Source organism: Pangasianodon hypophthalmus, chromosome 8 (genome assembly GCF_027358585.1).
Source record: "Pangasianodon hypophthalmus isolate fPanHyp1 chromosome 8, fPanHyp1.pri, whole genome shotgun sequence".
NCBI lineage: Eukaryota > Metazoa > Chordata > Actinopteri > Siluriformes > Pangasiidae > Pangasianodon > Pangasianodon hypophthalmus.
In genome coordinates this window covers 19,560,055-19,782,710 of record NC_069717.1, presented here as the reverse complement: position 1 = coordinate 19,782,710, position 222,656 = coordinate 19,560,055, and the positions used below count along the sequence as shown (strand labels likewise).

The 222,656-nt window shown below is 37.8% G+C and overlaps 8 protein-coding genes across 13 annotated transcripts; 4 read left to right on the top strand and 4 right to left on the bottom strand.

The window, feature by feature from the left end:
• Positions 1-4,971: 4,971 nt before the first annotated feature.
• Positions 4,972-33,161, bottom strand: LOC113533656 (guanine nucleotide-binding protein G(s) subunit alpha). 2 transcript variants are annotated; one of them, XM_053236144.1, is made up of 13 exons: positions 31,639-33,161; positions 18,130-18,202; positions 16,324-16,378; positions 15,204-15,323; positions 13,902-13,941; positions 12,811-12,910; positions 12,341-12,395; positions 11,428-11,501; positions 9,790-9,848; positions 9,145-9,265; positions 8,836-8,966; positions 6,908-6,975; positions 4,972-6,768 (listed from the first exon to the last, which is right to left on the bottom strand). In XM_053236144.1, the coding sequence occupies exons 1-13, from the start codon at positions 31,775-31,777 to the stop codon at positions 6,622-6,624; spliced, it is 1,182 nt and encodes a 393-aa protein (XP_053092119.1). In that variant the 5' UTR covers positions 31,778-33,161; the 3' UTR covers positions 4,972-6,621. The 2 variants fall into 2 exon arrangements, with proteins under 2 accessions (XP_053092119.1, XP_026781734.1); XM_026925933.3 differs by lacking the exon at positions 13,902-13,941 and having other exon boundaries at positions 12,811-12,908; positions 31,639-33,155.
• Positions 33,162-50,049: 16,888 nt separating this feature from the next.
• On the top strand, positions 50,050-105,692 carry si:dkey-11f4.7 (piezo-type mechanosensitive ion channel component 2). Its single transcript, XM_053236081.1, has 51 exons — positions 50,050-50,359; positions 51,154-51,249; positions 57,024-57,125; positions 58,758-58,803; positions 59,082-59,235; positions 60,693-60,900; positions 61,618-61,831; positions 61,947-62,112; positions 67,138-67,401; positions 68,410-68,509; positions 68,830-69,017; positions 70,630-70,778; positions 70,985-71,152; positions 71,346-71,387; positions 73,376-73,408; positions 73,502-73,605; positions 73,783-73,946; positions 75,374-75,550; positions 75,732-75,878; positions 76,299-76,499; positions 76,604-76,808; positions 77,241-77,342; positions 77,498-77,663; positions 78,635-78,878; positions 79,366-79,462; positions 80,160-80,319; positions 80,542-80,631; positions 81,204-81,304; positions 85,595-85,707; positions 85,794-85,911; positions 86,128-86,199; positions 86,470-86,636; positions 86,815-87,008; positions 87,989-88,186; positions 88,296-88,559; positions 88,812-89,075; positions 89,419-89,677; positions 89,984-90,172; positions 91,179-91,383; positions 93,355-93,487; positions 96,860-97,007; positions 97,100-97,314; positions 98,240-98,398; positions 100,109-100,256; positions 100,456-100,644; positions 100,734-100,826; positions 101,655-101,824; positions 102,164-102,280; positions 102,705-102,784; positions 104,042-104,261; positions 105,090-105,692. The coding sequence occupies exons 1-51, from the start codon at positions 50,296-50,298 to the stop codon at positions 105,343-105,345; spliced, it is 7,923 nt and encodes a 2,640-aa protein (XP_053092056.1). The 5' UTR covers positions 50,050-50,295; the 3' UTR covers positions 105,346-105,692.
• Positions 105,693-105,828: 136 nt separating this feature from the next.
• On the bottom strand, positions 105,829-133,625 carry bpifcl (BPI fold containing family C, like). Of its 4 annotated transcripts, XM_026925230.3 has the most exons (18): positions 133,523-133,625; positions 128,357-132,144; positions 128,129-128,244; positions 122,086-122,213; positions 119,283-119,394; positions 118,168-118,296; positions 116,376-116,528; positions 115,473-115,536; positions 115,328-115,385; positions 112,389-112,480; positions 111,857-112,033; positions 110,481-110,540; positions 110,144-110,311; positions 109,691-109,758; positions 109,534-109,576; positions 109,375-109,438; positions 109,206-109,282; positions 105,829-106,402 (listed from the first exon to the last, which is right to left on the bottom strand). In XM_026925230.3, the coding sequence occupies exons 4-18, from the start codon at positions 122,183-122,185 to the stop codon at positions 106,337-106,339; spliced, it is 1,431 nt and encodes a 476-aa protein (XP_026781031.2). In that variant the 5' UTR covers positions 122,186-122,213; positions 128,129-128,244; positions 128,357-132,144; positions 133,523-133,625; the 3' UTR covers positions 105,829-106,336. The 4 variants fall into 4 exon arrangements, with proteins under 4 accessions (XP_026781031.2, XP_026781030.2, XP_026781033.2 ...); XM_026925229.3 differs by lacking the exons at positions 128,129-128,244; positions 128,357-132,144; positions 133,523-133,625 and adding an exon at positions 126,287-126,951; XM_026925232.3 differs by lacking the exons at positions 128,129-128,244; positions 128,357-132,144; positions 133,523-133,625 and adding an exon at positions 122,377-122,469.
• LOC113533240 (vesicular inhibitory amino acid transporter) lies at positions 132,218-137,456 on the bottom strand. The gene is made up of 2 exons (XM_026925226.3): positions 136,790-137,456; positions 132,218-134,236 (listed from the first exon to the last, which is right to left on the bottom strand). Exons 1-2 carry the CDS (start codon positions 137,153-137,155, stop codon positions 133,049-133,051), a joined length of 1,554 nt encoding a protein of 517 aa, XP_026781027.1. The 5' UTR covers positions 137,156-137,456; the 3' UTR covers positions 132,218-133,048.
• Positions 137,457-145,523: 8,067 nt separating this feature from the next.
• Positions 145,524-153,980, top strand: actr5 (actin related protein 5). The gene is made up of 9 exons (XM_034306332.2): positions 145,524-145,983; positions 147,075-147,313; positions 148,886-149,055; positions 149,284-149,501; positions 149,614-149,751; positions 150,699-150,800; positions 150,981-151,120; positions 152,204-152,336; positions 153,258-153,980. The coding sequence occupies exons 1-9, from the start codon at positions 145,600-145,602 to the stop codon at positions 153,570-153,572; spliced, it is 1,839 nt and encodes a 612-aa protein (XP_034162223.2). The 5' UTR covers positions 145,524-145,599; the 3' UTR covers positions 153,573-153,980.
• An 8,073-nt stretch (positions 153,981-162,053) lies between these two features.
• ndufa4l2a (NDUFA4 mitochondrial complex associated like 2a) lies at positions 162,054-164,157 on the top strand. The gene is made up of 4 exons (XM_026925607.3): positions 162,054-162,243; positions 162,572-162,657; positions 162,953-163,013; positions 163,266-164,157. The coding sequence occupies exons 1-4, from the start codon at positions 162,202-162,204 to the stop codon at positions 163,320-163,322; spliced, it is 246 nt and encodes an 81-aa protein (XP_026781408.1). The 5' UTR covers positions 162,054-162,201; the 3' UTR covers positions 163,323-164,157.
• Positions 164,158-177,951: 13,794 nt separating this feature from the next.
• On the bottom strand, positions 177,952-189,209 carry stac3 (SH3 and cysteine rich domain 3). Of its 2 annotated transcripts, none has more exons than XM_026925147.3 (13): positions 188,962-189,209; positions 187,437-187,503; positions 186,734-186,812; positions 185,952-186,108; positions 184,568-184,665; positions 184,385-184,445; positions 183,503-183,600; positions 182,859-182,925; positions 181,532-181,578; positions 181,351-181,442; positions 181,128-181,179; positions 180,886-181,023; positions 177,952-179,306 (listed from the first exon to the last, which is right to left on the bottom strand). In XM_026925147.3, the coding sequence occupies exons 2-13, from the start codon at positions 187,451-187,453 to the stop codon at positions 179,208-179,210; spliced, it is 1,005 nt and encodes a 334-aa protein (XP_026780948.1). In that variant the 5' UTR covers positions 187,454-187,503; positions 188,962-189,209; the 3' UTR covers positions 177,952-179,207. The 2 variants fall into 2 exon arrangements, with proteins under 2 accessions (XP_026780948.1, XP_026780947.1); XM_026925146.3 differs by lacking the exon at positions 188,962-189,209 and adding an exon at positions 187,938-188,156.
• A 3,632-nt stretch (positions 189,210-192,841) lies between these two features.
• kif5aa (kinesin family member 5A, a) lies at positions 192,842-220,103 on the top strand. The gene is made up of 29 exons (XM_026925816.3): positions 192,842-193,339; positions 194,292-194,379; positions 195,501-195,574; positions 196,453-196,557; positions 197,011-197,059; positions 197,172-197,227; positions 197,312-197,399; positions 201,638-201,762; positions 204,666-204,770; positions 204,919-205,067; positions 205,332-205,480; positions 206,315-206,532; positions 206,776-206,844; positions 207,004-207,210; positions 208,144-208,290; positions 208,467-208,655; positions 208,768-208,885; positions 209,223-209,272; positions 211,551-211,657; positions 212,098-212,199; positions 212,629-212,689; positions 214,843-214,914; positions 215,071-215,175; positions 215,328-215,544; positions 216,003-216,144; positions 216,232-216,296; positions 216,402-216,429; positions 217,887-217,975; positions 218,592-220,103. The coding sequence occupies exons 1-28, from the start codon at positions 193,211-193,213 to the stop codon at positions 217,960-217,962; spliced, it is 3,090 nt and encodes a 1,029-aa protein (XP_026781617.2). The 5' UTR covers positions 192,842-193,210; the 3' UTR covers positions 217,963-217,975; positions 218,592-220,103.
• The last annotated feature ends 2,553 nt before the right edge of the window (positions 220,104-222,656 follow it).

Here is a 222,656-nt window from a genome sequence, read left to right as displayed (position 1 = left end):
AGTCTAACAGGCAAGAGAATTTTCATTTGCATTCTGATATAAACCCCATTCTAAAATAACTGTTTTACATATAACTATTTTTGCTGAGTTTGTACTAGATCTACTTTTGCTTAGCTAGACTGATGTGATGTGATGCTTTTATTCTGTCCCTTTTGAAACTATCGTTACTCTTGTTAAAGATGAGAAAAGACGCCATGGAAAGATTTTACTGTTGAATATTGGCTTGAAAAATATGAATAAATCTAAATTGGGAAATTGTTCAGATGGATAAAATGTGGGTGAGATCTCTCTTGCAGTTGACAGTTTCCATGAGGAATATCCTGCTCAATATTTCCCTCAAACATATATATATATATATATATATATATATATCTCATATTATGATTATATATATATAAAATATTATGACATATATATATATTATGACTACATTATATATATATATATATATATATATATATATATATATATATATATATATATATATATATATATATACACACACACACACACACACACACAGTATATCAAATTGTATATGTATATTGTCAATGTATATCGCTTCTCACATTTCCTGTTTGAACTTTTCATTCTGCTCTGAATCATGCCAGCTGTGCTGTTTGCATGTTGTAGAAAGTCACTAAAATACGCAGTATTTTAGCTTCAGCTGGTACAAAACTGTCAGGCAGTAATTAGCTAGATCTTGCATAAAAGGGAAAAGTTTTCTGAGTAAATGCTTACAGAGAATTCCTAACAGACACAACTGTTGTGTCTATGCCTTGTGACAGCTGGTAAATAAACAGAACACACAAAATTTCAGAAGGCACAGTTAGCTTTTTAGTACAATCATATCTTCCTCATACGACCTTTTTCCCCCCATAGACTCTACCTGTTTTACTTTCATTGGTCTTAGTGTTCAACATAGTCATCTTATGCAACCTGGGTGATCTTTCCATCTTTATTGTGCTCAGCTCAGTGAATATCCAAGAGTGCCACAGCTTGTGTCTGAGACTGATACTCAAAGTGGTATTATATTTATACAACTCTTTTCAGCGATGCTATTTAGCAATCTTATTTTGGTAATGTTTTTATTAGGATATACTTTCACTGTATAATTATGTCCATCTTTGGACACATTTAGAGCCAAATGTGTGCAGCTGCATTATATTAATTTGTGCTCATTAGTTTCTATTACTTGTCAGGTATATAAAGCTATAGTGACATGAACAAGGAAAACGTGTTTTAAAACTGATTAATCTGTACAAACTTAAAACTTGCATAAAATTTCAATTTTCCCAGAAATATTATCAGCCTGACATCAAGTGGATAAATGTCAAATGTGTACTTTACACCAAAATATTTATAACCCAAAACACCACTAGTGAGTTAGGTATAAAGCTGTGAATGATCAGCACCCAAAAGAACCTGATTTCTACAGTGAAGTAGAGTTAAGTGTAAAAGTTTGAAACCCCATGCACTGAAAATGTAGTTCTATTTTCCTTTTTATTTACCAAGCAGAATTACTTCCTCATTTAATGTTGCCTTTCTGTTAAAACCTAGTTAGAACTTGGCTGAAATATTACAGCAGATGATAAAGCACTTCTGTATTAACAAGCACTTCTGTATTAACATCTGTATTAACAAGTTCAAAAGGTTGCAAGCTTACTGCCATGCTCTAGTAAATTCTTCTGAAATGCGACTCTTTCAGGTGCCAAATGGCATAAAACAGTTACTATGTTTAAGTCTTTTTTTCCACGATGAACAATCAAGTCGTTTGTTCAATCAGGAAAACAGCTATCACGTGTCAAACGGAAAAACTGCAGGAGACCTGGAAAGGCCTTAGAAACGAGGGACATAAAATTCCACATTTACATCACATGCTGAAATCTAATTTTGTTTTACTATTAAAATTTTAACAAAAATTGTTGACACTTTTTGCTACTTGTGATAAAGGAGCATTTGAAAGCAAATGAGCATTAAATCTTGATGGTTTCATGATTTAAGGGGACGCAAACTTTTTTGGTGACATCCAAATGGTGGATGTCACCCTGCCAGGATGTTTTGTTTTCCATATAACTTGGGAAACTTAAGATCATGTAACAGGAGAGTTAAAAAGTAAACAGTGGATAAATTAGGGCAGTTGATAGTAGGCCAATGATCCCAAGGAATCCTAAACTTCAGTGAAGATAGGATCTTAGTGTGTACAAAAAAGAGGACAATGGGCTGTAGACTCTCCACTGCATAGGAAGAACGGTCCTAGATTTCCTTGCAATGTGTTGCTCATGAAAGACATACTGAAACTGGTACAATGGTGAGTTTCAATGGTATTTTGTTCTTTTGCAAATAGGTATCACAGAAATATGCCATTTTTTCTATAGAACCTCCATTTCATTCAGTGCATGTGTCCAGATTCCTCAGATTCAGTTCTAATTTATGTCACACTTTTTAACAGGATTTCATCTGACTCACTCTCATACATATACTACTGAATTAACAGTGATGATAACTGTGAGAAAATGTTTCCTTCGAAGAACAGCACTACATTAAGGTTCAGCCCATAGGACGCTTGATGAGTTTTTAAAGGGCAGTTGATATATAGTCACCAGCCACTTTATTAGGAACACCTACACTCCTCATTCATGCAATTATACAATCAGCCAATCATGTGGCAGCAGTGCAACGCATAAAATCATACAGGTCAAGAGCTTCAGTTAATGTTCAAATCAGATTTCAGGTGGGAAAATGTGATCTCATGTTGTTGCCAGATGGGATGGTTTGAGTATTTTGGAAACTGATGATCTCCTGTGAGTCTCTAGACATTACAAGGAATGGTGGAGAAGAAAAAAACAACAAAAACAAAACATCCAGAAACGTCTTGTTGATGAGAGAAGTCAAAGAACAGCCAGACTGGTTCCGGCTGACAAACTCAAACACCGTTTACAACTGTGGTGAGCAGAAAAGCAACGCAAAAGACGTCAAACCTTGAGATGGATGGGCTACAACAGCAGAAGACCATGGGTGCGTCTCAATCAGCTCCCTAGTTCACTAGTCAGGGCATTGATTAGGGTGTCGGCCATTTTAAGGGCTGTCTCATATGCAAAATCCTTCCAGCCCACTGGAATGTCGGCTCCCTAAAAAAAATCCCACAATGCACCACAAAAACTAGGGAGCATCAATGCTCACTATGTTCCCTTACTGGAAATGACATCATATCTCCTGAAGCCTCTCGGCTCGAAAAAAAATAGGCGGATGAACTCTCAGCCAACTTTGTCTAAAAATATAAGTAGCTTGTTATCTTTGTTGTAGCTCTCAAATGATTACTGTTAGCGATTTTTAACTTTATTTGATGTTCTATATGTGGGTTGACATTCTATATATGAGTCTAACAACTTAATGATTTAAATTAAGTTTAATGAATAATAATAAAAAAAAAAAAAATCCACTAGCTAGCCTATGATCCTGCTTGAAGTACCTTGATAGAAACGTGTGTGATTAAGCTAACTTAAGCCTGTTGATAAATGCCAGCGGTGACGTATGTAGTCATGTCGCCGGAAATTGAGTCATCAGCGTCCCAATTTGTAGTGAGTCAGGGTCTTTACCAGTGCCAGAACTCATGTACACGATATACTGATTCACGACCTAGGGAGCTAAATGAGACGCACACCATATCAGGTTCCACTCCTGGCAGCGGGCACAGGGTCACTGAAACTGGACAGTTTAAGACTGGAAAAGCATCGTCTGGTCTTTTTCCAATCTTCAGCTGTCCAGTTTTGGTGAGCTTGTGCCCCACTGTAATCTCAGATTCCTCTTTTTCTCTGACAGCAGCAGAACCCAATGTGGTATTCTACAGTACCTGAAGCGCTTGGTTTGTATCTGCATGATTTTCTGCCATGTGCTGCTGGCATATGATTGGCTGATTTGATAACTGTATGAATGCATGTGTTCCTAATAAAGTGGCTGGATGGTGTACAGTTTGGTATTTAAATGGCCTCTCCCAAGCCAGTGTTTTGGACCTTTTTTTGTTTGTTAGAGCACCAGATAAGTGATAGAGAAAAAGCTTCAAGACAAACTTTCCAACTTTCCCACAGGCAAACATCACCAGTAAATCTGTCAATAAAAACACACCATGACTTTAACCAAATGTTTACATTCAGCCACTTTATACCTTCAGACATCTCTTAATTTTAGAGCTACTCTAGTACAGGTTATACCCTGTGATAAAATACTCTTCCTGAAAGTGTGTAAAATAGGAGTCTTATGTTTAGTTCACAAGATGACACACCTGAAGACGTTGCTTACTGCCACTTTTCCAAGACTGATCATTAAACTTAAACCTCCTTGATGATACTCCAGAATATTTGCAGGAGACATATTTGTGTAAGGCTTGAAATTAGGAAACCTTTTGACTTTCCAGACTAGTTTTAAGGTATACGGACCATTTTAAACAGGAAACAAGTAGGTAATACTCAGAAAACAGAAAGAGAGAGAGAGAGAGATTTCCCCTTTTGGCTTGATAGGCATGTTTCAACCTTTTTTTTTTTTTTCCCCATAACACATCTTCATAAGCTCACTGAACCCTTATGAGTGAGTAGCCTACAATGCACAATACTGGATTTGTAATATGCATGTTCTAAATGCATGCATGATGCTCAAAATTAAGAATACTTTCAAAACATCCAGCTGCAAAAATATGTTGTGTTTTGCAGGACGCAGTTACAACCTGTTGAGTTTGTCACCATCTAGTGGCTATACTTGGGTAAAACCTAAAAAGCCACACTTCTGTTATGATTTGATACCAGGTCAGATTTTTCTTTCCTTAATGAGGTTACCTCCCTCTTTAGGCTTTAGACTTTTGCTCAATAATAATGATAATAATAATAATAATAATAATAATAATAATAATAAAGTGAATCCTCATTTTATGTCATGATATCCTTGAGACACAGCCAAGAATGACTCAAAACAGAACTATTTTAGGCTTCTTCTTTAGTTAGGAAAAATGGAATAATGTAGAAACAAGCCAGGTTTTGCATTTGGATAGCCACCTCCCTCCCCCACCACCTTTAACCTTAAAGCTAAAACTGAAATAAAACAGTAAGGTCATTTTCCAGCCCCCTGGCAACAGGACTGCAATTGCAGTAATGCACATAACTTTAAGTGCACACAATTGGTGATGTCAAATTTCCTTGATTCAATTAAAACCAAGAAGCTGTTTGTTTTTACATCCATACTTGTTCTAATTATTATTTCTCTCTTCAGAAAGCAAGGGGAGGGGGGAGGGGCATGTGGATGTAAAGCAATCTGGAATAACACAACATGGGGGAAGCAGAGGCATGAGGGAAAGAGAGAGAGAAAGAGCAACAAAGAGGCTCAACTGATCGGTTGGAAGGGTGGCTAAGAGGCTAAGCAATACAGCGCAGACATACCTTACGCCTTTAGCTCTTTTTTTTTTTCTTTTTACACGCAGTGTTGTGATCAAGGCACAGGAACTTCTACAAGTCTTTTTTTTTCAGTAAAGTACAAAATAATACATTTTGCAGTCTGTACAAGAGTAATAGTCCAGCAATAAAATAGAGGGTTGGAAGGGAAGAGAGAGCAGGAGAACAGGAAAAGGAGGACTGGGAAGATGGCAAGAGTGACCAATAGGAAATACGGTAGAAGGGAGCAGTATTCCATTGGCAAAAGTCATCTTTACCTGGTGTGTATGTGTGTGTGTGTGTGTGTTTTTCCCCCCCAAAAGCAAGAGTGCTCTCAATCAAATTATTTGCATTAAATTAGTAGATCAAAGAAGGGAGTGGGGATGCGGAGTGGAGAGTTGCGATCGTTCAAGTTTATCGTTCCAAAAGCAGCTAGCAAGTCACGCGACACGGCTGTGTCTCAAGTGTCCGTCTTGTTCACTGCAGCCTGTCCTGCTCTTCTAGCATTTGGTGAGAAATCATCCTTCTCTCCATAAGAGAGGTCAAGGGATGGCAAATAAAGCTGATCCAGCCAACTGAAAACTCAAAAACAGTCAAGCACAGTCCTGTGATTCAGGTCCAGCAGTGGGGCCATCACAAATCGGCTCAAGACTGTCAGGTACTGCCGGGGTCAGCGGGGTGTGTGTGTGTGTGTGTGTGTGTGTGCACGCGCATGTCTTGTGTGTGTGTGTGTTGTGGCACACACTCTGATGTGTGGGTGAGCGGACACAAGAAGCAAAACTAGAGACTGTAAGCTATGTGTTTGTAGGAGTACAATTTTGTCAGGTAGAGCAATTTTAGATACGTCTGTGTGTCATCTACTTATGCAAATGATCATATGACTTGACTTTTAAATAAACTTTTAATTACGTCTCAGTCAGTGTGTGTGTGTGTGTGTGTGTGTGTGTGTGTGTGTGTGTGTGTGTGTGTGTGCGTGCAGTTAACTGCCTTGAAATGGGGCTGCTGCTTCAAATGGATACTGCATGATATTTGGTCCTCAACAGCATGATAAAAGTGTGTGTGTGTCTGTGTGTGTCTGTGTGTGTGGTGTAAGGGGCCCATAGCCCACAGCTCTTAGACGATCCATCACTCTCAAACTCCGCCAAAACACAAGATTTTCAAAAGTCCGTCTCTTTTTAAAAGTCTGCCTCCAGAGCTCATCCGATCACAAGAGCTCGTACTGGCGGAGATGCATTCTCTGGATGATGTCTCGGCAGTCATTGAAGACGCGGCGAATGTTCTCCGTGTCCACTGCGCACGTAAAGTGTGGGTAACAGTAGTGGCGGCCGTCGCCGCTTGCTGTGCTGATCCTCTGAGGAGATACATGAAAAGGAAAAAAGAAGGGCAGAAGATATGAATGTATGTTTTAATCATAAGAAACTCAAACCGCTACAGAGCTACGGATGGATACAAGTGGTAATGCATGGCAGAGCATTGTTATTTCCACTCACCAGGAATTCGTCCCGGATGAAATATTTCGCCCTCGTGACTCGCGGATCCTCTCCTGGCTCGGGGCTTGCTGAAAAAGTAATTTCAAATGTAAATGTAAATGGCTGAAGATCAATAGAAAACATTAATAAAATAGGTTTATGGATAAAAAGCAACTAATCAAACGGCCTATATTTGCAAGATGGGCCGATTAGGCTATGCTAACATTTTACTTAACGGGAAAGCATTCAATTGTAATTTTTTTTTTAAATTCAGTACTATTATTATTATTATTATTATTATATTTTTTTAAAGAATACTTTCCAAACATTATCAATAAAATAAATACTACAATGAAATATCCATTTGGTCAAACATTAGTTTACTAATTGTTTTATTGTAAAACAAATAGTTTGTACAGAAACAACTGATCTTGACGTTACAGTAATAATACTGATTTTGAAAATTTAAAGCACAGATGGTGAGTTTCTCCATTTCATGCTGTAATTTTACTCATGAAGCATGAATCTTAGAGCTCTTCTCGGTGCAACAGCAAAGCTCGGCACACAAACCCAACTCTATCCGTATCCCGTCCAAGTGCATGTGTCGCTTTCCCATCGCAGAACTATACCCAGTAAAGTAGGAGGAGTTTCGCTAGAGGATGATGAACCTGATATGAACTAGTAGTAAAATACTATTCTGAAATGAAAGCAGGCATCACATGATCTTACTATTGATGTTACATGATGTTACTACTATGATCTAATTTAATGTATTGGCTCTGCCACGTTTCTCATAGTCTGAACTAAGCACAAACACAGCAATTTTTTTTTTGGCAGTGTGCGTGCACAATCACCCGCATGACAAATCTTTAATGTTTAGTGATCATGAAAAGAAGTTTGAGTGCAAGCCCTGCTAGACGATGCACGGTATACGTTAACATTCATCGCTGTTTAAAACAGCCTAAATAGTTCCGATGCTGGCCTCTTAAATGCACCAGAACAAAAGACTTTTGAAAAGGGTGAGAAACTCTGGCAGACACTACACTAGCCTACTACTAAAACATTTTTTGTGCCGGGAGAGAAGCAGTTCCAGCCAGAGACATAAATCACGACTGTTCTGTGATGACTGTGTTTGATCAATCGATGGCCTGCACTATTTTTAGCTCCACCCATATGCAGAAGTGCCAACACTGCTAACAAGAAAATCCTATCAGACTGAGAGCAAAAGCAGAATTTTACCACAATGACTGTAAGCGCATATCAGCGAATGCATTAGCTCGATACATAAATGATGAAAAATACAGTGGAGAAAGAGATATTTAACTGAAATACAGAAATGTTCGGATTTATAAGCAAGGAGCTGTGTGTTCAAGCTTGCTATGAAATGAATGTAGAGCATGTCCGGCCTGCAATTCAGTCCATGTCCATAATGTTGCACATAAAGTGTCTACAACTGTAGTGAATGATATTTACTGCTAATCAACAGTATCTCTGCATATTGAAGGGAAATATCAAATGAATTAAATGGGAACACAAAATACTCAAGATATTAAAATATATTAATACTTATGATAGTCTACATACTATTCAACTTCAACACAGTATCTTTTCCTATTTTTTTTTTTTTTTAAAGATTGCATGAAGTGTCTATCGATATAGACATGTAAATGTAATGTACGGGGCAAAAATATTTTCAACCGAAAATAAAGCTAAGGTTTACGAGAGTAGCCAGTCATGCATTGAGCCGATAATCTGCATTGTTGAATAAAAGACAAGTGAAAAATAGATATATATACACACGATATACACAATCTACAAAAATACCTTGCCTAAGTACAATCTTAGATTTCCGCTTGACAGTGCTGGACTCCTGAGGATATACTGTATATTATACTCTGGAACTATGATGCATCATGTGTGATGTATGAGACAGTGTGAATGGTTCTCACCATCATCTGGTGTGGTGTAGCGAGCAAACTCGGGAAAATATTCTTCGATTTTTGACTTTCCTGCCAAGACCTTTTCAGCTAAGAGGTCCTGCTTATTCAGGAAGAGAATTACAGAGATCGTCCGCAACCATCTGAGGGAAAAAAAAAAAAAAAAAAAGGAGACAGGAAGAAAATTTGTTAGAATTTTAGTTGTTAATCTTTTTAAATACATTTGGAAACACAATCTATTCAGTATTTGCAGTGTTTCTATTGTACAACAATTAATTTATATGCTTATTTAAACATTTTATGTTTCCTGAACAGGCTCACCTGTTGTTCCAGATGTTTTTGAAGAGATTAAGTGCTTCTTGGAGGCGGTTGGTTTGATTGTCTTCTCGGATGACCATGTTATAGCTACTGCTGGCCACTACAAAGATGATGGCAGTTACATCTGAGAAAAAAGGAAGACAGAAATCGCAAACGTTACGACTTAATCCACAAAGCTTGAGGCGCTTATGGCGCAATCGGGAATCTCAGACGGATTTAAGTGATTAGTGACGGACGTTAATTTCCAAGAACGATGTTTTAATGCCAGTAAAATGTGCTGTCACTAGTTTAAGAGACTAGTTTAACACCGAAGTTAATCAGTACAGTCTCAATACTTATTGCATTTGTGTCCCTATCTGACAAATTGTTGTCTGAATTTGAAATAGGGCAACAAAGCCCAATTCTAATGGAGCAACAGTAAAAATACAATAAATAGAATAAACACTGTATATTAGCAGATCTGAATAGATATGAAATTTACACATGCTTTTTTGGTAAAGTAGAGAATAAAAAAATGCAACATCTTTACTTAGCAATAATAATTAAGGGAAAAAAGACAACTGGTTAATTCTCAGAAGAGGGGTTGTGTGATAAATTATGTAGATTTCCTCATGTTGTCCGTTACAGAAGAACGTGTGACATATTTACCATTGAAACACTGGATCCACTTCCGACGCTCGTCTCTCTGCCCACCCACATCAAACATGCTGAGAGAAGAAACAAGCATTTTATACACGACATTATACGCAGAATCATTCTTTACTTTATCTCATTAAACACGGTAAAGTGTTCGCATCTTTCTTTACCTTATAGAACTGAGCATGAATTGTCTACAATACAGTATGTATACACTGAATAGCTGGCCAATCAGCAGTGCTTCAAACTCACGGCCGTTTAGCTATCTGTGGAAACTAAATTATTTAGTAGTGGGCAGCCATTTTAATATATACACTAAACAGGAAGGACCCAAGCCTGGATCTTTAGCGCCTCGGGTCAGTCAGAAGAAAGGCATTAGGCGAGCATTAAGCAATGAAATAAATAGTAATAACGAGTAAGTAAAAAGTAATAAGTAATTAAAACTGACATGATCATTAAGTACATCACCAAGCAAAGGAACAGAGGTGAATTAAAAAAGTAAAGGTCACTCTTGTGTATACATGTTTTTAAAAACATATAGCATGGTAACACTGATGTGATTGATCACTTGAGACTAAACACTGATCAAAACAGGTCTTTTAGCTCCAAATCCCAAAACTTAAGATGAAACCTGACTATTAAAGATTTTACAACTTTTCTGGAGTTCCAAGAAATGTATAGATTTAGACGGAGCGATACAACACAAGGATCCATGTGCTCCTTCAGATTTATTTAAATATTTACACGTAACATCACAGGGCATTTAATCTGAGTTAAATCAACTGTTCTTTTTGAGACAAGGCCCTGGGATCAGAGAACCACAGGAAGCTGCAGCACAGATTTTTTTTTTCTACCATAATCCAAATATTCAAATATTAGGCATGTTAAAGGTATACAACATACAATAATATGTTGCCTATTTACTGGAAACAAAGAGCTTTTTAATATCTGAACTCTCCACCCACAGAACACATTTTTATTAAAATTATTCTTACATTTATTATTTATAACGTTATATATTTATGTTATAACATTATTTTTAGTCATTACTGTTATTTGTTTTTATACGCGGGTGGTTTGGATTAAACCCATTTAATTCAAATGATCAGTAAAACAGGCTAAATGAGTATTAATTCATATAAATAACTAAAAGAATATATTAAATAACTAAGAACTCAATAATAAGTATTCCCGCCTCATGCCCAGTGCTTCTGAGATAGGCTCCGGATCCACTGAGGCCCTGACAAGGATAAAGCAGTTACCAAAACTGAGTGAGTAAACTCTATAATAAATATAACAGCTTTTATAATGATCCAAAATTTAAATATAGACCCCTAACTATGCTACATGGACTCCACTTTGAGAACCTTGTTAAAAAAGACACCAGAGTTTTACACGTTGTAAGCGTTCTGTCTCATGATAGCCAATGGAACTATAGGCTACACTGCCCCCTAGTGGTCATTCATACACATTACTCTATGCTAGCACTTCACATCACACACTTACTGTACATCTGCAGTGTCCCAGTATCAGTGAATATCCCTTTCACACACTGCTTTGGCTCAAGAAAGCCAGCGCGATGTGCATGACGACTGCTCAGAATACACGAGATTAAAAGAGGTGTTTGCGGAACACTTGGAGACCACTTACTGGAAGTTTACTTTGTCCACCTGGAATCTTGTCTCAAAAATACCGGAGGTCAGCACTCTGCATCTGAGCAGGTCCTGAAAGAGAGGAGCACAAAATGAAGACAGCATTTTGGACTTTTTTTGTTGTTGTTGTGGCTCTGTATAGCTATGGCAATGCTGAATGGGATATGGGTAGCAGTCTTGTGTAGCAGTACCAGAACACTGAACATGGCACGATGTTTTTTTTGGTATCAATACTACCTGCTTCTGAACTGGCTGTGTGCCTAATACAGCGTATACAGACACGATTGAGCATCATGAGACCTGATATTTAGTGGAACATTACTGAGGTGAAAGCACACTGCGGCAACAAAACATGGATCATGTTCGGTAAACACCAGGATAATTATCATTATATTAAACTAGCTATGCGATTATATTTTAAATATTAATCTCAGTCCCGGGCTTTGACCTTTACACACAGAAATATTCAGTGATGGGCAAGTGCTAACTTTTAACTACAGTACAGTATTATATTATAGTACAGTATTGCTAAAATTAGGCAAATGTAGTGGTTGTCATTCTGGTATGTTAGAAAACCTGCTAGATGTATAAGTATTTAAGCGAAGCCTTAATTCTGTCAGCAAACCCACAACTATACATCTGTGAGGTTTGCAACAGGGAACATATATTATATTCTTAACTAAACAAAATCCAACTAAAAACTAAATCCTTATTTAAAAACTAAAGCCATTTATAATTTTAATGTATATAACATGCATGATTTGAATTGCTATTTGTTGTTATTGTACATCAAGTTACTTTCAATGAGTACAAAATATCAAGTTTCCTTTTTTTTTTTTATTTTGACTGTTTCATGGTCTTGGCACAGAGGTTATCATTTTGGTCTCGGGAAAAACAACTGAGACACTCACCTGGTCAGAAGGTGTGTAGTCACTCTGCTGCACAATGTCTATTTTGTCTAAAAAGCTGGAGAAAAAAAAAAAGAGGGACAAAAAAGGAATTAGCATGATCCAAAATTCAAAACCTAGATCCTGGAAAATGACATTACAAATGAGATCTAAAAACCTACATCACCACACAGTTAATTACAGCCATCAGATCTGATCATTATACTGATCAAATACATGTTTCTTTCTTTTTTTTTCCCTTGTGAACTTTCAGGTACTCCAGTTGGACAGCGCTCATCTCCAGACATCTTATTTTGACCCAGGAAAAACATCTCGCTGGTTTAGTAGGCATGATGGTGAGATGCCCACAAACTTTTGGCCATATAGTGTATTTTAGTTTGCTTCTCTATCGCTCCATATTCGGCACGCTATGATGTTATACTGAATGTAAAGGTTAACACAATTACAGTGTGCATCACTCTCTAGATACTCACTACTGAGCACAGTCGATCAGCTGATACTCATTGGAACGCTCGTAACAGGCCTTCACTCCATCATCTTGCCATAGTTTTTTTGCATTCTCATAAAACTCCTAAAAAGAGAGGACAGAAATTAGTCATCTGAAAAACAACATAAAAACATACTTCAAAGCAATAAAAATAAATAAATGGATAAGGTTAGGTTTAGTCATTTTATCAGTGTCCAGGACTGTGCATTTATTATTAATTATAAGCAGTTTATTTAGGGTAAATAGTAAAGTAGAATAAAGACAGAAAAACAAACATAATCTCTGTTAGATTAATATACAGGAAAAAAAAAACACAACCCGCACAACCATATTTGCTTGGCTGGACTAAAGCTCTCTCTCTCAGATGAAACTCGCCTGGACCCCTGATCACGTGTCTGCGAGACACAGGACTCTGTCTCATGTGAGGGCCATCACATGCCCTTTTACACTGATCCCAGCTTGCTTTGCCCTCTTGACACAGGCCACAGTTTGGTCCCAAACTAAAGCTTCCATCTTGGCAATTCAAATATTTTTATTATAAAATTTTTTTGGAATGGTTCAAGTTTATTTCTGTTTAAGACAACTCGTTTCAGGTATTGGGAATGTCTTAATTTTTCTCAGAAATAACGGACTTAACGCATTACAAGACATGCAGGAAAAAATATCCAAGACTCTGGATGTGTGCTAGTGGTCTTATTGTTCATATTCATTCATCCATTTTATTCTCGCTGTGAAATTGCACAATCTGGACAGCACACTGCAATTCATCAAGTGTGTGTTTTTTTTTTTTTTTTTTTTTTTTTTTTTTAAAATGGTATGTGTAATACTGGAAAACAACAAGAAACAACCCAGAAAATGACCGTGTGATCCAGAGCTTTGACCATTTCATTTTTTCACATTAAGATCAGAATAGTTTGAGGTCTTATTTCACGCCTAAATAATATTTTCACGTTTAAAGTCTCAGAGACAGAAGCTGTACATCTTAAAAAAAAAAAAAAAAAGGTACCTGATGCATTTCAAGATTCTAATTTGTAAATGAAACAAGAAAATGTATTCTATCACAAGCACTACTTAACTTGTGTTCATACTGTGAAGGTCTTCCATTCAGACCAAACGCCTGGTAAATACAATACAATAAGTTAAAAGAGAGACGTCATTGCTTGTGCCATTTTCGTAATGATAGAAATACATATAATAACAGTCGCATCTGCTTTATTTCTTTATTGCACTAGCTTGCTAAGGAAGCAATGGAATCATGGCAGTGAGCTTTTGGGACTTTCCTGCTAAGCATCTGACCCTGAGGACTACGGAAGCTTGGAGGTCTTCAAGGTCTATGAAGACCCCTGAGGCTGTTAATGAGCAGGGGGAAGAAAAAAATTAAAAAAACAAAAAAGACAGCAACTGTTCATTAACCTCCTCCAGTTAAATCCCTTAACGACTCACTTTGCACATACAGAAAATCCCCATGGAGCTGACTAATATTGCATTGCTAGACCCCTAGTTGATAAATTCATTCTCCAAATGTCCCATGTGAAGAACTCTAGAGAGCCCTCTGGATTCAGTATGATCTCACTGTGACTGGCTGCATCTTAAGTTTGATATTCTACCCAGAACACAGCAGCAATAACATCTATTAACCCTAGCAGGATGGGATATGGCAGCAACGAGTGACAAAACGCATGTATTAAAAAAAAAATAGCACTGTGGTTTTTATCGCTTTAATTTTTTTCAAGTAGGACTGTGGATAGTATGTAAAAATAGCAGCTATTTTATCAGAGGTTTATTGTCTTTAAAAGGCTAATAAAAGGAGCAAGTGGACCAACAGTCTATTTGAATTAAAGCAGAGGAGATTGTGTATTAAGACAGTAAATCCTAGTCATGTTCCTATAGATATCGGATTTGCCTAAAGACAAAAGTTTTGCTTAAATAAATGAGAAAATTAAGGCACATGCAAGAGATCATCACACAGCCTAATAAGGTTGGGCAAGTAAATCTCTAACACATTTACTACCATCCATAATTATTAATACACAATACTTAGCTGAAACATAATGCATTCCAACACATTCCACAAAACATTCTGCATTTTATTACTAACTTGGGACCAATGACGACACCCTAAAGGATACTTCATTTCTCAAGTAATGCCCTCGATTAGCATTTTAAAAATACACTGACTTGTTTTCTTCCTGTACTCACTTCTCTCTGACAGGGTTTTAGCTTGCTAATATTCTAAGAACTATATTATTAGCATGAGGAGATGTAAAAGAAAGCACCTCTTTAACTCTGTAGCTCTGGATAAGTCAAACACTGTAAATGTAAATACTCCTCCATCTCTTGTGAATTCTTTGTTTTGCTCGGTTACAGCCTTATACTTACAGATGTGAACTCAAAGTTCTTCTGATTGGGTAAGTTGGTGATGTATTCAATTCGCCGTTGGTTTTCTGGACAGGCGACCTGGACGGGTGGAGCAAGAGTACTCATAGCAGCAACTATGGTCTGAAAATGAGAAAGAAGATTAACATGGTTAACAATGTCAGCACTACAACTCTTTCTCACTTGCACATCAATTAAGCATAGAAACTCCATACAGAGATCTTTTTTATAGAAAAGATTACCTAGTGTGTGTGTGTATATATATATATATATATATATATATATATATATATATATATATATATATATATATATATATATATATATATACACACACACACACACACTAGGTTTATCTATCTATCTATCATATATATATATATATATATATATATATATATATATATATATATATATATATATATATATATATATATATATATATATATATATGATAGGTAGATAGATAGATAAATAAATACATACAGTGGGGTCCAAAAGTCTGAGAGCACTAGTGAAAATGCTTCTGTTTGGTGTTCTTTTTCAATTTAACAGAGTTAAAGGTTTTCATTACAAATAATATTATTAGCAACAACTTGTGTGAAAAGTAGAATCGTGGAAATATTTACATGTATTTCAGACTTAGTATTTGGTTTGTCCCCTTTTTGCTTTAATGACAGCATGCACTCGAGCTGACACAGACTCCACAACTGACGATCCATATTAGATTAAATCCATCGGCATATCGTCGGAACACGTGCTTCAATGGAAGGGATAAGACTCACGGAAAATCGGACCTTTCGCACAAATTGGTTAACATGAACATCACAAATTTGCTTACATTTAAATAGGAACCTGGACATTGTGCAACATCTTGAAAACTGACTAGTCAAGATACTGCTTTTTTTTGTTGTTGTTGTTTTAGAATTTTCAACAAAACAGATTTTCAGTGTGGTCTCAGACTTTTGGACCCCACTGTATATATATACTGATCATTCTGGTGATAAAAAATAGTGGAAGTGTTCATACTGGTTTAACAGCATTACAAAAACATCATTTACACCACAAGCAATCACTTTCATTATTAACCAAATAAACAAATGCTTGGTTTAAGCTTACAGACCTCTATGGCTTCTTTTATGTTGTTCTTAATGTCTTGAATCTTCTGCTTCTTCTCTCTGCAATTAAAGAAATAAAGGTGTGTTAGAGAGACTTTTTGTTTACATTAGTCAGACTTAGGGCATGAGAGTGGACCAAGATGGTAACCTGGAGCTGCTGATACTTCTGAACCTGGGACTGCAGTTCAAATGCAAATGTAAGATTTCATTACTGTACAAGATTCAAAGCAAAAAAAAAAAAAAAAAAAAATTGGATAGGAGCTCTTGAAAACTTTGCCCTTTAGGTGTATGCACTGTCGATTCTACTAAAATATGCATATGTTACAAGTACAAAAACTACAAACATTATAACTCTTTCCACTGGACCATTAAATGGTTAAGTGACAGTTTCATCACTACCCTTGTGCCTATTTTGACATGAAATGAGCAAGACTAAACAAACTAGGTAGATTTTACAGGTGTGAATTTTTGCACTCATAGTGAACCAATCTGATTTGCAATTGAGTGGTTTATTTAATCTTTATTTAATCAGGGTGGTTGCATAAAGATAAGAACCTTTTTAATGAGTGAGACCTGGCCAAGGTAGTGTGCTAGGTACCACAATAGACACAGGAAAACACTATTGGTTAAATTGTTGTTCTGCTCCCATTAGGGGTCGCCACGGTGGAACACTGGTCTGCATGTTTGATTTGTTACAGTTTTTACGCCGAATGCCCTTCCTGGCGTAACCCTCAATTTTATCCAGGCTTGGGGCCGGCACTGGTAGTGCACTGTTGTGTGCTACCCCAGTGGCTGGGGTCGGTTCCCTGGCCAAGAATCAAACCCGGGCCATGGCGGCGAGAGCGCCGAGGCCTAACCAGTAGTCCTCCTGGGACCCCACTGAAATTGATTACAGTTAATTAAATTAATTACAAAAATTTTAAACATTTCTGTAAGTTATTCCATGCTGTAAGCAGAGAGCATTTCATAAGGAGTGTGATGAGCATGATGTCTGGCATCTGGTATGAATCTACAAGTCCAGTTATTTAAAAAAAAACTTAATCTTAAAAAGAAAAAATTTAATTAATTAAAACAAAAAAAAGGTTTTTATTAAAATAAAAAAAGGTTTTAACAATGTGTTATATATTTTAGGAAAAGTGAGTACTATTTCTAAAATAGCTCAAGTTTTTGCGTATTTCATTTATTGCGTTTAATTATTTTTTCAGTGCAAAGAAAAAACAAAAGCTCACTGGCTAATACAAAACCCAGTCTTCTATAGGTCTACCCTGAAAGGTGCGACAATGAGGTTAAATGCATCAAATTTTTAGAAAACAAGCAATTTGTTATTATTATTATAAATGATTGGATTCGACTAATCTCTTCATTATAATGTTTAATATAAAAGGAATAATGTTCTTTATATATCTGAAAATTATTGAATAATTTCCAGCCATGTAGATTATCCTGATTAGTTATGAACCTTACATTTATCAATTATTCACTCTGCTCACATTTAAGATGCACCCATGCAAAATGACAAGGTACTTTTTTTTTTTTGGCTAAATAATTTGGGACAGGTCCAAGACGAGCCGTTCAAAAACTCTGTTATAAACATCGGCACTCTCTTGGCTTAAGCCAGACAATGTTAAACATCCTTATATTCCTCGCAAACGATCCTTAATTACACAAAGTAGTTTAATTTTATTAAAATGATGTCATCTCTAACTAAAATAAAAGCTACAAGTGCATAGGTATTACATAATGCAAAGTTAAATGAATTATAATGAACAGACCTAACCACCAACAAAACATACTGTTACATGAATACTTACTCAGCGTTGAAGCCATTAACATGCAAAATCCGCATCTGCTTGACAATAGTGCTCTTCCCAGACTCTCCTGCACCTATAGAGAGAGAGAGAGAGAGAGAGAGAGAGAGAGAGGGGTTGTTCTCTTGTTCATAAATCAAAGACAGCTTATAATACAATGTTTATGATTTAGGAAAAATAGGAACTTTGACATTTATAGAAATTTAGAACCAACATAATCAGCTTTTTTTTTTTTTTTTTGCTTTATGCATTCTTATATAGATTTCACAGAACCATTTCTAACAGAAGAACATTCTTTCTTTGTAAAACTATCACTCAATACTCAATGTCAGTACTGTTGGGGCTTGGCATTAAGAAACTAAGACTATTCTATTTAGCTAAAAGCTTATTTCTGAAACACACACTTCTGTTCAAATAGCAGAAGTAAACATTATTCATTTAGCAACCACACACTCCTCTAGCGTATGTGGGGACGTGTCGCTGTCTAGCAGTCTCTGGAGAAAAGCTAGTATCAGGCAATGCACCAGATAAAGCCTAATGGTTCATTCCGGTAGAGGGTGTAACTCGTAATTCCCAACCAGGAGGAAGAAAAAAAAAAGAAGAAAAAAAAAAAAAAAAAATGCTCCTCATCTAGGAACTCCTACTCTGGAACTCGGTATGGTCTCCTCAACTCCAAGTTCAGCAAGTGACATCAATTCAACATGGCTGCTCACAGCATCAGCAGTAACCAAAGTAGCCCTTATTACCTTTAAATGAGTTATGCTGTACATACAAGTATTTGCTTTAGATCAATCAATATAGACATATTTGCTGTTAAATCTATAACACAGACTGCTGTACTGAGGAGGAAAATACACGCCACTCATCACAGTTAGCTGGCTAACTTGTTGCTAACAAAGGATTGTACATGGATTTGTCTATTGTTAAACCCCCCTGCCCCCCCCACGCCACACACACACTTTGAAAATGACATCATTGTCAGGTCCGAGGTCCGAGTTCCAACTTCCGAGGCAAGTCAAATGCAGCATTAGGTACAGCTTATATTTAAGACCCAGTATTAGGAGCTCTTGCGTTCAGGAGTGTTTCCTGGAATGCTGGGTCGCAGTGCAGAGAAGAGACATCCCCACAGGCACATGTGACCTGGCTAATGATGCCAATTTTCTTCGACCATTTGGCAGAAAAGAAATACTCATGGAGGAAGCCACCAGGGTGTTCTTAGGTCCAGCGAATGCAGAAGTGGAATTTAGGTCTTACAGGTCATCTCAGGGCCACAAGCCTGACTCTCCGGCCTAGTTGCTGAATGTGGGAAGCAGTATGTGAGGAAAGGCATGTAGTACAGAGTGGGCCAGTGCATTCTGCCTCACCGGGCCACTGCTGTACAGCCCAAACAGAGAAGTTATCCTTAACGTACAGAGAGAAAGCAGACTCCTGCCTGAGTAACACGTATTGGCAGAATCCAGGTAACACCGCAGGCTCAGCAGTGGACAGCATGTGTTGTGGTGAGGGGAAAACCACTCAACCCCGTTACTGCTACTAAGCCACAGGTCTGCTAGTTGGCTAGATTGCAGTGTAAGTAAATCCAGATAACTGAACAGCCTCAGCAATAAACAACATGTGGTATGATGAGGGAAAAAAGGAAAGAAAAAAACAACAACACGCAACCACACTAGCAGCATTTAACCAGGCCCGCTAGCAGGCTAGGCGACGTGGTAAGTGCTGCTACTGAACAACAGCTACAACACAGGAAGTTGGTAGATATAACTGAAATTCTCACCGGATCAAAGATAAGCCATGGTCGTGAAAAATTAAATGCTTAATTGTATCGTTATTTTTGCATAATTTAGCATCTTTTTTATGCTTTCTTTATAACAATTATTTAAACAACAATAATACTCATTTCTGCAACATGTCCCACATCATTAATGTAACACATTTTAACAATAAAATCTGCTGAAAGTGCCACTATCCAATCTAAAGATTAAGAAAAATAGTTATTCAATGTTCTCATCACCACCACATCATTTTTAAACTATACTGTCGATTAGGGGTGAGCGATGTGACAAAAATATCACATCACAGCTCTAAGACATTACTACGATACATGATATTTATCAAGATATATGTAGACTTGCTATGAAACTTCTGGCAAAACCCTAGCATTGTGTTTAAAAAAAAAAAAAAAAAAAAAACTTTGTGAAGAACAAAAACACATTTAACACGGAAAAGCAGGAAAAATCAACTTTATAAAAACTTTTAATATTTAAAAATTAAGTACAAAACCTTACCATCAGTTTGCAAATATTTTAAAAATAAATACACAAAACATATGACGGATCTCTCAGAAAATCATATCACTGATATCTCAGGAAAGTGTATTATGACATAATTTATCACATTATCAATATTATATCATGTTGCCCAGCTCTATGGTCAGAAAAGTTCTTCCCCCCCCCCCCCCACCCACCCTTTAGAGAGAACGTGTTTTGGTAATGAGAATTTACATACAGACTGAGATGTGTAATATAATTTCCCCCCTCGTTATTTCCTTGCTATTTACATTTTCTATTTAGAGTTTGCTATTTTTAGTTTCATCACTGGTAGACAGCTAGTGGAAAAACCACAAGCTTGTGCAAGGGCTAGGTTGTCTAAACATCTAAACATTCATCTATCTTAGCGCACTCGTTTACGACAATGAGCAATTTTCACTACTGACCGAGACTTCATTTCATGTCGTGCAAACTTTTCAATGAAAACAAAATTGTCTCACAAATGCTTTATTTATATATATATATATATATAAAAAAAAAACAAAAAACAAAAAAAACAAAACAGTACATATATTAAAAGAACAGCTATGTTTTCTCTATTAACTGCAAGAAAACAGGTTCTTTCGGATACTGATTGCTGTGGAAATGGTGCTGATATCACCACATCACTGCCTCGTGAATTTATTCAGTATTATTACTGTGTATTATTGTGTGTAAGTGAATATAAAATGAGCCCAGTTCATTCATGTCTCAGATCTCACTCGACTTCCAGTGAAGAAACACAGCAACCACGTTTTTAAAGACTTTTCCAGAGCGCCTGTCGATATATGATTACTGGAGGTGTTCGGGGTGTCGCTATACAGCGTCCTATCATACCGCAGGCTTGTGAGACCGTGTGCAATATACTGTCATCCTATCACACCCAATAACTATTGCTGATTGATCATAATATCGCTCGTGGCTTTGGAGGGGTGTAGTATTATTTGGAGGAGGGGAGGCTCCAAGCGGTGTGTGAGAGCATGGTATTGCTGCAGTGACACTGACTCGGGGGGGGCGTGGCCACGCAGGATACGCAACGCAGCATGCGTCAAACATGCAAAGTCATTACAGCCAAAAAATACATAAAAACACCAACAAAAACAAAAACCTCTGACTGTAGTCACTAACATTAGCATTTATTTAGTTTATTATTTTTTTTATTACTTATAACGATGTCAGGAATGCTTGTAAAAACTGAAAACAAATGTAAACCTAACAACTTATTAGCTGTAACTAAGCTCCTTATAAATCTGAAATACAACCATATAAACTACACGTGCATGTGCTCGGTGTTGAACAGCAGCCGAGATACCTGCTGAATTCTTGTATAGTCAAGTAGCCGTGATGTTTCATTTTTTAATTTAAGCCCCCCGTTCATGTTCTGCGAGCCAAAACATTCCAGGCGTAGAAGACTGGCACAGCTTTATCTATTTGGCGAGTACGGACAAGGGACGCTGTCATGCATCAGAGAAAGACAGACTAAGATTTGTATAGGATATAAAAATAGGCTAAACCGCATATTAGGAGACACAACATGATTTATTTCTTTGACGATCTTAAAGCTACAGCATGACGTTTTCCGACAGCCATTTAAACCTGATGTCCATCGCAGTAGACTGACTATTCCCGAATCCCAATACTATCGTCAATCATTTCGAGGGTCTTGATTCGCTAGGTCTGTGTATTGAACAATACGTTCAACAGACTACATGATAAAGCAGACTATTCATCAGGAAATACTGATTATGGTCACGTGAGCGCTAATAAACATGTAAACGTTATCCTCCCACATTCGTTCCTCCAAAGCGACTTGTAACTGAGCTGAACAGCTGAGGGTTAACTGTCTTACTCAAGGACGCGACAAGCAACAGCTTGGCAATACCGGGACTCAAACTCACAACCTTCTGCTGCCAGTGATATATGGGAACATTCAGAATGCAGAATTAGCTTCAGACTGTTTATAACAGAGACACTACACTCGAGTGAGTTCAGGCATTACGGAAAGTCAAAAAAATAAAATATCACTCTCCTATCACACAAAAAAAAAACTCAATAAAATAATTACTGTTTTACTGCAGTTTTTCATCCATCAGTGTTTTCACTCTTGCGCGACAACCACGCGATAATGATTCATGCTATAATCCAGATATGTTTAGAATTTCACCTGAGGTTGGAAGTTGACGTTTCAGTTTGCAATAACAGAAACGCAGCACTGCCTCTGGCGCTTTTGGGCTACAATTTGAAAAGAAGGAAAAAAAAAAAAAAAAAAACTTTCGAAAAACACGATCAGATGTAATGCTTGTTTATTTGATAAACTGATTTGATTGGAGTAATCTGTTCAGTCTCATGACCAGGAATTGCATGCGACATTGTTTCAATTTAATCAATGAAACACTGATTTAACACATAACAGCGTATTATGCTTCTGAGGCTTCTACTTTTCAGTCGAGTTAATTAGGTGAGCAAACAACGAACACAAGGGGACTGAGCAAGCACATGAGAGCTTTCACTTGCCCAGTGCGCAGGCTAATGAATTTATGATCACTGAATTAATTAGTAAAATATTACTCAGTATTTCAAAATTGATTTCTTGGCCTGACATGGGAAAAAGAAAAAGGAAAAAAAAAAAAAAAAAGGCAGCACACTTTATACTACAGTTTGAACCCATGGAGTGTCACTTAACTCATAGCACTCTTATTACATACTAAACAGTCTAGTTTATAAGTTTATAATACTTTAATCTAGAGAGAAAATTAAGCACAAGAGTCATGCGATATTAAAATACAAAAAAAAAAAAAAAAAAAACCACAAGGTCGCTCTACAAGGCAATATACATGCCATGTTAAACGCTAAAGGTATTCTATTAAGCATGAAGTGCACGAACAGGTTTTACATCGCTGTTACACCCTGGGTAGGACCGGACGCGGCTGCAGCATGCGATGAAAGATTTTTACTGGATTTCTGACAGCATAAGAAATATCAGTTTCAGATAAAGATTTGTCCCAAGACAACATTGCGGCTAAATAAATAAAAATGAATCTGAAGTTTATGATAATGTACCTTTTTTTCGGCACAATATTAATATACGGATGCATTTGGATGCTAAATTTATTTACTTGGCTCCCTAGTTTTTGCAACTTAGCTTTAAGAAAAAGAAAAAATGTTAAACTGGTCCTCTGCTCTCAGGAAACAGCATTAAAAACAAATCATGTGGGCCACAAACATCCAACCAGTGAGAAGAGGAATTCGTCTCTAGTTATCAGCTAATCATGTTGCCTCTAGAGCACGAGCATTCAGGTGTTCTTGCATGTGCATGTGCAACAGTGAAGGGAGTGTCTTTTTTTTTTTTGTTTTGTTTTGTTTTTTAAGAATTTAAAACAATTAGATTCACCTAACTTCTGTCAAAATCACCGATTATCTGTGTTGACATGTCAGACTTGGACACAGAGGCTGTTGTGTCACAGGGCCACGTAACACACTCGAGCATTTTGATTTCACCTTTTAGTTTTAATCCGCGCTACAAGTAATACCTGACATCAAGTCAGGCCCAGTCCCAAATGGCTTCCATTAACATTGTTTGCTCCCTACATAGGGTGCAACACTCTACCTAGTGCACTCCATGCACAGCAGGACAGCATTTGAGATGATACAAAGCTCTATGCATTTCTGTTAACATTTAACCTTTCCACCCTAACGTCTTATATCTCCTGCTCTGAGATATAAGTTATACTGATAGTCCAGGGTTTTTTTTTTTGTTTGTTTATTTTTTTCCAGACTGAACCATGCAGTTTGATGGAAAGGTACTATTAGCTAACTCTAGCAGTAACTCTAGGTAAAACTAGGAATAGGCATTTTAGGCAAAAATCACTATTAAATTGCTCCTGCTCCCCATTCAACCCCCTGGAATGAGCAGTTTAAATGTAGCCGTTTGAAGCGGTAATTAAAATATACGTACATCAGTTTATTGTTGCTAAGATGGTGACACTCGGCCATCCTATAACCGAGCTGCGCTTGAGTGATTAGTAAGGAGAGGCTCAGACACACACGTCTCTCTCTTCTCAGGAGCTTAAAAATCTCTAGTTAAAGTGATATGTTTGCAGTTCTGTGTCCATCAGTGGTTTTTACTCCTGCATGAGAGATGCAATTACTATTTAGAGCCTCATTTTTATATTGAGAACAACAGACAGGATTAGCAATAACCAACAAAAACCCACTGGGGAAGTGAGTTTTTTTTACTTTCATGCAGGCGGCCAGATATGAAGCTGGTAGGACCGAATGAATAAATAAATAACCCCAGCCACCATACTGGGCACTTGCACGACACGTTTGCAGCATTCCTTCATCCTTAGTAACTGCTATATCAAGGTTAGCATCACTATAATTATTCATCTGTTTATATTTCTGGAACCAGACCCAACTAAACCTGTTTTTGTATGTATTATATTATCAAGGGATGGTCAGGAATAAATCTCACTGATAAAAATCTCACATCCAGACGGCAATAAAATGACCACAGGAGAAGCGAATTTCGATTGTATTTTCTACGAACCCGGATGTTCGCGTCACGCGGTCACATGGTCACGCTCCATTCACAAAATGGCGTCCATGCAGTTGAAGAGGCACTGGAGTAGAGAAGACACGCTGGCTCTTCTTTCATTTTGGGTCGAACCAGAGATCCGTCACATTTGAAAATACAATAAAACGATAATTACAAAGTATATGAGAAGCAGCCATTTTCCGTTTTGCGACTCCGGAAGCGTTTAATATCTGTGGAAGGGTCAGTGATGAGCATGCTACGAGACTGAATTTTTCCAACGCGAGAAGACATCTGCACAGAAAATCAGGGACGCGGGAGCAGGATTATCAGACGACTGCCGAGTTTGGAGAAAAACAGTAGGAAATTCGGTCTGCAATTTTCTCAGAGGAAGCCTGAGAAAAACATTGATATGGACGGAAATAAAATCACCCCAGAACCCCATGTAAAATGAATCCCATCCAGATAGGGCTGTACTTCATTAAAAATATTGTGAGTACAAAATTAATAACTTTTTTTGCAAGAGGGATTGGTAAGAATTCCTTTGGGGGTCAGGGGGAGTGAAATTTAAAAAAGAAATAACAAACACACCTCTAGCCTGTATGATTTCGGGAGCACCACCTCTGTGGTCAGTGGACTAGGTTTACCTTCCTAAGTACAAGCTGAGGAAATTCTCATCAGTAGTGGTGGAACGATACACAAAAATCAAACTCGATACGATTTCAATATGGTGATGGCTCACGCTAATGCAGTTCCAATACAGCGAAAATAAGCGTCGCCTCAACAAACAAGTGCTATAGGTTTCAATTTTCAATTGATTAAAACGTTCAGAATGACACAAGTAGAATAACTGAAATGCGTTCAGACTCACAGAATTAAACAAAAGCTGTATATTACGTAAAGTTTGAATGTAACATGACTTTGAATCCTGCGTTCTCCATTGCAGAGTATGAAACACTCACTGCAGTAATTTCTTTAACCTGGATTGAATGAGGAGGAAAGGCTTTCTGAACGCAGCTGAGAGTTGTGTATACGCGCACCATACAGGCATATACCTGTTGTATTAGCGCCGGTATATTGTACACATATTTACACTTTAACATTTCGGTCCACCACTCACTAGCCGTCAACTTTGTAGATTGGGAAACCAGACCTAAAAGACTTGGGGAACCAAAAATGACATTCTCAGGAGAGGGATTTTTTAAAATAAATAAATAAGTAATTAAATAAAAAAATAACTACTGCAGCATCTCTTGTTTTGAGGTAAACAAAGTTACATCCTGCTTTGTTACGCAGTCTGATGTATTGCTGATGTACCGAATCGAGAGCCTCGTATTAGGCAAAACCAAACATTATTCTGTTACGACCCTAATGATCAGTCATATATCCAGGTGTTGTAACCCTTGGAACCCTGTATGTTTAATACACTTTAACAAAGCTGGAACACTGATTTAATGCAGAAATGCACAAACAGGAGAGTGGTCCTGTTTTGGAGTTTACATTTTGATGAATACAATTGATGAATTTTGAATACCTTTAATTAGAGCTACAAAGTCAGTTTTGTCCCAGTTTGGCGCTTACCTTTCAACCACTGAGACAAACCTCTGTATTCGATTTGGCAAGAAACGTCTCAGTTTGTACAGGCATTGTTTTTCCGCAGCACCAGATCTACACATTTCGCACGACTCTGAGCTAAAATACTGCACGTCAACATGTTAGCAACATGTGAGACATATGCCATGATGTGCTGTCGAGGAGTTTGATGTTGAAATGTATACTGTACATAAACACACTTGCTGACCACTTTATTAAGAACACCTGTTCATTCATGCAATTATCCAATCAGCCAGTCATGACACAGAAGTACAACGCATTAAATCATGCAGATATAGTTCAAGAACTTCAGTTATTGCTCACATCAAGCATCAGAACAACAACCCTGGCATGGTTGTTGGTGCCAGGCACGTTGGTTTGAGTATTTCAGAAACTGCTGCTCTCTTGGCATTTTCACGCCCAACAGTCTCTAGAGTATACACAGAAGGGTGTAAAAAAAAACAAAAGAACATCCAGAGAGCAGCAGTTCTGCAGGCTGTAATGTCTTGTTGATGACAGAGGTCAGAGGAGTATGGCCAGACTAGCTCGAGGTGAAAAGGAAGCCTGACGGTGACAGTAAGTCAAATAATCACTCTTTACAACCGTGGTGAGCAGGAATGCATATCAGAATGCGCAAAACTTAAAGGCATGAGGCGGATGGGCTCCAACAGCAGAAGACCACATCAGGTTCCAAATCTGTCAGCCAAGAACAGAAATCTGAGGCTCTACCTTTGATGTTTTTTGTTTTTCACACCATTCTGTGTAAATTCTAGAGACTGTCATGAATAGAAACGCCAGATCAGCAGTTTCTGAAATACTCAAACCAACCCGCCTCATACCAACAACCATGCAACGGTCAAAGTCACTGAGGTCACATTTCCCCCATTCTGATGTTTGATGTGAACATGAACTTAAGCTCTTGATCTGTATCTGCACGATTCTGAGCTGCTTATTAGACAACTGCATGAATGTACAGATGAACCTGTGTTCCTAATAAATTGGCAGGAGAGTATATACATAAAATACATAACCATAAATAGAGATTTTCAGTTTATGTGACCATAGAGATTCCTTCTAAAGGTTTCATGCCGTTTTAAGCAACAGCAAACGTCAGTGGAATGATACAAGAGACGTGGAAGTCAGTAGCAGTCCATTATACAGATACAGCAGTCTCAGATATTAAAGAGAATGTGCACGCATCATCTGACCAATCAGAATTGATTATTCCACAAGCAATGTAAAAAATAAAAAATAAATAAAAGCAAAAAAAATAAATAAATTATATTAACATTATATTAAACAATTTTGACTGGAAAAAACGTTTTAACTAGTGAAAATCGTGAAAAATATAAATTCATGAACTGAAAATATATGATCTCATAATGTGACCATGATTCCAAACAAAAGTAATGTTCCTTTGCTAGTGTATCTCACAAACACATTACAAGTCGACATCAGACACCATGAACTTATTCAAGTGACAAGGTGCCAAAATATTTCACTGAGCAACCAAAAAAAAATTTAAAAAAAAAAAAAAAACCCACACACGCCTGCCTATCTGATACTATCTATAGCACAGCAAAAATTCTGCCTCGTATATGTTCTGTGTTAAAGACTCCACCCTGACACGCATTAACGTGCATTATGATACGCTGAACACACTTCTTGTGCTAATTTGTTGGTTGGTGGTTGGTGTTTTGGTTAATCCAGTGAGAAGTTAGCGGTTGTGACACTGCTAGCGCAATTACACTGGCATTTAAGAGGAGAAAAAAAATGTCAACATTCTCAAACACAAGTGAAAACGCTCACTGTTAGCTCCTAAAAACAAAAGAGCACGGGATTCACTTCTCATTCATGACTGTCCAGCGGCATTCAGCATCACATTAAAAGAGAAACCCAGAGCAGAAGTAGTGAAAGGCAGAACAATGCTGGACTCAAAGTCCCAGAATGCAATGCAGCTGTAAACCTAACTGCACTCAGTGCTCAGAGGGTATTGCTGGCAACCAACTTGGCTAGTTAGTGATCTTTTAGATGGCAGGCACGATGGCATTGATGGTGGTATGGAACGTGAAAGTTGGTTTGCGCAGAGTGTAAGGATGAGGACACGAGAGAGCTGGACAGACTAAAGCGCTGCTGCACTGCTCACTTTAAGTGAATATGCACCATGGACTGAATCTGCACCAAGGACTGAATCTGCATTCGGCTAAAACTTGTATTTGGTATTTTCGAACTTACAACAAGAAAAAAAAAAACAAAAACAAAGAAAAATGTCACCTCAGCTTGGAAATCCTACTCAGACAGTTGGGAAGGTGTCCTCAGCCCCGAGTCCAGCATGAGACACCACATGAAAATGCTCATGCTGTAAAGTCCCACCTCTCTAATAGCAGCATTTCCTTTAGATTAATCACCGTAACAATTATAAAACCTATCACACAGGTTGCCATTTTGAGAAGGTCACTACTTCACTAACGTTAAATTGAACTCGTGGAAGCTGACGATGACGTAATTCTGAGTTTCAACTTTCTGGGTTCAACATAATTCCTACTGCAGTTGAACGGCATTGTGGGTAGGAAACCTATAACCAACATGTACATGAACGACTTTTAGACCTAGAAATTCAACTCAGAATTTCGCTATAATATAAATCTTGGACACGACTGAATGCATCACATGAAGTACGACTGATGTATGACTTGTTCGGGATGGATTTTTCCTTTAAGATGCCGAGATCTCAGTATCGCTGAGAAGCTGGATAAGATTTGTCCGATTTGGCTAAGATTCAAGCTTTTTAAATGGCGTTTGTATTGCAGTGGAGAAAAACTACGCGAGTATAAAGCGCTAATAGAAATTGTGAATGTCTGTATGGTGCTGTAAGATTATTGTAAACACGTATGACTACTGTATATGATCAAATAAAGGGAACGATATACGTTTAGAGCATAAGAGACTACACCAGTTAACACAGGAGCACGCTACAACTAGCACGTTCACCTCATTGGCGGGGTTCTAACTTTCCTGCTACCACATTGCTTTCTAAACAAAATACATTAACGAAAAACAAAGATACCAACCAGACATTTTAGCTAATAGGGCAAGACCTGCTGTCGCTGCGCTTTGTTAAGGGAAACGGAGTGCTTGCTGATTTCTCTGTCAAATACTCGAGCTGTCAATATGCCCAAAGCAGCTCGTCCATGTCTTCTGTAAATCAAGTAAGTTCTCAACAGGAAAGCAGCTTTCTATGGTTGACCCTCCCATGATCATGTTACGTTGCCCGGCAGCCAGTGACACAAAAGAGGTCTGACAAAGAGGGGTGTGAAAATAGAAATGAGCGTCATTAGCTGCTCTCTAATTTTCTTATAATGTTTAAGCATGCCGATGCCTGTACTCGCCACAATCTGGTGTTTAGAGCATGAGTCTCCTTAAAAGATTATTATTAATCAGGTACTGAAAAAAAAATATATATACATTCTTAACCTTATCTGACTCCAGACTACATAATCGGACGGGAGTAGAGGCATGTCTTCTTCCACTAAGCTTCATTACTAGATCATTTTCAGCACAAATGCAAAAGTTTCATTTGACCGTCCATCTTGGTCAGAGTTACAGTAGATCCGGAGCATATCCCTCCGCTTAAAAACGACATGATCATTTGAAAAGTGTTTTTGTGCCTTGCATTTACATTAAATGAAATGTGTACATCTTGAAATATGTGCTGTAGTACAAGTTGAGCACTGTTACTGATGTAGCACCAAAAATTTGTAATAAAGCACTGAATCACAAACATCTACAGCAGGGGTTCTCAAACTTCCTGTAGCCTTTAAATCAAATCCATCCTTCAGTACAGATTTATTGTTATGACTGTAATCAAACTATTTGAATGTGCACGGTAATGATTTGGCTATATATATTGGTACGATAGAGCTTTTATTTCTGAAATCTTCCACTCACAGGATGCGACTGTATTAAAAAGCCCGAACGTTTGTTTGGGTTAGTGAGGTTTTGGATAAAACCCAGTCGAACGATATGAAATCAAAAAGTTGAATCTTTTTTCTGGGACAACATTTTAAGTGGATCTAGAGTTATGATCCAACCCTATTCATGAGTACTGAATGAACCAAATGGCATTAGTGATATTAAGCACCATATGAGGCATTAGAAACTGACATGTTTAAAAATCTAGAGTATAGAAACACTAACACTAAACTGTGCAATAGTACAAGAGTACCAAATGATATATAATTTAAAAAAAAAAAAAAAAAAAGGGAGGGGGGGGGGAGTATCAATAATAACAAATACATCTGTGAACTACAAGTAAACAACTAGGCGCTGGTCATCACAATTCAGTCTGCCAATCAAGAGACACCGGAAATGACGTTTTATTTAAAAGAAAAAAAAAAGAAAAAGGATAAAACGGACCACTTTCTTCGACGCAAGTGATACTTTAGCTAAACACTGGATATAGCTCTGATACTATGCCAACTGTCCAAAGAAGTTTTTATTATCCATAAATAACTCGCAATCTCTGTCAAAAAAAAGACAGTGAAGACAGCGAGAGAGGCTGTGGAGAGAAAAAGAAAAAAGAAAAAAAAAAAGGGACATCTGAGTTAAATAAATAATGGAGGCCTGAAACTGGTTTGGTTGATTTGGAGTCGGGCCTAAATGGCGTGGATGGAGAGTTCTAGTAGAGAGACTGAGCGACTGGGGCCTGTGGATCCAGCGCTACATGCATCTTACCAGTTTAACCAGAACACACCCACATGCCGATGCATGTCGCACGTTTCCGCTCGGGCTGGCCACTAACGCTATTCAAATGTCACCACTACGATCACACACACACACACACACACACACACTCTGCTGTGACACAACGAAGGTGTGACAGCGGCATTCCTCCTCCAAAAGTCACTTTCAAGTGCTAATTTCGCTAGCAACCAACTCAGTCTCATGCTACAACTTGTGAAAAGATGGGAAGAAAACATGGGCGAATTTGGCTCTGCAGCGCAAAGCAGCCGCTCGAGGCCTTCAAACAAAACAAACAAACAAGCAAGCAAACAAGCATTTCCCGTTCCTGAAACTCACCTAAAAGCAGCAGTCTGTGCGTGGCCCTGTAGATCTGTTTGTCTTTCTGAAGCTGTTTCTCGATTTTCTTGTTTGCTTCCCGTTGCGCCTTCTCTTCGTTCCTCTGATCCTCGGTCTTGCTGTTGCCCAAGCAGCCCATCTTTCCCGCGAAAGCAAGAGGAGGTGCAGGGGAAATGTGACGGCGGAGAAAAAAAAAAAAAACTCAACACACGAACAAGCTTATTCTAGAGGTGCTCGATCCACGAAACGACTCGAAGTGCCGAGGACATGGAGGCTACACATCTTTCATACAAGCGCTCGCAATGTAACCTATAGCCCACCTCAGTGACCATCTCAGCCATGACATTGATGTATGACTAACGAGTTCATTATGCGTGTTTTCATAGCTCTGGGTGAAAGGGTAAGAGGAGTCGGGTTTTCAGAACAGCGATCAAAATGGTCGCTTCAAATTCCCTCGCTTTCCAAGCTTAATGCTTACGTCCTAGACGGCTACAAAAAAAAAAAAGAAAGCTTAATATCCATCCATTGATCACTTCAGGCCTCCACCCTCAACTTTCCAGCGAAGAGCTGAAGAAAAGGCGAGTTCATGTCACGAAACGGATTTAGCCGACGCACTGGCTGAAAAAAACAGCTCGCTTCGATTTGCTGGAACTCTCAGAAACACACACACACGGGTCTCGTTTGATCTGAACCATTTCAGCATAACAAGGCCCTCGTTTCCTACTTGTAGCCCTGATCCGCGCAGAGGCAGCCGTGTAGCCTAGCTAGCTGGCTAGCAAGACCAGCGAAAATTATTTCAGCTACAACTATGGGGCTTTCTTTCGTGGTGTTCGCTTCCCAGGCAGAAACCGAAAATGTCAAAACAGCTCCCGTGTTTTGTAGCACACGTACATCCGTGTTTTCGCGTTTGTCTAGCGAAATAAACTCAATTTTTCTTCATTTCGCCCGTTTCTGCTGCGATGGCTGCTGCCACCCCCCCTTCTCTCTCTCTCTCTCTCTCTCTCTCTCTCTCCAATCCAAGGGGCCTTCGTTAGTTTAGCTTCTCCTGAGATTCAGCGTACGTCCGTCCTTTCGCTTCGAGGCTCCCCTCAACCGAACAAAAACAAACCCAAAACAGTAGCGGGTACAATCCCAACTCGCTAAAACGACCAAATGAGAGAAATCGATGGGCTTTTCCACATATCTCGCGGCTGCTGAAGCTCGGCGCTGACAGCCTCAGCTTCGGGTTCAGCGTTCCGAGAGCTGCACCTTCTCGCGCACGTGCAGAAGGCCGGTGAGACTGAGCCCCGCGCGCGCTCACATTCCTCCACGTTGGTTGCGCGAGTCCCTCGGCGAACTGCTGGATGCGTGAACGCGACCCATAAACGGCTTTATTTATTTATTTTTTTTAACGTTAAATTCTTCCCCCTCCTGTCTCTATCCGAGAGCAGGGCAAAGCAATCTTAGCCAGCACTGAAGAGGTTGGGGTGGGGCAAATAGGCTCTCACGGAACCCTGGGAACGGAGCAGATCACATGACCCTCCGGAACGTCAGCGTCGCCGAAATCGCGCGGAAGGAGACGAAGAAGAAGCACGAGCGCCCTCTGTGGCCATGAGGGAGCACAACGAGCGCGGCTTCCTGCGCACGCTCCCCGGATGCTCCCGTTTCAAATCCAAGTCGTAATTATAAAAACTGCATTTATGGTACACCACTCTAGAGATAAAGCAGCTAGGGGGCGGGGCGAGCGGTCTCTCTACCTTCACACTAGCACCAGTCAAGCCGCTGGTTTCTCTTCAGGGCGTCTAGCGACCTCTAATGTCGCTTAAGAGCGTGCAGTGTCCAGTGTTTCTTAAGATGCGTTCACACACCGCGATTGTAGCACTGCAAGTCGCCAGTCGCTGTACTATGCAGTTGCCAGTAGGCGTGCCTACTACTGGTTGCCATAGTAACATTTATCAGTGGGTGGCGCAGCTAGCATTCCACTTTTGACAAGTCAGTTTTCTTGCCGCTAAAATTAAAACATTCTGGAGAGAGAGTGTTCGTACCTACATAAAATTCACCAATTCACCAAAATTTGAAAATGCATGCGCCAGTTAGCTTAGCTCAAGCGCCAATTAGCTTAGCTCAAGCCCCGATTAGCTTAGCTCAAGCGCCAGATAGCTTAGCTACTATCTTCACTCCCATTGGTAGTCGCTGCATCAAGTTGCTCCAGATTTGCATAAAGTTAAACTTTTCTCAACTTTGTTGCGTCGCCAGACACGCCCACATCTAGTAAGCGACGGTCGCTGTCGCTCATATCACTGGAAGTCGCCAGCTCTCATTGAAAATGAACGGTCTCCGGTCGCTTTGTCGCTACAAGTCGCTGTATGTGTGAACATACCCTTAGTTACTATGTGAAACAGAAGTAGCCAAAATGTATAGCCTACATACCCGCTATACCATTTATACGCAACATTTTTTGTTTACAATGTATTTCAGTCTGATTTACATGTTGCTAGGCCTAGCACTAACTTTATTGTCAGATTAGCAAAACAAGCTAACGGTACTAGCTACACCGGCACTTGAACAGAGGCATAACCAGGCTTTGCTACTTCCTTCCAAGCTTTATTTTTCGTCATGTCTCTATACACATTTAATAAGAGGTCATATATGACAGGATAAGATGAAACCACAGTTATACAGTTATATTCTTCCATTTTTATGCATCAAATAGTAAACGAGAACTAATTGCAGATAGGAACTAAAGTTGTGAGTGGGGAATTGAAGAAACAATGGACCACAATGGTGTGAGGAATAATTCAAGCCAGTCGTGGATTCATCTCTGTACTACATTATGAGTTGCTTTATCCTAGTCAGGGTCACTGTGGTTTAAATCACTATTTTGTTTACATTTTGGAAAACAGAAATAACTAAGTTCTTTAGAAAATAATAGTGATGGCAAGACAAAGCTTCATGAAGAGTGGAAGCTTTGCAGGCGTCTATGTTGCATAATGCTTTGTTTCTCTTCACATGTATACTAGAGGCCTCTAGTGGTCAAAAAATAAACACATAGGCCTGTGTAACATAAACTGTCTATTTAAAATCTGGACCAGTAATAGACAAAAAGATATAAACAGCTCATGTAAGCCATCTCAAATACAGGAATTCTTTAAAATATATTATGTCTTTTTTTTTTTTAAATCATAGTTTAATCATGGATTTAAATTATATACATGGGCAGAGATCTTTCTGTATGCTTATAGTGCTTATAATGCTATTTCCACCTAAGTTGCGTTGCTTTTATAGGCCATTGATGTAATCTTGTCTGTAACATACAAATTTACAAAAGATAGTTTGCTTAATTAGACAGTGATAATATTTCTTTAAATAGGCAGTGGATGGGGCTTTGAGAATGAATATGCTTGTGCATGGTCAGAGTATAGAATACTCGAAACCACCCACCAAAACTGGAACCATTAAAAAAACAATCAATTAAATGATGCTTCAAGTCGATGATGTCATTCGAGGAAAACAGTGACACACAGTGCTCTCCCTTCTCGAAATACACTTCGAAGCTCTGGTACCCAGTATAACATCACTGGGAAATCTTAGGCAACAAAAGAATTTGTTTATATATCTTTTATTTATCATTTATTCTCCCATGTCTTATCCCAACTTGGGGGGAGGGGTGGATTCATATGCCACTTTTAGGTTGTTGGAAACACATATTTACAAAAATTCTGAACAATGATTTGTTTTGAAGAAAGCATGAATCTGAGTGAACAATTTTGTACAAAACAAATGTTACCATTTGTGTATGGTTACTAATGGTTATGTTACTGTATGTTCTTCGGTAAAATTTTGTCTGTATTCATTCTGTAACATAAACAAACACAACTACAGATATTTCCAGTATTTTCTATGTTATGCCTCCAAAAAGCTGTCTCTAGATTTTTCCATTCCATTTTTCCATGTATGAAAATGTAAGCTAATGTTGCTTTTTGTTACAAACTGGCAAACAGTTTTTGTTACAAACTGGCTAACAGTGTGTTATTGTAAAAGGAAATATGGATTATAAAGGACATCTGCTAGCCAAATGTGGTTATACCAACTTTTTTTGTTTTGTTTTGTTCTTGAGCATGAACTATCTAACAGTTAGCTAGTAGCTGTGCCTGTGTTTAAACCACAGTATGACAGAATGTTTCAGCACCCCTCCACAGTGGAATATTTTGTAGGAGATATAATTAACCCTTACTCGCAGTACACTGGCGGAATGGAAGTCGACTTATCAGACATTTTCAATCAGTATAAACAAATGAATTATTTTGTCACCGCAAATCTGTTATACGATTAGTCAGGACATTGTTGGGTTTCTGTGCATAGACTATTGTGACTCTGTTTGGCGGTAGTCCCCGAACCCACTGGTGGACACCGGGGGTAAAGGGAGCCGTCTGAAGAAGGAGGCCTTTTGACCTTGGTTAGCTTGTGGGACTCTAGAAGCAGCTGACGGATACCGGGGGGCCAAGTGGAGTGCACAAACGGCAGTTGCGGAAGCAAAAATTTGGGTCTGGGAGGAGTTCGGCAATCCATGGAAAATGACTTTCATTTGGCCTTAAAGAGATTCTGGCAAACCGTCAGGCGACTCAGGAGGATGAAGCAGTGCCTTGCCCATGCTGTTTACAGTGGGAATGGAAAACTGTTGACTTCAATTGGGGAGGTAGTTGGACGGTGGAAAGAGTACTTCAAGGACCTCCTGAATCCCACTGACACATCTTCCATTGAGGAAGTAGAGCTGGAAGACTTGCAGGAGGACTTTTCCATCACTAGGGCTGAGGTCACTGAGGCAGTTAAACAACTCCTTAGTGGCAGGGCTCCTGGGTTGGATGAGATTCGCCCTGAGTTCCTGAAGGCTCTTGACATTGTTGGGATGTCCTGGATGACATGCCTTTTCAACATTGCGTGGAGGTCGGGGACAGTACCTCTGGATTGGCAGACTGGGGTGGTGGTCCCTATCTTTAAGAAGGGGGACCGGGGAGTGTTATCCAACTTTAGGGGGATCACGCTCCTCAGCCTCCCTGGGAAAGGCTACAGTAGAGTATTGGAGAGGAGGATCCAGACATTAGTCGAACCTCGGATTGATGAGGAGCAATGCGGATTCCATCCTGGCTGTGGAACAATGGACCAGCTCTTTACCCTAAAAAGGATCATGGAGTGTCCCTCATGGGATCCTGTGGATGGTGCTTTGGGAGTATGGGATGCCGGACCTGTTATTATGGGCCATAAAGTCCCTGTATAACCAGAGCAAGAGTCTGGTCCGTATTACCAATATGAGGTCAGACTTGTTACCGGTGTGCGTTGGGCTCCTCCAGGGCTGCACTTTGTCACCAATTCTGTTCAAGATTTTCATGGACAGAATTTCTAGACACAGTCAAGGGGTGGAGGGGGCCCAGTTTGGGGACCTCAGGATCTTTGTTATTTGCAGATGATGTGGTCCTGTTGGCTTCACTGAGCAGTTACCTCCAGTGTGCTCTGGGGCGGTTTGTAGCTCAGTGTGTAGCGGCCAGGTCAGAGCCCTCCAAAAATAAGGCCATGGTTCTCAGCCAGAAAAGAGTGGGTTGTTCCCTTCAGGTCGGAAATGAGATCCTGCCCCAAGCAGAGGAGTATCTCGTGGTCTCGTTCATGAGTGAGGGTAGTGGAGCAGGAGATTTACAGACAGTGCAGCGTCAGCAGTTATGTGGTCGTCGTAGTGGTCCGTTGTGGTGAAGAGAGAGTTGATCCGAAAGGCGAAACTATCAGTTTACCAGTCAATCTACATCCCAACCCTCACCTATGGTCACAAGCTTTGGGTAGTGACCAAAAGAATGAGGTTGTGCGCACAAATGGCAGAAATGAGCTTCTTTCGCAGGGTGGCTGGTCTCAGCTTTAGAGATAGGGTGAGGAGCTCAGACATATGGGGGAGCTCGAAGTAGAGAAGCTGCTCCTCTGCAGCAAAAGGAGCCAGTTGAGGTGGTTCGGGAATACGGCTAGGATGCCTCCTGGCCGCCTCCCTGGGGAAGTGTTTTGCACAGGTCCAATGGGGAGAAGACCCTGGGGCAGACCAAGGACAATGTGGATAGATTATATCTTTCATCTGGCCTGGGATCGTCTGGGTATCCCTGTGGAGGAACTGGAGGAGGTGGCTAGGGAGGGGGAGGTCTGGGCATCTCTGCTTAGACTGCTGCCCCCACGACCCGGACCTGGATAAGCGGAAGAAAATGAATGGGTGGATGGAGGCTAGGTAAAAAGAAATACTTATGAAACACAGCAAACTCTTAAAGCCCTGAGTGTCTACTTTCATATGATCCATTAAACACTACTGTGGAGCATGACATCACAAATAAATTCAATGCTGTACACAGGTACCCCCAAAACAGGTGGAATTTTTTTTTGGAATCTTTTAAAAAGATTTATTTATTAAATTATTTATTTATTTGTTTGTTTGTTTGTTTTAATTTTTCATAGTTAATAGAATGTTAAAAGGATGTCTGTTCTTTTCAATTATACCACCAAGCTGTTCAATTCTTATTCTGATTGGTCAGAAGTATAGCTCTGATAGTAGTTCCAGCTAATGTTAATATAACATTATAATAACATTATGTTAATATGTTAGTCTAATATGTTAGTGTCTCATCATAACAGATCATTCACAGGGACTTGTTTGGACTTTTTTGTCTTAAAGAAAGAGAAAAAGAGGCTGGTGAGGGAATAACTCTTTATAGCTGCTACAACATAAGCGATAACAGGAACTGACTTGTCTCATGGATGTTCCAGAACAGTAAATGTAACTGTAAATAGTTAAATAGTACAATGTGTTGTTCATTAGAAAATTAACAATTGTAATCTCCAATCGCTGTGGCATAAGTGAATAAAACACTGTCATGCAGTTATTGTAAAATAATCCACTTTGGTGGTAATGTATCTCATCACAAAGGTGAAGATTCTTTTCCTATAACAGCACACCCCATCATGTGTTATACAGTACATTGTGATGGTGGAAATAAAAGCCAGAGTAGTTTAGGAATTCTTGTTATCTTCTTCACTCTAAAACCACTAATTATCAGCATCTTGTGGCCATACAAATGACTTTGTGTAAAGCTGGACTAAGACTGTACGATTATGGCACAAGCTAAACATGATTTTCCTGTCGTCAGCATTCTTTTTTCTTCATTGTGACTAAATTGCAGGTGAATCAGATGGTAAATTGCATGTGAATTACACAGTAGCTAAGTTTCTATTGATTTTACATATATAATGCAAGTCTATGTCATCTGCTCCTAAATAGTCATTTTGTGATAAATGTGTCTTAAGTAAGGGTGTCACTTCCGGCAGTTGCCTGTGAGTTAGCCATAATGTAGGCCAGGAGTGTCCAATCTTATCCACAAAGAGCCAGTGTTTAATCAGTTGATCTTGGCTTTCAGTAGATGCTGGTGTCTAAAAAACATGCACCCACACCGGCCGTTTCCGGATAAGATTAGACAACCCTGATGTAGGCTATATACACTGTATGGTCAAAGTTTGTGGACACCTGACTATAACACCCATATGTGCTTTTTGAACATCCCAGCTTTAGTTCCCTCTTTTGCTGTTTTAATAACCTGCACTCTTGTGGGAAGGCTTTCCATTAGATTTTGGAACATGGCTGTGGGGATTTCCCCATTCAGCCACAGTGTTCTAGTTCATCCCAAAAGTGTTCAGTGGGGTTCAGGTCAGGGTGCAGGTGTTACACCCCAGTCAAGGGTTGGGGCTGATAACAGAAAGGTGAGACGTGACATGAGTGAAAATGAGAACAATGGCACAAATTATCTTTTTATCTGATATTCTGTAGAACAAATATTTAGTCACCAGTATTGCTTCAGGCCAGCCCAGGCCAAAATAACAAACACCCAAAACTAACTGTGCAAAAGGAAGCTGTCTTACCTGAACAAAAAAAGATGATAAACAAATGACATTTGACTTCCCTTTTCTGTCTGACTAACCGAAAACACAGACGAAATGCCCACACCCAACAACAATGGCAGCCAAACTCTATACCTGGTGACTTGGGTAACATACAGGCAAATATTTACAAGAACAGCAATATGTATACAAAAGGAGATATATACAATCTGTAATCAAAACCAGAGGACATGGGCAAATCTCAAAATGTACAAACAACCTTAGGGTCATATACCAGAATCAATCAGTCACAATTAACTAGTAGCACAAAAACTGTTGATGCCTTAAGTAGCCATAGAGAGATGACAGAGAGTAACAAGCCACAGGGAGAACATGGTGGTCTGGAGCACAGGGTTAGACCAGGAATGAACTGCAACTGGATAAACCTGAAATGGACTGAAAAGCATCTACATAATACACACAAACACAAGGAACACAGATGGGGCCATAACAGCAGGGCATTTCAGTTCTTCTACTCCAATCTTGGCAGACTACGTCGCTTTGTGCACACCGGCATTATCATGCTGGAAAATGAAAATGTTTGGGTTAGGCTCCTTAGCAGGGATCTTAGGAGGTATAAAAGACTGCATAATTGCATTGCTTTGCATAGCTGACTTTAATATTAAACATCCTGCTAGTTACATGACTATGGATCAACCGAAAGCTTTAAAAATGTAACTAAAGGCTATTTTATTTTCATGAATTTTGAGTACACAAATGTTAACTATCTTATAGATACCAGAATTAATTGCAGCTTCCAGCATTCCTTCATTATATGTTGTGTAAAACTGACTTTTTTTTATATGCTGTGAGATCTGGTATGCCACCACCCTCATTTGCTTTCCTATTTAATTAAGTCACAAATGAATATATACCACCAGGGGCATTGCTAGGCTCTGAAGGCTTCAGGGGTTTAGCCCAGACCTCATCTATAGGGACTCTCTACCCCAGCAGAGATTTTTAAAAATTATTTTAGCAACTAAATGCACCACTGCTCTAAACAGATTTAAAACGGTGCATTTAGTTGTTGAAAAAAAAAATCTCCTGTGGGAAATGCCCCTGAAGTCCCTCACAGGTGAGGTCAAGGCTAAATGCGGGATAAGTTCAGATGAATCATTTGTGATGAATAATTCTGACAGTTGGAATTGTTTTTTCGGAGACTGCTCATTCCAATGACTTTTATGTTTGCATATCGATTGGTGCTAGAAAGCAATGACTGCCTCATTTTCTCAGTATTTAGAAGAGTTAAATAGGTGTTTAGACAAGCTATTGCCACTATCTCACACTGTTTAAATAACCAAAAAAGTCCTGTTTTACTGTGTTTACACTTTTTGAATTGGCTGAAATTTCATACTAATTTTCTTAATTTTCACAACTTTCTCCTTGGCATCGCTGTTGGATGTAAAAAAAATTAAAAAAATTCTACAGGGGTGCAAAATCACTATCCTGGGAACCCGGAACAAGATTAGTGTCTGTTTGTTTTTGGGCTGGAGGAAAAGTAGAATCAGTTGGCTGCTGATATAGTGATCACCAGTATTTTTTTTTTTATCTTGTCCAGCAACCCAAGAAAGGAAAAAAATTGACCTATTTTTTAAATGGTGTTTGTTTAAATGCTTTTTGGTGGTGTGATGCACCTAACGTTGGATGATATACTTCAACCCACAACAACAAATGAACTTTTCCGTTAACTAATATGGGAATGGGTGGAGTTAAAATGTACTAAATGTAGCCACTAGAGGGTCTCAGAGACAGTCTGGCTTCACTTGTAAACCACTGTTCTAAGGTCCACCCATATATTCAGTATAGTCAATGGTTTATACTCAATGTCAGCTATAATGGGTGCAATTCACCCTGCTGGAAGTGTGTTAATCAGCCCTGCAGAACCTGTTTTCAAAGTCCAAACTTTTTGTTTAAGTGTACAGACTCCTCAGGTGTGTGTATCACCATGCAACCTCCCCAGATTTTAGTTGATTAACGTTGGCCCTGTCATCTACCTGGTGACTTATCTGTTTGTCATCTCTTTGGTAACTTATAGTACAATCTTTGCAAAAAAGGGTTTTTCTGTTAATGGTTTGAGTTTTCTGAAGGTGTTCTACTTTTTCTGAAAGGAAAACTTTCTTGTCATGTTTCAGAAAGAACCCAAACCTCACCCCAACCTCTAACAGTTTGTAGCATGTCATAGAAGCTGGGATGTTAGTTTGAAATAGTGAGAACATTATAGGAGACAATCATACAGACGGGTAACAGATTAGATGTAAAACCAAAATAAGGTGCCCTATTAAGGTGTTGTGCCACAACAAGCTGCCAGACCAGCTTGAGTGTACCTTGGCATAGATTCTACAAGTCTCTGGAAGTGTACCGAATGGATGGATGGTGATAGAGAGCACTGTCTTATACATGGCTCCAAACTCACCCATAGGTGTACAATTTGGTTGAGATCAGGTAACTGTGAAGACCAAATCATATGATTTATACAATTTTATACTCATCAAACCATTCAGTGAACCTTTGTGCCCTGTGGGTTTTGTCATCCTGGAAGAGACCACTCCCATGAACAGAGAAATGTTTAATCATAGGATAAAGGTGATCAGTCGGAATGACTTTGTACGGATTTGCAGCAACCCTTTCCTCTAAAATGATGAGTGGACCCAAACCATGAAAAACAGAGGCACCGTTTTTTTAAATGTGGCATCACAAGCAAGTTTCCTAAGAAGAACACAGCAAGTTTCAAAAATGCATATTTTCAGAGCTGTATTTACAGAGTTAGCATAATCCATGGTGTTTATCAAAGTCTTTGTATACTAGCAAATGTGGATAGGTGTGCTGTGGCTGTTGATACAACGATGAATTCCCTTGTTTGGTAGAGAGATACTATATATATGAAGCCATGATAGTCCCACATGCCTATTTCAACCCACGACATAATCATACCATGTTAGTGGACTCTGGTGGTGCCATTATACTGAATATCGGCATGGCTGTGATTCAGCTGAAGGCACAAGCCTGCAGGGTGAGTGCCATAGATATTCACAGACATACTGATATTCAGTATTCCCACATGATTTTTATGACGTTTATCCAACAGTTCTATAAACAAGACATTCGGACACAATATGGCCAAATTGAAATAGATCCCGAAGAGGCCACAATCACTTTATAGCATGGCGGCTAGCTGACCAGCTAGCTCACACTGATTTGTTCACTCCTGTTAAAAGTGCTTTGTGTAAAATTGGCATCCCTTCTTCCTTTTCATCTTCATCTGATGAGCTTCCAGATTTTAAGTCAAAAGTTATATTTCCAAATTAACACAAACAAGCAGACTCACAACGAAACGTCCCAGTGCGGTTATAGGAAATATAAGCACTCTTGGACCACTGCTCAACCAATCAAATTGGTGGACCGGAACTAACTGTTGTATAAAGAGAAATCAAAACCCTTATAATATACTAATAACATACTTCTGTTACTTTTATAATTCATTTCATGCAGTAGCAGCATAACTCAGGATTTAAACAACAGAATATAAAACATAAAATCCATTAATACATCAAAGAGCAGCATGCTTGAAAAATGAAGATCAGTATAGATGCCATAAAAGATGCCATTTATGGCCATTAACTTTTCTTGGCAATGGGAATGTTGTTTGTTGCATAAGATCCTTTCACAAGTCATTTTTATTACTACTATTGTGTTGCAGGGAAGCTCTGTGGCCAGCAGATGGTGACTCAGTCCAGTCTTCCATCCAGCTCTGCATTCCAGTACTGTTTTAACATGTGCAGGGGTGGTTTTAGTGTTTGAACAGGCACGCAAGCCACACACAAGATGAAAAGATGGAAAGTCTGGAAAGTATCAATTCACCATCAGTACAATCTCTTCTCATTTGAGCTGCATTTATGCATGACAATTCCTAAAAAACACAGTTAAACAGTAAATTTATGTAAGCTCTCTCAGTGGGTGTGAACATGTTTGTAGCATATGAACAACAGACTAATCTTACCAAAATGGTGGAACAATCCCATAATGAGGAGCAATTCCTAATCCTTATTGGTGCCCCAAAGACTTTTGGGGTGGCTTCTGAATGTTTGTTAGTTCTGGCGCTCCTAGCTGTCTGAAATGGAAGCGCTAGTGCTACTTGATACAGTTTAACTTTGACCTGCAAAATTAATTATGCCTTCTTAAGTAGAAGTATACAAAATAGATAGATATATTAAATGAATAGATTTGTTTCACCTTTATGTGATTACTGTAGGTTATGTGAAAGCAGGTGACTTCAAGGAAGCAAGATCTGACAAGATTTGCAAGATTTGACAAATGAAGAACTATGCAGTAATGTTGGCTTATAGATTTTTTTAAAGCAAATTAGGGCATAATATGCTGAATATTCAGGTTGGACTATTAATCAATTCTTGATTGTATCTAAATAGAAAATGAATACAAAATATGTTGCAATGTTTGATCTACTTTAATGGGAAATAATCCAATAAATTCTTGAATCTTGAATCAAATGATATCTGTTTTTTATTATGTTTAAACAAGCAAGTGAACTTGAGGCAGAGAACAGAAGTGATGGAGGGAGTAGCTTTCCCAGTGACCAGAATGGAAACAGGTGTGTGTGATAGCCAGCCAATGTTTAAAATAATTTGTCACATCCATCAGAGACACGTCTCCTTCCAGCAGAGGGCCCCTCAACCGAATTCCCTTTCCTTGGTTATTACACACTTCCTGTTCATCAGCTATATTTCACCGGCTACTTTTTGTCCTGTTCACAAGCATATGGTTCATTATGTTCATTGTGAAGTCTTGCCAATTGTTATCTCTTGTTTGACCCTTGCTTTGCTGTTTTTGACTACTCTTGGACTACTCTCAAAGGAATTACCCTTTTGATCTTGGAAATTGTGCTTGGGGTTATACATTACAGAGAACTGCGATACAGCAGCAAAACATTCGAATGCATGTCAGAGGTCCATTTCAAATGGTGATAATGGTGTCATCATCATCTGCAAATAACAGAGATGTTACTGCTAGTGCAACTATACTGAACATCTTTATCTTTATATCTTGTACATTAAAAACACTAAAGAGTCGAAACAGTATGCACTCTTGACAAAATCCCGCACTCACCTTAAACGATTTTAACTTAATCTTAAGAATGCAGACATAACTCTCACATATATAGACTAGATTGCATGCAGTAGGGACCCAGATACCCCATACTCTTGTAGCACCTCCCATGACAAATGTCAAAGCCAATTATAGGCCTTCTCTAAAGCCACAAAATGCAATATACTCCCATTAGCCCTGGGCAGAACCTGCAGTGTTCCTTCTGAGACTTAGAATCAACTATCAGACAGAGTCTTCTCTCCAGAATCCTGGCATAGACTTTTCCTGGGAGGCTGGGGAGTGCGATTCCCCAATAATGGGAACACATCCTCCTCTGGTCCCCCCTGCCCCCCTTTAAAAAAATAAGTAAATAGAGACTACCACCTCAGTTTACTGGTCCAAAGACATGACCCCTTAATCTGTATATAACATTGAATAGACATGTTAACCACACAATCCCAAACTTGTCTGGTGCCTTCAACATCTCCTGCTGAAACTCATCCACCCCTGCAACCTTACCATTCTGAAGGTTTCTAACTACCATAGTAACCTCAGCCACAAAGAGGGACTCCAAAACATCAGACATTTCTGGCACTACCTCCTGAAGGCAGGGCATGTATACTGGGTTAAGGAGTTCCTCAAAGTACTCCTTCTGTCACTCAACAATATCCCCAGTAGAGGTTAACACTACCCTGCACTTGCTTGGTAGGGCTTGTACATAGTCTTATCTCACCCTCTTAAGCCGCCACCTGGTTTGCCAGAACAACTTTGAAGCCATCCAAAAGTTATTTTTCATGGTGTCTCCAAACTCATTCCGTGCCCGAGCTTTTGCTTCTGCAACTGTTTTCGGTGTACACCTCCTGTCTCTCCTATACCTCTCAGTTGTATCAGGAGTGTGAGCATTAGTCAGAAGGCCTACTTCTTCGTCTTGATGGCTTCCTTCACCCCTGGTGTTCACCAGTATGTCCTAAGGTTACTGTCATGACAAGCACCATCAATAGACCTCAACCTCATTCAGTAAATGTTTCTCCCAGTTACTCCTCTCCAAGTATTGCCATCATTCCCAGTATGATCTTTGAAGTCCCACAGGAGCAATATGGAAGAGTAAGAAGTACCCTCTTAAACACCTACTTTACCTACTCCATCTTATGCAAAAAGGCTAAATACTCTGAACTGCTATTTGGTGTATATGCACAAACAGCCAGAGTTCTCCTTCCTGAGACTCAAGATCTCATGGAGGCAACCCTCTTGTCCACTGGGAAAAACTCCAACTGCGAGGCCTTCTGCCTGGGATTATTGAGTATCCCCACACCCTCCTGAGGCCTATTTCCTGTGGAAACTCTGAACTAGGAAAGAGACCACCACAGATCATAAGTTTGGTACCAGAGCCCTTACTGTCTGTTTATATTAGGCCAAATATAAATCTAGTCAATATATTTCCATCTCGCATACTAAACGGCTCTTTCCCTGCCAGTGAAGTAGCAGCCCACTTTCCCAAAGCCATTTTCTTTTCCAAGGGGTGGGTCCCAGTAACCGTAATCTGGGGAGGCACTTAGTCTTTTTTGTATCTTTAATAGGGATTATTAGAATTGCTCTTGGTCTGACCTCTCCGTTTGACAAAAGGACACAATTCCCTTCAACATGGCAAAATCTTGATTTACTTGATCTTGATCAGGCCAAATTGGGCCCACATACAGTGAATATATAAAGTGTACACACCCTTGTTAAAATTGCAGTTTGAAGGTCAGATCTTTTTCCACCTTTAATGTGATATAACAACCAACAAAACTGTAACACTTTCCCAAGTTTGGGTAGATAATGAGGAAGCTGGAGACAGGCTCGTAACAACTTAAAAGGCACTTTATTCTTTTTATCTTTACTTTCACTTTCCAGCAAAGTCACTTATACACACACATGCACACACATGGCTCGGTGCTGGTGGCTCTCTCTCTCTCTCTTGAGGCAATCGTCCCTCCCCTTTTGGGATGAGGACATTCACTAGTATAATTCCCCGCAGGTGTGCAATCCATTCACAAACTGGAGCTTGAGCACGCCCCCGCTTTCACATACCCCCACCGCCCAACTCAGGCTGGGGAGCTGTCTGGCCTGCCACTGACTCCCCCACTGCCGAGAGAGGAAATCTGCCACAGCTATCTGCACCCTCGTGCCAGATACCAATGGGTGATCCATGCATTGGCATCTTTTATTCATTGGCTCCACACGAGCAGGGCATTGTCCAAACAGAGGGTGAAGGCCCATCCCAGAAGATAGTACTGGAGGGTGTGGACCACCCACTTGATGGCCAGACACTCCTTCTCTATCATGCTGTACTTAGTCTCTTGCACAGAGAGCTTGCAGCTGATGTACAGCATGGGGCAGTCCTCCCCCTCCCCCATCTTGGACAACATGGCCTCCAAACCCCTGTCTGATGCATCTGTCTGTATAACAAAAGGGAGAGAGAAGTCAGGAGAATGTAAAATGGTCAGCCACAGAGTGCAGCTTTTACCTGAATAAAAGCCTGTTGGCATAGCTCCATCCACTGGACAGGACCTGGCTCTCCCTTTTTAGTAAGATCAGTCAGTGGGCTGGTGACATCCAAAAAAATTAGGTACAAACCTTCTATAATAGCCATCCAGCCCTAGGAACTGCCTCACCCCCTTTTTGGTCTTGGGTCTTGGACAATCCGCAATCACTGCTGTCTTATCAATCTGGGGATGCACCTGCCCATGATCCAAATAGAAGCCCAGATACTTCCAGCTGCCAAGTTGCACACTTCTTTGGGTTTGCTGTGAGTCCCGCCCATCTCAAAGCTCTCAGGACAGGCTTCAGATGTTGCAAATGATTAATATAAATGATTTTCATCAAGTACGCAGTGGCATATGCATTGTGCGGCTGGAGTATTCTGTCCAGGAGTTGTTGAAATGTAGCTGGGGCTCGAAACAACCCAAACAGAAGGGTGATGAACTGGTATAACCTAAACAGAATGGAAAAGGCTGTTTTTTTCATGAGATATTGGAGTCTTTTCTAAAGTCCACACGAAACCTGACCGAACCATCCATTTTGGGAAACAAAACTACTGTGTTGGACCAGTCACTGTGGGACTCCTCGATTACTCCCATATAGAGCATGGCCTTGAGCTTATCCCAAACCACCTGTTTTTTATGTTTCAGTAGACAATAGGGGTGGCTGCATACCACCACCCCTAGGGGTGTCCAAACAATAATTTGAATGGAAAACCCCATGGAGGCTTGTGGGACTTGTCAAATAACAGAGGCTCTAGCCACTTATCCCAATTCCACGTATCATCATGAATGAACTTACGAATCATGTTTCTAAGTATTTGATTAAACCGTTCGACCAGCCCATCTGTCTGCAGATGGTAAGCGCTGGTTTGAATCAATTTATTGATACAGCTTGCGTAGTGATCAGTTAGGATCTCTTTCAGAATCCCAACTTGGGAGATGACATGGAAGAGTGCCTCTGCAATGCTGTATGCATTGTAATGTTACAGAGGAGCACGGCCTCCGGGTATCGCGTTGCATCCACTAGAACTAGTAAGAAGTCCTCTAATGGCCTGACTAGGTCCATACCAATTCTTTCGAAGGGGACCTCGATTAATGGTAGGGGCGCAATGGCACTTTTGGGGTGGCCATAACATTTCCTGATGGCTTTTTGGGACCAACAGTTGGGTCGTTTCTTCCTGTGTTTGAGTGTCCTGTGTTTGAGTCTTGGGGAACTGGTTTCGGGGGAGTTGGCCCCTGTTTCCGGGGTGCAGGGTGGGGAGCAGAGGAGGAGGAGGGGAAGAACGAGAGCGAGAGGGAGAGAGAGAGAGAGAAGATAGGGGCTCACCTGCCCCTGGATAGGCTGCCAGGTAATCCTCCGCCAGCTGGACCACCTCATCAAGCGATGCCGGTCAGCGGCACTGGACCCACTCTGGTCTCCCTTCCGGTAGTCAGGCGACTTAACTGTTTCAGCACCACGAGGTCGATCACTTCTTCGGCATCACGACCCTTGGCCAGAAACCATTGGCGGCAGGTGTCCCTGAGCTTCTGGGAGAACGCGAACGGGCAGCCGAGCTCATGGAGGGTCAGCGAGCGGAAGCACTGATGGTGCCGTTCAGGGGTGCAGCCAACCCGTTGCAAAATCACCAGTTTCAGGTACTCCAGCATGTTGGGGACCAGGAGCTGTTGGGGTCTTCGGTCAGGAACGGCAATAAGCAGCCTGCCCCACACTTCTGTGGAGTGCTTGTATAGCTCCAAGAACGCTTTGGGGTCATCCAAAGTGGGCTGAGGTGGCGGCTGGATTACCCACCTGTTGGACCAGACTCTGGAGCACCTGCCGATCCACCACATGGGCATTGAGCAGGTCCTAGAAGTGCTGCTCCTAGTCTTGGCCCAGCTGAAGAAGGGCCTGATGCTGGGTCTGGTGGAGGCTGGCGAGGGACGGGGAAAATTTAATAGATCTGGAGCATTTTTGCAAGGAAGTGGAATAAAATTGCCAAATCAAGATGTGCTTAGATGGTAGACTCTTACTCAAAAAGACTGAGTGCTGTATTACAAGCAAAAGGTGCTTTAACAAATGATTAGTTAAGGGGTGTGCAGATTTGTGTAACAAGGTTATTGAAAGTTTTTTTTCATTTCCTTTTTTCCCCAAAAACCTTTCTATTTCTTTTTCACTTGAATTTTGTTGGTTGCCATAACACATTAAAGTTGAAAAAGATCTGACATGATTTATCTTGGTTAAATTTTTTTAACATAACAAAAAGCTGCAATTTTAACAGTGGTGTGAAGACTTTTTATATCCACTGTAAATAAAGTCAGTGCCTTTGGTAATCTGTTCCCTCAGAGTTACTCAGCGGGGCTAAGAGCATCATTAAAACAGTGTTGTATTCAGTCCAAACAAAGTACAGCCATCATTCTGGATGTTAAAATTAAGTGTGATTAATTTCAGTCTAACCTTGTCTATGATATTTATTGTCATACAAATTTAAACAGAAAGGAATCATGCACAATTTACAGTGCAGATCACTGAGCAGACAATACAATGCACAATGACGAGTTCTTATTTTTAATTGAAAAACTATAGCTAAATAAATTTTTTTTAAAAATATATATTTTTATTTAATTTATTGAACTGAATTGTTTGGCTTTATGATAAAGTTAATTTTTTATACATTAGAGAACTCCTTCATTCCCTTAAGAAGTGAAGTCTTAATAGTTTTAGTCTTGCTGGGCTGGTTAGTGCTTGACTACATACACAACCTCTACATATTGATTACTGAGGTGAGACACACTCTATTATCCTCAGTGCGTTATATTTTCACTAGAGCACTCAGCTGCACTATTACAGCTCTAGACGTCAGTAGATAATGGTCAAGCCTCCATGAATATTAGATACGCTTCCTCCTATAAAAGTTGATAGCATGATGGAAAACCTTACAAATAGTTTCTGAATTGTAACTACAGCACAAGCTTATTATTTTTTAGATAAAAATACATGTTGTGTATATGTTGTGCTGCAAAGGATAATGCTTTTTTTTTTTTTTAGGGATTTGCTGTACCAGCTAAAGGTTCTTTATAACTGTGCTCTTTAGAAATCAGTGAATGTGGACTCCTCAGCATAAACATGGCAGGGGACATTGTAGTCGGGATTCTCTATAATGTTGCATTACCACTAGTTTTACTAACAGGTAAGTGAAATTCAACTTTGTACTCTCCTAATTTTTATTTTTCTAAAATGTAAATTACAGAAAGAATTCATGTCAGCACCCATTATAGAGTCTATAAGTAATTCAAGTATATTTAATGAATGAAAAAAATTATGTAACATGCCTTCTGAGGTGCTTTATATGAATATTTACATTATAAAACATCATCTTTTAACCTGTTAAATCTGGAGTTAAATCTGCAGTTATATAGTCAATAGTTTCCTTTTTTTCTTCTTTTTAATTTAATTGCAATTATATAACAATTATATAGTCAAGTTAATACCTGACAGATTTAGACACTATAATTTAATGGTTCTGCCACCAATTAAACTTTTTTTTTCTGAAGATTTCCAAATTAAATATACATATTAAATAATTTGTTTTTAATATAGTATTTTTTGTCATTTATTTGTTAGTTAATTTATTTTCTTTGCATACATACACGCATATACCTATTTATATCCTTTAGATATTTTATAACTTGATAAGCTAATAATAAAGATCTACTCTAAAGGCCTTGGAATTTAATAATAACTTGGCCAAAAGAGTGGATATACTAGGTGTTTTTCCTCACCATATTAAATATTTTCATTCTTTTATTATTATTATTATTATTATTATTATTATTATTATTTTGCAGTTGAAGGGTTTAAGGACATTGTGGAAAGACAAATATAAGACCAATACTCATGTGCAAATGTTTTTTTCTTAAAATCAGTAAATGACAATACATTAATTGTACTGGGTTGTACAATCTGTATTGTGTATTTAAACAGCTATAGGTTTTCGATACAATGGACTTTCCGTGGTGTATCTGCTGTTTCTGTTGTCTGTACCTCTCCTACCAAGCCCCTCTCTGTCTTCCATGAAGGGTGAGTAAGCAAGCATTCTTTGGTAAAATCTGAAAATAAGTATGGAGCATGACTCAGCTGACCACATATACTGTAAATTATTTGTTGCGTCGAACACACAGTTGTTTAGACAGAATCTGTACATTTGTAATGATGAGTTACAGTACATGATAACTGCATAACTGATATAAATAGTCTTACCTTGAATTTCAGCAGAAAAATGAGATTTATACAATATATTTAGAATAAGCCAGTAAGAACTCTTGTCCATACTAAAATATCTCCTTTTGTCACATTTTTTTTTTGTTACTCTGGTTGTCTATATGTTTTTAGACTAGGTACGTATGTGTAAATGTTTTATATAACTGAACATTTCTATTGTTATTAAATACTTTACATTTAATGCCTTCGTTATGTAATGTGTTTGTGTTTGTGTGTGTGTTTGTGTGTGTGTGTATTTTATGATTATTGTAGTTTAAGCTTTGGTCTATTGTCAAGTACAACATAACTAAATGCAGTAAATGTAATGTATTTAATAAGAATAAAAATCTGTGGCAGCCACAGTTTTTTTCCCTGCACACTGTACACTGTGCTGTTGTTTCCACTTGGCCTGTGTAGAATTGGAGCAGTTTGAATTTCTTAAATTGTCACTGAACGTAAATGTGTAGATGAGCCTTCATTGGCAGTGATGTTTTATCACATTTGTCTTGAATAATGGTTCCCAAGAATTTTTAAACACAACCAGTATTAGAGTGACAGAGGTCTGAACATACTGACTTAAGTATCCCAGGGTAGACTGAGATCTAGACATCGAGCATGATTGTGTTAAAGGTTAAGTGATGTCTGCCAACAAGAAGCAGGCACATACTGTATGTGAGGAGTGGTAAAGGATGTGATACAAAGCCATGTTGATTTGAGTCAACTGCTTAGTTTTCTGAAAGGCAGCAGTAGTGGTCTTCAGGTCATGCAGAATGATTCTCTCAAAGCATTACATGAAAACAGAGGTAAGGGTGACAAGCCTGTAGTCATTCCTGAAGGAGATGGAAATGGATCTATTGTGGATCTGACATTTTTGATTGATTGATTTATTGTGGGTGTTTGGTAGTTCCATAGTGTTTTTGTTCCTCTATAATGGTGAGTGTGGAGACTAGGTTCTTCTGGTCCAAAGCTACTACTGTACTTGATCAGCCATCAGCTGTTGGACCAAATGGGCACAAGCATGAGGGGAAATACTCCTATTAATTCTATACATGTAAATTCATGGGCTGAACAAAAAACTTTAAACCTTTAATAGTAAAACCGTTCAGCCAGGAGAGATTAAACTGGCTACTATACACTCAGCTTAGATTAATGTAAAACAGCTTAGATTAATGTAAAACAGATTTGGTCTTCTGACCGAGTAGCATGAGATTTTTCTACAGCTTAATATTATTCTAGCCACAATTCAATAAAGCAAAGTGAAGGTGTTGAAAGATCTTTTACCATTTAAACCAATCGTTGTAATTTCACAGTTTTGTTGCAAACGGAGCACACATTTAAGGGGAATATACCAGCAAGTGTCAGCCATTATCTAAATGCTCAGAGTTGGGTGAAGAAGCAGCCTGATAATACCCAAGCTTGTATAAAATGTATAAAGTGTTCTTCATGGTAAGGTGAGGCTTAGATTATGGTTTTAGAGACACCATAAGCTTGGGAAGACTGATGAATTTTGCAACTAATTTTGAAGATAGAAAGTTTGATGTAAATATTAGAGGAGAACATTATTTTATCATAGATTACATAGATAAGTAGAATCATTCCTATCTGTAATGTGTTTCAAAAAAGATTGCATGATTTACTGCTTTCTTGCCTATGCAACCCCTCCTTACTCAGTTCCATAAAACAACTTCATTGAATCTCATTGTCAGTGCAAAAAAATGGCTAGTGGATTCTAGTGTAATTACAGTTGACACAGTCTTGCCTATTTGTTTATTATGAGATTTCCAAATACTGTAATTTTTTTTTTTTTTTTTTGTATTCACTGGTGTAATAGATAAGCAGTGTTCTCCACCGATCAATACATACCATTAAATTAAAGAAGTGCCCTTTGCTACTATGTACTTTGTAAAGAGGCATGTCCATTGTGGGCTCATAAATTTTTCATCACAGCATAATTACAGAGAGGAATTAAGAGTTGTGCTGTCAGCATTCTCCCTTTCCTTTTCTTCTTTGTGTGTCGTCTTTGAATGTTTTTCCTCATCAGTTCATAAGCCTCAATTGGCTATTACATTTCATTTACAGGTCATTTATTTGAATTTTCTTTTGATTATATTATATATTATGTATTTGTTTAATATTATTTAATATAATGCCTTAGAAACACCCTTTTCCTCATGGGAAGCAATGAAATGTTCTTTCCACTTTAGTCGCTTGTAAATATTTTCTCACTCGCAAGATGTATGTGCACATTATCTGTGAGGTGAATGCTGATTAAACAGCAATATATTTTAGCTGCACCGACTGGGTCTTCAGTAGATATGATAATGGATATGGCAGAAATGATATAAAGCTTTTAGTGAAAATCCAGTTATCGGAAACACATTTGCTGTTTCAGCTAATGTTGTGTATGAGTAGAGTTGGTTTTCTGCTTAACAAACAAAAACAAAACACTTGTCCCAGTAGCAACCACCTTCCCTTGTTAATGCGTGAGGAATAACACTCTTGTGTCTATTTTGTGTGAAAGCAATAAATTTCATTTCGTATAATACAAAATGCAATATAAAATAGAAATTTCTAGAAATTTCCATTTCTAATATTATTTAATATGACGGATATTAGGTTTATAATTTTTTTTTCTTTACATATGAGGTGGATTGGCATCTCTAAATTGCTCCTAGGTGTGCATTAGCGTGTGAATGTGTGTGTCGTGGCCTGCGATGGACTGGCAGTGTATGTCTCCTTCTCGTGGCCAGTGTTCCTGAGATAGACAGAATGGCGTACAGGAACTAAATTCCCATCTAGCTAAAGAAAAGAGAGCAACAAAGGCTACTGCAAAGCTAACATAGCTAGCTAGCTAGGAAGTTCAATGTTATTAGCTTGGACAAATGTTCTCTGAACCCTTGTAAGCCTACATGTATACATGTAAGTTTGCAGGTAACACAATTAGCTGTGTCTGCTATGAGCTGTTCATGCAACCTATAACATAATTTATATAATAATAATAATTAAATAATATTAATTAACATTTTTCTGAACATGCTTTTTTCAAGTTCGATGGTGCATATGCACACTAGGGAGGTAAAGGTGACACCTCAAAACATAGACAGGCAGAGACAAACTAGGATCCATAATCAGAGTCAAGGCATAGGCACAGATCAAAAACCAGGAAATGACAAGAAACAGGAACAAATGAAACTAGAAATGCAGGAAAACGTGTCTCATAACTTAAAGTCATGAAGCATGATTAGACCTTGCAATGAGACAAACACACAGATGGGCTTAAATAGACAAACTAATCAGAAAGTAACTGAAAACAGGTGACCACAATAATGACACACTAGGGCAATAAACCAGTGACAAGACAGGGGTAAAGACATGAATCAAAACAAAATGCACATGTAATCAAAACAAAACATGATTCGCTCTGGAAGCCATGCAATACGTGCCGAAAACCATAGCGTGCGTGTGCTGACGAGGGAATGACATGACAATTGACATGACATCAACCATGTCTAGTTAAGTTTTAGGTGCTCAGAGTCCCATAACTCAGTCAGAAAGTTGTATTAATCATGAAATTAAATGTTTCTACTTTTAAAAAATACTATAAAGAGCAGTAAGCAGTAATAAATTAAACAAAGTCAATATTTGGCATGATGATCCTTTGCTTTAAAAAATAGTAGTCTCAGGTACAGTGTGTGCAGTTTTATAAGGAAATGAGCTGTAAGTGTTACTGAGCATCTTGCAGAAGCAGAGACGGTTCTTCTGGAGACTTTGACTGTCACACTTGCTTCTTACTTTGCAGCAAAACCCAGCAGCCTTCATTATGTTTTTTATCTGAAAAGTGTCTCTTATGTAATATGCTGCTTTCTTTACTGCCATACAAACATTTTATTATAACATTTAATTTTGTGCTGGAAAACCAATGTTTGGAAATCTAAAATGTTTTTGTACTGAATCAATAATGTAGAAGTCATAAAATAAAAATCTATAACAAAGTTTGTACTAAAAAATTATAGGGTGTGTAAGACTTTTACACAGAACTGTATGTAACCATTATGTATTCTGTCAGATTTTACTTCATCCATACTTTATCACCCAGAGCTTCTTCAGACGTTTCTAGTGGAATGGTAGCTGTAGAATACTGGGTTGGATATACAGTAGTTAAGGAATGATTACCAGCACTATTAAGTTTAATGGAAACACGGTGCTTATTTCTTTAACTAAACCTTTAGAATGTCAGTGAATATTTCCATCTAACTTAATAGTGGTGGTAATCACTCCTTCACTACTGTATATTCAATTCGATTTCAATTCAGTTTTATTTATATAGTGCTTTTAACAATGGACATTGTCACAAAGCAGCTTAACAGAAATCCGGATATAAAATTGAAAATTTTCCCTAATGAGCAAGCCAGAGGCGACGGCGGCAAGGAAATCCTCTTCTGGGTGACAACAGATAGTGTGATTATAAATCAGTTCTCTATAACTGTATACTGTAGAGTCAAGTAGTGCTAATTGGGTTAAAAGGAACTTGTATGAACATGAGCATTATTACAGTTTTAACTAAGTCTCAAGATTCAAGACTGAGATTTGAGTGTAATCTGTTCTTAGCTATTGCAGTCTTCAGGCTATTCAAGGAAGAACATCCACAGCCATCTATAGGGTGTCTGTGTGGTCCCATCCACAGTAATCCTGTGGTGCTCTTTAGGCTGTCCATGCAAGACAATCCTCAGCAGCAGCAAGTGATTTTCAGGTGACAGAGGCTCCAAGCAGAAGTGGGGCATCAGGATGGATGTCAGAGGGCTGTGGAGGGCAGAAGAAATCAGGATCACTGATATCTCAGGAGAAACGTGTAGTTGAACAAGGTTGGGTTGGGAGGAGAGAACACAGATTATTAGGCGTGCTATTGTCCTGTAATGAGCAGGGACTACGGCAAGACTAGCTATGACAGCATAACTAAGAGGGAGAGCCAGAATATAACACATAAAAGGGTCAGTCACTCCACCATGAAAAGGAAAAAAAAAAACACTGCTAAATACTAATATTAAAATCAGTGCCTAATTCAACACACAGTATTAACATTAAATATGTCTAGTGTTCATTTTGGAAAAAATTGAACTGGGACATGAGCTGTAAACCATTAAATCCCATATTCTTAAAGAGTGTGTGTTCAGTTTTTGCCAAAATGCTGATTCAGCTGTAGCAGCTACTTTCTGCAGCTTGGATTAGTCGGATATGACAATAAAGGCTTGACCACATCCTTGTAAGCATAAAGTCTGTAATAGCGTAGCTGATTTATCTCTTCAGCTGTCGTTTTCCTAATCCATTAAGCTCTCTGTACAGAGACAGGGACTCATAAACTAATAAAAATGTGTAGTGGCTACTCACAGGGGATTTCATAGAACATGTTACTTGTATGAGATGAAATATCAGGTGAAGCATGCATTATGATTATTATTAATGCTCCCTGTTTTACTTTTTTATTCATTTCTATTTGGCCGACAGGTTTTTCGTTTATGGTGTATGTTATACACTCTGCTTCTGCAACTGGCTAATGTGTGTGTGTGTGTATGTGTGTATCTCTGTGGGTCCTACAGGAAAGACAGGCCAGTTTCTCCTGAGTGTTTGCTCCACAGCTGTAACATTTCTGGCTTTACAGTGTGGAATACAGATCACCTTCGCATACATTCCGAAAGAAAGTGAGATCCATCCTCTTGTGCTTTTTTCTTTCAGAGCAACAAATTACTTCTTCCCATGATGCAACCATATTAAGTAGAGAGACCTCACTAAAACTGTTGAAACTCTTTTTCAGAATCTGCTTTAGGCAGTAGAATATTTTCTGTCTTGTGGTTAAAAAGAGTCTTTTGGGGGAATTTTACACACTTTTACACATTATACACCAAAAATTCATTCATTCATCATAAGTAACTGCTTTATCCTGGTCAGGGTCGCAGTGGAGCCTATCCAAGGAACTCTGAGGCAGGCGTGAGGCAGGAATACACCCTGGATGGAATGCTAGTCCATCACAAAGCACCATGCACACGCACACATACAAACACCCCCCCCCACACACACACTCAGTATTAAATGTAGAAAATCAACCTACTGTCATTTTTTTAGGAGGTGGGAGGAAACTTGAGAACCCAGAGGAGAAATGGGTAGAACATGCACAGGAGCACCACATAGAGAGTAACCTGACCTCAGGATTGAACATGAAGCTTTGAAGCAGCATGGCCATCTACTGTGCCACTATGCTGCCCAACTCCAAAAATACTTTTTTAAAATGATTTACAATGTCTTCATCCTGGTTAGGGTTCCTGGTTTGGTCCAGAGCTCAGGTTAGTGTCTGTGGAGTTTTACATGTTCTCCCCAAGAACGATAGGTGGATTGACTACTCTAATTTGCCTCTAGGTGTGAATAAGTGTGTGAAAATGTGTGTGCATGATGGCCTGCGATGGACTGGCGTCACATCCAGGGTTTATTTCTGCCTCGTGCCCAGTGATCCAATCTCATGAGCAAAGAATTATTTTACGCTGTATGTTGTCTGTGACAGCAAAATCAGGCCAGAAATCATACTGTGCAAAGCCTGCTTAAATCACTATATACTACTTAATTATAAATAGTTTATCACCACACATTATAAACAAAGAACTAGCAAGGTATCCCCAACAAACTGTCCTTTATTCTACATCAAGCCACTTTTTGTGCTTGATAAAATAGGCCCACAATACTAGCAATAACAATGTAATTACTATGTTTACTGTTGTAGTCACTATTGTTGTTGCCTACTAATATAGAGAAGCCACGCAGCAGACATTTTGTTTTATACATAGGATTATTTTCGACACCAAGGTGCCCAAAGTAGTAAGATTATATACTTGTCAGCCGTTGTCCTTCATATTTTAAAAGGCGCGTCTCCGATATAATGTCCTACAGTGAATGTCTTAAATTAGTGTAATGGGTTGCGCCATGTCACATTTAAAACTCAAGCCATTAAATGGATCAATTTTACAACTAAGATGAATTATCAGGCAGTTCCCAGAGTCACAGCATAAATTATCAGCATAAAACAACAAATTGTCTTATATTCCTAAGAAACTCACCTACAATTTAAAATAAATGTAAATTTTTAAACAAAATTTCTGTACCTAACTAATACAAAATAACATTATGGTAAATTATTTAATAAATTGATGTTTTTACACCAGATTATTATTTCTGTTTTATATAGGATGTTGTCTTGGGTTACAAAAATGCCATGTCATTGACCTTAAATAGGATTATACAGAAAATTGTCAGAACTGTTTTAACACAGGTTTCAATTTTTGTAGTGAGTGGGCCATTGGACAATGTCCTCTTTCATCTTGGAATTGTGAGGTATGAAATGCCTCTAAAATGTATTTTTTCGACTCTCTACTTTTTTCAGAACGTTTGAATGATTTAAACAGTGAATAAAATGAAATGCATTGCATGCAAGAATTATGCAAATTATAGTCGTTTGTTCTAGTAGTGTATTATGCTTGTTGTCAGCGTTAGACAGTTTAGTCACAAACCCTCTCATGACAGCTGTAATCACTATGCACTCTTATAGGGCTTAATTTGCAAAGTACCTCTGAAAGTTATATTAATTGTCCTTATCCTATCTTTTTTTATAGATTCAATGATGTGGATGCTGGCAACATAATACGTCTCCTGATGCCAGATTTTAGTTTGTTCCTGTCATCATTATTCATCCGGAAGTTGTGTAACAAGCTACTGAGACCACCTACCAATCTCCAAGAGCAAAAAAGTCAACAATCTGAAACTGAGGTAGAGCCCAAGCCAATCCAACACACACACACACACACACACACACACACAAAGAAACTCATTAAGGCCAGACATATGCTAAATAAAATAAATGTTGCCCACTTATTATTTATTTCTCTTATATATCTCTTATATATATATATATATATATATATATATATATATATATATATATATATATATATATATATATAATCAAATTAGTATTGATTAGAATTGACAATGGCAAGGAAAATCTCCCTGAGACAACATGAGGAAGAAACCTTGAGAGTAATCAGACTCAAAAGGGAATCCATCTTCTTCTAGGTGATATTATAGTGAGATTATAAATTATTATAGTATATAGCTGTAAAAGAGTAGAGGTAAATAGTATTAACTGTGATGAAAGGATGTTCTGTTTGAGCATTAGGCCCGTTTTTCTTGCACAATATCGGCTCAAGCGAGGAGCAGTGTAAGTCCAGCGCCACTGTCTGACAGTTTCATGCAACCACAATGTGACACACTGACATTTTGTGCATTGTAAATACACTCAAAAAATATATGGAATGCTATTTGAGGCCAAAATTAAATACATGGTTATTACACTATTAATTAATAGCATCATCCCTTTAAAGTCCTTGAAAAGGTTTTTTTTATTAGTCTTTTGATTTTTTAATAGTCTCTGCCGTTTAACATTATTTCATATTAAATTTGACAGCAAAGTAAAAAAAACCCAAAAAAAAACCCCACTATTTCCATCTGGTCCATATTTTCTATCCCAGATTTTTTGGAGAGCTTAAAGACAAGTGTTTAAAGGTGGTGGGATGAGTAAATAATAAATAATAGCCTTCCAAGGATCAATTAAATCAATTAAAATTTCTTTTAGTACACTAGTATGTAGCAGCAAATGATGATTTTGTGAGATGTACAACACAAACAATCAGCAACACCTCACGAAAATTGCACAAAAACATCTTAAAGTCATAAAGGTATAAGTACAATGTGATTACAAATGTATTTTCTCAACTTAAATGCATAAGGAGACCTTGGAATTATGAGGTTCTATCTGAAGTTGGAAAGTTGATCTCAGCCAGTCTTACTGAAGGTCACAAATTTCTGGCTTAGTGTCTTAAAATAACAATCTTCTGGCATCACCTTCATAGTTCCAAGGTCCAAGGTTAAATCTAACCTTTATATTTATTCTGTTGGCAGTCTCCAAAAGCATGACTAACCTGATCATCCTATATTGGAATAGTTTGTACATCCTGATTAAAAACCATAAGTAGGCTTGGTTGAAAATAAATAGCAGCTTTGCTAAATGCTCTTTAAGTGCAATATTCTCACCATCTCTGATCATTGGTGTATTTACAAAATCCCGTACATCCCAAGACTTTTACTGTATGTACATCTATGAATGTACATCTATGAATATACTGTATGTTCATTTTTTGACTAAGACTTTTATATTGGTTCTTCAGGAAGCATCTGAAACATCTGAATCAGAGTATGAAGAGGAGAGTGAGGCATCATCTACAGAAAGTTCTGAGGAGATTAAAGCACCCCCAGCAGGGCCTCCTCAGTTTGTGCAGAAACTAATTGTCTTTGCAGCTGGTCTAAGACTACTGCTCTCCACTATGATGAACACTGCTGGAAAAGTGATAGTGACCATCCTGCTGGGGCTTGCAGGTAATACAGTACACACAAACATATTAGGGCTGTAACACAATTATACAATCTGTATCTGTATTTGTATTCAGATTTAAACACAGAATAGGTGTGGATTTTTTAAAAATTAAATATGACCACTACTACTATGGCAGTAAAAACACAGGAAAAAACCTCAGAGGTAGAAATGCCAGCACTGTCAGCATTACTGTCATTCTGTTTCTCGACCTCAGCTAAATCACTCGAGTTTACGATTGTGCACAGGACTGTTTTTTAATCCTGCTTAGGTATTATTTTTGTCTGTACCTGCCCATGATATTTAGATGGTAATATTTCCCAAAGTATTAACAAGCCAAGGATGCTAAAGGATGCTGAAAATGCATCCCACAGCAGCACACATTTAGGATGAATGAACATGGTCATTGTTAGTCCCGTAACTTCATATCTGACTGGTGTATCACCTCCAGTTTTATGTAGTAAATCTACAGTGAAACTGAAGTGTCCCTTAGGAAATTAGACTTCCCATTAGGAAGTTCATAATCTATACAGACGAACACATGGCATATAGTCGCATGCTGATACAGATACACATTGGCTCAAAGTTCAATAAACATTCAATACATTTCAATAAGTATAAATTCACTCTTTAAATTAAAATCAGCAGGTGAACACCAGAGTATCTGCCTGCTGTCCATTAACACATTCTGATGTATTGTTTTATTGTCTTTATTTTTACAGGTATAGCACTACCCTCCTTGACATCAGCATTATATTTCGGGTGCTTCCTGAGTCTTGTATGGTGTTGGATACTGGGCTACTCTATTGATCTGCTCCATTTCAGCACATTGTGTATAATGATGACTATATTTAGTGGTGGACACATCCTGGTCCTCTACCTCTATCAGCTACCTCTATTTCAGCAACTCATACCTCCTGAGGACATTTATGCAAGGTACTGTAGCATCAGTACAATATCACTGACTGTGAATGTAACTACCTTTAAGCGAATATGTATAATTCACTTATAAAGTACTCTTTCCTTCCTTCCTTCTGTCTTTGTTTCTTAGGCTGTTTGGCATGACTGCGTTCATCCACACAAACTCATCAGAGCCATATAGTCTAGGCCTGCATCCAGATATGAGCTGGCCTATGATAATAAACCCTCTGTTACTGCTAGTACTCTACTACACACTGGTGGCTCTTCTACAAAAATGGGCTCTCACAGCTACAGAGGTACTTTATTTTTAAAAAGCAGGAGGAAATAACAATCTAACAGGCAAGACAATTGACGGATAGCTGCAAACTCATTTCCAATGCAGGGCATGACGATATAAACATCACTTACTTATAGACAGACATATTCGATCAGTCGTACTGAACACTGACCACACGTTCTTCATACGTTCATCTTGTGCTGACGCTTGTTTGCCCTTTTGACCTCTGGGGAAGTAATATACCCCTGACATATATCAGAGTGAACAGTTCTATACAAGGTTGAATGTTCTGGCCTGCAAATCTATCCAATGCAATAATGAAATAATGGTAGTGCTGACAATTTGGAGCTTCAGTGCTGCATGGGTATAGCTGTTCATTCTTTTTTTGGGGGGGGCAGTCATGGCCTAATGGATAGAGCGTTGGACTTGCAGGTTGTGGGTTTGAGTCTCGGGTCTGGCAGGGATTGTAGGTGGGGGGAGTGAATTACCCTTGAGCAAGGCACCGAACCCCCAACTGCTCCCCGGGTGCCGCAGCAAAAAAAAAAAAAAAAAGGCTGCCCACTGCTCCGGGTGTGTGTTCATGGTGTGTGTGTGTGTGTGTGTTCACTACCGTGTGCGTGCACTTGGATGGGTTAAATGCAGAGCACAAATTCTGAGTATGGGTCACCATACTTGGCCACAAGTCACTTCACTTCACTTTTCTACAGTTCCTTTTTCCTACTGTCTATATTTCTGTCAGTTGCTTGAAGTGAATTGACCAAAATAAATGCTGGATGAACATTAACAAATTCCAAATCCTCAACATGTAGCTGGTTATTTTATTAGGATCAGTGTTGAGCTGCCATATACCAGTGGCCATTCTGTGTTGCAGATGACCCATTTCTCCCTTTTTAGTAGTATACAGTGCCTTGCAAAAGTATCAAACCCCTTAAAAGTCATCAGATTTGTCTGGATTACAAATGACCCTTACACACATTGTTCCAACCAGTATTTTTATTGCAGACCAATATGCTCTTAAAGTAATTTTTTAAAAGTCAAAAATTCATTATTTGTCAGCATTTGGTCTTTAAAAAAGATAAAAAACTGAAAAATGCTGCTTGCATAAATATTTAACCCTTTCAGACTAGTGCTTGGTAGAACCACTATTTGCTCCAATAACAGCTTTACGTCTGTTTGGGAAAGTACTAGCTTTGCACAATGAATAAGTGATTTTCACCCATTCTTCCTGGCAGATTTGCTCCAGGGTCTTCAGGTTGCTTGAATGTTGTTTGTTGACTGGAATTTTCAAACTGCTACAGATTCTTGATTGAATTAAGATCAGGACTTTGACATGGCCACTGTAGAATATTCATCTTTTTGTTTTTAACCATTCCTGCATTGCTTGGTCCTTGTGTTTGGGACCACTGTCCTGCTGAAAGGTGAAGTTTCTCCCAAGCTCTTTTTTTTTTTTTTTTTAAGCAGACTGAAGTAGATTCTCTTGTAATATCTCCCTGTATTTTGCTCCATTCGTTCACCCCTCAGTTTTAATAAGAAGCCCAGTTTCTGAGGATGAAAAGTGTTCCCCAGAGCATGATGTTGCCACCATCATATTTCACTGTAGGGATGGTGTTATTTGAGGTATGGTCTGTGTTAGGTTTGCACCACACACAGCACTTTGAAATTTGCCCACATACAGTATTTTGATCTTGGTCTCATCAAACGAAAAAAAAAAAAAAACCTCTAAACTGGGTCACAGTTGTGCTTTCAAATGGCTCTTCGTGAACAACAGTTTCCCAAACAGTCCTCAATTATACAGAGCTCTTGAAATGGTTGTCTGGTGCACCTTGACACCACTCTCAGCCACTGTATTCTGTTACTCCTTCAGAGTGACTGTTGGCCTCACTGTGGCTTCCCTCATCAGTCTCTGTCTTGAGTTTGTGCTGAGTTTTGAGAGAGGGCCTTGTCTAGTTAGTGCTTGGGTGATATGCTGCAGCTTCCACTTTCTTACTATTTATCCAACACTGCTTACTGGGATGTCCAACCTCTTAGATATTACTTTACACCATATTCTTAATTTCTATTACCTTATCTTTAACTTCATTAGAATGATCCTTAGTCTTCATTTTCACTTAACTTCACTTAACTTCAATGACAGTTCGTTTGAGGAGTTTTTTTTTTTTTTTCAGAAAATTTGAGCTGTTTTAATATTTCAAAGGTGAAGTGCAATTATAAGTCAGTTACATTTTTCATATGGAATTTATGGCATTTGGCAGACACCCTTATCCAGAGTGAATTACAATTATCTCATTTATACAAGTGAGCAGTTGAGGGTTAAGGGCCTTGCTCAAGGGCCCAGCAGTGGCAGCTTGGTGGTGCTGGGATTTGAACTCTTGACCTTCTGATCAGATAGCCAACATCTTAACAACTGTGCTACCACTTCCCTGTGGAACTTGGGGGTTGAATTTTTCTTTCTTTAAATTCCAATAATTAATTATGACATTGAAAAATCACTGAAAGAGAACATGAGTTTGCAATAAAAATATTGACAGGAAGACTTTGTATATTTTTAGTTTGTTATTCAGACAAATCTGATAAATCCCAGGGAGGTGGAATACTTTTGCCACTATATGTCAATGTTTTTGACAGAGAAATACATACTTGTGTTCCTTTTTTCTTGAATACTTATAAATCTGAAATTATTGATTATATCTTTAAGGATGTTGAAGGAGAGATGGAAAGTCCTTCAAAAGAATCAAACATTCTGCCTAGTTTCTCAAAAATAGCAGATGGTGACTACCTTTCAGCTGGAATGACAGAGGTAATGTAACACACACACACACACACACACACACACACACGCACACAGAGTTGGACAGTCTAAGTATACTGATAACTATGCAGTGATTTTCTCTGCAATTTTGAGTTATGTATCTCAGGTTGAGGAAAATTGTTGCTCAACTGAGGTAATGAAGCAGTTTTTATTGTGAAAAAGGTTTGATATTTTCATTATTGCTTTATATAAAAATAGTTTAATTTATATTGATATTTTATTTTCATGTACAGTTATCTGTCTATAGCTATTGATAGATAGATAGATAGATAGTGCTGAAACCTTCTGATCTTCTAATCTTTAATTTATTTTACAGGGTCGCAAAAATAAAAATTCTAGAAAAATTTTCAACATTGATAATTTTAATCAAAACAGGCTTAACAGTGTTATTGGTTTTTTCTACCAGCATATTATGATGTTAAACAACAGCTGGCAGAATAATAATCCTTCTGGGCTGGACCCCCTGCTGTCAGATGCTGACTACCTACAGTGTCTTTCCCTACCAATGTACATCCAACATGATTGCTCTTATGGTACAATTACTGAATAATTTCCCATGAAACGAATGTTTCATTTATGAAATATAATAATTTAATGTATAAAATCATAAACTTGGTGTGTGTTTTTATGCTCAGATACTGCAGATGAGCAAGAAGCGAGCTGTGATAATGAAGATGGACTAACTGAAGTGCTAACTGATGAACGGCCCTTTTCTTCTCCTAAAACGAGTGCCTTCACTCTGCTTGGTCAGACCATTATGAAACAGAGCTACGTTATTGCTCTTATCATTATGATGGTAACATTCCTTTCGTGTGTATATAGTATGTATTTTTGCATGTGTGCCTGTAAAGCAGTTTTTTTTTTTTTTTGATGGAGTATGCCACTTTTTAGAAAATTAGCTTAAAGGATAACAAAAAAACTTAATTTGCATATTAGTCATATTTTCATGTTCTTTTTACTTCTACCTGTATTTTTTCTTACTTGCTTTTTTCTTCATGTATTTAGTGTAATCTAATTTGAACCTCAGCACCACTGGGTAGTTAATTGTATGTAATTCATCATCCTGGCATTGTTTAAAAAAATGGACCTCAATTTACGAATCTTTTAGCAAAGTTATGTAAATGTTTGTGTGAGCCAAACCGAGCTAAAATTTTCCACCAGATTTACGTGTGTATGCTGATCATCAGTAAAATGCAAAGTGTCACAAAAGTCCATAAGAGTTTAAGTGCACAGACTGCTGGGAGCACGAAATTAACAATCAGGCTAAAGGCTGAAAAGCAGAAGTGGAAGTTCAGTAAATGCTCAAAATGAACAATGAGAGGAAACTGCAAAATTGAAATTCTGACTCACTTCTATGTCAGTAAATGTATTTAATAACAGGCAGTATTAATAATAATAAGTGAATACTAAATCTTCCGTCAGCTGAGGTATTTATATACAGCTTACGGCTATGCGCAGACTGACCGGCCCGACCTCAAGAACATGAGTAGGTTACGAACGTTTTTTTTTGGAATGTATATGATTTTCAGGAATACCAAATTTCTTGTTTAAATGCTCATATGAATGATTTACAAATAAATCCATTGGTATCCAGCTTGATAAATGGGCCCACTGGTTTCAATTGTGCTAAGCAGCATTAATGGTTGGACTTCAGGAATAAATCTAACTAATCTTTTCATTGTGTTTCTAAAGAATGTATGTGAATGAAGGGCTGACTGGTTCAAAACCAATGAGAATGGTCATGTAAATAATGAGTTCTTGTATAAATAATGGGTAGATTATATTAAACATAGTGTAACTCAATCTATAGTAGCATGCCTTTTCTTTAGTTAGTGTTTTTTTTAGTTATAAAAAGACATTGCAATAAGCTATTAGTTGTAATTCTTTACATAGTGGTGAATAATGAACTTTTTTTCATATCCCAGAACATATTGTCTCTGTTATAAGCATATAAGGATAGATTATAAAATATTGTGGCTCCCAAATAAGGCATCAAACCTAAGCCACAGAAGGGAGCACACTGAACTCCAACCACATTTGATTTATTAAATTGATTTATTCATTTTTTAAAAATTCGTTTTCGTTTTATTTTTTTTACTTTGCTTTTTCATTTTCAGTACATTACACATTCTATTATAACAGATTTGTGAAGAGTATGTGTTTACTTATAAACATAATGCCATCTATCTTCCTGTGTGTGTGTGTGTGTGTGTGTGTGTGTGTGTGTGTGCGCAGATATGGAGCATCACTTACAATTCCTGGCTTACATTTGCATTGTTGGTGTGGTCCTGTGTTATCTGGATGTCAAGGCGCCGACGGGAGTACACCATGATCAGCGCTCCGTTTCTTGCTGTTTATTGTACGCTGCTGTTGGTGGCTGGCTTTATTAGTGCTTTCCGTCTCCATCATAGTGAACTTTTCCCTGCTCTCCCCAAAGCTGTTCTGGTTGATTTTGATCTCTACACTTATCACACACCTTGCCTTCACCTGGGAGCAAAGGTAAATTACAGCCTAAATTACCACTGAAGAGTGGGATCAAAAATATTATAAATAACAGCATTATACTTATCTTTGTATTCGAATAAAAAGACATTAATATAAACATTTACAGTAAATGGAATTTAAAAAGCAAAACTTTAATTCACATTCACACAAATTCACCTGCACCGCATATTGTGTATGTAAAAATATTAAGACTTTTCAGGTGATTTCCAAATGTTATGATATATTTCTAGTTACTTTCTCATTATTTCAGGATATTATGCCATTATTTTGACTTCTTATCTTGTTATCTAAAGATATGTTATGTCAGTATTTTGACCTTTGAATTATTTCAAGATCTCACATTTTCGACTTAACTCATTATTTCAAGACGTTATCTCATTATTTCAACTTAACATCTTGTTATTTTAAGATATTCAGACAAACTAATGACAGGTTAAGTGGAAATAATGAAATAATAACAATGGATTAATGACAATATCTTAAAATAAGAAGTTATTAAGTCAAAATAATGAGATAATAACTCTAAATGCTGATATAATACCTTGAAATAACAAGTTATTAAGTAGAAATAACAACAGTGTTAACAGTTTTTTCAGGGTTTCTGTATCATCCCACTAATAAAACAGTCACTGAAATTATACTTAAAGGGTGCTATGCAGCATTTAGTCCATTTGAATCAAGCCCTGGTGTGTTTAGGCAGGTGAGAAAACAACAATCACACTCAGGTGAGGTCCATGACAACCAGTCTGAGAGTGTGATCTAGGCCTGGTTCAAGAGAAGAGGACTTGTCTTGTATTGTTGTGTATTGTGGGTTGCATTCTTTTAGACGCAAGCTGCTAAACTGAGCCTTGAAATGCAAAATGAGTCAGAGGACAGAGCTGTAGTGCTACAGAAATGCAGGGTGTTCTGAATATTTGGACTGAGAAAATAAATGCTGGACAAATTTCACGCATACTTTAGGTTTTAATCTAAATAACACTAGTTTCTTCCATTTTTTTAAAGATGATTTATGCATTTAGTTTCTGGATGTTGCTACGACAACAGTTAATTGAGAAACAAGAAGAGCAACAGCTGAAAGAAGAGAGTCTTCATGAGGTCAAAAGTACAAGTAAGAAATCTTTTTTTTCTCATAAATATCACTTGAACTTGGGTGCACTATAAAATCTGTTGCAACTAAATAATAAAATGGCATTCATTACATGAAATGCAACTTGTTATTCGTTCGTTTTGTTGTTATTCGGCAACTAAATAATAGAAATGTTTATTATTATAAAGGTATATTAATTAATGATGTATCTAAACTCATGGAATAAATGCAATACAAGTATGGACAAATGCATATCTTATCAATAAGTCATAATTCTGCACAAACCTTAGGTTTCAGGTGCTATATGTCTGAAACAGATGTGTGTTTGTGTCCAGGCATAGCTGATAAAACTGAATCATCCAGCATGGTGAATAGAATAGGAGCATTTCTTAAAGGGATTCTGGTGAAGTACTGGATTGTCTGCTGCTGCTCCATGTTTTTTGTCATCAGTTTCTCTGGGAAGGTGGTTGTCTACAAAATCCTTTACATCTGTTTGTTCCTCTTCTGTATGGTTCTCTATCAGGTGAGTCGTCCACCACATTTCTTAGCTGCAAACATTAACACATTAGAACTTTCGACTGGACAGCCCACTTTAGAGACATGCATATCAGGTTGGTGAAAAATTTATAAGGTGTATTCTAATTTAGGACCTACAGTATCTAGGAACAATCCAGATCAAACCTTTTTCACTGCTGACTGAGCTTTTCAGTGCTTTGCCCTGCTGGCCTGCAAGTGCAGCTAATTCGCGCAGGTATTTTACCATTCTAGTGTGCATTTCTGACCATTTCTCTCATTGTCATTGCTTATTAGTAACAAACCCTTGCCTGTCTTTAGTCTCTGACTCTACTGGATTGTTTGTATTGCTCTAATTAGCGGTTACTGACTCATGGCCTGGCTCATGGTGTGTTTGTGGACTTTAATATAGACAGTGTGGATATAGAATAAAGTACAAAGCAGTGTTGAGCCATGAACACTACCATCCATGCAACAACATTAAACTACATCAGACAATATAGTATAGTATAACAATATAGTACATATTCTAAAATCTGATTGGTCATAAGGTGTTGATTAATATGTTATAACAGCATAGCACTGGCATAGTGGGTAGCGTTGCCACCTTACAGCTCCAGGGTCCCTGATTCAATATTGAGCTCAGGTTACTGTCTGTGTGGATTTCCGCCTGTTCTCTGTGTGTTCGTATGGGTTACCTCCCACCTCCCAAAAACATGCCAGTAGATGGATTGGCTAAGATAAATTGCTCCTAGGCTTGAATGAGTGTGTGGAAGTGTGTGCATGCTTCCCTGTGATGGACTGGCAACCCAGCTGGGATGTATTCCTACCTCATACTCAGTGTACCCGGGATAGGCTTTAGATCCACCTTGATGTTGGACAGCGGTCACTGAACATGACTGATGAGACAGCATGGCTCCGACAGTAGTGACAGCACCAAGGCAACTCACAGGTGTACATTAATGCACTCGTGATATTTTACTCTTTTGTTAGCGACATCTAATTCACAGGGACTTGTATAGCAAGTACTCCACATAATCTAAGCTTAATAATACACAGATGAAAAGTGTTGTTATTTAACAGAGGAAAAAGAATAATTGTTGATATGGTGAAGTTTTCTGTAAGGAGACGTTTATTTAATATTTACAGATTAAAAAAAAATTTATATATCCATTGTAGGTGCTTTGTAACAGACAGAGGTAAAGCTGTTCCTTTCATTTATCCACCACAGGAAAAGATGGAGGATGTTGTGTTTTGTGGTTTCTTGCTAACAAGCTGCATTTTATCTTATTAACTTCAAGAAAAAGTGAAAGAATTACTGTTTATAGCTGCTATAACACAAGTGATAACAGGAATGAACTTGTTTCACCGACATTCTACAACATTAAATGTAATGATAAAGGGAGAAAAAGTATGTGTCATTCTTTAATAAATAAAAAATGTTGTGGATTAAGAGGAATAAAAACATCAGGATGTGCTGTTATAGGAAAATAATTAACTTCGGGAGGGTAACAGCGTCACAACACCACTTCATTAATAATTTTTCTGTGAGAGCTTGTGACTATGGCATGTCAGGGTACAGTAACACAACCAGCACTATAATGCTGTTTTCTCCTATTTAGGTCCGGTATGACATATGGAGGCATGTTCTGAAGTACTTCTGGGCTGTGGTGGTCGGTTATTCCATGCTGGTTTTGATTCTAATTTACATGTACCAGTTTAAGACTGTTTCAGGCCTGTTTCGTCAAATCATAGGCATGTCAGAAGAGGGGTAAGTGTTGCAAACACACTGTTAACCATAACCATGTAGTGTAAAATTAATATTTCTGTTTGTAAAAATTTGAAAATGGATGTAGGATGCATAGGAGGTGATTAGGATATAGTACCTCAAAGGTCTGTGATCCACTGGATCAGCATTATTAGCTTCTAATGCAGTTGATGATTAAAAAATATGTGCTCACATTATTTTTGTTTCAGACTGCGTGATCTGGGCCTGGAACAATATGACACAGTAGAGTTATTTGCACAGATTTTACTTCCTGCTGCCTTCCTACTGGCCTGCATCCTACAATTGCACTACTTTAACTGCGACTTTCTCACTCTCACCGACCTACAGAACGTACCTGTGTGTGATGGTACATCCAAGTGAGTTAAATACTTCTCTGACCCTCTCAGAGACTTAGGGTCTGATTTACTATGATCCCAAATAGTGTGATCTTATTTGCATGTGCTGTGGGACCTTATACTTGATGGCCTCAAATCTGTTTTCATATCATAGACTGTCACCAGAGATGTAGACAATTACCAAATATTTGATTCTGTACATATTTCAATCCAGAGAAGAAGAACTGAGAGAGACACTGAACACGATATCAGACATGTAAGTCCACAAATCATCATATTATGCCATTTATAGGCTTATAATTCTATGTTTAGTCTACAGTTTTCATTCTAATCTACAGAAGATTTTGTCAGTATATAGTGTTGGCCCTACCAGTCAAAGGTTTCTGAACATCTGGAGTTTCTTATGTTCTGTTACAGTTTAATCTTTATTATTACCACAGACCAAACAAAATATACAAAACAGCAATTAAATAAGGAAAAGTACATCTTTGTGTAACTTACCATTTGGTTGCTGTCAGTTCCTGATGGGACTCTAAATGAGTGCTTCATTAAAGGCAGGTGCACTTGAAAGGTAAACTCATAGACAGTGCAAGATGTTGGCCTTTTTCCAGTTACATTAGAGCTAGATTTGCTAAACATTTACTAATAAACATTTCTAAATTATTGTATCCCTATTCCAATTCTAACACACTGCAGAAACCAACATGGAGGATAAGGGCTGTGACACACATACAGACACACACACACACGTTAGGTACAGACGAGACTAAAAATAGGGTTGAGGAGAAGAACTAAGATACTGTGTGTGCACGACTGTTACCTGTCTTTCACTTTAGTTTGCTATGTTTTCATCACAGTGCCTAATTTTCTCAGTACATTGAGATAATGTTGCTAACCCTAGTGTGTGTGGTAGCAGTGTATGCTGTTAGGTATGTGTGTGTTAGCAGTGTGTTAGGAGTGTGTGTGTTGGCAGTGTATGCTACGTTAGGAGTGGGTGTGTGTTAGTAGCATGTGTGTTAGCAGCCTCATGTTAACTTAAAAGTACTTAAAACAAACAAAAAAAAAACCCTAAAATATAGGGTGTATTGGGTGTTCAAAACCATAAATCCTGCCATGAGGCATAACAAGCAGCAAAACCGCATGGGAAAATTACTCATTGTGGTGCAAGCTATATTCTCGTGACACACAGGACTCAGTGGCTTGGTTAGGATCCATGTGCAAGGGATTTAGTAAAGATACAATTCACAATCCAAGAGCATATACAATAAACAGGTCAAGATTATATACAAGTAGGACTTAAATTAAAAATCCAGAAGATAATCAGACAATGTGGGTAATAGAGCAGGGAAGAGTCACGGCACAGGACAGACAGCAAGGGTCAGACACGGAATAGCTATCAGAGGAATCAACAGCTCAGAAGTCACGCAAATCACTAAGTAATCAGTGAAGCTACACACCTAGCCTACTGTCCATGTGCTTTATATATGCTACAAACAGGAAGTTCCAATAAACACCAAAGACGAACACTAGAATTCAGGAGAGGTTGCCCTCTGGTGGCATGGCAGTGAATTGTTCCTGCTAGATGTGATGGTTCTACTTAAAAATTTATGAAATTCAGTTGATTCTCTCTGTAATTTTGTCAAACAAAGTGGAACGTGCAGACAGTCATGATAAAACACAAATATAATGTTAGGACTTAATCACAGAATATCAGCTGGGGATAGAGGTGTGTGCAGGACTGCGTGTTTAATCTGCTCCTGAAGTACTTCTTATATATATATATATATATATATATATATATATATATATATATATACATATATATATATATATATATATGGATATACATATATAGGATATATATATATATATATATATATACCTGATATAAAGACGGCAAAAATTACATTTTAAATGACTATTTTTATAAATACAAACATACGACTAGACATAGAAGTAAAGAAAACTTTTGAAAGAAGTCTTAAACAGAGTTTTTCAGTTAATATAAAATGGATTCTTTCAGAGGCAGGAAAGACATGTTAGTGTATTGTTGATAAGTGAAGAACAACGCTGTCATTATTCATAGTGAATAACCAATTATGCTGTATCTGTGTAACTTTTGGGCAAAAGTGTTACTCCCATTACACAATATGAGTGATATGTAATATATGTGGTACTCTGGTATTCTTATTTCTTTAGAAGTATTGTATTTGTTCAGAAAATAAAAATCTTTATTCATTTCAGGGTAAAAGAAAACATTGAAAAAATCCAAAACCGGTAAAATCTTTGTTGTTATTGTTTCATTTTATTAATGCTAAGCTGTAATATTTGTAATATCATATAATAAGCTGACTTACTGCTCTGTGGTAGGCTGGTAAAGGAGCAGCTGAGTGCAGAGGGGGATGATCTGTTGGGCAGCTTAGAACTGAATTCCTCATCAGTTAAGGACGAAGAAGAAGAGACAGAACAAAAAGGTATGAATATAGATGAACTGACATTAGTACCAGATCACAGGTGTTTTGCCAGCGACCCTTTTGTGACAAATTCTACATAATGCGCTTTGGTTTAACACTGTGAAAGATTAGTGGACTAACAGTCGGCGAAAGCAGTGAGATGCTCATTTAACTTTTATGTGTGTCTGTGTATTTTAGAATCAACATTAAACAAATGGTTTTTAGTGGTGGATCGGATAAGGGTGTTCACACTACATGCTCTGCTGTGGTTGACTAAGGGTCAAGAGTTTTGCTGGAGATTGCTAGAGCTCCATAGCCTCAAGCTTGTTGCTGCAGGCATCATCTGGGTTAGCCTAAAAGAAGTAAGTTATACTCACACACACACATCAAACTCTTAGCCACACCCAAACATGATGTTTTAAATAAGAATATACATATTTTACTGTAATGTAGGATGTAATGCATGCAAGCATGTAATATGTCAAAAATCTTGGCCTAAGGTCCTGTAGATATGATGGATTAAATTCCACAATTTTGCATTTGTTTCAAGTCAACCTTCTTACATCAAACTCTTAAGATGCCCTGAGATGCACTGGCATCCCATCTAGGGTGTTCTCATGCTCGTGCCACAGTGATCTTGAGCAGGATAAAGCCCTTAACAAAGAGAAAATAATAAGAACTGTGTATATTTTCATTAGGAATATGTAGTGATGCCTTATGGCCTACTTAATACCTTTTCCTCTTTTACCTAATAAATTATAAAGAGATATGATATATAAATAGGTCCTAGATTATGATAAATAATGATAGAAAAATAATTATGTGATAGTGTGATAATGTCCTAAATTTATTGGTCTTTTTCAAATAAAATAAATCCAACAAATAACAAATAAATAAATAAATAAAAAAGACAAATAAATCCAATTTGCTTCTCTGTGGGTTGTATTTCAAATCATTTTTTTCATATTAGTTTAGTTGTCTCTCTTAATTGGTCCTCGTCTTTTTTAGTTTATGTTTTTTGACTACCCTTTAATGCTATTAGCTCTGTTTAGTTCTGTCTGTTGTGTTGACTGTTTGCCTATCCCTCTGTCTTAGGATTCCTGCTTGTCCTTCAGTAAACTCTGGATCCTGCACCAGTTTAATAGCTTTGATTGTTACATATTGAACTGTATACACTCCTGGGCAAAACAAATGGACCCAAAATGGCAAAATATGAAGATTTTAATGGTCTTAACAACACATCATTGTTCAAGAAATCAGCAAGAATGAAACAAATAGATAAAGGAAGTTAGTATGGGATAGCTTTTCCCTTTGATTCTTTAAATGTTCAAGCCTTGTGGCCCTTAATGGGCTGCATCAGGTGTGGCAGATAACCAAATAATGACTAATCTTTTAAGAAAAAATAAAATTTGGAAACTTTTGTACACCCAGACATGTTTTAGTTTGAATTTTTACATCAAACATTTTAATCATTATCATGATTTTACTTTTGTGTACAAGAACACTATGTAAGTGAATTTCCCTGTTTCTAGATTTTCCCCAAACAGTTCACTGCAGCAAAAGTAAACGAGCAAATGGTGGCACAGGAGCTCTCAGGAGTGCATTTGTTTAATTCTTGCTAATTTTCTGACCAATGATTTGTTGTTAAGACCACTAAAAGCTTAATATTTGGGCTTTAACATTTTTGGGCTTTTTTTTTTTTTTTTTGACCAGGAGTGTACTTTAAAGCATTGCCAAAATTCTTCCCCCTATATCAAGCAATAAGTGTGTTTCTGTCTTTGTTATGTAGGTGTCTCTGATGAATTTTGTGTTCCTGGCATCATGGTCATTTGCTGTCCCATATGCGAGACTGCGGCCAATGGCCTCCACTGTGTCCTCTGTCTGGGCCTGCGTGATGGTTGTGTGTAAAATGATGTATCAGTTGAAATTCATCAAACCAACAGAGTTTTCTGTTAATTGCACTGCTGTGAGTTTCTTTAGTAGTTTTTGCTTTCTAACTAAATTGGCCTGCGCTGGGCTTACTTCAGTATATACCAGTTTAACAAATAATGAAGAATACTGCAAAAGAAAGAATTCTACCTTTTATTTCTGTGCATTTTACATGCCTTGATTTTGTATAATTAAATACAATGACTGTTTCTTTTAAGGATTTACTGATTTCTAATCAGAGCTGGTACAGTGGGAATGTGGCACAGCTTTTGCAGAAGTCTGTTTTGTATATTGAACCTGTGGATCCGTCTATGTGGGTTGGCAGTCTGAGAAAATGTGGGGATGCCATTCTGCCTTGCCTACAGGTATGCTGCTCAGTATTAACATACAGTATTTTAAAACACAAGAACAGTTTTTCAATGCGTAGTACATTAAAAAATAAAACTTTCAGATCATTGCAGCTCTAGTTTAGAGTCCATGGTACTAGTCAAACATAAAGCACCACTATGAAGCAAAACACAGCCACTTATTTTATAGCCATGAACAAATCATAAATGGTTAAGCATTAAAAGGTAACTGTTGCCACAGCTTAATGATGTTAGTTTCTTATCAGGTCCTTTATAAGCAGTGAAATTTACATAACTGGACCTTCACATATTTTACTTGAATACCCTTGCCTTATTGATTCATCATGTACTAGCTTGTACTACTTATTCAGAACACCAGCATATGAAATGTATGACTTTATATCACGCTATTCTTATACTGTGTGAATGTGTCTGCAGAATCATTTATTAATACTGGGCCTCCTTGTGTTTGACGTGACTGTCCATCGGCACCAGCTCTACCATCGTCTCCATTTAAACTTCAAACCTCCTCCCAAAGGCACTATTTTCAACAATGTAACATGGCAGCACCTGGATCATGGCATCCTGCCCTGCCTCAAATACTTCTGCAATTATTTCTTCTACAAGTTTGGCCTTGAGGTACAGCAAATGTTTATGCGACCCTACGGTACGTCTGAATACTTCTAGAAGCACTGATGTTGAGGCAGTGATTTTAATCTGTAACCCATGTGTTTCTGCGGCAGGTATCATTTGTAGTGGCAGTGAATGTGATTGGCCAGCGGATGGATTTCTTTGCCCTTCTGCACTGTTTTGCACTGATCACAGTTTTGGGACGTCGTCGCAGGAAGGCTATTGGTGAAGTCTGGCCTAGATACTGCTGCTTTACTGCCAGCCTAATGGTGTTCCAGTATTTGCTCTGTATCGGAGTGCCTCCTGCACTCTGTACTGGTACTTCACACAATATTTATTAAGAAGCCGCCTTTCTTTAATGCACACAATAGTGCAAGGTGTAAAATGACAGACTTTTAAAAAACATTTATTTTGTGAAATAGCACTAAAACTCATGGTATGATCAACTCAAAATCATGATTTGCTCTATGTACTGAAATTATTTGTTTATTGATATATATTGATTATATATTTTTGAAATTGTTATGCTTTTAGAAGTTACATTCTGTAGTTAATCAAACCATCAAAATGATAACTATTTTACATTTCCTCATCACAACATACAGCATTATCCTTAAGGAGACAGTAACTCAGTAATTATGTTGTAATAAAGAAAAAATTTACATCTAAATACAGTAAATGTATAATTCTGTAAAATTAGTTTTCTGCTATGTACAACATGCTGACAATAATATGTACATTGTGCTACAGATTATCCTTGGAGGAAAGGCTCTAAGGCTCTCAGTTCCAATCAGATCAAGTGGTTGTATTTGCCAGATTTTGCCATGCAGCCTAACCCCACTTTCATATTTTGTAAGTCTGGTCATACTCACAATATATTAGTTTTTAGAATATTAGGATATTTTTTAGCTTCATTATTATTATTATTATTATTATTATTATTATTATTATTATTCATAGCACATTCACACTGGTTTTCATTACTTTTCTTTCCATTCTCTTTGTAGATGACTTCTTGCTGTTGATGGTAGCGTCTCTGCAGTGGCAGGTGTTTGAAGAAGAGAATAAGGCTTCTGTGAGACTCGTGGCAGGGGAAAATGTGGAGATCAGTAGAAACCTAGACCCTCGCTCTCTTAACCAGTACACAACAGTTGGCAATTTTCTGCACTGCCGGTGTGTATAAGTGTGTCTGGCAAGGTGGATACTAGTGGAGATTCTAGTGGTGATACTCGTGATATTGCTCCTACACAGCTAATTCGAGAAATTCAAGTTTATTTTGTATCAAAGAAAATGACAGTAACTTTATTTTGTCATTCCTTTCCTTTTGCAGAGAACAATTTTTGATATTACTAACTGCTATGGTCCTGTGTTCCAGTAATATGTTTAAGATGCTCTTGTCAATTTTTCTTGATGACTCAGAAGTGCATTTTTACTCAAAGACCAGGGAAAGTGTATTTAGCAGCGAGCAGATATTTAAGTAGGAATGCATAGCCCTTGCCAATGTAGTTAAAATGATTTACTCACTGGCTACTTCAAATTCTGTATAAGCAAACGTTTTAACCAAACAAAAGTTAACCAAAATCATAGTAATTTCTTTTTTCCCCCTTTTTTTAATGTTTTTGCTCATAGTTACATTTAAAACTGCTTTTTACTGTTTAGAGCAATGAATTAGGTTAGATTGCAATGACTAGACTGCATAGGATCTGCTCTTGAGATCAATAGTTGAAAATGATGCAGGTCTTTGGGCCTCCAAAGGGTGTTATTATAAATTTCACTTGAACTCATTCATTACTATTGAGTAAAACACACACAAATCAAATCTGCATGAAACTCAAGGTGTATGCTAACACCTCTTTCAGAGCCCTCAAGAAGTACTTGTCATCCATTTTGTGTGTTGAGACTGAATGACCAGATCTAATAACTTCATCATATGTAAAATAATTAATGTCAGTGGTTTGGGCTAATTTTATTACACAGTCTGAAGCTTTTTTAACTATACAAATTTATAAGTGATAATCGTGCATGAGTTGGAAAATGGGCACTAAAGATTTGCTATATGTTTGGTTGAAGATCTGTTGTCACTACTCCTGGTCATACCAGTCTTTAACAAACCAAAATGTGTATTATTTTTATGTTGTTTTCAGGTCATATCTTGACATGGCAAAGGTCTTTGTATTCAGTTACTTCTTCTGGTTGGTTTTATGCTTGGTTTTCATCACTGGCACCACACGTATCAACATATTCTGCCTGGGCTATCTGGTGGCCTGCTTCTATTTCATGCTTTTTGGAGACACGGTGCTGCTGCAGCCTGTACGCTACATACTCAGACTGTGGGACTGCCTTATTGCCTACACCTGTGTGGTGATTTGCCTGAAGAACTTTATCTCTGTAAGTATGCATGCAAGTAATAAATAAATTCAACCATTAAAACGAGAAAAAGGGATGCGTTCTAACCACTGGGGAAACACAGGAAACCGTCTATTGAAAAGGTGTTGAAAATGCAATGAAAAGTAATTTCAGAGTATTTTCAAGTGTTATACAGTATACCAAATAACTTCATTTTGTGGTTGAATAAGTAATATAGTGCAGCAACACTGGACATTTATTTATTTATATTTATTTATATCATGTGCACGTAATTACATAAAGTAATTACAAACATAATTGAAAGTTGAAAGTCGGTAGATTTAGTTAGAGAAAATTCACCTACTTAAAGATAATTCAGTAGTATTTAATAATAATCTTTGTGTTTAATGACATTTGGTTGATGCCCTAGTATGCATATATTCTGTAGTCTTTGTTTCCTTTCCTTTTGTTGTCCACCCTGTTAATTCACTCTTATTTTGTGTGTGTGTGTGTGTGTGTGTGTGTCTAGCTGGGATCCTGTGCTTACCTGGACAGACTTTTAAAGAAAGCCTGTTGGCTCATTCAGGCATTCAGTATGTTCTGTACTATCAAAGGCTATGATGTGCGTAAGTAAATATTAACCTTGTCTTGGCCTGCAAGTGTTTAATAATAAATATGCAGATAATAATAAACACAAAGTTGTGTGTGTTTATATAGTATATATTTATATGTAGTGGATGTAGCAAAACTTAAGAGCATGGTACACAAGTTTATGTACTGTATATAATGTGGATAAATTAGTAAGGTGTTATCATTATATTTGTTCATAATTAAAAGGGTGCCTTAAGTTAGCATACCTTTAGTTATTTGGTTCTTTGCAAATTCTAAGGCCTCCGTTGCCCTTTCAGATCTCATTACATGTTCACGTAATGTTCAAGACTGTATGCATCAGCCTTGCAATTTTTGCAAAGGCGTTCTTTGTTTATGTAACGTAGCAGTCTGGACACAGCTGATTGAATGTATTTTTTTTTTTTATTATCCTTAAAACATTTTTAAGGCTTCTAAAGGCTTGTGCTTAAAATTGTGCTTAGAATTAAAAATATAAAACAATTCCATAAAATTCCAATTTCAAAGGTTCAAAGAAATCCATTTGCATAAGAAGTTGCATATGCATATTATGCATAGTTGCATAAGAAGATGTACATACGATGTGTGCATGTCTATATATATATATATATATATATATATATATATATATATATATATATATATATATATATATATTTTTTTTTTTTTTTTGTCTGTATGTGTTTGTGCATGTAGCTAAACCTAGTGATGACTGTGAGCTGCCAGTGGGAGAGGCCGGTATTGTGTGGGATGCAGTTTGTTTTACTGTGCTACTGGCTCAAAGGAGAATATTTCTCAGTTACTACTTCTTGTATGTTGTATCTGATCTTAAAGCCTCTAAGATCCTTGCCTCGAGGTAGGAAACTGACATTGCCTTCTGAACTTTTATAGAAACATATAAAGAGAATAATGTTTATTTTGTATATTTGACTTATAAAAAAGGCACAACATTTACAGTAGTTGAGTTAATATACTGATTGTATAATTGAAGTTAGATTGATTGCTGTATTTATCAAATATAATGGACTGTTCCAAAATAAAATAATCTGTTGTCTTCAAATGGTCTGTTGTGTTCAAGGGGTGCTGAACTATTTGAAGCCAAGGTAAAGAAACGTGTGGCAGCTAGACTGGAGTTGGAGAAGAAATCTGTGGAACTGCTGAAAAAACAGTATGTGTGTGTGTGTGTGTGTGTGTGTGTGTGTGTGTGTGTGTGCTGTTGTATTACTTCCTACCAAAGGCTAAAAAGTCCTGTGCAATTTCTTTACAACTAAGTTTTGTAGATGTTACACATACAACGGTTATTACATTCAGCATAAATAGGTTGCTTCAACCAACTACACTATATGGCCAAAAGTACATGGACTCCTAACCATGACCTCCATATGTGGGCCCAAACTTTTGCCACAAGGTTGGAGGCACATGATTGTCTATAATGTCCTTGTATGCTATAGCATTAAAATTTCCCTTCACTGGAACTAAGGGATCCAAACCTGTTCCAGCATGACAAAGCCCCTGTGCACAAAGCAAGGTCCATAAAGACATGGTTTGCCAAGGTTGGTTTGGTGGCCACTCAAGTGGCCACAGGGCCCTGACCTCAACCCCGCTGAACACCTTTGGGATGAATTGGAATGCCAACTGCTTGTCAGGCCTCCTGCGGGTTGGGGTTTCACTTACAAACCCATTTAACAGTTGTTCTACTGTGTGTGCTACAATTGTGTGTCTGGTCTTTTTTTCTTCTAGGATGGAGAAAATCAAGGTAAAACAAAAGAATCAACCAGAAGAGGCTGTCACAACACTGGACACAAAAGGGCCTGAACAAAAAACCAGTGCAGAGCAAAAAGGTAATCAGATTTATGTGTTTGTGCACCAACAAATAGAAATAGAGTACTTAATGGTTGAACATTTTCCTGTCTAGTAACTGATTCCTTGGAGTTTTTCATGTGATTGTTTCTTTGCTGGGTACAAATAGTCATCATGACTGTGGCCCACATAGGTTGCCTATAATAGGTCCCAGCTATGTCATGTTTATCCTCTTTCTCTTTCTTGTCTTGCTGAAGAGATGAGGGAGTGAATTCAAAGACACTAAGTTTATATAGACTTTTTTCTTTTTCTTTTTTTTTTTTACATCTTTCTCAACCTCTTGTATTGAGCCCTTTGTTCTGCTAGTCCCTGGTGGATTTGGATGACAAACATGATCACTGCCCATGATCACTGGGACTTTTAATGAATACTTACAGAATCTTGCTATAACTTCAGCATAATACTGATAGCAAAAAGGCAATACTGCTGACTACTCATTACTGTCCTCTGACTCTGCATTGTTGCCTGTAGTGAAGCAAAAAAGGAGACAGAGTGGCTGAGGCCTCTAAGAAAAAAGGTAAGTTCCATTGCTGTGGTATTGCAGCAGGAAGAGAAACAGGCAGAAGGCTTGGCTGTTCAGCACCTATTAGGAAAAAACAGAAGCTGAAGAGCTTGGTACAGCCACCCCATGTATAAACCCTGATATATTCTAATTTGCTGCTTCTAATCCCCTGGAGTGTGCTATGGGAGCATTTTGAAAATCAGAACATAATGCAGTAATGCAAATCAAATGTGCTGTAGGGTGGAATTAACGCTGTCTTAGCAAAACTGAAGCTGGATCCTCCACCTGACACAGCTAAACAAATGCCTAACCCATTTTGTGATACTTAGACCAATTGAGTTACTGGGCTATTCCTCAATGTACCAGTTTCATTAAAGAGTTTTTATGTGTTTAGGACACACATGCTACCTGCAGTAGCAAAAGCAAAAGCATTATGGTTTAGATCTATGCCACTGGTAGAGACAGTATTGGCCACTAGTGGTCGTTTAAACCGAGTAATATTTAAAACTTAAGAAAAGCACCCAACTAGTGCTTGGCCTATTTGGGACCTTTAAGTGAAAGCTCCTGCATGAAACGCCTTCTTTTTAAGAAGATTTCAAGCTTCATCAAAAATTCTATTAATTACTTAAAATATAAATTGATTTGATGTTTATAACACTTTCCTTGGTCACTACATAATTCCATATGTGTTTCATCATTTTTATTATAAAATAGTAAAACATTGTAAAATGAAGAAATGAGCAGGTGTCTCCAAACCTTTGACATAGCATGCTAGTGTGGTGTTTTGCATCAGCAATGAAGGGGCACAAAATTGCAGGTGATGTCGAGCTGGACAAGCAAGCTCTGGATGTGAGCAAATGCACACTTTCTGCTCTGAAGGTATCTGGGCTGATGCAACAGTTTCACAGCAGTCCTGTACCCAGGGATTCAGCAAATTCACAAGGAGGTTGTTCTGTTAATCTGTTTGAGAACAAACAAACTTGCTGCACAATATAGTTCACAGAAGGGCAGAGACAGACGTTATCACAATAGTGGCCAAAATAATAAAAAAAAAAAATAGCCAAATCTATTGTTTTCCACTACTCCAGCTGTATGGATAACACTGTTATGGAGGACATCCAACAGACTATGCAAACAGTGTTGCTGATAGCCCGATCTGGTCAAAGAGAACATGGTTTTGCCTGTTAATGTTATTAAGAAGCCCTGCATACACCCTAACCGACAGACTGGACCTGCTGTCCCAGATACAGCAGACGACACACCTTGAAATTAAAGGTCTGGACCCTGGGAGTGAGCCCATTATCCTGGTACAGCATCATTGCACTTATGAGTGCAAATGCCCATCTACATTGTGAGTGTATGAAAATAAGTGCAACGTTTTCTCACTATATATGAAACACTGAGCATGATCCCGTTATCTTACAACTTATCTAGCAGGTGGTCCCACTGTGGGATGTGGAATTGGTTCTCAGCAGTTTGTGCAACTTGCCATTTGAACCAATGGAAGATGAAAATATAAAATAGCTTTTGCTTAAGACTTTTTCTACTGGCCATCACTATAGCCAGGTGAGTCTGTGAGTTGCATGCATTATCTGTCACATGCAGTGTTTGCTTTGAGGACCCGAATTCATACATGTCATGTCATGCATGCCAGCCAAAGGCATTTGCTGCACAACATATTAATAAAACTTTCACCCTATCTACTCTTGCAGAGGTGCCCAAGCCAACCCTGTGTTCGGTGAGGGCTCTCCAGCATTATGTAGAAGTGATTGCCAGCTGGTAGCTCAGAGACCACCTGTTTGTGTGAGTAGGGGAGCATCATAAAGGGGCTCCACTGTCTAAAGACAGGTCAAACCATTGGATGAAGGAAGTGATTGCACAGGCATACTTGCACAGGTCACGGGGTGCCTTGTTCTATTAAATGCTATTCAAAGAGGAAGCAGAACTGGAGGATCACCAGTACACACTGGTTACTCTGGCTGACAGCAATGGCCAGAGAATGAACATGACATAGCAAGGACCTTTTATAGGCTACCTACAGTACACCATATGGTCAAATGTATGAGGAGACCCATATATGGGCCTTCCCCCAAACTGTTGCCTCAAAGTTTGAAGTGCACAGAGTTCTGACCTCAACCCCACTGAACACCTTTGTGTTGAATGAATTAGAATGCTGATTGTGCCCCACGCCTTCTCGTCTGATACTAGTACCTGACCTCTAAGAACTAATGTTCTCGTGGCTGAATTGACATATCCCTACAGCCACATTTCAAAATCTAGTGGAAAGCCATCCCAGAGGAGTGAAGGTTATTATAACAGCAAAGTGGGGACTAAATCTGGAATAGGATGCTCAACAGGCATATATGGGTGTAATGGTCAGGTGTCCACAAACATTTGGCCATATAGTGTATGTGAAAACTCCACTAGTATGAAAGGAACCTCCTCTGGCAATTCTCTGTTTAGTCGAAGAAACATGTTAACATGCATGTGCTTCCATTTTCTAGAGGAAAGTGATCAGACGGAATGGTGGAAACCATGGACCTCTCGTCCCTCTGGTGAGTAGACATTTTGGTTGTCTCAGAAACCTTTTGTCATATCAACTTTTTAGGTATTAATTAAATGAGACCCTACATGTTTTGCATACACCGTCCAATGAAAGGTTTTGCCATACCTACTCATAATTTCTACTATTTTAAAATAATTAATGATCCTGTATTACCACAATGAAATAGCACAAACTGAATCATGCAGTGACCAAGAAAAGTGTTAAACATATCAAATATATATTATATTTAATAATATTTTAAATTCTTAACTGTATCCCTGATGAAGCTATGCACATGCTTAACATCTAAGACAACTTCATTAAGGAACAACTCAGGACGCTGTTATCAAATAGAAGAACTTTAATTTTGAGTAGAAATCACTTGCTTTCAGTTAAAAAATACTTATAAATACTATAAATATTGAAAATTAAAGTTGAAACTTAAATATTCTATTTTCAGCGATTATATGAAATATTTAAGCAGCAGAAATGACATATGCAGAACAAGTTTGACTTACTGAACAAAACCAGCAGATAGAGGCAAAAGCTGTATTTGCAAGTATACAGTAAATATTGAAGTAGCTGAACAATTATATGATAAAAACTCTTTATATCTTTTTGTCTCTTGATAAAAGCATGCTCATTGTACTACACCTTGTCATACAGTTCACAGAGACATGACCAAAGCACACAAATGGTATGTGAAAGAGAACAGTTGATATATTTTTTAAATAGTGCTTTAACACAAGCTAGATTTTAAGCTGTGATGTAGGGAACCAGTCACAGAGGCAAACAAGCAGCTTAATCATGTTTTAATGACTACATTTGCAAACAACTATGTGACTGTACCAGCATGTTTTTGGGAGGGGAGAAGAACCAGGAGGAAACCCATGCAGACTTGGGGATCACATGCAAAACTCTGCACAGACAGTAACCCGAGTTCAGGATCGAATCGGGACCCTGGAGCTGTGAGGTGGCAATGCTACCTACGCCACTGTGCGGCGCTAATTTTGCTTATGCTGGATATATAAAGCATGTCACTGTTACAGCTATAAGTGGCAGGATAGACGTTCCTGATATGTGATCAAAATGTAAACTATGTTTTCAAGGCTCAGAGAATTCACATTCCCTCTAAATCTACATTTATATATAGTAGGTACTTCAAGGATATAATAAATGTGTATGCATGTGTGTGTGTGTGTGTGTGTGTGTGTTATTATGTAGTCTGGGACTCCTGTGGATATCGCCTCTTTGAAAGTGACAGTGAGGAAGAGGAGGGTGAAGTGGATACCAAGACAGAGGAAGAATCTGTGCCAAAGAAGAAATCTGCCCTTCAGGTTAGAAATATCAAGATGAAACAGAAGTAGAAACACCACAGAAAGTTGTGTTTTACCCAGAGATTTCCATCTCTTTGCCTTCACAGTTGGCTTATGAGGCCTGGGTAGCAGGGTCCACGGCTGCTCTCAAATCCCATAAGAGGGAGGAAATTCAATTAAAGAGAGAAGAGGAGAGAGTAAAGAAGGAGCTGTGCGAAGAACAGGGTACAGTCTCACAAACACCTACAATACAATTTTAACATACGATATTGTAAATCTTGTTCTCCTGGTCATGAGTTGTAACATGTTAATAGTTGTTAAAGTGTTCTAGGTTATATCATTGCATTATGCATTATTGTGTTTTACCTAACTGATACTAAGCGCCAGTAGCATGCAGCAACCTAAACTGAAATGCATTGTGTGCAAATTGCATATGTACAGGCACAGAAAGCTTTGAGTCAGGTGAGGATGAGTTGAAAGACTCCTGTCCTGAGGCAGAGGAGGGAGAGAAAGGTATCATTGGCTTCTGGTTATCAAGACTTTCTATGAAATTAAACTTTGTATTCATGCAAAGACATTGTCTTTATGTGTTTTATTTGTGCTGCATCATATTTCAATCACAATTTCTTGTCATTTAAAGAACATGAATGAGATTGAGAAATTTGGAATTAAAATATGTATGAAAGCAATAAAGAATTAATTGTTATTCTAATGTCTGGAAGCACATACCTGATTTTTTCAAAAATTGTGCCTATAAAATATTCTCTTATTTTCTTCTCACAGCTAAAATATATGAGCGGATTATTGACTGTCTGAAGTTTAGCTTGGTCTTCTTCCGGTCCCTTATTGATGATATGACAGCAGGTTTGAATTCATTCTGTAAGGACAATTTGGACATCTCAAAGGTGCTGCGCTTGGAAAGGGCACTGCTGAGCCAGCAACAGAACAAGGTATATGATTCGCACAGTTGTGACACAGTATGCCAATCTCAAATAAAAAACATTTGTGCTTTCAGTCGTTAATCTTTTGCTCGAAGGGGACATGGGCAGCTTTTTCACACCCTGTTAAATATTAATCTAATAGCACTATCCTCTCTCATTTTCTGTTTTTCCCTCTATCTATTTTTAGGGTAGAGATGTGTCCCATGAAAGTATTCATGAATTTTACCAGAACTGCCTCTCAAGACAGAGCACACAGACACTGTTGGATGAAGAGATAAATATACGTGGCAACTCACCACCACCACTGCCTATCACTCCTCGTGGCTATGCCCAACTAAGGAGTGCCAACTCCAAACTCTCCTGGAATAGCAGTCTATCCAGGTGACTATGTCCTGAAAAGACAACAATTAATTGCATTACCTACTTCGTACATGCCCATTAGGGATGTAACCAAAAATGAATACATTATTCAGATTGAACTAATATACAAATACAGATATGAATAGAATGTGTGTGCATAGGGACTGGCATCCTGCAGGACGAAACAAAAAAAGTAGCACAAGTGCAAGGTTTTTACTTGCATGTAGACGTTGAAAAGATTAAGTATGAAGCCCATGGGCAGGACTGCCTGGATTCAGCAAAACTCCCACCCCAACTACAACTCTAAAACCACACAAAAAGACTTACAATAAGCCCAAATAGTATGGACATTGGACAATGGAGAGGCGTACTTCTTCTTTTTCTCAGTCTTTGCATGGGAAACAAGTTAACAGTGGTGTGCACACATTTCAGATTTATTCTGATTCTTAAATGACTAAAAGATAGAAAATCTTTGAGGAAAATCATACATCATTAGTATTATTATTATATATTATAAACATCATTATAATGAAATGGCACTTAAAGGACCCCATTTTGACAAACAGCAGCACAATGATAAACTTTCTGATCTTTCTAGAATGTAACAAACCCCAAAACTAAAGTAAATTGGATAAATTATTATTAGATGGTTGATACCTACAAACTGCAGTTCCCAGATTTGGGAAAGACATCATTGTTTTGAAACATAGTTAGTTCGCTTACTCAGTCACATTATATGGAAGACAGAAAGCTGACCAGAAAGTTAAACAGGGCATCTCAAGACCCCACTCCTGGTCCAGACCATGGTCAGAAGAAATGAAAATACACATGACATTTTATGTTACATAGACTTTATTGAGGATAGAACAAATTGCACAGATTGTATGCATGGATAAATAAAATAGCAGTAATACATTAATTAACACTAATAGTTATAGCTCATAATATAGCTAGTAATGACTCATTTGTCAATCTTTTCTTATGGTGTTTTTTTTTTTTAGCTGTCAGACCGATGAGACCATGCTAATGTCACGCCAGCCAACTCTCAACGATGACATTGATGATGATGCCCCCTGTTTAGCATCACCCAAACCTGAGCAATTCCATTCTCAACTATCTACTGAACAGCGACGTCGGAAACTTTGCAAATCAGCCAACATAGACATGGTCTCATTCGAACAAGGGAGTCTTCTACTGGAGTAGGATTTACTATTGATGCTATCATAAATCTTTTGAGTTTGTATTTAATGCACTGTTTAATAGATTCTGTCTCTGATTAGTCATTATTTGTCATTTTTCTCTCTGAAGCCATGAAGAACCATCTGCTATAAGGAAAGAGGATAAAGAAGCAGAAGACAAAATGAATAGTGAATGGGAGAATGGAGAAGTGGATGAGAAGGGAAAATGGGGGGAAAAGCAAGAAGATGAGCAGTTTAAAAAGAAATATGAAATGCTTAAGTCAGCATCACTGGACTCAGTGGACATGGAGGTGAAGAGCGAGAGTATCTCAGAACCTCAAGTCCTTACTCAGGAGACCAGAGCCCTTACTGCCAGTGAACTGCTGCTTAACAAGTGAGATACACATTCTTGTACACACTATATATATATATATATATATATATATATATATATATATATATATATATATATACATATATATACCAAAAGTCAAGCTATTATTAGAGGTAAACTGAGTGTTATAGATGCCTACTCTGACATGTGCACATTCTATCACTGTAAAAATTAATTGTCTTCTCAAGTTCAAAAAAGTATCTGATTACAATAGCACTCCTTAGTCATTATTTGTCATTTTTCTCTCTGAAGCTGTGAAGAACCATCCGCTATAAGGGAAGAGGATAAAGAAGCAGAAGACAAAATGAATAGTGAATGGGAGGATGGAGAAGAGGATGAGAAAGGAAAATGGGGGGAAAAGCAAGAAGATGAGCAGTTTACAAAGAAATATGAAATGCTTAAGTCAGCATCACTGGACTCACTGGACATGGAGGTGAAGAGCGAGAGTATCTCAGAACCTCAACCACTTACTCAGGAGACCAGAGCCCTTACTGCCAGTGAACTGCTGCTTAACAAGTGAGATACACATTCTCTGTTATACACACACACACACACACACAATATATGATTATATATATGATATATATGATATATATGACGAAACTAATGAACTTCAACGGCCAATCACAGCTGGCAGATTCTGTAGGCTATGGTTATGCCTTCTCTCATGCAACAGACTAATATTAGTTTACCAGAATTCATATCAATTCCACCTAATAAAGGAAGACCTGTCAGAACAAAATGTTGGCACAAACATATTGTAACAATAGATATTTTGACATCTGGCAATCTATTGCTTAATTGTATTTTTACAGTGTATCAAAAAGCCATTCATGAAAACATACCCAAACCCTAAAAGTATGTTCCAGATCCCAGAAATTGATGAGTCGGATAAGTTCTACTACTCATTACCACGACTCCTGCAGCTCATCTTTGCCCTCTATAACACCATGGTCTCCCAGTCAGAGATGCTGTGCTACTTCGTCATCATTCTAAACCATATAGTGTCTGCCTCGCTGCTCACGCTCTTCCTCCCCATCCTCATATTCCTCTGGGCTATGCTCTCAGTTCCTCGGCCCACTAAGCGATTCTGGATGACTGCTATCATCTACACTGAGGTCAGTGCAAATATATGATGTTCCCAGTCACTGTGGTTTATAGGGAAGTGTGGAATGACTCTCAGTGCACGAAGTCTTCAACTTGCCTTTTAAAAAACTTCTGAATTTGCCATATATCATAAATCAGTGCAGTCACTTATGCTTGATGTAGCTTGATGTAGACAAAATGTGCGAAGTTTTCTTGTTTTCTGGAATTGTTCTAAAGAGTTTTCAGATTAGTTTGTATGAGCTGATCTAACATTCTCTATGGTTTGTTCTATAAACAGCATTAAACCTTCTGGATCTCTCTTCATTTCTTTCTCTCAGCTTACAGTGGTAGTGAAGTACTTCTTCCAGTTCGGCTTCTTTCCGTGGACTACCTCTGCATATCGTGGCATTAATGCTGAGCGGCCGTTTGCTCTGCCAAACATCATAGGAGTGGAAAAGAAAGACGGATATGTTCTGTTCGATCTTATTCAGCTACTTGCTCTTTTCTTCCATCGTTCTATCCTCAAGGTGGTGCAGGCATTATACATATTACTCACACACATATTAGTGTCTAGATTTGATTGCATGATACAGCTAAAAGAATTTTTTTTTAGCTAATCATTTAGATCATATTTATTAGCCATATTTATTAACCATTTCTAACTAGGAAGTGGAGTTTTCCATGGCAAACACAGACAAGTGGAGTGAAACATCCCAGTGCAGTTACAGGAAATATAAGTACTCTTGGAACGCTGCTCAACCAATCAGATTAGTGGACCAGAACTAACTGTTGTATAATGAGCAATACTTCACGTCAGGGGTGTGTCTGTGTGTGTGTGTTTAAGTAGTGTGTGTGATTGAGTCCAAGTGAGTGCAATCAGTAATCATGCAAACGTGAATGTGACCATGAGTGTGTAGGCTTGGGTGTTGTAGTCCATGGCAGCCATGTTTTTAGGTCGTGAAGCAGTCTGGGAACTGGAGTCTGATGCCAGTTCCAACGCAGACATGGCAAAAATGTCTTTAAGACAATGGAAAATATGTAATCTAGTGTGTTCAAACTTTTGACTGGTAGTGTAACTCGTGTGAATATTGGGCAATATTTTGGCACCTCTACCATGAGACTTCTATTTTCAAATAAATTGCACTCTCGTAATCCACGTTGTCTTTTTTTAATACAGATAATTCCAAAGCTCTTCCTTTTGACTCTTTTATGCAATCTATGCAGATGTACAATTTTCATATCTAGGTTTATACTCTAGAGGTAAAATAGTTATGTCTGTAGATAATTCTGTAATTAGATGCTGGTCACATTATTTTGGTCTTAGTAGATCTAACCTCTCCAGTGAACCACTATTTCTAGACCCTTATTCTTAATGCTCATGAAAAACAAGATATTTTGGTACAAAAAAGGTTAAGCATGAACTAAAGCATTTAGAGCTTTTCGGATTACGGTGCCGTGTCACGAATTAAAAAAAGCATGAATAAGTGATGTTAGAGCCCAAAAGACAAATGTTCTGCTTGTTTGTGGTTGCAGTGTCATGGCCTCTGGGACAACAAAGAGGTGGAGATGCCTGATTTCCTTAAGAAGCTGAAAAGGAAAGCAGAAAAAAACAGGCTAAATGGAGGGGCAAGAGGAGAAAAAGAACATACAAAAAGACGACTTGGTTTCTTTCCTCTTCAGACCTCCACTGCTAAGCTCTTTTGCAGACAAAAAAGAAAAGACAACTCTGAAAGCCATGGTGCGTGATTGTGTGTATAATATTAAACACATTATTGCATGTATGAGCATTGTGTTATTACTATTATTATTAATTATTATTATTATTAATTATATGTTTATATTAAAAATATCCTTGCGTTTAGTGATTCGGGTACTAATATGTTGGGTGGTGCTGTATTTTTGTTATTCCTGTAAAGAGGGTGTGTGCAGTGATGGTGTCCCTGGAGGAAATTAGTACAACACTGAGCATTTCCCAGTTATATTCAACATCAGATTCATGAGAAATCCAATGTAGAACTAGTGCAGACAAAAGTTGAACTCCAAGTTCCAGAATGCAATGCAGCTATACAAATTAGCTTTACTGAGTTGTCCTTGTGTTGATCAAGGACAGCAGCATTTGCATGGAAGCTTTGGGACCCTTTGTGTTTCAACAGAGTGTACAGAAGAGGAGGTGAGAAAGCTGGCCTGGCTAAAGGACTAAAGAGCTGCTGCATCTGTCTCTTTAGGTGGAGATGAATTCCCACTGGCACAACTGTCAGAGATCAGTTGAATGGCATTGTGGGTAATGCAGGAATCCATTAGCCAAAGTGATTAAAGTAGTTTAAACCAAAAATGTCAACTTAGAATTGAATCTTTTGCACAATTGAACATCACATATTGGTTATAAATATTGATATCCCGGGCAGAGCAGATTTTTCTTTTAAGGTTTTTGGCTAGTGATTGCATAGTGATCAGAAGATTGAAGGCCCGAGCTATATGGAGTATGCAGTTACGTACATGCCTGGATTGGATTTGGCATCAGTTACACTGGTTAAAATAATAAAGGATGCACCTAAGGTCAATTTCAGGTGTTGAAGCAAAGGGTCTGAATACTTGTGTCAGGCATGAGAGGTAGAAAAGATATGCTATATTGAAAGCAGACAGGGGAACAAATCCAAAACATGAAGCAGAGGCAGAGTCCAAAAACAGGCACCAAACTAGAATTGGTAAACCAGGCGACAACAAACAAAACATGAACCAGAAATCAGACACGAGAACAAAGCCTTGGCACGTCAGGTAACTATACACTGCGCAATACTTTGCATTGTGCGGGTGTTTGGAGTGTGTTTATATAGAGTGTGCATGATCTGAAGTCAGGTGAGCTGGACTGCGCCAGTGAGGTGGTGTGCTGGGGAGAGTAGTCCTGAGCAGCCATACTTGTAGGCTGCGATGCATCTTGGGAGTTGTAGTTTGTCGCCAGTGTTGACATGTCAACTTGTCTAAATGTAATATTTCAGGTGGGTTTTGCAGTTTGTTGCAAAAACTAATCTAACCCATTTAGGGTAAATCTGTAACCTAATAAAATAAGGACGTGAACTAGTTTAAACACTTTTCTGAATACATGGCAAATTAAAGGAAAAAACAGCATTGCATCTGCAAATGAATAGTTATTCACACTCCTGTGCTAAAACATTTCTATCCTGATGGGAATGGTCTATTCCGAGATGACAATACCCCATCTGCAGGACAGGATTGATTACTGAATGGTTTAATGAGGATGAAAATAATGTAAATCATACGCTATGGTCTTCAAAGTGACCAGATCTCAATGCAGTTGAACATGATTTTGGACTTACATGTTAGACACCATGCTGCACTATCCCCATCATACACCAAGTGAATGAATATCTTTTAGAACAATGGCGTTCATGCCTCCATTACAGTTGCAGAGACTTGTAATATATATGGCAAGAAACACTGAAGCTGTACTGGCAGCTCGAGTGGCTCAAAACCTTACCAAGACATGGTTTATACTGTTTTTACCCTTGATTTGTCACCCATCTGTATATAATGATTTCGCATCACTACTTAGCATTAGAAACACAAAAATCCAACCCTTGCACAAGCAAGTGTGATAAGTTTATCTAGGGGTTTGTCTAAATTGTGTGCTTATAATATCTGCTACATATTTCTTGAATTATACTAATGTTTGCTAGTATATTTTCAACAGATGTTAGGCATTTGAAGGAAAATCACCCAAAGAAGAAGAAACGCCACTCCAGAGTGCCTTTATCCAGGAAAGAGCAGATCAGGAAGCTAGTCAGAGAGAGAATGCTGGAAGCTAAGGCTGCTATCATAGAAGTGTGAGTAAAGTATAGCATAACTTGGTGTAAATACTTTAAATGGAAAGGGGAAAATTTCCCAGTTAACTCAAATGTAGTTCTGATGCATGTTTCTTTATCTCTACACTATCAATGAGGTTAATGGATGTATGTCTCACCCCAAATGTTTCTGGAAATAAATAATGTTCAGATCATATCATTAAAATGCATGATCTCATATTAAATAAAGGATTTCTTAGAAGGGATAGTCAGTCTTTACAAATCGTATTGTAGATATATTATTATCTACATTACTTACAGCTTTCTGGGTCAGTTGGTTCATGTGTTAATAGATATAGTAAGTCCTAGTGTGTTCTAAATGACATCCGCAAGGTTGTGTGACATTATTTAAGAACAAGGCTTTTGTATTTAAGATAGACTGCCATTAATTGTTAGCTACCATAACCCTTTAGCTGCTGTGCAAGATTAGAGAAGTTAATGATCATTTAAAATACACTATATGGCCAAAAGTATATGGACACCTGACCATCACACCCATATGTGGTTCTTCCCCAAACTGTTGCCAGAAATTTGGCAGCACATATTTGTATAGGATGTCTTTGTATGTTGTAGCATTACAACTCCCTTCACTGGAACTAAGAGGCCCAAACATGTTCCAGCATGACAATGCCCCTGTGCACAAAGTGAGATCCACGAAGACATGGTCTGCCATGGTTGGAGTGGAAGAATTCCAGTGTCCTGCACAGAGCCCTGACCTCAATCTCACTGAACACTTCTGGGATGAATTGGAACCTACTGCACCCCAGGCCTCCTCGCCCGATATCCGTGCCTGATCTCACTAATGCTCTTGTGGCTGAATGAGCAAATTCAATTCAATTCAATTCAATTTTATTTGTATAGCGCTTTTAACAATGGACATTGTCACAAAGCAGCTTGACAGAAATAAATGGATTCACAAAAATATATTGTAAATATTTAAATTTATCACTGTGAATTTATCCCTAATGAGCAAGCCAGTGGCGACGGTGGCAAGGAAAAACTCCCCGAGATGATATGAGGAAGAAACCTTGAGAGGAACCAGGCTCAAAAGGGAACCCATCCTCATCTGGGTGCAACGGATAGTGCAATTATAAATAAATCCCTTCTATTGTGTACTATATGGACAAATAGTGCAATTGTGCAACCAATAAATTCATCACAGTATTTGCAAGAGGTCCGGCTGGTTAAAATCTATCCACTGTCCACTGATGGAGTCCTGAGTACGAAGCTGCTCGTGGCAACTGCAGCCCCAAAGCCACTACAGCAATCGCAGTCCCAAGCCATTACAGTACAGCTCCCCATATGTGATCCCCAAGCCATCTCCACAGCCCCCAGGTGGCACCATCCCCAGCAATCCAAACAGTTCTTCAGGCAGTCCATATGGGGCCACCCCCAGCAGCAGCGAGCGAACTCAACCGATGAGAACTCCAAGTCTCAGAAGTAGCATGTGTAGCTCGACAGAGAGTGAGGGAGAGAGAGAGATGGAGAGAAAGGAAGAGATTGTTAGGTGAGCTTTTGTCCTCTAATGGTTAAGCACGATGTACTTTGCATGCAGAGTGCAAGCAGGGACTCCGGCAAGACTAGCTATGACAGCATAACTGAAAGGGAGAGCCAGAAGCTAACACAGACATGAGGGCACCCTGGGACATAAGGCAGCCAGCCACTCCACCGTCGACAAACCTGAGTGAACGTGTGAGAGTGTGTGTGCCTGTGAAACCCTCCAGACCTGCCCCTGTACCTAAGAAAACTATTCACAAAAGGCTTGACTAAACAAATATGTTTTCAGCCTAGACTTAAACACTGAGACTGTGTCTGAGCCCCGAACACTAAGTGGAAGGCTGTTCCATAACTGTGGGGCTTTGTAAGAGAAAGCTCTACCCCCAGCTGTAGCCCGCATTATTCGAGGTACCAACAAATAGCCTGCATCTTTTGATCTGAGTAGGCGTGACGGATCATAAAAGACCAAAAGTTCGCTCAGGTACTGTGGCGCGAGACCATTTAGTGCTTTATAGGTCAATAGTAGTATTTTATAATCAATACGAAATTTGATTGGGAGCCAATGCAGTGTGGATAAGATAGGGGTGATGTGGTCATATCTTCTGGTTCTAGTAAGGACTCTCGCTGCTGCATTCTGGACTAACTGGAGCTTGTTTATGCATCTACTGGAACATCCAGACAGTAAGGCATTACAATAATCCAACCTAGAGGTAACAAAAGCATGAACTAATTTTTCTGCATCGTGTAGTGACAATATATTTCTTATTTTAGCAATATTTCTGAGATGAAAGAAAGCAATCCTAGTGGTATTATCTACATGAGCTTCAAAAGAAAGACTAGAGTCGATAATCACACCAAGGTCTTTTACTGCTGCACATGATGAAACAGAAAGGCCATCCAGAGTTATTATGTAATCAGAAAGCTTACTTCTAGCTGCATGTGGTCCTAGTACAAGTACTTCTGTCTTGTCAGAATTAAGTAAGAGAAAGTTAATAAGCATCCAGTTTCTAATGTCTTTTACACATTCCTCAACTTTATTAAGCTGGTGTCTGTCATCTGGCTTTGCTGAAACATACAACTGTGTGTCATCAGCGTAACAGTGGAAGCTAATACCATGCTTACGAATAATTTTGCCCAGAGGTAGCATATATAAAGAAAAGAGCAGTGGGCCTAAAACAGAGCCTTGCGGAACACCAAACTTTACCTTAGCATGAGAAGAGAAGTCACCATTTACGTTTACAAACTGATAACGATCAGTCAAATAAGACCTGAGCCAGGAAAGGGCTGTTCCCTTAATGCCTACTACATTTTCTAGTCTATTGAGGAGAATAGCATGATCAATGGTATCAAAAGCTGCACTAAGGTCAAGCAGCACCAGCAAGGAGACACAACCCTGATCAGAGGCCAGTAGTAAGTCAAATCCCCACAGCCATGTTATAAAATCTAGTGGAAAGCTTCCCAGAAGAGTGGGGGTTATTATAACAGCAAAGGGGACTAAATCTGCAATGGGATGTTCAACAAGCACATATTGGTGTGATGGTCAGCTGTCCACATACTTTTGGCCATAGAGTGTATCTACTGTATATATGTAAGTTATGTATGAATAGTTTTGGTTTTAAAACCTTTGCCTTGCTGTACTAATATTCAAGAGACAACCCATTCCCAGTATGTTCTAATATTTTGTTTTGTTAATTATTTATTTCATCATAAACATTTTATCTGAGATGACTGGATCTCTGTGAAATATTATATTCAGGATTTCACTCATAGCTGTATTGCTTTTCTTTTACATAAAAGACCACACAGTTTACAATAGCCCTCAGTAGTCCAACAAGCTTTTTCTTTCTGTTCTTTTAGTGCGCTACATGTGTACTTACCCATCAGGCAGTTTTTCTATGACATCATCCATCCCGAGTACAGCCCTGTGTGCGATGTATATGCTCTGATGTTCTTGATCGATGTTGTAAACTTTATCATTATTATCTTCGGCTACTGGGCTTTTGGGGTAAGACTGTCTATTTTCGACATATCAATTTTCTTTTATATTTACATTTTATTTGATATAGTATGCACTCATTCTTGTGTTTATTTAAACAGAAACATACAGCAGCAGCTGACATCACTGAATCCTTGTCAGAAGACCAAGTACCTGAAGCCTTCCTTGTCATGCTTCTCATCCAGTTTGCCACTATGGTTGTTGACCGGGCTCTCTACCTGAGGAAAACCTTGCTAGGAAAGTGTGTGTTCCAGGTGGTTTTAGTTTTTGGAATACACTTCTGGATGTTCTTCATACTGCCTGGGGTCACTGAGAGGTAAACAATTGCTCAAAGCTTGGTCACGAATTTGTGCTAAACACTAAAATAGTTCTACACTGTGATCCTGACTGGCCTTCTGTAGCAGCTGTCTGAGGGAGAGTTTACAATTTTGTCTTAAACTTTAATTTATAATAACCCTCATGTGTATTTTTTCACAAGTGAATGTCACATAGGCTCTGTTTTGATTTTTAGTAATATTTTAATTCAAATAAAACACATAGGTTATATGTTGGGGACTAAAATCAGACAATTCTTCTTTTATTTTATATTTTTATACCAAGATTTACCAAGTCTTTTCATTTTTAATTTGTATTGTTATGAATTTTAAAACTTGTTTTTCATGAGCAATAGAGAAATTGCACCAAAACGTTTGTTAGAAAAATAGATTTTTAGTATTGATTCACTTAAACTTTAAAATGGCTTCTTTTGACCCAAGTAGGATATAAATGTTTAAATTTACAATTTTGTTTTAAACTTAAATTTTTACATTAACCCTCATTAAACAATGTATTTTTGAATGTCACATAGGCTCTGTTTTGATTTTTAGTAATATTTTAATTCAAATAAAACACATAGGTTATATGTTGGGGACTAAAATCAGACAATGCTTCTTTTATTTATTTATTTATTTATTTTTACCAAGTCTTTTCATATTTCATTTCTTATTGTTGTGAATTTTAGAACTTGTTTTTCATGACCAATAGAGAAATTGCACCAAAATGTCTGTTAGAAAAATACATTTTTATTATTGTTCCAATTAAACTTTAAAATGGCTTCTTTTGACCCAAGTAGGATATAATTGTTTAAATAAACTTGCATTCCTAAAAGTCCCTGTAGAAATGTCTTTAACTCGCAAGTGAGTGCTTGTGACTAGAGTAGTTGAGTGTGTTTATGTTACTAAATCAACTGTCTTTTGTCGCAGGAGGTTTAACAGAAACCATGTTGCACAGCTATGGTACTTTGTGAAGTGCATCTACTTTGGTTTGTCGGCATATCAGATCAAATGCGGCTACCCAAATCGAGTCCTGGGCAATTTCCTCACTAAGAACTACAATTACATCAACCTCTTTCTCTTCCAGGGGTCAGCGCTTTTCATTCTCGGTTACAGGCAATCACAGATTACTTGAATGTTTGTTGAAAAGTCGAAGCAGAGTTGTAGTCTGTTTTTTGCTCCGAAAACAAATAATTGATGTTCAAATTTCAAATATTTCTGACATGTTTGTAAAGTTCATAAAGTTATATTGCTTTACTTAACCTCAACAATTTTTAACAGAAGCATAACATTTCCCATTTTAGATGAAGTGGCAAAATATACACAGCTAATGGAATACATTTTCAAATGTGTTTGAATGTTAATGTAAAATATTAATTTACCCTGCCACAGAATATTCATATTGCATGAACCATAGGTGAAAATTGTTGGCTGATAATTTGCTAGTTTTTACATAAAAATGATCTATCTTCAACTCATCTACATGAACTTTTTGACAGACCACCAAACATGCTCTCTTACAAGAGGCATTTTCGCTCAATAACTGACTGATCCTTGTTATTAAAATGTACATGCACAAGAGCATTCATGTAGAATTATATAATAGGAAATCAAAAATATAGACATGAGTATACATACTACTGATAAGGTATGTGTTGTAGTGGTAAATAGATACAATTTCAGTCTCTCTTTCCATCTTATTGGCATTGTCTGAAATGTGATGAATTTCAAATACATGTCAAAAACATTTCATTTTCAAGTATTTTGAGATACTAAGTTGTAATTTTGAAAACCTTTTATTATTAATTTGACTAGTCAAACTAATGAATGACAAACTTTCCTGTGATTATGACATGGTAAAAAGCTTTCATATTTATTTCACTGTCAGATGCTTGAGCAGCCAGAGAAAACAGAGACAAATATGTAAGAAAAATAATGATTTGCCAGAATCACATAGGAAAGCGATAATTGTCGCTTGATGTAAAGGCAGCATCACAGATTTAGTTATAAATGGAACATTAACAACTTTTTATACAATGCAATAAGCATTCCAAACTGTTGCAAACTATCTCCATAGATATGCTAGTGTATACTGTTTATATAAACAGGTAATGAAATCACACAACATTTAAAGATGGAGTGCATCTTAGCAAACATACTAGGTGATAATATTAAAAGAAAAATATGCAGCAAAATATTGCAAGGTAGACATTTGTAAATTAGGTGGTCAAACGGGAGTCAGGCACTTCCAGCAACACAACGTTGTTCCAAGTCTTATTTATCCCGACTGGTAGCACACTGGCAAATAAACATTCTTCCAACTTTACCTGTGTAACTTCTCACTTTCCAACCATGCCATCCAATACAACTAATTTACCTGCCTCTTCTCTGCTTCCTTTATATATTGTCCTGGCTTTCCCATAGACATTGTCATTCTTCCAGGTTTTATAGCCATTTCAATTCTAACTGCTTAGCAAATGATTAGTTAGTATTTCTAGTGAAAGGATTGATTAGCCAAACCAGAAGTAATTACAAATTTTGCTATTTGCAAAAAAAAAACAAAAAAAAACAAACAAACATGGATTGCACGGTTATCATACTGTGAATTTTTTCAGCTCTATTTAAATCTCTTATAACCTCTATTTTTCACATGATTCATTGAGCAGTTAATCTCTAACTTACTAACTAATAGCTGGGACTGAGACATTTCAAAATGGACATACATGCATTCTCTTTTACCATTTCTAATTTATGGTTTTGTTTTTGTTTGTTCTTATCTGCCTCTTTTTCCCCTCACAGCTTCCGAATGGTTCCTTTTTTGACTGAACTGCGGGCTGTGATGGACTGGGTATGGACAGATACCACTCTCAGCTTGTCTAGCTGGATTTGTGTGGAGGACATTTATGCCAATATATTCATTCTCAAGTGCTGGAGGGAGTCTGAGAAGGTAGAACAAATTTTACACAAATGTATCCTTAATTCTGAAGAACACAAATGGCCATATAACTCCATTTATCAAGTGACGAATAGCTCATGTTAAATACCAGAATTGCAAGTAAACCATTACGCACCTTTATGATTAGAGAAGTCAGATAGACACTCTTTGTGTATTGTTGATTAATATTCCCATCTGTCTATCCCTGTAGAAATATCCTCACATTCCCGGACAGAAAAAAAGCAAAGTGGTGAAATATGGTATGGGTGGTGTGATCATTTTTTCCCTTATCTGCATTGTCTGGTTTCCCCTTCTCTTCATGTCACTGGTCAAATCAGTGGCTGGAGTAACCAATCAACCATTAGACGTTTCTATCCAACTTAGCATATCAGGATACGAGGTTGGTGATTTGACATTGTTCTTTTCAAAAGTGTATTACTGAAGCCTTTGCTCATTTCATTTTTGCCTGTGTGTTTCCTTGTGTTTCAGCCTTTGTTTACCATGAGTGCCCAAGAACAGAATCTAGTGCCTTTTTCTGAAGCTGCATACCAAAAAATGACAAATGTTTACGCTACTTACCCGGTAAACTCATTAACATTACATAACAGTCGTATGCGTATGGTAATTTTAGTAATTGGCCACTTTTTCTGTGAGCATGATATCAGACAGCAGAGTTGGCCTTCAATAAGGAAATGTACAAGAGGTCATTGGGTTCTTTCTTAAACAATACAGAGTTGTGGGCATAGAAAATGTAAATCTTAGATATCTTTATGTAAGCCATAAGCTTTCACATGGTGTCACTCATGGACTTACTGAGACATGATATTTCAGAAGGCCTCCAGATGCCATACAGCTGTGTTCAGTTGTGTTGTGTGTGCTACAATAACTAAAATGATTGATAACTGAAATAACTGAAATGTCCTACAACAAAATACTGTTAGGCTACTGCAAGGAGACTAAAAATAGATAACCTAATAGTTTCCAGTCTAATAATGCCCTAAGTAGGCCCATGGTCAGTACTTAACATCAATCTCAGTGCAGCCTTTATATATTGCATTTGCTTCTTAGCAGACTAGAAGGGATCCGTATTTTTAGGGAAAATGTATTAATTATTTGTAGGTTTTTACATAGTATCTTTAAGGATTTCCCCAGAAGGATAACCAAACAACCCTTAAAGGTTCTAAATTTTCTCAGCGTGTATGGACAACAAAAAGAGTGCTACAAGCAACTCCTGGCCTCAGTGTTGTCCAAAGGAAGTGATTATTATAATTTACACTTTACTATGATACCGTTTTAAAGCTTTGAATAAAGCAGCTGAGAAACACTAGTATATGTATGACAAATTCCTTATTTGATCACTCTGTTTCGCTCTTCTTCTTTTATCTCTTTACTCTTTCTGACCTCAACCAGTCTGCAATGCAGTTCATAGTAAACTACATGGCAGAGGACATAGTAACAGCAAAGGTTAAAAGTGACGCCAGCTTGCTGTGGAGCATCAGTCCAGCTAGCCAAGAAGCCATGATCCATGAACTCAGCAATTCTTCACACATTTACATTACCATGCGCTGGACCATACTGAGGTACACACACACACACACACACACACACATTTGTCTTACTATCTTTGTGAGGACCTTCCACTGACATAAATATTAAAGCAGCTAACAAGTGCTACAGTATACCTACAACTAAATCTAACCCTAACTGTAGCCTCAGTAAACAAAAGGAAATAAAAGCTGCAGTTTTTGTATTTTAAAAAGAAGGCATATTCCTTGTAGGGACTAGCCAATGTCAAAATCAGATATTCTTATCCTTATGTCCCTACTCCCTACCAAGATATAAATCCATGACCACACACACACACACACATACAAATCTCCCTCCCTGAATCTTCAACTTTTTGTGTGTGTTATGGGCAGAAATGCATCCCTTGTGATGAATGCAGAGACGATAGGTGAACACACTGTGAAGTACGAGGACAAAGAGCTGCAAAATAACCTTGTGCAAATGCTCAAAGGGACACGCACCAAACCAGTGTAAGTATTTACACACATAATTCTATACCTGTTTCTTTCTATTACTCTTTCCTTTATTCTTGTACCTTTCCTCACTTAGAAAATAATTATGAGTTATGTGCCATATAAACTATAGTCCAAGCTGAACTCGGATATTCCCCTCGCCTGATTGGGCAAGAAACAAATGACCGAGGGAGAAACTGTCATTTCTGCTGACTGCATTTTTCAATTCTCTCTTTCTCTCTTTGAGTTGAACAGTTAATATGGAAATGAAGGAATCTATATAAGCCACATGTCTGTGCAGATATGATAAGATATATCAAGATGCATATGTTCATAAAAACCGCTTGAGTAAAATCAGGACTTTTTGTGTTCTTCAGTATTTTCCAAAGTTTAACATCCAATTGTTAAGCAATTTTGTTATGCTTCTTGTGATTTATTTCAGGATCATTGAAAACCTGATGCCTAAATATATCAGAGGACCCTCAGGACCAGAAGCAAAAATGGCACATCGACTTATTGTTGGCAAGTATTGATGTTCTAATGAATAGTAGGCAATAGTAAGCATGTGCTGATATTATGTCTCCATATAACAGTAACTGTCTAACTTATACTGACTGCATGTTTAGCTCTAATTTGAACAATAATGAAACTATAGCAGCATCAAACACACACACACACACGCACACACATAGGATGTCCTCCGAATTATTAAAAAAATAGAAAGTCAGTCTAAAAGCTCTACAAAATATGTTAAACAGGGTATACTTGTTTTAATTTCACATCCACCTATGTCCATTGTATTCTTGCACAATAAATATCTCTGACTTTGGGAGGTCTTGCAGCTAAAATGTCTGATCAGGTCAGTCGTGCTGTCATGAAGACAGAGGAACTGCCTGTGAAGCTTTGAGATGAAGTCGTTAGGAGGTAAAAAAAAGATGGAGATGGTTATAAAAAAAATATGGCACAACCCAGACACTACCCAGATCAGGTCAAAGTGAGTGCTCGGGCAAGAAGGGCAATTCTCAGACAAGCTACAACACTGATGGGGTTCCAGAGCACTGGCTGAAATAGGAGACCATGTGTAGACCTCAACAATATCATCAGCTTGGACCCATCACAGGCAACATGGATGGAGCTAAAGATAAGCAAATTGTCAAGAGCACAGGACAAAAATTACAAAGGAATGGCTTGGAAAAAAAGAAGGGTGACTGAATCAAAGCCCAGACTGAAAATCTGTGGTACAACCTGAAAATTGCTGTCCACCAAAATTCTCCATTTGATTTGGCAGAGTTGGAGAAAATTCGCATTGAGGAATGAAAAAAAAAAGCTAAAATCAAAATGTAGAAAGCTCACAGAGACGCATCTGAGACAACTCAAACCTGTGATCACTGCAAAGTGACAATTCACACTGAGGCGGTGAATACTGATCAATTAAGCAGGTTTTATATTTTTTATTTTCAAAAAATTCTGAGGACATCTAAACACTTTATTTAATTTTATTTCTGTATAGAGTCACTCTACAGAAATACTAATCTGATATCATTAATTTTGATGTTTTGAGAAATAATCATGGGGGGGGTGAATACTTTCTGGAAGCACTGTAATTTCTAAAACACTCTCTTTAAGACAGTTGTTTACTCCCTCACTAGCTTCTTAGCTTAGATGCATGCAGTAGTGTTGATGGTAGTTTTAATTCAGCATGATGATAATATTATACTGTGTAACTTATTATTGGCAAATGAATGCAATAATGACTCACAGCTGTAATAAACTTCACAGAACATTCTGTTCGCCATGATGACCATCATTTGGTCTTCTTCCGTCCCCTGTCCATCAAACTGACACACGCCAATAATAGCACAGAGGGAAGTAGGGCTTACTGGTGGGTGGTGGAGGAGTGCAGTCCAGATCATCCAATAACCAGATGCCAGAATATTGAAATAGTGGTCTTCAATGATAAAGTCAGTCCATCCAGCCTGGGCTTCTTAGCCGGATATGGGTAAGAAGGCTGTTCACTTTCTCTTAGCATAATACCTATGTATATTACATGGTAGTAAATATGATTCATGATAAAAGAACTTTTGGCCTGCTCTTGCGTCTTCTTTTTTTTTAATCCCATTGATTTTTTATTGATTTGTTTTTTCATATATACATATATATATATATATATATATATATATATATATATATATATATATATATATATATATTTTTTTTTTTTTTTTTAATAAGTATATTTACCAGTGATGGTTCTGATCATTTCCAAGTCAAGGTGATTAAATGGTTAATGTAAAACAGTGAAGATTTCCAATACATACTTTGAAGAAAAATTAAATAAGAAATTACTTAGAATATATTATTATAGTTTGAATATTTTAATATGCATATTTATTTTAAAGATATTGAAAGTAATTTTGAGTAAATTTGTACACTCTCAGCATTCTTTTAACAAGCTTCATGAAGAAGCCACCTTGGTTGGTTTTGAAGCACTCGAGGATATTCCATGACTTTTTGAACACTTGTTAGCTGATTTTTCATTGATTTAGGCAGCATTTAAATTAATTCATTAAACTATTATGAAAAACATAAATTAAGAAAAGTAGATTAATGAATAAATGAACAGTGGGAGTATTAAAGATTGGATTTTGTAATCTCAGTGTACAAATTACAGTCTGTGCAGTAGGCATGTGTAGACTGAACCATGTGCACACAGTGAGTAGTGAAGTACATTTTGTAATATGTGTAATATGTGTAGATTGAACCACAGTGAGTAGTAAAGTACATTTTGTAATATGTGCAGTTGACATGTGTCTTGTGTGTTGTGCAGCATCGTGGGTCTGTACATGTCAGTGGTGCTGGTGATTGGTAAGTTTGTGCGAGAGTTCTTTAATGGAATATCTCGCTCCATCATGTTTGAGGAACTACCAAATGTGGACCGTGTGCTGAAACTGTGCACCGACATCTTCGTCGTCCGGGAGACTGGTGAGATGGAACTGGAGGAGCAACTGTTTGAGAAACTCATCTTCTTATATCGATCACCCGAAACCATGATCAAAATGACCAGGGAAAAGAAGACAGACTAACATTTCTTAGTTCACTTTTTAAAAGCTTACTGTGCATTTTTTTAAAATATCATACCACCATATTAATAGTGTTGTTCTTCTTCCCTAATTAAGTGCTGCCTATTTAAATACTTCCTAAACAGAGTTCTCAGACCTTATCTGCCCAATACTATGTATTATCAGTCTTTACGCTTTGAGCATGAAATTCTTTATACTTCTTCTTTCTACTTTCTACTGCATATATGACATATAATGGCCTGTATGAAAAAACATCCAGGGTACAGCAGGGCTTAAAGGTTTCTGGGGTGAAAACAATAGATAATAATATGTACTTTCGGTTTGCTGCAGAACCTCATGACTCCACAAATAGGACTTTGGGCAGATGTCTTAAAAACCTTTCAGCCACATTTTCCTTATGGAGGTCTTAAGCCCTGCCATACTCTCTATAGTGCATGTGTATTTCATAAATCCCACTATTTAATTTAAAATGCAGCAGAACAAAGGTGCCATAGATACATTCCTTTTAATGTTATTCATGCAATTCATTTCTGTGGAAAGTTGAGTTGCAAGCAAGTGACAATTAATTTGGATAACTATGCCACGCATTAAAATAGTCATAGGCAATAATCGAGGATCTCTGGTCCACCTTACAAAACATACCATATAAAATGAATAATGGAAAGAACAATGAACCAATTGGAAATTAAAAGAGCAATTTATGGCTAGCTTGTGATTGAACAGTCCACAGCATAAAAAAAAAAAAAACACTAAAGAATCAACAGGCTGATTTGACACGTAAGGATAATCAAAAAATAGTTTAGAATCAACGCATACAGCAAACTAGTTTGTAAATGATTACTTGACAGTGTATTTGTTTCAGAAATTATTAAAAAAAAAAAAACTGTTAAAGTGAAACCTGGCTGCCACATCAACGGCAAACTCAAGAAGGTTTCTCCTCACGATAGTGATACCGGGTAAGCCTTATTTATCATTATACGAATATGTCCAGAGGTCAAAGTTTGTCTGACTGCAGGAAGTCAAAGGGACTACTGATGTCTGTTGCAACAACCAAAAATCCCTGGGTAGAGAAAAAGGGAAGATGTATCATCGAAAAAAGAACAGTAAAACACAGTTTCATCCTGAATACAACTAATGTGCACAGGCACGTCACACACACCATACTGTACACGTGCAGTCGTATGCACACACATTCCTATTTAATGTCTCTCTTTAAGTCTCCAAAATGTATACAAATGTATCTACAGTCTTACAGACTTTGTTTGCTATATATTTATATATTTTAAATAAATGAAAATGTCCATTGGGGTGATGGACTGTTGTGCTTTTCACTGTAATCAGTAGATCAACAGGAGATCCTCAGTTTCAGTTTGTGCTGCGTACACATCTTGTCAACTGCGATATTCACGTTACTCACATTCATACTGAAAGGGTTTTTTTTTTTTGCACTGGTGGATTCATCTGTATATACAGTGACCCCTAAAAGTATTAAGCCACACTTATAAATGTATAAATTGCACTGCATTAGAAGACAACATGTCCAACCAAGTGGCTTTTGTGTTAAAGGAAGATCTCACAAGCACACTTTTCAAGCAAAACATTTCCCAAAAATAGATTAATCGTTCTGATTAAAAGTATAAAAATGTGATGATCACAGTTATAGTGTTTTAGTTTGCCATCCTTTTGTTTCACAGAACTTCTTGACAACATCTGGGTGTAGAATCAACCAGCTTCTGTAACAGCTGTGTTGGAAGTTTCCTCCAAGTTTCAACCAACAAAACTTTTAGTTCATTCGCACTAAAGCATCGACAATCTGCTCATTTCTTGTCTTTTGCATCCTATAGATGCTTTACAGGGTTTAAGTCACGGCTTTGGCATGGCCATTTTAATACTTTAATTTTCTTCCTAGCAAAAACAGGTGTGCTTTGGATCATTATAGTGCTGAAAACTCCACGCACAAGCATTCTACAGTCATATCCATCCAAGCTAGACTTGTATTCATCTGAAGATAATGCAGTTCTCCAGAAGCTGCTGTCTTTCTGTGCATTTCTTATTCCTGAGACTGATTCTACTCTCCCACTGTACCCATGCTCGCTGATCCTGTTTTGAATAGTTTGTGCTTTAGTTGTATCTGGTCATTTTCATTGATCTGTACTTCTACTTGCTGCTGTTTCTCATCTGGTTTTCTTGGGTTTACTCACAATTATCCTGCTCAGTCTGCTGCTGGTCTTTCTGGGTCTGCCTGTTCATTGTCTGTTTTCATTCCTATGTTCTTCATCTTTGAACTTTTTTTTTTTTAAACAAGTTTTGCTGATCTGGCAAATAGAGTGGCCTTCTTTCTGCAAACAGATGATGTTAGACCTTCTCTCAATACTTACTTTCCTTTTCTTAGACATTTTTGGTTACTTTTACCCAGTTGGTCTCAAGGTAATTTCTAGTGGAAGTATGTAGTGTAATTTATAGTGGATGTATACAGGTGCTGCTAGCAGAGTAACCACATGGTGTACTTCATCAAATAATATTAAGTGTCCAAATACTTTTTTGTGTAATTATAAAATAGGAGGACTTTTTGTGAACATTGTATCTATTATTTTTAGATTTTTAAACACAACAATCTATTGTTTGGAAAATGTTTTGCTTGAAAAGTGTGCTTGTGGTACCTTTCTTTAAAATAAATGCCACTTGGTCTGACAAGTTGTCACGATGTGCGACTTAAGTATCCGAATGCTTTTTGGGGCCACTGTATTTATAAAACAATGCAGAAAAGGTACCAATTTGTCAGGGCTGGTTCAACTATAACAACCAACATTCTAACAGAACATAACCGACACCACATTATATGATAGATTAAATTCACACTGCGTAGCGACTGTCTATTCGATCCACCACTGAACTGTGCAGATGACTGAACTTCACAGAGCAGGCATACAGAATGGTATGCAACTGGAATAATATGGTTAGGCGAAGACACATCAGTGTGAATTAGAAACACAATGAGGTGTAATACTATAAATACAATGTGACAATAGCACAATGACAGGTCACACTGTAAACTGAAAGCCAGAAGCCATTTTCTTTTTTTATTTATAGCTAAATTAATATAATAAAACAAGGCTTTCCAAAAGAAATATTAAAAAACCTTTCAGAAAGGGCCCTATGGACATGAAGAGGCAAAGGGGCAGGTGCTAATGCCCACAGGCCACACATTAACCATGTTCATTTTAACACTGCATCATTACTGACGGATAAATTACTGATAAATTAACTTTTGTCTTCAAAATCACAGTTTGTCTTTGCCTGTTAATTAACATAAAACTGGCAGTTTATTTAAATTAGATATATAATGCAGATCATGATTACTGGGATGGCTAAAGACCTGAAAGAAGCCAATAATGCCAAAAACACTCTGAAATGATTCCACAAGTAAAAGGCCAAAAACACTCTGAAATGATTCCACAAGTAAAAGGACAAGGTTAACCAAGATTAGTTCCATTTTTAGAGAAACATTCATTAGCCTTGTTACATTTTTAGAGAAAATGAACCAGACTGTTCTCAATTGAATTGAGCTCATCTGAGCATGGCCACTCACTTTTCTAAAAATTTCTACACAGTATGCATAAAATCAGCACATTAGTGTTTATATTGGTTTTCTAAAAGCACCTGGAATATAGAACTGCAAATGTTGAATGTAAGGGATTTTAGAGAGTGTGTGCAGGAGCTCTAGCATTAACTATATAAAGGCACTCACTGCTAGAATGTCTCCATTTATGCCTATTTTCAATATCAATAAACGTCTATTTCAACAGTGCTGTGTAATTTAACTGCACATATTACTGCACATGACTGAACACTATGGTACTTACGTTTTCAATGGTCATCACTGAATTAGTCAGGCTGAAACCCTTCACACGTGGCAGTGGAAGGCCTTCCTTCAACTGGGCTAAAAGATTATATTGTTGTTTCATTAAAATCAGATAAGTGAAAAGTTATAAAATATGAATTTAATCAAGGTCATGTGGATCTATTTCTTACCATTCAGCTTGGGAAGGACAAAGCTGTTCAATGCTAGCTTCACCATAGTCTGAAATGGTGTAGTCTGAAAAATGATCATAATTATGTCAGATAGATTGTACCGTAACTGTGTTATTATAAGCTTTAAATCAATTTGCTGATAAGTTCATGAGCACTTACGTCGAATTTGTCAATCTCTGTAGATCCAAGCACTATGATCAAACTTCAGCCATTCAAGAATTTTAAAGGTAGAGGGTAGACGTTATTCTTTTGTTCCTGTTTTGCACTTTCATTTAAATAAATTTTAGATTAATAAAACAGGTCCTTTTACACTTACTTGTTCAATTCCAAAACACCCTTCAGCAGCTGATCGTCAATGCGGACTTTAGCATTAAAAGAATATTGCTTGAAGAGGGGAAAGATGATTATGCAGAAAAGTATTACACAAGTGTTATACAGGCATCTGCACTCACTTCATAAATCTAAGACCTTATTTAATTGCTTATGGTGTGGGCATTTGTTCAAAGCTTTTGGTGTCTTCCATGCAACTAGTGTCTTCCTTTGATTGAAATTCATTTATAATTTCCATTATTCATAATTCACATTCACATTCTGCATTTCACTTTAAGTTACTGTCATCATAACCCAAGGTAAACATTAGATCACACAAAATTATGACAAGGATTGTTGTATGCATGGGGAAGCAAGAGGTTTAGGAACAATGCAGGACTGTATATTTAAAGGGATGGAAAGTGCATCAGAAATGTTTAAAAAAGAAGAACGCTCTCACCATATCCAGTCTGAAGAGGGGGACTAAATCAGTGTTTGTCTTGACAGCATAGAATTTGGCTGAAGCAGACAAGTTAACATTGATCACTGTTTGATTTAAGGAAATGAGAGGGGTATCACTGGCATACAGCACTACTTCCATCTCCATGTCTGGATACAGCTTGGGGAGCTGCAATTAAAAACCCAAGAAATGGCCATTAAGTGACATTACAGTAATCTGTACTTCATGTTAGTGTAAAGTTTAATTGATTTTAAATTATGAGTCACTGTTCACACAATGTTATCCAGTCATTCTGGATAGCATTAGATGATATTACGTATAGAATCCCAGTACAAACCTGAGGAATCAGGCTTCCAAACTGGCTTGTGTTCAGGTGGATGGGAGAGGACTTGGGGATCTTTAGAACAAGAAATCATATCAAATACTTGTTAGCATTGATGCGAAGAGAATTTAATAACTATAACTAAAACTATACACACATTTTATTATGTAGAATTCATATTGTAAATTTTAAAATATAGTATATATATACATAGTATATATATAATGTTATATAATGTTACTGTTATGCTGAATTCAAGTAGGAACAGGTATGGAGTTCCAACTCAATTCCACTCAGAATATTGCATATTATTTTTTATATATGCATTTTTTTAATTATCAGATGGCCTATATGATATTTTTTTAATAACACAATCTACAGATGCGCATTCCTTAGTCAATTGCCAATGCTTTATACTTTAAAATTGTTCTTTGTAACCTGCACCAGACACCATGTGTCCTAGATAACAGATAAGCAACTGCATTTCAGTTTTCAAATAAGATAAGCATGTCTACTTCTGAGAATATTGCTGCCCTTGAAGGCAATACTGACGACTGAGAGAAACAGGCCTGGTCAAGTAATATCTGTACCACACAGAGTAATACCCAAAGTGGCCATCCAGTGACACCAATTTCTTGTGTCTTTATATATTTATCCCATGTACCCTCGAGAGGCCCATGTGAGCAAATGGTGTAATGTAATGTAATGTAATGTAATGTAAAGAAGCCTGCACTAACATTTTATCTGATGCACAAACACTGTCCAGTCCAGGTAGGACTGCAACCTAGAAAACTAAAAGCTAAAAAAGATGATTGAAAACATCATTTATTTGCCCTAGAATAATGCCTGCCCATTTACCATTAATGGCAAATTTAAGCCTGTAATTGTTCCCAATAGAAACATGTGGATTGCTTCCCATTGGTAGCCCCATGGAAAAACATGTTCTCTCTTGAACTTTAGCTTGAGCTAATATAAGCTAAACCAATTATCTAATGATAAAAGAAAAAAAAAATGTTGAGCAATACTGAAAAACAACAACATTTTTTTCCCAATAATATGGACACATTTTAGAAAGGAGCTTCGGTTTCAGCAGAAGCAAAGTAACTTTGGGTGTGAGTCTCTATTTGTATAATCTCCATTTGCTCAGATTTGTTGGTTATATTAGATGTACAGTGGCTACACATACCTGTTAAAATTGCAGGTTTTAAAGGGGCATGTGACTGTACTCAGAATGAACCACATTCAAACTCATGTTCAAAAGTAATTATCACACACCTGTCATCAAAGAACTGATTCTGATTCACTGTTTTGTAATTTCCACGTTGAAGATAAATAGCAATTACCTTGTAGTAAGCTGAAGAAACAAATTATTTTTTAGATCATATCCTCACCATGTCATCTGTGATGGTGATGTTCAACACTCCAGAATTAAGATAGGCAAATGCTGCTGAGTTTACACAGAACTCAGACATACCCACTGACAGCATGTAGTCTGCTTTCCATGGCAGCTCAAAATGGTTGGGGGAAAATGGTGGCTCAGAAGGAGAGCTGAGACTGTAAAATTCGCCCTGTTATAAAGAAACAAACGACAAAAACATTATATGAATCACAAAATGGTCAGTGTAAAAGATAATGTGTCCAGCTTCTCAGCCTACAGTCTATAGATCGATAGGCAGCTTATAAAGAATGAAAGGGGATGTATATTTTGTATATATTCATTAACTAAGCCTTGATGCATAAATAGAAGGACATTTTTAAATTGCCTTTAAGCTGTATTCAACTCTAAGGCCCCCTTTCAGTTAATATTCCTGGACAAGCCGAAACATACAATCATAATCACACAGCCAGTTAGGAAACAATACTGAACCGAATCTGTTTTGTAAGCTAGTGACATCATGTTAGCAAATAAAATATTGGTCATACCTTTATATACAATTCAAATCCGTTGTCAAAAACAGCAGGCGAGTCAGTCAGAGAAACATTCAAATACACGTAAGGATCCATCTTTATGTTATCTGTTAAATAAAAGATAATAACAGGAGCTTTAAACAAAAATATTACTTCCATTCCATTCCACTGTCAGGCAGCAATAATTTTACAGGATGCTGCTGATAATTCAAAACACAATCAGTGTCAAAACTCTGCATATTTTATTTTATTTTAGGGCGATACAGCTAATCAGGATGGAGAATGCAACCTGCAAACCTGTGGTTTATTTATTATTGTTGTATTGTCATGTGTGTGGTGCACTGTAAAAAAAAATACTGTAGATTTTACAGTAATTTACTGGCAACCTGGGTTGCCAATAAAGAATTGTAAAATTTACAGTAAACGTCTTTAATACATATTTACATTAAAGCACTGTAAGTATACATAGTATAAAATAACATATAACCCAGTATGTTAATGCAGGATACAGCTGAGCTGAAGGGTCTTGCTCAAGGATCTAATCAAGGCAATTTGGTGGTGCTGGGATTTGAACACATGACCTTCTTATCTGCAACTCGAAGCCATAACCACTGAACTACCACAGCTAGCACAACTAGCTTGCACTGATTCATTGCAATCTTTTAGTGGCATCAATTCAGTGCTAGAAGTAGTTGCAAGGTAGTTGCAGTAGCATAGTGGCGTAGTTGTGGTGGCTCAGTGGTTAAGGCTTTGAGTCACAGTGAAGAAGGTCTTGTGTTCAAAACCCAGTACTGCCAAGCAGTTATGGTTGGGCAAGACCCATAACCTTCAACTCAGGTGTATCCTGCATCAGCCAAAAGAGCAAATGTGCTGGGTTATGTGTCATTTAATACAACATTAAGCTGTTACTGTAAACATATTTTATAATTGTTTACTGTAAATTTTATAGCACTTTACTGGCCACCAAAATTGCCAGTAAATTCCTGTAAAATTTACAGCAATTTATTACAGTATGTGCAAAATATCTTTTACTTGTCTATCTTGGTGAAACCTTAGTTGTTAAGGTTGTTGTTAAGAACATTGTTTGGAGCTGGCTAGAAAGACACTAACAGATCATTTTAATGACATATATGCTTGCATCATCCTTGGTGCATTTTGTGACTGAATTTCCTAAACTATATATTTTAGGGGTTTCATTCTAAAATATAATCATTAGAGAAAAATGTATGGGTAAGAGTTTAAACCTAAAAGCTAGTATGGCAGTCAGAATCTAATGAATTGCTTTCTATCACTTCAATCAAATTGAATGTAGCATTAAATGACCTACAATATTGTATATATTTCACCTAGATTAGGTGGGTTATGTTAAGCTATGGTTATGTTGAGCTTTGTGGGAAAATTTAAATATATACCACAAAGCTATTAAAAAAATAATTATTGATATAAAGTCAATAATATCAATTTGCATTATATTAAATAATTCAGTAAATTCGTTCAGTAGAATATTCAAGTGGTCATGAAAACAGCATACCACAATATATCTTATAACACATCTTATAAAAAATGCCCCTGGACCACAATACATCATAGACCAGGGCTTCCCAAACTAGGGGTCATGACCTCTTTACATGTTTATCTTGGTGTAACAGTTAAATGAATTCAGTGATAAAATGGACAAATTTCCATCCATCTACCTCTAAACAAACTAGCATCTCACAGATTGCTTTCATACTCTTCTAGACCATTATTGAGGAAAACTAATCATTTCTATTCTATTAAAGTTAGTGTTTGAATTTTAAAAACCTGTCATGTAGCCTTCAAACCTACCAATATGCCCGTCTTGTGTACTAGTCTTATGGATTTTCAAGATTAGTAAATACTTTTGAAAGTAAGTTCAGCTTTCAATTTGAGATGCAGCTCTTGACATGGCAGAAAGCACAATCATGAGGAAAGTATTAAATAGAAACAGAGCTTGTCAGTATGTCGGACATCAGTGTGCATGAAATCGCTAAACATTTTACAATTTGACTTGGAAACTAGATGGATGTTTTGGATGTTTTAATCCTCCAGATGTACATAGGCAGGAGAGTGTGTAAACAATGCTACTGCTTCTGCATGTACACGCAAAGCCATGCATCAAGTACAATCCTCTGCTTACTGTTTGGCTGTATTACACTACCCCGAACTGGATTATTTTCCTATATCGACAATACATCTGCTGCGTTTTATTCCTGGATATGATACATGACAGTAGAAGGAAATGCACCCTTTCAAACACACCTCCTGACTTTTTGTAAAGCTGTGTCAAGCAGTGTAAGCTCACTAGGAATATTGGAATATTTCTTTGGTTTTTTGTCATTTGCATTAACCGTATATTACTGACATAATAAAATGTTCAAATGTTTCATTAATTCTGAATTGTAAATCTGGAAAATTAAAAAAAAAAAAAAAAAACTTTTTCTGTAAGGGCTGAAATCAGTTTCTTTTTAGTTCACTTTAGGAATTAGTTTTCAGACTTTATGATTAATCCGAGCAGATGAACAGAAAACGTCCTCTGATTTTCTTTACTCCTGCCAGCTTATAAACTGTACCATACAGTCAAATGATAACTAACCCTGTTTCCAGAGTCTATCTTCCAAATGAATACAGTTACAGATTCAACAAACATGTATTTAATAACTACGGAGATAAACTGTCTGCTCGATTAGCCTAATTAAAACTATGATTAGTGTTAAAAGTGAATTCTGTAGGAAGACAGATACCTATAAAAAGAGGTGATGATTACTAGGTGATGATTACTGGTATATATACTGGACTGGGAAAAGAGAGCACTTTCAAGTACACTGTTTGGGAGCAGTGTGCGCTTGTACACCTTATTACATAAACATTACAAGGTAATATTATTATTAACTACACAGCTTTCAATGAATGTAAGCAATCAGACATAGAAATACCAGATGCAGCCAGATCTTTGTCGATATTTTCAATTCCTTCCTGAAATCCTGGACATATCTGGATGGAGAAAAGCATTATAACATCAGTGAGGCTTGGCTTCAGATACAAGGAATCATGACCTTAAACCAAATGTTTCCTACCTACCCTTTCTTGGATCATATTTTTAATGCGTCCACTGAACTTTTCTACAAATGGTTGGAAGAAGAAACTGGAAAATATTATAGGATGAGATTATTTATCCTATTATACTATTATATATGTATAGATAGGCTAAATAAAGGCTTAGATTAAGTAGATGAAGTAAATGCAATAAATGAATGTATAAATCTTGCATTATGCAGTGAGTACCATACACAAAAACAATTCCCTTAATTACTTGTATGGAAAACATACACTATGTAGCCAAAGGTTTGTGAATGCCTGACTGTCACACCCGTATGTGGTTCTTCCCCAAACTCTTGCCACAAAGGAACAATTTGGAAACACACAATTGTACATGATGTCTATGTATGCTGTAGCATCACAGTTTCCCGTCACTGGAACTAATGGGCCCAAACTTGTTCCAGCATGACAATACCCCTGTGCACAAAGCGAGCTCCATGAAGACATGGTTTGCCAAGGTTGGTGTGGAAGAACTCAAGTGGCCTGCACAGAGCCCTGACCTCAACCCCACTGAACACCTTTGGGATGAACTGGACCCCTGACTGCGCACCAGACCTTCTAGCATGACACCAATTCCTGACCTCGCAAATTTGAACTTGTGGCTGAATGGGCAAAGCTCCACAGCCACGCCTCAAAGTGTAGTGGAAAGCCTTCCCAGAAGAGTGGAGGCAAACAGCCAAGGGAACTAAATCTGGAATGGGATGTTCAACAAGCAGATATGGGTGTGATGGTCAGATGTCCACATACTTTTGGCCATAGAGTGTATAAGTATTCTAGAGAGAGTATCAGACATTTTAGTATTGTTGACATTTTATTGTGTACTTGACTATGTCCTGTACTTCCTATCAGGTATGAGACACTGAGTATAAATACATTTAGACTTACCTTGCACCACCATGGAAATGTACTTGAACACTTCCCACATCAGCAGAACACATGACACTTGAAATGGAAAGGTGCTCTTCAGTGCTCTGAAACTCCAGCAGTGTGTTGAAATTGATGGTGTATATAGCCAGATCGAACCAACCCGAATCATGACTGCATTAAAACACATATCAGTGTACTTTAGATGTACTACAGTATACTTTAAACTTCACACTGGCATTATAATACACAAATTTATGTACATAGTGCATTCAGGAAGTATTCAGTTTTTTTCCTCATTTTGTTAGATTACAGTCTCACTCTAAAATGTATGAAATTCATTTATTTTCTGATCAATATGCAAAAAAAAAATCCTCCAGAATAAAAAGTGTTAAGAGATTATTAGAAATATTACATTTACATAGATACTCAAGTCCTTAAACTGACTTTAATTTGGTGTAATATATACCACTGTAAATAACTAACTTTATTAATATAAATTACTTGAAGATTACTGAAAGACTGAGAAATTGACACCACTTTCAAGTACACTGTGTGTATTAAATTAAAATAATACACTTCCAATACCCAACAGTAGATGGTGCAATTTAGGTTTGTATGTTTTTTATCTTTCCTCAATTTTAGGCAACTTTTATCAAGTCAGCGCATTTCATTGTTATTGCCACCTCGCTTTCACCAGACCAACAGCAATTTTTATTTGATCTTGCATTTAAGATTGCCTTTTCAGCTTTGATAAGAAGCTGTGTGTGAGCTATCCTGGACCTTGATGGATCCAAAGGTTACAGATTTGTCAGGATAGATGGCTCATGTTCAAATTTGTTCCATATCTGTGGTGAAATGTTTGAAAACATAATGCCTCCTGGGCATGTTCTTTCCTTGAATTCTGTAGTTTTTGCCTACAGTTTGGGAATTGTTGACTGTGTGTGATAGGACTTCGATAAGAATAAAAGTGTCATTAAAATTCCAATGCAGAAATTTAAATTTAAATGCCCCCATCTGTGTTTTTATAGCAAATGCCAGTGAAGCACATGTTGTCTGCACTTTTTGTACATTTAAATATTTTCATTAATGTTTGTGGTCCAGCTGCACGATCATTAAATTTCACTTGATTTTTTGCGTTCCAACTCTGGGGCCCCCCACCGCTAGGCACCCAAATTCAACGAATTAAAAAAAAAGTGTACTAAATATAGAAATAATTCTAACTATAACAACATGTAATTAGCCTCAAGCTCTAACCAGAGGCTCTAAACTGTAGGTTTCTCTTATTTTATTAACATGTATGTCTGAGTTTTATTAAGTCACTTATTATATTGGGGACCACAATATTTGCACTATTTTATTTTATAATTTAGATGCGTAGTTATAGACATGTACATTCATGTTGTAATTAGACTTATTTTCACACTTGATTTATTCTAACTAGCCTTTATTCATGTGTTGGTGCAAAGTAGTTACACTGTTCCTACACTAGAGTAAAGGAAATTTAATACAAAGTGTTATCATTTAAAATGATAGTTTTGTCCAATGTCACTGGCTCAATTTAGCCGTCATAAGGTCATGTCATAAGGAAGAGGACATCTAACACATAAACCTCAAAGATTATACTGTCCACAGCCTTCTGACTGTCCACTACCATATTTTAAATAACTAGTTTAATTTTTAATTTTCTATATATTATGAACAAAAGGTATGTAGTGTAGTATAAAGTAACATGATAAAAATACAGGACCCCCCCCCCGCCAAAAAAAAAAAAAACACCACACACACACACTCACACACTCTCTCCACTTACATAATGCCAAACTGTGTGTTCCAGAGACCATTGATGGCGAGGGAGAGTCCGTTCACTTGCAGAGATACACCTGTTCCCTCTGAAAAGGCTACTGAGGGTTCTGGCAAATCACAGCGCACGACATGCATGCTGTGGAGTTAGAATAGCATAGCAAGAATAGCAAGTTAGAGTAGCAACACTTTAAGGCAGTAGTAATGAAGACAAATCTTTGTATATAACTTTTCCTTAGTTTGTTCAAACTAACATCAATTCAATTCAATTCAGTTTTATTTGTATAGTGCTTTTAACAGTGGCCATCATCACAAAGCAGCTTTACAGAAATAAATACATTCAAATTAAATTCAACCAAAATCAATTGTAAATATGTGAATTTATCGCTATCATCTGATCATATTTTGGTCACACTGAAAGACTTTAGGGGAAAATTCTGTTATAAAAAACAAAAACACCATATGACTGCATTTGTTGACACTGACGATTTAGAAAGTTCATTTTTTAACCCCGTAGCCTGCTTGTTCAGGCCGCTAGTGGTCTGACTACTGTGCAAAAAATAGCTTTCTATAAAGAAAATAGTGACATATCAACAAAAGCTGTGTGTCATCTTTCAAAGCAATAAATCGTCTATCCACCTATGAAATTTGAGCTTTCTCTGTCTATTTGTTGCAGAGCATTTAATAATTGAAGAGACATGTCGCCTCTGTACTTGTTTACAGACTGCTGGAACTGCCCATGTAACATGGCCATGTATCTGGGACATCACAAACCAAATACTTTTACCATCAAAAAAATCATGCTCCAACAATGCAACAATAAAATACAGCTGACGTGTAGAAACAACAGTTATATCGTAGTTTATTTGGCTTATTTATTAAAATTAAACATTTTTACACTAGGATCTATTTGGTACATGTCTGTCCATTCATTTATATGAGTAGTCTGAGTAGTAGATTGTTGTGTAGTGCTTGAATTTTGGGACAGTAAGGATGAGGAGGGTGAGGAATATCAACCCAAAGACAGTTTTAATCTACACAAATGCTTCAGAAATCATCTTCAGAAATCCAAATTGCTGTTTTGCTCTTGTAAATACAATATTCATCACTGGTTTAGGTACTTACTCATGCAGGACATAGTGAACCAAGCCCAAAAAAATATCGACACTCCCGCTGACATCTGGGAGAGTAATTTTACTCATTTCATTCTGAAGCCAGTCAGTCATCCAGTGAGATACTGCACACATAAAGAAAAAGTAAGTAACACAATATCGTACAGTCTAACACACACACACACACACACACACACACACACATTTACAATATCTGAACACAAGAGGGAGTTGTGGGGATTCTGGCTCTTCACGTTATCATAAGCAAGATGGCAGTGATGTCAAAAAACAATTCACAGCCCTGCAGCATTCACTGGACAATAAAAAAAGAGTGACTGCTGGAGGAACTGCTGTGTTTTTGCGTTCACAGAAACGTGGCTGGAAGCATCAGTACCCAACCAAGTCATAACGCCGGCAGGATTTACCATCTACTGTCAGGATAGAACTTCCAACTCTTGCAAACACAGAAGGAGCGAGGTACAGTGGGGTCCAAATATCTGCGACCACACTGAAAATCTGGGATTTTTTTTTTTTTTCATTTAAACTTGGAAATAAACAGAAGGTTTTAGAGTTTTGGAATATTTCAAACAAAGAAAGTAAATATTCAGTATCTTGAATATGTAATATTTAAGATTCTGCACTATGTCTAGGTCCCTATTTAAATGTGAGCAAATGTGTGATAGTGACCATGTTAACCACTTTGTACAAAAGGTGAGATTTTCCTCATGCCTAATCTCTTCTATTGAAGCATGTGTTCAGAAGACACTCCGATGGATTTGATCTAAAATGGATCATAAGGTTTTGCACAAACTTGTGAGGTCCATGCCAGCTTGAGTGCACACTGTCATTAAAGCAAAAAGGGTACATACTAACTACTAAGAAAATCTGAAATTCATATAAATATTTCAAAGACTCTTCTTTTCACTCAAGTTGTGGTCAATATTATAATTTGGTAATGAAAACTGTTTTATTAAGCTATAAAAGAAAGCAAAATAGACCCCACTTTAAAATGTTCTCCTTCTTTGCCATAGCATATTTTTGCCGAATGCAATTTAAGTTAATTCCAATTACTTGCTTTAAAACAAGATCTTGGCAGCCAGTGACTGTTCTTAAACCAGCCAAAAAAATGTCCCCAGCATACTTGCTTTTTATAGCAACAGCCTTGTTCCAAGACTAGCACCATATGGTGTAAAAAAAAAAAAAATTAAATAAATAAATAAATAAATAAATAAATAAATAAATAAGCAACCCCACTGGCACTGATTTTCCAAATGATGCAAAACTCTGAGAGGGCAGGGGCAAGTAGCACTGAGCATACCTTCTACATTTACCATTTATATTTAAATTTGTATAAAGGCAAATAAAACACTGTCGACACAGGTCAGATTTTCTTCATGACAACACTGTGTTTCACAGAGATAGCTATTTTGCAAAGTCCCAAGTGATTGGTATCTATATCAGTAATTCCAAGATGTGAAGCTGATTCTGGCATTGACGTGACAGTTTGGTACATTTGAAATGACATGAACAATGTAGAAGGACCAAAATTATGAATCTAATTAAAATGGGAGTCTTTTCTTCCCATATTCATTTTATTTAGATGTTCCTATCAGTGGCATTTAAAAATGTGCTCGACAAGATTTATTCATTAGTCATTTTGATACCTACTTCCTCCAAAGTTAATGATCTGAAACCAAGGCCAGTACAGATACACTGGAGGCATTCTATGGAAAGAGGAAATATAATTCCCTCAATTATTAATTGTTTGCCTTCTTACAGTGTGGGATACACACATGATTTTATTATTTATTTTTATTACACTCACAAATCTTTATTATTATCTTATTGTCTTGCTGCCATGTTTGTGTATGTACTGGAAGCTTCACTTACCAAGTCAAATTCCTTGTGTGCATGTGTGTGTGTGCACACTTGGCAATAAAGCTCTTTCTGATTCGAGTTCACCATCCAATTCACATGCAATTTCACAACAAGTCAAAAAAAAAACCTCATTAACAGCAAAATTGTGTCTAAATCATTCTAAAATCTTAGTGTAAAGCTGGGAAGGCTTTCCAATAGAGTTTGGAACGTGGCTGTAGGAATTTGCCCATTCAGCCACAAGAGCATTAGTGAGGTCAGGCACTGATGTTGGGCGAGGAGGCCTGGGGTGCAGTCGGCATTCCAGTTTGTCCCAAAGCTGTTCAGTGGGGTTGGAGTCAGGGCTCTGTACAGACCATTCGAGTTCTTCCAAACCAAACTTGCCAAACCATGTCTACATGGAGCTACACTGTCTACACTGTCATGCTGGAGCAAGTTTGGGACGATTAGTTCCACTGAAGGGAAATTGTAATGCTAGAGCATACAAAGACATCCTGTGAATTCAATCTATGAATGTGTTCCTATCACTAGTGAACTTTGGCCAGTCATGCAGTGTGAGCTGTAGTCAGTGGCATGCTTCCCCTTATCAGAGTGTAAGTCTGGCTTTAGTCTATAGTTTCACATTTTGCAGTTTTTTTTCTTCGTGCCCACCCGCTCAGACAGATATTTTGACTATATCCACCCATAATTGAAAAGAGCATGAGAACTTATGAAATATATTTGCTAATTAGCTATGTAGAATGTTTAAGCCTAAAGCTACACAATTTAAATACAGCTACAAGACAAAAACAACTTAAAATGCCATGAAAAAACATAAAAAATAATCCTCTTAATATGAAAGCTACAGAGAGTACAGATGCTAGATAAGGGGATATTCAAGGTCATTTTGTTTCTGTCTAGTTTCCAGCAAGCCACACTTGCTAATAGGTGAAATATCTTACCTTTTTGCAATCCCTTCTGTGACAGAACAGCTTGCAATGAAGAATAGTCTGCATGTGTCTGTGTTACAGCCATCAGGAGGAAAGTAGTAACCAACCACATCTTGGCCTTGACTACTGATTTGCTGGACCTGGTGCGTTAATAACAGAAAACAACAACAAAAAAATTGACATTTCCTACGAGGAAAGAAAACTGCCTTCTTCTCTAACACACAACCTACATAGGCATATAATTATAGAAACTTTTTTCCGGTTGTTAAGTTGCTATTACTTGAAAAACAGTTTGTTACCTACAAAACTGATCGAAGGTTGTTGCCTCCACAGGACTGTATGTTTTGTAAATGCTCAAAAACCTTGTCTCATAGTCATTTTAATACTTACTTCCTCTGTAGATAGTGATCTGAAACCAAAGCTAGCACCAAGACATTTGCTTAAAAAGTGCTTTTGCTGTAGGGTCCTAATACAGATATGTATTCATTTTTTTATTTAAAAACTCTGTGTAAAAAAAAAACTTTGTGTAATTGCAAGTGTTTCACTTTTTACTTTTTGTCACATAACACTGACTGATCTTTAATGTCTGTAAGAAATCTAATTATTAAGTTCAGGTTCCTCAGTTATGCTGTGTATGTGTATATGGGTATGTGTGCACAGCACACGGCTTTTATGTGGTCTGATATAGTAAAATAATTTTCTGGGGGTAAATTTGGTTTATAGAGTTAATAATCCCCCCTAATAAGCATGCAAGCAGATGGATATGGTAACAAGTCAGTACTCTCTAAGTGCTTGTGAGAAACAAACCATTAGAGGAAGCAAGCCCCAAAAGAGGAACAGATGCTCTTCTGGTTATCATATTATTATGATATGCTTATGAACAGGGTTTAAAGGGCATTAAGCATTTGGTGGAGTGGTAGGATGCGATGTCCCAGGGTGCCCCCTGCCTGTGTTACCTTCTGGCTCTCCTTTTTTAGTTAAGCTGTCATAGCTAGACCTGCCAGAGTCTCTGCTTGCACTCTGATCATGATATACCCTTTTAAACCACTGTATGATTAGAGCATACCTAATAATCTCTTCTCTCTCTTTATCTCTCTCTCTCTCTCTCAAGCTGTACATGTTCTCCTGCTGCCTGACATAATGCCAGTGGCAGATCCTGATACTACTTCTGCTGTTGCTCTTCTCACACTCCAGACCTGCCTGATTCATCCTATCACTTTACTTCTACTCTGTTCCTCCTGCTTCTTCATCTGTGCACACCTGGAATTCACCTTTTGCTGTAGATGGTCCCACATCAACACCGTAAAGAGTTGCACTCCCTAAACACCCTGTGCTTCAGTTGGTAATCCCAACTGGATATTGTAGATTTCTTCCTTCTAAAAACTGCTGCTGTGATCATAAAGACTGTTCTGTGCTCATTCCAGGACTTTTCTTCACAATATCTTCATACCCTCAGTGCACTTAGTACTGTTTATAACTCATAACCCAAATTTCTGAAAAGCTGCTTTGTGACAATGTGTATTGTTAAAATAAAATCAAATGAAAAATAAACTGAACTGAATTTAGATCGTAAAGGTGAAGGATCTGTGAGAAAGGCCAGTGACCAATGTTAAACAAGTAGATTTGTTATAATAATAATGTTTTAATGCCTAAGAAACTACCAAAATGACCTAGGAATATATCTACACACTCAAAAAGCATTCAAGGAACTATGACTATCCATATTGGAAACACCCATGTCCTACTGTTACCCCAATCCTACCTAAATGCCAGTTTACATGTTTTTGAGGGCACTTTAAAGGTTTTAGTGCATGATTTAATGTGTTGGACATATGAAGGATGTTAAAGATGAGATATGCATGATGCTTGAAGTTAAATACTGTATATTAATATTGGAGAAAGTTACTCAAAATCAAGATTTTAACGCCATTTACACCAATGATCCACTGTGGTAACCCCTAACTGGAGCAGCAAAAAGAGGAACAAACATCATCATCAATGGTTCCCACTGCCCTGTTTCTGGCTCATGCATTTCTTCAGAAATGTTTCTTAGATGTATAAATTTAAACAAATAAGGAAGTGAGAGTAGTCTCACTAGCACAAAAGTAGAAGGGAGACTTAAACCCTTGAACTTCTATTTCAGCCCACTTAATGGTCATAAAAGTACAGAGAGCTGTAATTAATTATAATATTATCACAAGGAAGTCTTGCACAAGGAAGAATCTTGTGGTCTTTATTCCCCAGTGGGCAGTCATGTCATGTCTAGTCATGAAGATGCTCCTGAAGAGAAGGTCAGTCACTTGGACAGCAATGGATTTACTCTTGGGGCTTATCTAGTTTGGTCATAGTCATTCATCCATTGTCTATGTCGTGCCACAAATATCAGTATGCAGTGTTTGCAGCAAGACTCTTCCTGAGCTGGAATCCTGAAATCGTGTTTGAGAGAGATCATAAACAATCTCTGGTATCACACATGAAACATACTACAGTATATGAATTCAAATTTTATAGACAGGAGTATTAAAAAATTAATGAAAATCAGCCAACTAATTTCAGAGTTACACAGCATAGATAGGATTTTGTTTAATTTTACATACGAAGGGCTGCTACTGTATCACCAGGAGATTGCAAGTTCGATGATGCCAATGCCATATGTGACCTGGAATCCAAGCGAGCATAGCTGGCTATGCTTTTTGGGTGTGATGGATGGCATTTATCTCTCCTGTGGCAATTAGGTCATTAGCCAAATGTAGATGTCTGTGAGCTCATGTAAGTATACAGTATAGGGCAGTTAGCACTATCCTCCAAGTGAGTTCAGTTGTAACATTGCACAAGCTGCAGTTCAAAAAGATGTAAAAGTTGGTTTTGTGTGTCTCAGAGGAAGCATGTGGTAGCTCTCACCTTCCCTAGTTCTAGCTGTTGTGTGATGCACTGTAAAAAAAAAATTACTCTAGATTTTACAGAAATTTACTGGTAACCTGGGATGCCAATGAAGTACTGTACAATTTACAGTAAACACCTGTAAAACATATTACAGTAAAGTACTGTCATATCATACATAGTATAAAATAACACATAACACAGTACATTTGCTCATCTGCTGCATGATGTATGATGCATGATACTGAGCTGAAGGGTCTTGCTCAAGGACCCAATCAAGGCAGGTTAGTGGTGATAGGGTTTGAACACACAACTTTCTTATCTGTGACTCAAAATAAGTTGCCAGTAAATTACTGTAAAATGTACAGCAAATTTTTATAGTGTGAGTGAATTATGGCAGGAAATTGGTACTATTACACTAGAGACATCTTTAACTCTCTTCTTTTTGGACCACATGTATACGAGCAGCTTTGCAGCTTATTGTGACTACAGTCAAGCTACAGGAAACCTGTTCTCCAAAGCTGACATTAATCTCATATCATATCTCATCTCTTCTCTACCTCGGCTATTGTACTTTTTTATACTGTGAGCAGATTTTCTGGTTAAACAGTACATCTGATGGCTTCGAATTACCCTTCCCTCTCAGCATTACTAGCACTATCACTCACTGCATTGTTTGCTACATTATTTTTACAGACTTGCATTATGTTCAGTAAGTAGGACTCACATCTTGTTTTTCCCAGAGGGTCAGGTTCTCCCTTCATGTTATTCTTTTATTTAGGTTAACCCTGCCTTGCCTGTCTGCCTGCAAAGACCATTTTGGATATGTAGCCAAGTACACCTTTCTCATACAATTAATGTCACAATTTGATTAATGTTGGATAATGTTGGATAGCTATACATGCCATAGCAAAACGAACATAAGATACAGTTTGTAAGCAGGTTGTAATCATGCACCTGAGCTGTCACACTGTCAAAACATTTTGAAAGTTTTAAAATGTTTCAGTGGCCTAATAAATAAAGACAAATAAAACAAGAGTCACTGAGTTCAGTTCATAACTCACTAATAGGCGATTACTTCTCCATCATTTCCATAACAAATAGGCAAATGTGAACTTTCCTGTCTATGTTACTGGGTGGACTGCTACATGTAACACATCCTTATCCTGAGGGTGACAACCAACCAAGCGGAAAGTTATGCCAAATGGCATGGTCATGACCTCCACACTTAAAGAAATGGATCAAACAGAACATTCACATTATATACCACTTTGTCCATTTTTTAATGATTACCTTTACGTTACTTTGAGATATGAAAAACAGAAAAACTCACCTCATATGAAATATCCCACAGCCATAGAGAAGGCATGCAAATAGATGTCAATAGCATTAATGCAGGGATGCATGGTGTATTGGCCAAAACAATTACATGCAGTCTTGCTGGTACTACATGTCTTTAAATAGGTTGTAATTCTGTTAACAAGAATGTAGAATAATATTTCACCAAACCATTTCAGGAATGAGGAAACAACAGTAACTTTGAATGGTTTGGGGAAGAAAACTGACAATGAGCCGAGCAAAGTGCACTGACTGACTCCTGAAAACAGCCAGTGCTGAATTCCCACTCCCTGGCAGAATTCCACTCTCCTCATGTAAACACACACACACACGCTGCTGTGTAATACTGTCTATATTTGTGATTTCTGCTGTTCTTTCACAGGTAATTTTTTCGATCGCTTTGATAACCCATGATTTTCAAAACATTGTTAGGAGAAATTATTCACTCATTATTTTAATCTCTTCAGAAAGTTTTTTCAACATTGATTAACCTATTTTTGCACTGCAAGAAGTAAGCCATTATCAATGTTATATTAATGGCCTTAATGCTTTACAAAAGATGTTTTCCGAGTATTTACACAGTTAGGAATAAGACAAAAGTTACATAAAGAATTATGGCAAAGAGATTAGATTTAACAAAGTATGAATGTGGGAAATGTAATTAGGGACTTTGTCAAAGGAGTTAGGATTTTTTTTCAGCATTGCTATCACTACTGTCAAATAAACACACCAATCTTTATTTCTATAATAAAAACTAATAGGCATTTGAAATATAGTATGATGACAGGTCTTTGTCTCTAACTCCTACATAAGGGATTTTCTAATATTTTTTCTAGGATTTTATCAGGATTCTCAATACTGCCAAAAGTAAACTCCCACCCTTATCTGTGCAGTATTTTTTCAGAGACATTTGACACTTATCCTAGTGACAGGTCCTGATCAAAAACCCACCACTCTGCCTCTAACTTTAAGGATTTTATCAGCAGTCTAGGCTTACACCCAAGCAGGCACATATATTACATACCATCAAAAGAAATTACCCCCCTGCGCATCCACAAAAATACATTATTCATATATACTGATCTGTATAACTATCATGTACTGGAGCAAATGCAGGTAAGGCACTTTAATGAAAAAACCCAAAATCCAAATCAGCAATCAAGATCAAAATCAGAAAGCAGGCAGGTCGATAGATCAGCAGACTAGGCTAGGCAAAAATCAGAAACAATAAAAAGGCTGAGTCAAAAAACAGGGAAAACAACAATAAACTAAGGCGTGATAACGTCAGGTGTATGAGGACAAAGCTGAGCATATCCTTCGCAACCTGAATGTGACTGAGAGTCTCTATATAAAGTGTCCTCTGTGTGTGTGTGTGTGTGTGTGTGTGTGTGTGTGTGTGTGTTTAATTGTGTGCTCAATCAGAAGCTGGGTGACTATGAACGAGAGAGCATGTGAGTGATCTGGTGTGTGTAGCCTGAAGCGGCCAGGCTACAGTGTTGTCTGCTGGGAGTTCTTGATTTGTCCTTGATTTGCTGTGATATGACAATAATGTCTATCATCTTACTCATTAGGAATGTGTGTTCTCACACAAAAATTGCATTATATGTGTAGCAGTGTAGACTTGCAAATGGAATTGTTGGCATATTAATGTGACATGAAGCAGGGAAACACCCTATACCAATTTGTAATGTAGTTTATTGTCAAGCTTTTTCCATTATCCTAGATTAACATATTATTTTAACTATTTTTTAAAATTGAATATTATGTATGTAGTTATCCCAGGTAGTACATTTTAGGCACACTAACTACTTATTACTAATTATCGGCAAGATCTTACCTCACTTTTAAGCTGCCTGTTTGGAACAGTACAATAAATGCCAGATAGAGGTTGAATGGCCCTTGTCTTTGCTACCAGCACATACTTATTTTTGCCATTCCAGCCTTATGTTACACCTAAGAGAGTGTCACAGAATGGCAAATGAATGAAACAATTTCCAAAAACAAGATCTTTAACATGGAGAATATTCATTTCTAAATAAATGTTATTTACAAAAAAATCACATACATTTATCAGAATCTACAGAAGATTCTTATGGTATGGTGGTATCCAGTGCAGTTGCTGCTTTACCAGGCCACTGGTAGGAGGCTGATGAGACAGAGGATTCTGAGAACATTGTTATTTTTGCTGCTGTAGTGGATGGCATTGGGGATCCTGGGGAGCCATCTGGGGTTGCTGATCTAGACACAGTCCCCAACACTGACTTCAGCGACTTCCCTTTACCTTAAAAAAAAAGAAACAGTAAATTCAAGTTTGTGATTGTTTATTATTGTTGTGTTGCTGTTATGTTGGCTTGGCCAACATAGTTTGCTTCATAATCTTTGTATTAGAGGCCAAGCACCGAAGGTGCACTGCTTGAGTGGAACGCCACAAAAACGCAATTGGCTTCCTCAGCTCCACAGATCACCTTAGTTTTTTATTCATTTGAATGTGAATCTGTTGACCAGGGTTCAATTCCCGTCTAGGGTCGTCAACCCTTAAGGCAAGAGCCAGTAAAATGGACCCAGCAGAGCAGAACTCCCCAGAGACCACTGTCCTCGATTGGCTTCACATTGCATTGACCAATCAAGAGGCCACAATGGGAAGACACGTGACAGCACTGGCCAAGCAAGGACTCTGGCATACCGGCAACTTCATAGACTTGTCCATCTCCAAATCCCCCTGATCAACCTTGAGCTGCTCTTAACAGTTACTGCCCTGGATGGAAGACCCCTGGTCAATGGTAGTGTCCACCACTTCACCACTCCTGTATGCCTGTCCATCAATAACCACCAAAAGAAGTTGCAGTTCCACCTTATTTATTCTCCTGAGTTTCCTATTGTCCTGGGCCTCCTGTGGCTAAGCTGCTATAACCCTCACATAGAGTGGTCCACTGGGTTATTGCTTGAGTAGGATCCCCACTCATGTCTCCGTAGCTTTTGAGCTACTGCAAGGAGCCACAGTGTATACAAAAATGGACCTCAGTAACTCCAACCACCTGGTCCACATCAAGGATGGAGATGAGTGGAAGACTGCATTCAACACCCCAGCAGGCCACTGTGAGTAGCTGGTCATGCTGTTCAGCCTGACAAATTCCCTGTCGGTCTTATAGGCACTCATCAATGACATCCTGTGTGACATGCTTGGATGACATCCTCATATTTTCCAACACCTCCTGAGGAACCACTTGTATGTATAGCCAGAGAAGTGTGAGTTCCATGCCACAGAGGTCTCCCTCTTGGGGTTTATTGTCTCTAAACACAGTCTCCAAATGGACCCCAAGAAGACTAAGGCAGTCAGAGGCTGCACTACTCCCTCTTCTGTGAAAGAAGTTCAGCACTTTCTGGGCTTTGCAAATTTAGTTTATCCACAGTTTCATCTCTGTAGTGGCTCCTCTCATAGCCCTGACTAATAAATCTTCCTCCAGGTTCATCTGGACCTCCAAAGCAGAGGAGGGCTTCTCCAAGCTCAAGAGGCGCTTCATTTCAGCTCCAGTCATTGTCATGCCTGACTCTGCCCTCCCCTTCACAGTGGAGGTGGACGCTTCAGAGGTGGGTGTTGGAGGGATGCTATCTCAGCGGTTGGTCTCACTGACACCATTCACTTTGTGGACTGAGCACAAGGATCTCGAATATATCTAGCAGGCCAAGAGATTAAACCCCCATCAGGCCAGGTGGGTTCTGTTCTTCAACAGATTCCAGTTTACCCTCTTCTACCATCCTGGTTACAAGAACCTCAAGCTGGACCCCTTTCCAGACTATTTCAACCACCAGAGCTAACCTGAGACCCCAAACCCATTGTCCCTAGTTCCATCACTGAAGCCCCAGTTCGCTGGGGAATTGAGATGTTCATCCAGGCAGCAAAAGCTAGCGCCAGGAGGTCCTCCCAATTGACTTTTTGTCCCTGCCTCTGTACACACCCAGGTACTGCAAAGGGGGCATGGTTCTCACCTCACTGGTCATCCAGGTGCTACGCTGACCCTAGACTTCATCAAGAGGTGCTTTTGGTGGCCCAGCATGGAAGCAGATACACAGAGTTTTGTGGCTGCTTGTACCACTATTCATCCCCAATAGACCATGGTCCCACATATCAATAGACTTCATAACAGGACTACACACCATTCAAAGTTATTCTGTCATTCTTGTGGTAATTGATAGATTATCCAAAGCATGCCATTTGATCCCTTTACCTAAACTCCCCTCTGCTCAAGTCACTGCTGAACTAATGTGTATGTATGTTTTCCAAGTCTATGGTCTCCCACAAGTCCCAGTGTCTGATCAGGGGCCACTGTTTACCTATCAGTTCTGGCAGGTGTTCTGGCAGCTGATCAGGGTGTCGGCCTACCTCTCCACTGGTTTCCATCCCAAGTTCAATGGCCAAAAAGAGAGGTTGAACCGGACCTGGAGACAACTCTTTGCTGCCAGGCATTTACTAACTCAAGCTCCTGGAGCACCTACCTCCTGTGGGCAAAGTACATGCACAAAACTCTATGCTGCTCTTCTACTGGGACGCCCCCTAGAGCCAGGAGGTCCTCCCAATTGACTTTTTGTCCCTGCCTCCATACGCACCCAGGTTCGGGTCAGAGTTTGGGTACCAGCCCTTGCTGTTCCTGGAGCAGGAGCCCGAGGTTGGAGTCCCTTCTCTGGGAGACATTGTGCCTTTGTGTTTTCTGTTTTTTTTTTTTCTCATTTGCCTGTTAACCTTTGTTATTGTTTTCACCTGCTCCTGATTTGTTGTTCAAATCTGTTTTATTGTTGGTCTGTCTTTGTATCTCTGTTTGCTTTTTTGGTGATTCTTTCTGAAGTAAAGATTTTTTTCTGTTTTATTCCCCCATCTCTGTCTCCAGGAGTTTCTCTGCAATTGAGTCCTGCCTAGCCTGTTGAGCAGTGGTTAAGTTGTTGGGTCATCACCACCACGGCCAGGGTTTTATCCTTGTCCAAGATCACCAACCCTTAAAACAAGAAATTTAATAGAAAGTTATAGCCCATGTGTACATAAAACTATTATGAGATAATAAACTTACTAGCACGAAATGTTCTACTTACCAAGTTGCTGTCAAACTTCACAGAAAATGAAATTCAAATGAAATGAAGATACACCAAGAGTGTGATTTCTTATGCTGATTAGATTGGCTAATATAATGATTGCTAGAGCTGTTACAGAGCTTCACTCGCATATATGCCACAAGATAACAATTGTAACTTTCTATAAATAAATTCACAGTACAGGTTGGCAGCAAACCTACTAGAAACTTGCTCTTGCTGTGTTAAGTTAAACCAAACCAAACCAAACTAAGCTAAACACAGCAAGTAGGGCTAAACTGATATTTTTAGAAAGCATTTGGATCTGTTTCTGCTGCGAGCTGCAATAGTATAATTTTTTTTTTATATGACTAAGCTGTGATTAAAGGTGGTGAGGATGTGTCACCAGTATCCCATGTGTCCTCAGCCTAAGTTAAGTCCATACATATTTTAGGCCTGCATGGATTGAAATACATGTTACACATGTATGTAATATAACAAACAGACAAGATGATAATAATAATAATAATAATAATAATAATAATAATAATAATAATAATCTGCTATGGATTGGTGTTCCAGCCACAGTGTATTCCTGCCTCGCTGACAGTGTTCCTGGAATAGGCTCCAGATCCAGAATGACCCTAAACAAGATAAAAAGATCTTACTGAAGATAAGCAAATAATAATAATAATAATTATTATTATTATTATTATTATTGTTATTATTATTATTATTGTCGTTGTTGTTGTTGTTAATAAGAAGAAGAAGGAGCTGCTTCATCATCATATAGGCCTATTTCAGAGAGAGAGACAGAGAGAGAGAGAGATCAATGTGTATTAGTTACACAAGGCCAAGTGATCACTGATTAAACAAATATTCAATTTATTGATTTCAGGGATATCTTCAGGGTGTACACTCTCTTTATTCTTGTACACATTCTGAATGCACAACAAGGCCATCCTAAGTTTGGGTTACATTAAACACACAACTCTGTCACTTTTCCACAGCCCAACCTGCACTGCAGTTTCAATCATGAACACACACACACTGAATATGAAACAATATAACTAAACATATAAAAATGGGGAGAAAAATAAAATATGATCTACTAGAAAAATTTACTGAGAGTTTCTGACACTAAATATTTGGTTAACTCTGCTCATTTGTTGCTTGGATTCCTCTCCGCTCTAAATAAAATCTCAGAGATCCATGTCATTTGTCATTCTCATTCTACTCATGTACATTTACTTCAGAAAAATCTGAACACATTTGATAAAAATAACCAGTAACTGGTGTTTTAAAAAGTCACTATCTATGGCCTGATGGTCTTTGATTTTTAATGCTGTATTCAGGTTCTCTAAACCTGAATATGGGTTTTACTAATTTCTATCATCACTAATACTACTTTCCTAATGCTCAATGTTGATTTTTATTTCCCCTGGAAATGATTGTACACAAGGCATTTATGCAGGATCTGCACTCATCACAACATTTCTTGGCTTAGTTATTTATTGCTAAGGAGTTATTAATGAAACAACAAGTAGACAATCAAACTATCACAACAATCTTTAACAAGAAATAAATATTTAGTTTAATTGTTTTGTACATAGACTGATTTTAATTAAACACATCCCTAACATGGTCATATCTGCAATCAAGGAGCATTGCATTAGCATTTGAGAAAATCTATAGTATCTTAATCTGGGGTGTTATACTTAAAGGCTTCAATGAGCCCTTCAGTGGAGTAAATAAACCCTGAGATGCTGCATATACTTCCTATTATACAGATGGAGATATCAAAAAAGACCTCGTGCCACAGAAGCTTGCGCCAGAGAAGCTTCAGGTGGAATAAGCAGGGCAACAGGAAGCACAGTCCAGCACCAGTGAGACTTCCAGTAAGGCCCATGAGCAGAGCAAAGTGCGGGACAAAGATCGCCATGAGAAGGGTGAAAACAACAAGCCCAATTCTCATTGCAAGACCCCAGGACTTAAGCCTCCCATCTGTGCCATAACAGTTTGGGAATGGGGTCCCATCTCCATCTTGAAAGAGGGACTTCTCTAAGATGTCTACAGCAGCGAAGAAGGGCAAGGGGTAGGAGAGCAATGCCTTAGCCACCAAAAAGATATTCACCCACATCCGTATGCCAGGCGGCAGGTTATCTGTGATCACCTCTTTTGTGTCGTCGGCCCATGTGAGGTAGGCTACAAGGGCAAACAGGCCCTTGAGGATGCATGCAGCGATGTGTGTCCACTCCAACATGCAATGGAACTCAGCAGGCTTCTGCATGTTGCCCTCAAGTGAGGGCAGAAAAATCTGTGATGTGTAGCTAAAAACAACAATGCCAATAGAAATGGGGAACTTCTTGACATCAATGTAGAACTTGACCTTGTCCCACGCCCAGTCCTGCACGTGTGACAGGCAGTAGGCAATCACCATCACATTTATGATGAAGTGTGCAATTGTACACAGCAGGCTTAACTTGGAAACAGCCTTCAGGTTGCGCAGGAAGGCGCACGGCATGAGCACTGCCGCGGCAATCACTGACCATGCCTTCTGTGACATGGGCAAGCCCGGAAAGCTGTTATACATCAGGTTGCCACTGACGACCATATAAAGGATGCATGTCATCACCAGCTCAATGATTTGCGCCACATTCACAAAATGGCCACCGAGCACAGGGAAGCGTGGCGCACAGCAAGCATTCGCGATGTCCACATATGAGTCACGCACGCGTACACGCTCTCCTTCCTCGTTCTCCTCGTAGAGGCACGCAATGAGGATCTTGCCTGTGTAGCAGCACACCACAGCGGAGAAGATGATGAGAAAGAGGCCCAGGTAGCCACCGTGCAGGACGGCATAGGGGAGGCCCAAGACAAACATACCCTGCAGTGTAAAAAAATAATTATAATTACTTAAAGACATGACTCATAATTTCAAGACAGCACAAATGTTTGACTGAAGAGGTAAAATTTCAATGGGAGACATCAAACACTAGTGTATGATTGAACATTACACTTTTCATGTACCCAGGCTTTTGGTAACCACAATTTATGTTGATTCATGTAATGTTGGTTATTTATTTGTTTGTTTGTTTGTTTGCTTGCTTGCTTGCTTGTTTCTATCTTTTTATATATATTTATTCTGTTTAGAAATGTTGTTCCGGGAGCTCTGTGCTCACCTTTTTAGCTCTATTAGTATGGCACCTAGTGGTTAAAAATGGGAAGAGGAATTGACTCACTGGGGCAGGAATCACACTTTTCAGGAGGAGGAGCAGCAGATAAGGTGGTTTAATGACAGGGTTACCAAGGTCATAGTTTTATGCCAAACTGGGTTAGTTTAAAAATACGTTCGCAAACAAAAGCAAAGTATAAGTGCATACAGTGTGTCTATGATGTGCAGAACCATTTCTATTGTAAGATATATTGCAAAGATTGGGAGAGGAAAATGGGCTTATAAGAGTAGATCTGTCCTTACATCAGAAATGTGTGTGCACTATGGTGACTTTGTTTCCCACGTAAAGGCTGAGAATAAGACGATCGCCTGAATTTTTGGGCTGGTTTCAGGTCTTTTGTGTGGTTTCTGAGATGTAGCTGGGTTGGACATTTTTCAGAAACCTGGTATCCCTGGTTAACATAAGCTCTTCTGTGTGTGCCTTGCACAATGCAACAGGAAACACCTGCTTTATCCAACCCAGCTGGACAAAGCCATGTTTAAAACCACTCAAAACCAGCTGCTAGACTGTTGACTCTCAACTGCCTTTCACGGCGTTACTCTAAAAATTCACTACATAGCCTAGTAACCTATAGCATAAGTCAAGAATGATAGCCTCTCTACTTATTTTTGTTTGAGGCTATGTCATAATTAAAAGCTAAGGGTCACGAGACACTGTTGACTGGAACACAGAGCCAGTTCTTCTCACGAGCCAATGTCATAGACTGTTTGAATCAGAGCCCAGAGTATTTCTTTGGCTGAGTAAAAAAAAAAAATCAAACACAAATCACAGGATAACAAAGTGGGTGAATGTTAAGCTAGTCGTCAAGTGAAATTTGTATAGAGCAGTTTTCACACTGTGATGTTTCCTCATAGTGTGGAGTGGAGCACATTGTGATATTAGCATGACTTTTTTATTCAGTCGCAGTTAGTGAGGTTTAATAAACCCTGCATAAATGTTACCTACACTTATTTAAAGTAGCCTTGTGTAAGAGCGTAATGGTGATGTTCAGCGTCACAGATGTCCACCAATTTTTGTGTTTTTTAAAAGTTTTGTTTGTTTGTTTGTTTGTTTGTTTGTTTGTTTGTTTTATTAAAGCTGTGATTTATCTAGTTGTAGGATAAAAGGTATGTAGCTTAAAAAACAAACAAAGTTTCATTTGTTGTTTTTTTCATTGCTTCTAATCAAATAAATAAATAAAAACATCTAATAAATAGATAAATATATAAATAAATAAATAAATAAATAAATAGGCTAAACAAACAAACAAATCAATAGGTCAAACAAACAAACAAATCAATAGATCAAACAAACAAACAAACAAATAAACAGATAGATAGATAGATAGATAGATAGATAGATAGATAGATAGATAGATAGATAGATAGATAGATAGGCTAAACAAACAAACAAATCATTAGGCCAAATAGCTAAATAAATAAATAACTTAACAAACAGATAGATAGATAGATAGATAGGATAAACAAACAAACAAACAAAAAATCAATAGGCCAAACAGATAAATAACTAAATAGGCTAAACAAACAAACAGAAAGATAGATAGATAGATAGATAGATAGATAGATAGATAGATAGATGGATAAATTTCTTAAAAGATACTTTAAAGGTGATTTGCATGGCTTGCCAGTTTTAAAACATTTATTTGGTCTTTTACTGTTTAATTAATTTTCTTTTAGTTTCTTATTGCCCAGTAGAAGGTCTAGGGTGCGACCTGGAGGAGGAGTGAAATGGTGCCATCGCCAGCAGATTGCCCCAAGCGACACTGAGGAAAATCGGATCTGATAGAACGAGGTCTTACCGGGAGTGAGGCTGTATTACCATAAACACAAGTGTTTTCCCCCTTTTCAGTAATTCCCTCAATGCATTTGATACCATCTTAGTTTACATTATTTGATTTTCAATAAAAGAAATGTAAAAACTAGTTTTACTGCAGCTTGTGTGAATTATTTTATTCAAACTATTAATAATAATAGCTAATAGTATTTTTATTATAAACTATTAGCATTAACTATTAATATAAAAATCTACTGAGTATTTTGGATAAGGCATTTTGTCTGGAATGACTGATCAGATTTTCTAAGCTAAGCTGAGTTTAGTTGACTGAAACACAAAATGCTTGAATGGAATTATTGATGGGAATTTTTTTATTGTTCTTATTATTTTGAAATACTTGAGGAAAAGCTTGTGGAGCAGCTGCTGTGCACCTGAATCGCATTGGTGACGTTCCAGCCCGCATCCCATGCTGTGATTTTCGCTTTGTCCTGCGCTCCGTGCGCCTCGCTGTTTCTCCGGGATCCTGACGGGCTGGTGTCGTGTCTTTGGTAATGACTGTCTTCCGCCACCATTCCATCTCTTTCCCCGCTCGTCCTGACTTCGTCCATTCTCATGCCATGTCTGTAATCGTAATCCAGGCCATCACGATCAGCGAAAGGCAGAGCTTCCTCATCAGTGGCCGCCTGGAAGCCGAGGCGCGCAAACACCCGGCTCACCTTCACCTCGGATTTCTGAGACGCGCTGCTCATTATACTCATCACTTTACTGGAAATCTTGTGCTGTATGAGATGAGCCATGATTATTAAACTGTCTGATCGGATGTTGAAGAATTAATGAAATGATCACTTTTTTTTGTGCGTAAACGAGGCAGATCATCGAACACGAATCATTCCTGTTGCATATTCCCTTGAATGTCTTTTCTCTTCAAATAATCCGTGCTGGTCTTTTCTTTCTGAAATACATCCAAGAATAAATTGAGTAATCCAATACAAAAAGATTCCTACTTCACTAGTTTTCTTTTTCCATCTAGTGCAGTAGCAGACGCGCACCAACTCATCAGTGTGCCAAATGCCAGTTGCGCACGAGTGTGTGTGTGTGTGTGTGTGAGGAAAGTGAGACCACGTGTAGTCTGAGATGCTTGTTGTGGTGCTTGTTCCATGGTCAGGGCCGAGAGGAAAAGGTCTGGCACCATTTCTGCTGAAGTAGCCGATATTTGCGCGCAGTACACATGCTGGCTTACAGAGTCGGAAGAAGGGCATTAAATAAGAGTTTTGCTCCTCAGAAAAGTTTATATAGTCCCAATGTGTTTCTTATTGAACGAACAAATTAGTATAGTGTTTATTAATGTAGTGACATCTATGTCATGTCTATTTTATTTCCAAATTTTCCACACACAAATATATATATACATATATATATATATATATATATATATAGATAGATAGATAGATAGATAGATAAAGACATTGGATAAGCATCCTAAACATAATTAAGAATATCTGGAGTTTTGCCTGCAGGGACAGAGGAATAATTGTAGCATGTGGATTTTTATTGTTTTCCAGCACAAAATTAAATGTTTGTATGTCAGTAAAGAAAGTATGTCAGTACAGAAAAATGTTTGTATGGCAGTAAAGAAAGCAGCATATTACATAGAGACCATTTTTTAGACAAAAAACATAATGAAGGTTGCTGGGTTTTGCTGCAAAAATAAGAAGCAAGTGTGACAGTCAAAGTCTCCAGAAGAACTGTGGCTGCTTCTTTTGCACAGTACTATAATAATAAACGTATTCTGTTATTATCTAGAATTGGCTCACACTACACTGACTGAGCAGGTGTGTTAAAGAAGCCACAGGCGTGTCGCCATCACTGTGAGAGTGTGAATACATAATCATAGAGTTCAAATTCAGTTTGTCGGTAAGAAGCTATTTAAATAACTAGCTATTTTAGGGCTTTTTTTCAGTGAATTTGAGGTAGATGTATTTTAATTAATAGGCCACTCTTTAATAAAAAAAATTATAGCCTAGATTGCATAAAATGTAAGAAATTTAGTCAATTATTAAAGGCTGGTAAACAAAAATGGATATAAATTCTAAGCCTATTTAAATAACATAGGTTTAGGTTATTTTCTGTAATGTCTATATTCACCCAGATGTTGGAGCAGCTGGATGATACACTGTGTGTTGAAACAGCGAAGGAAAATGTGTGTGAGAGTTAAAGAGTTGGTATAGTGATAAAGTTACAGCGAATCTGGCAAAAAATATTTATACGAAAATTAATGATAACATTAAATTTGCTGTTTAGTTTTCACCCATCCATTCATCCATCCATTCATCTATTCATCCATCCAACCATCCATCCTTCCATCCTTCCATCCATCCAGTCACTTGTTCATTCCTTGATTTATTTAAAGACTAAATTTACTCATTTAGCCTTTTATTGGATGTACTCTTAAAGTAACACCCTTTTTTCTCTCTTACACAGTCAATACCATCATAAATTCCTCTGCAATTTCTTTTCTGTTAACAGCAAGGAATTCACTGCATGAGCTTAACCATATACACAAGCATGTAACCAAATAGCCAGTGCTTGATAGTAAGAGTTAGGCTACATTGTGGACCTAATGAACGGAACATTCAGTATATTTTCAGAACCATGGTCAGCACCCCAGACCGATAGCTCATCATGGTGTAGCCTGATTGGGAACAGAATGAAAAAAAGCTCTGTTTATTCAGAGTTTCACTGAAAAGAGAAACTGACAGGTTGCAATATTGCAGTTCAGTTGAAATCATATAGGTACATATTTAACACCCCATAAAGCCCCTGCCCACAAAACCTACCCAACTCACCCTCATATACTCAACTATCACTCTAAATATAGCAGCAGCCCAGAGGGCAGAGAAAGGGAGAAAATTCCACATATATCTTCATGGTTCACTGTCATTTGTATCTCTCTCTCTCTCTCTCTCTCTCTCTCACACACACACACACACACACACATCTGAGTCTTGGAATCTTGGTTCCTCCCATGGATTCTTCCACCATCCTAGGAAGCACAGATGTCTGATATCTATTCTATTCTAATCTATTCTAGCCATTAATATACATTTTAAAATTATTATTATTATTATTATTATTATTATTAGTCCAGTCAGTTTAGGCACTGGGGAACAATGAATCATTTTATGTTTTTGTGCAGCCAGTCACACAATTCAACTGCACCTGCATCAAACAAAGCAAGTTGTGTTAAAGGACAAAAGAGAGCAGACTTTAGGGATGAGGAGGCGGGGTGGGATTTGTGAATAAGCGTGCACGAGAGCTTGTGTATCAGTGTGTGCATGTGTGTATAAGTGCATCTGTCTGGGGGCTGTGATAGTCCTTTTATTGTTGCCATGGAGCTAATAATTGTGGCAGTAATTACTATCCGAAAACTAACATAACATAGCTTAATATGTAGGGTAAACGTTTCAGGTAATGCTGGACACTTAAGCTTTGTTATATTTATTTCCTGCTCTAATAAGTAAACTAATAAGTCAACATTGCTTTAGATAAGCCTTTTTAGAGACATTAAGTGATCACATGACTTCCTGGATGCATTCTCAAATAAAATATGACATGGATGTGGCGAAAGCTCTACAGGGGCAGGTGCTCTGATGAACAAAGGGGCATCAACACTGTCATACAACCTGTGGAATAATGCTAACGTTATGGTTTTTATGAGTGGTGATAAGTTGCCAGACACATTACTGATTTCAGTTCTAACCACACACAATCAGTGCCTGGATAATAATCAGTAATAAACACAATAATCTGGACAACAGTGGCTGGACAATAATCAAATCATATGAGGATTATTGGATAGTTATGATATATAGTTATATTACGATATATATGTTTCTCTCCCTTGTATCATAAGTATGAAGACTGATTGCCCCACCCTATCCCTTTTTAACCGATTTAACCACGAAACTCTTCCCTAGCTTGCTAGAAACAGCAGCAATAGCTAAAAGTCTGTCTGTAGACCACTTTTCCAGCATACTGGCAGAAAGCTTATCACACAATGCTTTCAAAAACAAAAAGAAACATTTTATCTTTCAACCTGATTTGTCAACCCATCCAGTGACAGGCTTCTGTACTCTTTAAAGATGGTTTAAATATATGTAAATGTCTGCAAATGTTAGATTTGTCAATGTCTGTGCTGACTACAGATCTGTATATATTTTTCCTGGGACTTGGTATGGATCAAAACCAATAATCAACATTTTTTTAGGTATCACTTCTCTGATGTTCTTGGGGTCCCTGGAAGATTAGTGGTTAGGCCACAGCGCAATCACCACTGCAGCCCGGGCTCGATTCCTGGCCAGGGAACCAACCCCAGCCACTGGGGATGCGGGCTACGGTCCGCTCTCAGTGCCAGTCCCAAGCCTGGATAAAAGTGGGGAGGATTGTGTCAGGAAGGGCATCTGGTGTAAAAGCTGTGCCAAATCAAATATACGCGGACCAGTGATCTGCTGTGGCGACCCCTAATGGGAGCAACTAAACGAGGAACAACAACAACTTCTCTGATGTTCTTGCATTTCCCACTATTGGTGCCAATGATGGTCATAATTATGGTGGCTACAAGAAAAAGGTCAATGACAGTCAAATGACTGAAACAGGTCAATTACTGTAGTAGCTACATATTACCCTCATATTCTAGATAGGTAGCTAGCTCCATACTCTGTTTTGTCCAAATGTAATAACTGAAGCTGCACAGGGAACTCTCATGGCAGCCATTTTTTGTATCATTCCAAACTAAGGGCCTTTTGCAAACAACTCGTGGAAGAACATTTCAGAATGTGAGATGAGTTGTGTGCTGTCCCTACACACAAGGTAGGCCCTGATGTATATTATCTGTGCCATTTTGATTGTCTCCTTAATAATACAGAAGTGTTTTGAAAGTAGAATCTATTGTGCATATCAACCTGCCTGAGACAGTTATGTGCCTCTGATTTACTATTAAAGGGGAAAGTAACAACTTCATTAAAGGATAAAGTAACATCTTTGTTGACTTTTTGCTGAAGTGATCTTAGAGACACTATTCAGTTCAGCATCTTAAGGCACTCCAGCACAAGGACGAGATCCCACCCTGAGGTGCCCTTTCAGTAAGGTCATAATAACCTGATCAGTCTCCAGAGAAATGCCATCCATTGTGCTGTAACAAACTGTAATACCTGCCATATACAACTTTAGTGTAGATTCAGACTTGCTGCAGTCTAACAGTCCCTGAAAGGATAATGTTTTGGGAATCAGGCAGTCCACCAGATCTAGTTGATGAGATGCACATCATTTGTGGAACAGCTTCCACCTAGAGTTATATACAGTAAGGCCCCTGTAACCCTGGGTACAGAATCCTGGGTATAGTTTTAACCTTGATTAAAAGGAGAGCAGGACAAATGGTCCACTGGGTGTAAAGCCAGGTGGACATCATAAAAAATGGACTCTAATTGTGGGTGCCTTCTTCTCCATTCACTCTTATGTGTCACTGATATTCACTCACCAATTGGTGTATAACTTTGTGTAATGTTAATACTATAGCCTATAGTTAAAGATACTGAGCACATACATTTTAAGGCCAAAAGTATGAGGACAGTTGTCGATCACATCCATATAAGTGCCTTCCCTAAACCGTTGCCACAAAGATGGAAGAACATAATTGGCCAGAATGTCTTTGTATGTTGTACCCTTAAGATTTCCCTTCACTGAAACTAAAGGGCCCAAACCTGTTCCAGCATGACAACGCCCCTGTGCACAAGGTGAGCTCCATATAGACATGGTTTTCCAAGGTTGGTGTGGAAAAACTCCAGTGGCCTGCACAGAGCCCTGATCTCAACCCCAGTGAACACCTTTGGGATGAATTGGAACGCTGACTGCAATCCAGGCCTTCTCGCCCGACATTAGTGCCTGATCTCACTAAAGCTCTTGTGGCTGAATGAGCACAAATCCTCACAGTCATGTTTCAAAATCTATTGAAAGCCTTCACAGATGATTGGAGGCTGTTATAGGCGCAGAGGGATTTGGAATACCCGTGGTTTTGGAATGTAATGCTCAGTAAGCACATAGGGGTGTGATGGTCAGGTGCCCACCTACTTTTGCCCTTATAGCATATGTTTTACACTGTATTAGAGATCCCCCTAGTGTGAGAGTACAGGTGAGGGTCAGGGGATAATTGACACACCATCTGCACAAGGCCCACACACTGTAGAATACAGGTACAGAAAGGGCGTAGACAGGGATAGAAATATGACATAATCCTACTCTCGCTTGTTCTCTCTCGCTCCATCTGTATGATTAATGTGTGGGCATGTGTTTTCTTCAGCCTACTGCCCCTTCATGCCTACTGGGTAGTGTAAGGGAGAGTCATCTCAGACATGACCTAGTTCTGTTCATGAATGTCGCTGTGAGCTAAATCTTTCTGCTTGAGCAATGAACCGAGAATACGCAAAGCCCCAAATGAAGAAATGCACTGCTGCTATCACTAAGGTACTAAATGTCAATAATGTCATTTAGCATTTTTGCACTTCGTGGTTTTTTTATTACTGTAATCATTTAATCATTAATAATTTAAATGCAATTATAGGTATAAGTAAAATACTGCATAGCAAAAATAATTTTTAAATAGATTTCGCATTATTAGGAACCTGTGAAGTAAAATAAACTATCCTTACAGTACTTGGCTGGTTAATTCTGAGCACAGTCACATGCCTCATTATAAAAGGGTGTGCAACCCGGGGATGTGATTACAGCGACAGTGGTGAGTTACACAAGGTGACAGTTATAAACAATCATACTATCCAATTTCCATAAGCAAGTGCTTTTAATATTAATTGATAATTAATCTGTTATTATATATATATATATATATATATATATATATATATATATATATATATATATATATATATATATATATATATAAGAATTTATTATATTCATTACAATTTAATTTATTTTTTTATTTATTCTTTTATTTAAAGTTTTTTTATTATGTTTTATACAGACAAAAGATTTTTTGAAAAGGAGTCTTTTCAGTCATAATTTATCATCAAAACAAAATTCAACAAAATGTATATATATATATATATATATATATATATATATATATAGATATAGATAGATAGATAGATAGATTTTTTTTGTTTCATTTATTACTGCTGTTTATAGTATTTTTTTAAAAAGCATTTTTTAATATTTTTGCTCAGCACTGTATATATATATAAAATTTCATAAAATTTTAAAAAGTGTCTGCACTGTATGTATGTATATATATATATATATATATATATATATATATATATATATATATACACACACACACATATATACATACATACACACACACACACACACACACACACACACACATATATATATACACTATATTACCAAAAGTATTCGGTCACCTGCCTTGACTCACATATGAACTTAAGTGCCATCCCATTCCTCACCCACAGGGTTCAATATGATGTCGGTCCACCTTTTGCAGCTATTACAGCTTCAACTCTTCTGGGAAGGCTGTCCACAAGGTTGAGGAGTGTGTTTATAGGAATTTTTGACCATTCTTCCAAAAGCGCATTGGTGAGGTCACACACTGATGTTGGTCGAGAAGGCCTGGCTCTCAGTCTCCGCTCTAATTCATCCCAAAGGTGTTCTATCGGGTTCAGGTCAGGACTCTGTGCAGGCCAGTCAAGTTCATCCACACCAGACTCTGTCATCCATGTCTTTATGGACCTTGCTTTGTGCACTGGTGCACAGTCATGTTGGAAGAGGAAGGGGTCCGCTCCAAACTGTTCCCACAAGGTTGGGAGCATGGAATTGTCCAAAATGTTTTGGTATCCTGAAGCATTCAAAGTTCCTTTCACTGGAACTAAGGGGCCAAGCCCAACTCCTGAAAAACAACCCCACACCATAATTCCTCCTCCACCAAATTTCACACTCGGCACAATGCAGTCCGAAATGTACCGTTCTCCTGGCAACCTCCAAACCCAGACTCGTCCATCAGATTGCCAGATGGAAAAGCGTGATTCATCACTCCGGAGAACGCGTCTCCACTGCTCTAGAGTCCAGTGGTGGCGTGCTTTACACCACTGCATCCGACGCTTTGCATTGCACTTGGTGATGTGTGGCTTGGATGCAGCTGCTCGGCCATGGAAACCCATTCCATGAAGCTCTCTGCGTACTGTACTTGGGCTAATCTGAAGGTCACATGAAGTTTGGAGCTCTGTAGCAATTGACTGTGAAGAAAGTCGACGACCTCTTTGCACTATGCGCTTCAGCATCCGCTGACCCCTCTCCGTCAGTTTACGTGGCCTACCACTTCGTGGCTGAGTTGCTGTTGTTCCCAAACTCTTCCATTTTGTTATGATAAAGCTGACAGTTGACTGTGGAATATTTAGGAGCGAGGAAATTTCACGACTGGATTTGTTGCACAGGTGGCATCCTATGACAGTTCCACGCTGGAATTCACTGAGCTCCTGAGAGCGGCCCATTCTTTCACAAATGTTTGTAAAAACAGTCTGCATGCCTAAGTGCTTGATTTTATACACCTGTGGCCAGGCCAAGTGATTAGGACACCTGATTCTGATCATTTGGATGGGTGACCGAATACTTTTGGTAATATAGTGTATATATATATATATATATATATATATATATATATATATATATATATATATATATATACACATATATATATACAATGCATACACACAGTAATGTTCTATTCAGATTGGAGCTATTTACTGAGCTAAAAAAAAAAAATATTGTGACGTCAGATTACTGGTGCGGTTTTTCTTGATATGTCTGCATCTTTTTAAAATAAACTCGTCTTCTCTGCATTTTACTTTCCAGAATGTTCAGTCTGTCGATTTGTGGTTGTCGTTATTTCCTTTTGTCAATACTTATTAACGATCCGATACAAATATGCAGCTGCAAAGCTAGGTTTGATAAATATAGCCCTTATAAATGGTGGGATGTCATCTTCAGAGAGAGTAAGATAGTCATGGTCGGCTTTTATGGGCACTTCTCCCTGCCAGTGACCTTGAACCGTGTGATTTTTCCACGCACAGTGTATTTAAATGCAGGCACATATTTTGGCCATTATTCTCTCGTGTTACACACCGAGAACAACACAGCATTCTACGCGGAACATTAAACGCAGGCGCGAAACGTTCCGGATCTATTTTGAAGTGACACCCATTTGAAAATGACGTCCGCCGCCAGTCCGCCTTGCAAAATATTCACGTTTCAGGACGCTAAATGTTCCCCTGACCCCGTGTTCGAAATAAAGCCCGAATGTTTACACTCGTCTCCAGCTCCGATAGTAGTGGATAATGGATCTTTCCAGACGCGAGCCGGTTGGGCTTGTAAAGGAGAAGAATTTGCACTTCCGGCGCTGCTGTTTAAATCAGTGGCGGCGAGAAGCAGAGGAGCAGCGCGGAGTGAAACGCAGGTCGGCAATGACATCCCGAATCTGGAGCCGCTCCGGTGGCTGCTTAAGAGTCAGTTCGACCGCAATGTTGTTGTTAATTTTGAGATCCAAGAGCTCATGTTGGACTATATCTTTGTTCACCTCGGCATTGGAACAGAGGTAAGACACGAGCTTGTTTATACATATATAGCATTCCTGTAGAATAGCTGTAGTATACCTGTAGTATATCTTTAGTATACCTGTAGTATTCCTGTAGTATATCTGTAATATATCTTTAGTATACCTGTAGTATTCCTGTAGTATACCTGTAGTATATCTTTAGTATACCTGTAGTATAGCTGTAGTATACCTGTAGTATAGCTGCAGTATACCTGTAGAATAGCTGTAGTATTCCTGTAGTGTATCTGTAGTATATCTTTAGTATACCTGTAGTATTCCTGTAGTATATCTGTAATATATCTTTAGTATACCTGTAGTATTCCTGTAGTATATCTGTAGTATATCTTTAGTATACCTGTAGTATAGCTGTAGTGTATCTGTAGTATATCTTTAGTATACCTGTAGTATATCTGTAGTATATCTTTAGTATACCTGTAGTATTCCTGTAGTATATCTGTAGTATATCTTTAGTATACCTGTAGTATTCCTGTAGTATATCTGTAATATATCTTTAGTATACCTGTAGTATTCCTGTAGTATATCTGTAGTATATCTTTAGTATACCTGTAGTATAGCTGTAGTGTATCTGTAGTATATCTTTAGTATACCTGTAGTATTCCTGTAGTATATCTGTAGTATATCTTTAGTATACCTGTAGTATTCCTGTAGTATATCTGTAGTATATCTTTAGTATACCTGTAGTATTCCTGTAGTATATCTTTAGTATACCTGTAGTATAGCTGTAGTGTATCTGTAGTATATCTTTAGTATACCTGTAGTATAGCTGTAGTATACCTGCAGTATAGCTGTAGTATTTGTGTAGTATTTGTGGTGTACCTGCAGTATACATGTAGTATACCTGCAGTATAGCTATAGTATACCTGTAGTATACTTGAAGTATAGCTGTAGTATACCTGAAGAATAGCTGTAGTGTACCTGTAGTATTCCTGTACACCAAGGACATCAGAACTGATTATAAATGTTATGCCACTTCACCTGTCCTACTACTACCACACAGTGCAACATTAGCTGGGTGACTGAAGACCCTCTAAGACTCAACTGTTCTAAATATCTGTGTTTTCCGTAACCAGGGTCATGTGGAACATCCACTGGTCTTCACTGAGGCTCCTTGCAACCCACTTCACTGCCGGCAGATGATGTCTGAACTGCTGTTTGAGTGTTATGGAGTTCCTCGGGTGGCATATGGTGTTGACAGCCTGTTCAGTTTCTACTACAACAGCACACAATGCAGTCTCGATAAACCTCACACAGGCTTGGTGTTGTCTTCTGGATATCACTGTTCTCACGTGTTGCCCTTCATCAATGGCAGGTGCAGAGCTTTGAGTTGTTTCCCTCAGTACATTATGCTTTATGCTAACATGATCAAAGCCTTTTTAGTGCATTGTTATGTTCAGGCATAGCTTTTATGTTAGAAAAATCTGAGCTCATGTATTGCTGTAACGTTTGGACAGCTTGCTTGATACCCCCTGTTGTATATGCAGTGGTCTCTTAGGTACTGAATTTGAAGTATTCAGAAGTCATGACCTAAGCAGTTATCTGGTAGTGTTGTTATCTAGACTTATCTAGATCCTAGCATGGAATCCTCCCCTGTCGATTTTCCCACACCACTGGAATCCCCACACTTTTGCTGGGAGCACCAGAGACATGATTTGGCATTGTGGTGAGGAGCTTGTGGAATAAATCTCATGTCAGAAAGTTATTGTATGCTGAAATAATAATATTATCAATCACGGGGTTCAAAACTTTTTCACACCCTGTGTAACGGGTGATCCAGACAAAGTCGGTCTCAACTATGCTCTTCAACTGAGCACTGAGTGGATGATTTAGCTTATGAGGCAGGGTGCGTGTTGCATTTCGCAGAATATGAAGAAGCTTTCTTTCACTGCTGATCAGTTAGCTGCTCATCCACTAGAGGCCCTGTTACCGAGTGCAGGCCTTTTAGCTTTTAGCTCAAACACAGAAACAGATAGTCGTCACTGTCTATGTATAAACATTACGGTGAGAGGTAGAGATTTGTGTACTTCAGCAGTATAGATGTCAGAGGGACAAATGTCTCAAACCCACATAGGACAGCAAGTCAGTCCTTTATGTCAATTTGTATTCATGATTAGATTCATGGTCACCTACAGCTTCTCTGGTGTACTTGATGTTGACTGCAGAAAGAAAACTAACATTATTCTGTTCACTTAAGAGATAAGTTATCATGTTTGGCCAGTTTTAGTTGTGTAGGACTACTGAAGTAGGTGTCATCAAGTAATACCACATACTGATTTCAAATAGGGCTATGTGTACATCAGCTAACCCTTTTATTCCAACCAAACCCAACCCTCTGCTCCGCTCACTAAGACTCCTATCCCCATCAATGACCCATAGCCCAGTATGATGGTTACAGGGTTACGCAATCCCATAGCATACACAGCCATGTAGTAAAAATCAGCTTACTTTTCATAGGTCAGAAGGTTACCTGCCAACTATATCCATGTTCTTTTAAGTGACATTTTCACTTCTTTGCCATAAAGTCCACTTGTGAAATGTCTTAATGTTGATACGTCATTGAATTGAAATGCAACCAACAACTGCAAAAATGTCACAGCACAAGAGACCCTTTCATCTCATGATTGAGTTTTAATAATATTACATTACTATAATATACTATAATTATTATTATTGCTGGCTTGATACTGATACTGGTATCAGGTCTCTTTCCAATACTGTTGGTTAAAAAAAAACAAAAAAACATGTACTCGTACTCTGTCTGAGATAAATGCTAGTTATGCATCCCTTATTATTATTATTATTATTATTATTATTATTATTATTATTATTATTATCGTTGTTGATGTATTTTCCAGATTGTTCATTACTGTGCATGTGTATACAGATTGGACGCTGTTAACTGTAAGCGAATAAATGTCGGAGGAAGCCATGCTGCGGCGTATATGCAGAGACTCCTCCAGCTGAAATATCCTGCTCATCAGGCAGCCATCACACCCAGCCGTATGGAGGAGCTACTGCATCATCACTGCTACGTCGCTGTGGATTACCAGCAGGGTAAAGCCTGCTGTACATACCCATCTTCCAATGCATTAAACATTAACATTAGCAACACTTACCTGACAATAGGGGTCATAGAATTCATAGTTACTGAAGGAAATTTTTCTCTATCAAGCATCACAGATTCAGGTTTTGGTGATTTTAACTGTATAAATGAAGTCCACAATTGAACAGCTGCCCTGGCATTAAAAGAAACTCTGATATTCTGGAAATTTCCCTATACAGAGCTGGAGAAGTGGCGTAGTGCTGAGTTTTACGAGGCTGAGGTTCACCGCATGCAGCTGCCATTCTCGGGGAAGGTAGCAGGGATGTACGCTAGCGTGGAGGAGAGGCAGGAGAAACGAGTGCAGCAGCTACGCAGGCTCGAGGAGATGAGCAATCGGCACAGAGAAGAGAGACTGCAGCAAGATCAGAAGAGACTGCACACATTGCTTATGGTGCAGGTACACGTTAAGCACACATGCTGAGCCCTGCAGAGAAATGGCCAGAAATAAAGCCCCTGTTCTATTCTCACAGTGCCACACTTTTTCCTTTTTCTGCTCTCTCTCTATGTAGGAGCTGTTGGAGGAGGGCGCAGTGGAGCAATTTCACCGACGACTGATGGAGCTGAACATGGACTCAGCTGAGGAACTACAGTCTTACATCCACAAGCTCAGTCTGAGTGTGGAGCAGCACAGACTAGCTAGAGCAGAGGTATATATCCATATGTGGTCTGTGAGTGTGTGTTCGTATGTTGAAGGAAGTCTGAATTAGACACCGAAGTGATAAATTTCATGATGTACGATGTTTTACTGCAGTTAAAGATGTCCAGAGTGGGCAGCAGGTAGTATTGGGACCTCCGGCGTTTAGAGTTATATTTTTTAAATGCTATACATATTAACGTATTTTGTTTTGTTAAAATATTTTATGTTTAGCAAAGCAAAAAGGTCTATATTTTATTTCAGTGAAAAGAATAATGTATCATTATTACAATATTACCGCAACAAGCTTCATTCGAACACATTTATTAAAGTCCAGGACATATGAATGCAATTTTTTAGGTGTAGTGTACATGTAGTGTAACTCTGGAGGGTATTAAATATTAACCTCATGGTGGTATGATTGTATTTCACATAGTAAAACCAAATGTGAATTCCCAAGGCATTTGCTTTCTACCTATTAGCTAGTAAAACATAGATGCATTATCATAATGGGCATGGACCCTGTTTTAGATCTCGTGCGACATCTTTGGCTTTATCAAGGACTGTTGTGATTAACCCCTTAAACTCTCAGGATCAATCTGTGGGCAGTGTTCATTTTACTGATACATTTCTTTTCATGACAAAAACAAAACAATACGTGAATGGAAATAAACCCTTGTGACGCTTTCCCCAATGAAATGAGAGAAATGAGAGAAAAATGCCGAAAGGTTGATTAGGCATCATTGATATCCACTTGTTATTCACTCAGAGTAAAGAAATATAAGTGATTATGGATGTAACAGTGCACATTTTGAAATGTGAGTTCAGAACATCTTTGAAAAGAAATTTAAAGCTAAATACTGTAGCTTCCTGTTTGAGTTGAGACAGTCTGTGCTGTGTAATGATCTAGTTCTGATTAATAGGTATGTGTGTGTGGTTGTTTTTATCCTGTGTTCTTAGATTACAGAGCTGGAGCAGTTGGAGCAGTCTGTGGATGAAGGTGACATGGAGGTTGATGTAATTAAAGAGAGCTCTGAACCTGAAAAAGCTGATAATATCCAGGTGAAGTAATATTACTTCTTTACACAAAGTTATGAAATAACAGAAGACCAGAAGACCATGCCTGAAGCTCCACCTTATTTCCAGTTTATTTCCAAAACTTCCTTCTGCTTATTAATTATCGTTAATTATGCTTGAACTAATTTAGGTTATTTTTACTCCCTCCTCATGTTTGGTCTGCAGCCAGCGTTTAACATGGCAGAGTACCACCAGCTGTTTGTGGGAACTGAGAGACTACGGGCACCAGAGGTCCTGTTTCGTCCTTATCTTATCGGTGAAGAGCAGATGGGCCTTACTGAAGCACTACAGTTTGTACTAGAACAGTGAGCTCATTTCTTACATTTCTGGCCTGGCATCAGGTTGATCAGCTTCAAAGTCTCAAAAGAAGATTAGTCTAAAATTGTCGTTTACTTTTTTTATGCATTTGGCAGACGCTCTTATCCAGAGCGACTTACAGAAGTGCTTTGAAGTCTCTATCAGTAAATATATTCTGATACTGGTTCGCTAGGTTACAGACTAAGAGTACCATCAGTCTATAAGCTCTGATGAGGAGGTAATAGAGTGACAAGCACTCAGACAATACAAAGACTTTATGAGGAGGTAAATCTTTAGACGTCGTATGAAGACTACCAGTGACTCAGCTGTCCGGACATCCAGGGGAAGTTTATTCCACCACCTAGGCGCCAGAACACAGAAAAGTCTTGCTGCATGCCTTCCTTGTACCCTAAGAGATAGTGGAACCAGTCGAGCAGTGCTAGAGGATCAGCTCTGCAGAGATGCAGCTCGGGATTGTTCACTGCTCATTCTTTTTAGGAACCCATGTAGATCACTAAATAAATAATTTAGTGGTTGACTGTTTAACCTTAAAAGGTGCATAATTAATATATGATTTACAGTGAGGAACAAAATTGGTTTCTTTTAAAAATCGTCTGGCCACCAGAGGGCACTGTTTCTCACTAGGAGTCTATTCTCTTTCAGCTTTATAAATCCAGTCAGGTTATTGGAGACAGATCCATGTCTAATCACAAGTCATAACTAAAATCACATGCAGTCTCGCGCTTCTCACTTTCCCATTTTGTGATTTTCACTCCAAGCCAAAATATTTCATTTAAGGATTAAATATTGGATAGAATACTTTTTTTCAGCTCTATTTTTGGTTCTGTCTTTTCTTTAGGAGATGATGGATAAATTAGGCTTAAAAAATATGTGTTCTTCTTATTTTCTGATTCTGTTTAAATGAAATATGATGTTACCTCTTTTTTTTTAGGTTTGTTTATTGAATTTGGTTGGTAATTTGTTGAATCGTAGCTTACAATTATATATAGCTTATACATAAAATAGCTGATTGAAAAGCTTAAGTGTGTGTATGTAGATGATCAGAAGTGCACTGCATTTGTGTCGTGCAGGTACTCTCCAGAACTGCAGGCAATGCTGGCTGAAAACGTTTATCTGACTGGAGGAAACCTCCTTTACCCTGGAGTTAAAGAGAGAGTTGAGAGAGAACTGCTTGCTATGAGGCCCTTCCAGTCACACTTTAAGGTAACAGAGAGATAAAGTCATACACTGTGCTTTGTAGTACTGTTTTTTAATTTGCAGTCTTAGGCACCCTATTTTTTTTTTAGTACAAACTTTGTTATAGAGTTTTATTTTATGACTTCTACATTACTGATTCAGTACAAAAACATTTTAGATTTCCAAACATTAGTTTTCCAGCACAAAATTAAATGTTACAGAAAAATGTTTGTATGTCAGTAAAGAAAGCAGCATATTACATAAGAGACACTTTTCAGACAAAAAAACATAATGAAGGCTGCTGGGTTTTGCTGCAAAAATAAGAAGCAAGTGTGACAGTCAAAGTCTCCAGAAGAACTGTGGCTGCTTCTGCAAGATGCTCAGTAACACTTACAGCTCATTTCCTTATAAAACTGCACACCTGAGACTACTATTTTTTTTTGTAATGTACATGCAATTTATTATTTTTGTAAAATTTGTAACAAGCTTATACACTCAGTTGCTTATAAATTCAAAAATTTTGCGGACTTCAGTTAGATGTCAGTTCAGACAGTAGATGTTTTATCATTTATTCACTGAATCGTCCAGGCCACTGGCATACGATAAGGTCTTTGTGGTAAAAGTCTGTTGTTGTCTTGTGTTGGCATCTCTGAGTTTCTCTCTGGGGTTCATTCTCTCTTATTTCCCACTGTTCGAACACGCGCCAGCATCCACCAGTGTACATATCCATGAATGAGCCAGCCTTCATGTACATGGCAAAATGCTTTTAAAATGGCAACATAATTTATACCCTAAATTCATCTTAACTTAATAATTCTCAATATTGGCATCAGACAATTTACACAACAGTCCCAATGTTTAGGATTATGTCACTAAAGAATTTCACTAACATTAAGATTTATACAGCAAGAAAAACTATTTTTTTATTTTTTTTTTTGTCTTTCCCAGGTCACGTTGGCATCTCAGCCGTCTCTGGATGCCTGGTTTGGGGCGCGTGAGTGGGCTTTAAGGAACGCGGCTGGATCTCATGGCTGGATCAGCCGCCAGGACTATGAAGAGAAAGGGGGCGAGTACCTGAGTGAGCACTGCTCATCCAACATCTTCATCCCCATGTGGATCAGCAAACCAGCAGCACGCAGTAACGAACTGTCATATTCAGCTACAGAACATGCTCAGGACGTTAGCGTTTCAACTACAAGCTTGAACACTGATGTGACCTGTGACCCAAACAGTGGAACTTCAGGGGTTACAGTGTCACAATAGACTGCTTGCATGTCCTCTTATATTCCCTATTCACAAGTTGCCCCATAAAAATGCATTTATAACTCTGTGAAGTGCAGACACAATGACAGTGATTGTATTAAGCTGGACTAAGTCTGGTCAGACAAATCACCATTATTTGCATGGATACTGCAATGGAGTAGTTTTATAACAATATAATCCATTCTTTTTTAATGATGCATCTTTCTGCAGCCCTCCTGTACAGTGCTTATAACTTAATGAATCGTCCAAATTAGCTTCCTGGAAAAGGACAAAAATATTGCTGAATATTGCTGAAAAGAGATAAACATTTAGTTTTGTAAATTTAATTTAAATTGCCTATTTTTTGGCTGCATAGTGAAAGTGCATTAAGTTTCCAATAAAGCAGGTTTGTGGAAATCATCCTTGAAATGCTGTGGCTGTTTCAGTTACTCATTCTAACCTTATTGACACACTCACTGATTTATGTAGTCACTTGGCGACATGTTGTCTAAGCAAAGCTACGAGCTAGGGTAACTGCTTTATCATTGTAGTTCATTTGTCTAGTGACTCTGCTGCAAATATACTATCTCTTGTTATTCCTTACTGAGATTGTCTCGTTAGTTTGATGTAAGCATTATCTGTAACTTTGAAAAGAGGAAATTACTTCTCAAAATAGGCTTGATGGTTTTTTGTTTTGTTTTTTTTGACAGCTTATGCAGTAATTATTTGCTTGGGTAGAGGTAACTTCTTGGGATGAGAACAGATCTGTGGAAAAGAGTAAATTAAAAAAAATATATATTAAAAAATCAATTACATCTAGGAGTTTTTCTTTACAACAGTAGGGGTAAAAGAATAAGAAATACATTAAGTCCACAATGCTGGGTTCTTCTCATAAAAACCAAACCGGAACACATCTGCTTTGTATTAGTTTGGGAGCCTGACTAGATAAACAATGGACTGTAAGCTTGACTTTTTGTTTATAGAAATATTTATTAGCTTCTTTTTTTAAAATAAGACATCTTATTACTTCTGAGCTAAACTGCATAGTTACTGCATTTAAACAAAGAAAGAAAAAAAGATAGAAAGGGTGAATTCAAATACACTATATGGCCAAAAGTTTGTGGACACCTGACCATAACATAGTCATATGTGCTTGTTGAACATCCCATTCCAGACGTCTTCCCTCCTTTGCTATTATAATAAACCATAAAAAACCTATAATAACCTCCACTTTTCTGGGAAGGCTTTCCACCAGATTTTATAGTGTGGCTGTGGCGATTTGTGCTCAAAGCCACTAGAGCATTAGTGAAGTCAGGCACTGATGTTGGGCGAGAAGGTCTGGCACGAAGTCAGTGTTCCAATCATCCCAAAGGTGTTCAGTGGGGTTGAGGTCAGGGCTCTGTGCAGGCCACTTGAGTTCTTCCACCTTGGCAAATTATGTCTTCATGGAGCTTGTTTTGTGCACAGGGGCGTTGTTATGCTGGAACATGTTTGGGTCCTTTAGTTCCAGTAAAGGGAAATGTTAATGCTACAACATACAAAGACATTCGATACAATTGTGTGCTTCAGATTTTGGGGCGACAGTTTGGGGAAGAACCACATATGGGTGTGATGGTCAGGTGTCCACATACTTTTGGCCATATATCAGAGCTGGTGTGTGATGTAGGTATACAAATATACTGTGAAATCCATGCTGATTGTGAATTCCTATCACGATTTTTTTGCATCTAGACTACTTTTATAATAAATAAATGTAAGAAAAAAAAACTGTCAAAAGTAGACAGATAAAACAATTGACTTGCAAACCTATATACACTGTTATGTGCAAGAATCATATGCTTGGAAGCTGTATGCACACTTTTAAATGAAAAACAATTTACAAAACAATAAAACATATTTATAGGTTTCCATAATCCTACCCATAAAACTACCCATCGATGCCTATATATTTAATAATTATAAAAATCTTATATATATATATGTATATATATATATATATATATATATATATATATATATATATATATATACTTTTTTTTTTTTTGGTGTCCATTACCCTAAACCTAAACCTACCTTCTATATTCAATTCAATTTCAATTCAATTTTATTTGTATAGCGCTTTTGACAATGGACATTGTCACAAATCAGCTTTACGGAAATAAATGGATTCACAAAAATATATTGTAAATATTTGAATTTATCACTGTGAATTTATCCCTAATGAGCAAGCCAGTGGCGACGGTGGCAAGGAAAAACTCCCCGAGATGATATGAGGAAGAAACCTTTAGAGGAACCAGACTCAAAAGGGAACCCATCCTCATCTGGGTGCAACGGATAGTGCAATTATAAATAAATCCCTTCTATTATTGTGTACTATATGGACAAATAGTGCAATTGTGCAACCAATAAATTCATCACAGTTTTTGCAAGAAGTCCGGCTGGTTAAAATCTGTCCACTGATGGAGTCCTGAGTCCGAAGCTGCTCGTGGCAACTGCAGCCCCAAAGCCACTACAGCAATCGCAGTCCCAAGCCATTACAGTACAGCTCCCCATATGTGATCCCCATGCCATCGCCATAGCCCCCAGGTGGCACCATCCCCAGCAATCCAAACAGTTCTTCAGGCAGTCCATATGGGGCCACCCCCAGCAGCAGCGAGCGAACTCAACCGATGAGAACTCCAACCAGAAGTAGGGCATCAGGATGGGTCAGGCAGCGAGGAGGAGCAGAAGGGGTCAGGATCACTGGCATCTCTGGCATCTCAGAAGTAGCATGTGTAGCTCGACAGAGAGTGAGGGAGAGAGAGAAAGGAAGAGATTGTTAGGTGAGCTTTTGTCCTCTAATGGTTAAGCACGATGTACTTTGCATGCAGAGTGCAAGACTAGCTATGACAGCATAACTAAAAGGGAAAGCCAGAAGCTAACACAGACATGAGGCAGCCTGGGACATAAGGCAGCCAGCCACTCCACCGTCAACAAACCTGAGTGATGTTTGATCCAAACATCCCAGTTCACCACAACACTCTATGCCTGTGAAACCCTCCAGACCTGCCCCTGTACCTAAGAAAACTATTCACAAAAGGCTTGACTAAACAAATATGTTTTCAGCCTAGACTGTGACTGTGTCTGAGCCCCAAACACTAAGTGGAAGGCTGTTCCATAACTGTGGGGCTTTGTAAGAGAAAGCTCTACCCCCAGCTGTAGCCCGCATTATTCGAGGTACCAACAAATAGCCTGCACCTTTTGATCTGAGTAGGCGTGGCGGATCATAAAAGACCAAAAGTTCGCTCAGGTACTGAGTCGCGAGACCATTAATGCTTTATAGGTCAATAGTAGTATTTTATAATCAATACAAAATTTGATTGGGAGCCAATGCAGTGTGGATAAGATATGGGTGATGTGGTCATATCTTATGGTTCTAGTAAGGACTCTCGCTGCTGCATTCTCGACTAACTGGAGCTTGTTTATGCATCTACTGGAACATCCAGACAGTAAGGCATTACAATAATCCAACCTAGAGGTAACAAAAGCATGAACTAATTTTTCTGCGTCATGTAGTGACAATATATTTCTTATTTCAGCAATATTTCTGAGATGAAAGAAAGCAATCCTAGTTATATTATCTACATGAGCTTCAAAAGAAAGACTACAGTTGATAATCACGCCAAGGTCTTTTACTGCTGCACATGATGAAACAGAAAGGTCATCCAGAGTTATTACGTAATCAGAAAGCTTACTTCTAACTGCATGTGGTCCTAGTACAAGTACTTCTGTCTTGTCAGAATTAAGTAAGAGAAAGTTAATAAGCATCCAGTTTCTAATGTCTTTTACACATTATATATCTACATCTATATCTATAGGTTTAATATATTAAAAAATTGTTAAAAATTTGTCTTACAAGTTGTCTACACAGAACAGCTGCCTTCATAAGCTTCAAGAACTTTTATCTTAGTCTTGCAAGCCATTCTCTGTTTTTCTGTAAGCTTAACCCTAACCCTAGCCCCTAAGACTTTACATGTAATATCTGGGGGAAAAAATGGTAGAAATTACAAAAGTAGTGTACACAGAAAACAATTAGCCTTCATACCCGTTGTAATCATAAGTTTGGAAGCTGTACATCCTCTAGTTTTCTTAACCTTAACCCTAATCCTAGCGATTAAGCCTATAGGTATAATACATGCAAAAATAATTGGGAAGTGGTATATGCTCTGGTTTCCATAACCTTACCCTTAACACTCACCCTAACACTTATGCATGTAGATGTAATATATGCAAAAATTGTTGAAAATTATAAAAGTAGGTTACATGAAAACCATTTGGCCTCTAAACATTTTTGCATTGTCATCTGCTAGAATCTTCTGTTTGGAAGCTGTGCATGCTCTGGTTTCTGTAAACCTAACCCAGGCCCCTAGGCCTATAGGTGTAATACATGTTAAAATCGTTGAAAGTTATACAAGTGGTCTACACAAATGGGATTCCACACGTGTTTACATTGTTATATACTAGAATCTTAAGTTTGGAAGTAGTGTCTCCTCTGGCTTCTTGTAACCCAAACCCCAAACCTAGCATCTGAGATCATACATTTAGTACATGCAAAAATTGTTAAAAATCATTTTAAAAAATAGTATACACAAAACACAATTGGCTTTTGAACCTCTGTGTACTGTATCTGCTAGAATCTGATGGTCTCCGGTTTCCTTTTATGATTGTTAACCATTTTTGATTATATTACTCCTAAAGGCCTAGGGCAGGGGCGTCCAAAGTCCTGCCCCAGGGTCAAATGTGGCCCACAGACAGATGTTATTTGGCCTACAGCTTCTTTCTTAAAATGTATGATAGGCGGCCCACTGGCCAACATGTTGCAATTTTTCCTTTTACCTGAGGATGGCAGCAGAATGTGCTAACATAGTTAGCTAAACTGCTGGAGCCTTTTTTCCTCTGACTACACCTACCAATATATTTACTGAAAGACATTTAGTTATGGCTACAGACAAAAGTTAACAGTGAGAAGGGGTGATTTTAAAAGAGCTGGAAACAAGAATACTTTTTCATCGAGAGCCATAGCAAATGCGTGTGTCTCGTATGTCAAGAGACTATTGCGGTATCATGAGACATTATATAACAATTCATGGGCAATACAGACATACTGAGAGGATGAAACGCCTGAGATGTATGTAAATATTTAGTTTTTTGCATAATTCATAAATAGTATTTTGGTGACTGACCCTCTAATGGAATGCAGTATTCTGGCCCCCTTTGAAAAAAAGTCTGGACAGCCCTGGCCTAGGGGATAGGTTTTGGGTTAGGTTTATGTAAACCACAGCAACTCTAGTTTCCAACTTAATATTCTGGTTTTGTGTGACTACTTTCGTGATTTTCATATTATTTTGTATGTATTATACTTGCTAGGGTTAGGGTTACATAAACCAGAGCACATACAGGCTTCATTCTAGCAGATTATCGTCATTCTAGCAGGTAGCAACACAAACAGGTATGGAAACCACTAGTTATGTATGTAACTGTGAATAACTGGCAGGCGTGTTGTTTAAACACCTGGATACCATCTTGTGTGCATGAGCACTCATTGTGGTATTCTTACCACAAGGTTCCATGGTGACTGCATGACATAGTTCTTGCAATAACATACAGTACTATCTTTCCCTGAAAGCTTCTCACTTTATTCTCACTGGATCAGCCCTGGATTCGAGTGACAGGAAACCCTGGTGAGTATCCGTTGTTCACAGAACCTCATTTACATATGTAACTAGCATTCAAGCAGTGTTTTGTGATGTCAATCTCCTGCTACACAACTGTGGGATACATTACCTTAAGACTGGCTAGCTAAGAACAGTTTACACTCAAGTCTTCTTCATTAAACGGTTGATAATTTCAGTTTGATATGATAGACTTGAAGTTTAAACTGTAATGATGCTCATATGCAAGTTTCTGTTAAGGCAATTTGCACTTTTTGATTATATAGTATACAGTATAATAGAAATTATTTATAATCACATTATCCGAAGAGGATGGGTTCCATTTTGAGTCTGGTTCCTCTCACGGTTTCTTCCTCACATCGTCTCAGGGAGTTTTTCCTTGCCACCTTTACCTCTGGCTTGCTCATTAGGGATGCATTTATTAATTTCAATTTAAATAGGCAGATTTCTGTAAAGCTGCTCTGTGACTGTCCACTGTTAAAAGCGCTATATAAATAAAATTGAATCGTATGACCTTATGCAGGAACCCTGGGTTTGGCCACAAGGTTATTCTGGATCCAGCTGGTCAGTAGTGCATAGAGTGAACACTAGTTACCCAAAGCATGCAGTTCTCCCAACCTTTTGCTGAGGTGATCACCAGGAAAAAGAACTACCTGTAGTGATGCATATTTCATATCTGCATGCGTACGGTACAGATGCATTGGCCTGCATGGAGAGGTCTTAAGGGACTCCAACATGCAGGGAAGATCCCACAGGCACACGTAGCCTGGCAAGGGGTGCCACACCTCTCCATTCATCTGTGACAAAGGTTGAGGTGCCTTTTCTTGAGAAAAGCCTCATGCCTCCAGATAGCTGGAGCTTGTGCCCCTCTCACTAAGAGAAGGATGTATTTCTGTCTGTGGTATTTGGCATTTAGTAGCAATAAAACACTTCTGACCGCCCCAAGGGGACTACTTAATTTCAGTTAAATTTAATTTTATTTGTATAGAACTTTTAACAATAGACATTGTCACAAAACAGCTTTACAGAAATCTGGATGTCGATGTAGATCCCTAATGAGCAATCCGGTAATGACATTAGCAGGGAAAAAGCTGACATGAAGAAGAAACCTTGAGAGGAACCAGACTCAATAGGGAGCCCATCCTCTTCTGGGTGACACCAGATAGTGGAATTGTAAATCTTCCACAAATGTATACTATAATTAGTAGTCAACCACTACTAAGTGTGTTGAATAATAACAATAATAATGATAATAATAAAAAACCTTTATATATTTTATATAGTGCCTTTAAAAGGCCTCTCAAGGTGCTTTACATAGGAAAAGAAAAAAGAAACAGAAGTACATAGCGTAAAACAAAGTATAAAACCATGTATCAAAAACAGCTAATAATAAAATACAATTCAATAATAATAACAGTAATGGTAATAATAATAATAATAATAAAAAAGTCATCAAGTAAAAGCTAGCCTAAAGAAATAAGTTTGGAGAGAAGATACACTAAAAATACACTAAAAGACTGGGCTTCTCTAAGATCAGAGGGTAAAAAACTGTGAGTTCCACAGTTTTGGAACATTAGATGAAAATGCTCTATCACCCATAGTACATAAACGAGTCTGATTAGTTAAAGTTAAAAGACCTGAATTGGAAAAGTGGAGAAGATGTTTTTTGGGGGTGTAATGGGTTAAAAGCTCAGCCAAATACTGGCGAGTCAAACCATGCAAAGCCTTATATGTAAGCATGAGGATTTTAAAGTTGAAAAGATGTTCAGTGTGAGCATCTTAGTCGTTATGGTTACAGCAGGTGTTTTTAGGTACAAGCCTACAGTACCCAGGTGAGAGTCTTGGCCATACCCTGCTAATGGTATCAACACAATTTGCTTTCCTATGAGCTGGTCATGCACAATATGCACGACTAACACTACGTAGTTTGATAATAAATTCACCAGAAATAAAATATCATGTAAATCTTTTTTTTTTTTTTATTTACCATTAGCTCGAATTCAACTTACTGCCTAGCCATTTATGTTAGCTGCTGGAATATATGCTAGTTTAATCTGGTATTAGCAAAGAAAACAAACTAGCTTAGTTAATGTTAGCATAATGTCAACTTACCTAAACATGGCTTTTCAACTTAGATATAGTTCATGCCTTCCAGAGAGGCCATGGAGACACCTCATGTTATAGTTTTTGCTTACTCTAGCATACTGAAATAGGGCCAGGGGCTCTCACCCTCAAGCTCCACACTACAGGCAGATGGCTTATCCATCTTCAGACGTACACGAGTTATAGCGCTAACTACATTGTGTAGCATGAGAAGGTGACCCCAGATGACAAACTGGCACAATTCTTGATAGTTTTCTCTACATTGATGTAGTTGACTAGATGCTATGATGCTGGATGCTAATGACTGAGCCCATTTGATTGATGTATAACATACAGTTATTGGCTATACAAAAGAAGAAGAGATTGTTGAGATTTGAAACGTGTACTTTGAATGTCTAAAAAAAATGTAAGGAGTAAAAAGTACACTATTTTTCTTGGAAATGTAATCAAGTAAGAGTAACAATAATCAATTCTATAATACTCAAGTAATGCATAAATATGCGAAAATAATACGCGAGTATAGTAATGAAGTAAAATTACTGAAGTATTTTCCTCTCCTAGGTTTATCTACAAAAAGTTGATAGATAACCTTCATTGGTGGGCTGTCTCTGTTTCTCACTCCTTCTCTCTCTTTTTTCTGCCTTTCTCCTCCCCATTTCTCTCTCCCTTTTTCCCTCATTCTCCACCCTCTGTGGTTATCACTCTTTGTTTCCCTTTCACCTATCTACCTCCCTCTCTCTCTCTCTCTCTCTCTCTCTACCTCCTCTCCTTTTCCCCCTCTTTTTTCCCCTACTGCCACTTTTTCCTCCTGTCATCTTTCATCGAACATTGCAGCTATGCTCCGAACCATCCGTGATCATGCCAGGAAACATCCTGGAGTAAGTTTACTCATTTTTTTAATTACAATATTTATTATGCTCTTTTTTGCTTCTCTTTAAAAGACATGTAATATCATACTTATTGTGTATTTTATGCAAACTTTGTCGTTATTAGGGAACATCATGCATACTTTATGAATTAAGTTGTTTTTTTTTTTAAATTGACCACAAATATTGCAATCTAAGTTAACCTAATATTGCATAATATATACATTTGTATGTCATATTATATTTATAGGCTACTATCTATAAATGTTGATAGACTATTAATATAATTGTATCCTGAAAATGTTAATACTAACCCATACTCTCTTGCACTCTGTTCCAGCTTATCCCACAGATTTTTTTCATATGCCTGGGAATTGGAGGCGCTGCACTTTATCTGGTTCGTCTAGCCAAGGGACCCCATGTTACGTAAGGACCACTCACTGCATTTTATTCATATGTTTCTTATGTAATTCTGATGGTCATTTCTTTATTCAATCAAGTATATAAATGCATATTTAAATTAATGCATATTGAAATGCATATTTCAATTAAATGCGTAAGCAGAATGGCGAAATAGGAAATGGTAAATATCCCATGGGTATGCTTTTGTCCAATAAATACTATCAGATATCAGAAAATGACCTGCTGTTATTCAAAACTAACATCTCATTTGTCCTGTGGTGGTCTTGGTGTGAAATGGCTGCTTTTCCCACATTATTAGATGGAATAAATCCAGCAACCCCGAACCATGGAATCGGCTCAGCCCTACCTATCAGTATAAGGTGTGTGTGACAAGTATGAACTTCCTTTTCACAATTACTTTTGTTTAGAGGCTAAAGTAGCACCCATAATATAAATTTATTAGTCTTAGGAAATATTAGTCTTTCCTGTGTCTACATTAATAATAATAATAATAATAATAATAATAATAATAACAATGGTTCCTTATTTGTTAACTGTTTTTCTCTTGAATATAGCAAAAGCTGTTTGGAGATTTATTTAAAGCTTACTCTCTTCATTGTCCATTTCCTTAGTTTTTAGCTGTAAACACAGACTACAAGAACCTGAAAAAGGAAGGGCCTGACTTCTAAAACTCCGAAGATGCTGATACTCCACCTTGCTGATTTACGCAGTTAAATTTGAAATAAAACTGAAATGAAATAAAGTCGCAGAAAATATTTACTTGGAATCTTGGTAACTAAAGTGAATGAGCAATTGGTGTTTATCCCTCTAGTGTGAATGATCTGTATAGCAAATAGATCGATTTCTGCATTCAGCCAGTAAGCACCTTTCTGTTTGTTTGATATTTGTGTTGAGTTGCATGCAGAGTTGTAAATGCATGTAGGTGTAATAAATGTAAACTGATTTCTTCTGAGGAATTTAAAATAAGTATGTCACAATGGAATGCAGTAAAAAAAAAAAAAAATTCATCATAACTTGCAGTACAATTCATTTGTTTAATTCCAAAACCTAAGAAATTAATGTTTCTCTGCAATTTTACAGTCTAAACTTTTTTACATTCCTCAGTATCCTAAGATTTAAAACAATATGACCAAAATGACCTAGTTCTGATTACTGTAAGGACAGATTTCGACGTTGTTTTACACTCTCATTACAATTCTCATTACATACATTACATCAATGCATTCTCTTTAATGGCAAATTAAATTCTGTTCAACAGTTACAAGAAATATATATGTTATAAAAATGCGAAATAAAGTTCTTTTCTTAAATATCAAGCTCACATTAGGCTTACATCACTGTTTCTACAGAATGGGTATTTTAATATAGATTATTGTCGATTGCTGCAATGTGGTTTGTACTATAATATACAGTGAGATAGCTATATTTAGTTTTTTTGCATGTCTACAAAGAATTTTGACTGTCATAAGATCCACACTAATAAAAAATATCTGTTTAACATGATGCATCTTTATTGGTGGTCTATATGTGGGTTGAAGAGTGTACTTCATCTGAAGGAAGGATCAGGCACCAGGCAACAGTCTGTCTGTGCCTTTCATGTCTGAATGACACTCAAGTTGTGTGATGATGGATGAGTGGAATTTTCTCCTGGTTAGTGCTGATTAGATGAGGACCAGGACAAAGGGGCAGCTGGACATATTGATGTTATGGTGTAGACATGACTGAGTGCTTATTTCAAAGCCCACCATTCATGCTGCCATTGCATAAGTGCACAATTATCCATGTGAAGCAGCATTGTAGCATTGACATGAAGTAGCCCTGGCTTAGAGTCAAACATTCATTTAGGAATTTAGTTTGCTGCAGCATTTGTCTGAAATAAAGACTATTCAAATTTTAGAACTTGCTGTTAAAAAAAAATAAAAAGGCAGACCCTCTAAATATCATGTAACATTGTTACCTGCACAAAGTCACAACCTAGTTTCAGATGCAATTATGCTGAAATGTTATACTATACACACACACACACACACACATATATATCCTTTCTTAATGATATATTTTCATACAAAATATAACTTGGAAAATTAGTGCATGATGTTATTTTGTTCTTATTGAATGGGCTAGGTGGCTTTCTCTGAATGTTTTCGGTGGCTTTCTCTGAATGCTCACTCTAGTACAATACTTCATCCATTTGTTGTATGACTTCCTGATGGTGCACTGGCAGTTGCACACCCAGCAGAAACATCGTCAGAAAAACACAAAACTCAGTACACTTCCTGTGTGTCCATCCTATTTGTAGAATTCAAAGTAAACACAACTGAAATATCATACAGCATTATTCAGAAAGTGGCCTCCCTGGGTTTGCACTGTAAACACACAGGTCATGAGAAAGCACCAGAGGGAGGAGTGCAGCAAGAAACAGATGTTTATTTCTTCATTAAAAAAGTTGAGCCTTTGAATAACATCTTGACCATGTGCAAAAATAGCTCTCTCTTAAACAAGTTCACACATGTGACATGTTCACTTTAACATACGCTACGTTAAAGCTGCTTTCTGCATTTCTCCATCTCCTATTACAAGTTCTCTATTATATCTTTAAATCTTATTTATTCTCTCTGTCCTCTAGAACAGGAAATAGCCTCAAGATGCAGGAAGTTTTCAGTTTTCAGTGTTTACAGAGAGGCCTCCCTCAGTTTGATCCTGTGTTTCAGAAAAGACACTTTTCAATGTTTTCTTATATTGGTGCAACCAGTATGCCACAATCTCCCAAATTAATCAACTAATCAAGTTTGTTGCCTGATATTGACCTTAACGTGAATTTATTTGCCATATGTGCAGGATGCTACAGCTGTGGAAGAGGTGATCAAAAGCTTCAAAGAGTGTCTGGCTTTGGTTAAAAGGTTAGGGCAAAAAAAAAAAAAAATCCAGAATAATTTCTAGCTAGAAGTAAAACAGGCCTCTACAACTGTCTCCGCTGGTCTAATAAACACAGTAACATTAAGTAATTGATTTGTTTTCTGTGATCTTAAGTGTGTTATCAAAAAGAAAATGGCCATTTTTTTAAGATAGAAAGACTGAAGAAAGAAATTTTTTAAACTGGAACAAGCTGAATGCTCTACTGTCTCACATCAAAGGCACTACAGTGTTTGCAATGTGTCTCCCAAGCATGCCACTTCCCGAGGGACAGCGAGGGACCAAACAGGCCAGTGTGCTTAGTTACTATTTATATAAGAGAGAGACAGAGAGAGAGAGAGAGAGAGAGACAGAGAGAGAGAGAGTAAAGTGAATTACATGCAATCTGGATTATATAACAAAAAAACAGAACATGATACATTTGAAAATATGCATTAACATCTATCATTTTTATTTAGGCCTGCTAACTAAGGATACAGCTAGTCAAATTGGTGAGTGTCATTTTTATGAGCTGTAGAAAAGATTCAGTATAGCTAGACAAACAGGTTGTTTACCGCAAAACAGCATTTCTACCAGGCGTGCTTCATTGTATTTAACACTCCCCGAGGGGAGGAGCTATATATTACACAGTGCGCATGTCCACTAGTGAAGTCGTATGCGTAGGCGCACTACAGTGAGGTTAGGACAGGTAGGGTAAACCATAACAGTTATCCAACTTAATTATAATTACAATTATCATTGTTTATTTTGTTAGATTTTGATAACGTAAGAAAATAATTAATTTTTTGTCCCTCTGTAGACTTGGAGTTTTTCATCTAGCGTTTAGTATAACCCTTTTTTTAATGCATCTGAAGAGACATTTTATGTCTCAATTATATGAGATATTTTATGAGTTTATGTTCCTCTTTCTTTTTGTACATTTACTAAAAGATTTGATGAGAGGTATTCCAAAAATACTCATTAATTTACACTTTTTAAATCATTTAAATGTTACATTTTAGTCATGTAATTTGTAAGATATAGTAAAATAAAACTGGAACCTTGATGTTCATTCTGATATCAGCATGGCTCTAGAAATTTGAATATTTTTGAGAGAAGTGGATGAAGTGTTCAGATAAGATCATGTGTGGATGAGATCTTCTCTCAGGGGAATGAAACAGTGTCTTGCAGTGGGAACAGTGTGACATTTAGTGGCACTAAATTCCTACTCTGAGGACAGAGGGAGACATTAAATGTCTGGACCAAGAATCTGTAAAACGACTTTGTGACAAAAGCTCTGTCTGATTAAATCATATTGAATTAAACTGTAACTTAGAAAAGAAATAATACATGCAGGTTTAATTCAATTTTTTTTACAACTGACTGTAATTTTAGGTTTAGGTACAACAGTACTAGATTATTATTGTGTGTAATTTAATGTCTAAGCCATGATATATAAACCTTTTACTGAATATACATAAGAAGTAGCATTAAAAAATGTTCAAAAACAGGGTTCTTGAGCTACTGCCACAATGGAAACCCTAAAATCCAAAGCTGCCTGGTCAGATTTTCAGACTCAGACATCATCACACCATAATCATAGATACAAAGAAGGTCTATCTGCGACCACATTGTTGTGACAGTGCCAGTGCCACATTTAACCATCAAATTAATCCACATAGGGACGGGGTGCGGCCATCCATGTGCACAGACAGACGCAATGACATTAATTAATTGTTTTTTTCTTAGAAACTGATCACATTGAACTTGCCATCCAGATGTAGATCAAGATCCCTAATGAGCGAAATGTCATTCCGAGATGATGTGTTGCAGCGTTTCAGCCAGCTGTGCTGAAAAATCATCTGTTGAGACTGAGACAAGTCCTGTGTAGCATGCAAAACTTTCATTGCATGTGTAAAGGCCATAAATAAATAATAAATAGGCCAAGAAATAAACTAGTATAAGGCCTAAGCAATATCAAATAAAAGAAATCCTTATAGTGTAATACTGTTTTTATTGTAGCCTAGATAAAAGCGTAAAGCTTTATATAACAAAAGCATTAATGTGGTTAAAGATATGGTGCAGTTTCCTGCTTTTATTTCTGTATTTATATTTAAATATATATATAATTACAGATCTTATGATGGTATTAGTGGCATATAATGCACGCTTTTATAGATCTTTAATATAATCACGTCCGTAAGATTAAAGTGTAGGGAAGAATAGATTGTGATTCAAATGAACAGAGAGAGTGTTTCTTTATACAGGCAGTGGGGCTTTTGTGAAGGTGATTGTGTAACTGGGAAGATGGTAAATGAAAACAAAAGGGAGAATATAATTATTTTTATTAAGTAAGGGCAGTTGTATAACAGTAAAATAAAAAAAAGCATATGTATGTACATGTCACAATTAATTAACAGGGATAACATTTAAAATGCACATTTACATGCATATGCACTATATGGCCAAAAGTTTGTGGACACCTGACTATAACACCCCTATGTGGTTCTTCCCCAAACTGTTGCCACAAGGTTTGAAGCACACAGTTCTATAGAATGTCTTTTATGCTGTAGCATTATTTCCTTTCACTGCAACTAAGGGGTCCAAACCTGTTCCAGCACGACAACGCCCCTGTGCACAAAGTGAGGTCCATGTAGACATGGTTTGCCAAGATTGATGTGGAACAACTCGAGTGGCCTGCACAGAGCCCTGACCTCAACCCCACTGAACAGCTTTGGGATGAACTGGAAAGCTGTGCACTTCTCTTCCCAACATCAGTGCCTGACTTCACTAATGCTCTAGTGGCTGAATGGACAAATCCCCACAGCCACATTTCAAACTCTAGTGGAAAGCCTAAATCTATAATGGGATTTTCAACAAGCACATATGGGTGTGACTGGTCAGGTGTCTACATACTTTTGGAAATATAGTGTACCTTACCAATAGATATATTTTCAAAATATTCTTATACTGGAAAACAGTTCATTCTGAATACAATGGCATTCATAAAAAGGATATTAATGGGACTATGTGGCTGTAAAAGGCAATGCGATGTCCAATCAGTCACATAGTCACAGGAAGAGCAGGGAAAAAGGGATAAAGGAGCATACGGGGAATTAATGGACTTACTGTATGCTGCATTCGACTTACCTTGGAAGCGAGAAGTCCAAGTTTGGAATGACATAATTTTCAACCTCCGTGCATTTGAGCTACAAAGTGGGGAAAAACCCTGGACACCTCCATGTTCATCTTTTGTTAGCAACAAAACTGTATCACTTAACTGTGATAAGTGCTGTATATTTACCTCCTCAAAACAGCTAACTGCATAGTCAGTGTTAGTGTCAGTGTTAGTGTCAGTGACTGATCTAAAGCAAATACTTGTATATACAGCATAACTCATTTAAAGGTAAGAGGCGCTACTTTGGTTACTGCTAACACTGTGAGCAGCCATGTTGATTTGATGTCACTGGCTGAACTCAGAGTTGAGGAGACCATCTTGGCCATTGCCATTTGACATGTTGGATATAAATGAGGGACTCTATATCAATCCCGTCTGAGGCTTTATGACAGGTGTACATCTGTTTACTTTGATATTACCTTTTTTTCCTCATAAAGACATATTTTTTCTCCACTGCATGCTGTGACCTGTTTCAGCAGCTTCCATAAGAGGGCCAGGTTGCTAGTGGGTTCCTCAGGGAGGTTCACAGCCATTACGGCTTTATCGTGGAGATCAGAATTCCTCTCTCACATTTTTTTCCAGTCAGCAAAACGGAGATGAAGACGCAACCATGAAGTGCATTATCGTACAACATGCAGCCAACATACCAATACATTACAGGACTATGTAACAGTTTGGATTTACAGTGACTAAACAAAAAAAAGTGTAGCTCTTATAAAAGAGAGTGAAGGAAACACAATGGTGTGCCAAAAAAATCAGGTTTGCCTAATGCTTTCCTCCTCCTAAAATCATGTTTCCAGCTACTCTGTTTATTAGTATTTGATTCACAGTATTAGAGGTTAAGTTACACCCATGCACTGCAAGGTGAACCTATCAGCATTGTTCCCAACAGGAACCCAATACCTGTGGGGCCTTCCTTCACTGTGCACACAAAAACTCACCTCTTTTCCTAACAGAATTCTCCAAAGACACTGAATAAAAGGTACACATGCACAAAGACACAATTTTACGCTCCTTTAATGAGTCAAATTTGCTCTGCCTTTCAGAAGCTGCCTCAGCTTTCACTGAAAGATACAAAGCAGATAACTGATTATGCAAGGAGCTCGATGGATAATCCATGAGATTTCGGATAAAGACATTGATTATCAGCTATGAGAGTAGCTGATGGAATTGATGGAATTGAAATCCTGAAAATTCTCAGTATAATAGAGTAGGTGTCTATTAAAAGAGATTAACTACATGCAGGAAGTAGGATTATGTATAGATATCTGAATGGTATGTCACATATATCACAGCTGAATGTCACATATTGTGCACTTTTATCTCTAAAGGCCTAGACATAATTCTAAAGATGTCATTGGTTAATAATATGTTTACAATCAAAAATGTTTAATATGTGGGAGCCTTGATAATAAGTAAATGCACCTGCATGTAAATGGATGATTAAAATTATGGTGTAGAGATTGTACTTTGCAGGAATATATCATTTAATGAATAAAGAAAAGTAAGAGGGGAAAAAAACATCCTGAGTTCCTGAGTTGAAGGGGTGTATTGTTTGCTTTTTCTTAGTCAGAGATCAGAGTAATACAAGTTACAGGTTATGACTTTTAGTCAACGCAGCATATATCAGGTGGAAGTCCTGGGAAACCTGAGTTGAATAACCATTACACTGCAATTTTCCATGTTGTTAGAGATTATGTTAATTAACCTATCCCCATACACTTGTGTTAAACCATGCTGTCACCTGCTATTTCACCTTGTAAGACTATAAGATATAGTTCAATCAGGGAGAAACTGAAGCACATTTTGAATGTTTTGAATCAACTTTAATTTGAAGGGCAAATAAATGTTTTTTTTCTGAATGCAAAAATAATAGTTTGCATAATAGTATGAACATATAATAAGTAAAAAGGAAACACCTTTAGATGAATGTAGCTTGATGCTGAAACATTGATGCTGAATGACGCAAAACATAAGTCTCTGGGTCTACTGCAGCCATGTTACTCCTCCACATTATCCAGAGTGACTACTACATGTGGCATGTTTGAGCTTTCAGGAAAAAAAGCAAGAGCAAAACTCTCACATGCACATCAAGCCCACTGAAAGGCACTGGCATTTTCTGCTGTCACTGCAGTTCCCATCACTGCGGTACAGGGATATGATATTTCTGAGCTCCTTTGGAACAGCTGGTTTCTGAGACAGTGTGGTCTCAGTGGATCCATCTTCTCTACATCTCTCCAGCTTCTTCCAATGGGACTCCAGAGAAATGCCTTTGAAAGATGGCTATGACGCTACACTGCTGTCTGATACATTGCTCTCAAAACATGTTGCTTGAAAGCATCTTCAGTTGGTTGAAGTTGTGCTGCTGATGCATCGGTGCCAAGATGTATCTCAGCTCATCATGGTTAGTTAGACCATAGACTTCCATTCTCTTTTCTTTTTTGGCAATTCATGAATCTCTTCAACTACAGACTCAATTTTCTTTGTAAGGTCAGCCTTTTCTGTTTTCCTCACACTTGTGTACTGGTTCCAACTGACTTTTTCATCTCGATGAAGGTGGCACAATGCTTTCTTTTTTCAGGCTCCCAAAAGCTTTTTGTTCTTGTGGATTTTGCCAGATGTTCTTCAATAAAGGCCATGTTTTGCTTTGCACCATCTTGGATGAAACATGAAAGCTCTTTTGCAACCTTCTCTGATGCAACCAGACCAGTGACAATATTCAGATCAGTTTGTCCGGAATACTATTAAGGTTGAAAGGGTTCTGCATCTCCTCCACAGTTCCCATCTCTCATCTCTGTCCATTAATGTAAAGCCAACTCTTAGCCTCTTGGTTGATGGTTTGCTGCAGTGCCTGATCAGTAGCCACAAAGTTAAAGCTTCACTCCTCAGACAGCTGGACAAAATATCCTCCTTATTGCATGAATGTGTATGTAGGCTGTTGATGTTCAGGGGCTTTCAATTCTGCTACATACACTGGCACTGGTACATGTACTTTGCATAGCTTGTCCTTCCAGCATCTCTAAACCAAGGCATCGCTTCCAACAATTAATTCAGGTGGAATTGAAAGTCACCTTCACACTTAGAGCAACGGATGAACAGCAACAGTTCAGACCATTCAGGAAGTTCAACTAGTATGCAAAGTTTGCTGACTATTTAACTCTCTCATCTGAGAACATCTGGATACTGATCTAGATCATAGTAAAGTCAGTCTCCAATTCACTGATGCGTTGTTCTGCAGTGTTCTTGTCATTAGTATGGAATGTGTGTTGTACAACTCTCAGGAGCTGGTCTTGTGTTCCAGTTATGGGATTTTGGGCTTGTTTTTTATGTTGTGATTGCATCCCTTTCCAGAATAGCCTGAACAGAGCCTCAGAAGTTCGTTTAATGCTCCTATCTCTTCTTGCCAGTTGTTTGCCATGAAGCATATGTCTAGCTGTTCAATCAGCATACACATCAGTCAGTATGATAAAGAGCCCAGCATCACCAGAGAGCCTGCTGATGCTTGCCAGCTAAGCCATGGTAATGTGCATACCTCCTAGTCTCATTGTGATCCTCCCTTGTGGAAAAAAAAAACTGGTAGTCCTTGCAGTTACAAGGATATGGTGTTTTCCCAGTTCTTCAGAAGCGCTACAAGCCATATCATGCAGATCATCCTGAGACATCCTGTTGATTCTCACATACATTCTGAAAAAAGTTTCCATCTGAGATGAGATCTTCTCTGTATGCTGCTTTTGAGACTGCAGTGTTTGAGTCCAGTATCTCACCTTTGGCAAGTTCAGGTAGTTCTGATCACTTTGGAGGATTTATGTACCTGTAACCAAAACTTCAATAAAAATATGCGTATCATATTCATTACATATAAAACACTTCATATCCATAAAAACTCTGCTTACAGTAAATCATTATTAATACACTGTGATTGGGAAAAGATAATCACTATTATGAAAAATACTTATAATCATATACTAACAGAAACACAACATTTACCTGTGTAGATTCACCATCCAAGTCACAGGTGTGAAACGCTTGCTATTCTTTTCTCTGCTGTGAAGACATGGCCTCTTCGGTACACAGCAGTTGCCATAGCATTTCCTTCCAGAATGTCTTCATGTTGATCAAAGTTGTCAATGACTACATCAACAATCCCATGTTCAGTCACACCAGAGAGCCCACTGTGGATGTAGACACCATCTCCTGCCTTTTACATTTGGTCTGCTGCCACTGATGGGAGAAAGTGTCAAAAGTCATAATAAGAAATACAGTGACCCATTGTGCTGAGCTTATTGATTAGTGTCTTGCTTCCAAACTCATGATGAAACAGAATTGCAAGCCCCAGTATGATTGGTGTTTGAATGTGGCAGCAGTGTGCAATGAGACTGTGGCATATTGTGATTACAAACAGATTTTCTTTCAAAGATGGTTCTCTCACATGTTTGGTGCTTTTTAATGAGCTCTTGAATCAACACACCAATACACTGCTAACACACTGCTAACACAGAACTGACATTCTCCATACTTCTTCTGTATCTGTTGTAATGTTTGTCAGACATATTGGTTTGATGCTCTCCTAGAAATGTATCCTTTAATATCCTCTGTGTATATTAAAGGATGATGAATCTTCCCTATGCAGTCTTCTGGTGCAGACCGGCCCTCATATTGGGCAGATGTGACTTCCTGTTCACTGATGTTAGTTTTACTAGAGTAGTTTGCGCTGCATGATACATGATATGAAACTTTTATTCTGAGGGTAAGTATATCCTCTCTATGTGTAAACAGAATATTATGGATATCATCTCCTCTCTGTTCTGGAACATTTTGTATTCTCGGAAGGAATTCTACTGTGGGATTCTTGACATAGTGATCTTGTTTCTTCCATTTTTCTAAAGGTTTACCACAGATAATACAAAGATTTGGATCCAGTGCAAGTGGCTCACTCTCCAACATCCCAGCTACTGGTAAATAAGATAACCAGAAAGGAATTACATCTTCACATGTATTGTAGTAAAATACTTTTTCACATGAATATGAGCATGAATATCATATAACCCTAACCCACCTTTCATTAGACAGCAACAATATGCTAGTATACAATAAAATAAAATACCAATATCAAGAAATAATCATAGCAAACAATTAGCAGCTAATCAACTTTTTAGACAAAGCTATGAATTTTTTTTTTCCACATCACATAATGTTTTCAAAGGCTTACCTTGGAACGTTTCAGAGAATATCTCTGAAGAATGTGGTACCAGGAATGAGTCCGATTAGAATTTGAAAATGCTTGAAACTTAGATTTTTAGCTTGAAAGATAACCTTGCGCATCAGAACAATGGTACTTGGTTACCCTCTTCCAGGCAAGCTCAATTAATCACAGGTCTATATATGTATATATATATATATATATATGGTGAGCCAATATTGAATGGGACTGGCAACTTACACACTTCAGTAATTTTTTCTTATATTCATTTTTCATGTTGATAGCATAAAAACTATTGTACAGCATATGACATCTTGACATTATTCAGCACAATTTTTACTCAAATTATATTTATTTGCAGTCATTTTATTTCTATTATCTCTAAGGTTATGTAGACAATACATTACATACATCCATGTCATTTTTGCTTGGGACTTGTGCTACATTTCATTTCATTCCTTAAATTAAAGTTGATTCAAAACATTCAGTAATAGACTGAAACTGTATCTTGACTGCAGACATGGCATTTTATTTTGCTCGGGACACATCACACATTTCATGTTGTAGATAATCAACTGTACCTGGTAAAGTTACAAGTCATATATTACTGGATTCAGGATAGCCATACCTTTCCAGAAACCCCTAATTGGTGTTTTTAGGACAATCTCAGCCAAAGCTGCCTAAAAGTAAATGAATACATTCAACACAGACCTTCATTTTTTATGTTTCTGCTTATTGTAAGTCTGTGTTTGTAGGTCTGTATTTCCTCAATGCATCGGGATATTCACATTCAGGTTTTTCACACATGTAGCATATCCACCTACTCACCAGCACACTGATTTTTGGGTCAATCAGAGCTCACGTTACGCAACTACATGAGTTCAGGTGTGTCAACTCCCATTCCTCCTGGCTTTATTTTGCACTTTTTATCTGCGGGGTGTCACAATATCTGTCAATTGAACCACTTCTCCAGCAAATTATTTTATACAAGAATCCATTTCATATATGGGAGACCCTCCTCCCTCTAGCCTTAAGGTCACGTTCATCTAATGGACAGTCTTGAGTCAGCAATCCAAACTCCTCTGATGCTAAAATTATGAGTAATAAAATTTCATATCATGAAAACAAATCTGTGTTATGGTTAGCCACTCTCACTATTTCCTTGTATAAAAGAAATGAGCTATAATTACACTGCTTATTAGTTCTGGGATGTGAAAGTTTGGAAAATTTCATGGAAAATTGCAGTCACCTGATGCTAGAGAATCAAGGTCAGCTACCCAACAGTGCCATCTAGAGGTCTAAATTAATACACAGGCTCACATCCCTGGTCCTGGAGTACCTCTTGTCCTGAACATTTGAATGTTTTCCCTGCTCTAACACAATGACTTCAACTGAGAGGGCTGTTAAATAGCTGATAGTTTGAATCAGGTGAATTATGAGGAAAACACTAAGATATTCAGGACAGGGCGTATACCAGGACCAGGGTTGGGAACCTGGGGAATAACGAATGAGTTCCTAGGGTCTTTTCTGGTCAGCTCCTCTCTACCTGTTGGTCATAATGATTGCATTCAAATCTGCCGAAATAAAGATTAAATCTCTTAACTTGATTTCTCTATCTCTTACACTTTCTCCTTGCAAGATCTCAGTGGGTGATTGAGTATAAGGAAAGCTTTGGTTTCCTGCCAATTGGCCACCCTACGTATTAAACAATATTAAACAAACTTATTCTGAGACTCTGGTTATATTCCAGCATTCACCTGGAGGCTCACAAATTAACAAGTGGAAAAATAGTCTCTGACAGTCTAGGGGCAAATGTAAAATCTAGTGGCAACACTGTCCATTGTCCCTATAATGAAGCATGAGATATTGGTTTATAATATTTAATACATGTCTATATAGAGTATACAAGGAAAAACCAGCATGTGAAAGATTGTACATAGACGAGTAGAAAGATTCAGTTACTAAACCCGAGGCCAGCTGCTGTGTAACACACTCCAAAGTGCTCCAAAACAAGTTATATTCACAACACAGAATAAAGCAAGACAATAATAACTATAACTATATGGCCAAATGTATTTTATATATAGTATATAGCCATCAGAATTAATATATATCTATAACAGCATCCATTCTTCTGGGAAGGCTTTACGCAATATTTTGGAATGTGGCTGTGGGGATTTGTGCTCATTCAGCCACAAGAGCATTAGTGAAGTCAGGTATTGATGTCAGCCAAGGAGGCCTAGCACGTAGTCAGCGTTCCAGTTCATCCCAGAGGTGTTCAGTGGGGTTGAGGTCAGGGTTCTGTGCAGGCCACTCAAGTTCTTTTGGGCCTCTTAGTTCTAGTGAAGGGGGATATTGTATCACCCTTGTTCAATCTATTTAGCTGTTTATGTATGTCTGAAACTGAGAAGGAATCGTTATTTGAAGTGTCAGGAATGTAAGTGTGTGTCCTGTGAAATTCTCAGTATAAAGGAAAAGTGTCTCTTGGGTGTTATTCGGTTTTAATGTTGTGACTTTGGATAAACTCTTTCAGTTCTTGTGTCCTCTGTCCAGAAGTGACCTTTTAGATTTCTCACTATGGAGATTCCCAGGAACGTTGCATTAAATACCAGCAACAAATCACTTCATCCAAAATACAGTTTATTTGCAATACTATGCAGATTAAACACCCTGGCTGAACTGTGTAGTCTGTTATGAACACACTCAGTGAAGTGTACTACTATACTATACCTATACTACTATGTACTGTGCTGCTGTACTTTTGTTGTGTGTTCTGATGAAATACCTTTTAAGCTGTTCTGTGGATCTGTCGGTAAAGAGTAACGTTGGAAAGAGAGGTACGAATCTGTTGATAAGAGAGTTAAGGTACAGAGTGATGGAAGAATGACTAAAAGTATTCTGACTACACTTTCAGATAAGAGAGAAGGTAATTAAACCATTCCTGAATAATTTTTGCAGTGTGGCAGGGAGCATTATTCTGCTGAAAGAGGCTACTGCCAATAGGGAATACCGTTGCCATGAAGGGGTTTACTTGGGCTGCAACAATGTTTAGGTAGGTGGTATGTGTCAAAGTAACATCCACATGAATGCCAGGACCCAAAACTTCCCAGCAGAACATTGCCCAGAGCATCACACTGTCTCCGCCAGCTTCCCTTCTTCCCATAGTGCATCCTGGTGCCATCTCTTCCACAGGTAAGCGACACACACGCACCCCGCTGTCCAGATAATGTAAAAGAAAACATGATTCATCAGACCAGGCCACCTTCTTCCATTGCTCCATGGTCCAGTTCTGATGCTCACATGCCTATTGTAGGCACTTTCGGCGGTGGACGGGGGTCAGCATGGGCACTCTGACAGGTCTGCGGCTACACAGCCCCATACACAGCAAACTACAATGCCTTCGCTCCCCATGTGCATCAGTGAGGCTTGGGCGTCCATGATCCTGTCGCCGGTTCACTGGTTGTCCTTCCTTGGACCACTTTTGGTAGGTACTAACCACTGCATACCAACAACACCCCACAAGACCTGCTATTTTAAAGATGCTCTGACCCAGTCATCTAGCTGTAACAATTTGGCCGTTGTCAAAGTCACTCAGATCCTTATTCTGGCCCATTTTTTCCTGCTTCCAACACATCAACTTCGAGAACTGGCTGTTCACTTGCTGCCTAATATATCCCACCCCTTGACAGTGCCATTGTAATGAGATAATCAATATTATTCACTTCACCTGTCAGTGGTTTTAATGTTATGGCTAATCTTGTGTGCGTGCGTGTGTGTGTGTGTGTGTGTGTGTGTGTGTGTGTAGCACATTTAAACACGAACAGTTCAGGTATTTCAAGCAAGATAGCCAGATCCCTTCAGCCTTTCTCTGGAGAACATCTGGTGCTTTGTGAATAAATGTGTTGATTCTTAGTGATGAAATATATTTCCAGTCACTATCCACCACCCAAGTGCGCATGCGCGCACACACACACACACACACAAATTCCAGCATACATCACTGCAAAGAATTCTTCACAAGCAGAAATGTGATACAAAAATAGCTGCTTTATTTAGAAATTGAAAATGTATCTGTATAGTATATGAAACTAAGCAGATAAGCTGCCATCAATCTTTGATTTTTGTGTCAGTTTTCTCAAAAAATTTGCAGGACACCAATAAGTCAGGACCTGAGTATGCTCAGTAGATATACCAGATAAAAACAGAATGTTATTAGAGTGTTACAAATACTTAAATTCTAGTCAAAACTGATGTTCACAACACAATATGACTATTAAGATAGATTATTTCCCCACAAATACTGATTACGTTAGGCAATTAAATTATTTTAAATATTACATAAATTATGCTTTTAAGAATAAATTATAATTCTTCCCAGTTTCTCTGCACATCTTTACTTTCTTCTCAATTTTGAATATTAAATATATTGTGTAAAGAGTATCATCAAGATACATAAGTGTATATTTCTATACCAACAATAGTAACATGAGCCACTGCACAGTAATGTATATATAAATGTTTATCTTATAAGATTTTATATGTCTTGAGTATTAGGAAAAAACAATGTTCCAAACATTTACTTAAAAACTAAATGTTACAGAAAAACCTTGTCATGTATTAACTGATGGACCATATTAAGTTACAGACCATATTTCTGTTAAAACTATAATCAAGGCAGATTTTCCCTGCAAGGACAGAAGCAAGATACAGCCAAAGTATGCATAAGGAAGTTCTTAAACACCTCTGGAACAACCTACAGGCACACCTTCTTATACATGTGCACTACAGTGTACCTATGAGAATTTATGCAGTTTTATACACAAGGCAATATTTAGATATTTAGAAGCTTTCATTTAATTATTTTTTAAACTTTTACATGATTTGTTAGATGTGGATACAGTATTTTAGTGAGGGTTTCAGCTACTACGAGCCTCCAGAACAGCATCAACGCACCTTGGCTTCAATTCTACAATACTCTAGAACTGTACTGGAGTAATAGACACCATTTTTCCATAAGATATTCCCACAAATGTTGTTTTTATGATGATGATGGTGTGTGTGTGTGTGTGTGTGTGTGTGTTCCAAGGGTTGCTTGGATCATATCCATATTGTAGCAAATATGGTTATGATTCCAAAAATTTGAGGTACCATTTCATAACATTTCCTTGCTACTATTCTACTATATTTCTATATATTTGAAAAATCAAACTTAATTTTATTGGTTTGTTCATATTGTTTGTTATTTGCTGATGTAGGCACATTGTACTAGTGCTTTGTTGTCATTTAGATCTCCTGTAGTAGATCAGCAGGGAAGAAGCCGAGTTTACGGCCTGTACTGACTTTCAGATAGCCGTTCACTTCCTCTCCTTTCTTCACCACTATCTGCAAGAAACACACAGGAGAAAAAGTCTTAAGACGCTGGATCACTGGGAGCTCAGATACTAACTGGTGGTGAATCTCAGTTTGAGAGCTGCAGGAAAGTCACATTGCACAGTTTATTCACAAATCACTGACACATGTCATTCTTGGCTTTTTTTTTTTTTTTTTTTTTTGATTTTAAATAATATATTTGTTTTTTGCTCAACAAGGTAGTAAGTTGTAGTAGCTAGTGGTGAATCAACTTTTCCCTTAATTTTATTTTATGCTAGTTTACAGTAATGCTTACAGTAATGCCTTGTGGAAAATTATCAGGAAATACAATACTGTGCAAAAGTCTTAGGCACCCTATTTTTTTTAGTACAAACTTTGTTATAGATTTTTATTTTATGACTTCTACATTACAAAAACATTTTAAATTTCCAAACATTAGTTTTCCAGCACAAAATTAAATGTTACAGAAAAAAGTTTGTATGTCAGTAAAGAAAGCAGCATATTACATAAGAGACACTTTTTCAGATAAAAAAACATAATGAAGGCTGCTGGGTTTTGCTGCAAAAATAAGAAGCAAGTGTGACAGTCAAAGTCTCCAGAAGAACTGTGGCTACTTCTGCAAGATGCTCAGTAACACTTACAGCTCATTTCCTTATAAAACTGCACACACTGTACCTGAGACTACTATTTTTTTTTAAAGCGAAGGATCGTGACACCAAATATTGACTTTGTTTCTTTTATTACTGTTTACTGCTCTTTATAGTATTTTTTTAAATGTAGAAACATTTAATTTCATTATTTTTGAAGGCATCTTTGCTGTACAGCATTTCTTTGCATGTGCCTAAGACTTTTGCACAGTACTGTACATTTTATATTTACATTATATAATTATATTACCTATTTTATACTGCATATAATCCATTTTATAATGTTGGTCTTAGTGTGACTGGAAAAGGAACGCTGAACTGAGTCATACGTGTGAAGGGCAACTCGACATGAGGAAAACAAGTTCATTGTTATCAAATGGCCTTAATCCCTAGGATTTAGAGCAGAGCAGTGCACATCAATAACCGTAGAAGAGTGGAACAAACACATTCCATCACCTAGGCAGGCTCCAGTGAGTCTAATAAATTGAGATTTTACCAGGCTATGCAGAGAACTGTTTAAAATGAGTAAAACTGAGATGAGGTCTACGGCAAAAGCAAGTATAAATTTTTTTCAATATTTAATATCTCTTATGGATCATTGGATGTAATCTCAACTAAGGGTTATTGAGTGTTATAAGCATGTGAACCTAAAGGCTGCTCAAGGGCATGTGTGTAATTCACAAAAGATATTACATTTTACTTCAAAACAGCAAACAGTGCAACAGGATTAAAATGTTTATTCTACGCTTGTGAATAGATTTATGCCATTCTTCCAAGAGCTATTCAGAATAGTAGAGTTATATCATCCACAGCACAGTAACAGATAACTCTCAAGAGTAATTCAATGTAAAACTGTTCTACTGGTCAGGAAGGGTTTTAAATATTAAAAAACAAACCAACTTTTAAATCTTTACAGATTTCTGTTATTTGGAACACACACATACCTGGTCTTTCTTTAGTGTGATCTGACCCATCTCTCTGTTCCCCACGAAGGAGCGTGTCACCTTATACACTCTCTCTCCTGCACGCACCCTGATGATGTAAGTCATGGGAAGGTAACCTGTTTTCTCCCCAATCTTACCCTAAAACAAACACACACACATGCACACACACTTAACTTTCTTCAGGTACAAGAAAACACATAGGAGATGTGTTGAGAAGTGATGGATTATCTACGAAAACTCACCCTCCACCATTCTTCATTAGAATCATCAATCACTGTAATACGATCACCAGGACTAAAACACACATAGAAACAGTAGACAGTTTTAACGACTGTTAAATACGTGTAGTTTTGAGCAAGGAGCACCTGAATCAAAAATAATAATAATAATAATAATAATAATAATAATACTGTGATCAGTATAGATGATGGAGGATATATGAAAAGAAAAGAATTATACACTTACTGGAAGTCCAGGTCATCCTTCTCTATTGCTTTGAAACGGTACAGAGCCAGGTAGTAGTGAGTCTGACTAAAAGTCTGCTGCTGCTTTTTATTCTTTAACATTTAGCAGACAAACACACTGTTAGTAACACACACGCAGTTTTAACAACAAAACAAACTGATATCATTAGCACGTTTCTCACCTTGTCGTCTGCAGCCGACTTGTCTTTTTTATCCGCATCCTGCTTTCCTTTGACCATAAAAGATAATAGCTAATGGTTTATAAGATACAAAAACAGTTTATACAGTAAAATAACAGATACTAAGATACAATAACAGTTTATAAAGTAAAAATACAGTTTATAAGATACAGAACAATTTTCAGCCAGTGCACAAAAGTAACTTAAATACAGCTAAAATGTTAGTTTCTGATACATAAATAATAATATTCTGTTAAAATACCATGGAACAAAACATATTAATTTTTTTTTTTTACATGCCAGTAAATGAACTACATGCTACTCATTACTGGATATGTCTCAGTTTATAGCAGCATCTTAATGTTTAAAATGATATAACTCAGCATGGTGTAATAAAATGCATTATACTGTATATATACTATACACTGTTCAGAATTCTCACTTCTGATTGGTCAAAAGGTGATAAATCATTTCCTATAAAAGCAGCTTAGACAGTCATTCTGGCTACAAGGCAGTACACAGATTTTAATATTAATATTATATCTATAATAAGAACTTTGATAGTGGACACACCACATAAACTGATTAAAATATGTGTGTAATTGTTGATGTGAAAGGCTTTTGTGAGGAGACATTTATTTAACATTTTTTGGAAGGAGTCTCCAGTGTCAGCACTTTCCAGTGAAAGTCTTCAGGATGGAAGGTTTTGAGCTTTCACATTAACATGACAATGCTTTTTTGTGTTACTAATTTTCAAGAGAAAAAGAGAAAAAACTGGGAAGGAAACGATTGTTTCTAAGTGCTATAACATAAGTGATAACAGGAACTAACTTGCTTTATGGATGTTCCACAACAGTAAATGTAGCTATGAACAAATATATAGTATGAAATGTCATTAATTAATAAATATTAATAAATAAATGTGTTGGCAAATTACTTTGGTGTAAGAGGAATAAAACATTTTGCATTAGGCTGCACCCTGTTGTTGATTATTTTCCTGTAACATCACACACTGTTGTGTTTTCATACTTACATATTATAATGTAAGTATTATATAATATATATAGTATACTTACATATACTGATTATAAACTGAGACCACTGAACATAAAATATATGTACCTCAATACAGTCAAATATTCCAGTCTTAAAAATGAAAGTCTTACAAATAAAGTAAAATAAATGACAGATGCCTATTGCATGAATTTTGCCCCAATTTAGTCTCATTTATTATTCATATTCTTATTAAAAACCCATACTGGCATTGTCAGGATTGTTATTTGATGAGATACTAATGATACATAATTTAAGGTAGTGCTAGTGTTTTTACCTTCACCCCCCTCTTCACCCTCTTTGGGCTGCTGAGCCTCTTCTTCCTCCATCATCATCATCATCATCTTGAAAGAATATGTTAAATTAAATTTATGTATATGTGTGTATATATATATATATATATTGAAATGGCATTCAGTGTAACAGACAAATGCACAAAAAACATGACACATCATTTGTAATAAATAAAAATCAATATATTAACATAAATACATACATAATTTGGGATGGAATAGCCAGAACAACAAAGGCATACATCTTATATATAAGATGAAAAAAAACTTTTAAGGTGATTTCAGATATTGATTTTCCTGTAACAAGTTAACTTTTTGCTTGCTGGAATGGAGCTTTATTAATGTCACTACACAGTAAGGGTCTTCTTCCTTATTACTACATAATGTCTAAAATTATGTACTAGAAATGAAAAACAAGTCAAATAAATATCTGAAAACATTTGCACATTGGAATCTGACTCAGGGTTTGGTGTGGAATTATAATGCACCCTTGTTTCCACTATGTTGGAGCATCCTCTAATACCACTGCACTCCTCTTCCCCCATTTCTGCGATAGTTTGAATGACTGAATGATGACATAATGACAAACACCTTTATAGCCTTAACAGGATTTCAAGAGTTCACTTACATTCTTTTTATCTTCTGAACTTTTCTTTCTCTCCTTATTTGCCATGATAACTCCAGTTCGCAGAGTGTCAAAGACTGGGTCAGTGCGATTTTGTTGGCCTACACACACACACACATATACACACATACACACACACATAAGCACAAGCACAATGTTTTTGGGGCTTAAGCTACAGTATTTCTGGAAATGTGTTTTATTATTATTATTATTATTATTATTATTATTATTATTATTATTACATGTTTTATGCAGAATCCTTTAATGCTAGGACCAATTCACTGAGTACACTATAAGGCCAAAAGTATGTGTACCCCTGAGAACTGAACATCCCATTCCAAAACCATAGCCATTAATATTGAGTTGTTCCGCCTTTGCTGTTTTAACAATCTTCCAAGAAGGCTTTGTGTCTGTGTCGTGCGTGTCTGTGGGGATTTGTGCTCATTCAGCCACAAGAACACAAGAGGTTGGGCATTGATGTCCAGCGAGAAGGCCTGGCGCGATGTTGGTGTTCCAATTCATCCCAAAGGTGTTTCCAAATTGGGGTTAAAGTCTGTGCAGACCACTTGAGTTCTTCCACACCAACCTTGGTAAACCATGTCTTCATGGACCTCACTTTGTGCACATTGTCATGCTGGAACATGTTTGGGCCTCTTAGTTCCAGTGAAGGGAAATCCTAATGCTACAGCATACAAAGACATTCTAGACAATTATGTGCTTTTAACTTTGTGGCTACAGTTTGGGGAAGGCCCTCTCATGGTTAGGTGTCCACATACTTTTGGCCTTATAATGTAATTGAGATAAAACCTGAATACATTAATCAGTGGAATCTATTTAGACATCATTGCTCTAACACTTTTGTAGTTTTAGTAATGTGATACTTACCAGGGTTATTTATCTCCTGATCATACAAAGGGGAGCTGTACGCTCGCCTGAAACCTGGGGGCTAAGAAAAGAGAATTCAAATGACCAACTTACAGTGTTGTGTTGTAATACTATGGCCATCATGCTACAGTTTCAGGCACAGAGATCTGAATGAATTTGACATATTGATGAATGATATCTCACTATTTTGCCAAAGCATCTCTGGAACTCCACATAGGATTGGCATGCATGATGAATATTGGTCTTGCAGTTCTTGCAGCGCAGGGCAAATTTGTTATTGACTGAGAAGAAGAGAGACAGAGGGAGAGATAGAGGGATTAGAGTGGCAAAAAAGCAGCTAACCATATTCAATGTCCAAAGACAAATTTACAGTGTACTCTCTTAGGATGCTTGTAAATCCTTAAAGCTGGCTTCTTGGCAGACACACATGTGGGTTTGCTCGCAGACGAACGTGTGTGTGAAAGCTCAATCAAACACATGCTGAGCTAATCATTGCAGAACTAATCGTACATTGGAAATAATGCTCTTTTTAACCCTAGGTAAAATATCAGAAAGCAAAAAAAGGAAAGGACGTAGATGAACCTACCTTTAAAACGGACATTGTAGTGAAGCGGAAATGAGGTCATGAATCATTAATGATCTGAATTACTGTATGTGCCAAAAGGTTAAGAACTTATTCCAGTGCTACTGATCATTTGTATTACATTCCTAATCACAACTCATAAAATGCGCTGCACAGAATCATCTTAATTTTGGAAATTATATCACATTATATAACAGCCTTTGCCACTGATCATACACATACATCTCAGTTACATAAGCTTTACACAAGAACCAGACAACTCTGAGTCTCTGTACTCCAGTTAATGCACAGAACACCAGAAATATATTAAATGCAGAAAGGCTGTGACATTAGGAGTCACATCCCATGACACAGCATTTTTGCAATACTGATGTCATGAGAGATGTTCAGCTATTGTATGTGTGCCAGGTCTGGATGTCCATTCCTTCACTGTATCAAGCTGCTTTAACCCATTTGTTCAGAGATCAAAACAGGGTAATTTCCTGTGTTTTACTCATTCAATTTTTTGGACTTTCTGTCCCAAAATTTAAGCACTGTACACCAGTGACTACGCACTTAAATGAAAGGACAAACATGGTTTATCATTTCATGGTACTAAATAAACTAAATAAACTACACCATAACTGTTGTTTCTACGCATAGCTGTATTTCTCCATTTTTATTGTTGTCATGTTGGAACACAATTTTTTGATTGTAAAGTATTTGGTTTGTGATGTGCCAGACACCTGGCCACATTACATCAAGAGCTCTGGCAGGCTGTGAACAAGTCCAGAGAGGCCACGTCTGTTCAGTTATTGAGTGCTCCACAACAAAGAGACAGAGAAAGCTCAAATTTTGTTGATATCATCACTATTTTCTTTATATGAAAGCTATAGTCAATGCCTAGACATCGGCGTCTGCGCCACTAGGGGGCCTGAACACAACAGGTCATCCACTGTACCTCCTTGAATCACTATGCAGTAACAATGTGTGCCAAAGACTCACGGACAATCATTCGAGCACAGACATCGCAGAACTTGGGTTTCTTGCAGTAGTGATCCTTAAACTTATGTGGCCTGTCATTCACTAGGACCACAGGCTCAGGAGTCGGGGGAGGGGGAGCCTCTTCTTCCTCTACCTCTTCATCATACAGAAAATATACCTGAGATAGATACAGATAGAGATAGAAAGGAAAAATGGTTTAATGGTTTAAAACTATAGATTCTGAGACAGCAAAATGTCTGTTGTTTGGGAACCAAGATGTTGGATAGCCTTATGATCACCATGAGATTACTCTGGATAGCACCACATAGAAACCATAAATATTGCAGTGGATCTTCTTCCTTGGATAGCCTTAGAACTGCAATTGCTAAGAACTGTAATTGCTCCATCATTGAACAGTTAATAACTGCAGTTTGATACTATAAACTTATAGTTAAAACTATAATGAATGCTGACTCTGAAATGACTCTGATGCTCATACTCAAGTTCCTGTTAACACAATTAGTACTTTTTTAATAACTATATGGTATACAGTCATCCATAAAAGATCGGTTCCCTTTTGAGTCTAGTTTCTCTCAAGGTTTCTTCCTCATGTAGTCTCAGGGAGTTTTTCCTTGCCACCATTGCCTCTGGATGGCTCATTAGGATTGCTCATAAATGTATAAATTCAAAATTTCTCGATTTCTCTAAAGCTGCTTTGTGACAATGTCCATTGTTAAATGCACTATGTAAATAAAATGTAATTGAATTATTTATAGCCTTAAGGATAAAACAATAATACATACAGTGTTGTCATCCTCTTTGACCACGTTATCAGGTACTGGCGGGTTATCATGGATATCCAGAGAGTCCTTATCCTCAAGTCTGTAATAAACACACACAGACTTGTATTACTATTGTTATTTTTCTGTTAACATGTGCAGTGGTGGGCTGGCTGCAGGCTTGCACAACATGTACAATGGCCCTGCACCTTTGGGGGCCAAGTTCAGAGACATGATTTTCTATTCTCTAAGCAACCGTTACACTTTCAACAAATGAAAATTTGGCATGAGGTATATGTCTTCTTACCACACATCTAAATGTGACACTGTGTTTTAGAATGCTGTTTAAGCCATATAATTACAAATAAATTACAAATAATTTATTCATTAACCTGTAAAGTTAAATTCATGTTCATTTCATGTGATAAACTGTTTATTTACACTTAACAAGTATCAAAATTTTAGTTCGTTACAGGAAGGTGTCCAATTTCTGACTGGATCTTAGAAGGCAAGTTTGTTCCGCATTGTAGACTACATTATCTGTGACCACATTATCAGAATGTCGCTGTTTTCATATTAAATTTAACATCTGGATATGTGAGAGATTAGAAAAAAATTCTGAAATGAACAAAGTCAGAACATTGGTTTCTTAAATGGAAAGTTAAATAATGTTTTTGGTATGTTTGGTTTAGAAAAAAATAAGAAAGAAAAGAAAAAGAATACTTACTGATCATACTGAGCCATGGTGCAGTATTTAATCCTGTAAGAACTTTGGTAGTAAGCAGACTCTGTGGCTGTAGTATAATTTAATAACACATACACACACACACACACACACACACACACGAAGAATGAAAAGAAAGAAATATGCAACTATTTTATGCCATATTCTCAGCCGTTTTGCTTCTTAATACATCCAACGTTCATGCAAATGAACACACACACACACAAAACTGCTACACACAGACAGACAAAACTCTGCCTCAGCAAGGCTAAATTTGAATCTCCTGCCAGACAGAGTTAAAGCAGTCAATATGAATTACATTTCAGGCATACATATTCTCTAAATAAATACAAGCAAACCTTTGACTAAATGGTTGTCATATAATATTTTTAGTGAAGGTTCTGCTATTGCTTTCATTAATAGCCTAATAAACATACAAAGACGCACTCATACATACAAACACACACATACGCACATCAAACAACACAGGCCAAAGTCACATACCTTCTGGGGTACTAAACCCCAGTCGTCAGATTAAGTTTTTTTTTGTTGTTTTTTTTTTTACGAAAAGTACCACAGCAAGATAATCAAGTGCCTAAAGTCCAGTCCAGTGGTGGCTGTAACAGTAAATATCCCTCTAACTGTATGTGAACTATAAACCGCAGTTGTTCTCCTGATTGTTAAAATAGGCATATGTCTGCGTGTCTGTCTGTCATGTTGAGTGGTTCAGACAGGTGAGTGCCTCAGATGGTAGATGACGAAGGGTAATAAGATACTTGCTAACTCTCTCTCTCTCTCTCTCTCTCTCTCTCTCACACACACACACACACACACACACGCTCACACAAACAGAGATCGAGAGAGCTATATGTCAATTAATACAGAGTTTTACAAACACTTCTAAAATACCTATGTGATAAATTTCACATCTATCTGTCAACCACAAATTTAATCCATGCAGTCCATAGTGTATTAGCCATTCACATAGTCCCTACTAGCTTTCATGAAATGTCTCTACCAACATTTTGGATTTTAATGGAGGGTAAATCACATAATAGGTTTGTCTTATTGTAAGCAGTTAGCTAGCTGACTTTGTTAGAATGTGACTCAGCAATTGCTGATTTGTCATTGGGGTCTATGGTGTCGCATGCTAATTGACATGTGCATGAGGAGGTTTAGTAAACATACATGTACAGCCTGTTCATATTTAAATGATGGATAGCTTGTTCTCATTATTTAAGGTGTTGGGTTTTCAAAATTATCCAAATAGATTCCGGGTAACCTCTATTTCAAGTGTCCCTATCAACTTTCAAGACAAAATTAAGCCCATATATTTAGACTTCCTCAGTTTACCAGCACATTAAAGACATTGAGTTGTTTCATTACTTACACTTCACATTCTTGCTCTTGTGTATTGTGTACACCATAATGCTCCAGTTTTACACTCAAACATACTTCATAATAAACTCCCATTTATTTCTTCTCAAAAATAACACTAGTGTAAATAAATATATACGTAATTCATTACCTTTCTATGCAATTTTCTCTTGCTGATTTATACTATGTATGTGTTTCCTGTCATGTTCCTCCTGTGTCCATGTGGGGTTCCTCTGGGTTCTCCAGTTTCTTCCTAAAACATGCCACTACAGTTAGGGTTGGACTGGCAACCTGAAATTGTTCCTTGGTGTAAATGAGTGTGTGAATGTGTGGAGCACACTGTCCAGGGTGTATTTCTGCCTTGTACCAAGTTGTTGTTGCTCTTTCTGCTGCTCCCGTTAGGGCTCACCACAGCAGATCCTCCTTTGGTCCTCCAGTTTTTACTTCGGATGCCCTTCCTGATTCCCTCCCATTTTCCAGAGTGCACTAGCGTGTGCAACCCCAGTGGCTGGGTTTGGCAGCTGACATGGGGCTTAAACCCATGACACTGAGATTAAGAGTCTCATGCTCTAACAAATGAGTTCACCAGGCACCCTGCCTTGTACCAAGTATTGCAATCATCAGTTATGAGATCAAAACACCTTTTGGTAAGACCAAAACACCAGATGAGACCAAAACACCTTTTGGCCATAGCAGCAAAAAAGGGATTGAATAGAACAAACTTCAGGCTCCATGCCAGTCTCACGGAGAGTGGAGAACTCCAAGATCCCAATATCCTCTAAAAGTGTCTCCAACTTAGACATTATACAAAGACCCTTAGTGGGTATCATGGACATCCTGATACTCTGAATAGGGTGACATTTGTAAACTACCTGGGGCTTGCATTGATCCTTCTGTATAAAATCAGTTCACCATGTCAGTAATATTGCAGATTGACACATAGTCAATCTAACACTACATAAAACATTTATTAATCTTTCTATATACAGTTTACAAACATCAGTGTACTGAGAGTAATTTATTAATTTATTAATTATTATTATTAATACTCAACGGGATATCTAAAATCCATAAAGGCCATAAAGATAAAGTAATACCAATCATTATTTTAATAAATGTTTGAAGAATATTGTGAAACAATTGATAATTATATCAATGTAATTTATCAATTCAAAGTTTATCAATTTTCTTTTTCATTGGCCAGTTAAGTGCCAATAAAGGGTGTCAGTAAGGCAGCTTTGTTTACCTTTTAGACTTTCTAACCCACAGTTTCCTTTTGTTTTCATTATGCTGAACCATTTATATTTTACAAATGTTGGATTCATTCTTTTTTTTTTTCTTTTAAATGGAGTACATGAAATGCTGTATATGAGCTGTGATAAAATCACAGAAGAGACAAGAATAGATTCTGTATCAGCAGACAGCATGGCACAGACACAAGGTCTAATAGGTTCAAACTGGCACCTGTGTTTTGTGTATTTCAGTAATCGGTTAGTGATTAAAAGTATTTACACTTTGCTGTCCCCTTTGCTGGTTATGAAGTTTGGAAAAATTAGCATTTAACACACTGGACTCAGAAGAAGTTTAGGATCCATATGCAGGAAGGCTTTCTTGACAGCACTAGTAGATAATTCAAAACCGAAATCCAAAAGGGCAGAGTAGTTACAGGTCAGAACACAATCAGCATCAAACACACAGCTACCAGGCTAATAGGGATGAACAAGACTCAGCACTTTGGCAACAAGAGAATTGGCAAGACTTTGCGATGGGTCAGAGGTTGTGCTAGAACATGAGAGCATGACCTCTGCTGGCAGGGAGGAGTAATGTCCTGAGCTGGTTATATTTATCCAGTGTGAGTCATTTAAAATCTTGTTATATTTGAATGTACAAACATGTCCAAGAAAATAAGAAATAAAGCAAATTATTGGTTATATATTGTGACAGTTGTGCTCAGAGAGGTGTAAAAACATTGATTGTAGAAATTCATATTTATTAAAAAAATGCTGGGTTAAGCAGTGGGGTTGGGTATTTTTATATTATTATTATTATTATTATTATTATTATTATGTTAACCCAACTTTTTGGTTGTTAGCACAGTGTTGCCATTAGAACCCTACATATGGTTTAATGCTGTTCTTTTCAACGTAATTTATGTATTTTGTCATTTTTCTTTGGTTTATCTATTTTCGTTGTGTATAGGTGATAATTATACATTTATTAATATTCAATTATTTAAACTGCATTTTATCATGCATGGTTTAGCTGGGGTTCTTTTTAATATATATATAAGTAAAATTGCATAGTATACCCTGCTTAATGTAATAAATCATATTAGTCGAATACATTTAAAAGAAATAAGAAAAATGTCAATGAAACATAAACACCGTAAATCTTTGGTACAATGTCTGAAAGATGTGAAATGAGGTTCTCTGGACTATAGTCTCAGTAAGAGCTTCTGGTGCATGTTGGACAGTGCATGCACATTCATGAGACTAGACTATCATTTCTAGCTGTTCAGCCCATCCCAAAACTGGCCATCAGCTCCTCAACCATTTGATTATCACCAAATAACACCTATAAAAACATTTATCATATGGAAAAATATTTGGGGAAATAAATATACAAGGTCAACTAAACTTGCAAAATGACATAACACTATCCCTGAATATAATTTGTTGAGATGTAACTTAAAATGGAAGTTTGGCTTGTTTTCCATTCACGTGCATGGAATGGGTGGGGTTAAAAATTGTACAGCGGCCAGCCAGTAGATGTCCTCAGAAACATTTTGGCCTCAGTTTTTAACCCCTGTTACGATGTCCACCCATATCTACAGTCTTTCATAGTGACTCAGTCCTGGTTCAGGATATAACAAAACACATACCAATGGGTTATGTGTAGAACCCCACATGCTAGATTGCTTTTAAAACCCAAACATTGGTTCATTATGACCTAGCAATGGGTCATTGTTTCCCTTATTTATGAAATGACCTCAGATGGGTTCAGTTTAACCCAGCATTTGTGACTGTGAGTGATAAGGGTTTTTTTTTTATTACGATTATTTTTATTAGAGTGTTCATGGGGAGTGTTTATTTCTTTGTTCTCACAGTAGCCTATATAAATGAGTATACTGAAAAATGCATGCATTGTTTAGAGAAATTAAGAATAGCAACCCTTTTTCCTAAGATGTGTGAGCACTACTGGTTTCTTTGGTCAGAGAATGATGTTAATATGCTGTTCTTAGCCCCTATGCTCAGATCAATAATCTCTTAAACGTCCTCCTTGCACGGTGTTGAGTTCCGAGAAAGCATGATTCAGAAGGGCTTCATCTTTCAGAGAATCACACAATCTGATACAAATCCATGCATCACCACAGAGGGGTGAGACCCACAGGGCCATCACCCCACCCTTCTCCTCCAGACCCTGGCCTGCACCCCATCCTCACCTTCACCTTAGCCTGATCTTAATACTTACCACGAGACTAAATGAATTATTAATGCCATTCTTTGCGACATATGTGAACACTGCAGGTGATCATTTAAAAAAGAATATTTTGTTACTATGAGTTACCCAATATTTCTCTCCACTGAACTCTTTGCTTTGTCATTGTCTTGGAGCTGCATGATCACTGCTTGTGTGCCAGGTTGCCAGATTGAGCTAATACATGCATAGATCTTGCTTTGTCTTCATAAAAATTGCCTTGTCTTAAAGAGATAAAGTCTCAGCATTCTTTCTCACTTTCAGCTTGGTTGTTGTTGTTGTTTTTTGTTTGTTTGTTTCTATTTGGTTTTTTCTATTTTCCTGCATTATTGAGTTTTAGTTGTTGAGTTTAGAGAATGCAAAACAGCCTGCCTAAATCTCAAACAGACAATCCTTTCGAACCAAGAACCAAATAAATCTAAAAAATAAATATTAAAAAAAAGAGATGAAGTGAAATGAAGTAAGCAGGATTGATCCTTTAGGAAGTTCTGTTGGAAGGATTTGAAAGTGGAAGAGGAGGAATCGGGTTGTTTGTGCTGATCTGGCAACCCTGAGTGGCGCTGTACGCGCAGCAGACCGCACCCTGGCCTCCGCATCCGCTATAAACTGAGCGCAGCATCCTTCGCAGCATCATCTGCTAATAGACCGCCATCTCGCGCAGCCTGCCGACACAAAACACCTCCAACAACAACAACAACAACAACAACCAGCAACCAAACACGACCATTTTTAACTGCACAAGTGAAAACCCGAGCTGAGCAATTTCCCTGCTTATCCCAGACTCCTCAAGCTCCTGCGCGCATCCGGATATCTGGCGACTGCAGAAGTGTTTGCGCCATTCCAGGACCTTCCATAACCCTTGCTGCCTTTCTCCTCTGAATCCCAGCATCCCCTGATTGCTCGTGCACATCTGTTTTTCCAGGATGACCGAGGCTGTCGCAGAGTGCAACATCAAGGTGCTGTGTCGCTTTCGTCCTCTCAATCAGGCCGAGATTGTGCGAGGAGACAAATTTCTCCCTACGTTTCAAGGAGACGACACTGTCATCATCGGGGTAGGTTTGCTTTGCTCCCAAAAAAAAAAAAATACCTGCACTTCACCAGTAATCAAGTCTGTTCCTTTAGATTGTGTTTACTCAGATTACTGAGATTTACGCTCGTGCTGGAAATGAGTCAAAAAATCCGGCAAGATCCGGCCTTTATGACGTAATCCCCTTTATTTTATTCACCTTTCCTAGAATAATAATTTAGTTGGTATGTATCTATCCTGTGTATATGTTTTTCACCTTGCATTGAGTCATTCTAGGAGCACTACACTGCACTAGGCCTTGTCCTTGGTTCTGTTTTTTTTTTTTTTTTTTTTTTAATCTGTGCTTGCACAAAGCACCAGATCATCATATAATACTAATATTAATACTAATACTAATCCTGTCCTCTTACTCATGACTCATGATATTAGATTAGATTAGATTAGATTTGTCACAATGTTCAGATGCCAAAATGCAGCACTCTTAAACTTAAATAAGGTTTAGAATATAACAGGCAAGGGTGCAGCAGGGATGTGTAAAGAAGGCTGACCTCAAATGTTTGGCTTAATTATAATTAAGTAATGCAACTGAAAAGAAAAAAAAAAAAACAGGAAAGTGCTCTCAGATTTGCTATCTAATCCTAGCACCTTTTTTTAACACTGGTACCATATTATTAATGAATTAGCCTGAGGGAGGGTGGGTGGTGAGGTTGGGAGGGCAGCGATGAGACAGTACTGTGAACTGCCCAGTGTTGTAGACTCTGTTTTGTCTGAGAAGAAATTGTTGCATTGAATTAGTCAAAGTTTCCTGGCTTCAGATGAGGCCTGCTCCCTGCACGGACAGACACTGGAATTGATGATGAAATCTAGATGCGGAAAATAGACAGGATAATGTGGTTCTCTTGGATGAATGTATGGTATGGTAGTTGTTGATGCATGTGCGTGATTTGTCTGACCGGCTTTGGCTTTTGTGTCTTTAGGGGAAATCCTATGTATTTGATCGTGTGTTTCCCACCAACACCACCCAAGAGCAAGTCTACAACACCTGCGCCAAGAAAATTGTGAAAGGTAAGCCTAAAATTGTTCATATATTAGAATATGTGTTTATAATGATAATTCATACAAATATATTGGTATAAAAAACATTAGTTCATGTATGCATAGTGTGAAATAAAGGTGAAAATGGTGAAAAATTGCATGAAAATTAAAATTCTAGCATGAAAATTAAAATTCAAGTTCTAATTTTGTAGAAATATTTGTTCCTTGTTTTAGGTAAGTGAGCTTAAGTGATGTTCAGTAATTTGAACCCTTAAGGGCTCTTTGGTTGTCCTCTGGGAGAACACTTAACATTTAAGTATATAACACTTAAAGGTTCTCTGTAGAACCCTATATGTGAGTGTCTCTATCAGAAAGAGTTCCCAGTAGAACCCTTTTTAGGAAGCGAAAAGCTTTTAACTGTTCAAAGAACCTTTGAAGAACCCTTACAAAACACTCAAGGGTGCATCAAGGGTTCAAATAAGGGTCAAATAAGTGGAAACACTTTGATACAGGGTTCTGTATACAACATTTAGAGATGTCCTTAGAATTCCAAGCCAAGAACCATTTAGGGTCCTAGATTTAATCTTTTTTCTAAAGATCTATATGGATTTAAGTGGAATTTTCTAATATGCTTGAATAGCATTACACATTTTATAGTATGTATGTATATAAGAATAACAGATCAATATCTCTAATGCAGTAGCATTGGATTTTTAAATGAGTGTAGTGATTATCAGAACTCCTCTGTATGTGTATGAGGAGAGACAATTTGTTAATATAGCTACATGGAGCATGAATTATTTGTCCACACACACACACACACACAGCAAATCTAAATCTGAGAGATCTATGACTCATCAGTCAATCCGATTTTAGGATGGTCTCATCACTTAAGCAATGATGACTTAACCACGCAGGGGAGGTATATGGAGAAATTAATGACCAAACGTCAGTGCGATTATGTCATTGCGCTGTGATGAACTAATGAAACTGTCAGAAACGCTAACTGCCTGCATATAAACCATGTTACTTAATTCAAGTCAACTATATCCAAGTCAGTAATTAACAGGAAAGGGAAAAAGGAAAGTTTAATTTTCTGGATTTTGTGTGTGTGTGTGTGTGTGTGTGTGTGTGTGCGCGCACTCCTGCAGATGTACTGGGTGGCTACAATGGCACTATCTTTGCTTATGGACAAACGTCTTCTGGAAAGACCCACACCATGGAGGTAAGAGACCATTTAGGCTTTTTCTTAAGTAAGCCTAGAGCTGTTACCACCCCAGAGCTGATTATTTTCCTATAAATGCACATTCTCAAATGTTTTATTCCTCTTATACCACAGCATTTTGCCAACAGTTATGATTTTTCTATTGATTAACAGGGAAGCATACTTTGATCTGTATATAATTAAATTTAATGTTGTGAAACGTCCATGAAATAAGCTCCCATTATCACTTTCACTATAACAGCTGTAAACAGTTGTTCCTTTGTTTATACCAGCCTTTATTTTTGCGCTCTCTTTTGAAGTTAATAAGAATAATAAAGATAATAAAAAAATGTCACGACTTGTCACATATCGTGACGAGTAGCAGCTTTGCCTCAAAGCACTGACACTGACTGTGTCCTCTTAAATATACAGCTCCTTACTGAGGTCTTCACCAGAATAATGTCATTGTTCTTGTTAAAGAACAACACTGTTTATTAAGTCTGTTTATTATTAGGCTTAATTTTATGACTTTCCTCCATACAAGTCCCTGTGAATGAGTTGTTACTATAGAAAAATATTAGAACATGCCATTTAATATAACCCTGTGATTTGCCTTGCAGCTGACATTATGTATAGCCTTTGCAGTTATAGAAAATTTCTTGGTCACCTTCTGACCAATCATAATCGAGAAATTAACAGCATTGTGATATACTTATATTTAATGCCTTGCTTTGTTATAATGTGTGCTTCAAGAAAATAATGCACATTGTGACATTTTGTGTTTTTGTGAATCCTAATGACAGAATCTAAAGCCAGGTTCATATGCGAATCTGAATATAATCAATACTAAAAATATTATCCTGATATGTTCTTATTAACATTCTGTTTCTGCTCTCCAGGGCAGCCTGCATGACCCTCAGCAGATGGGAATCATACCCCGCATCGCGGAGGACATTTTCAACCATATTTTTTCCATGGATGAAAACCTGGAGTTCCACATTAAGGTAAAGACACACACACACACACATATTTATCTTGCCATCCTTCTAAAGACCTTCCATTGACATAATTACCTACATCTAAACCTACCCCGAACATTAATATCAGTTACCAGAAGGAAACTAAAAATATATAAATAAATAAATAAATAAAAGCCGCAGGTTTGGAACCAGCCAAATGTCCCCACAAGGTCAAAACATTTAGTTCCCACCAAGATTTTTTTTTAAACCCTATTATATATTCTGACTTGTGAGTAGAGTCTACATGGCATATGGAGTTGCATATTTATTAACCAGTAGCAACCATTAATATTTGTCTCATATGACTGTAGTACAAAAATGATTACTCTGGCTCATATCAGGATTCCATTATAATTTATTTTTGCAAATACCACTCTGCTTTACCAGCCCCATAAGTCTGTTGTATCAGAGTCTCCTAAACATGTATGTCTTTATTAGGTGTCCTACTTTGAGATCTACATGGAAAAAATCCGGGATCTTCTGGATGGTGTGTTGTCTTTATCTTACAAAGTTTTTTTTATATTCTTTTTAAACCATACACTATAGATTTTTTTGGCACTCAGTTTTATTTACTTGCTATTTTTACTCTCTGTGTGTAGTCACTAAGACCAACCTATCTGTACATGAGGACAAGAACCGTGTCCCCTATGTTAAGGTAAGCAGTCTCATCTTTTACTTCTAAAGATTTTGTATCTGTGATGAAGTTCAGATCTGACCATTGCCTGTTACTCCTTTTCAGGGCTGTACTGAACGTTTTGTCTCGAGCCCAGAGGAGGTGATGGACGTGATTGATGAAGGAAAGTCTAACCGCCATGTCGCTGTCACCAGTGAGTCTTTTAATACATTAATTGCAAATTAGTCAGTCAGAGTGTGTGGATTAAATTGGCATTGATAGAGTAAATTATTTGTAACATCAATTTCTTCCTTATTGTATGTATATAAATAGAGGTAATGAGCGGTCAAAAATATTTAGACAAATAGATTTGTTAACAATGTACTTGAACCATCTAATATGAGGTGATGACATGACATGAGAGATTGCATAAGAATTTATGATAATTAATGAAAATTCATGGGTTCCATGGGTTTCATCATAAACATGATGTTCGTCATCAAGTTTTATACTCAAATATCTTTTATGGTACTTTAATGAGTCCATTAAGTTTCACAAGAGTTTCTAGAATACTAACCAAGCTTGTCGTAAAGACAGGGTCAAGGAGTGAGGTGTTGGAGTATTATGCTCATTTTCTTCATCACTTTTTTAACATGTTGCAAATATTACTGGTCGTAGGTAAGTGTCTTTAATTTTCCACATAAAAATTTACACACGCATCCTTAAAGACATACTTAGGCTATGGAGAATCATAGGAGAAAACATACTATACTCTGTAATTGTTAAGTTGTATTTTTAATCAGTACAATAAACAGATAATAAGTTGATAACTGGTTGATAATTCTCATATTAGTATCGAGGATCAGGATATTAAAGTTGGTATCAAAGTCAAAATTCTGGTATTGTGACAACCCCAATGTGCTGTTCTTGGTTTAGTCTGCTAAATTAACTAAATTTATACTAATATGTAGCTCTGGGGCAGCTTGATTTTCCCTCTAGGTAACAAATCCCTCATTCTTTCACAAATCACTGAGTGGTTAATCGAACCATGCTGCATGACTCATGCTTGGGCAGACAGTGTCCCCGGAAGCCAAAGACGAACACCCACTACATGCTCACTGTCTCAGAATTGACCATCTTAAGGACACAGTGTCTGGCTTAGAGATGCACAGAGAAGCTGATGCTGACACAGAGCTGCTGATCCTGTAATGCTTGGCTGGCAGATTTAAGCTTTAATGCAGAGTCACATCTGAGCCAAATAGCTGCAGCCTAAAACAGCTCATTACTCATTACATACCCGACAACCGATAAGCGTAATAAAGAAGTCTAGAAAGTTATTTTCTAGGTGAATTACTGACCTGGTGGCAGACATGGCATAGCTGAAATCAGTGACTCAGAAGCTGAGACCGTGCAACAGCCAGGTCACATGTGCCTCTGAGTGGAATTGAATAGTTCTAACGGTTCACAACTATGAATGCGCTCTTTCACACAGTGCTGGTCATTACAGAATTCACTATACCACAGTGTAAGTATTTTATTAAAAGCTTTAAAGGCGGATTTAGACAGAATGCTGAATCACACCGAGCAGTGTGCCACGTGTTTCAGCTAATAAGCAGGTCGGGCTGGGCCACAGACCTGCCGTTGATGCCTGTATTGTATCGCTGGTTGGTCCCATCAGACAAAGCACTACATCCAGATTCATACTGCCCAAGCACTGAATGCAGATATGCTGATTACATTATAGTGCAACGTTAGCTATTTTACTGCTGGCATTTGAGCAATTGGTCCCTCTGTGAGGGAGCAGGTCGTAGTGATACACCTATGCTAGGGTATGGGGCTCTCAATCTCCTTTCCACATGGCTCTCAAGTGTTAGTACAATTGACCCTGCTGGATGTGCACAAATCCACCCTGCAAAATCTGTGCCATGCTTTGGGTCTGCCACCAGATAAGACCTGGATCGAAGAGCAGAGACATCTGAATCAGCAAACAGACCACACATATGGCCCTTTTTAGGTCACTGCAACCCAGTTTGGATTGCTCCTAACCATCTAGGGCAGACCCTAAACAACACCCCAGCAACCCTAAACAGCTTTATGTCCAATTCTACATTTGAGGTGGCTGAACTGGTCCCTAAAGACCTTCAATTTCTGTATGCTTAGGTTATCATATGTAGTCTATGCTGTGCAACCATAGAGTGGCTTGCATTAGTGGAACTGATATCAGCTATTTTCATGTCCCCATTGAGAATTCTAGCAACCTTGACACCCCAGTGTATAGGAGGCATTATGATTGCCTTTCAGATTCAGCTAGGTTGCTATGTGTGTTACTGGCTCTTGTTGAGGATGCTAGGTTTAATAATGGACAGACCTTATAAACGTCAAACAGAGGTTCATCCTTATCAAGAGGGACACAGACAGTAGATTGTTGGAGGCACAGAGTTTTCCTCATGACTTTAGATCAGTGCCCCATCGGAAAGAGTTAGTCATCACAGACACTTGCCTATGAAACTGGGGAGCAGTGTGCTGCCAACGTGATGCAGGGGATGTGTGGCCTCTCTTGTGTGTAAGATCAGAACACATCAACCACCTAGAATTGAGGATGGTCCATCTGGCCCTCAAGTACTTTTTACCAGTTCTGAGACATTGCTGTGTGTTGGTTTGCTCAGAAAGTGCTGTGATAGCTGGCTACACCAACTATCAGGCCAACACAAGGACAAGCAGTTCTCTCTACTTTGCACAGAATCTCCTTACGGGGGCCTACCCACAGTTAGACTCACTGAGGACAAGACGTCAACCAGGAATATACAGTACTTCGCAAAGGTCATAGACCACCCTTTTGTTTTCAATTAAATGGCCATTAGGTACTTATTGGTAAATATATGGTGGCAAACAATAAGAATGGGAAAATGTACACTACATGAATTTTCTGTTAATGTGATTCCCATTATTAATATTCATTATTGTTATTGTTCATAACCCACACAAAGGTCTTCAACAGTAAAAACAGTATTAAATCTGTAAATATTTTATTTGTAATACTGAACTTGTCCAGCATAAATAAATACTGCATGGATGTCTAAATGAAAATGTAATTAATTAAGCTAATTTTCTCATCATTATTGTTTGCCACCAAAAAATGAACAATAAGTACTTACTGGCCATTGGAGTTAAAACAAAAAGGTGGCCCAATGGTGGCTCACTGGGAAAGCCTACATCCTACTAGCTACTATACATTTTTCCTCCACCTGCCTCTGATTCTTCCCACATTGTGAATTGCCCCAAGATCTTGGTTTCCCTGCTTCTTTCTTGTAATCAGAACACACTGCTTCCTCCCTGAGCAGATCTACTGGCCCAATTATTCTGAGAGAATTGGCACTCTCAGACATGTCATCTGTGTCTGTGGGTTTGGCCCCTCTGTATGAATCACTAACTGAGGGCTGCAACTGAGCTGTCCAGGAAACACTCATGAATGCAAGAGGCCCTAGTATATGGTTCTTGCATACCCATGTGGGTGGATTCTGTTCCATGTATGGGAATGCATCTCATACACTGGATCTGGTGCAGTGTCAGATTTCCAAAATATTAACTTTTCTCCAGGGACTGCTAGGCAGCAGTCTCCATATATGCTATAGGTGTAGGCTTATGAGGCCCCAGAGGGAGCCATATCAGTGCACCATAGCACCAAGGATGGCATCCCTCTGGGGCCTCCTAATGTTATTACAACTTTTCTGAAAGGGGCTTGGTTTCTCTTCCTTAAGAGCCTGGCATGTGATTTTCCCTTTGTGCTGAAGGTCCCTAAAGCCCCTGCTTACAAGCCAATGTAAGATGCCAATTTGTCTCTGAAGACTGCCTTTTTACTAGCAATTACTGCAGCAAAAAGTTGAAGAAGTGCATGCTCTGACAATAATCTTGCTTTGCCTATGTTGCTGGCCAGATGATTTTGAGATGGCCTTGTAGTTGAACCTGGAATTTTTGGTCATATCACCATCAATCACCATCAATAATCAATTTAAACCCAAAATCTCCAAACAACTTTCTGGTTAGACAGTTCCTCATGACATTGTGGCAAATTTGATTACTGCCACACCTGGTGGTCAGGTGGGGTGAAATTAATGCATTTGCGTTTTGAAATATTGAAAGACCATATTGTAAAATATGTGGTGAAAAAGGCTAAAAATCAGACTAATATGAATAACAACTAAATGACAAAAATATGACTAAAATTAGTGTGTATTCTGGTGAAGGTAATTTTATCCTTATATGGATAGAGTGGTAGAGCTGATATTCAAATGAGTGTTTACACAATCGACTATGATATGTGGAGAAGTGCATTACTCTTTACATTGGCTGCTGAAATTATAAAATAAATATGCTTCCTTCTTCCTCATTTCCTTCTAACAGATTTTGTCTAATTTGTCTGTCTTTCTCCTCTTCCTCTCTCTTATTTTTTAGACATGAATGAACATAGTTCTCGCAGTCACAGCATATTCCTGATCAACATCAAGCAGGAGCATGTGGAAACAGAGCAGAAACTCTCTGGAAAGCTCTATCTTGTGGACCTGGCTGGCAGCGAGAAGGTGCGTTTGTGTTGTGTGATTGCACATACAGTAATAAATGTATGTCTTCAGCATTTAGTAACTCAGGTAACTTATAAAAACATATAATCCTGTGGTAGGGTGGAGGGTAGAGGGTGGAGTTTTCCAACAGGGAGAGTTTTCGGGGGTTTAGCTTGCACACAAACTACCACAGTATAGGAAGAAATGAAAGGAGGAAACAAAATTGTTAACATCCCTGGCCATAATGTCCCATCAATATATGTGTGCTAAGAGTTGGTAGGTCCTGGTCTCTCCTAGCTGGTTAAAGGAGAAGGAGAGAGTGGGCCCAACTAATGAGTCTGACCATTTGACATGGTAGCACATAGGTTTTGTTTAGTGGAACAGTTCTCAGGTATGGGTAAGTTCTGAGATGTCTGACTACTCACTTCATCAATGTCCAAGTGAATGGCTTTCATAATGGAGGATAGAGGAAGTTTAGATTCGGTTTTGAGGAGTTCACAGTGGAACTAGGTGAAATATAAAAAGAAAAATTTCTTCCAGATCTATATTTGATGGTAAAATCACATATGAGTTTAGTTGTTTAGTGTTTGTTAAATATTCTCCCTGGCAAGGGGATAATGTCTCAGCACCTCCACTTCTATGATAAAGAGAAGTTTTGGATCTAGGTGTTTAGGACCTTAGCACATGAGCGCCTCCTTTCCATGAGGAAGTTAATGGAGCCACAATGCTGCTATATCATCTGATCATCTAATGACGCACCTATAGAAATTTGGAAACCCCAGAAAGCAAGTTTCAGCTTAATACTAGTGGGAACAGGATGGTCGCAAACAGTTTCTTCCTTAATGTAATCAATAGTGACCACCTCCATACTCCAAAACTAAGTACTTTATTTGTGGAATTCACTCTTCCTAGCCTTAAGAAATACAGCGTTTTCTAAAAATGTTTTATGCATGGCCCTGATGTGTGTTACAAGTTTGGATTAGGACTACAAAATGTTCCAACATTTCACAAAAGGCAGTTATGGTTGCACAGCAGAGAGTGTTTCAGCCTCACAGCTTCAGCATCCCTGGTTCAATCCTCAGCTTGAGTTACTGTGTGGAGTTTCTGTGCAAGTTCTGCCTGTGTTCACCTGGGTTTTCTGAAGGATAGATGGGGCATTCACCAAGCCATAACACATCACCAAATATTCATAGAGGCTACAATATATAGATACATATACTGTATCCTGGTGAGATTAATGGTGAGAATGATGGTGAGCTAGAGTGATTAGAGTATGGAACTATAGTATAGAATGGAAAAGTGGTAATTGTTGCATACTGGGGATTCTGGGAGCTCCCAGAAAGTGGGGCAGTTGTGACAGTGTATTTTAAAAAGTGTAAATACTTTTACATTCGTGAAGAATCAGATTTGTCATAGGGACTGACTAATTTTCTTTAAGATTAAAAAATATAGAGATAAATATACAGAGACCACGTAGACCAAAGTACCTTTTCAAACAAATTTTAATAAAGGGCGCTTCCCAACAAAATATAAACAATTATTTCTAAAATGAAAACAATAAATCATGGATAACGTATTTAAAAATGTTAAATAAAAATGTACATCACCTCTACTAATGTCTTCAGTATTTAAAAGTACAATAAACGGAAAGGTGATTGACAGGTGAGTGAGTATTTAAATATGTTTATATGCTGAATGCATTAGCTGAGTTGGTTTTACCTTTTTATTTAACATCTTTTAAAATAAGCAAGTCATGTTTCTTTTTTGGGTATTATATCCTTGGTCAGGTAAACTGTCATGACATCAGTGATGGCCTTCCAGTTCTTACCTGTTTTTTCATATATTGTGCCTTTTTGAAGTACCTTTGTTTAATTCAGAGCTGTTTCTAGCTGCTGTGCTGTTTACGAGATTCCTGTGCTGTCTGGATTTCGGCATTCTCTTAGGGCTGCTTTCTTGGTGGTTAAACAAATTCAGTGTGTTTCTTTAATGTGACAGTCTTGCCTGTTGCTTGCGCCATGTCCGTTGTGTAAAATCCAACAATTCTATATAACTCAAGTCGAATTTTTTTAGACACCAACTCCTCCGTGTTGTCAGCCATGCCACCATGTTGCTAAGCAAATTGAGTGGGGGAGCGTAAGATAAGGAACTGGCATGTCTGTCAGAGAGAACACAAGCTGGAGCAGCAAATAAAGGACAGTTGTTCCTCTTTCGGCTGTTCCTGTTAGGGGTCACCACAGTGGATCACTGGTCCGCGTATTTGATTTGGCACAGTTTTTACGCCAGATGCCCTTCCTGATGCAACCGTCCCCAGTTTTATCCAGGCTTGGGATCTGCACTGAGAGCGCACTGTTGCATGTTACCCCAGTGGCTGGGAGGGGTTCTCTGGCCAGGAATCGAACCCAGGCTGTAGCAGTGAGAGCACTGTGGCCTAACCACTAGTCCTCCATAAAGTACAGTCTGATTCATAAAACAATTTGGGGTGCCATGTTTGTGTGTGCTGTCAGTTGCAAAAAAGTATCATGGTATACGTGAGCTCTCTGTAAAAAAAAAAAAAAAAGATCATGGAGACATTTTCATCGTTCAAGCTCTAAAATCGTTGTATTGTCCACTTCTAATCGTACTCCAGAAAACTGTTTGCAGTGAGTTGAGTGCTGACTGGTTTTAGTCTCTCTACTTCTCATTTGATTGTTTAAAAAAATCAAGTTTTTTAATAGACTCTTGACTCCTGATTGTTTTTCTTTATTAAAATGTGGGATTAATAGGTTGCGTGGGATTAACAGGTCACACAGATTTTCATGCTTAGACCTTAGATCTTTTCACAGAAGGCATATTTATGTTATATTCAGTGCTCATATGTTGGCATGTATCAGCTAAAAGCGGTGAAGTGTATGACTAGTTGATCTTATCTTATTCTTGTTTATTAGGTCAGTAAGACTGGTGCAGCTGGAGCTGTTTTAGATGAGGCTAAAAACATCAACAAGTCTCTGTCTGCCCTGGGCAATGTCATATCTGCTCTTGCTGAGGGAACGGTGAGTGGACACACACACACACACACACAAATCCTGTACATCCAATTGCAAACGCAAGCACATACAAATACTCATTTACCCATTTATTTAACTTGTATATGTGTGCGTGTGTGCATGTGTGTGTGTGTGTGTGTGTGTGTGTGAGCAGAAGACCCATGTGCCATACCGTGACAGCAAGATGACACGGATCCTGCAGGACTCTCTGGGGGGTAACTGCAGGACTACCATGTTTATCTGCTGCTCTCCTTCGGGTTTCAATGAAGCTGAGACCAGATCAACTCTCATGTTTGGACAACGGTATCACAGTTATACAAAACTCAGTAGAAATAGAAAGCAAACGTGTTTTAAAATAAGTGAGAAATGATGTAATATAACATAATGAAATGGTAGGTCACTGATTTATAAGTTAGTAATGTTTTAGTAGTATCAGATTTCAGTAAGAATCATGAATAGACTATTTTTTTTCCATTACTGCCTCAAAACTTCCTTTTACATTTCTGATGTGGACCAGAAAATTACATTTTCTGTTTTTATCTCATCTTTCTCCTATCACCCTGTCAGTGCTAAGACGATCAAGAACGCAGCCTCTATAAATCTGGAGCTGACAGCAGAGCAGTGGAAGAGGAAGTATGAGAAGGAAAAGGAGAAGAATAAGACTCTGAGAGACACTATTCAGAGGCTGGAAGCTGAGCTGAAACGCTGGCGCAGTGGTGAGACAAACACGTGCGCACACACAAACACACACACACTACAAAGTATGTATATACAGTACTGTGCAGAAGTCTTAGACACATGCAAAGAAATGTTGTAGAGCAAAGATGCCTTCAAAAATAATGAAATTAAATGTTTCTAAATTTAAAAAATACTATAAAGAGCAGTAAACAGTAATAAATGGAACAAAGTCAATATTTGGTGTGATGATCCTTCATTAAAAAAAAAATAGCAGTCTCAGGTACAATGTGTGCAGTTTTATAAGGAAATGAGCTGTAAGTGTTACTGAGCATCTTGCAGAAGCAGCCACAGTTCTTCTGGATTTTTGCAGCAAAACCCAGCAGCCTTCATTATGTTTTTTTGTCTGAAAAGTGTCTCTTATGTAATCTGCTGCTTTCTTTACTGACATACAAACATTTTTCTGTAACATTTAATTTTGTGCTGGAAAACTAATGTTTGGAAATCTAAAATGTTTTTGTACTGAATCAGTAATGTAGAAGTCATAAAATAAAGATCTATAACAAAGTTTGTACTAAAAAATTATAGGGTGCCTAAGACTTTTGCACAGTCCTGTATATATATATATATATATATATATATATATATATATATATATATATATATATTGTATGTTAAAAGTGGTTAATCTAAAACTTTTGTACTTGTAGCCTTGCATGTAGTCTGTGTTCTACAGAATAGTGCAGCTATCACTGAGTTACATGAGTTGAGAAAAGTGACTTATTTACTTTGTAGCCCTCTACAATATTTTGAAATAACCACATGAAAACACTTTGCATGACTCTGTGTTACTGCTTTCTCTCATTCGTTATTAGGAGAGGAAGTGCCGGAGGTGGAACAGGCTACTGCCGACATGACAAAATTGGAGAACAATGATGAGTCTCTGGATAATGAGAAAGAGATGGAGAGACAAAAGGAGAAAGAGAGAGAGAGGACCTTGGATACCTCCTCCATCGTGGTGCGTATCTCGGAGGAGGAGCGGCAGAAGTATGAGGAGGAGATCCGGAAGCTTTACCGCCAGCTGGATGACAAGGTTTTCTCTCTAACATACAAACACACACTGTCACATTAATGCCACATTGTATAGACTTTCAGCTTTGTGCTGCTGTACTGAATTTCGCTTAGTAAAATATTTTGGTGAAAAAAATATAATAAATTTTCCAGTAACCTTAAATGTAATCAGCCAAGACATCTACAACAAGGTATCTGAAGTTTGTTTCACACTTTTTAAACTGGTTTTCTCTCTCTCTCTCTCTCTCTCTCTATGTGTGTGTAGGATGATGAGATCAATCTGCAGTGTCAGTTGGTTGAGAAGCTTAAACAGCAAATGCTGGCTCAAGATGAGGTGTTTAGATTCATTAATCCTTAATTAATCCTTAATCCTTCATTAAGACACAGTACTTCACTGAAGCAGTTTATATTTACATTTTACATTTTTGATAGTATGCGATCAATATTGTTGATCCTTGTGTACCTGTCTGTGTTGATGTTCTTTGTGTTATAGCTGTTGGCATCAACACGTGGGGACAGTGATAAGGTGCAGAGCGAGCTTGGCCGGCTGCAGTCGGAGAGCGACAGTGCCAAGGCCGAAGTGAGGGAAGTGCTGCAGGCGCTTGAGGAGCTTGCCGTCAACTATGACCAGAAGAGCCAGGAGGTGGAGGAGAAGAGCCTGCACAACAAGCAGCTGGCTGAGCAGCTCAGCCAAAAAATGGTACAACAGCACACACACACATATACACACAGTCAGACACGCATGAACATTCAGGATAAAGTATACACACTGATAAGCAATCTAGAGAATCAATTGTATACAGTAAGTCACAGAGCCATTTTGGGGGCCAAACAGTGAACTGCTGGTGGGAGGTAAACAATCTGCATATCAAGGCACTACACAATGTACAATTCATTGGCCTTGAAATTACTTATAAATTATAACAAAACAAAATGAGGTGAAAAAAATATGGGATACAAGGGGATACCAGCAAGGTTTTAAAAATAAAATTCCTGGTAGCTTCCTTTCCTGGTGGTTTCAGGTATGTCAGGTGACTGTATTAAAATCTAAGTCAATAAAATCTATTCAGATTTTGCGAAAAGAATTTTATTAATTTCACATAGTGAAAAATTACATCCTACCTTTTGGTGTCCTATCCAGGAATGCCAAAAGCCTTGGGATCATTTTTGTACAAAAACAAACACAATACAGCAAACAGAACAGAAACTGTACGCATTTTACCAAGAGCAATCCCAAACCGCTTCGAAATCTCAGCAGTGCCACTCATCAAAATACGCACAAGAAACAGAACAATCAACACAACAAAAGAGAACAAAAACTTGCTTAATGGCACTTAAGATGATCCCTCATGATCCCTCAATGAGCACTACTCATTATTCAACAACCAGAATGTTATTATATGATATAGCTATTATTTCATCCATATTTATGATTTATGAGTGTTTTATGAAAGTATATTTAATTATTCATCCCAAGACGTTTCACACACATTAGAGCTTATACATAGCCAAAATATTTCAACAAGCATAAAAAATGGATCATGAAATGTTTGCCCTTGTTCACTTGGAAATCTCAATATTCCTTAGTTTTCCGTGTCCTGCTCAGCTCATCATCTCTCACTACTGCTTTTAGGCCAGTCTAATGGAACTGGAAGCTGAACTGGCTCAGATGCAGGAGGTGAGCTCGCAGCAGAGGAAGCGCATTGCTGACGTGTTGAATGGCTTAATGAGGGACCTGAGTGAATTCAGCACCATTGTGGGCAATGGAGAAATCAAACTGGTAAATATGTATATACAGTATATATAAATAAATATGTACTAATATGAAAATATGTATAAATCTGTAGTTATTCAGAGGAAATGCTACTTGAAAAAGATGATGATCAGTTTCAGGGTGATTGTTTCATTTCAAATTCATGACTTTTTTTTCCTCAAACGTTCTGTATGTCTCTTCAGCCAGTAGAAATCAGCGGGGCTATAGAGGAGGAGTTCACCGTGGCCAGGCTTTACATCAGCAAGATTAAATCGGAGGTGAAATCGATGGTGAAGCGGTGCAGACAGCTGGAGAGCATGCAATTGGAGTGCCATCGCAAAATGGAGGAGACTGGCCGAGAACTCTCCTCCTGCCAGCTCCTCATCTCACAGGTCTAGATTCTGAGAGAGATGATTAGCTGTTTAGACTACTTGTTTTTATATTAAGGTCATATAGTGATTGCAACTCAATTTTAATGCTCTCCTTGTGTGTCTATGTGTGTAGCATGAGGCAAAGATCCGGTCTCTCACTGAGTATATGCAGAATGTGGAGCAGAAGAAGAGACAGCTAGAGGATAGCTATGATGCTCTGAGTGAAGAACTGTCCCTGTTACAGAATCCAGGTAAGGCACACACATAACCTGTAAGCATATTATGGATCTGTAACATGCAGTGCGTTAGGGCAAATTATAATCATTGTTCATATATACTTAAAGCAACACATGGGCAATAAGACTTTGCAATGCAATGTTTGGAACCAATTATTATTATGCCTATTGTACAGTATACAGTATGCTCTTTTAAAATATGCAGTTTAAAAATAGCTGGAAGTATGGGGGTTAGGGTGGTTGGTCAGATGTAAGTCAATGGTCGAAAACTGCAATAAATAGAAGTATTTTTAAACGAGAAAAAAGAGGCATGCATACTCACAATTTATCATGCTTTACAATGGCATTGCAGAACAGCAGGATGGAGCGGAAAAGCCAGAGACAGGGGAAGCTGATGGAAAGGTAAGTGATTATTATATTTCTATCTATTTATTTGTCCTATAAAAAGACAAATAAAATGTGAGGATTTCAACAGAAAAGTTACAGTCAGAAAGAAATCTGAATAGTTGTCCGTATTTATCCAAATCACACCAGACACGGTTCCCAAACAGACCATTACAAAGAGTAGTCCAAAAGCAGAACACAGGCAAGACAAAACCCCATGTAAAACAAGGGACTGACATCTTAGACTCACTAAATAATTGGCAAGACCTTGTAGCCAGCACTGAGGTAAGAAGTGTTTAAATAGGAACTGCATGAATAAACCACAGGTGAAAGTTATTGGTAATCCTGATGAGGTATTGATGACCGAGAAGTCTGATGGACATCTTGGAAACACGGATGACATGCAGAATGTGTTGTTAAACCCATCTACCCTCCCAAATTACTGCAAGTTCAAATCTCATAATGCATAATGACACCTAATGTTTTTGTCAATAAATGTCTGTCATTCCAAAACAAAAATCCATTTGAGCTTCTTTTCAGGAGATTGTAGACATAAGGTTCTTCTACATTAACCTTTGCATCATTTAATATGCATTCCACATAAATAATGTACAGTCCCCTCCAAATGTACTGGAACAGCAAGGCCAATTCTTTGGTTTCTGCTATACAGTGAAGTTATTTGGGTTTGAGATCAAAAGATGAATATGAGACGATAGATCAGAATTTCAGCTTTTATTTCCTGATATTTACATCTAGATATGTTAGATGACTTAGAACACGGCACCTTTTATTTGAACCCACCCATTTTTCAAGTGATGTTGGAATATATTGGAACATGACAAGTGTTTCTTGTTGCCCAGGTGTGTCCTGTTAGATTGATTGTGTAAACAATTGATAACTCTGAATGTCTACTTTTGGGTTGAGACCTGGGTTTCACCTGTGAAGACTGTGTTTGTTGTTAAAAAGGATAAGCCAACTTGAGGACCATAGAGCTGCCTATGGGAGAAAAGCAAGCCATTTTGAAGCTGAGAAAAGAGGGAAAATCTATCAGAGCCATTGCACAAGCCTTGGGCATAGCCAGTACAACAATTTGGAATGTTCTGAAAAGGAAAGAAACCACTGGCGTACTAACAACCAGACATCAAACAGGTCAGACAAGAAAAACAACAGCAATTGATGACAGGAAGCTTGCGAGAGATTGTGAAGAAAAAAAACCCCCAAAACAATAGTCAGTGACATCACCAACAACCTCCACAGGGCAGGTGAGAAGGTATCACAAGCCACCATTTGAATAACACATGGAGAGCAGAAATATAGAGGCCATACCACAAGATGCAAACCACTCATCCACAGTAAGAATCAGAAGGCCAGATTGGAACTCACAAAGAAGTACAGAGATGAGCCATAAAAGTTCTGGAGAAAAGATAAACCTCTACTGAAGTAATGGAAAGGCCAAATAGTGGAGAAAGAAAGGATCTGCTCATGATCCAAAACATACAAGCTCATCAGTCAAGCATGGTGGAGGTAGTGTCTTGGCTTGGGCTTGCATGGCTGCTTCTGCAACGGGCTCACTAATCTTTATTGATGATGTAACTCATGATGGTAGCAACAGAATGAATTCAGAGGTTTATAGAAACATTACGTCTGCCAATTTACAGAGAAATGCATCCAATCTAATTGGGAGGAACTTCATCATGCAGCAAGACAATGACCCAAAAGTCACTGCCAACACAACAAAGGACTTCACCAGAGGAAAAAAGTGGAAGGTTTTAGACTGGCCAAGTCAATCACCAGACCTTAACCCAATTGAGCATGCATTTCACCTCCTGAAGAGGAGACTGAATGGAGAAACCCCCCAAAACAAACAACAACTAAAAGAAGCTGTGGTACAAGCCTGCAAAAGCATCACAGAAGAAGAATGCAACAGTTTGATGATGTCATTGGGTCACTGGGCTTGATGCAGTTAATGTAAGCAAGGGCTATGCAACCAAATATTAAGTGTTTTTTTTTTACTTTAATTTACTTGAAGACTATCTGTTACAATACTTTTGCTCTTAAAAATTGGGTGATCTGCCACTAAAGGTGCCATATCCTATGTCGTTTAACTCATCTATATGTAAATATCAGGAAATGAAAGCTGAAATTCTGATCTATCATCTCATATTCATCTTTTGATCTCAAACCCAAATGTCTTCAGTGTATAGCAATTGGCATTGCTGTTCCAATACTTTTGAGGGGACTGCATATATTTGCATATATGAATAGTTTTTTTCTCCTTCCATTTGTGTCATTCCAGAAGGCCGTTCACAGAGCTACAGGCCATCGCGAACCTCGCCACACTCAACTCAGCCAATTGCGGGATGAGATCAACGAGAAACAGCGCCTTATTGATGAGCTCACTGAGTCAGTGACCAATCATTAACACATAATCAACCTACTCAACTAGTGATCTCTTAAACACTAGATCTTGTCTTCTCTGAGTCATTATTAGTCTAAATGAGTGTAGTAATAACACATTTATATTTGGAAGCACTTCATTATAGGGGATCTAATAAGACATATTAGATATATCCAATAAGTGTGTGTAGTAAGTAGTAAATCCAGCCATTATTTGGCAAAATTACTGGCTGATTAGTGCTTTATTTCAACTAATGAGCTGTTATTGATAAGCGACGCACTTATATTGTGGCACCTGTTTCTCTTTAAGAACTATTGTTTTTGGAAATACAACACAAGACATGCAATGTGTTGACTTTGAAATGGTTACCTTGCATTTGAAGTGTTACCTTACATTTCTATACATTAGATAACTAACATTACTTTTCCATAACTTCTCCCTGTAGTAAGAACCAGGCTCTGGAGTTAGAGCTGGCCCACGTGCAATCTGACTTCAGCAACCTGAAGATTCAGGAGGACACAAAAAACGCACGTTTGGAACAGCTATCGTAAGTTTTAGCCAAAGTCCGAAGCTGTGGCTTAACTTGAGATCCCTTTAGTTTGTCATTAAAAAAAATGTCAGTGCATTCCATCAAGATGCACTTTGTAGTTTATTAACAATTTGTATGTGTAGATTTAATATCCAGTTGTGGTATTGGAGTCAGTATTGTATTTAGATAAGTTAAATTAACTAAAAACCTCTAAAATGTTTAGTGGTGAATTCTTCATAACTGTGATTTTGCAAAGCTTGGCTCATTTTATGTTTGTGCGGTGCAATAAGAGTATATGAGGGATTACAGTGTCTGATTCAGAGCATGTGTAGTCTACATGTGTAATGTCTTTGATTTTATGTAGATAGTGTCATATGTTTGGACGTATATATCTCCCCCATAATGCATGTAAAAGTAAAGTAAAAGTAAAATCTGTTTCTCCCTCAGATTTCAGCAGGAGAGGCATGAGCAGTCTAAACAAGATCTCAAGGGCCTGGAGGAGACTGTTGTAAGTCACTGTTTATTTTTACTTTATACATTCATTCTAGTTGCTCATTCTTATGGCAGTTTTATTGTAATTTTACGTCTTTATTGAATATAAAGCACAATCCATACATTGCATATTGAGAGTGTGTCTGTTGGTTTGTTGAATCCCAACATAGCACATAATCTCTGATGAACGCCAATGAAAAGTTCTCATTTCAGAGATTACAGTGGCAGTGTAGACCTAATTGCAGAGAACAAACAAGAGTCAAAGTATTGTAAAATAAGTAACACTAATTACTTATGTATCTGCAGTTCTACCAAAGTCCTTCTTGTGAAGTCTCTCTACTCAGCAGCCATCTTGGCAATGCTCCTGAGCAGTTACTTTCAGTCATACAAGATCTGGCTCCTATCTACATGAATGGGGAAAGAATGACACAGTGGGTTAAAAAAATATTCAGACTCCTTGCACATTTATTGTGTTATAGATTTCATTTAAATGGATTAAATTTATATTTTGCTATCAATCAACACATAATAACCCATAATGATGATGCAAAAAAGTTTTTTAGAAAATTTCGTAAATTTATTAAATGTCAAAACTGGAATCTTTTAATTATATTTCATTTAAGAAGAATTTAGAGAAGTATTTTGTAGAAATATCTTTTGTAGCAATTACAGCTTTGCGTTTTCTTGGGTAAGTCTCTGAAAGCTTTGCACACCTGGATTTGGGTAATTTCTCCAATTCTTCCTGGTAGATCCTCTCGAGTTCAATCAGATTGGATGGGGAGAGTCCTTTAAGTTCCTGCCTTTTACTCAGGAGTGGCCACTTCCATCTAGCCACTCTACCATCAAGTCCTGATTGATGGGTAATTTTTGAGATGGTTGTCCTTCCAGCAGTTTCTCCCATCTCTGTGGAGGGCTTTTGAACCTCTGTTCGAGTGGCCATTGGGTTCTTAGTGACCTGACGAAGGCTCTTCTAGCCTGATTACTGAGTTTGGCTGGACGGCCAGCTCTGGAGTCCTGGTGGTTCCAGACTTCTTCAGTTTTACAATGATTGAGCCCGCTGTGCTCCTGGGAACAATAAAAGCTTTAGAAATGCTTTTATACCCATGACCTGATCTATGTCTCAACACAGTTTGATTGTGAAGGAGTACAAAGAGGTCCTTGGACTTCATGGCTTGGTTTTTGGTCTGACATTCACTGTGAAATTTGGGACCTAATACACACAGGTGTGCGCCTGTCAAAAGCATGTCCAGTCAGTTGAATTTGCCACAGGTGAACTCCAGTCAAGCTCTAGAGACATCTCAAGACAATCAAAGCAAACAGGGTGCACCTGCCTTAGAAAAGGGTCTGAATACTTACATAAATGAGCCATTTTAGTTTTTGATTTTTAATAAATTTGGAAAACTTTCTAAAAACATGTTTTCACTTTGTTGTTGTGGATTATTGTGTGTGGATAAATGGCAAAACCTATAAAATTGAATCTATAACACAAAACAGAATGGGCCTGAATACTTTCCGAACCCACTGCACACAAAGGACTTAAAAGATGTTGGTTCACAGCTATGAAACAGATATGAACTGGCTGTTAAAATTTGCCAAAAATGGCAGTTGCCTTCAATAACATGGAAAAACCATTACATATACATAACCATTTATGTATATAACTGGTTCTATGAATAAGTGGAGGAATATCAGGGTGGTGTCTTTTCCAGAAATAGTCACTTAAGTATGATACTGATCCTTATTGATAGCCAGTGAAGTGCAGATACTGATCTTATTTCAGAATAAGAATCAGTTGAGAGCTGATGCTGTTTCTCTTGAGGATATGAGCCAACACAAATATTGATACTTCTCCTTGTTCATGAGAACAATTAATAATGTGCTCTGTTTATGATGAGAATCACTCAGTCTATTAATACTGTACTCTATTGAGGTTGAGAATCACACAATCTATTAATACTCTACCTACTGTAGATGAAAATCAGTCAAGGTACTGCTATTGTCTTCGACTCTCAGTGAGAATCATTGACTATAAGGTAGACACTGACCTGCTCTGCACTATAGTTATGGTGTTTGTGCTGTGTGTATGTGTTATGGTATATCCAGGGTAAGTAATAAAACATTTTCTTCATCAGCCCACCACACTTGTTTGTTTATCGTTCTATCTGATAGGCTCGTGAGCTCCAGACCCTCCATAACCTGCGCAAGCTGTTCGTTCAAGACCTCACGACTCGAGTTAAAAAAGTGAGCACCAGATCAGGCTACAACAAATGCATGCTAGCGACTTGTCACAACTGAATGATACTTTAAAGACACATATTATATTATACCCTGTAATAATATGACTAGATAAAGTATTTTCACTCCTCTCTTTATTATCTCTATCCAATTTTTGGCCAGAGTTCAGAAATTGGACCTGATGATAGTGGGGGGTCTAACACCCAGAAGCAGAAGATTTCCTTTCTTGAAAACAACCTGGACCAGCTTACAAAGGTTCACAAACAGGTAACAGAAGCATGGACCAAGGAACCCATGTTTTGGTTTCATACATACAGTAGATTGAATGTTTAAATTAAATAATTAATAATTGAATCCTTCTATTCCACTGCTAATCGCCTCTTCTGAAATTCCTCTTCACATCTCCCTGTCCTCTCCAGCTGGTACGTGATAATGCAGATCTGCGCTGTGAGCTTCCGAAACTGGAGAAGCGTCTTCGCTCTACGGCTGAGCGCGTTCGGGCACTTGAGGCGGCACTAAAGGATGCCAAACAGGGTGCCATGAACGATCGGCGCCGCTACCAGCAGGAGGTGGAGCGTATTCGCGATGCCATGCGCCTGCGCAACGCACTGCGCCGCCCACACGCTGCTCAGATTGGTACTGCAGCCTGAGTGTGCCTCAGCTAATGGCTTTAAGGGAAATAACAGCTAGGCTCTCACATCTCCACTTTTTAATTGGCACAAGAATAAATGACAGGGTTTCTTTAAGCTTCTACATTCATTAATGTACATTATATACCATAGAAGTCCCAAGAATAGAGCCGCAGGATAATGTTTATAATTAATAAAGATTGAGATTGGGCGTTATTGGCTGTAAAAGAATGTGTACATGACAAGCTTTTATTCAATGCCAGTAAAAGAAATTGTCCACAGATACATTTGTGGTTTCTTATGAAGTTGTTTTTGTAGCTAGGCAAAGGTTATAATATGTAGTAGACATTTATTGAATTTATAGAAAGATTTAAATCAGTGTGTAGATGTGCAGGTTGAAAATCATCAGGATTTTCAACTGTTTGCTAAACATTAATGAACTATATTTGCTTTGTTTTCTCTTAGCAAAGCCAGTGAGGCCTGGGAACTATGGCGCCGCCACCTCTCCCACCACCTCTCTCTCCATGCGAGCCAGTGAGCCTGTGACATCATTCAGTAATGTCCTGTTCCAGAGAGAGGAGAAGTCTGTTCCCCAGAAAACCAACGTGTGAGTCTTTTTATCTTGCTTTTCTTCACTTGTCTTCTCTCCTTTTCTCTTCACGTCTCTTCATGTATATGTTGTTGTGTTTTGCAGAGTTGGCTACAGCACTGTGAGATCTATAGACATACTAAGCTCCTACCCGCTGGATGTGGAAAATGGTTAGTGTATCTACCAAAAATATGGTGTGAATGTGCATCATCAATATGTATACGTTTACTTGGGTGTGCATCCATGGCTGCTAACAACTGTTCTTATTATTTCAGGAAACAGCCCAGACATTAATGACAACAGGTTGGTTATTATAGTATATTATATAAATTACTCAGTTACGGTTGTTCAATGAGGTTCTGTGTAGACGAGTGGCAGTGTACTTCTCGTATTGCTAATTTGTGTGGGAATGAGACAATATTTTCCCATTTAAGTGTTAAATATAAACTTGTATTTTTCTAATTTATTTATGATTTATTTATTTTTTACTAACACAAAGCATAAAGAGCTCATACACTGTTTCTGTCTCACCACTAAACATATACAGGTTATGTCTCTCAAATGCTAACTAAATACTGATGGAATTATCTGATCTGTAATAAACAAGAACAGCTCAGTTGTGAAATCTGACTCTTTGACACACTACTATGCACTGATTATCATAAAATTAATAGATTCAATAACATATCTAAAAGACCAGATTTATTTCCAGGATAGAAAAATGATGATGAGAAATTAGCCAATATAAACAGTATATTTTGGACACACACTCATGAGTGAACACTAAGAAAAACACATAAAAAACGCAGAAAACATAATGGTATAAGTTTGTCAACCATCCACTTATTTCGGCTTGTCACAATTTTACAGTGATTAAAAAAACTGTCTACTAATTACGTAAAAGATTTGTATTGCAGTATAGAAACAGAATTTATAGAAAGAGAAGCATGTTGTAATTTCCATGCCAACATTGCCATTGTCTCAGTGCACATCACTGAGCTTTATTTCAAACCAAACATTCAGTCAAAGCTTGACCAGCTGTAATTTTACCGAAAATACATTTACCCAAAAACATCAGTTGGACACCAAAAACAGTGTTTGTGTTTATTCTGTATTGGAATAATGAGTATTACTGTACGCTGCAGTTACAGGCCAAACAACCCTAACATTGTTATTGATAATGAATTTCAATAATTTCAACAATCTAAACAATGGGAGTGTATGATTTAAATAATTTCTATGAAGTTTACGCATTATGCACATGCACTGGTGAAAAAGACCTATACTGTATATATAGGTTATGAGGATGGATGAGATATGTCGCTTTGTTTGGGATGAAATTTTGGTTTAAATGGTTGCGCATCTGTTTCTTGAGGAGTGCGGTTTAAAATGATTAAGAGAGGAGTTTGGAGTGAATTGGTGTGAAATATCCGTAATTATTTTTTTTTATGAGATTTGCAGAAATTGAATTGGGTGTCATTATGAAAATGTCACTACACACAGCTTTTTAAAGGAATTGAGAGAAGCTGAATTGATTGAGCATCACGGTAAAAGGATATTGCATTTATTCTAGCTCCACCCCTTTTTACAGTTGTGTCACGCTTCATCCAGTTACTGCCAATCATAGGAATGCAGAGAATATACTTTATAATGCTGTAATCCTACTGTTTTTTTTTGTGTGTGTGTTTGCACTATGATCATGAAAATAGGGGCATATGTATGTTACGCGTAGTAAAGACAGTAAACATGATGTGTTGTAGGAGTGATGCACACTGTGGCAGTATGGTGGAACCATCCAGACATTATATCATGCAGCCAGAGGCTGCAGCCAGTTAATCAACTTATACAGGTAAGCAGATATACACACTTACACTCACATACGCTCTCTAGCTTACTCTACCATATATATATGTGTGTGTGTGTGTGTGTGTGTGTGTAATTTTGTAGTGTAACTTTTGCAGCGTAATTTTTTTATTTGTGTTCACATGCAAAATGGTTACTACTGTTAGATGTATTGTATTGCACATTTGTTTGTGCATTAAATCCAGGTTGGAATGCAAGGAGTATTTTTTATTACTATAAATTTAGTATTTATCATTTTGTGAATCTGTATTAAATTAGAACCTAGCCCCTAATTAACTTAGAAAATAGCCCCAAATGTGCTAATATTAGCTTAGTTCACAATTATATGGTTTAATCTTGCTTCAATATTAGATGTATCTTTTTCTGCCTTATCTAGTCTGAAAGAAAAATAATGGTTCCAAACATCAAAAAACAAATCAACTGAACATTGAAGCAACATTAAAGATAAATTGCACATACAGGCAGTGATGCTTTCAGTATAATTAAACTCTAAATCTATTCTCAGGCTGACATTTTTATTCTTCGTTATCTATTATCTGTTTCTTCCAACTATTCCCTGATGGTTTTTTTTCTTCCTCTTTGTCTTTTCTTGTCTCTTTCAGATTCCAGTTTCCTGCATGCTGTCAACTTTCTCCGTCTACTCCGAACTTGCCGAATTCCAGCTCCCAGACTTTCTTGTTCTGTCCTGTCTTATACTGTATATCCCTGAGTGGTTCCTCACTATGTTACGGTCATTATTTCCATTCTGCCCTCGTATAGTCCTCCCTTGTATATTTCATAGCAATGCTGCATGTTTGTCCTGTATAGTTTAAAATCCGAGCATAATTTATATCTTGAGACACATGAATAAATTCCTGAAGCATTACTACATGCAAAAGAATATAAGAAAATGCGGTTGTTGTAAATTTCTAAAGCCTTTTTAGAGTAAGTATGCAGAAGCCTTTGGTAAATCTGGACCATAGTCACAAATCTACATTGCAGCCTCTGGAGAAATTAGTAGTCTTTTGCTGAGCCTTAAACTAGACAGCTTTCCACACCTTCCACTTTCCATGCCAGTTGGTATGTGTGCTCAAGTGCAAGTCTCTATATTATTGATAGAAAGCTGCAGGTGTGATAGTGTTGGTGTGTATATTTTAATGCACATGCTATATCCATGTACTGACTACCTCCAGATATTCTAACATCATGTAAATGCTGTCATCCAGTTGAGTTTAATCATATCAATGTCAGGAGGATAATGGGAAAATCTTCAAAACATTCTATCAAACATAGCGTCAGCCGCAAGCTTTATCAACTTTTCTAAATGGATTGGGTTGGGTTTGGTAGCAGAATAACAGGCCGCTGGTTCCTCCAGTGTTGTGGGACGTGACCAGTCACTTTTCCCAAATGCTGAGGAGGGGTTCTCTTTCTCTTTGGACAACCTGATCAGCCAGTCAGGATAGGAGAAAGCATGAACTATGTTGAGCTAGTTTTTGGCCATCTTATATATAAGGGCTTAATGATGTATGTTTATAAAGCGAGTGCTAAGCCGGTGTGTGTGTGTGTGTGTGTGTGTGTGTGTGTTTGTGTGTGTGTGTGCGCACACTGTCTAATCCACTATTGCTTCAATCTACCTTGAGGTTCTGATTCATACACATATGTCTTTTATCCCTATTGTCTTCCAGCCCCTCACTCTCTCCCTCTTTTCTGTCTCTCGTGCACCATTTCACCTTATTCCTCTATCTTAGTTAGATCTGTGTGTATTTCAGAATCCATCTCACTTATATCTATATTTTATCAGAAGAATATTTGTAAATGAGGAGTGTTAATCTTGTAACTGTTCTTACATGATGGAAATAGTGATGCAGAATGTTACACTATAAATAAGATTAGTATTAGTAATATGAATCACAATCTTTTCCTAAAGTGCTAATCCAGCAATTGTTCTTACCCAAATTCTTACTGGAACCACACACTACAGATCTACTCCTTATTAGTGAAGGACTGAAACTTGAGATAGTCATACATTACTCATGTCTTATGTTCAGCTCAAAGAGTGTACATTGATGTAGTTTATGTAGTTTGTTGGTTACCAGTTGCAAGAAATAAATGTTCATTAAAGACAATTAGACATACTCCGTGTGTGTGTGCGTGCGTGCGTGTTTGTTTTGGGTCAGGGATAAATGATATATTACATATTATTCATAAGCATCTTCGAATTAATTAATTCGAATTAATGTACTAATCATCAAAGAACACAAACTTGTGTAGTTTAATTTGGATTGATTATAACATCCCGTCATCTACAGAATTATTGCCACTGTGCATGAAAATGAGCAAAAATGATTCTATCAATTAACACTTTAACTTTTTAAGCATAAAAAAGTGTTCTTAAGTAGCACAATTATTTGTAGAACAACACTGTTTTCAGAATTATTAGCATCCCCCACAATGAATATGTGGTAAAGAGATCGTAACAAAAATCGAGTTTCTTCCTGTGGTTTACTATATCTAAGTAAGTAAGTAAGAAATAATGTCTAAGAAGTTTGGAAACATTTTTTTTATTTCATTAGTTTGTGCATATGGACTTCCCTCTTTAATTCAAGCCACAGGTTTTCAATAGGATTCAAATCCAGAGACACTGACAATAGCAAAACATTGAATTTTGATATTATGCAATCATTTTGTGTTGATTTGGGTGTATGTCGCTCTGGATAAGGGCATCTTCCAAGTGCCATAAATGTAAATTTCATTACCTTATTCAAAGATTTACGGCCAATCCATAAGCTCACTTACCTTATGCAAAGGCAACCAGGGCTAAAATATCCTGGTGCTTACAAGAGTTCATGATACTATAAATTCTTATGAGAGGCCCTAGACCACTGGCTACAAAACCAGAGCATCAATGATCCACCATCCTAATTTACTGGGCATATGGGTGCTTTTCCAAGTAAGTAGTCCGATTTTCCCCGAATAATTCTGATGGTATTCTTGGCCAAAATGTTCGTTTTGGTCTCATCTAACCACACAGTTGTAGTTCCAGTGATGCCTGGTGAAGTTCATGCAGTGCATTTTGCAGGTTGCTCTCAGGAAGGGCTTCTTATGTGCAACCCTTCCAAACAGCTTGTTATTATGCAGTTGGCATCTTTTAATATTTGAATTTGAAACCTGACAACCTCAATTATCTATATGGTGCAGTTGTGAAGTTGTGATCATTGGGCTCTTCTGTTTTCTCCTTCACCAGCCTCCTCACTGTGTAGTGGGGCAGAATGCTCATGCATCCAATTCCTGCCAAATTTTTAACTGTTCCAGAAATTTGAAAATTTCTCTTAAAACAATAAAAGAAAACAGTGAGACAGAACAAAGGCAAATTTGTGTGTATTCTGGTTCCCTATGTTGAAATAATGAGTATCCTATCATTGCCATACACACACTTTGCTCTGCCACTACAAGGCACACAATTCTAAAATGTGTATGGTCAAACCTGATCACAAAATGAGTGTCAATTATCAACCAATTTCATCTTTGCTGTATTTGTCTGATCAAATTAATGTATGGTTGGAGTGCACTTTATTTATTTATTTATTTATTTATTTTCTCCCTAATTTAGCCACTGTGATAGGGGAGATAGAGTATGGCATCTCTTCTACCCACAAAGCATGGGCAATTTTGCTCTCTTGGACTCCTGGCCATGAACAGCTGTGGCAAACTCGTGATTTCCAGACGATAGGGTGAAAACTTTTCTGTCGTGCCACTAGGGCACCGAAGCGCATGTAAATTTGAGCACAACATTTTAACAACCTGAAAAAATGCATGATTTGCAGTTAAATAATCAAAATAACTAACAATATTATCAACAGTTATAGTAAGTATAGACATAGGCCTATAGTAAAAAAAAATAATAATAATTAATTAATTAATTAATAATAATAAAGTTGAACTCGATTGATGGGGATGCCTCCACCACCAACAATTCTAGTCCTTCTTCTATTTGTATGCCAGAAATAACCTTAAAATAGAATTCAAACAGGAAGGAAGCTATTGAAGAAAAATTATTCCAGACATTTGACATTGCCGTGACTTTGACCCTGTTTATATCAATTCTAGAATGTAATCAGTTCATCTGCTGATTACAATTATAATTGCATATAAATCCTACAAACATTCAACCATTCGTTCTTGAGATATTGCACTAACAGGGATCTCAGACGGATGCGAGGACAACCCAAAAACATTGTGCCTCCACACAAGTAAATATAAAATAACAAACAACCAGGGCGGAGCTAAGGGGTGGTTGTGGTCTAAAATACCCCAGTGGCCACCCCAGACCTAATAGGTCATTGTTCAAATTTAATTTTGGAGAACAAACTCCATTCAGTCATTTCAGCTTCAACCAGACCACAAGATTTTATTTTCACATGTCCTTAGAGAAAGGGGCTATGTAACATTTACATACCATGCTGCCATGGACATATTGGGATTTCATAATGTCAAACCAAGCAGGACTTTTTTTTGTGGTTAGGAAATCAAGATTGTGCCATATGGGAGTGTGTTTGATTAGTAAGAGTGAGGAGTTTGTGATCTTGTGAAATTTCCACCAGGCTGTCATAGTTGCTGCTATAGTTGGGTTTTGAACTGGGCTGATGAATGGTAGAGCTGAGATTCTAATTTTGTTGCATAGTGTTTTT

Bases quoted from the DNA above. Each gene is read 5' to 3' on its own strand.
- LOC113533656 (XM_053236144.1), bottom strand. From the start codon at position 31,777: ATGGGCTGCTTGGGCAACAGCAAGACCGAGGATCAGAGGAACGAAGAG. The intron at 16,379-18,129 runs GTAAGTATTCAT...CTTTAATTGCAG, and splicing joins GTTAATGGCTTCAACGCTGA to AGAGAAGAAGCAGAAGATTC. The intron at 11,502-12,340 runs GTGAGTGTCTCA...CCTCTCTTTCAG, and splicing joins ACTACACACCTTCTGACCAG to GACCTGCTCAGATGCAGAGT.
- si:dkey-11f4.7 (XM_053236081.1), top strand. From the start codon at position 50,296: ATGGCAGGGGACATTGTAGTCGGGATTCTCTATAATGTTGCATTACCA. The intron at 78,879-79,365 runs GTAAGTATGCAT...GTGTGTGTCTAG, and splicing joins GCCTGAAGAACTTTATCTCT to CTGGGATCCTGTGCTTACCT. The intron at 85,912-86,127 runs GTACAGTCTCAC...GCATATGTACAG, and splicing joins GGAGCTGTGCGAAGAACAGG to GCACAGAAAGCTTTGAGTCA.
- bpifcl (XM_026925229.3), bottom strand. The intron at 116,529-118,167 runs GTAAGTGGAGAG...GTTTTAATGCAG, and splicing joins AACACACAGTTTGGCATTAT to TCATGATTCGGGTTGGTTCG. The intron at 110,541-111,856 runs GTGAGGATATGA...CTTGTTCTAAAG, and splicing joins TCACCATCACAGATGACATG to ATCCCCAAGTCCTCTCCCAT.
- LOC113533240 (XM_026925226.3), bottom strand. From the start codon at position 137,155: ATGGCTCATCTCATACAGCACAAGATTTCCAGTAAAGTGATGAGTATA. The intron at 134,237-136,789 runs GTGCACAGCAGC...TTTACACTGCAG, and splicing joins ACGTCACCAATGCGATTCAG to GGTATGTTTGTCTTGGGCCT.
- actr5 (XM_034306332.2), top strand. From the start codon at position 145,600: ATGACGTCCGCCGCCAGTCCGCCTTGCAAAATATTCACGTTTCAGGAC. The intron at 150,801-150,980 runs GTGAAGTAATAT...TTTGGTCTGCAG, and splicing joins AAAAAGCTGATAATATCCAG to CCAGCGTTTAACATGGCAGA. The intron at 152,337-153,257 runs GTAACAGAGAGA...TGTCTTTCCCAG, and splicing joins CCTTCCAGTCACACTTTAAG to GTCACGTTGGCATCTCAGCC.
- ndufa4l2a (XM_026925607.3), top strand. From the start codon at position 162,202: ATGCTCCGAACCATCCGTGATCATGCCAGGAAACATCCTGGA. The intron at 162,244-162,571 runs GTAAGTTTACTC...ACTCTGTTCCAG, and splicing joins ATGCCAGGAAACATCCTGGA to CTTATCCCACAGATTTTTTT. The intron at 163,014-163,265 runs GTGTGTGTGACA...CCATTTCCTTAG, and splicing joins GCCCTACCTATCAGTATAAG to TTTTTAGCTGTAAACACAGA.
- stac3 (XM_026925147.3), bottom strand. The intron at 183,601-184,384 runs GTAAGTATCACA...GTGTGTGTGTAG, and splicing joins TCAGGAGATAAATAACCCTG to GCCAACAAAATCGCACTGAC. The intron at 182,926-183,502 runs GTAAGTGAACTC...TATTCTTTCAAG, and splicing joins GTTCAGAAGATAAAAAGAAT to ATGATGATGATGATGATGGA.
- kif5aa (XM_026925816.3), top strand. From the start codon at position 193,211: ATGACCGAGGCTGTCGCAGAGTGCAACATCAAGGTGCTGTGTCGCTTT. The intron at 206,845-207,003 runs GTGTTTAGATTC...TTTGTGTTATAG, and splicing joins AAATGCTGGCTCAAGATGAG to CTGTTGGCATCAACACGTGG. The intron at 216,145-216,231 runs GTGAGTCTTTTT...TGTGTTTTGCAG, and splicing joins GTTCCCCAGAAAACCAACGT to AGTTGGCTACAGCACTGTGA.